Source organism: Melanotaenia boesemani, chromosome 11, assembly GCF_017639745.1.
Source record: "Melanotaenia boesemani isolate fMelBoe1 chromosome 11, fMelBoe1.pri, whole genome shotgun sequence".
NCBI classification, from domain to species: domain Eukaryota; kingdom Metazoa; phylum Chordata; class Actinopteri; order Atheriniformes; family Melanotaeniidae; genus Melanotaenia; species Melanotaenia boesemani.
The window spans coordinates 5,748,200-6,036,557 of NC_055692.1; the positions used below are offsets into that span (position 1 = coordinate 5,748,200).

At 38.8% G+C, this 288,358-nt stretch overlaps 1 protein-coding gene across 1 annotated transcript; it reads right to left on the minus strand.

The window, feature by feature from the left end:
• Window positions 1-27,269: 27,269 nt before the first annotated feature.
• On the minus strand, window positions 27,270-229,795 carry adamts3 (ADAM metallopeptidase with thrombospondin type 1 motif, 3). The gene is made up of 22 exons (XM_042000229.1): window positions 229,461-229,795; window positions 229,125-229,146; window positions 222,466-222,902; window positions 190,695-190,851; window positions 145,982-146,175; window positions 132,033-132,116; window positions 128,405-128,561; window positions 102,191-102,296; window positions 92,704-92,847; window positions 84,587-84,719; window positions 69,241-69,354; window positions 67,904-68,049; window positions 67,070-67,245; window positions 62,009-62,142; window positions 60,966-61,089; window positions 56,599-56,679; window positions 50,693-50,856; window positions 46,473-46,629; window positions 43,450-43,582; window positions 31,964-32,171; window positions 30,185-30,302; window positions 27,270-27,869 (listed from the first exon to the last, which is right to left on the minus strand). Exons 1-22 carry the CDS (start codon window positions 229,518-229,520, stop codon window positions 27,388-27,390), a joined length of 3,531 nt encoding a protein of 1,176 aa, XP_041856163.1. The 5' UTR covers window positions 229,521-229,795; the 3' UTR covers window positions 27,270-27,387.
• Between the last annotated feature and the right edge of the window lie 58,563 nt (window positions 229,796-288,358).

Here is a 288,358-nt window from a genome sequence, read left to right on the forward strand (position 1 = left end):
GCTACTGCAACTAATGTTTGAAAAGACATATATTTTGTAGCATTAATCAACGAAAACACATTCTATACCGACAATTCAGTAACAGTTGACCCTAAAGGGGGCACATAATCAACATAGGACATCTGGACCTTATGGACCTTTCTCTCAGTGTATGAGCTTTGATTTCAAGTCATTTATAGATTGTGGGCCATAACAGCTCTCCAGATTAATGATATCCTGATAAATTATAACAATGATGAACTTATTTTAGTTGCTTCATGAAAACAATTGATTAAATCATGATCAGTAACACTTTTATTAGATAAGACATTGATTGCGGTGATGCCAATGTCAGCTTCAATCTGAAAACCGAGTCAGTATGAATGGCTGTAAATCCACAGACTAGATGGCCCTTTATCATATAACCACTGACAGACTCAGGATTTAATATCTATCAACTGTGGACATCCTTGAGTGAACTGAAGGACTTCCCAACAACCTTCATCTACATTATTGTGGGAAGCAGCTTGAACAGAATAAAGAGGCAAAATCTTCCCAGATGACAGCCATTAAAAAAGGCCACAAATGCTGGAGAAGAAAAGTTGGTAAGCTGATAGTGGTAATAGCTAAAATTCCATCAGATGATCTTTAAATGGAACTTAGGGAAGATAAAAATCAATTTGATACCATCATAAAGTCGAAATACGAAATTTTTATGGACACACATAGCCATCAGGATAGTTTTTGTTTATGTAGAAACACTCACCAGTTAAAAAGCTAAATACTGGACTTTTTCTCTTTGAGCATTCAAAGTCCAAGGTTCAGGGAGTCTTTGTTATCCCTGTGTGGTAATTTGCTTTGCAGCAAGCAGTAAAACAAGCAGTCAGTGCACAATCACAAAGAAACATTAAATATCTGAAAGAACTGATAAACCGATAAAAACAGAAAATAGGGCTACTTGATCAGACTGATGGCAACAGGGACTAAAGAATACTTGTCTCTGTTATTCCTGCATTTTGGCAGGATGTACCCGCACCCTGACTGAAGCAGCAGGAACTCATGTTCCAAGGGGTTGCTCGGACCCATAAGGAATGGGCCTTGCTTATGAATCTGGTTAGATACAGGGCTGAGAGGTCATTTAGGTTAATCCATGTAATTCTCCTACACAGTCTTACAATCCCCTGATTTTATTTTTGAGGGAGGGGAGCCATGCCAACAAATAAAAGAAAAAGTTAAAAGGGATTCAATAAAACAAGAGTAAAACATTTGCATAAAAGTACTATCAAGATTAAAACTACAAAGTTTCCAGTAAGAATAATGTCCTGATGAGCCTTCTTGCACACAGCATCAACATAAAGATCAAAGGACAGCCTGTCGTCCAAGTGAGTGCCGAGGTATTTGTAGTTATCAACCTATCTGCTTGGTTCACAATGCTGACAGCAGAGATGTCTGGAGGATTCTTTCGAAAGTTAATGCGAATGTCTTTTGTTTCGTTTATGTTAATACTTAGAAAGGATGACCTTCACCAGTCAGTGAATTCCTTCACTACAGGTCAATGATCAGGGTCATCATTGCTCAGCAAGGAGTCATCTGCGAATTTAACAATGTCACGACCTACATGTTGGCTGTGGCGCTTATTCATATATAAAACATTTAATAAAGGTTAATGGAGGCAGCCCTGCAGTGATCCAGTGGAAGAGATGAGAGTGTCTGACAGAACACCATTAACTCTCACACATTGTGGCTGCTCTGGTAAAAAGTAAGAAAGCCATGCTACAACAACCATCGATGTTGTGGAAGTTCTTTAGTCTTTTTATTAAAAGCTGATGAAAATTCAATTAATGAAAGACAAGTGAAGGACCTTGCTATCTCAAGTTTGGTAAGTTTATTTGTAACACAATTCAAAAACAGGGTGATTCAAAGTGCTTTACAGAAATATTGAAACATCAGAAATTAAGAAGCAGAATTTAACACTAAAAACAAAAGAGAAAGGAAATGAAACATTGGATAAAACAGTTGTAAAATATTATCAAATTAAAAAATTCAAGCTTAAAATAAATAGTAAGAACTATTGAAATGCAGCAGAGAACAGGTGGGTCTTTAACCTGGATTTAAACATGGAGTGTTTCAGCTGATCTGAGGCTTTCTGGGAGTTTGTTCCAGACATGTGGAGCATAGAAGCTGAAAGCAGCTTCTCCATGTCTGGTTCTGACTCTGGGAACTAATAAGAAACTGGATCCAGATGACCTGAGGGTTCTAGTAGGTTCATACTGGGCCAAGAGGTCACTGATGTATTTTGGTCCTAAACAATTCAGAGCTTTATAGACCAGCAACAGAACTTTAAAGTTTATTCTCTGACGAATAGGCAGCCAGTGTAAAGACCTCAGAGCTGTATTGATGTGGTCCAATTTCTTGGTCTCAGTGAGGACTCGAGCAGCAGAGTTCTGAATCAGCTGCAGGTGTTTAATTGATTTTTTAGGTAGAACCTGTAAAACCACTGTTACAATAATTAAGCCGACTAAAGATGAAAGTATAGACTAGTTTTTCCAGGTCCTGCTGAGACATCAGATCTTTTACCCTTGATATATTATTAAGGTGATAGTAGGCTGATTTTGTGATTCCCTTAACATGTTTTTCAAAGTTGAGGTCTGAGTTCATCAATACACCAAGATTTCCGGCCTGGTTTGTGGTTTTTAGGTGTATAGATTGAAGCTCTGTGGTGACCTTTAATCGTTTCTCTTTGGCTCCAAAAACCATCACCTCAGTTTTGTTTTTGTTTAACTGAAGAAAGTTCAGACACATCCAGTCATTAATCTCCTCAATGCATTTACCAAGAGCCTGTACGGGGCCTCAGTCTCCTGGTGACATTGTAATATATATCTGCATGTCATCTGCATAGCTATGGTAACTAATTTTATTTTTCCTCATGACCTGTGCCAGTGGGACAGGTAAGGTAAAATTATATTCAACAGGGTTCGAACTGCATCCTCAACACCTCTGCCTGACAATGGGTCAAGATTATCCAGGAAACAGGTCAGAAGTGACTGCAATTTGTTCAAATGACTTCATAACCAGGGAAGGGCAACAGGTCTAAAATCTTTTCAAAATTTGAGAGATGCAGATTTAGGTACTGGGACAATGATGGAATCTTTCCAGAGTGAGTGAGTTAGAGGAATACTGAAAAAAATGCTTTCACTCTACTTAATAAATATTTTTATTACTTCTACCGCTGTCAAAACAAATATACTGTTAAAGAAAGGCTGAAAATAAAGCAAGACAGGGTTTCTTCCAAATAAATCCTGATTGTGCACTGTGGCACCAGATCTGAGGCTGAAACTGAGTTTTTTTTTTATAGAGGAAACTAAAAATCAATTTTGAACTAAATAAATAAACTAAAATAGGTTTGTAATAGGATTTTTCTGCAACACACATTTTCAGACCTCACATTTTCCCCACGACATCTTTTGAGACCCATTTACCTTCAGAAAATATTCATCAACTTTTCCATTCTCTGTTTTAAATGAATAATTAAACTTTATTGGGTCGTCTGTGGTCATACTGAGAACTTAGTGTGGTAGCTGCAGCAGACAGTATTCAAGGCACATTGATCAGATTTTCCCTCAAAGTCATTAACCGTGCCTAACTCAGGTTAAGTTTGGTCTAAATCCAGTTGGACTAGTAAGTACGGCCCAAATTTCAACATCTTTTTGAGCTATACAAAGCTATACTCACATAACGTCAACGATGTGAATGAAGGTTGAATGTAAGCCAAAAGAAAATTTTGGCCTATTTGTGGGCCACATCTGGTGGTGATGTGGCTGAATGTCGGCAGCCATGTTAAATAAAGCCTCAAAATTGTCAGTCAAAGCTAAATCTGGGGCAAAAAAAGCAGCAGATATGGGCCTAGCTGGCCTAACATGTTTTGCTATCTGGACCTCTTGATTACTCTTTTTAATTTTCCCTTTTTTGTGTCCTTATTTTTGATTAATTTGTTCAAATAAACATTTGGGATTATAATTAGTAAACCTTATAGAGATGTGGCATTGCAATATTTAGATAACTGTAGCCAGTGAATATGTCCAACAGCTCCTCAAAACAACATGCCCTTCCAGGCCAGCCCCTCACAAACCTGTCCCGATGTGGCCCACAACACGCTTACCATAACCCAAGTCTAGGCAGGCCAATGACATCTGGTCCACATGTCGACCAGATGACCAAGATCTTAATGGAGAGTCCATGTTAAATAAAGCCTCAAAACTCACATTACTCAGTGCTGCATACCAAAGCAAACTTTGTTTGGGAGTCCATGCTTTGACATGTCTAAGCAGTGCTTTGGGAGGATAAATGGGGACCTATGACTTAGTTAGCTCACTAAAATTAGTTTGTTTACTTTAAACTATGCTGCAGGAATGGTGAGTTAATGCAGAACAATTCTGCAAAACTTGGTTGAACATCGAGAGACAAAGAAAGAAAAGCAAAGAGAGGGTCAGTTACTATGATAAAAGATAAAATGTGTTTTTCAGGTTGTTACACAGAAGTTATTTTCCAAAGCACAAATAAAAATGGCCAAACAGTGTGAATAGAGGTGCTGCACAGTTGTTTTCTGTTCTTTGTGTCATGATGTAGCACAGTCCAGGAAATAAATAAATAAGTACTTTGTAACAGTTTGTGTGAGACTGTTAGAATGCAGAAATTCATGCTAAGCAGTAATTCTAAAGGGATTTGCAAGGGCACAAAACAAGCATGTCTATTCTTACAGCTTCTTGTTTACTCAGTTAATCGAACCTGATTTTTAATCACCTGCCATCTGTCACCACAACAAAAATCACTGGTCACACCACACTAAACACAGCCACCCTTGTCAAATCAAAAATGATATTTATTAATCACATCACTGATATCATTGTGCAGACTGAATAAGGAGAAAAGCAAAAGGATGTATTACGTGTACCATACTTTTCTTAACAAAGTAAGAAGGATCTTACACACCTGACTCTGTAAAAGTCCATTGATTACCCAATGATTTGAGTCAGGTGTGTTGCAGCAGGGAAAATTCTAAAACCAGGAATGAAGATCCCTGGTATAAGCAATCCAGACCTTGTTCTTTTCCTTATCCTGGTCTAAATCTAACCAAGTTGTCTGAACCTAACTAAGCAGCAAAAGAAAAAGGCAAGTCTAATAATAAAATAAAACCCTAACAATACAAAATCAAAGTCCAACATTTGACTTAAAGCCCAGTTTCTTTGGTAAAAGCCAGATGGTCGTCTTCTGACACCACCAACCTCTACACTTCCACACAAGAGTTTCTTATTAGGAGCATTAGGTGTCCAGGTCCTGTGATTCCAAAACAAGGCCAAATCCAACACTTCCACCTCCAAACTTGACAGCTGTTATGAGGTGTTTGCACTGATATGCTGTTATATTTTCTATATTTATAATGACCAAATATCTCCACTTTGGTCTGGTGTATCCAAATGACATCTAGTATCACATGTAATATCTCAACCATGTGGACACAAACAAATGTGTTGACATTCAAGGCAACCAAAAGTTCTCCTTTAACAATATTGTGGCCAATGGGTCTATAATGCCTATCTACCTACATAAAACTCCTCTTATTTTTTTTTTTTTTTTTTTCCTTTCTTGGCAAAAGATGAAATAATTTTTAACATATATGTGTGGAAAAACTTCCTGTGGCATTCAGTCCACTTTCTGTGTGGTGGAAAAGATACATTTTGAGCAAGTATCTATTATTTCTGTTCAATGTTTTGTCCCTTTAAGAAGCATTAATGAAAAAAAATATAAAAGCACGCACACACACACACACACACACACACACACACACACACACACACACACACACACACACACACACACACACACACACAGTGGCATCCACCTACCTGCAAATGTGATGTGCTCAAATCCTGGAATAAATCTGCCAATAAATTCCATGTGAATGCAAATTGCATTCTGGCTCCAGACGTGTTCTTACTAACACTCCAAGAAGACACCAACACACCTGAACCTTACATTATGGTCCTTCCTCCATTTCTTAGTTTAATTAGCTTTAGTGCAACTTGAGTTACCATATCTGCCTATTACACTTTGTGTTGTTCACTAACAACTTTCCAAAGCAGGATTTGACCAGTAATAGCTAGCTTTTGGCTAGCATCCACGTCATTTCCCACTAATTATTCTGGTTTACTAGTTAGTTGTACTGATGCAGATGGGTACCATACATTTGATTAGCTCACTATGATTTCTTACGAGGCATTATTATTCACAATGCTGCAGATGGAATGCTGAGAAAGCCAGAGCAACATTTCAAAAACATCTCCAAAGATGACGATTAAATCCCAGGATCTCGGTAGGAGGCTTCGGTGTACAGAAGCCTTTGAACTCTCCTGAAAAATAGGATGAGACAGAGCTGACATAAACATAGAAGGAAGAAATTGAGAATGATGCTCTTCCAGGGCTGGAATTATTTTTTCCCGCCTCAGATGTAACAGTGTGACAAAATCAGAGAAAGATGGACAATAACAAGGATGGGAGGTTGAGCAAAAATGTGATAATTTAGTGCCCACACAGAGCCACTTAGTAGTATACTATTAACTTTGAGATTGTTCAAAAGATGATTAAATAAAGCACTACTCTTTTTCCTTCAAATTAATTATATGTCAAATAAAGCTTTGTTACGAAGCACAGCTTAATCAACTGATAAACCACTGAATGACATTCATTGTGCTGCTTTCCTTGGGGTGCACACCCATCTGTCTCTGAGCCACTGCTTGGCTGATGACAGCTTATCCTTTCAGCTGACACACTAGGAACTGTGGTGCATTTGGCTACTATTTTAGACAGAGTTATGGAAGTGTGACAATAGCCAACCATGGAAAAAGCCCCAATCCTGCCCCAATGTAACACACTCCCCCTGACCTGGTGACGATAAGATGTTTGTGCCATGGTTTGCATTTATTTCTGCCTCTGTTGGCTTCTGCATGCTTACATGTTGGCTACATTCAGCTTTGGCAAGAAGACTGTGGAAATGATCCATGTGTTCATATTTATGATTACAGTGGAACGAAACTCAGTTTATGTGAGAATTCAGCAGTAAATTTAGCAAATGAGCAATTTTTTTTTCTAGAAGTAGATTTTTAATGGATTTAATTGATTTTTAATCAATTAGTACAATGCAATTATAGTCGGCTTTTCCTCTTCCTGCTTTAGTTGCTCTTTCAGTTTTTATAAACTCACGGGCAACTTTATCAGATTCACCTGTTCAGCTGCCTTTTAACACAAATATTTAACCAGTCAATCACATGATAGCAGCTCAATGCATTTAGTCATGGAAACATGGTCGGTGACTTGCTGAAGTTCAAACTGAGCATCAGAATGAGGAAAAAGGGGGATTTAAGAGACCTTGCATGGTTGTTGGTCTGAGTTTTTCAGAAACTAATGATCTACTGGGATTTTCACACACAACCATCTCTAGGGTTTAAAGAGAATGGTGTGAAGAAGGGAAAACATCCAGTAAGCAGCAGTTGTCTGGACCAAAATGTCTTGTGGATGTCAGAGGTCAGAGGAGAATTGGCAGACTGGTTTGGAGATGATAAAAAGGCAACAGGAAGTCAAATAAGCACTGGTTCCAACTGAATCCTCTTCTGTTTGCCTTGTTGACGCATGACTGCTCAGCTAAACATCCCGGCTGTGAGATTGTGAAGTTTGCAGGAAATCCAGCAGTGGTGTGCTGCATTAGGTGTAATGAGGTGGAGCTCCTGGAGGACTGGTGCAGAGAATGTCAAGAAAACTAAGGAGATGTTTGTGGACTTCAAGAGACACAAATCGAGCCCATGGCTTCCCTCTCACATCAGACGTGCAGTCATGAAAGTAGTCTCCAGCTTTAAGTACCTGGGCATCCACCTTGACACGAACCTCACACCGAGCACCAACATATCTCATTTGATAAAGAAAACCTACAAGTGCCTATATTACTGCGGGGGTCAAGAGCTATGTCTTGAGATTATTTTACAGATGTGGGGTGGAGAGTTTTATCTGCTTCGGCATCACTGTGTGGCATGAAGGCTGCACCCTGACCCTGCAAAGAGGATGAAACCTGCTCACGCAATTGTGGGGAGCAGCTTACCCACCACCACACACATCTACACCACCAGACGCAAAAGAAGAGCCTCTTGCAATACGAAAGACCCCGCAAACACTCTGTTCCTCTGCCCTCAGGCCGAGGAGCATCAGGAGAAGAACCACCAGACTGAGGAACAGAAGCTGTAAGACAGCTGAACTCTGGTGGGTCCCTGTAATTACCCACTACACAGATTCTTACAGTTACCCCACTGCCTCTGCTTCATATGTGCAATAAAAAATGTTCAATACACTTTATGTCTTTATAAAATTTTGTCTTTTATGATGTATTTATATTACTTTATTTACTCTCATTTTACATATTTTATCATTTTATTTATTCTGACATACTGTCTGCAGTACCTGTACAGAAGTTCGTACCACTGAATGTGAAAACATCTGTGGCATGACAAATAAAGTTCTTTAATCTTGAAGTGAAGATGAGGTGCATGTTTTGGACAGATTTAGTGGTTTAGAGGGACAATGTTGTTCAGGATTCTTACAGTTTTAGATCTGAGTGTCCAGTTTCCAGTAAAGCTAGAACATGCTGAAACTAGGGCTGGGCAGTTTGATCCAAATATTGATAGTATCCATAACAAAGCTAGTATCAATATTGTTCTATGTGTCTCTTTTTTATCTTTGTTATTTCATCATTTTGTAGGATTTTTAGGTTGTTATTTTATGTTTACAAACAAAAAAGCTTAAATTTAAATTTCTCAGTTCTGCCTTTCAGTTTATTAATAAAAATGTTTTGACAAAAAAACGTTCTACTGTGTTACATTATGATCATAATCATGATCAATAATTAAAAGCCAACTCATTACATGATTGTGAAATTTCAAGCAAAGAGTATCAGTATTGAAAATATTTGCCCTGGATTTTCTTGGTATTGGAGCAATACCAAAATTTGCGTGTGTATGTGGTCTACAAGGGAAAATAAATAACAGAATAATCAATAGAACAGATTTAAAACAATAAAAATTAGGCAAACTACCTTCTTACATGCATTTGCTTAACCAAAAATGCAGTATGGATCATGGATACACTATTATAAAGGGTGCATACAGGGTTGCACTCCGCTACCACTTCGGACATTTGGATCACATATCTTTGTTCCTGTACCCGATGCACAGACAAAGACTCAAACAATCAAATCCAGTCACCAAACAGGTTAAGCTCTGGACACCTGAGACTGAGGATACACTGCAGGACTGTTTTGCTACTACAGACTGGGAGGTGTTTAAAGCTGCAGCCACTATGAAGGACTCTTCTGTCAGAGTGCAGGACTATGCTGACTATATGACTGGGTTCATCAGCACTTGTATGGGTAACATTGTGCCTACCATACAAGTCAGGAAGTTCCCCAACCAGAAGCCCTGGATAAACAGTCAGGTAGATCATTTGCGGCGTACTCACTCTACTGCATTTTAATTGGGCGATGACACTGAGTACAAAGCTGCAAAGTACGGACTGAGGAAGGCCATCAGAGCAGCCAAGAGGGAGTACAGAGAGAAGCTGGACAGCTTCTACTCCACTGCTGAGCCCAGGCGCATGTGGCAGGGTCTGCAGCACATCACAGACTACAGGAGCAGCTCCAGTACCATCAGCGCCACAGAAAGCCTGCCTGATGACCTCAACACGTTTTACACCCGCTTTGAGACCTCCACCCCCCCACACAGAGAGGAGGCTCTCAACACCCCCCTCCCCCTTACCAGTCGTCTCATTAGTCTTGGTAAACAAAGCTCTGAGGAGGATCAACCCCCACAAAGCGGCAGGGCCAGACACCATCCCTGGAAGAGCCTCGGAGCATGTTCCGGCGAGCTGACTGACATTCTCACCTCCACTTTCAACCAGAGAACTGTTACATCTCACTTTAAGACCACTGCCATTGTTCATCTCCCCAAAAAGAGCCCCCCTAGCTATCTGAATGACTACAGGCCAGTAGCACTGACTCAAATCATTATGAAGTGCTTCGAAAGGGTGGTGCTGACCCACAGTCAGAGCTGCCTACCAGACACACTCAGGCTATGTCCACACAGCACTGAAGCTGGCTCAGGTGTGAAAACGATGTGAAAACGGTGGCAAAAGCTAAAGGACGGCTTCGACATCCACACGAAACCGCTGTAGTACATACTGCCGCTGTATGACATACTGCCGCTGTAGTACATACTGCCACTGTAGTACATACTACAAGGCTGTGGGGGGCACTGTGATGATTAACACACTAGAGCTGGAAGAGGACATAGTGCGTGCGCAGATAAAGACTCATGGGTCGAATCCCAAATGGAACACTTGAGCACTCCTGCACTCACGGGCGCGCTCCCGCGAGGGGCTCGAGGGTTCAGTGGTATTCCAATTGGAATTGTGTGAGTGATCAAGGGATGATGGCGGACATTTTTGAGCCCTTTCTGCCCCCTTTCCATAAGTCAGCATCGATGCCAACTTTCGCTAAGGAATTACCCATAAATCACTGCGATGTCACGTGAAACACGGAGTTTACCGAGAGAAGCCGACGTGTGAAACATGTTTTTCAGTATTGTGGCGCTGGGTCGTTATATTTTTCGCCGTTTAATTTCCCCACAGCGGCGTTTACAGGAGCTTCCTGACCTCAACATCCTAGCGGAATGGGGTGGACGACAGGTAATTACTGTCAGATTGTGTATTTCTTTTATCCTGTTTATGTGCTGCTGATTAACTCATTGGTCATAAAACCTTGAAATTTCAGAAATGTGACTTGAGGTGAATAAAGCTGCTACACAAAGATATTTATCAAGATCCAACATTTAAGATAATATTGCCCTCATGATTACCATGTGTGCTGTTCATGAAAGGTGCTTAAATAATGCTCAGGCCCATCTAAACAGTCATGTGCACAGACATTTAGGTGGAGGGAAGAGATGCAATGGTCATACACACAAATTTAATATAATTCAGAAGAACGTCATTTATCCTCAAAGACACAACAGAAAGGCGAACTAAGTTGTTCACAGGCACACACAAACAATATATATATATATATATATATATATATATATGTGTGTGTGTGTATATATATGTGTGTGTATATATATATATATATATATATATATGTGTGTGTAAATATTTATATATATACAACAACCAACCCCCTGGGGGAAGCTGCTCAAATGAGGAGAATCCTGGTGGCCTTTCTCAAGCCTCAAATTAGTCAGAGATGGTGGAGAGGGATGTCAGAGGAAGGCCAATGATCTTGGAGCACAGCTTCCCCACACCAGACAACCGGTTTCTGCCACCTATACACTGCAAATGTGTCCATCTCAACCTTTATCATTATTATGATGTTATGAGAATTATTCGGCACATTTACATTTTCAGGTTGAGTGTTTGTTAGAATTGGTACAATAAATATCCTGTAAAATCCTCCTTTGTCCATTGCAATTACTTTGTTGCTTTTTTGTTCCAGGTCATCCGCTACGCTCGGCTTAATGTCAGGGTGCCTGTCCTCCGGGTCTACATGGATCCGGAGCAGGACATGAGGCCAAGCTTCAGGCTGACCAGGCGGTCGTTTAATGCCCTGCTGGCCATCCTTAATCAGGAGAGGGACCATGGTTGGGGCCATAGGCTGGAGGTCCTCATTTTTATCTACTGGCTGGCCCATGGTACCTCTTATCGGGTGACAGCTGAGGCATTTGACATCCCAAAATCCACCATCCACAGGGTTGTTCACCGCATTGGAAGGGAGATCAGAAAGGCCAGATCCAAGGTCATTTTCTTTCCCAGCCATGACACCTTGGATGAGGTTGGCCGTGGGTTTGGTGTGCTGGCTCAGCATTGTGCTTTCAATAAAGCAGTGGGGGCCATAGATGGCTGCCACATCAGGATCAAACCACCCAAACACAATAAACCGGATTACTTTAATTACAAGCAGTTTTATTCCATTCAACTCCAAGCTGTCTGTGATTCAGCCGGACGATTTCTGGACATTTTTGTTGGCTACGGCGGCTCTGTGCACGACACCCGCATTCTCAGAAACAGCCCCATTTATGTTCAGGCCTTGTACCCCCCACCTGGTTATTTTCTTTTGGGAGACGGAGGTTACCCCTGCCTTGAGGGGCCCATTGCTATTATTACCCCCTACCGACACCCCTTGCATGGAAGGATGCAGGAGCGCTTCAACCAGGCGCACAGCCGGGCCCGCTCCATTATTGAGCGGGCCTTTGGCATGATGAAGGCACAGTGGCGGGCCACCCTCTTCAAGGCCCTGGAGGTGAGGCCCCGCTTCTGCTCTGAAGTTGCCCTGGCATGTGCAGTCCTGCACAATTTGTGTCTGGCCCAAGGTGATGTTGTCGAAGAGCCAGAGCAGCAGCCACATGGCCCTGACCTCCCACCCCCACCACCCCCTCCCGAAGACCTCCAGGGGAGCAGTGGGTCCCACATCAGGGATAGGATCTCCGCCTGTCTCTCAGCACCCTCACATCTTGAGGCACCATTACAGGACCATAATTATTCATCTTTATGATATTTTTTTGGGCCTGTTCATTTGCATCAATGCAATGGGTTAGGGTTAGGGTTATGGCAATGCATAAGTTGAAATTCAAAATGTTTTAATATCAGAGACCCAGGGGGTAGTGCTTAAACCTGCACTGTAATGACTGAATAAAAATAAAATAAAGTTAAAAAAAAAGTGTATAAAATAAAGACCTCAGAAAAAACAAATAGGCGGTCTATTTTTTGGCCGTCTGACTGTCGACAAGTTTCTCAAATACTCCCAAGAGCCGGTCCATTTGGGCCTGGTTTCTGGCCTCCCTGGCCTCCTCCCGGGCATCCATTTGGAGGTTCCTGGCCTCTCGTTTGGCAGCATCTTCTTTGAGGAACTCCAGGATGTCGCTGCTGCTGCTCTTCCTCCTCCTCTTCCTCCCTTTCCCTCCACCCTCTGGATTGTTGGAGAGTGGAGAGTGGGTAGAGGGTTCTGGTGGCTCTCCACTGGACCCCCAGGCAGTGCTGGTGGACGGCATTGCGCTGGTGGACGCGCCATTGTTGGGGTGTCTGGGACTCTCATCAGTATCCTCCTCAGCCTCTGTATCCACTGCAGTGGCTATGAGGCTGAGGGGCCTGATGGAGTCCCTCGCCCCCATGGCATCATGCATGGCCTCAAAAAAGGGCCATGTTGCAGCAGTGACCTGCCCACCCTCTGTGCCTGCACCAGTTCGTGGCAAGATGAGATCCTACAAGAAGAGCACATGACATCAGATTCACACATTCAATGTAGTGATACATAATTGCTGATATCTAATAAGACTGGAGAAAGCTCAGGAAGAGTCACCATTGGTGTCAATTGAACCCACAGAACAACATCCAACATGTCACCCAGCAACCCATGTGCATAAACATTAAACAGGTTAACCCTATATTTCTTCTTTAAGTTTTCCCATTTCTTTGCAGCCTGGCTGGGGGTCACAACCTTCTGCAGACCCATTTCTGCAATGATAACACTATACACATACGCACACAGACACAAATGCTGCTCATCAACACTGGTTTTCTTTTGTTTTCAGCCCATTTACTTTTATATGGATTACAAGAACTCAACACTTACTCAAATCCTTGTAAGGACGCGTTGCGGAAGCCCGTAAATAGCGCTTCATGTTTTATCCTGAGACAAATTAATTTTTTGGTTTGGTCTTCAGACCCTGTTGATGGAGATATTACGTTGATATTAGCCACATTCTTTCAGACATTCATGACAATAAATCATGGCTGCAGTGTTTTATACTTACAGACAAATAGTCGCTGCAGCAACTTCTCTTCTGTCATATTTTTTTTTTTTTTTTAAAGAATTGTAATCCTCTCGTTTTGGCGTCTCTCTCCTTGCAGTGCAGGTCTCAAAGTGCTGTCCCAATCCTATTTAAAGCATTTCGAGCCCTTGTGGCCTGTCACCCTCGACTCCTCACGCAGGTGATGTCATTTAGTCATCAGGGGCTCAGGGCGAGTGCTCAAGTTTTCGGTTTGGGATTGGGGGATTCTGTTTCGAAGAAGATGGCTGACGAGTCACGGCGAGGCAAGAGAGAAACCTTTGTTTGGACTGATGAAGAAGTGGAGCTTCTTCTTCGAGTTACTCTGGACTATAAAACCAAAAAAATTGAAGAAGGTGTGGACTGGAAATCTGTGCAAAGTAAATACGCAGATATTCTGCTAGACTTTAAGGCACAATATCCAGGACGGGCACCGATTACCCTCATGACATCAGCGCCATCACCTAAGCCCAGGTTACTGCCTAAATTAAAAACATTCACATGAAATACAAGCAGACAGTTGACACTGGACGTTGGAGTGGCCAGGGACGCGTGGTGCTGCTTTTTTTGAGCTGTGTGAGAAGGTTTGGGGTGGTCCTCCGGCTATCGACTCTACAGATGTGGAAGAGTTGAGTCTTGAGGAGTCGGGCAGTACATCACCTTCTGAACAGTTCAGCACAGAGTCGCCTCAGTCCGCTGAATCCACTGACTGTCTCCCACTCTCTGTAGTTAAACAGCGCCGGGATATGCTACAGGTATGTTCGCAATCATTTGAAACTTGTAAACTATTTAACAATTAGTAATAATTAATAATAGCAATTAAACATTATACTGCACCCTTTCTGTTTTTTGTATGTATTTTACTTTTTATAAGCCTAACAGGGACCTTCATGTAGTGATGATGATTTGCATTGTCTACAAACATTTTGCAACTTTCCGTTGGTCATATTTTTTCTAATGCAGTCACTTGACTCCTCTGCTGTATTCTAGACAGCTTGACGACCATAAAGCTGAGAAGTTGAAGAGGAAACTTCCAGGTGACCCACTAGCTCTGGGGGACCTGCAGGTGAAGAAGAGGATGTTGAGAGCTGATGGAGGAATCTTCAAGACGCTCAGCACAGACCATGGGTCAGATAAATGGCAACATGACCCAGATTAACGACAACCTTGCAAACATCAACACCAACATTCGAGAAGGATTTTTGTTGATGCGTCAGTTGCTTGTTCCACCTCAAGGTGTACAGTCTTTCAGTGGGAGTAGTGGATATGGACAACACTCTTCCACCTTCTTTTCATATGACCCCACAGCACGCTACACCAGCCCTTCATTTGCACACACCAGTACAACCCCACCACTCTGCAGAACATGCACAACACCCACCTGAAACACCAAAGCAACATTTTTCATACAAACACACACTCTTTTCAGAGGACTAAGTTCAGCTGTATATATAGTATTTTTATATTATTATTAGCAGTAGTATTATCATAACTATTATTATTGTTATTGCTCTTGCTATATACTATATATACAACATTATAACATATAAGATATATATCTATTACATATATATTATATATATTATAATATATATATATATATATATATATATATATATATATATATATATATATATACATATATAATGTTATTTTAAGTGTTATTATTAGCAGATACCGTTGCTGCTACCATTATATGCTGTTATTGCACTGTTACTGTTACTATTATTATGTTGTCATATAAGTGTATCTATTCTATTTTTATACTTCCAATATTTCATATTAGCCAGATGTTAAGCACCTTGTTTTATAATGAGGACTTTGAAAGATTTCTGCAATATTTTGTTTTATTTGCACAGTTGCACGTGACAAATGTCACATTGTAAATAAAGATTCTTGTTCACAACAAGTGCACATTATCTCCCAGGATAGGAAATATATATATATATATATATACTGTATATATATATATGTATATATATATAAGGGTTTAGGTACTATGTGAGCTCTCTCTTTCCCTCTGCCTCTTTACAATCAGTGATATAGTTATTAGACTGCATGGTAGGTTGTTTCTCCCTTTCACACTGCATTGTTCCAGAAACAGATTGTTCATCCACACCCTCTTTTGTAGCCTCACAGAAACTGTGTAGAACAAAGCGTGCATATATAACAGTGGGCTGATAATTCAGATTTATGTCCATAGGCCTTCTAAGGGCTGCAAATCTTGCCTTAAGATGACCAAAAGCGCACTCTATGACCATGCAAGCCCTGCATAAAGTCAGTCCGAAGTATTGCTCCTGAGGCGTGGAACCACCGTTAGCGTACTCCTTCATTAGGTAAGGCAGCAGTGGGTATGCAGTATCACCTAGCAGGAAAATCTGGATGGCTTCTTTGTCATCCACAATCTGGTTTTTCAGAGACGGTATTTTTCCAGTCTTCAAATAAGAGTTCACCTTCAAATTAGCAAAAACTTGAGCATCATGAGGACTACTGGGCCACTCTATGCAAACATTTAGAAATCTATATCTGTAATAGCGTCATTGCAGTCCGCTTCATAGTATTGTTTGAGAACCTCATGTTCGTGGATTGCTGTTCTATGTACAGGTGGAGATGTTCAATCAAGGCAACAATAGAGAGCTTGGAAATTCTAAAGTTTTCCCTCCATTTGTTGGTTACGACAACGCTGTTTACGAAATTATATATAGTGCCTGGCTTCAGACATAATTGGTTGTATTTTCATTTTGCTGCTACTTCAGATATAATGGTTTTTAATGTAAGATTTCAGTGTTGGCTATTCAAATGTGTAAGCCTCTGTAATGCAGCAGAAAGTAAGGAAAAAGTAAGTTAGGTAGGAAACATAAATCTGAGCTGAACACATGCCTTTCCAGCATTTCAGGACAAAAAGAAACCCCAGAAAAGTAAAATGATGAAGCTTAAGACAAGGCTTCAAAGTCTCCTAATATAAAGAGAAGGGTACTTCCATTTTCTTTAGTTCCTTCTCCAAACTTATTTTTTCCAAAGATTTATTTCCCTTTTTCTCACATTATAATTGGCATATTTCCCTTTGGGTAATCCTTCTTTTTTCAATGCATTTTGAAATGTTTTCTATTTGAAGTAATAAGACTCCTGAGAAACTGATCTAGTGTGTGTGTAGAACTGTGAGTAAGCGAAATATGCCTTTGTGAGTAAAAGACTGTAAGGGCGGTCCACCCCATAATAATAACAATAAAGACAATTACAGAAAAATAGTTAATTATGTTTTGCCTTTTTGTTGCACTGTACTAAATAGGACGCCAGTACAAATAAAAACAATAAACACTGTAGGGAAGGAAATGTAAAAAAGCAAACCCTACCACCTTTTTCATTAATTTCTTGATAAATTAGTTTTTTGATTGGGCCCACTCCTGAGTTTTTCAGTTTTCTTTATTTGACTTTCTTTGGGTTAAATTATTTGTTTTCTTTTTTTTTTTTTAATTCACCCACTTTTATACTCCTCTACTTTTATTATTATTCTTAAAAAGACACACACACACACACACACACACACACACACACACACACACACACACACACACACACACACACAAAAACACACACACACACACACAAAAATGCATGCACACACACACACACACACACACACACACACACACACACACACACACACACACACACACACACACACACTTATGCTGACACATCTGGATGAGCTGTGAGCAACAGATTCAAGAGAAAATAGAACATTTAATTTATGAATAACAACATTTTTGTTGTTTCCTCCAGTAATCTTACTTTGCAGTTAATAGACTGTCCAAGTTACTGACAACCACCAAAACAGCGTTGTAATGGGAGTGAGCGTGTTCCTCCTCCACACCGCTGTGCTGATTCTGTTGCTGGCTTGAATTCCAGCACTGCTGGCCTTCTTATTTCTTCTCACCTGTCAGAAAACTGATACCCGCTGACTTGTCAAACCATGGCTCTGTTGAGGAGTCCATAGGCTCACAGGAAGGCGTATAGGCCAAATTAATTGCTCCATGTCCAACCATCAATGCCTTAATTGGTAGACTTACTGTTTCCTGCTTAATGGACACTGGGTCTATAGTATCCACTATTACTGAAAGTTTCTTGCTGGAACCGTTTACACCTTGGGGTCATGATCGCCGTAACTTGTGTCACTGGCTACAGCTGCAAGCAGCTAATGGCCTAGCCATTTCATTTATTGACTGTTTAGAGCTTGACGTTTAACTGTATGGCAAAGTGATGTCTCGCTGTGGGATCCTTGTTGTTAAAGATCCCCATGGTGTGCTGTGCCTTTCGTCCCAGGAGTCCTGGAAATGAATGAGATTCACCGGTGCTACCAAGAAGTCTTCGGCACTTCTCTTTTTGACTCACCTTGTGTTACGCAGGCATCTGGCCCAGTTTTTGCAGCCTTGTAGAGGTGCTATCAGTCTGCCAGCCAGGTTTCAGGGGACCTCACGGATATGGTGAGGGTCCGGAGCAAGTGAGCCATGTGCATACCTGGTGGGGTAAGAAAGCTGGCTGCCAGTACCTTCCCCGAACAGCTCTATGGTTAAAGTGCACTGCTTGAGCCCCCAGAAGCTGGCTTACCAGCTGGGCTGTTAGCATCCCTGTGTCTTATGCAGGTTGTCCGGGGTCAGTGCCTTTTGTTGTGGTATTCATTTTTTTCTTTTTAACTTGTCTTGTTTGGCTCCACAGCAGGCAGAATGATGGTCTGGCTGCTGTGTTGTGCCAAACAAATTTGCTTAGCCAAGGGGAGCTTTATGGGTATAGGCTCCTCTTGATGATCTGATTTATTTATTTATTCATTCATTTATTTCATCTTATTTATTATGAATTATGGAATTTACATGCTGGATCTGACCAGAGTACACAGAAAAAAATGAGCATTTAGAAGAGAAGTAAAAAGGAAAGTAGAAAGCAGAAAGAGGAGACAAAGATATAGTAGATAGAAGGCAATGACCCTTCAATCCACACTAACACCAGACAACCAACTGCTTCACCTGTACAGAGGCACAACAGAGAACTTGTTACAGGAAAACAAACTGACAAACATCAGGAGCTCCTAAACAAATAACTAAGACAAAAAAGAAAAAAAAATTAGATATAATATTTAAAGGTAATATAAAATGCGGAAAACAGTGGGTCAGAATAAATGTGCTTCTAAAAAACAGAGTTTTTAGAGGCTATGTTGACAGGATAAGGTTTGCATTTATTACCAGCAGAGATAGCTTAGCTGGTATTGGATTCATTTTGTGAGCCTGTCTTTGGGGAAACTGTCACATTATGGTTTGAAGTGCTTTAAGTGCACATACTGTATGTCTGTGGACCAATTTTGTTGGCACAGTCAAACCTGTGCAATATGCAGTAATGAAACTTCACAAGTGTGATGATGGTGAGGTCACTGACACAAGCTGATGTAATCCTGTTGCAAGGTGTAAACTCACCCAGCATCACTTATCCAGAGTCAGGTGTTTAAACTCTGCACAGTTCAGCAGATATTTTCTCCTCAACTAGTAAACTGAAAATCTCTCAACAGAAGGTGAAAAACTCTATTTCTCAAAATATTCGGCAATTCATTGACTGTGGTGTCTAAAACAACAACAGAATAGGGAGTTGAAAGTGGTGAAATCAAAATTAGTAATCCAGTCTGTGCTTAAATCTTTTTATTAGGTCCACTTGTTCAAATTATTAACACAAATAACTAATTAACCAATCACATGGCAGCTAGTCAGTGCATCTAGCCATGTAGACATGGTGAAGACGACTTGCTGAAGTTCAAACTGAGCATCAGAATGAGAAAGAAAGGTGATTTAAGTGACTTTGAATGTGACATGGTTGTTGGTCTGAGTATTCATTGGGATTTTCACACACAACCATCTCCAGGACTACAGAGAATGGTCTGGAGGAGAGAAAATATCCGCTGAGCAGCAGTTGTCTGGACCTCAATGTCTTGTTGATGTCAGAGGTCAGAGGAGAATGGTCAGACTGGCTGGACATGATAGAAACGCAACAGGAAGTCCAATAAGCATTGGTTCCAACCAATGTCTGCAGGATAGCATTCTTGGGTTACACCATCTCTCATCAGTCCCCTACCTCTTCCTCTCCTCACGGGGCACAGGCCCTGGTGGGCAAAGATCAGCAGCCACCGACCCCACCAGGCACCAGCCATCCAGGACAGCCAGAGCGAAGAGCCCAGGGCCCCCAAGAACCCAGAGGCACACACCCTAGGAATCAGGTTACCATCATCCACCCTCCCATACTTCTACACCCTCTCCTCTCCTCCTTCACCCCAACCACCCCATCCCACCATGTCCTGTGGGAGACATCCCCAGTGGACCAGAGGATAGCAAGCCCCAAATTCAAACCTCCCAGTCTCACCCCTAAACACCCCAGCACGTCCCCCTACAATCCTCAGAATCCCACTTAGCCCCACAGGCATAAGACCGTGAGGATCATGTGTGCAGAGTTAATTACCATGTTAATTTCACCCAAGTCACCTAGTAGGCACAGTGTGGGGTTTGCAAACATATTACCTTTAAACCATGTTGACATGTCTTCACATACCTGAAGCCTGAACCTGGGGACAGGTGTGCAGGACCACATGTAATGGAAGTAGTTGCCAATCATGTAAGCAAATATTTGATTGGGTCAGACCCATCCTGAATATCCTTTGTCCTGTATAATGAGTTCTATGCAGAATTTTGAATTTTTCTATACATTTTTATGAATAGCTTTGGGGCATCAAGATTCAAGAATTCTGCTACTCTGATATGAAGCTGCAAGTTTAATTGGTTAACGGTATATTTTCTACACATAATTGATTTAAGCTAGTGGTACTGATTCCATATTGTGAACTGAGTATATCTAATGGGAAGAGGTTTGTGTGATGAGGTGAAAATCGCTGCCCTACTCCAGCCAAGTGTATATGTGCACACGGGGCTTGCAACGCAACAGAAGAAAATAGAAAAATGTTCAATTTTTGTTGCTGTTGCATGGACTGATCAATGAGCCGAGAGAAGGCTAGACAGTCTGCAAACACTTTCATCATGGAGGAACTGATCATTTTATACTGATCCGACTTTCCCATACTTTACGATACTTCACGCAAAGATTATAGAGATTTAAATAAAAAGGCAGCCGTGGTGAATTTGTCTGAACGTAAGCTCTGAATTTATTTGGATCAGCCTTAAGGTCCGACATCAAATGATGATATTCACCACACTGTTTCCTTGTTTGTAAAATAGAATGAACCCAGGGTTGTATTTCTTTTTACAGTAGAGTCAACAGCAACATTTTGATTTGAGCATGTGACTCTTCATCCTTCATGCCTTGTTTGTCACGGACTGCTTTGAAAATGTCAAAATTCCCTCCAATATCATAACCAATCAAATTTCTTGGAGACAAGCAATCTAAGAGTGTGATGCATGGTAGATATGGATGCATATGTACAAAATTCAAGTGAATCATTAGCATAATTGTCTAGACTGACCTATGATTGAAAATGTATTTTTTTATTATTATAAATATTTTAATAATGAATGTGAAAATTGTTATTTAAAAATGATATGAGATTTATTATTGTAAGAATATGGTTTTAATATTGCTGAGTATCTTTTTACATTATTTGTGCATGGCAATGAAATGTATGTAATGTATTGTATAATTATTTTGATCATGTCATTTTAAATGTGTAACTCTTTTTCGGGACCCCAGGAAGAATAGCTACAGCTTTGCTGTGCTAATGGGGATTCAAATAAATAAATAAACAATAAACAATGGCATAGCCGCCGTTGCTGCTGTTTGTTTTGTCCCGTGTGTTTGGTTTCACCAGGGTGGCGATGAGTTTCACCTGTCGCTGTCAGTTGACCCTGTGTGGCGAGCCCATAATACATCATCAGCATAAAGACTTATCTTATGTTCTATATTTTTTGGTATGGATTCCTTTCATTTCTTTGTTTGTCAGCTGTTAAGGGTTCGATAAAAATAGCAAAAAGTGAGGGTGAAAACGGGCAGACCTGCATGGTGCCTCTGCAAATAGAGGCTTGGAGGAGTTTGATCACTGATCTTCATACATGCATTTGGGTTGTTATCTAATATTTTTATAAACTGGTTGACTATTTTTAAAAATGTAGTTAAGAAAGTCTGAGAGCAAGAAATCCCATTTAGTTCATAATACATTTTATTGCTATGTGCTCCCCATTACAATAAACAGCATCAGTAGTGAACACTTCCATCTACAAAGTACAAAGAAAAGCAAATAGAGCAGAGAGTGACTGATGGTCATGACAATCAAATACTTCAAAGCACAGATAGCACAATGGTATCGATACAGTACAGAGAATCATATCCTATAATATGTGTCTGCGGCTCAGGGATTGTCAATGTAACATCTACAACTATACTATTTATAATTACAAGCTCTCTATAACAGTAGCAGCAATGTTTTATGGCAGCGAGTAAAGGAAGTTGGGAAAAAACTGGGGAGAAAAATATAAAACAGTAATACAAAACTGGCATCTACAAACACCATAAAAACAACTATTTTACTGGTAGCACACTATGTTTTATCGGTTAAAATAAAGCATTTGTCTAATCAATACATGCTGTGATGAACTGTCACAACTCTGTTAATTATGTCTACAAAACTGCTGTAAAAAGACAGCTTTCTGATAACAATGGAAAACATCTCAAAAATGAGCATGTATATTTACATCTAATTGTTTGCAAAAAACAATGTCTTGTCTATCGAGTTTCTTAGGAGTTTACAAAAATTGTGGATAAAGAACAAGGTCATTTCTTTTAATGGTTTATCTGCGGCTGACACTGCAGATAATGTAAAAAAAAGAAAGCAAAACCCTTTGACTTTCAATAAATATTTATGTACTCAATGCTATATACATTTTCTATACATTGGCACACAGGAATGAGTGTGAAATGTTGCATCTATGTATTTGCTGTTGCAGTCAGATGCATGGTGGTTGTAAAGAAATCCTTTTTTCCCCAAGAAAATAAATAGCTTTGTCACTCACAAACCTTTGTCCACCATAAAAAAAGTAGTTATGAAATCCTTTGGAGGAAAACAAGTTCCACTTACACTAAAACTAATGAAAGTCCAGCTTATTGTGCTGTTGGAGGTGTTTTTTCTTGGTGCAACAGAATGTACAACAAAAGTTTGCTCCGGCTGTCAACGAAAGAAACGAGCTTCAGGCGGACATTACAGGGAAAACATGACAGAATTCAAGATTATGGGTTATTTTAATTCTGTTGCATGCTTATTTCCATACTGGAGAAAAAAAAAAACTCAAATTAAAACATTAAAATGTTTTTCTGCTTCTTGTTATGCACATTTAAAAATTTAATTATTTTATATTAAAGCAGAACAGTTACATGTCAGTGTTTTGGAAAGAATCAAACAGGATAATTTCCTGATGAAAAGTTTTTCCTCATACTTGACCAGAAAATTACTTTTAAGAACCTGAACATGAACCAGACTTTTCAGTTTTAATGCAACTAGGTTTCTGAAGATTTGTACAAAGAAACATGTCTTGGATAACTCGTGCTCCCTCTCAACTAACACTGGATCTGGAGTCTATGTATCCGTTTTAAAAACAAAAGGGGCCACAAATGCACCACCTTTGAAAATGCAGGGTTTTAATAAATTATAACATAATTTTGTTTTGCATCATTATGAGAAAGAGGAAAATGCTTATAAACTTCCCAAAAAGAAAATATTTTATGCTGTATTTGATGATTGACACCAGACGTTTTTATAACCTTATGTTATTACTTAACATTAACATTATTAACATCCAGCTCTGGTAGAGCTAATTTTCCAGTGACTACAATGAATCTTATAAAAGGATTCTGGAAGTAAACCTGCCTCAGCCTTCTTTACCGCTTGTTTTGGGTATATAATGCCTCAAGTAACATCTTATCCCATTACTGTCTCAAGTGTAGCTATCATTTAGCTATTCTTATTACGTATTACTAACGCTTATCTCAACCAGTTATTAAAAAAATAAAATAAAATTCCTTTTAGTATTGTCCCAAATAAATACACAACTGCAAAGAAATATTTTTATTGCTTTTTTTTGGCTTTAAGGGTTCAGCAGTAGGCTAGCCTTTTGTGGAAATTAGTTTAGGTTTTCTTCTGGTTATTGACAAAAAAATTTCCCATTGCAGTTGCAAATAGAAATATACTTTTTGTAAAAATATATTAAATAGCTCTTTTGCATATTTAAAAAAAAAAATTATAGTAAAAAATGTGTTACTTATAGTGTCTTCCCTTATGAAGCATTATGCAATGTAATGATGTCAAAACAGATTCAGAGGACTTTATATAATGAAAATGGCTTTTCATAGTGTTAAATCCACTGAGAGCGTACAGCCTACTTCACAGCTTTGCACTGCTGTCAGCACAATGTTTTGAATGCCTTCAAAATGCTAACATTGTTAAAACCAGTAGAAAGTAGGGCCAAACAAGTAGCTTAAAATGAACGTGAATAATCCATCAGGCAGCTAGCTAAATGTTCTCACAAGTTGGTGAAGACTCAAGGTTAAAAAGAAAAATTTAATTTATTGCATGGATACCAGCTAATTCTGTAGGATTTTATCTAATGAATGAGTTACCACGCTTGCTAACAGCGTAGCCACCAGCACCATGTAAAGTAGATGAAATGTCAGCTGGTCTTAAATACTCTGCTCTCTAGTGGTCAAAATCACTTCATGCAGCTTGAGGTTTTGGTATGTCTATAGAAAAAAAAATCTAGATTAATTTCAAGATGATGTGGAGGTTTTTCAGGTCATACAATAAACAGGCTACACTTTAAATGGTCTGCAAACGCTCTTTAACTCTCATGTACTATAGTATGCAATGGAAACATTTTTTTTTTTCGTCACTTTCACCCTAAAAGGATGTAAAAAACTTTTTTTGACACTTTGTTAAACACAGTTTAGCGCTACACCTTTTTGTGGAATTCTACCTTGACATGCTAAACATAAATGCAATGGTTAGCCTTTAGGCTAGTCTCTATAACAGCTAGGCCAGGGGTCTGCAACCTTTACAATCCAAAGAGCCATTTTCCCCTCAGCTCAGCAAAATAAAACTCGTTTAGAGCCACAAATGTTACCAGACCTTTTGAAAAAGACAATTTATAATTTTTGAGAAACATCTACTAAAGGAAATTTGTTATTTTTGATGAACCACGTTGTTATTTCTATTTTTAGTTTTTAAAATAAAGAAAAACATGAAGCTTTGACAAAAAGAGGATAGACGGACTTTCTTCTATGGGAGATATCTCTAAAAAATTATGTCCCATAGTTTCCAACCTAAATAGATAAAAAATATTATGGGTACTTTTAGTGTCATTATGTTGTTGGAATTCAATACAATTCTATCTATGAAAAAAAAAAAAAAAAAAAAAACTGAATAATTGCTAAATACCAGCATTTGTTATTACATCTATATTTAAAAACAGCTAGTTCTTTAGCATTTTTAGCCATGTTTAGCATTTAAGCCACTGTGGAAGGTCCTGAGAGCCACTCGTGGCTCCGGAGCCGCAGGTTACAGACCCCTGAGCTAGGATGAAGCCCTGCCTATTGTACAGGCTCGCTTAATGATAGTTAGCCTTTAAACTAGCCTATAGAACAACTAGTTTAAATAGTAGCCTGTTGTAAGCTTGCTGAACATTTGTTAACCTTTAGGCGAGCCTGTCCAACGAGGTGAGCCTGCTTTTCAGGCTTGCTTAAAGGCTCACATTGCTCAGTGTGGAAGTGCAAAACATTTTTCACACTTTGGTTTTTGTACAGACGAAATAAAAGAAAAACAAACAAAAAACAAAACAAAACAAACAAAAACAAACAAAAAATGTGTTATTTATGATTTATTAAGATATTTTTTTTTCTTTTTAGAGCTGTTGGTCGGCAGATTTTATCAAGATTTAGCAAGTTGTGTATTTCACAAAATCTTTAAGTTTTCATTCAGTCTTGATTTTACCACTGGAAACCTAAACATTTAGATAAACATTTCTTGTAACTGCTTTAAAAAGATGCTTAGAAGTAACCTTGGTTCTTCAGAACAATGCTGATATTTTCATGTACACTATTTACAGGAAGCTTTATAAATAGCCTACCCATAGCCATAGAAACTGCAGAGAACCACCTACGAGCAAGTGGTGGATATAAAACAATCTATACAACTAGAACCATTTTTTAATGGTTCCCTATTATATATCTCTGATCACTTTCGCACTTAACGTGTGTTTGCTTTCGCCCAACCACATCGTTAGTATATAGACTGATGGATTCATTTAAGTCAAGCTTTCCATATAGGTTTTTCTAAAAAAAAAAAAAAAAAAAAGGCATTTTGTAACATTCAAGTAAAGGGTATTTTCAGCTGTATCACATTACCTGTTGCAACTAACACTTTCTTCTTTTAAATTTAGCTTTAAATTCTTAGTGAACTAAATCTCAGAGCTATGTTAAAGATAATTATGTAGAGACTTGACAATGAAGCCTTTTATTAATAGCCTCATTAAACAAAGAAAATAAAAAGTAAATAAACAGCAACAAAATGGGTAATGCCTCCAAATGTTAATTTTATATTGACAGAATTAGCAGATAAAATTGCATGTTATTATTTTCTTTCTTGCCATCTGTGTACTACCTGTCGGAGGATTTGCTGCAAAGCTTCACAGAAAACAGGCTTGATTCCTTGAATGGCAAGACAAAAAAAAGGACTAAATCAGAAAGGAATGTTGACACCTTCCTGCACCTGTTGGTTGCAATTGCCTATTTGACACCCCAGAAAGTGTCAATACCTTATTCCAAAGGTTAAGATTGCAGTTTGCATTAACCTTTTACTAAACATAAAGGTTGGACTCAGAGAAGCAAATAGAGGCATCTTTTGTGCTAAACTATGCTTTGACTTTGCCATTCTATCACTTCATTTCATTTTTCATTTGACACAGATGAAAATTCCCTTTGCATCATATGAGCCTTTACCTTAAAATAATCATAATTTGCCATTTTAACGTAGAAAGAGCTGTTCCAGCCCAAATAATCTAGGCCAGTGGTCACCAGCTCCGGTCCTCGAGATCTACCATCCTACTGGTTTTAGTGTTTCCCTGATACAACACACCTGATTTAAATGAAAAGGTTCTCCAACAAACTTACTGTCAACTTCTACACCAGATTTTAATGAGCCAGGGATTTGAGTCAGGTGCCTTGCAGTAGGGAAACAGTAAGATCTCGAGGACCTGAGCTGGGGACCACTGATCTAGGCGTTAACTGCGAGGCGTCAGTGTGATATTTAATGTCCATATCAGGGACAAAAGGGAAGGGAAAATCTTATAAACAAAGTGAGCCAGCACTTTTCTTCAATTCTCCTTTTTCTCTCTTGTGTTTTTGGTGTGAGAAGACTCAGGATGAAGCTGGATTATCTACTCTACTTGTGTCCAAAAGGGAAGAGGGTTCACTTTCATCTTTTGACTTCGGAATATGCTCTTGGACACTGACTCCCCTTCAAGTTGCCTGGCCTTTGACCCTCAGGATCTTCCTGAGGAGACAATGCCATAGCAAGGTGGTTTCTCTCAGTGAGATCCAAATGTCGAGGGACCCTTCTTGGTGCTGTAGGGGTCTTGGATGAGGTTTTCTTCAGTGGTGCAGGGGTAGTAATGTGTTTTGCAGCATTGCCTGATTTTGTAAATCCTTTTCCTGAGCCTTGTTTACCACCACGAGTACTGTTGGCTGCTACAGAGGCAGTTAATGTCTCCAGCAGCTGAGAGGCTGAACCAAAGCGGACATGCTCCTCTGTCTCAACAGCCTCAAAGAACAGAGATGAAGGTCCACTGCTCTTACTGCAGGAGTCACAGCACAGTTTCCTGTAGCCTGGGATAGAGCAGTATCTTGCCAAGACCTCCATTTGGCAGAAGATAGATTTGTCTCCATTACATGGTTCATCTGAAAGTCAAGGGGAACACAGTGTGAGTTTACGTGTATGGTTCCAGTTTTGTTAGTAATCCAAGAATAGACAAGAATCATGTAAGAAATCTTGTTTTTTCATTCTGAAATGGCAATTTGATATTTTATTTGTTTGGTATCAGTGGCACAAAAGTGGAGAAGCTCAGCTGTCTCAAAATTTTTCATAACATTACAAGCTGAGCCGAGGCAGATTTCATTAAGTCTGCACAATATGTGGAGAACAAACAACAAACATATGTGGGCAAACATAAAAGCACAATCTTCTAATTAGTTAGATTTTGTTGTCTCCTTGTTTTGTTTAATTTGCAATATGGAAAAAACATGATTAATAAACCATTTTCTTCCAACAAAAAATGACAGTCTGACAGAAATATGCATTTTATTATAATTGTAGAAAATGTGAGGATGAGAAAACAGACAGATGACACGTACGGGAGTCAGGTAACCCGAAGGAATGCAACATAGTCATGGTAGTTTCTCAGCTTTTCAATAACATACAGCCAAACCTGAACCTGCTCTGAAAGAGCTTCAGCCTTCTTTTCTTTGATCCTCACCTTGGTTTTCTTTTTTCTTTTTTTTTAAATCCTGCCTCTTATCTCCTCTATTTCTAATGCTGAAAATCTGCCACAGCATATCAGTGAGGAGGAAAGGCTTTGAAATGACCTCCTCTCAGTATGCTCAAGTAAAATGAGTAAATATCTTTTGCTGGAATGGATCACTTCAATCATTACTCAATGCCTACCCAAAGCGCCCAGATAATTGAAGAACTCTTGAGAATCCTCTTTGTAATATTCACTCGTATATTCTGAAGATACTGGAACTATAGTGTGTTTTTATATCCTGTCTCTCCTACTAGAGACAATCTGTTTAGCTTCTGGTCTACTTGACCTTATGTTTCATTGACAGAACCTGTGTTGACATTTTAAACTGGCCTAATTAACTGTGACAGTTAGCAGAATAACTTCTTCTAAAATTAATGCCACAACTGCGGAAGAATGCTGAAGGCTGTCAGAATAAAATTGTGTAGGTTGCATTAAAATGTTGTCATTAGTGTCAGTTGCAAGATAACTAGCGCTTGCAGGCATGAAGGCTAAACATGTAATTTGTTTCCTTTAGCTTGCAGCTTCAGAAGCATCATTATAAGGTAATGGGTTACAGCTTCATAGAAATAGCATTACTACATTTAAAGTATGATTTCTTTAAAATATGTTTAGAAATAAAACCTGTTAAATTATCATTAATAGAATAATTAATCAGTAGTAAATGTGACCATTCAGGTGTCTGATAGCACAATGCCAAGGAGGAAAGACACCAGGACATCAAGACAGTCCATCATTCAGCAATGAGCCAGATTTTTCACAGATTTTTCACACAGTCAAGACAGATGCTAATCTTCCAAAAGCTAAACCCCAAAAGCTACATCAAAGACTCTTCAGGCCTCGGTAAACATTTCTGAACAAAAATGAAGACGACTGTTGTACGAAAGTGCGGAGCTGCCACCCATGCAGGACGTTATAACATTTAATTTTGATAGTGTTATTGTAAGATGGATAAGATGGATATCTTGTTCTTAGTTTTAAATATGTGTTAAAAATGTTAAACAAGTAATTCAGTCATCAGTCATCGGGGAGGGGCTAAGAGCAGAGCCACTGCTTCTTCACATTGAGAGAAGCCAGATGAGGCGGCTCTGGCATCTGATTAGGATGCGTCTTGGTGGTATTACGGGACGTCCCACCAGAAGGAGACCAAGGACATGCTGCAGGGTCTATGTCTCTCCGTCAGCCTGGGAACGCCTCAGGATCCCCCTGGATGAGCTGGAAGTGGCTGAGGAGAAGGAAGTCTGGGCTTTTCCTGCTGCCCCTGTGCTCCATCCCCAGATAAGCAAAGGTGAATGGATGGATGGAAGAAGGGATGTACCGCAGGAAGAATAATGTTGCCAAAACAAAGACATACACCTGTCTGGAGATAATGGTGCCAAGTAAACATTATCATAGTGTCATCCAAGGTGTGACAGAAGAATCTCACCATGGCTGAGCATGAAGTACAACTTAATCAGGTTTTGTACATTAATACATTTTGACTGTTGCATGTTTTTGTATAAAACTTAACATCCAATTTTTATTTTTCCCCCGTGGGTGGCAGCTCTATGCTTCCATTTCCATTTATTTCTAAGGTTTTATTAAAATGTTAATTTGCATGCTAGATTCAAAATGAGCCGATTCTCTATCTGGGAAACAAATATTCTACCAGAGTGGCATTTATTTTCTTTTGGTTCTCATAGATAACATTCTCACCAGGGCAGGGTCCGAGTCTGCACGCTCTCCCCGTCTCAGGTTTTTCTCCGTTACACTGATCTCCAAGCCGGCATGTGACCAGTCGCCTTTCAATCCCCTCTCCACATGTCACAGAGCACTGTGGAAGAGTGCAAACAAAATGAGCGGAGGGAGGTCACACAGGCAGCTGGAAACATCTGGATAATTGGTTGGGATAACAAGCCAACTTCAAGTTCAATTTCCAGCTAGAGGCTAAATGCTCCAAAACCCAGTTTCTCCTTGACGCCCTTCTGAGACTGTATTTTTTATGTTTACATGCAGGAAAATCTGTAGGAAATGGGATCAATCAGTTACTGCCTAAACGTTTTGCCAGCTGGATAATTGGAAGCTTGCTTTGCTGTTAGATTCATTAGTAATGCTTTGATTTACTTTTTGCTGCAAGCTTATAGTGATCAAATGGATTTTCTAAACTTCATTAGGAAGAAGAAAGAAGGAGTAGATTTAATCATTTTTTTAACAGGCTTTTAAACAATTAAATACATTTTTTACACTCTTCTCTATGCCAGAAGATTTTTTTTCACAGGGAACCAAGATCACAAGTTAAGAAAAAGTAGCTTTTTTTCATGATAAAATGGAGAAATCAGCCTTTCATTTCCACAGATGTCAGCTTTTATATCCCTGTCATCTGTGTAACTGAACACTATGTTGAGGCATTAATGCAAAACCTTGTTTGCTGAAGAATTAGAAAAGATAATATAATAGTCAGCAAGCAGCTGATTTAATATACTCAGAAAACAATGATCATGACAATGAAACCTGTGTTAGCACCAGAAGTCATAAAAATACCTCATGATCTTAACAACAGCAGCATTAAAGAATCTTTTTGATAGCGGTTATTCTGGGCTTCAGTATCTGAATATGAGCTTTAATTAAATATATGATAATTACATAATTAATACTTTGATAAATCAATGGATGGATTCAACCATAGCAGCATTTTACTGTATCTACTGGATCTTTGTTTGTAATCTAATCAAAATTATGAACAAACATTAGATTAGATTAGATTAGATTAGATTAGATTAGATTAGATTAAATTAAATTAGATTAGATTAGATTAGTGATCCCTTGAAGAACTCACGAAGTAGCAAAACAATGTGTATGACTAATTTAACATTTAGAATACATGCTGAAAGCATCTTTAATTAATAATAAAAATGGAGCAAGAAGTAAATCCATAAAATTCACCTTGTCTAATTCTATGTGCTGAAACATACACACATATAGCGTAAAACAGGTTGTACATTTCAACTATGCCATCAAAAATCTGAATCCAACCTACAGTAATTGTCACTTCTTATTAGCCCTTTTCTGTTTCCCACTGCTCGACTGGATGTCTGCTTAATTGGATTTTTCTATTTTCTTTATGGTTTCATCTTGGAACTAAAACTGACATGTTTTCAGTTGAAAGGTGACAGTTCTCTAAATTAAATATTACACCTGCTTTATGTTTTATTTTCATATACAATCCTGTCAAGTTCACTAATCACTGTTGTATTATGCACTTTAAAGCTGCTGCTGCTGCAGCATAAATGAACAGGAATAGCTCAGCTGGAACCTAAAAAGCCCTCATTAGCAGATAGGAATCAACTTGCATTAAAATTTAAGTTACATATAGATGGCTGAGTGGTCAACATGGAGACCAAACAGTCAGAACCAAAGCTATAGAAATGTAATGGGCACCCCAAACTATAGCCCCTAAGAATAAGATTTTTTTTTAACCTAATCCATTTGGATTACCTCAGACCAGGCTCCGGTCCTCCACTGGGAAGGACATGGTGCTCTGTTACAGGGTCTCCGGCTCTCTGGCTTCTCGCCACTGCAGTATTTGCTGTGAATGGAGCGGTTGGTGCCGTCGTGGTGGAACTGCAAGCAGCGAACTGTCCGGATCTGAAAGCCCAGGCTGCCGCAGGTTTTGGTGCAATGCTCCCATTCCTCTGAGATCCATCTAGACAAATTCAATTAAATAGAATGGGGTGTGGGGTGTACACAAGATGTAGTTTACATTTTGGAAAAAAAAAGAAGTGCAAAATAAATAATAATAAAAACTTAAATGAACATGAACACCTGCAAATATCTGGCCAATATGGGACAGGGAAACAAAACCAGAACCTTACAACATTAGAGTTGGTAAAGTTTAGTTTTGAATTCATGCGTACTTGTCACAGTGTCATCCAAGGTGTTTAAAGTAGCACTATGCAACTTTCTGACCTTAAAAATATGCTTTTCTGACTTTTTTTGAGGGCACAGTGGGATTTATTATATATTCCTGGAAGCCGTTACCAAACAATGTCCCGAGGCTGAGAAACCACACTTTGCAACTTTATGTTCCAGCATGGAGCATCACGTTACATCTGAGCTTAGCTTTGAAGACTGCATCACATGCCAGCAACTGGATATCAACACACTAGCCGTTTTTAACGAAATTATTAGAGCAAGACAGGAAAGAAAGAGAGAAAGGGACAGAGAAAGAGGTAAGAAGAGTCAACATCGAATTGACTTTTACTGGCTAGAGATATCTCAGAGTACAAGTAGGATGCAAGATGGATGCTGAATTAGCCATCGTTAGGGAGGACCCCACTGAGAAAATCTCCCAAAGCTTAGTTCTGCATACTTATCACAGTGTCATCCAAGTTGTTAAATAACTGCTGAATCTCGTCCAAGCAAGTAGAACGCTATAAAGTCCCGTTGATGTATTTATTAAACCAAAATATTTAATGCATTCATGGGTTTCCTTAGATGGGCAATTATTCCTTTATAAATTGGTTTAAATAAACAGAGTTATTATCATTTTGCCAAATTTAGACAATACATTTGTTTCAATTGGATTATAAGTGGACAATAATTAATTTGGATTAATTTATAATATGTGTGTAAAGATGTCTTTATTTATTTAATTTTATTTAACCTTTATTTAACTAGGAGGTCGCATTGAGATTTTAAAATCTCTTTTTCAAGAGAGACCTGGCCAAGGTTGCAGCCAAATCACAGAGTAAATGCAGCATACATATTATAATAATTTACATTTTCATAATAAAACAACAAGTACATAGTCATAAAAACATCTCAAGAAAAACAAGCACATGTCTCCATCGCCACATTCTTTATGGAAGCTTTAAATTCATTTATGGACATAAGTGTTCTAGTTTAAGCTCTTTCTGTAGATTATTCCATCCCCACACTAAAAAGTAACCATTTTGAGAGCGTAACTGATAGGTATTAGAGCAAACAGAAAGGAGGTTCTCTGTACCTGCTTTATCAGGATTGCAAAATTTTAGAGCCCATCCGGTTTGTCAAACTGCAAGTGGTGGGGTAAACCCCTGGACAGGTAGCCAAACCGTCACAAGGCTAACACAGAGCAAAACTATCTACAGTCAATTTAGACCCACCAATTGACCTAAAATACATATTTTTGGGAAGAGGGAGGAAGTGTGAGTAAAACTATAGACACAGGGTGAACCTAGAAACCTCAAAAACAAAGACCCCAGATAAGATCCTAACAAGGGCCCTTTTAACTATGAGGCAACAGTGATAACCACCACACCAGCCTCTCTGGTGGATTGCTTGCCGTTTCATCTTATTTCCTAGTGTTAACAGCAGGGAGCTGGATGAGTAAAGTCTGGTGCAAATGTTGTGGACATTTGTGTCTCACATGCAGCCCCTTGAGTGGAAACAGTTTATGAGTCTGGCTGCTTCAGAGTCATGAAAAATAAGAGAGGTCATTATGTGTTTCATGACAGAGGATAACCAGGAGGTGGGCTTTCTCTTTGGTGGAAGAGGTAAACAAATCTAAACATATAAAATTGGTCGGAACTAGTGTCTGATTTTGAGGTCATAAGGTGTGCTTTTAAAATGTGTAGCATTGCATAAACTCATGAAATAGTGAAAGTGATTTGGGTCTACAACTGTCAATGTTAGCTACAGCAAAAAAGGAAATGGACTTCCTCTGAAATGTGGCTGAGTCTAGCGTGTGAGTAGTAAAACTATGCCTACAGGCTGTTTCTAAGTCTGCTGCTGCTCTCCTGACACACTCCTCCCACTGCACCACAAATCCAACATATTCTTTTGATCATGACAGTGCACAACAGTAAGTCATCTGCTCTGCTTACCCTAAGGCTGTTCAGATGTTTGCTCCCACTGCTGCCATCACCAGTTACTCATGCAACTCCACACCTGCATTTACTTCCTTTTAGTAGGGGATGTTAGATTACTCACTGATTATTTTCTTTAGAGATAAATGCTCCTCTAAGGGCCGTCTTTTAAATAAAATTAGTATCACAATTACTAGAAATGTGTATTACATTATTTCAACATTAATAAATGTATAAACTTTGGGCAAATTTGTGTTTATCACACAAATATCGAGCTATTTGAATGCATGTAAAATGAATTTACACATAGAGAAATAACTTGTTTCCACTCAACCTCTCATATGTGATGATTTTTATTTTCAAAATGCTTCTTATGCATGCAAATAGTTAATTAGCCTGATATACACATTTCAGATTACATGCAAGTGTTGAGTTTTGAGACTCCTTTTACACTGTTAAAACTACTCACAGTTCCACAATACATGCTGCATTTAAGTGCTGACAGATAGATGGGTCTTTTGGATTTTAAATTGGATTTAAGTGTTAGTTTTCAATCACAGATATTTCAAAGTAGGAAGGACAATTTCTATGGAGACAAAACAGTTTAGCAGTGCTTCATTACACCAAATCATTATCAAGAGGTGATTAACTATTATTAGACATCCTGCCAACTATTATTAGATAGCTTGGTAGCTAATAATAGTTACCTAACTAACTAGCTAGCTTACTATCTAACCAGCTGGGTAGGTAGGTAGATAAATAGATAGCTAGATATCTTTCAAAGGTTACGTTCCTACTGTAGTCTAAACTGGCACAAATTAGTTTTTTTTTTTTTTTTTTTTCCTCCCTATGCCACCCATAATCGATATTTTTTATGACAGTCTGAATAGGACAAACCTGATATTTCAAATCAGACTCCGGCTACTTTCATAAGTGCTCTGAAGCGACCTAAGACGGGACAGTAATGTTACATTTCATCCAACTATTGAGGAGGCAGGACACATAAAAACAAAGCATGCTGCAGGTGTCACATCTGTTTTTGACTCTTCACACTAGTCAGATGGGTGTTGCATTTAAAAGTGAATAATCATTAAAAAATAAATAAAATTCTCAGCTAAATAATCGGAATCAAACCGGAGGGTGAACTCAGCATGATATATTTTAGAAGAACTGTCTGGCTCTATCTAATTAACAGTTAACACATTCCCTTTAAACATTTGTAAATCATATAAAAATATGTGTAACCATTATGAGGCTAATTTCACTGAATCTTAGGAAAGCGAAGATGATTGAGGTAAATTAATGATGGAATTCACTTCTGTTTTGGCTAGAAGTAAAAAATTTACATAATTTAGTTTTTTAATTGGAGAATGCGTCACCAGCAACTTTGAAATCAATGAACACAAACAAGTGGCTTGAAGTAGGCAGCTGATCAAAGAATGAAATAATTCATTGAAAAAATATTACGCTACATGCAGGGAACAGCTTACAAGAGAGGTCTGTGCTTTCACAATTATGCAACTATGGATTAAAAACTGGTCTTTCTGCTGTGGCTTCATCTCATTATGAGTTTAAAACTAGCAGATAACAACAATATCAGTGTCTTAGTACAGAAGTCAAAAGGTTCAGCTAAAAAAATTTAAATAAAAAAAGGGACAGAAAAAACAAAGCAAAGGGTTCAGCAAGATCTTCTAAGAGACCTGCCACTTTCAGTTTGATTACACTTTACTTGCAGGTAAATGCAAAACTGAAATGCCAATATAAGCTCATTTCACATGAAAAACACACAGAGAGAGGCTAAATGAGGATTGCAGATGAGAAATTGGGATGAATAAATTCAAATTGACAGTTCGTCATAATTTAATGGTTTGTGTATAATTTTCTCCTCCAGAGAAGTCTTACTAGCCTAAGAACTTAAAACTTGATTGGGCATCTTTTCACATTTAATTTAGATAGGATCCTAGATCCCAGCCCTCAGATCTGAAAGGACTCTTGTTATGTTTCCTGAGACATGATGGTTTTAACCTTCAATCAAATTTCTTGAAAATTGAGGGATTGTGACCTTGATTTTTCTTTCATTTACACCAAGCCATTTAATAGTTGGAGTTCTTCTAAAACAGCTTAATAAAGCTGAAATAACAGTGACCAAAAGCTAAAAAGTCTACCTTTTGTCTTCAGAGCTGCTGCTTTCTACCTTTTTGAAAGGAAGCTGCCATACAAGTTCCAGACATAATAAATTAAACATTATGTAGATGATTACCACACAGCTATTAAAACAGATTTATCTATCAAATCAAATCAATCAATATTTATATAGCACTTTCACATACCAAGAGGTACCCAAAGTGCTGCACAGTAAAAACCTTTTAACCTATTTCCTACCAATTTGTATAAGTTTCCACTTAAGCAGCCAGCCAAAAGGAACCATGAGGCAGGATTTTAAGACAGTAATCAACACCTACATCAACACTTGGCTGGATTACTGTTTGGATGTTAGTGGGCACTCCATCACTTGTCTCCAGTTGGTTAAATAATGCTGTTGTGTACTTTTTGTGTACTTTCAAAAGCCATTATGAATGATGGAGCATGCCCAGAGTAATTATTATGGTATGGAAATTTCCCGTGTTATGTACCAACCAGGTAGCTTCCTTATCTACTAGGGATTCATGGGTTCTCCTGTCTTAACTGAGGGATGTTACTGTCTTCGTTTTCTGTGTTTTAGGGGGGCATTATTTTGCTTTTTATTGGGGAGTGTTGGCTGATATCTCACAACTCGAACTGTTGAAATTCTGCATCAACTTGTCTGTTACTCCTTCTATCTGATTCTGTGGCCATAATGAGGTCCACTACCGGACTGAATTTTCTCCAAACACAACATCCCAATGCACCTGAAGCCCAGCATCACCATCAGACTTCTGAGGTCAAGACTTGGCAGTCCTCCTTCATTTTAAGGATAAGGGGCATTCCTATGAGGATAGTAATGTACAAATTCCGGATTTGCAAAACGCATTAAGAGAGAAATGAAGGACACGGTCTAGATTTAACATCTCTAAACAAGGGTGGTAACCAGTGGCACTGCCAACCAGCCAGAGTGCATTTCTGAAATCCATTGCCATGCAGCTTTACCACCATTCGCACCTCATTTCATGTGTCAAAAACATCTGGAGTTGTCAGTCACCACATGTTCACCTGGAATGCCTCACCAGCTGGTCAAAACAAGGAAGATGTCTGGGAGCAAAGAAAACTCTTTGCTTAAAGTAGCACTTAGTAACTTTCTGACCTTAATTCTGCGGCTTCTGATTTGTTTTGATGGCAGGGGGATGTTTAGAATTCTGGAGCCTTTGTTGTCTGTTGGCTGAGAAACCACACATTTTCTTACAGAAAACTGTCACTTTACAGCTGAGTTTCGCTTTAAACACAGCATCATACGTTAGTAACTGGATATCAACACACTGGCCATATTGAATGCCCACCATGGCTGATTTAGCAGAGAAATGCAAGAGGACAATATTGGAGGACAAGAGGAAAAGAAAGAGAGAGAGAGGGACAGAGTGAAGAGAGCTCAGAGTACAGGTAGGACACACCATGGATGCTGAATTAGCCATTTTAAGGCGAACCTCACTGAGTGAAATTGCCAAAGTTCTGTAGTGATTTTTGAACATGAGGGTTAGTATGAAATGAGGGTCCAAGAATGTCAAACATAAACTTGATGAAGTTAAAGAAGATTTTCCCAGTGAGGTACCATTGCTTTGATGAATCAGCCACACGGCTCCTTTAAAGCGCCCAGCGAAAAACTTTCGTAAAGTGAAACTCAGCTATAATTTGACGAAGCGTCCTGGAAGCAAAAGCTGTAAAGTGCAGTATCTCAGCTTCAGAATGCTGCTGGGTAACAATAAATGTCCTCGAACCATCAAAACGAGTCGGATATGCATATTTTTAAGGTCAGAGAGTTACATAATACTACTTAAGTTTGTTCATTATGATTCATATTAATTTGTTTTTCACAGGACAAAAAAAGGGGTTATAACATATAAAAGGTCAAATCCACACCCCAAAGAGAAGTCAGTTTGACTTTCAGATTAAAATTTAGTGTCCTAAACAGAAGACAGGGAGATTTTCAATCAGATCTCAGCAGCTTTAGATCTCACACTTCACTCAGCTCTTTGGTTTAAAGCCGAACAGAGCAGCCGGTGGGTAAAAATTTGCTCCCTTTGTGAGGGACTCTTAGCGTTACGTTGCATCTTCTCAAAGTACTGAAGTCTGCTGATAACCTAAAGCATAAGGTAGCTCTTATGCAGCTTTGAGATGTGGACTGGTGATTTTCCTGGCAGTTTTTAAGGGCAGTTGCCTCATCCTGACCCCTCAGCCAACAAAGTAGTCTCTTAAAAATTTTTGCTCTCTCAGCTCAGAAGCAGTTACTGTTGTGTTTGTTTAATACAGGGAGGCATTTTTTCCACACATCAAAATTTGTCTTGTATTTTTTTTAAAACTAAAAATATGTGCTAAAACCTAAAGCAGAAAGCTATGATTAATCTTTTGTGACACGGCTCATTGCTCACCAAACATATCAAACAGTGAACAGATGCTATAGCTAAAAGTAAACCTGTCTATACAGCTGTTACTTGAGGCTACACGATAAAATCAATTCTAGCCTTGACTTTATTAATCAGAAGGTGTGAATTAAGTCACATTAAGGCTTTTTTTAAACATATGACTTCATTTCTCACTTGAGCCAATTTAACCTTTTCTGCACCTTAACTTTTCCTAATATTTGTAAATGATTGCCTAATTTGCTGACATATTTTGCATCAACACTAAAGTGACCTGTTTTTTTTAATCATGTTTGTGCACAATTCATTTAAAGATTAAATGACATCTGCACTTTTCATACCTGTTAAGAATGTGCATGATTAAATCTACGATTAGTATGGTAAGTACTGATAATAACCATTGATAATAAGCCACAGCATTAACAGGCAAATTTCAAATAGTCTTTTCTGAGGCCAAATGAATGCAAATAAATGCTTGTTCAGTCATTGGCTGAACTCGGCTTAGATGTTTGTGCTAATTAAGTCGCCCCACAATGAAATCCAGTCAAGTTAGATAATCACGGGACACCCAAAGCCCTCCATTAAAAGTGTTTTAATATATTTATATTCAGTTGCAGTTTCTATGCATAACCTGCTCAGAGAAACTTTTCAAGTTTCCTCCCTTTATGTCTAATGCCTCAGGCTCATGTTAAAGCACATTTAATCAGTTTTTCCTCTCAGTGGTATTTAAACAAATTTCTACTGTAGCAAAGATAAAAAAGACACTTCAGGAGTCTTCAGTTGAATTGACAGAAATTTTCCATTTTAATCTGCATTCATACTGATTACTATGACCTTAACAACTGAGCTCTAGCATGCTGCTTTGCTTTCAGCACCCTTGAGAGCTTAACTTCAGTCCACAAGTGCCTGTTCAAGTTCACTGGACAAGATTAGGAGACGCCAGAGTGTCACAGTGCAAATGTTTTCATTTTGAGTTAATTATGCTTGAACCTTCAGAACAGGAGTGTGTCAACTTACCGATCTGGTGAAGGATACTAGAACATTTCTGCAATGTTTAAAGGGCCCATGAGACTCAATTCTTCTCAAAGAGAAGAAGGTTTTAATCCAACACCAGACTTACAGACAGATAAAAACTTGTGCTTTTCATTTTCCTCAGAGGTCAAATATCAGTCCTAGTAATGGCATCCTGCCTGGGTTGACTGTCTTCCAGTTAAGCCTAAAAACCATTGGATTCAGGTTGGTACGACCAATTAATTACAAGACATTGTGCAGCTTTTTGTGTGAGTAAGTACAGTGGCATTAAGCTCAGTGATAGAGGTTGGAAAGTACCATGTCAAAAACTGAAAAAGTATTACACCTAACCAAACCAAAGTTGGAAGTCAGGAAGTCAATTTGAAATTAGGAAGTAATCCAGTTGATATTCCTCAATAGAAACTCAGACTTCCTTGTTCATATAGATTGCACCACACAAAAGCAACAGTGTTTGTGAAAGAAATGCATAGATTAATGAGAGACAGGAGCACTTTATAGAAGAATGGATAGCTCAGTTGGCAGGGCATCCGTCTCCCATGCAGGAGACCAGATTATGACTCCCACAGGGGACAAAATTATTAACACCTTCCAATTAGGTCCTTAGACAAGCCAGAAGCAATTCGCTTGATGTTAAATTCTCATAAGCAACCTGAATGAGTCAAAGACAATGAGCACTAAATTCCTCTGAACTCTAATTTGTTGTAACTTCCAAGAGCATCTAAAGAGAAAACCTAGCAATGAGCATCACCCCAGTAAAACACTCCTGCAGACGATGGCATCAATCCATTATTTATGTAACCAGAAAGGAGTCCAGGAGGCTGGATGCAAAAAGTTACAGAACAATCCTGAAAGAAAACCTTTTTGAGGATGCTTAGAGACATGGACAAACATGTCTGCAACATTCCTTTTACCAGATCTTGACTTGAATTTTTTTATTAATGTTATTTTAAAATACTGTTACCCGTTGTAGATCAATTGATGTGAAGCACTTTGGTCAACTTGGGTTGTTTTGAAATGTGCTATATAAATAAGCCTGACCTTAGGCTTCACTGTATTACCTTCTTTTTGTACATAATGCAGCTGCCACCTGACAGGAAAAAAATGGCTTGATCTTATTGTAGCTGAACTGGCCTCCTAAAGCTGCTTTGAAGTACATTTTTCACAATTGATTGAGGGTCTAAACGGCATAGCACAACTCTGCTTGTCTGAACTTTACAGCCTCTGCATCCTTGTGTCTGACCAAAATGACTTGTGTGGCTATCTCCATGCTAAAAGCTATCAGGCAAGCTGGCACTGGGGCTAGGGTCTAACTCTGCCTGAAATTAGTCCGTCCGTCCATCCATCCTCTATACCATTTATCAATTATTTATACTGCTTAGTCCAATTTAGGATCACAGGGGAGCTGGAGCCTATCCCAGCAATTAGCAGGTGAGAGAATAAGTCCTTCCTCTTTACAAAAAAGTCAGAAATATCTCCAGTTCTACTCATTCATATATTTTCCCACACAAAGTAAGACTGGTTACAGGATATATTTCTTCACATTTCTATGCCATAGCTTACTCTAAAGTCAACTGGCATCCTTGCTAGCCTCCCTGTTTAAATTAAACTGGATCATGTAGCTCTTATCATGTAGCTTAGTCAGTGCTAGGTAACTTAGATGTTGGGATACTATTTAAACATTCTTTATAGTTTACTTTCATCTCAAATATTGAAAACTTAACTTACTGAAAACAAAACATGACTTGGTTTCCCCACATTATCTGGTGCTAACATATAACTAGATAAGCACTGCTAGTAGCTTCATGCTAACATTGGGTTAGCCTTTCATAACATTACCAGATGAACTTGCACAGGGACGAAAACTCATCACCTGTGGTGTCCAACCAGATTTCAGAGGTGACCAGTGCCATCCTTATTACCCCTCTAGCTCCACCCTGGCCAACAACGCTGCATTCAAGTGCTTAGGGAAGAGAAACCAGGATATCTCAGCCTTTTATTTCTAAAAAAAAAGAAATCACTAAACAATCAAAAAACTCTGTTATTGTAGGGAACTGTGTAGATGAGATAAAAAAAAAAAAATATATATATATATATGTATGTATAAATAAATCAACTGATGCTATTTTCAGATGAGTGTAGAATTAAAAAAAAACTTTAAAAACTTGAGAGAGTTTGTCAACTTTCTTTGAAAACTCAGTTCTAAGCTTGCTTTGTTACAACAAATAAAAGGAGCTATGCACTTTAATATATAAGAGACTGTATCTGACTTTTCTAAAGCTAAAATGTTCTGCAGCAGCTTGACATGTATTTTATTAAACAGGGAAGATCTAATAAAATATGTAATTAATCTTCTCTTTGCAAATCTCTGAATCCAGAGTTGTAAGGCTTGACTTACACCAGGGACTAAGGAGCTGACAGATCACCCACTTGTGATTCAAAAACATAAAAGTTAAGAAAGGTTAAATTATTTACACATTTCCTCTTTCATGCAGAGAACACATGTCTGTCACGTTATTTTGTTTTCCCAGTGATGAAACCCTGTGACTTGGCTGAAAACTCCAACCAAACTGTGTAAAAATACAAACAAGAGAAAAAAAAATCTTTACTGTAACAAAGTCTTCGTTCAATAAAAATAAATTCCCCAAGCTGCTGGGAGATGTACATGAGCTGAAATGCATCAGTTTGTAAATGAGCTACTTTTTCTATGCGCCTGTTCAAACAGAACAAAAAATAATTAGAATCTGTAGCAGGTAATTTACTGGTATAAACCAGCATCTTACCACCACTGTGTGACCAGTGTGTAGCCAGAAATGAACAACAAACTGGGATTAACATAAAAGCATCTGTCACATAGAATTTTGATCTGCATTTCTGATCCAAAAACCTACACACATGACAAATCTAACATGGCAGTGTCTTTATAGTAGATAGTTAGTAAACCTTCAGGGCTCTGCACTCAAACATATTCATGCAAAATAGCAGAGCAAAAGTGAGTTATGATTCTCCTAAATTATCATTCTGCTTCAGCAGCTTGTCAGCCCACCCTCAGTGTAAACCAGTTGAACGAGCAGGTGAATGTTTCAGTGAATTATAATGAGAATGGAGCAATTCTTAGTGCAGCAGTTTCCATTTTCATTGTCATTACAGTGGGCAGGATTAACCACAACTGACAGTATCCTTTCGGTCTCTGTGATTTACTGGATCATATAAGCATATGCAGTTAAAGTGGATTTCTCCACTTTGCCCCACTCTCTTTGAGTGCCACTTATACTTATGAAACTTTAGAAAAAAAATAGTTTTATGTTCACAGCTGGAGAAAAAAGAGCCAAAAATACCAGAGCCATCTTGATAAAATGGAGCATATTTTCAAGTGTTAAATCCTCATTTTCATTCCTTTCTCACTCAAGACTGAAGAGATACTAAGCAGATCATTTAAATTCAGCTCATGCCAGAAACATTATTTAACATTTTTTGGATCTTAATCAACTGCAGTGAATTCCCAGTTTGGATTTAGTTCAACACTTTTAACGATAGTGGGAATTTCTGTACTCACTGAGGCTGTGTGCACTCTTGAAGATTGCACATTCTCCGGATGGGTTTTGGCTTCTTGCTGGCATCACAGTAGCCCCGATGTACCATTTTGGTGTCTCCTTTCTTTCGACAACCATATTTGGTGTACTGAAACCCTGAGAAACAAGAGAAGTGTTTTTCCTTTTCCAGACTGTTGCAATGCATGAAAAACAAGTATAGTTTTTCAACAGAAACAACCACAACAGTTTCTGCTTTGTGGGAAATGGGAGAACGTGGAATCTGACCAATCCACCAAACTCAATCCATCTTTTTGGGATGAAACAGTGGTTCCTCTGCTCAAAATCTCTTAAAATTTTGTAGTGGGACATTTGCTTTAGCTGGCCAGTGCTTGTTTTGTTTGTAACTTTTGGTTTATGAGTGCTGAATGACAAATGAGGAAACAAGCTGAATTCTTCCTAATTTGCAGCATTCACCTCATAAAACTGGCTGAATCAGTTTGTTGGAGAGGTTATTTGGCTTTTTCCAGCTTAAAAATTGTAAGAGACTCTGGTGGAAATATTGAGCTCCAGGAGTTAGACAGAAGCTGAAGATGGAAATACAAAACTCAGACATTTCTTTCTATCAGCCACATTTTTATCAGGATGTTACTGTACTGAGGGAAAAAGTCAGGTACAAAATATGAACTAGAATCCATAGAGGCCCTGCAACCCCCAAGAGGTCAAAGCAACTTTAAAAAACTGTGTCTATGCAGAAATAGAATATAATTTTAAAGGCCTTGCTATTATTTAGCCCAGTGGTTCCCAAACTGGGGGGCGGGCCCGGAGCCATGACAGGGGGGGGGGCACAGCAAGGCTAAATAAAACTTATAGTTTTACACTGCTAGCAAAACATGGACAAATTTGTGAAAGTAACAATGAGCAAACAATGATGAATCAAGAGCAGAGATTTCAACACTACTAAACACTACTTAAGAACTTGTCATCTTGAACACAAAGAAAAGACTGTTGATTACTTTAGGAATAAACTACTCACATATCATATACAGTATAGCTGATTTACTAAAGCAGCATCTGTCTTATTGAAAGCTCAACTCACCTGAAGTAGTTTGCAGTTTCCTGGTTTAAAAAACTCTCACACTACAGCACATGAGTTGATCATTGCTCCTACCACTGGCATGGCTTTCACTGTAGTTAATGAAGAAACAGCCAATAAACTAAATACTATTTCGTGGCACATTTTTAAGCTAAGAAGCTCTTTCACTGCCTGCTACAGTGACAGATGGCAGCTGTGATTTCTCCTGCAGACGTGGAAAGAGCTTTGTTTTTAGGCTACTGTATTCCTGATCTCCTATTGTGTGTTTCTGTGTCACTGACTCATTCCAACTTCTAGCTGAATGAACATCACAGCACCGCAGATGGAGGAAGAGCATAAACTGCAGTCAGAATTATAATCAGGTCCAGCCGAAGCTTTACTCACTGCATCAGGCAGAGCGCCTGTGATTACAACCAGCACATGGCAACGGTCGGCCTCATAACATGAGTAACAAGGACTAAATGATTCATACAGCAGTGTCGCATCTTCTATCCTCACTGCATCATTAGAGCAGTGTTTCCAGCACTGATGGCGTATCACAGTGCTGCTGGTCCAACATACGAATGCATGATATGAGGCAGAGATTGTTAAGCTAAGTCCAAGGTATAAAAACAAGTTTCATATAAGCTCTTGACACCAAACAGTGCTGGATGGGTAAAAAATTCTTTATTTCAAAAGTTATTTGGTTGTAAGAAATCAAACAATCTATGTGGCTATAATCTTAAATTATCAGTTGTCTTGTTTTAACCAAAACTGGTTGTATTGCATTACTACCACCACTCTTTACTCATTATGCTGTTCTAAAGGTCCAATTCTGAGAAGCCATTAGCTTGACTCAGCAAGAGCCGACTGCTTCTCACATATGCTGAACTAGACTGCTCAGGATGCTTCCACGATGCCAGGGGTGTCAAACTCTGGTCCTTGAGGGCCGCTATCCTGCAGGTTTCTGTAGTGTCCCTGCTCCGACACACCTGATTCCAATCAAATGGATCCAACAGCTTCTTGTGAACTTCACAATAGCTGCACTTGCAATTGCGCAAAACCTAAATATCGCAATAAAAAACTGGTAATAAAAACACCTACATTTTGAAAACTTCTCAAGTGTCGCTAAAATGTTTTTACGCTCTCATGAGGTGGTTTTTCAGACGTGTTGATATAAATGTTTATCGCAAAAGCGTGATGACAACACTTTTTGCATTTACACGTCACCGGACGTGACGTAAGGGGTCACGTGACCAGTTCATTTCTAGTAAAGCTGGCGTGGAATGTATGGACGGAGAAGGACACAGAAATCTTTTTACAAATAACAGCAAACAACAGTGAAATGCAAAGTTTTGCAAGGAATTAGAAATCTCCATCCTCCTCAAAGCAAAGTCTCAAGATTTTAAGAGAATTATGTCTTATGCACTAAACATCATTCAATGCAAACACCTGCAAATCATAACTGTACTTTGTCAAAGTTTCAGAAATATTGCTTTTATTTAGCTAAAAACTGTAATGGAAACACACCTAATTGCCCATTATTTAATCAGCTGTGTTGGAGCAGGGAAAAAACCAAAACTTACAGGATAGCTGACCAGTGTTTGAAACACATGTCGGGTAGAAGACTGAGGGTAGACCAGTAATGCCTGTACTATAGGGGTGGCCATAGACTCCCTGATGGTTGAGTTAGAAAGGAGAATATTGTCCAAGTTAAAGAAAATACTAGAGAACACCTCCACCTGCTCCATAATTTGCAGGTAAGTCACAGGAGCGCATGCAGGGGGAAGTTTATTCCACTGGGATGCACATCTGAATGCTGCAAAAGACTGAAATATGGGCGTCTCTCCTCAACATAACTGAGATTAAGTTATAGAGGTTTGTATTTGAAGTTTCTGTATTACAAGATATGCATAAAAATAAACAAAAATATTTCTATTAAGCCTTTTGATTTGATAGTAAGTAGTCATTTACCTGTAGAACAAGGCTTGGAACATGGGGACCAGCTCTTCAGAGCCCATTCATAGGTGTCCTCCTGGATAACATTGTTGTTGTTAACTGGCACTGAATCTTCATGGATGATGTACTTGTACATCAAAGTAGACCGAGTTTCATTGTCCTTGGGTACTATCTACAAAGCAAAGGGGAAAAAAGACGAAGCAAGCAGTAAATCATGACAAAGTCTTCCACACAAACATTCAGAAATGATCGGTGACAGAAAATTTCAAATAATTTCAAATAATGACGTCACCATAAATGACCTTTAAATAATACCCACAAGCTACAAGACATATTTTCCATATTTGCAGGCATGAGGACCATATTTTTTTTTTTTTTTTAATCATGTCTTTACACTTAAAAATGACAGAGGGTATTAGCTACTGGCTTTTTCACATGAGTGGGCATTAGAAGAAAAATGATGGAGCACAGCATGGTCTAGGAGTATTGATTTGTTGGTCTGTAAAATGAAATCTTAAGAGCAAGACTGGCTGTTAGTCAGCAGGGCTGTTCCTCTTCACACCTGTGACACAGCAGCCATATGTAGCAACAACGATGGAGACTGCAGCAGCTCTCCATCACATACATGACATTTTGAATCGTTGCTGTAACAGGAGAAATCTAAAATATTTAATGTTACCAATCAATTTAATTCAATGTATTCCATGAAAGATGCAGATTGTAAAAATAAAAACAAAAATATCACTGTTGTGTTGGATCAGTTTGAAGCCTCAAGTGTATAATTTTGCTCGTTGGTCTCATGAATTTAAAATTTGATCAGTTTTTTTAGAAAAGCCCCTTGTGGGACACATCTGCTTGATGATAGAATTTGTTTTTCTCTTCCACTTGACAGCAACTTGAATATGAATAATTACGTGAATGATTCCCCAAAGCAGCACAAAGGTGAGGCAAAATGTTTGCACCATTTAAAGTTCAGAAAAAGCCCCTCTTCCCTTCCCCTTCACTCATGAGACTGATCTCGATAAACGCCTGCTAGTCAGAAAAACTGGATTTGCTCTTCTCCTCCACGCACATGAAACCAATTGCCGTCCATATAATTATACCCCTGTCATGATAAGCAGACACCAGCTTGTATTAGAATGGCTATCTAGAAGAGGCTATCAATGTGACATGTGGAAAATTAGAGCAGGAATCTCTGTGGAAAAGACAATAATGGGAAATGAGAGGCATAAAAAAAACAAATTTGTGTGCTTGTTGACACGGTAATGAGCCCTCTTACCCAACAAATCCTTAAGGAAAAGGAAAACGCATCAAATAAATTAAAAGGGCAATTAAAAGAAGCAAGCTCAGTCATTTAATGGCCTCTTTTTGAAGGATAAATGTTTTAAACCTTCAGATAATCAGGTTAACACGGTCACTTGTCCTCCTGGCTGACCATGCATCATAAGGACCACGTGGGTTTTCCCTCCTATTTAAATCTGACTTTACTGTCTCATCTTGCTGCAGGCTATACTTGTATTAGTTTCTTCAACCTGTTTTGGACCTGAGGGAACTTCAGGTATGACGCCTGGCAGAGGGAGGGTAGAACTAATTGTGCAGAAAATGGTTCAATAGGCAATTTCAAACTCCTGTCTTCTGGGAAACAGGTCAATTTTTGCAGGGATGACTTTGTAAGTCTCACATATCCTCCAGGGTGTATGTATTTAGACAGCTATACAACTTTTGATCTTCAGACTCGGGGCTTCTGAAGACTCAGTCTGAGTTAAAATGATTGCTACTACATTAAAGTGTCAAGTCTCGGCCTAAAATGAACAGGTTTTCATGAATTTTGAACAAAAAAATGAAAGAAAATGAAATACATCGCAGCACTTTGAACACAGCTTTCAAACGGCAAGGGTTGAAAAAAAGATTCGACCATCATGGGACTGACTTTTTAAGTTTGCAACCCTAAGTTATTTCAAAGTTTCCCTAAAGTATTTACAGGCATGTTAGACACCTATCTTCCATCATGTCTTAGAGCTGATTTAAAGTTAGTGTTTTATTTTCAATTATTTGTGTCTCAAAAGGCAAAGTACAGGATCACCTTTAAGGAAATGGGTTATGAGGAAGCAGCACAACTAACAGCTAACATCAGAGGCTGATAGTTGGATTAAAATGCAGGATTTAATATTGCTGCTCGGCTTTTGGAAATGCTGTGCATCTCCACTGTGTGCAACACTGAGAGCAGCATTACAAATATTTAACTTAACTGAATGAGTCTTTGGCAAGTCTAGTGAAATCCTAAAATTAGGTTTTTAACAACATTTTATTAGCAGGATTTTTATGGCAATTTCAGCATTTGAAGGTGAGGAAAGTGAGAAAAATGAGTTTCTTTTTAAATCATTTTTATTAAGTCACATGACTAGAACCTCAAAGCCAGTCACACCAGTGTGGGATGACACAGATGCCCCTATTATTTTCTGCTGCAGCCTCCAACATGATAACAGTGCTCTATAATGTGCTGGCCCTTTATAATTTCTTGACCCTATCCCATTATGAAAAACACATTTTCCCAAAGATTACAAACACAACCTGTAACCTGTCATTAGATGGCGGTGGAATACGACTCTTTGTGTTTAACCCGCTTCTCTTCTTACAGATGTTTCAACTGCTGCTTCAATGTGACTGAGAAGTTTTGTTATGCAAGATAATTCATGGCATAATGTGGATGATGTTAGACACATTACGGCTAAATAAAAAAAGTCACCTTCTGGATTCATCTAAGTAAATTGGTAAGAGCTTCTTGGAAAATGACTGCTTAAGGGGGATTTTTTTAATCATTAATGCTGTTTTTGAACTTTCTAATTAACTTTTTATTGACACTGATTTGATTGTTGTTTGTTTATTGATTTTATTGCTTTTGTGTTTACTTTTATAGATAATTATCTATTTATTATCTGTTGTCTGTGTAGCAGATACCTCTGTCCAGGAGAAATTTCTCCCAAGGGAGAACAATGAAGGAACTTGGATGCGACACGAGTGATTATGTTTCAGCTGTTATTTAACCCTAAATGATGCTGTAAGAAGCTTCTAATTTCTTTAACAACCATGTAGGAAAACACACCCTGTGGTTGTGGATGTTTCTGTTTCAGAAGGGTCAAATTATTTGCATCAAGTAAACATCTAGGAAGTTGCTGTAAATACTAAAACTGTGTTAAGAACGGTCCAAGGCAGGATAGTGGGGAACCATTGTCTTCTAGCATAAAACGTGGTCAGAAAATATCTTGAATGATTATGATTGGTAATCCCTTAAATGCTTGGTGAAATCAAATCTTCTAAAAAAAGAAACACCAGTAGAACGCAGGGCTGTGTGTAATAGTGAAAATAAGAGCATTTCCACATGAACAATGTGAAGGGAACTCAAGGGATTGGGACTGAACAGCTGTGTAGCTTTAAGAAAACTAATAATTAGTGACGCTAACCGGTTAAAAAAGGCTTCAGAAGCATAATGATTGGACTCTGCAGCAATGGAAGGTCATGTGGTCTGAGGAGTCCAGATTTAGCCTGTTCCGGAGTGATGTTTAGAGGTGACTAAGGTTTTCTGGTCTCTGGTGACTAAATGTTGAGACCATATTAATGACAACGTAAAGCAGCAGCAGTGACATAAAGCTTGTGATCGTGAACAATGAAGATCACTTTTTATTACTTTCTATTTTTCGATATAACTCTCTTGCTTTGTTGCTCCAATAACATCAATGTCTGCTCATTAGATCATATGGGAGTTGGGAGGAAGGACTTAGCTGAGCTACGAGTATTTGGTCCAGTGTTTTTTTATTAATCTGTACCCAGCTGTGGCATCATACAGTCTATTTATATCAGAATTAGATTATGTGCAGGTTGAATGTGTCTGTTAAACATATTTTGGGGCTGTGCTCAGCATTGCAGCCTTCAGTAAAACCTGCTGTCCACAACTGAATGTTTCCACTGCTGATAGGAGCTGGAGTGGATGAATAACCACAAGAATAGTCTTTTGGAGCAGAGCAGCATGATTTAACTGCATCCCATTGAAGAAAAAAGCTGCATGTTGGCGTCAGCAGTGTCCACGTTTGGCTCATCATAGATTAAGTTGTGTATTAGAGCGGCTCAGTGGTAGAAACGGCTTGCCTGTCTCTTTAATGCAGTGCTGATTAGCATGAATGACACTTTTTTAAGATTCATTTAAAAATGAGCTGAACAGGGAAGAAAGAGTTTATTACCAGAACCACCACAGGGTCATGCAGAGGTCCGTCAGTCTGCAGCGTCTCCACGTCCCCCTCGATGATGTAGTGCCACTCCACACCCAGGTCAATAAAGCTCCTGGACTTGAGCTCATCTCCTTTCCCGTTGAGGATGTAGTGACCTGTTGCCTGGTTCTTTATTGCTGCAATCAGTCATTGTCATGAGCTGCAGACAACACTCCACGCAACGTTATCAATTACACGATTCTCAATTAATCAGTTTAATGAAATTAAATTTCTGCCCTTTAAATGATAATTTTGTAAAAATTTTTACGATGTATTTTAAGTGATTATTCTTAAACATCAGCATTTATCATTTAATGTACATCAATGACTGTCATAAGACAGTTTTCTTTTTTTTTTCCGTGGTGGGTCAACATTACAGTGTACACCAAATATTTACAGTGACTTTGACAGAAGTGCAGAACTAACAGCAGGACGTTGAGTAAAAGATGCATTTTACAACATAAGCAGGTGTGAAAAATCACCAATCCATCAGCACATCATTTTGCAGGTAATGATGGTGGCATGAAGATGGATGCGGTTCATGAAACTAAAGCAGCTCCATAATTCTGATGCTACAACAAATGTTCAAATGGTCTCGGGGGAACATGCTTCTTCAAAAGCCAGATACAGACCCTGCACAAAATGTTTGACAGCTGCTGTTATGGAGTATATATTGATTCTTCCAGAGCCACAGGGTTTCAAACAAAGCCGATCAGTTTCACACCGAGCAGCCTCGGAGCCAACACAGCTGGCCAGAGAAGCAAAGGAACATAGATTGATAGGTGGGTAAATATAAACTATCTCTTCTAATGAAGTCAAATCTATGAAAAGAGCTGGCTCTTACATCACTATGCTGAAGGAAGCAAATCACCACATTTCAGATGAGCACTATTCCATGACATCATGCATCTATTGGCTGCTTGCTTGCTTTATGAGGAGTTTTTCATGAGCTGAACAAAGCGCAGCTGAATGTGGAGATAAATTCAAATGGAGTGAAAGAAAAACAAACGTGGTGGTTGGACGGTGTAAATAACTCAGCTGGTTAGCGGCCGGTTTGCATGTTTCTTGCTGGAAAAAGTGAAGAAATTTGTTGTTCAGCATTTTCATGTAAAAAATAAAAAACATAAAAGAGTTAAATGCATTCAGTTTATAATCTGGATTATTTTCCCTGAAAAAAATCTGATTGGCTGGTAACTTTAATAATCTACCAGCAACGTTGGCTAGTGATGAAAAAGGTTCATTTACAGCCCTGCACACATAAAAATGATTAATCACAGATGATAAAAATCTAAACTTTAATAGATTTCTTTTTACCATACATCCTATTTTGATTTAAATTTAACTGAAAAAATGGTGATAAAAATAGTATTAGTCTGATATAAAGTTTTCTATTGATATAACTTTTCTGTAGTTACAGTAACTGTAGTGAAAAGCAGACACAAAAACAAGCCTGATGAGGCAGATCTTCCTATAGTTTTTCAGATCTTTGTTAAGAGCACATCAACACTATGATGCAAGACACTTAGCAAAAAATGAAGTGCAAGAGCCGTGAAATTAAACATGCCAGGTCTTGACTCCTAACAGTGCTTAATATTTTATTTTTAAGGTCAGTTCACTTCAGAGTCACATTTCTCTATATAGGCACGAGCAAGGGTTGACTTTTAACTTCGAGAGCAGGATTAAAGATCAAATAAAAAAGCAGCTATTTAAATTCTGAACTGGAGTGTATTTGATGGCCAAACATGCTCTGGATTTATTTAAAGGTATGACTTTATTCCATATGACAAAATTTGATATGGAAATTTGAACAAGACACAGCAGCTGACTTACTTTCCCTTTTATATACCTTTCTTTAAAAAAAAAAAAAAAGATAATCCTCTTGCGCTGTTGTTCCATCACTATCCAGTCTACTCCAGAATTACTGTTGTCTGTGATTGAGTCTATTTGACAGATTGGAGATTTAGCCAGAGAGCTTTTCCTGTCAGTCAAACCTTATTAAGAGACTCTTAAAGTCAGGAGGCAGCAAATTAGGGGGCAAAGATCAACTCAAAGCAGGACTTTCTTTGCACCTTCCAGCACAATCTACTCAGATAAAAGAGGCCTCAAGCCCGCTGATTTAAATCACATCTTTCTACAAACTGGCTAACATTTAAAAAAAAGGTCAATTATTAACTACAATTCCTTGTTGGTGTCAGATGGGCTGGTCTGAGTGTTTGAGAAACTGCTGATCTTCTGGGATTTTCACACACAACCATCTCTAGGGTTTCCAGAGAACGGTCTGAAAAAGAGAAATTATCCAGCGAGAAGCAGATGTCTGGACCAGAATGTCTGGTTGATGTCAGAGGTCAGAGGAGAATGGGCAGACTGGTTGGAGATGACCGAAAGACAACAGGAAATCCAGCACTGGTTCCATTCAAGGTCTGCAGAACAGCATCTCTGAACACACAACATGTGCAACCTTGAAGCAGATGGGCTACAGCAGCAGAAGACACACCGGGTGCCTCCTGTCAGCTAAGAACAGGAAACTGAGGCTACAATTCACACACTCACCAACACTGGACAATAGAAGATGGAGAAACGTTGCTGGTCTGATGAGTCTCCATTTCAGCTCCACATTCAGATGCTAGACTCAGAATCTGCTGGAAACATCATGAAAACATGGATCCATCCTGCCTTGGATCAACAGTTCAGGCTGCTGGTGGTGTAATGGTGCAGGGAATATTTTATTTTCACACCTTGGACTCTTTTGTAAAAACATGACATGGTTTAAACACCAAAGCCAACATAATGAGTTCACTGGACTCCAGTGGCCTCCACAGTCACCAGATCTCAATCCTATAGAGCAGCTTCTGGATGTGGTGGAACGGGAGATTCTCATCATGTATGTGCAGCAACTGTGTGATGCTGTCATGTCAATATGGAGCAAAATCTCTGAGGAATGTTTCCAAAATCTTGTTCGATCTATACCACCCAGAATTCTAGCAAATTCTTTTAAAATCTAGCAAAAGAATGAGATCCTTACACTTTTTTCTCATTTTGTTGCCTGTTAACGACCCTGAGTGTCCTGCTGAAGGAACAGTAACGAAACCGAGTCATTTTCTAGGTTGCATTCAAACTGCATAGTAACTGTTACTTTAAGAAGTGTAAAGTTTTTCCACTCATGATTCATACAAAGTTGTTTAGGAACCCTAGGTCTATTCAAAGTTTATGAGGAAATCAGATCTGATGTGCTCAATAGAGCCGATGAGGGAGCTCATGATGCTGAGTGGATTACAGAGAAAGGAGCCGCATATCTAAACACTTCTTCACTGTTGACGTAGGACTTTCTACGCCTTGCAGTTCAGGATAATGTCATTTTTTCAGTACTAGGTACTAGGGACGGGAATCAGAAATGATTCCACTGAGGAGCCGGTTCCCAGTTTTCTATAGCATCGTAATCAATACATGTATCTGTGCCAACAGGTGCTGGCCAGCTCACTGACTGCCAGTAAACCATGTCTGTCTGTCGCTGGAAGAGGTGATCCAGAGCACGGCTACATTTCCTTCAGAGACACGACAATGCCTCAGCTCTAGTGTCTGTGTTGAAAGGGCCAGTAATAGATCATAGGATCTATATTGTTGCTCGGAAGAATCCGCAGCCTAATCGCTACTCTGCTCCATCCTCCTTACATGAGGAGAATACTTGCTGGAAATCAGCCTGATGTGCAGCTGCAATATGTTTTTTTCTTTTAATTCAATACAGTCATCAAATGAATGGCGTAACTTCCTGCTTCCTCTGGATGCTGGAGAGTTCATCACTGAAGAACTCTGAGTTTTCCTCCTAATATAATACAATACATACAATATGTGCCATATAAATGAGTATAAGGTCGACTGCGAGGAAGATGAGTTGTTTTTTATTTAACTTAGCTGTTTTTATTCAGGTTTTTATGGTTGAATGTTAAATGTATGTTGCTGCATTGTACTTTGACTGTTGGGCACTTTTTAATTTTGTTGTATATCTCACATGTTACAATGACAATAAATATCTATTCTATTCTATTTTATTCTATTCACCTGGTTAATTAGTTTCCAGTTAAAGTAGCAGAATTTCATCAATAGACGTCACAACAGGGTTAATTATACTGCATTCCTGGTTGACCTACTGGTTTTACATTAGGTAATCCATTGTTTTTTTAACTCTTTTTTTAGAATATTTGTCAGACAGTTTTTTACAGTGTAAACTTGTGTTGTCTACTTGTTTCCTCATCAAAAATTGGGTCAGGGATTGATGAGGAAATCAATAAAAAACCAGATCAATAGGCAGAATTGATCATGGCATTGATGTCATTAACATCTCATTACTTCTCATACCTAACCAGTACTATAGTATTTCCCAGCTCTTACCAGCTCTTTTGATCATAACCAAAGCAGTCGACCAAATTAGCACCAAATTGCAAACTAACAGAGCAGCCGACAATTACGACACATGAACGTTTTCACCTGCTCAGTTTTTAATGCTTCAAATGCCTTTTTTTAACAGTTAGGATCCACAGCTAAATAAATAAGAATGGTTAAAGTCTAACATGAAGGCCTTTTTAAGGCCCCAACAAATACCAACATAAAATTTTAACAGCAAGACAAACTTTGCAGCACATGTAATAAATCTGTTCCTCACTCCAGTTCCTCCCACCACCTCAGACCTCTACACAGCACGATGCAGGGGGAGGGCCCTCCGCATCATGAAGGACTCCACCCATCCAGCACATGGACTTTTCCAACCCCTCCCCTCAGGCAGGCGGCTAAGATGCATAAGGAGCAAGACCACCAGGTTCAGGAACAGCTTCTTCCCTGAAGCTGTCAGACTGCTGAACTCTTGCCATGCCTTGTAGACTCCTCCCCACCCTTCCCCACCCTACTTCCCCACCTCTGAACACCAGCCCAAACCCTGCTGCCCTGCCCCCACCCCCCCCATCCCCACCCCAACTGAATCCACCCCCCCACTCCGACAAACAGACCTGCACTGCAAACACTTTACCTGTCCACATGTTTACATGTTTACCTGCTGTCCATACAAGTGCAATATCATTAATATTAATATTAGAAGTGTTATACTTTGGACTATCACTACCTCATGCACATACATACTTGCACATATTTATCTAGGCTGCACATGCAAACTGGGCTCTTTAGTGTTTACTGTTATTTTTATTTAAAATTTTGCTGTTTATATTCTATTGTATTTAGCTTATATTCTATTTATATTTAGCCTATATTTCTATTTTTTTTCATGTCTTATTTTATTTCACTTATTGCCCTCCTTCTTATAGCTCAAACCGGGACCTCAGCTCTAATTTCGTACCATAAACATGTAAATGTGAGCTGGTATGACAATAAAGTTCCTTGAATCCTTGAATCCTTGAATCAACGTGCCAGTGTCACACTAGCTTTTTTCTCTATTAAAGCCCCTACCAGGGTGCCTGTGCCTCAGTTCATCATCCTCTGCACTGGTTTGGATAACAAAATATAAACATGAAGATATTTCGCACTGAATTATTCTGTGTTTCTGTTGATCTGTATAAAGAAAAAACACAATTTTTTCAACTCGGCTGCATCTGAATTAACCTAAATATAGAAAAGTAACGAGAAATCTTTATATCTTTAGATGTAAGTGAACCTGGTAAAGTAAGAACCTGTCTTTAATATATGGCGAATTTTCTATATGAACACTATTTTTCTCAGCCTAGAAGTTACCAGAAATAAATTATGCAGAGTCTGTAATCTTTCATCTTAAAGAATATGTTCCCATTAGTCTTCCTGGGAAGCATGATGAGGACGGTGATGAGCTACTTTATGTCTTCCTCTGATGTCATGTATTCATGGAGGGAAGTCACACTTACCAAGAACTTGAGGTGAGGCCTCATGCTCCTGGATCATCATATGTCTAGCTCCAGGAGGAATGAGAAACATCTTAAGGTAACCTTTGAATTTGCAGCAGCAGCAGATGCAGCAGGGATAGGTTAGGAAAGATAAGACAGAAACAGGTACGTTAAGCACATACAGAAAAAATCTGTTTGCAGTGGTGGACATCACACGCGGAGCAGAAGTTTTCCTCACTTTGCTCAATAAAAAAAAGTTTGAAGGAGAAATATGAAAGGGTGATGTCGACTTTCCTTTCTTCTGTAGAAGCCTGCAGGGAAAAGGTTTAGCGAAACACAGCATAAAGCTCATTCATATCCTTCTGCGTGTCATCTGTGACACAAAGTTGACGCAGGATGTGAATGGAAACAGCCTCTGGCCATGTTTCAATAAGGCATGACTAACGGGTTAGGCCAGCAAAGCTGCCTTCTGCCAGCGATGCCCACCACTAACAAACCTACCATGACTCACCCAGCACATTTCTAGAATCCTCGCTTTCATTTAAAAACACATTTCGAGCTCCTTTGGGCAAAGAGAAGGCTCCACGGGTCTTCCCTTTAAAACAAAAATAAATCAGTCAGTATTTCAGGGTTATCTCTTCACACCGTTTCACAGTCTCTGCAACAGTATTACCTACAGTGGAGGCACATTTAATTAGTGAAGCAGGGACCAGAGGAATTCTCTCTGTGGATGAGGAGGCAAACTATTTCTCACCAGGAGTAGACTGCAGCGGGGTAATTGCTTGGGCTAAGATTTGTCTAGCAGACCTGACGCTCTGGAAGCAGCAGAGTGGTTGAGATGATTATGAATGCAACTAACATGCTGCTGCAGAGCTCCTGTGAAGTTACAACAGGTGGCAAAGTAGCTGGTGGTAATTTTAAGACTGGAATCCATTTTGAAAAATCTGTGACAATTTCAGAATCACAGCCACTCGGAAGAGATGATAATGTCATTAGAGGGCTTTTACAGGAAGAAAGATGCAATAATCATCCTGCAAATGTCCAACTACATCCATGATTGCTTCCACAGGTCTGCAGGGGGGTGTTTAATGAGACACCTGTCTGCACCTGCCGATTTGTCAAGGTGCTTATTTCTCAGACATGTTATTGGGGTGTAAATAAAAAAAACTGATCACGGTATTGTATCGATTCAGTGTTTGCTCAAATAACCAATTCTGCCCCAACGCTACTTTAATGATTGAAATGAGGATATATCCAGGGGTCTAGAAAATTTTTGATGGGTGGGCTAGGGCACAGACTGGGAAAAGGGTGGCTCATTTAACTAAGACCTTTGAAAAAAAAAAAGGGTTTTGAGGAAATAATTATCTAATATAAAAAGTTAAGCAAAGGGATTATATTTTATTCAGTGATTGTTTACTTGGTTCATCCTGCATCGTATTGCAGTTTCATCACAGTGCTTTAGGATTATTGGCTGTTTAATTGTACACAGTTTTCACATCTGGTGGTTTCATTATTTTGTACATCCTCTTCATAAAATGTAATTAGTTTGAACAGATAATTACTACTTTCCAGGTAGGTGGTTGGCAACATTATGCTTTATGAATGCTGCATTAAATATTGTATTGTTGATATTAAAACAACATATGTTACATTTACTTACACTGGGGGTAAGTAAATGGGTACACATGGGGGGATGGGAAGTCAGACTTTAGGTAAATTTTGATTGCTAGAACAAAGCAAAAGTCAACAACTTGACCCATATCTTCAATTGGTATTAATGCTATTGGATCATCAATCACTGAAACGATGCATCAGTTTGGATCAAGTTATTGTTACACCCCTAACATGTACATTAAATGGCCATTAAAATAAAAAAAAGAATAACAATAAAATAAAAGTCATAATGAACCCAGACACTTGATTAGTAACATGAAACAGAAGAAAAAACAGCAGCTGATAAGACGCATGTCTCCAGATCTACAGGCATCTATCTGGACTACAAGCTAGACAGGATGTTCTACAAAAGGATGGGAGTCAGTAACACTGGATACTTGCATATTGTGTTTTCCAGCAAGGGGGTGTCATTTTGGGCTCTCTTGCTTAACTGTTTTCCTGTTAAAAAGGTGAGTGGTTAAATGAGGGTGAGATGGGAGGAAACAGAAAGGGATGGACAGGCAACACAATGTGCAGCTCTGAACGGTTTCATGAAGCCGTCATGCTGATCATCTTCATTTCTCTCCGATGGTCTCTGCTGATTTAACGATAAAGTGTTCAGGACTGAAAAGGCTGCTGTCATAAACCGTCATGTGAATGCGTCATGAAACCGTCTCATCAATCATGCTCGCAGTTACTGTGACATGTCTTTTGTTAAAGAAATGAACAAACTCATTCAGCTTATCAGTTTAGCTGGCAAAACCTCAGTGCACCAGATTCGTACCCTTATTCAGTTTGTGTGGGCACGCCTGAGTATTTGTGCACTTTTACACAGTGAAGGTTAAGAAGACACATAAGCTTTAAGAAGGAGCTTGAATTAAAGTTTACACAAAAGCGTCAGCACCACTGATTTATTCCCACATTTGAATAAAAAAATTTAATTATTGTAAAGAGAAATTAATGAAAGAGTGGTTCAATTAATTTTACATTAATTGGAGCAACTCAGAAGGAGTCAGTTCAGGGTTTTAAAGGCTGTTAGATCCTCATCACCCTGCACCCTCCCTTCGCACTCATTTATTGGCTGTGAATATGAAGGAACAGCAACATAGAGACCTGCAGGAGATGGTGGACATTTTAGCACATTTTAGGAGGGTTGCTCCTGTGATTTTTAAGTATGAATCTTTAAAACGATTCACAGATTCACTGAAAACAGAAACCAACTCATGGAAAACTCCTCCTAGTTTTGAAATTAACATTGTGCTTTTCATTTAGCAGCTTCCTACAGAAGAAGAGAACAAACTGCAGCAGCTAGTCTGGCAGCTAGAGATGATCGATGCTCCTTCAAGATCTGACACATACACTCCTCGGCCACTTTATTAGGTCCACTTGTTCAATTGCCTTTTTAACACAAATATCTAAATCAGCTAATCACTTGGCAGCAACTCAGTGCATTTAGTCATGTAGAGATGGTCAAAACAACTTGCTGAGGTTCAAACCGAGCATCCGAATGAGGAAGAATGAGGATTGGAATGTGGTATGATTGTTGGTCTGAGTCTTTACTGGGATTTTCACACACAACCATCTCTAGGTTTTACAGAGAATGGTCTGAAGATAAGAAAATATCCAGTGAGCAGCAGTTGTCTGGACCAGCATGTCTGGTTGATGTCAGAGGTCAGAGGAGAATGGGCAGACTGGTTGAAGATGATAGAAAGACAACAGGAAGTCCAATGGTTCCAACCAGACAGATGGTCTAACATTTGACTCTAGAATACTTTTTAATACGAAGGAGTTCATGATGCATTCAGTGACTGCATGGTGTCTAGGTCCTGGGGAGTCTACAGTCTGACCTCAGGTTGAACTTGGGATGTTCCCTACTGTTAAGATAGGCAGCTGACTTGAATAATTTCCACCTGTGAATATTCACTCTGACTGTGGAATAATGAACTCCAAATAGCTTGGAAATGCTCCCAGATGAGAAGAAATAGTTGCTTTTCTAAGATCATTGCTATTGTCCTTCCTTCAGACAAAATTCCCCTGAATGCTGCAGATCAGCAAACGACCAAAGCATCACTTTCACAGAGGAGCAAATACTGATGATGTTCAAAAGTCTTTGATTAACTACACCTGGCTGTTAATTTCTTTTCTTGCACACTACTTCTGCTTCTTTTGACTGTAATCTATCATGTACTGTCAGAGGTTAGAGTCTCTCAATATTATGACATATTTGGAACTAGAGGACATAAAACATAAAACGCTCCTTTTCCACAACTGCAGATCAAATAAATTATTGTCCTCCTGTATAAACTCCCTTTTGTACCAATTTTATATTTATGTGCAGCTGCATATTTTCCAACAAAACGCATTTTGTTTGAGCAATTATGTTTGAGTGCTTTGGTCTATCAGGATTTATAAAATCTTTTGGGAGCTTTTTGTTTTTGGCTGAAAGCCACAGACAAGAAGACAAAATCAGAAAATAAGAGTGAGCGTTAACATAAATGTAAAAGCACTCAAACATGTTCCGGTAAAAAGAAATTCATTTCAGCTTTGACAAAGGCTTCTGCAGGGTTCATATGAATGTAAGTTCTTTCAGCTCTGAATTTATGCTTGCTTTGCTTCAGCCTTATTATCTTAAGATGGCCTGCTCATTGCTAGGACTGGCTCCTCCTGATACATGTATATAAATAAACATTCTTTTTGATTCGTTTTGAGGCGCTAAAGGCTCCATGTGTCCTTACCAGCTTTCTTTGGTGTACGGGTGAAGGTTCCTTTGACAGTGCGGCAGTGGGAGTTGTCTCCACCACAAACCCCGCATTTGTCCTCAACTTTATTCGAGCCGATTGCTCTGTCGCAACCAACTTTCTGCAGAGCAAGAAAAGAGAGACAAATGGGCTGCGACTTTTCCCGCACAGAGGGAGACAGTAACATTTACAATATGATTTGACATAGAATGGGTTTCTCAAATATTTCAGAGACACCTTGGTTAGCTGCTGGTGTATCAGTTATTTGGATGCAGGAAGTCGAAGGGACTCGTGACATTAACTGTTTCAGGCACTTTGAATCTCTTTTTCAGTCAAGAACATTATGTGAGAGCCAAGTAAGGTTATACAGATTTAAATATTCAGCATATTTGGATATTTCCACCACAGAAATTTGCTGTTAAATCCTTGCATTCGCAACACAAATTGGAGTGTGTAGAAGCTGTTGAGGCTGATGAGGACGCAGCTGCAACAGGATTGACACAAAGCTTCTGACCTGCTTGTTGTAATTTATCTGGGGCGAGCGGGTGGAAATCTCAAGATTAGAAAAGAAGCAAATTACTGGCACGCTGCAGGGCTCCAATCTACTTTTGTTTATTCCACCAAATCTGTAAGATTTTCAGGCCGAGGCTTTGAAGAATGACACGTTTACTGCAATAAAAAAGTGAAAATTGGAGCCCTGCAGGGCATGAGCCATTTGTTTTCTAACTTATTGCTTATTTCCTGCTTGACTCCCCCCCCGCCCAATCTTACCCTATGTTTCTTGATTTATTGTTTAACGTGTTTGCTGAGAAATGTCGGGGCAAACTGTTAATAATAAATCAAGAACTTATTAGGAAGGTTTCTTCTAAACTGAGCAAATGTCCAAGATTAAAATGCTGTAAAACTGGCTCGGTGTGAACTTTCCTGACATCCTGCTGCTTTGCTGAATGAATCAGTCGAAAGCTTTTAGAGTTCAGCCTCCTGCTGCGCATCATTACCTGCTGCAGCTTTGAACATGATGTGGTTTGACGTGTCCTTACCACGCATTCTCCACGCACGCAGATACTGTAGGCATCCCTGTACGAGCATCTCGTCCCATCATGCACCAGCTGCTTCATGTACGCCACATCTCCCGTCTCCTTTGACTGGCAATACAGGTGGCATCTCTTGTTGGCTACAAGAACAGATTACTGAATTATTAGAGAATAATGACAGTTTTAATGGAAACCTGGACAGCAGCTGGGTTTTGGATAAGGTTTGGACAACTCCTGACTCTGACCCTTGACAGAGGTGTTGATCATCAACATCAGCTGATGGCTTCCTGAAATATTTACCTGCATGACCCCTCCCATCTTTAAAACCACTCAAGTTCACTTTATTAGCTTCAACTTTTACACAGCTGCTCATCAGACATTACTTTACTAATTCCTAGATGAATCGGGCTGCTATCCTCTGGTTTTCACTGACAGTAACATGCAAATAACTGTTTACATTTCCATTTTCAACACAGTAAAACATCATGATTCAGCTACTTCTGTACTAATCTCACACATCTTAGGCTTCTTTTGAGACTCAGATGAAACATATAACTCTTGTAGTTATAAATAAATACTTCATTTATTTGGGATGTTTGGAGAGAAGGCAAATCAGCATGTGATCTGTTTTCATGTGTAAAAGACAGGATAAAGGTTTTGTACTTGCAAAACTGAGCTATGTGTTCAGACTTGCAGAACTGATCTGCACTTGTAGATTTTTATTTGTGTTCATGAGAGATACAAAACAGGATAAGACTTCATCTTAGCTCCATAAACATCTGAGTAAAACTGTACTAAATCTCTCTCCACAGTGTGAACTGCTGAAATTTGTGTCTTTAAAAGCAATTTGTAGCAGCATTTTGACAGAAATGTCATAAAAAGGTGAGTAAGCTGCTAATAACTAAGCATCCATCAGTAAGGGTTGCTGTGGTGATGATACAGCCCTCCTCTCTGGTTCAGAGTGATTATACCTGACTTTTTTTTCTCTTTTTCCCTGTCCACAGCGCGTCTCAAAATCCTTCTACAGGGTCAAACATCTGAACTTTCATTGTTGCAGTTTTACTACCATCAGCAGAGTCGGGCTTTAATAAATGCATCGTGTTTCATTTGTGATCTGTCTGTAAAAGATATGGAAATTAGAGTTCAGTTCATTGTAGGGTCTGTGGAGCAGATCAGTCCTAATTCTCTCCTTAAAAAATAGGATATTATGATGAGGAAGACAGATTTTTCTACAGTTTGGTGAAAATATTGATGCTGAATTTAAACTGTGGTGCCGTAATATGTTAAAAAGTAAAATTTCCCGAAGGTTTCCGCTTCTCACCTTGTTGTGGACTAGTCAAACTGTAGCCCCAAAATATTTAAGCTATTCACTTGCAAATTATACCATCTCTGGACACTTTACTATGTCCACCTGTGTAATTTGTTAACATTAATAGCTAACTGGCCAATCACGTGGCAGCAACTCAGTGAATTTAGGCATCAGAATGAGGAAGAAATGGGATTTAAGTGACTTTTAATGTGGCACGTTGTTGCTAAAGCAACAGGGTTTTCACGCATTTACAAAGAATGCTTTTAAGAAGAGAAAAGGTCCAGCACCTTGCTGATTTCAGAGGTAAGCAGAGCACCACTGGGTGCCACTCCTGTCAGAAAGCTGAGGATCCCCGCAGCTAAATGTGTGATCTCATCATTCTCACAAGTCAGCATCCAAGAGCTCCTCATAGTTCTCTATATGAAAAACAAAAAACTATGACATCTTTCCGTATCAGCGTGAAAACTCTGCTCCTTTACCTGCAGGCATGTTGGAACAGCTCTGCAGCTCATCATAATTTAGTGGTCAACATAAAACCATGACTATCAGCTTTTGAACAAAACTAGAATGGACATAAACTCTCACTGGCTAAATCATGAGGTGCTCATCTTGTCAGTTGGACTACAATTAACACAGACACACCAAAAAAATTGAAGATGGAAAAACGTTGCTAGTCTGAGGAGTCTTGACTTTATCAACAATTCAAGCTGCTGATGGTGTATGTGTGGGGGGTATTTTTTCACCACACCTTGGGCCCCTTAGTTCCAACTAAGCATTCAATTTCACTTTTCATTTTGTTAGGATTCCCATTGGTAGCTGAAAAAAGCTGCAGCTATTCTTCCGGAGGTCCATCATGTATAATAAACAATGGAACATTGTGCTAAGTTAAATATCTTTCAGCATGGTGGGACGATGTGCAGTGTGGTGCTGATTAGGCCTGTCACGATAACAAATTTAGCTGTACGATAAATTTTCTCAGAAATTATCGGGATAAACGATAATATTGCGCAAAGCGCTAATGTGTCATTTTGAGACCATTCTCAACTAATATAATGACATATGCCATAATAATGCAAGTACACATTTTCAAAGATCAATACGCCGGCCCAAAAGTAATGCGGCCCACTGGGAATCCTCCCAAACCTCTCGATTAGCCGGCATTGCTCTTAATGTGTATTTTGTCAAATACGCTAGTATATAGGCTGACTCTATTTGCGTAATGTGCCTGCGGATTACAAGGGTTATTACGGTAGACCAGGAAGTGGGGGCTTTGTACTGACGTCGTAAGCTAGAATGTGTGTGTTCTGCTTACATGTGGGGAGCAGCGAAATGATAAAAGAGGAGGTGCTTGCATCTATTATTTCTCCATTCGACTTATTTACATATTTCAGCATGAGAATCGGAGGTTTAGCACAAGAGCGTGAGAACCCACTTAAATACGCAAGTCTCACGGCCATTGCGTGTTGGCAGCCCTGCAAAACAAATGCGGCTTACCGGCTCGTGCTGCAACATGCTGCTGTCAAGTATGACACCAGAGAGATCACTCCGCAAGAAACCAGAGCGTTTAGTCGAAATACTCCATAGTGAAACCTATTGTCATACACAGTTTATGGTAAAGGGGGGACTAATAAAAATTATCGCGGCCGGCAAACTTATCGTGCTCTTATTTTCTTATCGTTCAATTAATTGACTTATTGCTTCTCGCGACAGGCCTAGTGCTGATTTTCTGTCCTTCACTGATGTAAGTGGAAGGACCTGTTGGCAAGATTTTTGGTTAACACTGGAGGACCAGATCAGGGAAATTTTTGCCACAGTCAACAGATTTTGTTTTGTTTTTATTTAATTTCTTTTAAATTTTCTTATTTTTATTGTTTCTATTGCATCTTGATGTAATGCTTTTAGTTTTTATGTAGAGCACTTTGAGTTGTTTTTTACATGATTGCACAAATAACACCACAGCCTACCTGAGTATTGTTGTCTTATTGTTCTTTAATTCCACTGACTATTCCTTACACACACACACACACACACACACACATATATATATATATACACAGTGGTCCCTCACTATGACGCGGTTCACCTTTCGCGGCCTCGCAGTTTCGCAGATTTTTTTTGTACAATTTTGCATGTTTTTTTTTTTCTTTCTTTTTTTTTACAGCGCTTTGTGTTCTGCATTCATTTTATAATACTGGACTTATTTTTCTACAAAGGTTTGAACTTTGAGGGTGTTTAAACAAGAGAGAAAAGTGTGAAAATGTTAATGCCTGTCAGAGAAAGGTGTATAAAGTGTGTAGTGAGAGGTTTTAGTCGTAAAAAATAAAGCTGACTACTTTGTGAATTTCGCCTATTGTGGGTTATTTTTAGAACGTAACTCCCACGATTAACGAGGGACCACTATATATATATATATATATATATATATATATATATATATATATATAATATATACTTTTTGTATTTTATTATAATTTATTCATTAAGGACCATGTAACATTTCAAACATAAATGTTTCCATTGTACCAGAGTTAGCCTCAGGCTAATGTACACATGCAGTCCCCTGGCATTAAAAAATACCATTAAAAATCACCCACACACACAAACACACATTTTGTCAGCACCATGAGAAAAGACAAAAAGTTCAAATTTAGAGTGAATCATGTCAGATTTATGTAATTTTGAAAAGAAAAAAAGAAGTTCTGCTGAGATTTGACTGTTTATGGAGCTGCAGCTCTTCATGTGTTAGTGAACTCCACTGCATGGCGGCTGTAAAAGAAAAGCAGATGGTCCAATCATCAAATGATTGTGGGATGAAGGAAAATTTGAATAATTATCTTTGTGCCAAATGTCTCACATTTAAAATAGCAGAACAGAGAAGTGTGTGAAGAAAATACAGGACCAAATGTATTCCAGTTCAGAAGTAAATTTTTAGATAAGCGCTGCTGAAAGAACCTGGTACAAGGATATTGATGAGTGCTCACATTTCTTTTACTGTTGCTTCCATTTCTTTAAGAAAAAATTAAATAACCTGAACTTGCTTTATTCATCCTACAGTAATGGAGTGTATTACTCACATAAAGCTGCAGCTTGACTGCACTTTCTATTAGTACATCATTTAAACCATTTCTGAAATTTAAAAAAAATTAACAAATCCCATTAACAAATTCCTGACAACACAATATAAATTTGCTTATTCATACATCTGTCAAAAACCACTTTTTTGTACCTTTTTGTCAAACTGCTGCAGACTTTTCCCCAGAACAATGAGCTCCCACTTCACTGTCTCATGTCTCTGCTGTCTCTCTGCAGATGTACCAACTTCTTTTCTACAAGTCTGAATTCAGAAATCCCACCAATTTAAGCACAATAAGTAGCTGAGAGCTGAACCAAACAAAGTCAGATAAAAGCAACATCTGATAAAGAACATACTATTAAAAAGAAGGCAGTTCCTTGCAACAGAACAGAAATGTCTCATATTTTCCCAAAGGTCAAATTCAGCAGTTGAATGGCTTTAAACTCTACAAAGCAGCACAGCAAAGGAGGAAAGAATAAGGCACAACATACAGAAGGACAGATTTGGAAAATGAAGAGTAATATGTTGCTTTTGGACAAAACATTGTAGTCAGCATGCTGATCTACAGGGAATATCCCTGTTTTGAATATGGAAAGTCATTTCTTAGTTCAGGCTGAGTCCACATCATCCGCTGAACTCAGAGGCTTTCATTGTCACCGCCTCACGTTGACATTTTAAAGCTTACCATCAGGATGCTCGTAGGGAAGCCAGTGGTGTTTGGCATTTTGGAATTCAAAGTGGGAGTTGCGGAGCTGGCACTGCTGAGCTCGGAAATCTTCGAAGTGCTTGGGGCAGTCGTCTGTGTTGCAGAGCTGATACTCATAGTTCACTCCCGGGCAGTCCTGGCCGCCGTTGGAAGGTCTGTGGGGAAGAGATGAATGAAGATCAGAGGAGCTGAACGGACAGCAAGCTTTTCTTTCAAACAATGGGAACAAATCATCCTCATAGTGATGCAGGCCCCTTTGGAGTCTGTGCTGCCATCAGAATTTACAACGCATGTCAACACAATATGATGGTTCATTTACTTCATGCTGTCTCTGCTGAATAAGTGAAGTTCTTTTGAAGAGAGACAGATTATTTACTTCACTTATACTGAGTTATATCCAGAGCTGAGACAAGCAGACTATGTTTTAGCTTTTTAATTTAGTGACACCTAGTGGTAAAGCTGAAGATGACAACCAAATATGTATCTACACTGTAAACCCGGATTTTGTTTGAATATAAACTTTGTCAGTGATTATCAATTATTCCATGTTTTGTATAATCAGTGTCTCATTAATAAGCCAAATAAGCTGTTTCAAATACTTTTCAATATTGTACAATGCAATCACGCTGATTAGCAAAGAAAATGGAATATGTTATGTTCCTATCTGAGGGGGTGGGGCTCTTTTTAAAAGCACAATTTATCTGGATCACAAAGGTTTATGGGAGATTCATATTCAGCAGGCTTTTTAGGGTTCAACTGCTGGTAATATCACCCATGACGTGTGCTCTTGGTACTGTTGCTTCAATTACTTACACAGGGTTGTTGCACTGCCGTGTTCGGAAGCGAACTCCAGTTCCACAAGAGCGTGAGCAGGAGCCATATTTGCTCCAGGAGCCCCAGGCACCATCTTGCTTGATCTGATTTGGGTTTTTCCACATGCAGTGACCTTTGTAGCACCACTAAGCAAGATAACAGGGTGGAAGGAGGAAGGAAAGGCAAGACAAACGTTAGCTAGCTCTTCCACAACACAGGAAAAACAAACAAACAAAAACTAATTTTATGTGTATATATATATATATATATATATATATATATATATATATATATATATATATAGATGCATATATGTATTGACAAAGCATTTATACTGAAGTGAAGATGTACTTCTGGTCTGAGGCTGGATTCGCATTATTAAATTAACTGAGGGGGCACCGACCCGAGTTTTTGATGGATTTCTTCCTGTTACACAATACAGCTGACCACTGAAAAGACCATTAGGAAATGGTTTTCTAAGCTTGCTGTGGAAGATCATAATTGGCCTGCACAGACCCCCTTGGAACACAAAGAGACACAACAAGCCAGCCCTTATCACTCCGGATCTGTGTTGAAGCTCACTTGTGTTCCTGTGACCAGATCCGAACAAATGCCTGCAGCCATAAAACACGTGGAAAGCATTTCCCAGAACAGCAGGAAGAGGCGGACTGGGAATGACTGGTGTAATAAAACAGGCATTAAAACAGACTCTGTATCTATTATTTCTATCATGTAGATATGTGTAATCTGTTGATTAAAGGCCCATTTATGCTCCCTTACGAACGTGAAGAGCGACTTCCATTTTGTACTTTGTCATACGTTGCTGTCCTCATACTTCCATGTGTCTTTTACGTTTCCATGATTGTTAAGTCAGTTCCTCCACTGGTGAACTCCAGAGTTCACTCCCGTGAGGCGATGTCAGTTTCAGACACCTTGTGGTAGCGGTAATGCATCACTATAAAGTTTTTTCCAACTGCATAACACAACTTAAACACTCACATATAGTCTTTCTTCAAAAGCTTGCACAAGTTCTACAGTTGTTGTGCTTGCCTTTATTCTTCTTCTGCTTTTTTGATCCCTTCCTGATCCTTCTCTGCTTCTCTGGTTTGTTTATTTCTTTCTCTGGTCGCATGTCAGCTATTCTGCTCAGCACTGTCTCCGCAATTTCTGGTGTTAATGCTCTGTCTTCTCTATCAAGCGAGAGGTAGCTAATCTCCCTGAAAATGGACCAAATTATGTCAGTAACTGACGCAGAAGACGGGCGAAACATCCGTTTTCTGCATCGAGCATGAATGGGCCTTAACCCTCAGCCCGACTCAGCAAGCATGCAAACTTACTTTCCCCGGAGCGCACTCTGTCCCGTCGAGGGGTGGGCCTTTCTTGGTTTTGCAGAAGTAAGGGTTGTCCGGGTGACTGCACCACAGCTGTTTACATGGGTCAAATGTACGGAACTGAAACAGAGGAAGAAAAAAGGTTAAATACTAAATTGAATACTAAAGGTTGAATACTAGGTGGCTGCTCACATTGTGCTGCTTTACTGATGAGTAGAAATGAACTGCCATACAGCATTATAGGAAACCTTGTGCAGGATTCTTTTTAATACATTTTAATGAACAACTGACCCTAGTGAATTGCCCAGGGCGTACCCTGCCTCTCATCTGATAGCAGTTGTGATAGGCTCCAGCCCCCATGTGACCCTGCACTGGAATAAGTGGGTATAGCATATGCATGGATGGATGGAAAAAGGATAAATGAATTTCAAAGAAAGATTGAGTTGACATTCAAATGATCTCTGCAAGAGGGTGCATATAAAATATACATTATTGCAGATAATGAATAAATGCAATTCAGGTAGAGTTCTGTTAAAAGTTATTATATTCCACAGTCATGCTTCTCTTTATCTAAAACTCAGCAGTCCATCCCCCTGCAGTATTGATACATTGGCTCCATTGTTAAAGGCCCCAAAGCTGGGTGGATCTAAGAGGTTTCCCATGGCAATGGCTTAATGCTAATCTTTTCTCCAGGTAAAGTTATCAAACACTTCTTTGAGGATTACAGCAGGTGATTGGGTTAATTAGAGAGAATTCAAAAGATGACTTTTCGGGTACCCCGATCATGCCTCTGGCAAGGAGCATTGTCAGAAAGCCTGAGAAGCATCTTTGGTTGGGTTTGAGACCTCAACAAACTGGCGAAACCCTGACACTGCCCTCCAGTCCATGAGGTTCTTTCTCATCTGCAGTTTGTTTATAATGCTGCGTGCAAAGAGATCTGATTACACTGACCTTAACCACTTACCCCTGTAATTTTCTTTTCTTCTTTTTAATCTGACCCACACACTGAAGCCAGTGCTTAAAATGTGTGCAAGGCGCTGATAATCTCGACTGCTGCGCTTATTTTCCACTCGATAATTACAGTCTTACTTAACTACTGCTCTTACAGGTGTGCAAACAATGTTTTTATATCCCCTTCAGCTACTGTTTAGCATTTTTTATTAAACTGTTTTATGGCTTTTCCCAACCAACTAGCCTACATTTAGTATGACTACCTTTATTCGTCAACACATCTTGAACCCTCTTATACAAACTTTCCTGTCATTTCTTTAAGTAGTCTTCAGGAATAGTTTTCCAGCCTTCTTGAAGGATTTTTCAAAGTTCTTTGAATATTGGCCGCCTTTTCTTTTGTTCTCTGTCAAGATTATGCCACACTGCTTCAGTAATGTTGAGTTCCAGGCTCTGAGGGAAGATTAATTTCTCCATCAGACCTGTTGCCACTGATTTTTAGTCCAGTTCTTGTGTCATTTGGCATACCTGCTTCTGGTATGTTGCATCTTCTAAAAGTTTACTGTGCTACCACTGCTACCACCTGTTTTCAACAACAACATCAGAGGTAGAGACTTGAACAAAAACCAAAAAACTGTCAAACCCCCCCCGAAAAAAACTTAAAAGACTTTCAGAAAACCTGGAGAACAAGACTACTTTCAAACGTGTGAGAGAAAGTCAGAGAAGTCAGAGTGTGAGAGAAAGTCTGGTTGCTTGGAAGCAAAAGATAAAGAAATGTGAGGTGACACAAGGCTTTTGGATTGTTCTGAGTTTATTCACCTTTTGGTCTCTACTAACGCCTGACAGAAGTCCCTACCTCGCTCTCTCTAAATGGCCTGCTGTGTTCATCATCCAGTCTAACTGTGTCACTCTGATCTTCACGGCCAGTCAAATACATTCTGGCTTTTAAAGCATTTGACATATCGAAAATGTCATCGTCAAAAATAATTGCTGCTGTGGAAGCAGCATCAAAATGTGTCAAAAATGTAAAGACAAATGTCACTGAACTTTGTTAGGAAGTTTGACTTTGGGTCATACATTAACAGCCACTTCTGAAAAGAAGAAAATTTATTTTTTCAGTCACCTGAACTCTAGTTGGTCCAAACAACCCAACTACAGAAGCTCTGTAGACTTTGTTATGTGATATGAGATATCTAATTATCTCCTGCAGCAAACATCGCCAGACCTACAAAGATGAAATGTCATTACATGGTCCTAAATACCTGCCACTAGAAAGCAACCAAAAACTTAAATAATGCATATAAAGGTGACACTGGAATAGTCATGATTATGTTTTTCCAAACAGTTTGGTCCAAACCTGAAGATATAAAAAATGATTGTGAATGATTGTGTTGAAAGGCACAAATATTGATCTGTGTTTAGTTTCTGTTTTTAGTGTCATAGAAGACTATTTTTGCCAAACAGCTCTTTACAGCTTACCTCTTCCCCTAAATATGAAAGCAAGAAAAAAAAATGCTGAAAAGTGCAGAATCTTTTACATTCAGCATGTAAAATTTCTGTAAGTAATCATAAGCAGATGAGGCATCAGGCATCAGTGCATGCTATGTCTACAGCATCTCTACTCTCACCTTCACTTGTCGTCTTAGAGCAGGATTGCATTGGCATTACCAAGACAAGTTGCTGGTTTGTTATGCTAGAGCAGTGTTTCTCAATCCTGGTTCTCAGGGACCCCGCTCTACACGTTTTAGTTGTTTTCACCCTTGATTCTGACTAACTGAACTACTTGACAAATGCTTTGCAAGTCTGCTAATAAGCCATTCACTTGAGTCAGGTGTGTTACAGTATGGAAACCTCTAAAGATGCAGGGCAGGGGTCCCTGAGGACCAGGATTGAGAAACACTGTACTAAAGTGCACAATGCACAATGGGTAACAGTGCGACATAGGTGTCACTCCGATAAAATGTAAGCAGTGACTGTTAGAGGCCCTCACATAATCTGAACGCCCTGAAGTACTGACAACTTTCACTATAAATCTCAGGGTTTTATAGGTATGTTTTCTGTGTGTATATGTGGATAAGGTTCAATCTAAGTTGGTTCTACGAGTGCAAACATGGATGGATATTTGCCTAGCTGGTCTCCTTGTTGATCCTATGATGGACTGTGACCTTTCCAGGGTGTAACCCTCCTCTCACATGACAGCAGCAGGAAAAGACTCTAGCAGTCCCAGTGACCCTGAATAGGATGAAGTTGGGGTGGCATTTTGCTCAAATGGTTGAGCAGTTGCTCCATGTATAGAGGCTACAGCTCCTTGGAGCAGCCAGCCCAGGTTTGAGTCCCAGCCTGGGACTCTTTGCTGCATGTTATTCCCTTTAATTTCGAACATGTGTAAATAACATAAAGGAGTAAACTGAATGAAACAAGACAATCAAAACATGAATAAATACATAACACAATGAAGATAATACAACAATCAATAATATATAAACCCAACAAGTCCGAAAAGAAGTAGGTTGAAGCATAAGCTTATTCATACTCAGTCTCCCGAAAAAAAAAAAACAAACAAAAAAAACAAACACATTATATATATATATATATATATAAATTGCCCCCTCGCCCTCCGTGGGCGAGGGTCCTCGACTAGAGGCCTGGGAGCTTGAGGGTTCTGCGCAGTATCTTTGCTGTTTCTAGGACTGCACTCTTCTGGACCAAGATGTCTGAGTTTTGTCCTGGGATCTGCTGTAGCCACTCTTCCAGTTTGGGGGTTACTGCCTCGAGTGCTCCGGTGAACACGGGCACCACTGTTGCCTTCACTTTCCAGGCCTTCTCAAGTTCTTCTTTCAGACGTCGCAATTCAACCACAACGGCTGTCCTCTGCTGTTTGTCCATCACCACAATGTCCAGCTGGTTTGCAATTACCATTTTGTCGGTCTGGATCTGGAAGTCCCACAGTATCTTAGCTCGGTTATTCTCTACCACCTTCTGAGGTGTTTCCCACCTTGACCTCGGGGCTTCCAGTCTGTACTCCACACAGATGTTCCTGTACACTATACCAGCCACTTGGTTATGACGCTCCTTGTAAGCTTTCCCTGCCAGCATCTTACACCCTGCAGTTATGTGCTGGATTGTCTCAAGGGCCTCTTTGCACAGTCTGCACCTGGGGCCTTGTCTTGTATGGTATAACTGGGCCTCTACTGCTCTGGTGCTCAAGGCCTGCTCCTGTGCAGCTATGATCAGTGCCTCTGTGCTGTCTTTCAGTCCAGCACTTTCTAGCCATTGGTAGGATTTCTCGATATCAGCCACTTCAGTTATCTGTCAGTGCTACATCCCATAGAGAGGCTTTTCCTCCCATGATGGTTCCTCCATCACCACATGATCTGTTTTCCGCTGCCTGAGACATTCACTGAGCACTTCGTCCGTTGAGGCAATCATATATATATATATATATATATATATATATATATATATATATATATATATATATATGACTTATTTACTGGAACCATGTGTTTGTGCCACCTTTTAAACTGGATCATGCTTGGACATGGCTTGAGCTCCACCCCCAACCTGTTCCACAACCTCACTCCACAAACGGAAACACAAAAACTTTTTAATTTTGTACGTGAGAAATGATGTTTTAAATTAAGTTCTCCCCTCACATTATAACCCCCATCTCTATTAAGAAACAATATTTGAATATTCCCAGGTAGTAGAATGTGCATAGCTTTGGACATGATCTGAGCTGTTTGAAAATTAACCATATCTGTAAATTTTAATATTTCTGATTTTGTAAACAGTGAATTTGTGTGATCTCTGTAACCAATATTATGGATTATTCTTCAGCGCTTTTCTGCAGTATGAATAGTGGTTGTGTTGTATAGTCATAAGTATTTCCCCAGACTTCTGCACAGTATTGTAACTAAGGTAAGATCAGGGAGCTATACAGAATGTGGAGTGATTTGTGGTCCAGACTGTGTTTTACTTTGTTTAGAATAGAGATAGTTTCTGTCAAGCTCCTGTTGAATAAAGCCCACTGGGGCCCAAAACCCCCTTTAAAAGAATAGGATGAAATTGTTACCAAAGATGGATGGACACTCCTTTTTGTTGCTTTTCTGTGGTAATCTTAAACATGCCATATTCAACACAGCTAAAGAATAAAGGGGTTTGTTATGTGGTATTCATTGCCATTGCGATAAAGTACATCTGTGCCTCTTATTTCTGAGCACATGATAGACAGAACAGCTTCTGAATCCTGCAGAGATTAATGAGACTGAAGATGTATGCTGCTGCCCCCTTCTCCAATTCTCGTCAATTGTTAAGGTGAGTGGTTCTTCCTTTGCAGAGGCACAAACAACAATTACCTGGAGAGATGACTTTTCTATTTTCCTTGATGCATAGAGCCCTTTTGTTAAACTTGTGAAAATGAATTCACTCAGCTCCCATACACAGCAGCCCCAATTACTTCATCTCCAGATCTGGCACTCTGGTTTTGCTTCATTTACTTGAGGTGTGTGTGTGTGTGTGTGTGTTGGGGGGGGGGGGGTTGGGGTCATTGTTTGAGACATGGTTGCCATGGTGCCAGTGATTGTTTACAGTGGCCTGGATATCTTATTGCCAACATCAAGTGATGTTTACTTTCATCATAAGCTCACCTCTTACATTGATGTTACGGCTTTTTGCTTTAATGTTTACTGTTGCTACACTTGAGGTCTTGAAATAAATAAAATAAAAGAGATCTTCACTAGCTTGTTGTCAAGTTCTGCACAAGTCTGTTAATGACACATGCATTTGAATCAGGTGTGTTACTGCAGGGAAAAATACAATACCTGCTGGACATCGACCCTCGAGGACCAGAGCTGATGGTCCCTGGTGTAATGAGTTCATTTCTCTGCCTGCTGACTGAGTGGTTTTTGCAAGTATATTCAGTGTCATCAGCATATAGTTGTATGCCCACTCCATGAAAATGTTGTGGAAGATCATTAATATAATGACTAAAAAGTAAAGGACCTAGCACAGATCAGTGAGACACACCCATTGTGATCTTCATGTAATGTAACACATTGCCGTCTATTTGACAACTATGATAAAAGTCATGTTAGTGTTTGTGCTGGAAAATTAAAATAAGAAAGTTTAGAGATAAGGACCTTATGATTCACATTGCCAAAGGCTTTACACAAGTCAAAGAAAACAGCGGCAACAACTCCTCCCTTGCCAAGCTGTGTTCGTACTCTTTCTGTGAAGTGCCATAATTCCTGAAGCCAAATTGCATGTGATTCAGACCAGAGTTACATTTAATCAGATGTGCTGTCAGCTGCTCTTTGAGTGATGGATTTGACTCTGCTGAAGCAATGGGATCTTAATATTGCATACTGAAAGGACAGGTGGCAGCTGATTATTTTTTGGGCCATGTCTATGATCTTCTGCCCACCCTTTCTGTCCTTCACTGTGGTGCCTGGGTACCACACCCCTAGAGAGCATGTTATGACACTCTTCACTGACTTCTTCACTAAGACCTTAACTCTCTTCTATCTCCACCACATACTCAGCCCCCCACTGTGCTGACTGCAGAAATGTTTGCTTCCTACTTCACTGAAAAAGTTGCTACCATCAGTAACCAATTCACTGAGCCTGACCAACTCAGCCTTACCAAACCAGCTACTGGTGCCTCACTTTGCTCTTTCCGCTCTCTAAATGAGGACAAAGTCTCTAAACTTCTAGTCAGCTCAAAACCCACAACCTGTTCTCTTGATCCTGTTCCCTCTGACATCCTGAAGAGCATTTTACCTACAGTCAAATCTGCAGTAACCCATATTATTAATTCCTCTCTTAAATCCACTGTCTTTCCCTCTGCCTTCAAGCAAGCTCGGGTTACCCCGCTGCTGAAGAAACCCACACTCAACCCAGCCCAGGTTGAAAACTACCGGCCGGTCTCACTGCTTCCATTCATGTCTAAATTGCTAGAGCGTGGCGTCTTCAGTCAGGTCTCACAGTTCCTCCAAGACAACAACCTGTTTGATCCTTATCAATCTGGCTATAGGCAGGGCCACTCTACTGAAACTGCTCTCCTGTCAGTTACTGATTCCCTACGCCTTGCCAGATCCACTGGTCAATCCTCAGTCCTTATACTGCTGGGCCTGTCTGCTGCCTTTGACATGATTAACCATCATATACTCCACACTCTTGGAGCTTGGCATCTCAGGATCTGTCCTCTCGTGGTTTACGTCCTACCTCACAGGGAGATCATTCAAAGTATCTTGGCAAGGGGGAATGTCCAGATCACATGGGCTGACAACAGGGGTGCCTCAGAGCTCGGTGCTTGGCCCTCTTCTCTTTTCACTATACACCTCCTCACTTGGTGCAGTCATTAGCTCTCATGGTTTCTCCTACCACTGCTATGCAGATGACACTCAGCTTTTCCTTTCTTGCCCACCTGATGACACAACCATCTCAATGCAAATATCAGCATGCCTTGCTGATATCTCTACATGGATGAAGGATCGCCACCTTCAGCTAAATCTGTCCAAGACTGAGCTTATTGTCTTTCCAGCCAATCCTTCCTTACCGCGACAGATAAGCGTGCAGCTTGACTCTATCACACTTGTGCCTACATCTTCTACCAGAAATCTTGGTATCATGGTAGACAACCAGCTGACCTTTAAGGACCATGTTGCCTCGGTTGTCCGGTCTTGCCGATTTGCTCTCTACAACATCAGGAGGATCAGACCCTACCTGACTGAACACACGGCATAGCTCCTGGTCCAGGCTTTGGTCATTTCACGCATTGACTACTGAAACTCCTTACTGGCTGGCCTGCCTGCATGCTCAATTAAACCTCTGCAGATGATCCAGACACAGCAGCACGTCTGGTCTTCAACCAGCCCAAAAGAGCTCATGTCACTCCGCTGCTAATCGCTCTTCACTGGCTTCCAGTTGCAGCACGCATCAAATTCAGAGCTCTGCTTCTGGCTTACAAAACAATAACCCAAACGGCTCCTGTCTACCTTCACTCCTTAATCCAGAGCTACACTCCCTCTCGACAGTTACACGCTGCCAGTGAAAGACGCCTAGTGCTCCCACCATAGCGTGGCGCAAAATCAGTAGTTAGATTCTTCTCCTCTGTTGTCCCCCTGGTGGTGGAAAGATCTATCAAACTCCGTCCGATCCGCAGAGTCCTTATCCACTTTTAAAAGCAAGCTAAAGACTCAGTTGTTTAAGGAGCATTTTCACACTTAGCTTAGCTCTCCTACTCACAGAATGAGTTAGAAAGATTTGTCCAGCTCTTTGGCTCAACCAAGTACTGAATAAGTTGTATGCACTTATGCCCAAGATGATATTGTGTGATGAAATCATGCACTCATGCCCAAGTTGATATCGCTTTATGAAATCATGATGTTTGCATTTAAACAAAATGACTTACAAAAACTACAAAAAAAAAAGAAAAAAAAAATTATATGCACTGCCTCTAGCACTACATGACAGCATCTGGGTCCAACTGGACTCAAAGCAGTCTGACTTTCAGTTAATTATGATGCCCCATCTTGTTTGAATTCATGCTTGTGTTGTTCTTACTCTCAAATGTAGGTCGCTTTGGATAAAAGCGTCTGCTAAATGACTGTAGAAGACCGTGATGTGTTTAGACCAGGAGAGGTCTGCAGAGATGTGTCCAGAAACCTGAAGGAAGAGATGGTTTTCATGGGTAATTTGTCAACAGAAAGAGGCGCATAGTCCTGTCTGTTCGCCCCAACCATGGTGGTGTCATCAGAAAATGTATGAATATGCATATGAATATGCAATTACTTGGATGGGATGAGCTGCAGTCATAGGTGTACAAGGCGTATAGTAGGGGGCTTAACACACAACCCAGGGGGGTACCAGTGCTGAGTGCAAGTGAGGAGAAGAGTTGAGGGCGAGGTCTGACTGACTGAGGGTGGTTGGTGAGGAAGTGTTTGATCCAGGTGCAGGACTTTTGTTTCCCCTGTTGCAACTTCTTAGATAAGTGTTGCTGCTATCAAATTGAACTTATATTTTCCATGAAATGGCCGTGGCAGTTTTGACATCTAATATGTTGTTTATGTTTGATTGGAAATAAACTGCAGAGTGTCGCATTTGATTTTTTTTTTTTTTTTTTTTTTTTTTTACATTTTTAACATCATCACAACTTTTTTGGAATCATGTTTGTAGAATATAAAGTTTTCTTTTTGATGCAAATTTAATTTTCTCCATTAAAACAATCAGTCACTTGCTTTTGAAAACATTTGGAATAATAATAATAAAAGCAAATTAGTCACACATCCAGAAAGAGGTAGAGGTAGGTCTGCAGGGACTGAACTGCACCTGTTTTATACAAGTTTACTGATTATTTATTTTTTATCAGTCACAAAGTAAATGAGATATCAGAGAATAAAACAATGGTACATCTTTTGCAAGTGTCGAATATTCAGACAAAATGATTATTCACAGTGTCATTCTACACTAGCTTGACATTTAGACATCAACTGGACTCTTTTTATGTCTAATTTTCTTTTTCTTCTCACTATTATCCCTCATCAGATACCTTTTAATGCCTGCATGGTTCTATTAAAGAGGATTTAGTATGGATGAGTGCGTTTGACTAAATAAACCTTGAAAAACATCTCTTCAGCACAGTGGTTTGGGAAAAAAGGGGGGCTGAGAACACAGCTGCATATGAAATGGTATATGATCTGCACTTAAGTACATAATGACTGTTACATTTAACAATTCTCTACAATACCCTGCATGATGTACATCTTTCACCCACTCATTCATATGAACACACAGTTTTGGAAGCAAATAATCCAAATATGGATTGCAAGAGGGTGAAAACTCTGGATGTGGAGATGCCAGCAATCAAATCTGCTGGCCACAAAGCTACAGTCACATTAGAAACTGGTAAAATAATTTCTGCACCAAATGTGAAGCTTTGGGCCAATGCTGATACTTTAAATAGCTGTTTAACTGCTTTTGAACACAAATATCTAATGAGCAATTACATAGCAGCAACTCAATGCATCTAGTCATGTAGACATAAAGACAGCTTACTGAAGTTCAAACTGAGGATAAGAATGTGGAAGAAAGAGGATTTAAGTGACTTTGAATGTGGCATGGTTGCAGGGTCGGTTTTTGCTTAAGGTTCACTAAAATAAATAGTTGAAAACAGTTGGCTACAGTTTTAAGCTATTTAGTGGACGTTTACGTTTTGCAATTATAACCAAATAACTTTTAACCTCTTTTGCAATTTCTGAATACAAATTTAATTGAACTGGTTACTTGTTTACAAGTGCATTTTTACTAATATTTTCACTCGGACACCACTAAATATTGTAATGAAAATTAGTACTTTGTGATATTTCTGATTTTGCTACTCCGATTATATTGAAAACCAACGGCCAATATGACACCGGTATTATGTACGCCAACTACACAATACAAATGAAAGGTTGTATTACATTTGCATTGCATTAAATGAACATAGACCAGTTATTATAAAAAATAAATGGCTCTGGTTAAAAACAAAGTATGCAGAAGACAACACAGAATGCCACTCCTGTCAACTAAGAACAGGAAACTGAGGCTACAATTCACACAGGATCACCAAAACTGAATAGAAGATGGAGAAACGTTGCTGGTCTGATGAGTCTCCATTTCAGCTCCATATTTAGATGGTAGGGTCAGAAATTGGTGTAATTGACATGAAAGCAGGATCCATCCTGCCATGCATCAGTGACTCAGGCTGCTATTGGTGGTGTAATGGTGCAGGGGATATTTTCTTGTCACACTGGTCCTGAGCATGGTTTAAATGCCACAGCACTTAAATGTCATCTCCATTTATTTGTAGAATATTTCATACTGTTCTAATATCTTTTTCCTTACAAATAATTATCTCCTAACCGAACTGTAGTGCACACACTCATGTTAAGCAGTTGCTGTTTAATGTATTATTCTCCTTATTTAGATTGCTGTCTTGTTTTGATTGGCCTTCCGTTGTATCCGACCCTTCACACCGATGATCATGCTTTCTGAGAGCTTTAATTCATTACTAGATGCTGACATTTTGACCCCCTACAGTCATAACAACAGGCAAATTTTGCAAATTTGCAATATATAACAGCTGGAATCTACTTGCTAATGCAAATGACATCAAGTCCCCAGGATAGATGGGCTTGATTTTTGTGTTTTGTTTTCTTTGCAATACCAGCTTTACCTTTATGCATTTGCAATGCAGAAAGTCAATCAGTTTTTTATACTAACACTGTTGTAGGAAGATAATTGCCTTCAGTGTATAGCATGCAGCTAATGAGCCAGCCTGTGGATTATTTGTCGACAGGCTGAGTTTTGAAGTGGAAAATCCATTCGGCTCATGTTGAATCCTGCCAATTGAATTGATTTTTAAAATGGCATAAACCCAGCTTGCTCATTATTAACTAGTTGTTTGAGAAATCATGTTGTACACAACATGATCTTGTGCGGTATATGTTTAGAATAAAAGCAGCAGGGGGGTTTGGAGACCTTAATGAGAGCTTTTAAATGGCCACAAACTGAATCCCTAATTACAGCTGAACATGCTTTGTTTAAACTTGACAATACTTTTTTTCTCTATAACATTTTTAACAACGTCAGTCATTTATATATAAAACAAACTACATGTTTAGCTTCTTATATCATCCTGAAAATGTTGTGGCATGGTTTCACTTCTTTCTGTCAGGTGGGAGCTTCACTCTGTATGAGGAGAAAAACTCTAGTTTTTGATTCTGAAGTATCTCTGACACCCGCAGCGGCAAAATTTGCTAAGCAGCTTAACCTAGCAATATTATTTTTTCTTCTCGCTCTTTCTCATTAGCGAGAAACTACTCAGCAAACTGCTCCATATTTCTGAGATGCCAAAAAGCCGCTGGTGGCAAGACACATCTGCCGCCGCTAATTAATAGTAATTCCATGTGAAACTTGAAGTGAGGCCAACCTGAAACTCGCCTGTTGCTGTGTTTGTAGTCTCAGCTTAATAATTAGTCTTCTCTATTCTCAGTATTTTGATGAGACAAAACAAACTGTGTCGGTTTAAATGGCTGGAGCTGATGTTTCAGTGTTAGATCTAATATCAAACTGGGGATGTTGGTTACCAGCGAACTGTAGTAAATGTGTTGGTTATCCAAATATAAAGCAGGAAGGAGGAAATATGAGATTATATGAGAGTCACTGAGACCACTTGACAAAGGAAAGTCCAATATACATTCTTTTAGTTACATCTAATTTCTGAGAGAAATATTTGGCTTGTAAACTGTCACATTCACCACACTGCTCACCAGCTAGATGCAAGCTGTGTCCATCTGCCAACCACTGCTGGAAGGACAGTGTTCAGTGGGTTCAATTTGTTCCAAAAAAGACACCTCCAGGCTGCTGACAGGAAAACCAAAAAGGGCTGCTTAGTGAGGAAGGGGGGCTTTGTAGGGAAAACAGATAAAAGAATCAGAAAACAAATAAGGACACATAAACAATAAGAACATATAGGAAGCCACCTCAGAAATTATACCCACCCCCCACAAAAAAAGTTCTTTTGTTTCCCCCAATATTTTTTGTTGAAGCCTAGCTAGCTGCTGGGTAAAGTGAAGGGAGCTAAGCCTGAAGCTAGCTGCTGGGTAAAGTGAAGGGAGCTAAGCCTGAAGCTAGCTGCTGGGTAAAGTGAAGAAAGCTAAACCTGAAGCTAGCTGCTGGGTAAAGTGAAGGGAGCTAAGCCTGAAGCTAGCTGCTGGGTAAAGTGAAGAAAGCTAAGCCTGAAGCTAGCTGCTGGGTAAAGTGAAGGGAGCTACACCTGAAGCTAGCTGCTGGGTAAAGTGAAGAAAGCTAAACCTGAAGCTAGATGCTGGGTACAGTGAAGAAAGCTAAACCTGAAGCTAGCTGCTGGGTAAAGTGAAGAAAGCTAGGCCAGCTAGCTGCAGTTTCACCCTGGAGTAATCGCCTCTCAACCGCCTCCCGAACTCAGCGTGAAAGTGGAAAGTCTAGCAGCTGTTTCTGTCTGAGTTTTCACCGATAGTGGATGCAACAGACCAGACCAGCACTGTTACTAAACCCTCAGAAATGTTGCTTCAGGAACAAAAACACCAGATGGAAAGATGAGGAAAATAACTGGTTTTGTTGATGCTAAACATTCCTGTAGGTGTGGTGTTTAGCTCACGTAGCATAGCAGGCGGGCCTTAAAGAAAGCCCCGTCTCCCTGACCCACTGTCTCATCTACCTGCTGAACAATAAAGGACAATAGAGCCCACAATGTTAAAAATATAACAATGTAAAAAAACCACTTGTTTATGGAACACACACAATATATAAATAACATCTCATACACGTTTTACAATTTCTATTTGGAGATAAAGTATTTTTTAATTTCATTATTGATGACATCATGATGATGTTACAACTAATCGACTAATCGTTTCTGAAAGGTCTGACTAGTCAACTTCAAAAATCACATAAAATGCCCATCCCTAATTCATATTGTTATAAGTGGAATCGGTTCCTAATATAGCAAAAAATGGAGACCAGGTTTTTTCAAACTGTTTTTTGTTCATGAAAGTTGAAGTTACTTTTTCTAAATTTGCATTAAGTTAAATCTTTGATTTTTTTTTTTTATATTTATCTGTCTTTCCAGTTGAATAAAATGTTTTTGGTTTTTTTGTTCTTCTTTTTCACAATGGTTAAAGATATTGAAATAAATTATTGCAGGCATCTGTTTTTCTCCTATTCAAGATCAAACAAGGAGTGAAAAGCAATATTCCTACTTTGTTTCAGTTCCTATGGTTTTGAATGACAGCTTAAATTTTTTGAGGCATAGATTTCAGCAAAAAAATATTCTTGATCAGTTAGGTTCAAACTTTCTTACACAGCAATTAACCACACAGCAATTGGAGGCAGCTGTAGCTCAGAAGAAAGCAGTTGTCTACCAATCATGAAGACGGTGGATCGATTAGACTTCCTCTGACTACATGCTGGCGTGTCCGTTAGACAAGACACTAAACCTCACATTGCCTCCCAATGTGTCGATTGGTATAAATATATGTGAAATGTTAAAAACACACAAACAATAGAAGTGCTGTATGAGTGTGTGTGAATGGGTGAATGTGCAATGTAGTGCAAAGGTGCTTTGAGCGGTCAAAATGACTAGAAGTTTTAGAAGTAAGTACCATTTACCACTCAGAAAGGATGGTAATTTCAATTAAAACCCTGGCTATCACGTAAAGGTCATCTATAAAAGAACCTGGTCATCTATTCCCCTAAGTTCTTTTCCATGTCCTTACAATCTGGATCCATCCAAAAAACCTCATCCCCCTTTAAAATTTGAGCTTTTCTGAGGTTAGCAAACCATAGATCAGTGGCGGGGAACCTTGTCCTCCATCCAGAAAGGTTTCCCTGTTTTAATACACCTGATTGAAATTAATGAATCAGTGTGCAGAATTTGCTAAGTTGCTGGACTCATTTGATTTGAACCAGGTGTGTTTGAGCAGGGAAATGTCTAAGACTTGCAGGATGGTGACCCTCAAGGAGCAGGGTTCCCCACCACTGCCATAGACAGATCTTTAACGTAGCACCTCATAACTTTATGACTTATAAATTCTGTTCCTGTGATTTGTTTTGATGGCACAGTGACATTCGTTATGTACATTCCTGAAGCTGTCGTTGCCCTGCAGCAACCCAAGGCTGAGAACCCAAACATAACTTATTTTTCCAGCCCAGCGCATCACTTTTCAGCAGCATTTCGTATTGCGACGCACTGCATCCCACACCAGCAAGTGGATATCAACACACTTGCTGTTCCGAACATGCACAATGGCTGATATAGTAAAGACATGCAAGAAAAAATCTGAAAACCACCACAGAAAAAAAAGACTTGAAGACGAAACAGGAGAACTTTGAACTACGCTATCTGTGTCCCCATCACCAGGTCAGAGCGCAGTAAAAAGCTCAGTTAGTTGTGGCCTGACGAAAAAAGAAAAAAAAAAAAAAAAAACAATAACTCAGTGACACTGAATCAATTTTAAAAATAAACATCTACTAAATCTGATGCAACAGAAATTAAACAAAAACACTGCATCCATCTTAGTCACAGAGATCAGAAAATAATGGCAAATGTTAATAACAACAGGTCTAGTGAGTTACCAGGACAGAATCCTCCAGGGCAAATAAGTGTAAAATTATTCATTAGTAAAGTTATTCATTAGTCAGGCTCTGCAGCCTGAACTCTTGTTCACGCTGCAAACACTCAAGATAAAAAAATCTAACAATTTTCATTTAAACAAGCAGGTATCTTTAACTATATTTCAACAACATGATTAAAAATAACAGAAATATTATTTGGTTACAATATTTAGTTTATTATATAAACATCAGCTGAGGTACTCACTGAGGTGCAGATCTTATAGCCGACTCCAAAGTCAAAGCGACACTGCTCATCCATGGAGTAGTTGATACCTGGAAGTTCAGGAAGCTGTGGCCAGTCGTGTTTGAAGGGGTCGTCCAGGAGACAGTCATATGTGCTGAGAAATTAATAAAACAAAACTCCTAAACATAACATAACATAACATAACATAACATAACATAACATAACATAACATAACATAACATAACATAACATAACATAACATAACTATTCCCACTCAATTAAAGTGTTATGTCTTGCAATGAAATCAGTTATAGTAGACCATGGCTACTCATTTTGGTCACATGAGGGCTGCAGTCCTGCATGTTTTCATGGTTTCCTTGCTCCAACACACCTGACTGAAATTAATGAGTCATTATGTGAATATCTGAGTCAGATGTGTTGCAAAAAAAGACTCCTTTGTGCCCGAGCCATCAAACTGTACAACTCTGCATTATGCAGGAGGGGGAGAAGGAGGGGGGAGAGGGAGGTGTGCAGTCCGCCTGATACAACACGTGCACAATAACCCATACAAACAGTTGCTATAACTTATACATGGAATAGTGAACTGGGAATCTGTTCCACCTCTACTGTGTGCAATGCTTGTTTATACTGTTTTATTAACTTATCTTATTGTTATTATTGTTATATTTATTGCATTCTATTTGCCTCTATTTTGCTTTGTACCTGTATATATTGTGTCTTGTGCTTGTCCTGCTTTACTGTTGGTGTTGTATTGCTACTGGTACCCAAATTTCCATGAGGGCTCTCTGAAGGGAATAATAAAGTATTTCTATTCTATTCTATTCTAAAATGTAGAAATATAATATCTTCTCACACTGGACAATGCTTCAACTCTGCATGACTTTTCAAATTAGAAGTTGATGAAGCTGATGTTCTGACTAGTTTTTTTAAGAGCAGGTGGACATTTCATTTTCAGACAGTAAGTAATATTCCCATAAAGAATCTTAAGCGAGGCGTCTGATGTGCACGTTGCATCCACAGGGCCTCTCTTTTCACCTGCACTTGCCATTTTCACAGAGCATTCCTGGTTAGTTATGCTTGGGTGTGCAGTGCATTGTGGGTAATGTAGTGTGAAGGTGTAGCGCCAAGCAAATTGGAAGTGACTGTTTGGGGACCTCACATAATCTGAACAGCTTCACGTTCAAGTTATTTGTTTGCTTCCGTTAAATGTTTCATTTAGTTCAACGTTAACAGAAAAATGAACATTTTCAATGAACATGTTCGTTTGAACTCGTTTGTGCACAACACTGGTAATTGCAGAGTAGCTGAGGTGAGGACAGATGTCCCAGCTGCTGTGAATCACAGCTTGGCTCTGTATTTTATGACGAGAGACACAGTTTAACCTGCACAGAGACGGAGGACTGATAGGAGCATCTGGTTCATGTAGAATCTCAAAGAATTCAACTGACCTGCTGCCTCTACAAACTTTCTCCTTCACCATCAGAATTCAAGATTTCCTATTAGATTATGGAATTATCACATCCCTCTCATAATGACAATATTGATTATTTGCGATGGGTTGGGTTGTATGCTCAAAAAAAAAAGAAGAAAAAAAAGAAAAAAAGGAAAACTGTGTACTGTTTGAGGATTGATTACACGTTGCTGCAGTCATTTCCTCTGATGCACCATCAATAGTTGGAGTCCATGCTTCACTCAACTTTTTCTCTGTAATTGATTTTTTTTCTACCACAGCAAAGAATGAAAAATTGATTCCTGCAAACAGAGCTCAGGCCATGAATGTAGCAGGGGTTCACACATTCTCACATTAGTTCGAACACTATTGTTCCGTTTGTATGCATGAGCCCAGCTCGCCCCAACGATTACAGTGTGAAGGCTAAACAGAGTACAGCAGGATGATGACAGAGCTTCCATGCTAATATTTAAATGTTTTTATTTAAACTTAAATTTTTTTTTTCTTTATTATATGTCCCATAAATAATTTACAGTATTTGTTCTTTTATTTTTAAAAGCAAAATTAGACATTTTGATGCGGAAACATCTTTCCAGGCCAGTTTCTTCCATATGTGGCCTTGAACATATGGACATATGTACAGAAACTCACACAAGGCAAGGCAAGGCAAGGCAGTTTATTTGTATAGCACATTTCATGTACAGGACAATTCAAAGTGCTTTACATAAAACAAAGACATTACAGATATTTAGAATAGTAAAAGGCATCAACACATAATCAACACATAATCACAATAAAATAATAAATTACATTAAAATGATTAAAAGCAAGATAAGTTAAAAAAAAAAAAAAAAGTTACCGTGCAGATTTCATGCATAGGCGCATGAGAAAAGAAAAGTTTTTAACCTGGATTTAAAAATGTCTACATTTGGGGAAAGTTTAATCTCCACTGGCAGTTTGTTCCATTTGTTTGCAGCATAACAGCTAAATGCTGCTTCTCCATGTTTAGTCTGGACTCTGGCCTGGACTAGTTGACCAGAGTCTTTGGATCTAAGAGCTCTGCTAGGTTTATATTCTCTGAACATATCACAGATGTATTCTGGGCCTAAACCATTCTGGGATTTGTAAATGATCAGAAGGGTTTTAAAATCTATTCTATGACTGACTGGAAGCCAGTGTAAAGATTTTAAAACTGGTGTGATGTGTTCAGATCTCTTAGTCCTGGTTAAAACTCTAGCAGCAGCGTTCTGGATGAGCTGCAGATGTTTAATGCTCTTTTTAGGAAGTCCTGTTAAAAGACCATTACAGTAATCCAGTCTACTGGAGATGAATGCATGGATGAGTTTCTCTTGGTCTTTCTGGGAGACTAAACTTTTAATTCTGTTGATGTTTCTGAGCTGGTAAAAAGCTGTCTTAGTGACAGCTTTGATATGGCTGCTGAAAGTCAGATCTGAGTCTATCAACACTCCCAGGTTACGAACTTGGTTGGTAATTTTAAGAGCCCGAGTCTCCAGGTGTTTGCCAATGCTGACCCTCTTCTCTTTGCTACCAAACAGAATAATCTCAGTTTTGTCTTCATTTAATTGTAGGAAATTCTCCCTCATCCAGGTGTTTATTTGCTCCAGACACTGACACAATAAGTCTATTGGACTGCAGTCATCTGGTGACAGAGACACATAAAGTTGTGTATCATCTGCATAACTTTGATAACTAATGCTATAGTTTTGTAATATTTTACCCAAAGGGAGCATATACAAGTTGAACAGAAGAGGTCCAAGGACTGACCCCTGGGGGACTCCACAAGTCATGGCCACTCGCTCGGATTCATAGCTGCCAATCGTAACAAAATAACTCCGGCCTTCTAAATAGGACCTGAACCAGTTAAGGACCGCTCCAGAAAGTCCAACCCAGTTTTCCAGCCTGTGCAACAGGATTCTGTGATCTACAGTATCAAACGCAGCACTGAGATCCAACAGAACCAGGACTGATACTTGACCAGAATCGGTATTCAACCTAATGTCATTTAACACTTTGACCAGAGCTGTTTCAGTGCTGTGATGAGGTCGGAAGCCGGACTGAAATTTATCAAGATTTCCACTTTCATTTAAAAAGTCATGAAGCTGGTGAAATACAACTTTTTCAATAATCTTGGAAATAAAAGAGAGGTTAGAGACAGGTCTATAGTTGTTCATTATAGAGGCGTCTAGAGTCCTTTTCTTTAGGAGTGGCTTAATAGCAGCTATCTTTAGTGACTTGGGAAAAATGCCTGATGCCAGTGAGCTGTTAACTATCAGTAGGAGATCACTTTCTACTGAGGTAAAAACTGCTTTTAAAAAGTCAGATGGTATCATGTCCAGAGTGCATGTTGTTGATTTCAAATGCCAAACTGTTTCTTGTAGGACTTTTAAATTCACCATTTTAAATTGTGACATGACATCAGAATTATTTCCCGGTTTTAGACACAGACTAATTTTCTTGTTTGACTGTGTGGAATTAATATTTTGTCTAATTGTTTTAATTTTTTGGCTAAAAAAGTTTGCAAATTGGTTGCATTTCTCAGTGGAAAGGAGCTCTGGGCTTATCTGTTTAGGAGGATTTGTGAGTTTTTCAATCATAGCAAACAGAGTGCGAGAATTGTTGACATTCCTGTTAATCATTTCAGATAAATGCAGCTCTCTGGCCTTGCACAACTCATTGTTATAATTACGCAGGCTTTGTTTGTACAGCTCATAGTAAATTTGAAGTTTATTTTTCCGCCATTTCCGCTCAGTTTTTCTGCATTCTCTTTTTAGGCTGGTAACCACAGTGGTGTTTCTCCATGGTGTTTTCTGTTTGCTCAAGTTGCTCTTGATTCTTATCGGTGCAACAGCATCCATTACATTCAAGATTTTCAGATTGAAATTATCCAGGAGTCTATCAACTGACTCTGCACTGGTTGTTGGTAACATAGCTATGGCCTCCACAAACTTAGCACTTGTTCTTTCATTAATGTACCTCTTTCTAACGGAGAAGCAGGTTGGTTGAACATTCTGAGTGATCAGTAAATCAAACAAAATACAAAAATGGTCAGACAAGGCCAAGTCAGTGACCGCAACAGAAGAAATATCAACACCCTTTGAAATAACCAGGTCCAGAATGTGACCTCGAATGTGGGTCGGTTGTTTTACATGTTGCCACAAACCAAACATGTCCAATATGGAACAAAATTCCTTGACATTACCATCCGTCATGTTATCTATGTGAATGTTAAAATCCCCAGTTAAGATGAAATGGTTAAAATCAGTAGAGATAACCGACAATAATTCAGAAAATTCATCAATAAAATTTACACAGTGTCCTGGACGTCTGTAGATGATTAGAAATAGGATTTTAGGAATGCCCCTTAAAATAAAACTAAGATATTCAAAAGAAGTAAAATCACCAAATGACATTTCTTTACACTGGAATGAATCTTTAAATAAGGCAGCTTCTCCTCCCCCTTTCCTCCCGTTTCGACATTTATTCATAAAACTAAAATGAGGGGGTGCTGTTTCATTAAGAACTGTAGCACTTGTGTCTTCTGTTAACCATGTTTCTGTCAGAAAAAGAAAATCTAAACTGTGAGAAATGATGAAGTCATTAACTAACAGTGACTTGTTGGACAGAGATCTAACATTTAGTACAGCTAGCTTTATGAAGTTTACACTGGTCTCTGTTGTATTCTGAGTTATACAAGGTACAGTTAACAGATTAGATCGATTCACCCCACAAGCTGACCGTGTTCGATTCCTTATTTTACTAACTAACACAGGAATCCTACTGGGTCCAGGCTTGATCTCAGAACAGCTGTCAGTAGTAGCAAAACTACAGCAAGGACCCTGAACGCATCATGGCATGTTATCTTTGTTGTGAATTCTGCTGCTCTGGGAACCTCCTCCCATGCCCTGCTTGGTCAGGACAGATGATCTAATAGGAGGATGAGGAGGGGGAGGGGGGGGAGCCCTGTATTTCTTGGTAGATGGTGGTCGCTGGGGTTCAGACCTGGATAGAGACATCCTTTTAAGACCTTGGGTGATGTGGAGAAGAGGGTCTGGTGAGGGGGGAGAACTGGCAGTTGATCGCTTCTCTGCTGTGTCCTTCGCTCTTATCTGTACACTCATGTTTGGGTTTGCCGTCCCAACAGCATGACGCAAGTGTGCACCAAATAATCTGCATCCAGTTAGATTTGGATGCACACCATCAGGTCTGAATCGCTCCTTACAGTTCCAAAAGATATTGAAGTTATCAATGAACTTTATCCCATGGGTGATACATGCGTTTGATAACCATGTGTTCAGGCCAAGAAGCCTACTGAAAAGTTCAATTCCTTTACCCGCTGTAGGAATGGGTCCTGAAATGTAAACATGGTGTGCTCCCAACTGACACAGTCTCTCCAACAGCAGAGAAAAGTCTTTTTTCAGGATCTCAGAGCCAATTTTCCTCCTCAGAATATCAAAAGACCCTGTGTGGACAATAATCTTCATACCATCTGGATGTGAAGACAGAATGGTCGGCAACATCTCTGTCAGTTCCCTGACTGATGTATCAAAAAGTGTTAAATTTTCCGTCTTTGCCATCCTGACATGCTGTGTTATAGAGTCCCCAATCAGAATTGTGTCTATTTGTTTTTGTGTGGAGGTGCCGATAGCTTCTCTAGTCCTCCTGTTTGTGGGATTTTGGCCTCTCCTCCTGGTCTGGTTAGCCCTGGGCTGAGTTTTAGGGCTATTTCTTGAATTTTGATAAATCCTTGCATTACATTCATCATCATTCATTTTAATATGACTCAACACATCATATTTATTATGCAGTGAGACTTCAGATGGTGGAGTGAGTGCTGGAGCTTTAAATTTCCTGCTGGATTTACCTCTGCGACGAACAACATCAGACCAGGTTCTGGCCGGGGTTGATGACTTTGGTCTGGCACCAACAGTGTTCCAGAAGGAGAGATCAGTCTGATGGTCCGGTTTGGGATTTTCCTCAGCTATTCCAATGTCATTTGAACACATCCAGGGAAGTGTATCAGCCAGGTCTGTAGCGGGAGGCTCCACATTCGACATGCCTTCGCGTATGAAGATGTGACTCAATCCATTTGACAACTCAGTAGCTTGTACAGAAGCTACTACAGAGTCAATAAATTCTTCATTCACACGAATGTCTTGCAGTGTTTCAATCCTCTTCTCCAGCTGTGTTATCCTCAAAGAAAGTTGCTCACACTCAGTGCAGCTCACTGATACTGCAGGGTTAGGAGACATCGTTCCACTAGTTCTCCGATGGAAATCAACTAAATTTATCAAAAAATATATTCGTTCCAGTGATTTATAAGTGACCAGGAGTCCTTGTTCCTAAATTTCTTGCCGGTAAAGATAAGAAAAAAGAAGAAAAAAAGAAGAAAAATGCAAGCAGAAAGGAGAGCAGAGCAGGAAGCGTCCGCACGGCAGCAAAGCAGGAAGCAATTCACAAGTGTGAAATAAAATAATAAATGGAACAAATATTAGCTGGATATCTTGAACTTACTGCTAAGTGGTTTACCAGTTGATACCAAAATCAGTTTTATTTAGGTTCCATTATAAATTTAGCTTATACTGCTAAATCTGATTTGCATAACCAAAAGGAAATTTAGAACGTGGTGCTGCAGAAAGCTGCATCATAACCAGACCCCCTGCACAATGTCAGAGTTACATCGACTTACATCTCATTTTCTATTGGACATGACGTAGAAGCTCTTATAATTTTGAGTAAAATCTTGTTTCTAAATCACTAAGTTAAGGGTGTTTGAAATGCAACACCTGAAAGATTTAGTACAACTGCTGACTCATTGGAAATGAGCCAAAGGCAGACTGTGGGAATATATTGAAGTAGTGATAGTTTTAAGCTTACAGTCTTACAAAGCTGGATAATTAGGAGCTACAGATTTTTTAGGAAAAAATATCAATAAATTAATTCTAAGGAAGCTTTATAGGTAAGCTACTCAAGATAAACCATTTCTAATAATATTAAAAACAAAATATTGACCGAAAGTCATGGAAGATTTCAGCTAGTTGAAAATTGAAATTTCCCTCCTCTGTGGTGTACTGCTGCCCTCAGGCAACAAATCAGATGTTTGGGTATGCAGTATTTACTTAAATTATTAATTAAAAAGAATAAAGATAAAGTAATGATATGAGATATGATTAAATTAGGTAAAATAGAGGGTTTGACCTTTGACCTCAGCGCCCTGGTTAACAATTCTAGCAACTAGTAATATTATAATTTATTTTCTTAATAAATTAAAATACCTTTGTTTAAAAAGTGAATTTGCATAAATATGTAAAGAAGTGCATTTGTGTTTAATTTCATTTGTTTGTTTATTGCTTCAGGGCTACATTATGCAGTTACTGCCCTGAGGACTGCTTTCCTGCTCCAACACACTTGATTCAGATGGCCGTCTTATTGTTCAGAGACTGAGGTATTTAATGCCCAACTCATCAACTGAATCAGGTGTGTTGGAGCATGGACTGAATCACAAGAAGAGGATCTTTTTTATGTTTTAAGATGACTGTTTAAAGGAATATAAATACACACTGCATTTTTGCATGCCCCATGATTACCCCACTAAAGACAGCTACCACAATGCCCTCTTAAGTACATTTAGGTACCAACAAGTCCTTACTGGATGTATCTTTTCAGCTCCTGTCCGCTGCACATGGACCAGTGGTAACGATGGAAGGCCGCCTGCACCAGAGGAGCCATCACGCTTCCCATGGCTGTTTCATCCCCGCAGCGGTTCCCCTGGCCATCGTGCTCCATGCCCAACCTGCTCCCACAGGAGAGAAAGGTATTTACACTGCTGCAGAATTACAAGACACGTTAAATATGCCACACTTCCTGAAATTTACAGCTAAAGCTGCGCGTAAATGCCACATTTGTTCACATTATTAGTGGTATTCCTGTGGCTGATGGCCTATTATTAGAAAGCAAAACAAAAAAACAAAACAACTGATAAATTGAAGCATTACTCTAATAATCTCCACTCATTGCATGTTTGATTTGTTCATTCTTTGTCCTTTACACTTTTATTGGCAATTTATTACAATGTCTGAGGCATCAAGTGCTTTTTGAGACACATCATTTTGGTCCAATTCCATTCAAAGCTGGCTTTATACAGCTGATTAAACAGCTTGAGACAGCCCACAGAGGACAGATGCAACATCTGGTAACAGTGGTGCTCCCATGACAATTTGGACTCAAACACATCAAAAACCAAAGAAATAATAATATTCTTTTGGAAATCCAAACAGAGAGAGCACTCTGGACCTCTGTGGAGAGAGGAGTGAGTGGAAAGGATGGACTGTTACAGATACCTGGGAGTCTACATCACAGCTAATCTCATCTGCTCAGCACACATCAGACATCAGGTGGGAAAAGCCCAACAGAGGCTGTACTTCCCAGGAAGTTCAAGCAGTTCCACCTTTCTCAAAATCTGCTGGTCAAGTTTTACCAGGTGGCTGTCGAGAGCCTCCTAGCGGCACAGAAGAGGACAGAGAAGCTATACGGCAGGCAATAAGAAAGGGAGAGGGGTGAAAGGTGCCACATCACCCCCTCTGTCTGAGATTTACGCTGGTGAACTTCACATTAAAGCCAATTATATCTCAAAGGACCCCACACACCCTGGACAGCTGTTCACTCATCTTCCTTCTGGAAGGGGATATAGGGCAAGGAGGGCACAAGTCGACAGACTGAGAAAAATATTTTTATTTTCATGCAGTTAAATGTGTGGGTCCTCCTCTATAATGCCTTACCTTACCTTGACACAACCATTTGCCTATTTTTAAATATATGCAGACATACATTTTTTATATATTTTTAAAGACCTTTGGGTTTAGTTTTGATGTAGTCTATCATATGTTGACAGACCTGTATGAGCATGTGTGACTGTGGGGAGATGTTGCTAAATGGTCTTCTGATTCTGATGGAGTGTTATCTCGCTTACACATATTTATCTGTTTAATGGTGAAAAAAAAGTTGACTTTCTTAGAAGATGCCTAGTCTGGTCTGACCTGGTCCTCCAGTCATTGCCCACAATTTCATCTACACTCACCGGCCACTTCTAAAGCTACGCCAGATCAACTGTTCATTTACACAAATAGCTAATCAGCCAATCAGATGGCAGCAATTCAACATATTCATTCATGTAGACATGGCTGAGAAGACTTGCTGAAGTTCAAACTAAGCATCTGAAAGAGGAAGAAAGATGATTTAAATAACTTTGATTGTGCTGAGACCTGCTGAGTTTGAAAATGAGTATGAAAATGTTCCTCTGTAGAGGAGTAGCAATTAAGATGTGATTAATTTTTTATGACTTTTTATGCAAAAACAATTACTTCAAGGGAGGCTGATTGTAAAGGTCATTTCTAAATCATGTTTGTCTCCTGATTAGACCAGTAACTTGCTAAAGCCTGATCATTAATTGATAAAAATGGACACAACAAAAGGTTAACTGTATGTTTAGGAAGCAGCCAGTTTTGAAATTAACACTGTGCCCTTAATTTAGCAGCTTCTTACTGGAGAAGAGAACAAACTGCAGCAGCAAGTCTGGCAGCTAAAGATGGCTGATGCTCACCTCAACATCTGACACATACACTCAAGGGCCACCTTTATTTAAGTGACATTGTGTGTGAAAATCCCAGTAAATATTCAGACCAACAACCATGCCACGTGTAACCACCTCTAGGGTTTCCAGAGATTGTTCTGAAGAAGAGAAAATATCCAGTGAGCAGCAGTTGTCTGGACCACAATGTCTTGTTGATGTCAGAGGAGAATGGTCAGACTGGTTGGAGATGATAAAAAGACAATAGGAAGTCAGATAACAACTGGTTCCATCCAAGTTATGCATTATAGCATAATCTCTGAACACACAACACATCCAACCTTGAAGCAGATGGGCTACAGCAGCAGAAGACCACACTAAGCTAAGAACAGGAAACTGAGGCTACAATTCACACAGACTCACAACACTGGACAATAGAAGATGGAGAAACATTGCTGGTCTGATGAGGCTCCATTTCAGCTCCACATTCAGATGCTAGGCTCAGAATCTGGTGGAAACATGAAAACATGGATCCATCCTGCCTTGGATCAAAGCTTTAGGCAGCTGATGGTGTAATGGTGGGGGGGGACATTTTCAATGGATCTACAAAATCATAAAACATTTAACAAGGTATCTGAAATGGAAAAATTCTGTATTTAATACGTGTACATCTGTTTAATAATCCTGACCACCTGAACGGACTCATCACATAAAACAAACTGAGTCAGATCTATCAAGTAAGAAACTAAAGATATAAAAAGCTATCCCCCTTTTAAATGTTTTATATTTAAATATAGAAAAAATATTCTCATGTCAATAAATTAGGGATTTCAGTTACTGTTATGAAAAAGATAAAAGTTGTTTTAACGATACTAACTTCATCCATCAGGCCAGATTGGACCCACTGGTGGGCCACTTTTGCCCCTCAAGACGTCATTTGACAGCCTTGCTTTAAACCATCAACACTGCTGCGACTCCAATGGAAACAATCACTGCATCTGTTAGAAATCTGTAACAAAAAACACTCCAATTTTTATGTTGTGGCATCAGTTTTACACCTTATATCTGCACTTTAAAATGTCTTTTCTCAACTTCCATCCTGCATTTTATCTACAATTGAAGGTTAAATTTAAAAGTTTTTTCTAACTTATTGCCTTATTTAACATCTTTGGTATCACAGTCCTCACACAGAAATCATTGATGATGCACAAGATTTATCCACTATGTACATTCATATAAGATAAATAAACAATAATATACAGACATGGTGGAGATAATCTCATTAAACATCATAAACCAGAATCTTCTGTTGTTGTTTGGTTTGCATCACGTTCAGTATAAAGGCTTTTAGCACAGCTAGTATGAAGCAAACAAAGTGGGCTAACAAAGCAGGGTTAATGTAAACTAACAGATTAGATATAAAAACATCCCCTAGGAAATGAGTGATTCCAAGACACCCTTTCCATCAGGTGGCATTTAAATTTAAATTTATAATGAACATAGTCAGAAATGTGTCTCCTGACCCAGAAGACGGATCATAGACTCTTTAGATTTGAACCTTAATTCAAATGTTTTCTAGTTGCAGTCATTTAGATTCATTCATTCTCTGTGCCGCTTATTCCATGACGGGTTGTGGGTGAGCTGGAGCCTATCCCAGCATTAACAGGTGAGAGGCAGGGTACACCCTGGACAGGTCACCGGTCCATCGCAGGGCCAACACATACGGGACAAACAACCATTCACACTCGCACTCACTCCTAGGGAGAATTTAGAGTAATCAATTAACCTAACATGCATGTCTTTGGACGGTGGGAGGAAGCCGGAGTACCCGGAGAGAACCCACGCCACTGCCCTCAAGATTCAAACCTCCCTCCAGCCGAGATTCGAACCAGCGACCTTCTTGCTGTGAGGCTGCGGTGCTAACCACCACACCACCGTGCAGCCATTATAGTGATTAAACTACTGGCTGAAAATTTTATGTTCAGAGAGATGTCCACAAAATGACCACAAAACAGCACTCAAAACTGGCTTCTAGAAAAAGTCTCGGCTGTTTTGAAGTCTTGTTTGTAAATCTGAAGTCTTAAACCAATATTATATTTCTGTTGAGGTGGCTAAATGTAATCAACTTGTTTTAGTAATTTAACATGTTTAGTTCATATTATTACATAATATGTAACACACTCCTGTGATCTGAATTAGAAAAAAAAATCAACCAAGGATGGCAAACGCCCGATTATCTTAAGTTTTATACGATTTTCTTATGAGACTATCCTGTGGTCTGAGGTGTGTTAAAAGTCAATTTGTCCCAATAATCGGCTCTGAAACGGGTCGTGGTCATCAATCTAAAGTATTAAACTTGTTCAGTATTTATGACCAAAAGTCTTCATGGATGTGAGTACAAGCCGACGACTCTGGCGTCGTGACTGTGGATTGTGACGTGGAACTGAGTGTAGCCAATCCAGAGAGCGAGCTGAGGGGAACAAGGAAAGGTATAAAGTCCGTGTTCACGCCGTCACCAGGCTTTTTTCTTTCAGTTCCAGGATTTTTTTGTTAACAGTATTAACATCATTCCCTCGTCTTGTATGTCCTCTTTATGCTGGATGTTGTGTTTTGCATTGGTTGCTGTGGTTCTTCTTCTTTGTTCTTGTTAGATCTCGTTTGATCGTGCGAGGCTTCTGGCTCGGAGGACTAGAATCTAGATCGGTTGCGGGACAGAACTGTTATGTGTATGTTGTTCTGTGCTGAGATTATCGGAGCTACCACGGTGAACCATCAAAACTACTAAGTGCCTGATTTTTTATCTTACGTGAGGTCTTGGACAGATATAAAAATCGCCTCAGACTTAGAAATTTCTTTTTATGTGTACCCAGCATAACTGATCTTCCTCCTCTAAGTGTTTTTTTCAGGGATTTCTTCAAAAACACAGACCAGAAATAAACCAATTTACTGCTAAATGGTGCCGAGACCACAGCAACCATCATATGTCATTAGTTCATTGTTGGAGGTTAAATCATTATTAAACCAAGACGGGTGTGTGACTGTTCCTGTTTTCCTTATGACACTGAGGACAAAAGACTGTGAGTCAGACAAGAAGCCATGATATCATGAAGCCAAAGTACGTAATTTGCCGCCTCTCAAAGAAAGGTTTGGTCAAAGTGCTTACATGTAATGTCTTCAAGAAGTGAAGTCTATTTAAAAAATATTCATTTCGACCCACATCTGTAATTTGATTTGTGATTCTCAAGACTCAGGTGTGATCCTCATTGACCACTGCTTATTCTAACAGGAGGAAAAGAAAATCTGAGACTGTAAGCTTCAGGTACACGCCGCTATCATCATCGTGGCCTGAATAGAGAGCAATCTAACAACCGAGATGATATAAGAGACTCCAAAATGGCAACAGAAAATGCCAACAAGTGTAGATGACATTTGCAGGTATCGTTGTACATCAGGGTACACAAATAATTTTAAAATTAAATCATGGCTAAAACGGTAAGGGTGTTCTCTAGTATGCTACATAAAGTTCACGGACATGTAAGAGAGACAGACTAAAGGATAAGGACACATCAAAGTCTGTGCAGAAATATCATTCTCACGCTGCCAGACAGCCTTTTCTTTCTGCAAACATCCCCTTCACATTGCCTATGAAGAATTGACCGAAGTTAATGCCTCTGATTTGTAGCACTTCACTTACTTGCTGCATGGACCTCATGCAGCCTTATCGTCTCGCTTGCTTAGCTGTACTCCAGCTAAGAAGCTCAGCAGCTGCCTCAGCATTTATAAGAAGCTTCCCCCCTCCATTTACAGGATTTAATCTCTACATTGAATTGGAATAATTATCAGAAAATCCCTCCCATAGGATCGCTCCTTAGTGGAAAGCTGAGTATGTGTACAGTCATCTACTGATCCCTGAAGAAGCCTTGCAGGGTTAGCTGCAGCAACCATGAAGCTGGAAGATTTGATGTTGCACTTGAGGACATTTTAGCAGGATGGAGTCTTGCTGTTTCAGCTGGTTGACTCGGAAACGGTTACTAAGAGATACGTTTTTTCTTTGCCCCACCTTCCTGCCTGCATCTGCTAGACTTCTCCTTCTTTACCAAGATCAAACACAAGCAAGAATACAAGACTCCAAGGCAGATTTCACCCTGCTGATGGTGCTAAGATCAGCTGATTCCAACATCTAAAACCCGTGTCTGTCTCATTTCCAAAGATATCGACCCACATGGGGAGCTGTATGATGCCGTTGATGTTGATCGTGTTGCCTCTTCCCAAATTATAATCCCTTAAATCCTGATATCCGCAGGCTCAACTGTATTCTCTGTCCAACTGGACTCGATATGTTCCAGGACCAGTTGATGTGGCCAGCTGGCAGCGAAAAAGAAAAATGTTCTGTTTGTTTTTCCAACTGGTTTACGTCTGTTCATTTTTCCAAACGAGGGTGTTTCAAAAGTTTTGTTTCAAAGAATGAAATCAGGACAAAAGGCTTTCGGACAGAGAGAGAAATATCTCAAAAAGCACAGCTTGAAAATAAGGTTTTCTGGAAAACTTCAGCCTACTAAAACCTTTTATTTCTTTTTTTGTATTACTTTAAAGAAGCTGGAAACATGAAAACTATTTTAAAGCTTAAACTTGCTACTATTTGGCCTGAATTACTAATGTTAACCTCATGTTTCTTAAACAGAATTTTTTGTTTTCCTTGTAAACATTGACGCTCGATCCGATTTGAAGAGAGAAAAACAGGAATTTGTGTTGAGTCTTAATGCATTAATGAAGTACTAGCTTCACCTCATGAAAGCCAAAAGCACCTTACAATTTGTAGCTAACAGTCGCACTTTTGGGTTGGGCAAATATTAAATATTTATGGTTTACAAATTAATAACAAGAGCTAAAAACTGACCCATATATTAAGATGTTTTTGATCTGCTTGTAATCGTGTTTTTGCAGTCATGTTTTTGGCCTCTGGGACAAATTAGCAGCAAGAAAGTTTATTTTTGCTACGGTTTGGTCTTTAAGTAGATTATGGGGGTTCTTGCACATCATTAGGTTTTTAATTTATTGTGAAATTTTCTGCTGAAAACAAGTTTCTTTCTTGTTGTTTTTAATGAAATGTTGTGAGAGCACTCATAAATTTTACCCTAACACACTAAATTGGACAGAGATTTAGGCCGGAAGCAGATTTGGAAAAACTGGGTAGTCATCAGCCAGTTTATTAGGTACTCCTTTTCAACTGCTTCAGCCAATCAAATCACAGAAACACAATAGATTTAGTCATGTATACAAGGATTCAGATCACTTGATGAAGTTCAAACTGAGCATCACAATGAGGAAGAAAAGAGATTTAAGTGACTTTGAACGTGGCATGGTTGTTGGTCTGAGTGTTTACTGGGATTTCCACACACAACCATCTGATTTCCAGAGAATGGTCTGAAGAAGAGAAAATATCCAGTGAGCAGCAGTTGTCTGGACCACAATGTCTTGTTGATGTCAGAGGTCAGAGGAGAACGGGCAGACTGGTTGGAGATGATAGAAAGACAACAGGAAGTCAAATTGGTTCCAACCAAGATCTGCAGAACAGCATCTCTGAACACACAACACATCCAGCCTTGAAGCAGATGAGCTACAGCAGCAGAAGACACACCGGGTGCCTCCTGTCAGCTAAGAACAGGAAACTGAGGCTACAATTCACACAGATTCACCAACACTGGACAATAGAAGATTGAGAAACGTTGCTGGTCTGATGAGTCTCCATTTCAGTTCCACATTCAGATGCTAGGCTCAGAATTTGGTGGAAACATCATGAAAACATGGATCCATCCTGCCTTGTATGAACACTTCAGGCTACTGGTGGGATAATGGTGTGGGGTATATTTTCTTGGCCCACTTTGGGCCCCTTAGTACCAACGTGGCCTGATTTAACCACCACAGCCTACCTGAGTATTGTTGCTGACCATGTCCATCCCTTTATGACCACAGTGGAGCATCTTCTGATGCTACTTCCAGCAGGATAATGCACCATGTCACAAAGCTCAGATCATCTCCAAATGCTTTCTAGAACATGACAATGATTCACTGGACTCCAACAGCCTCCACAGTCACCAGATCTCAGCTCCAAAAGCATTATGTTGGTTAAGTCTGATTTTAGTTTGGCTAAACATAATAATTTTTTACTTTTTCTCTCTCTCTCTTAAGTGTCATGTAATCTGTATGAAATTAAGTTGCACTCAGAAACTTTCAGAAATGTCAGAAAAAGGCACAAAATGAGCAGCTCTTGCCCTCTCACCAACAGGATTACATTTTACAGTCTTGTTGCTATGCAACCTGCCCAACAGAAACCTGCAGGTTTAACATACCAAACATATTATGTGTTACAGAGATGGTATTTTTTCTTCATGTGTTCAAATCAGTTGGAAATTAATGTGAATAGTCCACCAAAATGCAGACTGATTATTCACTTTTTCTTTTCAACCGCTCTTTCTCTCTGCAGAAAAACTTAATGTAATCAAATACTCTCCAGCCCCTTAAGATACATCTTGCTAGCACATTTTACCATTACACACTTAGGTACAGCTGCTGTTTATTTGGTCATTTTTGGGACTTTTTCAGAGAAGATGGATGACGTTCATAAAAAGAAATGAGTTTAAAGAGGTTGTCCCCAACCAATTTTCTAAATTATCTCCCTTATACAACAACCATAAAGCCGTGCACCCCTGGTCCTGCCCCTCATGCTGAAACAATGCTTGGTTTTATGTTTTCATTGGCTAGTTGCTTCCCACAAATGATGCATCCTGGCGGAGTCTTGTGCTGTGCTTTGATAAAAAACCAAAGCAAAGGTAACTATCAGCAAATCATTTGCACATTTCTCAGCCATGTGCAGGAAAATCAGGAATATATTCTATTATAGCTCCACTAGCTCACTGACCTCAATAAACCACAGTACATTGACGCTCAAGGTGTGACCTACTAGGTACTTTTATTTTTGACTAAGGATACAGGTTTTAAAATATTGTTGTATAGCAGATTTTGATGACCCCTATTTATTCATAATGGGACCTCTTTTCAAAAGGCTCCCGAAACGTTGGTTCCATGTGAACAAACATCCAAATGATACAGTAAAAATTTAAGTGGATACACCTCAACTAGTCTTATTGTGAAAACGGGCTTAATTTCAGCAATAATACAGGCTCTGTACAGTAAAAGCCTCCTGGACCCTTTGTTCGCTTTCAGGACCCTTTAGAGGATCTGGGGTCACAGGTTGGAAAACACTGGTTTAAAGCAAATAAAATTTACACATATGAACACAAGCTGGAAAAGAAAAAAGAAAAAGAAAGAATGAAATTCTACACGTGCTATAATGCTTGCTGTCATAGTGCCCGGGACTGATGTGTTAAAAGGTTGCTCATGTCATCCTAAATGTGGATCACGGGGACGAAAGCCTCCAGAGAGCTTTGACATTAAAAGAAAGGACAATCATTTCTCTAACAGCACAACACAATGTCACCCTGAGTACAGGATTCAGTGTATTTAGGAGCTTCAAGCACAAAGGAGGAAGGACATAACAAGAGGCACCTACACATGTCCGGTCTCGTGAGCCACAACAAAGGCAGAAGAAAAGCCGTCTTCGTGGTTTAGGGTGCAGCTACGGACTGGGTGGCACATTCCTGTGACAGGAGCATAACCTGAAGAAAAAGAGATGAAAATTATTAGAAGAGATTTAAAAATAACCTTTACAAATGTAGCCAAGTATTTTTGCATATAGATTACTCACAGAAAATTTGTTACAATATACTGAAAATGCACTCAGACTTCGACATTAATGTCAAGTAGTTTTAAGACCCTCATGTTGTCCTTTGGGGTAATTTTGACCTCAAATCTTCTGCCATCAAAATATTTTTCATTCATGAAGTGGTCTGAAAATAATGGGGCTGTTTCAATACTATATGTAACAAAGACTTAAATTGAAAATTTATGCACTAACAGTTAAAACAGGTGGGTTCATTTTTTACCTCAGAGGCAAAAGAGGTAAGGAAACTGGGAAGACATTACATGGGTTAGACTAACAATATGAAACCAAAACTACAGTGTTTGACTGTGAGCAAGAGCTCTAAGTTGCAATAAACAGAAAAAGTTCATCCTGGTTTTACACCAACTACAGACTTTTTTTTTTTTTTTAACAAAGACTGCAGAAATCACAGAAACAAAGAAATATTTCTCATGCAAGTTTTAAAAGAATAGGACAGCATTATGTTTTTGTGTGTTTGGATTCGCATTCTTTTAAATCAGCTCAAAGATTAGATTAGATTGCTTACATCGTGTTTATCCAACAGGACGTTCTCAGGTAAAATTAGGGATTTCTCCTCCTCTACAGCCCCAGTATGAATGGAGTTCCACTGGGATCAGTTTTAGGGCCAATTCTGTTTTCAACATATATTCTCCCCTTGGGTTTTATTTTCCGCAAGTACAACATCTCATTTCACTGTTACTCAGATTTACCTGCCTTTAAATCTTGACAAACCCACACTGCTCATATCACTCCAGGATTGCCTTAAGGAGAAAAAATGCTGGATGGCAAACAACTGTCTTCAGCTAAATGACAGTAAGTCAAGAGATCCTTGTCTTGAACATTTCTAATTCTTCACCAGACTTAAAAGGCCTCTTGGGGCTTCTGTCATTCACTCCTACAACCCATGCCAGGGATTCGTGAGCCATATTTGACTGTGAACTGAAACTTATAAAGCAGACTGATTCAGTGGTAAAAGACTGTTTTCCTACCAAATAAATACCCCAACGCTAAAATCGTTCCTTTCCACCAATGACCCGAGGACAGTTGCTGAAGCCCTTATCATTTTAAGGTCAGATTACTGTATTTGCCTGTATTTTGGTATAAGTTAGTCTCTTTCATCCCATCTGCAGCTGGTTCAGAACTCAGCTGCCAGATGTTTAACTTACACCAAAAAAAGACAAAGTGTCACCCCAAAATTATTTAGTATCTTTTTAGCTTTTTACATGGATTGATTACATTTCTTAACTCCTCTGTCCTAACTCTAACTTAGGGCCTCTCAGATGAGAAAAAGCTTTTTGCTTTCTCGCTGTTTAGTCAATAAATGAGATTCGGCTTTTGTAGTAACAGCTTTAATGCTTTGGAACAATGCTTCATTATTAATTAAGCAGACGGTTAACTGCTCAACTTGTATTAACAGTTTTAAATCACTGCAGAAGACATATTTGTTCTGCTTGGCTTTTAACTGTATATAGCCCCTTGGTATACTTTTAGTGTTCTTATTGTTTAATCCTTGTTTCCTTTAACTCATTTTAGTATTAGTATGACTTTAGTTTATGTGTGTGTGTTATAGTCAGCATTATGATCAACCCTGGTTGTTTTAAATATACTTTATAAATACATTTTATTTGATTATTTTCTTATGGTTATCTCCCAATTTTGTGACCTGAAACAAAAATACGTTTTTTCCTGTTTTTGACACATCTTTTCCAGATTTCCTGTGATGTTTAACCGTTTGGCATTCCAGTGGGTTTCAGGCAGAATACTGGGTGTTTCTGCACGATTGCAGGAATGTCAGGGGGTTGGGAACATTGAAGGACAAACTCTGACTGCAGCAGTTAGGTCTCTAAAAATGGCTAAATCATAAATGTCCAAAAATAAATAAAAAATCTTGGCAAATAATTCAGCTGAGCATTGTTCCAGTTACTCTGAATAACCAACAACTGGGACTGTTGTGTTTTGTAAATGATGTTGCCGTTGATTTTTTTCTGAAAGTAATTTTTCCACTTAGACCCAAAAAAAGAAATTTCCATCACTTCTCAAAGTTTGTGTCTCAGAGACAGATTTCTGAAACCAGGACAAGAAAAACTTCTTTAAAGTAGGGCAGATCTGAGAATCTGTGCATGTCCTGTGTGTGTTTACATGTGTCGCACGTGCATCATGTCTGTAAAGCTATATGGACTGATGAAGGAGCAGCAGGAGGTGGAGACACAGCGGGAGACTCAGTGCTGAGGGAAGTTGACAGCTGTGTCTATTGTCATCTTCAGATTTATTTTTTGTGAATATTATTACTTTTCTTCCAACTCCTGGATTTAATAGGATGTTGCATGAGGGCATGAGACCTCGGAGACCTCAGACATTATGAATGATATGAATAGCAGCACTGAAGAGCCTTGGATGTGCCATAAGATCTTAGATCTCAGGGGACCTCTGTAACATCAGTCTCTAACTATGGTGCAGACTGAAGCAGAGGCCTGATATCTCAGCAGCTTTCTTGCTACATGATGTCACCACATGGTGTGAGTCTCCGTAACTACACTTATAACACAATCGCTTGAGTCCATGAGGACAAATGACCCAAGTACTGCATGGCTGCCTTTAATAAACCAGGGATTAGAGATTGATATGAACGTTTTAATGTTAAATGAAGACTCCTAGTTTTGTGGCTAAACCACAGATAAGATCCTGTTCTTGCACAACAAAGAGAGCCAGCTGCAATCACATGGTGGTATTTTCAAAACCTGCACTAAATCGTATGCCTTATCTTAATCATTTAACCATAAGCTAATTCAAGCAATTGTTTATAGTCGACCAGATCACTGTTATTTATTTATTTCTTTGACCTTTAGAAAACAGACCCAAATTAACTTTTCTAGCCACAGAATTTCATTTATGGATAATAGCTCATTTTTTGTATGTTTTAATAAAAAACATCATGCAAGCATCATGTAATCCAACTGGCATTTAAAGGGTTAAAATCCTCATTATTATTATTAAATTATTTTTTCCCTTTATAGTCTGTTTTTATTTTGCATATAGATCTGTATGTTTTGTTTGTTTTTGTTGTTTTTGCCTGAATCTTTCTTGCCTGATTTTCCAGGTTTATGATAAATGAAAATATCTTTCCATCCATCCATGCGGATGGACAGAAAATAATCAGTGCCATCTTGTACAGGAGTTTTTGAAAGCAAACATTTTTTGTCTATAATGAATTACGAGAGTAGAGTTTTTTTTTAAATTAATGCTGAGAATTTATTCAAATCAATGTATCGGCTAATCTTTACAACCTTTTTTTTTCATAAAATTATTACTTTTTTCCTTGTAGTATTACAGCTTTATTCTTATAAAATTACGACTTTATTCTGGAAGCTTGTGAAAAATATTTCTCTTTATGCAGCCCTAATATTCTGTTGAAAATCTATTCAAGACAGATTTTTAAAAAAATTCAAGGCCACCCATAATTTGTTTCATGTCAAAAAAAACTAAACTGTCAAATGTCAAGTAATCAAGCCGACATTTAAAAGGTTAAAAGCCTTAAAATCTTGGAGTGTTTGGTTGTTTTGGCCGGGCCTGAAGTTGTTTCAGAGTTGTGCAGCTTTAGTGTTTTTTTTTTAATTATTTTTATTTTATTTTTTAATTGTAATTGACATTTTCTCTTCAATGATCAAAGAGGGTCTTAAATGTCTTTACCTGTTGGAAAAATTTCCATGCTGCATTTTTGCTCAGTTTTAGTAAAAATAAAAATAAAAAAGACACTATGTATTATGTTATATTGTTCATCTGAGGTGATCATTTTAAGACTAAATATGGATTTTTTTCCCCCCATGACTGTACCTGTTAAAAACATGAACTTTACCTAAAATTCAACATATGTGAGAGACTCGCATACTTATTACATTTTATGCAAGATGACACATCAAATTACTGAAACAGAAACAGAACAGAAAATTTGCAAAAGCAAAGCAAATTTCTCAAAAGTGCAGCTCTGTGGCATTTATCATGAGAAAACTTAACACAAACATTTGACCCTGTTTGTTGTGTTTTTCTGTTTAGTCAAGCCCCGCTCGAATTTATAGCTTGTTTGAATCTCTTCAGTTTACTCTTCCGATCAAAATGCCTAATTTAGATTAGAGAAATCTCAGAGCTCGTGAGCATTCAGATTAACTCCTCTAATCGCCCAGTTTTTCATTATCAACAAACAAAAGCTGCAGCAAACAGCAACATGGGATGACTTTTAGGCCTGCTGCTTATTTCTTTACTACTGTGGGATTCCTGATCCCCAGCAATAGTCCTATACATCTAAATGGCAACTGAAACACACCAAATAAAATCATCTCTTAGCCCAGCGGTCCCCAACCTTTCTTACCTCACGGACCGGTTAAATGTCAGACAATATTTTCAGGGACCGGCCTTTAAAGTGTGGCGGATAAATACAACAAAATATTATGATATGACCTGCATGAAAACTGTGGTATTTTCTAAATATAACAATAAACGCGAATCAAGACATGAGCAACGTCCTCTCTGCCCGCAACGCTCTCTGGTCGCTATGGTAACGTTTAAACGTCCCTTCAAAATAAGATACACCGCAAATACAAAGTGCATGACAAATCCGACTCACCACAGTGCTGAATCAGTGGGAGCCCTGAGCTTGTTTTTTACTCATTTTGCTAGCTCCTGGGTTTAATTTTAGCGGTAACATATCACGTGACCGAGAAGCGCCTTGGCCTGCGTCAAGAGTCACGTCGACGGATGTAATGGAGAATTGGACAATTTTTCAAAATAAAACATCTTTCAGATTCCGAAATAAATAAAACGGAAGTAATGTAAGCTATTTATTCTTTCTGTGCGGCCCGGTACCAAATGACCCATGGCCCGGGGGTTGGGGACCGCTGTCTTAGCCCACTTGAGGTTTTCACAGCAGACAGGAAGTTGTGCTAAAATACATAAGCACAGGAGGCACAAATGAATAGATGACTCAATAAATATAGCACCATAAAGACCATCCAAACAAAAAACAGAATTTAATTACCAACACACATAACAGGTGTGTGTCTGTGTGTGCGCGCGCACGTGTATGTGCGCTCTGCACCCTGCCCCTTCCTCTATGTGACAATTACCTGGTCAGAATCACCTGTGTGCCAGGACAAAAGGAGAATGATTGGCTTGTGGGGTTTTTTGTGTGGCAGACGACAAGCAGCAGCGACTGGACAGGTGGGGACGGGCAAGGGCGTAAAAGTAAAGCAGCACTGACGTGACAAGTCACGACCACAACAGAGCCGAAGCACGGCAGGGATCCGGCGGCGGTAACATGAGCATGTGTGACGACGGGGTGCAACCTTGAGATACTGAGCAGAGCAGCAGTGGTTGAGGAGGTCTCACCAGGAAGGATACGAGAGAGGATGCCTTGTCTGACACGTGGAGGGGTGACGTGTGCTTCATCTCTCCATGTACTCAAATAGCCTTTCTTTCACCCGTATGATCCAGTATATAGCTGAAACAACCATCTTCATCAGCTGCCCTGGTCAGACTTCGTTTGGTTTTTCTTTTTAGCCTTAATTTGTTTCTAGATTTTTGTTTATGTTGTTTGGATTCAAGCCGTGGCATCTGAAACCACTGGTCATCACTATCATGGCCTGGATGAAGACTGGTTGGTATGGGCACCATCTGCATCTACCTGGCCCAGAGTTTGGAAGGACTGCACCCCACCCACCAACCCTGAAGGCTCAAGCGACCCTTTTTTTTTTGTTTTTGCTTGGACTTTTATCCTGCCTTTGATAAACTGTACATATTTTGTACATACTTACCTGGCTTGTTGACTGATAGCTGCTCCTCAGTAGAGCTAAATGCCCACTACAAAAGGGGGCCTACCATAGCTCACCCCCGTTACTCACACATCAACAGTGGCCAAACCTTTTCTCAGCTGCATGTCATTCTCTCAAATTTTGGCTTTCAGGAAAAAAAAATATTGGCATTGAAACAAACACAACATAAAATATTTACACTTTTTCCTTCTGCTGTTTTTTTTTCTTTTTCTATTTACAGTTATTTATGCTAATATTTATCTACTATCCTCACGAAACAGACTCAGAAGGGTTTTTTTTTGCCACCACCGTGCATCAAAAACGTCAAGCAATAAAAGGACCATTATTTTTCTTCTTTTCAGACAGACATAACTCCCTGCTCACTTGTTGATATTTGGCTGCTCCTAATTGGACATTATCGACTATTTAAACTACACTGCTGTATATTGCCAAAAGTACTGGTTCACCTGCCTTGATTCTCAGAGTTCTAGAATGCGCCGCTAGGTGGCAGCAGCAATTGTAGTAGCTCTGTTTTTAACTTGTGATTTTTTGCAATATAGCCGTCTTTTTTAAGACATCAGCTGTCAATCTGTGTCTGTTCGGGTAGATTTTTCGCGCTGGTCAGAGGCTGTGCTATACGGGAGATTTTTCTGAATATTTTTTCTTTTTTGCAAGACTTGTTATTCTGAGTCTCCATGGCAACGAGACTTGTTTACCATCGGGATCAACTGATAAAACTCTCCAAACTCAAGATTATCAGTGAAACAACACTTCAAATCCCAACGGAGTTGAAAAGAAAGAGAAGAGGATGCAGGGCAGGAGCGAGGCAGAGAGAAAAACGGTGGCGATTCAAACCGTTTCTTCCAACGGTTGTTATGGGAAACGTGAGATCGCTAGTTAACAAAATTGATGAACTTCAGGTGCTAACCAGGTCTCTTAAAGAATACAGAGAGTGCAGTATTATGTGCTTCACTGAGACATGGCTGCATGAACACATCCCAGACTGTAATGCGTCTGTACACGGCTTCAGGACGGTCCGTGCAGACCGCAATAAACAACTCAGCGGGAAGCTGAAGGGAGGTGGAATTGCGGTGCTGGTAAACCAGCGCTGGTGTCATCCTGAACATGTCACTGTTAAAGAGAAGATCTGCAAAAGAGACATTGAACTGCTAGCTGTGAGTCTCCGCCCGTATTATTTACCCAGAGAGTTCACATGCGTTATTCTGGTAGCGGTATATATATTACCTGGTACTGCTCCAGACGCAGCCTGTGATGTCATTAACTCTGTAGTGGCCAGGCTTCAAACACAACATCCAAACGCATTTGTGGCGATCTCTGGAGATTTTAACAACATCTCCCTCTCTGCAACTCTACCAACTTTCCAACAGTTTGTCAGCTGCTCCACCAGAGAAAACAAAACGTTGGACTTATTTTATGCAAATATTAAAAATGCATACAGCTCCTTTGCCCTGCCACCTTTAGGAAGATCAGACCATAACCTAGTTCTTCTCTCCTCCTCCTACAAGCCCATCGTTCAGCAACAACCAGTCATTAGAAAGGCAATTAGAACCTGGTCTAATGAAGCTGAAGATGCTCTGAGAGGATGCTTCGAGGCTACAGACTGGAACGTCCTATGTGAACCTCATGGAGATGACATCAATGCCTTGACTGAGTGTGTGACAGATTATATTAACTTCTGTGTGGACAGCACCGTTCCAACAAGAACAGTGAGGTGCTTCCCCAATAACAAACCCTGGATCACCAGTGACCTGAAAAAGCTGCTGAACATCAAAAAGAAAGCTTTTAGGGATGGAGACAGGGAGTTATTGAAGTCCACACAAAAACAACTTAAAACACAAACGAAGAAGTGCAAGGAGGACTACAGGAAGAAGTTGGAAAGTAAGCTTCAGAAAAACAATGTGAGGGATGTGTGGTCAGGAATGAAGAAGATCACTGGCTTCGGGATAAAGGAGGATCAGACTGATGGAGGTCTGGACAGAGCGAATGAACTGAACATGTTCTTCAATAGGTTTAGCTCACCTCCTGCTTCAACCCCAACTAGCCACACACCCTCCATGAGCCCACAGCTTTCCTGTCACACCTCCACTCTGTCACCCTGCAGCTCAGTCAAGGACCTGGACACAACCTCATCTCCCTCCACATCAGGACTTCCTGAAACCTCCTCTGCCTCCACCTCCACTCTGTCTGTCTCCTGTAACCAAGTCATGCAACAACTGGTGAAACTGAACCAGAACAAGGCTGCAGGTCCAGATGGTGTCAGTCCCAGAGTTCTCAAGACCTGCTCAAAACAGCTATGTCCGATTCTCCAGCACCTGTTCAACACCAGCCTGAGCCAGAGAAGAATCCCGGTGCTGTGGAAAACATCCTGCCTTGTTCCAGTGCCTAAAAAACCACAACCAGCTGAACCAAAAGACTACAGACCAGTCGCCCTGACATCTCACGTCATGAAAGTCCTGGAGAGACTCTTACTGGCCCACCTCAGCAAGCAGGTGAACACCTTTCAGGACCCACTACAGTTTGCATACCGTAATGGGCTTGGGGTTGAAGATGCCATCATATACCTGCTTCAGAGAGCCCACTCTCATCTGGACCAGTCAGGCAGCACTTTGAGGGTCATGTTCTTTGATTTCTCAAGTGCTTTTAATACGATTCAGCCTGCTCAGCTGTGTGAGAAGCTGCAGAAATTCCAGGTGGATCCCTCCACAACCACCTGGATTTACGACTACCTCACAAACAGACCACAGTTTGTGAGACTGAAAGGTTGTGTGTCTGAAATGGTGGTCAGCTGCACTGGAACACCACAAGGGACTGTACTTTCACCATTTCTATTCACGCTGTACACCTCAGACTTCCAGTACAACTCTGAGTTCTGTCATCTGCAGAAATACTCTGATGACTCAGCAGTTGTTGGGTGTATCAGTGATGGACAAGAAGCAGAGTACAGAGAACTGGTCGGTCAGTTTGTGAAATGGTGCGGTGACAATCATCTCATCTTGAATACCAAGAAAACAAAGGAGATGATTGTTGACTTCAGGAGGAACAAGAACACACATAGAAGTGTTTCCATCATGGGAGAGGAGGTGGAGGTGGTGGAGGAATACAAGTACCTTGGAGTTCAGCTGGACAACAGACTTGAGTGGAAAAGCAACATTGAGTACATTTACAAGAAAGGTCAGAGCAGACTCTACTTCTTAAGGAAGCTGAGATCTTTTAACGTCTGCACCAAAATGTTGCAAATGTTCTACAGGTCTGTTGTTGAAAGTGCAATCAGCTTTGCAGCAATCTGCTGGGGCAGCGGCATCAGAACCAGAGACTTGAAAAGAATTAACAAACTGATCAAGAAAGCCGGTTCTGTGCTTGGAGTAACTCTGGAGCCGCTGGAGTTGATCATCAAAAAAAGAATTCTGTACAAGCTGACGAAGATAATGGAAGATCCTTCACACCCTCTACACAACGCCGTGACGAAACAACAGAGTGTGTTCAGTGGGAGGCTTGTTCAAGTCCGATGCAAGACAGAGAGATACAGAAGATCCTTCCTTCCAGCAGCTATCAGGCTGAAGAACAAAGCCCTTAATTAATTAATGTGATTGTTTTACTAAAAAATTACTACTACTACAATATTGAATTTCCCTTTGGGATTAATAAAGTATTTTTCATTTCATTCATTTCATTTCATTTCATTCATTTCTCAAATGAACTCAGATATCCCACTCTTAATAAAATGAGTTCATATGACATTGGTCCACCCTTTTCAGCTATAACAGCTGCAACTCTTCTGAGAAGGCTTTCCACCATTCCTCCAGAAGCGCATCTGTGAGGTCAGACACTGATGCTGGATGAGAAGGCCTGGCTCTCAGTGTCCGCTCTAATTCATCCCAACGGTGTTCTGTCGGGTTGAGGTCAGGACTCTGTGCAGGCCAATCAAGTCCACCACCAAACTAATCCATGTCTTTATGGACCTTACTTTTTGCACTGGTGACATAAATCAGCCTAGAGGAAACAGTGTAAATATGTATATAATTTCTGTTGTGTGTTTGTTTCACTGCCAATATTTTTTCACCTGAAAGCCGAGACTTGAGAGACAAGAAAATGATTGGTCACTGTTAATATGTGTATTTCTACAAAGTACTGTAAGTAATAAATTCACTTATGTTCTTGTTGTTGGCCTTACGGTGGTATATTATTAATGTATTAGTTTATTTGATATGGGTAGAGCATATTAATGTAAACATGTCAGATTACAGCTAACAAGCTAATTTACATCTGTAATCCCTGGACAGGTAAATCTATTGATTCATTCATTTTACATAATTTTAGCCCCATAATCTGACAACTGAGACTGTCCTGAAAAAAAAGTCTGTATGTAGACTGTGTTTTAAAGGGTTGAGCTTCTACATGCATTCCTACATTAAAAAAGAGAAAGAAAACAGGTTGACCAAAAGTGGCAGAAATGGCTTGGAGTTTTTATGGATCACTTTACTTATTACATCACTGATTGGATTGTCATAAGACCAAAGTAACATGCACAAGTTTGATCAAGAAGACTAATTTCTAAAAGGTCTTACCGCTTAAGTCTATGGGATTTAGTGGCATAAATTGGATATCACAACAAAATAAATTCCCCACACCTCCCTTAATCTTAGTTTGTTACTTATAAGCTAAAAATATGGTAGTTCTAAATTGTGTAATAAATATGCAATTATTCCCAGTTATTCTAACACATTTAAACAGTTTTCGTTCATCAAACATGATTCTGCATAAGATCTTATCTTTGATAAGAGTATTACATTGTGTTTCTGCCTATAAACGACGCTAAATAGCACTCTACATGCTGGATCTTTTTCCTGTTTTTCCCTCTCTATAAAAATTTTGCAAGATACATGAGTCAGGGGGAAGTGATGCCAGCTTTAAAGAGAAGAGTTGTCCCAACAAGCAGCAATAGATTTCTCTACCTAGAATTTTATAGCCCTCAAAGGCGCACGGGGTAAGAAATAAATGCCAACAGATTTTAAGTGTGCAGTTTTCTTAGTTTGCCATGTAATTAAGAAGTCAGTTAACCAGAAAAGGTTTGTCTGGAAGACTGAGGGAAATAAAGGCAAATTAAAACTTATTTTGAATAAAAAAATACCTTCAGGAGGATTTAACTGACACTGGAGTATTAGTATACTGCTCTCGTCTACAGCAACTACTGCACAAACAAACGTTTATCAAAGAATCAGAGGAAAATTCTCCTGCGTCTTTACTACAAAATTAATCCTCAACAGTTTGCAAATGAACATCTAAACAAACTTGATTAAATAAGTCTTGTGGAACGCTGACGCAATAAATGAAAAAAGAAGTGTATGTTTGGAGGGGATGAGGGGAAACACATGAGAGATCCTTCATGCTCTGGGCTTGTATGGGGAATTTAAGTTTATTGAAACATCTATAAATCCTGAAAGCAAACAAAAAACAGTCTATGTGTGAGATAAAAAAAAAATATTGTGGCTTATACAGCTAATTTCCAATCAGACCTGAAAACCAATTCAAGTCTTCAGTGATACACATGCTGTTCTTGTTTCCTCAGGTTTACATTTTACATGAGTGTTGATAATCCTAAATAAATATTTAAACCCCAAAAATTGGATGACAAGAAAACGACTTGAGCCAAATCATAACAGTGGAAACTATGGAGGGAAAAATGCCAAACAATCAGAAATATTTTACCCACATGAAACACCTTGTTTATAATATATTCACATCTGAAGGGTTTTGGAGCAGACAGCAGCTCCTCTAATAGGCCAGTTGCTCTGAATGATGAGATTTTTTAACAAATTGCTGTACATTTCGCTTTGATTTCACATAAATAATGCAAGAAGCTACAGTCCCAGTTCAAAAATTTAAACCATGTGTTATCTAATTAAGACACTTAATCTTGAAAAAAAAAAAAAAAACCTAAATGAAATACTCAATGTTGCATGTCTTAAAGGTGCATTTTGGGACATTTATTGGTGAGAAAAGTTGAGAAAAGTTGAGATAATAACACCCAGAGTGACAGATTCAGCTATGATAAGAAAGACATTGATTTTTTTTTGTTTTTAATACTGCTTGAGTCATAACAGTGCTCTCGTTGTTGGTGTAAGTCAAAAACAAATATTTCCTAATAAAATTGTCTCTGCAAGCAGAAGATTATCCACAAGATGAGTAAGGATGTCTCTCTCTAAATGCAAATGGCATGACTCTGAGTTCACTGAGAATTCAAGCTGACTCACTTGAGTCATTATTAAAATGGACAACATGAACATTTCTACAAACGTAGGACCCCAAAGGTGGGTAGTAATGCACAAGGTATATAAAGAGGTCACTTCAGATAAAAAAAAATCCCTTTTTCTGATTTCAGTGGGACACGTGAACGTGAAATTATTGCCAACCCCCAAACTTTAAAACAAAACACAAAATTTGCAGTTCATTTCATGCCCCAATGTTTTGAAAATGTTTCATTCAGTGATCCGTTCAGGTGTGCTGTGGGTTTCTACACAACATTTACAGATCAGAGTAGAAATATCCAGCCTCCACGCCTTTATCTCCACGCAACGTCAGTTCAAATCATATTGATAATCTGTTCTTCAGAAGTAGAACAAAAATCTAGTTTATTTATTTATTTATGTTTTTTTTATCTTGCCTCTAAAACCCTAACACACAAAAGAATGGAGCGATAGCTGAAGCCCAGGACTAAACTGCCTGGTTGTTTATAATTTTAGTCAATTCAACACTTGACTCATGATGAAACTGTGCCAAAGAGTCAGATCAGTACAACCAGAACTCCAGATGAAGGACATGTAATTGTTTAAGAGCAAAATTGCTTATCGAGAAATTTCCTAAAGTTTAATGTTTATGCTAGTGTAAGCTATCAGGCTAAAGATAAATTAGCCTGACTCTATAATACATATGATAGTCTTTTTCTTAACTAGTGATGGGCGGGTGGAGCCTCATGATGCTCTGAGACTTTCCTTCTAATTATGCCAAAACAAGATTCAAAGCTTCAAGGCTTCAGTCTGACTATAAACAGTGACATCTGGTGTCCAGCTGGAGTCATAGCAACTCCTCTGGAGCGCAACTGACCGTTTAGGTCCCAACTTTGCTCACATGTTGGTACAGGTTCATTCAGAAAACTTTTTTCTTTTTTAAAAAATGGACTTAAAATCTATTAAAATTATAAGTCCAGAGAGCCTTAAACAGCATTACTAACTTTTTTTATTTAGGTGGAAGCAGGAGTGGTCTCTGTTTTGAGGTCAGGACTCCAGAAAACTGTCTCCAGAGACAATCTGCTGTACTTACTAAAGATTCTGCATATCCACTTTTGAAGAATAAATCTTGCAAAATCAAACAAAAAAATAAAAAAATAACTGAATAAATGATCATGTCTGTATCTGATGGACAATACAACATCAAACACCCTATCATCCACAGTCCCAGTTCTTCCGTCTTCAGGTATAAGTAAACCACATTGGGATGTTTGTTTTTGTCATTTGAATTTCAAAAGTACAAAGGAACAACAAAATGCTTTCATATAGCAAAACAGGTACTACAAACACAATATGTATGTTAGACAGTTACTGTAAGGCCTTTGGCAGCATTTTCAGTGTCTAAATTTCTTTTACTTCTCTGTGTTTTGGTGGGTATGGGACGGTGGGTGGGGACATGGGTCTGCACCAAATGCTGATTGATTTAAAACTCAACCTTTTTACTTTTGAGACAACACTTCTACTATCTGATGGCTTCTTTGTAGCATTGTTCATGTGACAGATTGAAGAATGTCACCACAAACTACGTCTCCGACACTGTGTTAGCTATGCTCCAAAAGGCCTGGGCACCAAAAACCACGTCTCCATATTGCATTTTTGCTTTTATTACCTTGTAATACAACAAAACTCTACTAGGGGCAAACAAGCTAAATCATACGATAAAAATTATTAAAAAAAATAGGAGGATGGACCGGAGGTTAATTTTTCAGCTGCAGAGAAGTCTGCAGGACGGTGTGGAAACATCTCGTAAGATGTCAAAAGGAAAGTTCTAAAGGAAGTTTATTTTTTTAGTTTAAATCCTTTTGGACATCTTACGAGATGTTTCCACACCGTCCTGCAGACTTCTCTGTTTCACTTTCTATTTAACGCAAAATTCCTGGAAGCATTTCACCAGTTCAATGAATGTAATTCCTTGATTATATGACAGTGTTAATCCAAAGGTCTTTAGAGAAAGCCCTGTAATTTGTATGCAAAACTCCACTGTTCATGTGATTAAATTGTTCAAATCAGCTAATGTGCACATTGATAATTAAACACTGAGCTATTTCTTTTCATTTTGTCAATTTAGTTCAAGGAGTTTATGCAAATTTATCAACGGGAGGGCAAAAAATATTCTTTAGCATTACTTTGTCTGGTATTATTTCCAGACATGGAAACTAGGGTTTTCCCTTATTATTCTAATCAATAAGCTTAGATGTTTTAATAAATATACCCTCATTAGACAAAATGGGCTCACTTACATTTGTTTTTAGAGCAATTCTCAGTTGTGCGCTTAATGTTTTGAGGGTGTCATTTGTTTTCCGACAAGCTTACCTAATCAGACTAAATTTATAACATTAAGATTTTTCCAATGAAAAGGGAATGACTGATTCTCTGACTTTTTACATCTGTGGAGTTTCTAATAAATTGACAATGATAATATGATTTCTTTTCCTGCACGGTGGCGTGGTGGTTAGCACCGCTTGTTCGATCCTTGGCTGGGGGGATGTTCGAACAGTGGCCTTTCTGTGTGGAGTTTGGATGTTTTCCGCTTGTCTGCATGGGTTCTCTCCAGGCACTCCGGCTTGACCCCACTGTCCAGAGTCATGCGTGCTAGCTTAATTGGTCACGTTAAATTCTTTCTATGAGTGAGTGTGAGTTTGTCTCTCTGTGTTGCCCTGCAATGGACTGGCGACCTGTCCAGGGCATACCCTGCATCTCACCAGTGAACTGCTGGAATAGACTTCCCCGCAATCCTTACTTAGATGAAGTGGCACAGAAAATGATTGAATTAATTTATTTATTTATTGCCATATAATATTTTATTATATCCTCTTGAACTGTGACTTAATGTAAAGCTTTTAATCAAACAGTTGGGCCTGGTGTAAGGTTAGCATATGCAATCAAATATGCTGTTGCAGCTCATATCTATGGCTCTGATTCAGTCATAACTGCTTCAAAAAATTCTGTTTCTTTCTTAATAAGTCACCATCCACTCAAGTAATTTCCTCCCCTGGCTATTTTTGCACTTTAATTAAGGTTGTAATTGCCATGACCGCTTTTGCTTCAGCTAAAATACTTGTTTTTACCAGCCAGGGGAGTGGTAAGTTCAGTACAACTTTTGGCTTCTCAAACCAACAAATGTGCACAAACCCATGAGGCCTGGTTGAGCTCTGGGATCACAAAGACTCTGGACAAGCCGGAACGGGATCAACCTTTATCTCCAAGCAGAGTCAGACATAAACCAAAGCTGTAGGCAAACGAGGCCTGAAAAGTCAAAGAAGCTGTGATGCGTGATGGCAGATTGCATGTCTTTCAGAGATGCAGCTGAATTTCTCCTTGTGGCATTTACATTTCTTCATCTCGGTCCATGACAGTTTAATCAGAAACAGATGTTCTTAGTGCTGAGTTTCATGTCATGGATATTTTCCAAGCATCTTCCATCACCGGCTGTCTGCAGAGATATGGCTGACATCCCATGTGAAAGGCCTAAGTCTGGCCACTTACACTACATTCATAAGTATTCTAAGCATAGAAACTAATTTCCCAGCATCTTTAAAATCTTGTCTCCACTTGACAGAATGACCTCCCTCATTTTTAAATAGATTTTAAAGTCTATTGCAATCATGGGCAGCTTGTTCTTTCTAGCAGATGAAGCAGTGATGAAAGACAGAATTAGATTGGAGCTGCCTTTGTCAAGTTAATTCTTCCTGCATACCAGTCAGATAAACAAAGAATAAGTTGTAACAGTAGCCAGCAGTGAAATGATCTGAAACATGCCATTTCTTCTGCTTCACACATGATTTAATTCAATTTCATTCACCATATTTTGTGATTAATGAACTTGACATTTTAATGCACAGCCTCCCATTAAGGTTTAATACATCTACACTGTGTTACCATGGCTGCAAGGAAGAAAGAAAGGAAGGAAACAATCAGGAAGGATGGAGCAGTCCAAAGAAATGTTGGAAACATGATTAAGAAAGCGAGAGTAGTTGATGTTCGGGTCAGTGGCCAGCTCTAAATTTATATATGAGCATAAAATGCCACTGACCAGAACATCAGCTGTTTTCACCTTCAAAGCGTTCATAATCTGGGTCCCAACATCTCTTCGGACTTCTCCATCCTGATCCTCTTCTTCCTTTCTGGAGCTCTCTTCCACTACCCATCCATAATGCTTTTTGGACTTTTAAATCCTCTCCTATGCCTATATAGACCGGCCCATGCCATGCAACTTCACTTTCTCCTTCATATGCTGGTTTTTGCACATTCTACATTACTTTTGTAATTTCCTGCTTTAATTGCAAGGTGTTGAGTGTGGTACGCGGTGCCCACTATTATAATATATTCATATTCTGTGCAAGATTTAATCTTTACCACTCTGCAAATTCCACAGTCTCCATACACTTTGCAAGTCAAATCATTTTTCTATCAGTTTTCTTAATTCCTAATATAGATATCAGATGAGGGGAAAATAGTAGATTTGTGGGAGCTGTGTCAATTCATTGGAGTGCCAGCTTTTATCTCTTCCTGCACTTTATCATTGGCTGTAATCAGATACTGTCATATTTCTTTTCCTTAAATTCAACAGAAATTGGCTTTAAATTACTTTTTAATAACTATATTTTTTAGATGTATGGCTCCATACACCTCAAGATTATTTGCCTGTTCAATTTTCTGCTTCTATATATGTTGAAACTGTGGCGTGGACACTTCCCAGAATGTGTCACATCAGCTCTGCCTCTTTCACTGAATTTAAATTCAAAGTTCAAGTAAAAGAAAAAAACTTAGCCTTAATGTTCCAACACCTTGTTGAATATATGGCACAGAGAATTGCAGCAGTTCTGAAGCCAAACCCAGTTCTGACAAGATGCTCCCAATAAAGTGGCTGGTGAGTGTAAACATTTTAAATCCAATGAAGCCCCCTTTAAAATTTAAAATCTTTTAAAAGCTAATGTGTAATGGTTGATAATGGTTAATGGGCCTAACCAGATCGGTGGAGTTGACCCATAATAATGGACTTCGTTTGCTTTGTGAAACCAGCAAGATGGTTCAAAAGAGAGAGTGAAGATAGGTCTGAACTTTACTTACTCTTGTAATGTACACTACCAGCACCTTTTAAATCTAATGGGGAAATGTGTCCAAATTATTGACTGGCAGTGTATGTAAACAATTTTCTAGTTCTATCAACACATTTTGGTTTATAGCCTTGACCAGGATCATCATGAAACAAAGGAACAGTTAAAACTTCACCACAAACTATAATCTTAATCAAGAGCTTGTTTGTTCAAGTAGTTTGATGGTTTTTAATTAAATAAACATGCCACCTATTGATGGCACAGCCAGCCTTTCCTTTCCACCTTTCCCATCAACCTCTTATTGTCCGCTCACTCCCAGTGGGCTGATATCTGATAACTTATGTTGTTTATTTCAGCCTGTACGAATGATTCCATTACAAAACATGTCACACAGAGAACAGCGTGTCGCAGAGAAGCTTAATGACGTCTGGCTTCCAGTAGGGCTCTAAACTTGTCAAAATCTAACAATGACTCAAGGGAAGGCTACAGAGAGGTGATTGAAGGATATTTACTCCACCGACAGCATTTTAGTAAATCTGTCTTTGACTAGTAGAGTCTACAGGAGGCCATGAAAGCAATCATGTCCTAATGTCATTGAAGGCATCAAAGCAAGCTGAAGCTGTCGGGTTTAGGAATATTTGATTGATTTTCAATCAGAAGACAGAAGCTTCTGGTTTATTCTCCCAATATTTTAGATTATAGCTGGAAGCTGATGAGAGCTGATTGAAAAATGATTAAAAATCCAAATACATTTAATCTGCAAAACTAATGTTTTTAAGATCTCATGTACTTTCTGCCACTTGAGACGGGGAAAAAAAAACTGGAAGGGAGCTTGAAATTTGCATAGAAAGAAAAGTCAGAGGGCACTTATGATGCACAATGGCCGAGTCAACATCTCTGATGCACAGTGCATCTCTCAGATTAGGTTTTTAGCAATCAGAATAAATGCAATTTAAAACTTGTAGTTGGAGGGATTTTGTGCAGATTCATAAAAAAAGAAAGAATAAATGATAAAAATAAAACACTGATTCTGAACCAAAGAATAGAGGCTGCAGTTCAAAGAAAAAAACACATTATGAAACTAACAGTCATGAGATGAAAGGACCATAATGCCGTGAAGTAATCCAACATGTGACTCAGTATGAGCTCAATATTCAACCCATTCATTCTGCCTCTTTCTTTTTAAATTGCTTTCCCACATTTGGCTCCATTTCATGGTTTTTAGCACACAGTAACTGCAATGCTGAGCATCTAAATAAGAAATCAGAACAAGCTAAATAACCAACACTGTGCCGATGTTTTAAAATGATCTGGTCATTTTGGATTCAAACATAGCTGAAAGGTGTGGATGTTAGCATAAAAGGAAAACTCAGCGAGGCTGCAGGCAGGAGGCGGTTGGTTAAATTGCTTCGGTCTAGAAGGTAAAATGTTTTGATAGAGGCTTGAATTAAGTTCAGTCAGTGCATCCTCAGGGAGCAGAGAGCACAATACACGGTTCTCCTGCCATCTATAAAGAGCAGAAGTCACCATATGATTGTGCAGCAGCCACTCACGCTTCAGTTCTCCTGTGCTCAGTGTAACATAGATGCACCACTTCCCGCATATCAAGATACAAACAGACCCAGACTTTTTTCTGTCAGTGGTAGAGAAAGGGCCTGCTGGGCTCGCCTTTTTATTTATTTATTTTTTTCACTAACACATGATGTGATGGCAAAGTGAAGATGAAAGAGGAGGATGAAAGTTTTTGTCAGCAAGGGAAGCATAGTGCTATGATTTTTATTTGCAGTATGCATGCAGGATCTATTTGCCATGCAAGTTTAAAAAGTCAGCGGAGCAATTCTGAGTGGTTTGAGTCGCAGCATGGGAGCAACTTCAACACCATCTCTCTAATATACTACTGGGCAGAGAAAGGATGTTCGCTTTTGATCATTATCTGTATCGGGTTTGGCCAGATCGTCATGTTCAGAGTTCAGCGTGGGGGTCATCATGTAAAAACTGCAGTCTGCTTAGAAGATGTCAGCATGACCAAATCAAAGCAGGAAAATCTGCTTCTCCATTTGATTTGCTTCACATTTATTTGTGTGAAGTAAATATTTAACCTCTTAAGGTTTTGTTAATCTGGACTTTATTTAAAAAATTATCTGGTGCTAATCTCAAAATGAAGTAAAGATAACATCAAATAAGAAACACTGCATGCATACTGGTCCATACTGGACACATCAACCCTATAAACTCTTTCCCATAAACTGAGCCAAACTGCTGAATTAATGAAAACTCACAGAAACTATGTAGACCTCTTAACTTTTTCCTATTAGAATTATGAGGTTAACTACCAACTAGGAGTTGCTCATCAAATATACCAGATTGGCAGCAAATGTGAGCATTTCTATAAAACCAGAAATTTAGTCAGTTTGCTGGTCTGCAGCTTTCAGTGTGTTAAAGAAAAAACATCAGGAATGTTCCTGGAGAAGCAGTTGTTGCTGGTTATAAGGCCATTTTACAAACTAGCTGGAGTTCATGATTCTACAGTGAGAAAGATTATTCATAGTAGAAAATATTCTATTCATAGTAGAAAACATTAAAGACCCAACCCTCCATCCTCCCAGTCCCAGCAAGTTCAGCACAAACCCAAGAGCCACATCTCAGACTCTCCAGGCCTCAGTCAGCATGTTGAAAGTTAAAGTTCATGACAGAACAATTAGAGAAAAGTCTGAACAAAGTAGCTTCTTTGGAAAGTTAGCAGGAGAAAGCCTGTTCTGTAAGAAAAAGAACATGGAAGGACAGCTTAAGTTGGAAAAGCTGCATCGAGACTTCTGGAAAAATGTCCACAGCAGATGTTTGGTCATAATGCAGCTCAGTGTGTTTGGAGAAAACCAAATAGACTATCAGCACAAACACCTCGTACTGATGATCTGTTCATTTTATAGTTTGTTAATCTGCTTTTCTTACTTTGTTTGTCTGTAGTAACACACAAATTTACCTGTTATGGGATTAATAAAGTTTTATCTTATCTTATCTTGTCTGCCATAAGATCCTGGCACCTTGTAGTCACGAGTAAACCGTGGACTCCTCAGAACCAGTCACATATGAGACCGTTTGACAGCTGAAGCTTGGCTGAAACTGGGTCATACAACAGAAGAATGAGCCAAAGCACAGCAGCAAACCTGCAACAGAAAGACTGATTCTCTCCTTTTGTCAACTAAATGTAAACCTTTTTTTTTTTATGTTTACATAGAAAAATGAGATTGAACATGTTTCCATTATCTGGTTTGGAGCAATTATAAAGAGTGTGTATTGTCATCCGAAGACGGTGGTATAGGCAATTTATATGTGACTATAACAAACACAGAAATGGCCACTTTCCAGACACTACATTTTTCAGGATGAAGACAAATAGAAGTAGTTGGAGCCCTGGCTGGGTCCTCTGCTGCATTCTGGGGTGATTCTCTGTTTATTTTCTTAAAAATGCTGTAATTTTTTTTTTTATATATATATAACAGGAGTAGCAGCTGGTTGTCTGGTTTTTCTGTTTGGTTTTGATTCATTATGCGGGATATTGCTGTTTCTATCTGTCACTTTTTACTTAATCTTCTCTCTTTCTTTCTCTCTTCTCCTCACCCTCCCCCTGTACTCGTTTGCCCCACCAGGCCCTTCATTAACATCAGAACAATACTCGAGTGCTAACGGAGCCCTTTGTCCACAAGGAAGCTTTTATGTCCCTTTATAGCAGCAGCCAGGCCATCATTCTGCTCGCTAAGATGTTGGACATGGCGCGTTAGAATAAAAGAAAGATCAAAGTGATATCAGAGCAAAGATGGTCTCTGATTGAAAACAATGTACCAATTCAATCTGTCTCTAATTCTGATGAACAGTTAATCATGATCTTAATAGTCAAACAATGGGCATTGCAATAAACAAACAAATAAATCAAAAGAAGTGAAATTATATCATTTGTTCTGTCTGGTTTATGAGGAGAAACAATAGAAAAAAAGAGCCAATGTTCCCCACAAGCTTGCCACAAAGCTCCACCTTGATTCCCCCTCCAGAACAAATCCAGCACCAAGCGCCCAGCGGCAGAATCAGCGCCTCTGCATCGGATCAGGCTGGTTTGTCTCCTTGGCACAGTGCTTGCATCCGGCTCTCATTCCCATGACAACCACATGTCTGAAAGTATGAACGTTTCAGATAGAGCTCTGTCACACTGAATTTGTTGATGCCATCTCATTTCATGCCAGGATAAGCGAGAGGAACATAAAGTGTTGCACAATGTTCTTTTTGTCACATTAAAACACATCCAAGTGTATATTTGCATTCTGACCTGACGGGTTCTTCATTTGTTAGATAAAGTTTTAATAAGCTTTTCAACTCAGTGATCTGAAGAACAAACTACATTTTTTTTTGTCTGCAACATCCATGTAAATTACAGGTGACAGACTTCACATCAGTAACTGTGCATTGTTTTAGAGATGCACAGGCTGGATTTTTCTTCCTATTTCTAACATAAAAAATTCAGTTAAATGGAAATTTTTCTGTGAGTGGAACCAGCTTTTATTGTGTATGTTCTGAGTGTTGACAGCCAAGGAGTTTAAGCAATATTTATTTATTATTTGACTGAAAGAATAATAAAAAAAACATTCAGTGGATTCATTTAACTTGACTTTGGTGTTTATCTGCTTTGTGGTGCTGAGTCTCTTTGTGTTTCATTGTCATCTTTCTAGAAAATTCAGATTATGTTGTTTTGAACCAAGAGCCCCACAAACCTGAGCAAAGAGACAGATTTTATAGTGATGTTTACTGGCAGGCACTTTATAGAAGCAAAATAATTTTCCAAACGATGTCTGCCAAACTGTCTTCTGGGAACAAAGTCAATAAATAAGAAGAAAACTCACAGCATCTGTGATGACTGCAAATGATTTTGCAGGTGCATGTAAAAATACACCAATATAATTGGACCTTTAATGCCAACTTTGGACAGTTACTTCTAGGAGCATTTTTTCTGTTTGACAGTAGCCCTGAAAGAAAATGAGAAACTAAATTTCTAGCCAGCCGTTACAAGTTGAATATTCTCCTCTCTTCCTGATGTGGATGCAGATGTAGAACGGAAAAGTTCAGCCAGGAAAAAAAAGTATTGGCAACTGAAATTATTTCTGTGGACTTGACAATAATAATAACTACTTAAATTTACAGTACGGTCAAGGAGAAGCCATGCAACAATATTTAATTGATAAATTCATCCGTCTACCTGGGAAATTGGACTTAAATGTACCTACTTGTCAGAGATATCTACTAAAAATTTTCATGGTGGTGAGTAAGAAGGCCATGGAAAAGGCGTTTGGTTTAGACCTCCTACTGTCAACAGCATGCTGTCTGTTGTGTTGGTTATCTGTGCTGCTGGGATCTATTGTACCATCCTTATGTACTATTTGGTTTGGAAGTTTGAAGCAGCAGTGCTTCTTTCTATATGTATATGAAACAAATTGTCAGCTAATGCTGGTCATGCCAGTGTAACTATCCTCCACTGGTTCATAAAAAAGGTCAAAAAGAAGCAGAAGGCCTCTAAAATATATCAGCCGAGCCATTTTAATGTCTCTCAGTGCTTTTCTTACAGACTCATTTCAGGCAATTTTACACAATATGTTGTTGACATTTCCTCACTGACTGTGACTTATTGATTTTTTTCTTCCAAGTCTGGACAAATAAATGAGCGAACATGTTTTTCTTTCTTTTTTTTTAATTATATATTTTTATATATTATAAAAAATTTTTTTAAAAAAAAGAATGTTTTTCAACAGATAAAGAAAAATGCACTGCCCCCAGCGACCCCCAGCTTCCCTGTCACACCTTTGTCTCATCCTGCATCTCTTAACACTGAAGTGTCATTCACACTGGAATTCACACCTTTCCATGTCCGCCCACTGCCTCGTGATTGCTCAGGATGATGTGAAGTCTAGATTCAATGCAATCCATTGGTTTTCTTAGCTAGACTATTATTTATTGTGAAACTGGCTTGTGCAAACTGGCCTACTAGAAAACCAGGGGTTTTAGTTCGCTTGCAGTGTCAATGCAAACGGACCATCCAGTGACCAAAGTAAGGAGGTGGAGGATGCATCACAGAGCAAAAAGCTGTATATCTTCTGCTGCTCATACTGGACAGATTCTTTTGAAAACTGCAGTAAATTTGAACATCAAAGAAACCCCAAGACTGCATTAATATATTGTTGCTCCAACGTTTACTTGCAGGGAGCAAGGCGCTTTTGGTCCTGACCAATCGATGAGCTGGATTTTCTTCTTGGTCAGTGGTCACTTTGCAGAATAATGCCCCCATCAAGCAGTTGCTGTAATTGCAGGATGACGTCCAGGGTTTTGGTGTGCTTTAGTAAACAGCAAAACAACAACAACGGCATGTGTGAAATTTTTCAGATTTCCCCACCCAGTTGAACCAATTCCTCCAGACTATCCTGCTGTGCTTAGAGCTCCTCTGCCTCCCCCTTCATCCAGTCTGTCTCATGTAGTCAGGTCAAGAAGCAGCTGGAAATACTGAAACAAAGGAAGACGCAGAGCCACTGCAGGGGCGGCAAGGTTTGAATGAATGAATGAAAACATGACTGCTTGGACACTGTTAGCATAGTGGACAGCTTTTCGATGGGGCTCCCATGTAAACCCAAAGGAGAAGATGAAGCTTTACCAAATATGCTTCTAAACCAAGTTCCTTTCAAGCCAAAAAGTAGAAAATATGACAAAAAATATATGCTGGCAAATGCTCAACTTGCCTCATATAAAGTTGCCTACCAGGTTACGCAATGTAAAAACCACAGACTATTATGGAGGAATTAATACTTTCCTGTGTGGACATGGTTTCAACTATGATTGAGACAGAGCAGTCGGCAACTACTGTACAAGCTATTCCTCCTTCCAATTACACCATTTATGACACATCAAAGGACATAGAGGAGCAGCTTAATGATAAGGTGCATGACAGCCGCTTTTTCTGCAGATGGATGAAGCCACTGACAGTGACAAAGACTGTGTGCTGATAACTTATGTCAGATTCATTGATGGAGATGAGATGAGGGAGGAATTGCTTTTTAGCAAACAAGTTCTTGGCAGAGCCACTGCAGAAAAACTGTTTAAAATCATTCACTATTTGAAAGAGGCCAATCTAAAATGGGAGGACTGTTCAGGGATCTGCACAGACGGGGTACAGGCTATGGTTGGAAAAAGAGGAGGGCTGCAAGCGCGTCTCCCCAGTGTGCAGTGGATGCACTGCATGATACCCCGCAAAGCACTAAAACAGCTGAGTTGGGAGCTGAATGACCTACGTGATCCACTACATCAAAACACAACCTGTCAACGCCTGGATTCTTTGGCACTGCGAGGAAATGGGCTTCATGTTCTGTTTCACGAGGTCTGATGGTAAATGCACCTTGTACTTATATAGCACTTTTCTAGTCATCTTAACCGCTCAAAGCGCTTTACACTGCATCTTACATTCACCCATTCACACACACACTCATACATAAATACTCATATAAGACTGCTCTTCCTCCTGAGCTCCAGCCGCTCATGTGGGAAGGTGCTGTCCAGGGTTTTTAAAGATGAGATGATCTTGCCCACACATTTTTACTATAACAGGTTCCTCATGAAACCTCAGTGACATGTGTCTGAAACTCAGTGAACTGAATTTGCAGATGCTGGGCACAAACACACACCTCCAACATGTGGCAGACTAAGTCACATCACCTATCAGAAAACTTGAGATGTGGCAGCAACAAACCTAAAGTTATTCATTGAAGACAACAAGCTGCAGAACACAGTGATCTCATGCATGATAACACACATCTTTGCCCTTCAGAAACATTTCCAGAGTTATTTCCCAGTGCAAGAATATGACTGGATCCGTGACCCCTTCAGCACAACTTCAGTACATCCGAGGAGGAAAAGTTCATGGATGTCACCTCTAATTCAACTATGAGGCTGCAGTTTAATTCAAAGTCACTGGTTGAATTTTGGATTGGAGAAGAGAAAGATTACCCACTGCTAGGCAATCTTGCATCCTGTTATGTCTGCAGCCACCTTTTGGTGTAGTAGTATCAGAGGTAGTGACTCACTGTGAAACTTAACACACTGATAAAGAAGTCTGGATCTGTGCTATTCTGGTGCCTCCATGAAAGAATGGTGCAATAGCTGCTCAATATGAGAAAGAAACACAGCAATTACATAATACAGAAGACAAATACAAAGAGTGTTCAGTCAGAGGTCTCTTCAGCTCCATTGCAACAAAGATCAGTGCAGGAGGTTTTTCCTGCCTATATCTACAACTCTATATAAAGGCTTTTAATCTAATGGCAAACTATTGATTTTTACATCAAAGTAATTTCCTGTTCTTAGATAAATCAGCTGGCAGAATTTCTGAACAGAAACAACAAGAGTTCATCAAAGATGAATATCATGAACACCTCTGCAAGAATTTGTCTAAATCTGAGGCATTGAAGTTTAACATAACAAAGAAATTCTAAACATTGTGCTTGTACTTAATGGTGCCAATACCAAGACTTTTAATTAATCAGTTAATCAATGAGATCGTTAAATCATTAGTTAATCTCAAACAATACTTTCTTAGAAGCAGCTTGTTAAATATGCAGCATGAAATTTGCATAATCTTACTCTTGAAAATCAAGTCTAAGGCTCACGAATATCTGTCAAAAATGAGTCCATAATCATCTTGGATTTGGGTGGCTATATTTAGACCAGCGTCACAGGGCAGCTCACAATGCTGCAGGCAAACACACACTCTGCACACTTTTATTTGACTCGTTCTATGCATGTGCTCTGAGGCCTTACCCTGCATGCCTGTTGGGCCAAATCCTTGGCGAGTGAGGAAAATTGCGTGGTCGTGGTGTTCAGCATGATCAGGGTCGCCTTTCTGCTGCACAAAAGCCCAGCGGCACACATTCTCCAGGCTCCGTGAAGGATTTCCTCTTTCAATAAGGCTGATTGACTGGCAGACAAGAGACAGAAAACATGTTACCACTGAACATTGCTTTCTGGAAGTAGCCCTAAAAAGCAGATTGCTAATCTTTAGAGTGAACAGCATCTTCTGTGGACCCAGAGTGGAGTTTCTGAGCTGATAATACAAAGATAAACTCATTTTCCCTTGTAGAATTTGAAAAGAAAGATACTTGGTGAAAAACCATCAAAATGCAAATTTATTTAGGTGACACAGCGATCTCAGCACCTACATTCCTTATTTGGTTGAAACAAAAATGACTTCATTGGTTTCAAAACTTACAAAAAACACATCTGGCTGACAGGTGAGAACTGATCATCATTCAAATTGCAAAGTTACATTAACTATTGGGGTGTAAGGGTACATGTATCCGTAGGGCTGGGTGATATGGCCTATAACTCATATCCTAATATCTTTTTTGCCTTATCCTGATACACGATATATATCTTGATATTTTGAAATCTCCTCTAAAACACAGTATAAATGATGAATTCAACATTGTATGAATAAAAGGACAACAGTAGGATTTAAGTAAACTCTACTAAATTTAACTTTATTGTGATTTTTTTAATTTCAAACTTTTTATTCTGAACCGGAGACCTGCTCTCATGGACTTAATAAAACACAATGTTTTGCATTAGGGGGGGACCCCAATACCCTAACATCAACCCCAGCCACCCCTACAAGATAATGGTTACTTTACTTTTTAATTACTCAATTACTATCTTGTATATTTTTTCATTCAATTATTTTATATTCAGATATTATCTTATTATCTTATTGTCTCTACATGCACACACGGGTGAGCTGCATTCCCATCAGCAGACAGAGAGCGTGTGTTTTAAATGTCAAAACAAAAAACAACTTTAAAAAACATTTATTTTTTATTTTTTAATAAAAACTTTAAATGTGTTTGTTCACACTATTCATTAATAGACATTACTATCTGATGGAGCCAGGGCGGTATCATCCAGCAGCAGGTTTGCACGTTTCATTGTCAGCATGGTCATGAAATCATCTGCTCTGAACGCAGCTGGGAGCTGCTGCTGCTACGTGAGGACCAAGCCTCTTCGGAGTGTTTTTGGACATGGGAGGGATCTGCGCTGCACCCCATTAGCTGCGTTTAACTTAACAGTATTTCGCATAATAAAAACGATATTTCTAAAGTTTTGACAAAATTGCGATTTGCAGGCGTTTCCACTGAATGCATTAAACTAGAATGCACATTAGCCGCTGTTCCTGTAAAATCCCGTCCCACGGGACTCCCCTTTGAGGAGGAAGGAGATTTCTAATTCTTTGTAAAACTCTTGCATTTTGCTGTTGTTTGCAATCAAGGATGGCAGTTATATTTTTTCTTTAACTGTTTGTAAAAAGATCTCCGTCTCCTCCTGCATCTACTCATACTACTACCCATATTTTTATTTATTTATTTTTTTGATTTATTAACCTTATAAAAGTTGATGTCCCTCAGGGGGACATTGAGAATAGACGGTCAAACTGTGGCAAAGTGTGCCAAAATGCCATTTTGGAGACCTCGTCTGAATTAAAACCTCTCTAAGTTTGTTCTGCTACACCTTATCAGTGCAGAAACAGTGTTCACATATTGCACTACGAGCTGATAGAGGTTTAGAGTTCTAAATAGTCATATTTATCCTGACCTTGTTTTTATTTAGCCTGAAACATGTTTTGTTTGTACTATGTGCCTTTCCATTTATTCCTGCCAGTGACATACTAATATATTGCCAGTATATACTAATATTTACACATCTTGCGTGTTCCCTTTACTACGATTCCAGCAGTATTCAAATAGACCTTGTGATTGCAAAGATATCTTCTTTTCATTATGGATATTCAGTTTTTGAGCAGAGGACTAAAATAAATCGTCACAAGGCTCAAAGGGTCAAATGCAATCTTTATTTTTCATTTCCATATATACTATAAATCTGCTGATGTCCATCATAAGGAAATGCATGTCTTTTGGGACTGACATGCTGACGCTAGCTGTTGTTTTCTGGTAGAATAGGTGCACTGAATTACCATGACAAAATGAGAATACTACAAGGAGAGAAGCATGTTGGTCTGAGACAAATTAATCTTAATGTGCACACTGTGTAAGTAATAAGGCCTCCTGTAATATAACACCAATGTTGGCTCAGAACGAAAGTTTTTTTACTTAAAATTGTTTTCAAAATGTGCTGGAGGCCAAGAGCAACCACGTCTGAAAGATTATCATAATCTTGAGAAAATCTCTTTATCTTGAGTTAACTTTGAGATGATGGAATAATTTCTGTAAAATATTGTTTTGTTTTGAACTATAACAAAACTAAAAACTGTCTCTTTTTCAGAGGCCAGAGAAGTGATGCCAGGAAGGAAACAGAATACAATATGCATGCTTTAACTTAGTGTAACCAACTGCAATCATTACTAATGAAAGGAGGTGCTAACCGCTCAATTTTTAGCTAAACTTGATCATCTTCTGACCTCAAGAAAACAAAGCGTGAAACCTTGTTATAACCAGGTAAAGTAGGTGGTTATTTTGAGAGAACAAAAAGAACTTTATGATTTCAAGATAATGTCATCAAAAACCTTTAATTGTACTCTTCTCCATAGAGTAGAATACAATATAGAAAACAGTAAAATGTGCCAAGTAGCATAAGGCTGCAATTCAAAAGAAATTAAAGTACAGTTAAACTTTCTTGTTGCTCTCAGTTCAGATCCATGGACAGCAGACTGTGAACTGATTCATTAAAGTCTAACATGTTTCAAGAATGAGGAAATAATTTTGGGTGTATGTAACAGCCAGATTTTCTTAGTGCCCTTCAATTTCTGCTCAAAGTTTCATTACAGAAAATGATAGCATGTGAATTTCAACCTGCCAGAGTCTGCACCGTCTGTCTCACCATTTGGACAAATAGCTGGTCATTTAGAAATGATGCATTCCTCTGCACCCAGGGACAACACAGATAAACCGGTGTGGTACATTGATTTAACGCAAGACAAGGGAAGGGCTCTTCCTCACATCTGTCGAGTCTGATGACTTTGGTGATGTATTCCTTTGGCGTTACAAATAATTTAACAGAAATAGGAAGATTTTGTCTTTTCACCTCATATACACTCTCCTCCTGCCGTGTATCCTTCTGTTTTCTTTATGCTATTTTTGGTTAGCAGCTAATGGAGAAAAGCAGTAAATTGTCCACTACAACCATCATTTATTCACATACTTTTCAAAAAATGTTTTGCTTTTGGCAGAGAAATGCTAAGATATTCAAGATAAGCCGAAAATAAGACCAATGTCCATTGTTTGCATTTCCTGTTGAAAGAGAGCAACAGCCATCACTACTTATCCTTAATTTTCAGGGAAACGAGAACCTTCTCTGCCTTTATTCCGCTTAGAAGAGTTTTGTGATTTTTTTAAGGGAGAGAAAAAGGAGAGCAACAACCAGAAATGGACAGTGAACTCACCTTGGCATACCCCAGCATGATCATCCTCACCAAGACCACGTTGATGTGCACTCCCAGCGATTCGTCATGGTAAATCTCATTCACCTGAAAGCGGAGAATAGATGTTACTTTTTGCAGATAACACTTGACCTTCCATCCTGCTACAGCTGAACTTCTGCCTCCACTTAACAGTAGAAGGGAGAACCAACCAGAGGATTACTCACAACTAAATAACTGTAATCACAGAACTGTGTAAGTACAGTCCTGCTGCACTCAGAGACGTAAATACAGCAGGGTGTGTTCTCTGAGGAAGAAGGCTGTATGAGTAGAGAAAGAGATCAGCAGCTAAATGTTTGTGTCTATAGTCTTTATACTTGGAAACAGTACTCTAATAGAGTTGTGAACAAAAATGACTTTCATTTTAAATTATTTTAAACATAATTCCAGTCATCCTTTCATTTAGGAACTATTAATAATTTTCATTTGGGAGCATCAGTGCATCTTCGGAACTTGTCTGATATCATGGATACTATATTCGGTCCCAGTGCCTCGTCTGCGTTAGGATTTTACCTCGGCCAAAGCAAAGGTCATGTATTCGATGGCGTCTGTCTGTCTGTCTGTTAGCAACATAACTCAAAAAGTTATGGATGGATTTCAATAAAATTTCCAGGAAATCTCAGAAAAGGAATAAGAGACAAGTGCTTAGGTTCTGGTGGTGATCCAGGAATTCTTTAAAGGATTCTTTACTATAGGGAGATAATTTTGCCATTAGAGCTTTTTACTGAAAAATAACACCCACAACCATTAGCAAAAAAAAAAAAAAAAAAAAAGAAAAGAAGACAATGGCTTGGCAGAAGTCTGCACTCTGAGTGCTTCTATTATTATTATAAATTTTTTTTTTTTCTGTTTTTGTGCATCAAAAAAAGCCTGATGGACCATTAGGCACAAATATGTTTGTATATGTCCCGATCTGATAGAACTAGGATGCAGATATAGATACATCATCTATTTTTTTTCTTTTTCACTCCAGAGAAACCAGCAGGAGTTGGTGTTGGCTGCTTTTTCTGAAGGTTCAGCCTGTATCCTGCAGGCTTGAAAGTACAGAACAGGATGAGTCAGTGAAGTGCTCCTCAAGCAAATTTGAATTAAGGTGCAAAATAATGTTTTTCTCACGCACACATGCTCAAGCATTCTAATTTTGGTAGTCAACAATATTTTAGAGTACAGACGTGTTATCTTTATTTATTCTGTCCTCCTGAATCTGCACAGTGTGTGGCATTGTATTAAATACACTGGTTAACATTTTACATATGCAAGCTAAGATGCGAAGTCTTATCTTAAAACTTTATACATTTAAAAATTAGATTAATTATAAACTGCCTCTCCAAAAAACAAACAAACAAGAAGAAAAAACCAAACAAAAAAAGCACCCTAATATTGTCACTGGACCTCCTTTAGCTTTGATTACAGCAGCATTCGCTGTGGTATCATTTTAATAAGCTTTTGTAATGTTTATTTATTTCAATCAAGATTTGCATCCATTATTATTTGACATCTTATAATGATGGGAGAGTCAGACCATTGTGCAAAGCCTTCTCCATCACATCCCGAAGATTCTCAGTGGGAAGATTCTCAGTCAGATCATGGACTGCACCCACAGGCTTGTACATTAGGCACTAAGCTTGATGGCTGCATCACTTCATCTGCCTCCCTTCTAACCCTGATGCTCCCATCACTCTGGAACAGGGTAAACCTGGTCTCATAAGACCACATGACTTTCTTCCTATGCTCCAGAGTCCAGTCTTTATGCTCCACATCAAAGTGAAGCATTTCCCCCCCTTTTATTCTCACTGTGGTTTTCTTAAGGCTAAAAAACTGTAGTCCCATTTCCTTGAGTTTCCTTCACACTGTGCACGTGGTATGATCTTATTCTCACTAGTAAACATAGCTGTGAATTCTGCTATGGATTTTTAAGATTTAATTTAACCAATTATTTAAGTGATCGCCAATCACCATCATTCAAGATTTTTTTCCAGCCACATTCCGTCCTGGAAGATGATGGTTTCTCACTATCCTTCCAGCTTTTAATAATGGGCCAGACAGTTCTTTACCCAGTTTTAGTAGTTCCTACAGTCTCAGATTTTTTCTCTGCTTGTTACCAATGAGCTGACCCTTCTTAAACAGACTGACATATTTTCCACAACTACAGGACGTGTCTTTCCACACGGTGGTTCCACATGGTTGGGGTTAAATAACTTGTTGCTACTGAAAAATAATCACCCTGCAGTAATTATCTTATTGGAGGCTCGTACCTTTTTGCTTAGTTAAACCGAGGTGATTGGGCAGTCTATTATCCTTCCATCAACCAGTTTGTTCTTTACAGGGTCTCAGAGGGTTAGAGAAGGAGCCTTTTACATCTCAGATGCCATAAGGTGAGATGTAGGATTCACCCATCAGCAGTCTACCACAGAGCAGCCAATTTACAATCCCCAATTAACCAACCACGCAATCATTTATTTAATGCAGGAAATCAGAGCTCACTGTGAGTCTTATCCACCACCATGCATATATTATGGTATGAGATTAGCAGTTTTCTCATGTGACTGTGTGGGTTTTATCTGGATCCTCTGGTTAAAAGTTTGGTTTTTTGGTAATTTTAAGTTGCTGCAGGTATGAGTGAGAAGTTTATACTAGTGTTTCCAAATCAGCAAATTTAACTATAATAACCATCTTTTTTTTCTTCTTCTTCTTCTTGTGTGCAAATACAATTTTAATTTAGTTTTGACATGAAAACTTAACTACCACTATTTTGAAATGTAGAAAAAGAAAATGACATGCATGACACACGGTTATGTAATAAAGAATGTTAATACATAACCATAGGTTGTGTTTTGACATCCGTTTGCGTAGATCAGTGTTTCTCAGTCCTGGCCCTCTGGGACCACTGCCCTGCATGTTTTAGAGGTGTCCATCTTTAACACACCTGACTCAAATGAATGGCTCATTAGCAGGCTTGCAAAGAACTTGACAAGCATTTCAATTAATCTGAATCAGGTGTGCTGGAGCTGGAAAGAACTAAAACATGCAGGGCAGTGGTCCCTGGGGACCAGGACTGAGAAACACTGGCGTAGATAATGAATCATGATTAATGCCAATGTGTGAGTAAGATTATTCCCTGAATGCAAACTAATCTAATAATCTGCATCCCATACCGGCTTTAAAGAAATTCTCTGTCTGTATTACACCCGAAAACATGGAAACATGGACATCACACAGTTTATTGACAACTGACCTTAAAAAGTCTCAGAGGAAGTTGTTTAGCTGCTCATCACACACATCACCATGTCAATAAGTGACTGCCTTTATTGAGCACCGATTGAATGAGTGAACACTGATTTCTGGTCGTGTTATTGATAGACCTAATTAGTAACCATAAATTTTATGGTAGGCCAGATTTTCTTTAGGCCAGTGATTTCTCTCAACTTTCCCACCTGATTGCACAACATCTCAATGTTCTCCACACAAGGAAGGCAAGACAGTAAAAACAACTATTCCAACAGTGTGTAATCACACGATTAGATGTCTAAAGCGACCGAGGTGAGCTTGGTAGTCCAAATGTGACCGGGCTCCACAGATGGAGGGGCTTTGAGCAGAAGACGAAATAAAGCTGGTCACTGCTGGCAGAGCAGCTGTGCTCGGCGGATAGCTTCTCCTTCGGGGAGAACTGGCGTTGCACCACATCGTATCAGACACGGCGATCTGTTTCCTCGGAAACTGCACGTCGGTCCTGATGCTCCAGTTTCTGAACACATCCTCCATACATTTACAGTAGGACTCAGTCCTTCTTGCCTTATAATGAACATCTTCCCTCTCACATTTCATTTATCATCTCAGATTTATTAGATGAGAACAGCAACCACACATGCCTGAAGGGAGGAAGGCATCTTTCTGCTTCCTCATCATCTAAAAACTGGAGTTTCATGGGGAGAATCTAATAATCAGTCGTGTATTAGGACATCCATTAAGGTGTGAGCATAATTTATAACAATCTGATGTGATGTGTGTTTTTCAGGCTTGTAACTTGTTTTAGACACACAAACAAGTAAAGTTTCATAAAATCATCTCTGAAGATAAAAGAATTTAATCCCTAAAAAGTGTTTTTGGTGGACAAATTTTAAGTTTTCCAAGTGTTTTTGTAAAACAAGTCTCGAGGTCTTTAGGGATTACCTGACTTTCATTGACAATGTCACAGAACGGCTCACGAGACTACGATCAAGTACATGTTCCTGAAGCTCCTTGTAGAGGAAACAGAAGCCAGACCCCCTCTCTCAGTAAAAAGAGACGACTATAAACACATGTTTTTGAGGTCATTTTATGCCTCGGGAGGATTATTTTATATTTTCCACCTTTGTGAATAATTTTTTGTTGCAATTCTGAGTCTCTGTGGAACAACTTTATTTACATTTGATGTCATTCAGCTCCAAAAAAAGTGACTTTCAAAACAACAAATATAAAGTTTCTTCACAGAGAACCCTGCAGACACCTCGAGCCTAAAACTATCAGTAAAAATTTTAACATGCCATTCGTAAGAACAGGAGAGCTCTTTGGAGAAGAACAAATTATTTAAAAAACACAAAGCAATAAAAGTTATGAAAACAAAAACTTAAAATATAAACCAAACACAGCAGTAACTACAACAAACTAACGGCTGTTTGGTTGGAGGATTTTTTTCAGCTTGTTGCTCAAACGATAAATTGGAAGGAGAATTTTGTGCTTTCAGAGAATGGAAGTTAGAAAATGGATTATATTTATTCTCCGTGTAAAGAAAACCTGATCACATATTTCTGTGTAAAATTGCTTTTCTTTAGCTCCTGACCTTAATCTTATCCAGTAATATCTGAGGTAATTTTGAATCTCCAGTAGCTCGTGTTGGACACGTTGCTGTGTCAACCTGACCGTGCCCCTTAAGAAATGGTTAAAACTAGAAGAACTTGTCAGGCTTGAACAGTCTTGACCTCATCCCAGCCCAACAAGCTGGACTGCTGACTGTCAGCAACACTGATGTTGGATCTCACTAATCCTCTGGTGTCTGAATGGGAACAAATCCCTGCAAACGGGCTCCAAAAATCTGCTGGAAAGTCTAAAATGAGATAACTGGGGGCTGTTATTGTGGCAGAATACTGACCATGGTTTTGTGAAATTATTATAAAAAAGCCCATATGGGCATCCAGATGTCTAAACTGTTTGCAAGCACTGACAGACTTTTGGACATGCACGTATGCACCAGGACATATTACGTAGGTCACCACCAACACGGTGCTTTGTTCACATGCTGTGATAAGTGGTGTTTATCAGGCCAGTGTGCAGCTGTAAGCTATTTTTCTACATCTAATTACATTAAATAATACACCAGCCCTATAATAAATCCCACCCATGAGGGTTAAAGTGACACAGACAAGAATCTGATTAAACTGTAAAGTGAAGAAAATTTTATTTGTGAGTCAAGTTGCTGCACTGGATTCTCAACCACCGCATTCAGTGGAGTGTATTGTAGCCCATTGTAAAAAAGGTACCAAAAAAGTAATGCCATAGATAACAAAAAAGTTCCAAATAAAGAAAGAAAGCCCTAAAAATCTCCCCCTGTGGTTCACACATCATCCAGGGATAGGAATATAAATTGTTGTATTTTTTCTATTTAGCCAATCTTTAACCAGGAGAGTCCCACCTCTGTTTCAAAGTGTTGTTTTTTTAAATGATTAAGAGAAACAAGGTCTTGAAATTGTAAAATATAATGTAGAATATTCCAGTCTGAAGAAGCACAGTACTGAAACACTGCAGGAACACGGGGGACAAACAAGGTGCAGAAATCCTGAGAGCGTGAAGCATGAGAACCATCAGTCTTTTGCTGGAGATGCACATACAGATAAGCAGGAAGCAGAACGAGAATGTCTTTGTAAATTGATCTGTATCAGTGTGTATGCCTGCGGGTTACCAGATCAGTTCACAGTGGTGAGTCTGTGATTCACAGCTAGTTATAAAACGAAGGCAGGCATGCTAAACTAAATCAGAACCTGGGCAGGGGCATGCATGTATAATAGATTTCCTTTATCCAAAAGTAGGAAGAAAAGTAGCAGCAACTACTGCACATTTTACTTCCAAAGTGAGAAGATGATCATCTGTTTATATACGTTCATCCCTGTATGTATGTTTTCTTATTATTCTTGTTTATTTCTATCTGTTTAAGCTTCTTCTTTTTCTCTTCCATTTCTTTTAGTCTTTCTGGTTTATTTTAATTCTCCTTTACATAAAGCACTTTGAGTTGTCTTGTACATGAAATGTACAAACAAATAAACCTGCCTTGCTCTCTGAAGCTGAACAACACTGGAATCTCTTGGAAGGTTTTGTTTGTTTTGTGTTGCCTTTTTTTTTTTTTTTAACCAGCACAGCTCAGAGGGAAGCTGGAAGCTGGAAGAAGCTCATCTGACTGGATGGACCACTGAATGCTATCCCAGGTCCTTCATGTCAACCTCTGTCAGCCTCAAATAGCAGCGTTGCATGAAAGCTTTGCATGCACTCTACACACTCTGTCCTGTGTCTTATGAAGATGGCACGATGTGCATTTTTAGATGGAACTTTTACAATCACTGTAAATACTTATTCGCTTAGAAATCGTGTGTGTTAGGGGTGTAAATCACAAGTCTGATCACAAAATTATACAGGCTCAATGGATTTCACTTTAATGTCTGCAGATATCACTAATTTTTCCACAAGACCATTTTGATGCAATTCGAAAAAAATTTGTCCCTCAAGAGGAACTCGTATGTTCGTACTATACTTGAGAAAAATTGATGCTGCTGTAATATGAACTTCCAAACTCTGGGATAAATGTAGTTTTCTCTCATCTTAAATCTGTCTTCATGAAGCTTAATTTGTTTCAAATGTTCCAAACAGAGCTGAAGCTCAGTGCGCAGGTAAGTTTCAATGCAAATATTGCTGCAGTACCTAATAGACACCAATAGAGGGCGATAAAACTCAAGCATCACTTAGATTTTAAAGAGAACTTTCACTTGGAGGACCATGATGGTGATGACAAAAGGAAAGTCCTGCCATCATCCTCTGTTGGTGTCTTGAGCAGACGAATGAGTTTAAAATAATTTTTCACATTATTAAATGTGTAAAAAATGCAGTTAATAATCTTAAAAGATAAAACTGAAGGTGATGTTGGTCGGAGGCGTCAGTGTTGAGGTGATGAGTGAGTTCTTTTATCATGACATGTGAGCCAAATGGAAAGCCAGAATCAATCCTCAGCAGTGTGAGAGGAAAAGCTGATTGCATAAGACATTTCTGTGTGTTTTTTTTTATTTTATTTTATGTGCACAAAGACTGAAGCTGATTCATGTTCACCAATTTTTGTTAGAGACTGCTGGAGAAAAGAAAATCCTGAAGTGAAGATGATGCAAGACCTTCAAGTCACAAATCTCCTTCATTCTGAGATCCAGCCAGATAAAAATGCAAAAAAGACAGAAATAAATAAATAAAAACTTCTTAAATATATTTGTAAGCCATTTTTTTGGGCTGTTTGTAAATGGAACTGAATAAATCCGGCATTTGACCAACCAGAAGAGTGGAGCTGTATGTGCAGGCCAGCTATGCAAGAGAGGGATGCAGATGGATAAACAATTGAGGATAAAATGAGAATACCCAATGGACACTAGCATTGATTTTATATCAGACAAACTGTCCTCAAAATAAACAACACTGACTTGCCAAAAGTCTGCACTCGCTAATGGAGCTTCATTAACGACGGCCAATACAACATTTGATTCACAGCTCATTTGCTGAAGCAGACTGGAAGCCAAACGTTGGAAATTAAGCTGTTGTTGCTTAAAGTTGTGGCCTCCATGTCAGCGCCGAAGACAAACAGACGCAAACACATGCAAACATACAAGCTCATTAACTGCGCCAACGCTTACAATCCTCAGGAGGTCGATGCGTGTGAAGAAGAAGCGGCTTTTTCCTGATTAACAGCACGGATCAAAGAGAACAACAAGGTAGAAAGTGTAAGGGAGTAGATGACGAAATAAAAAGGTGATGAGGGCAAAAAGATGACAATGAGCGGAAGAAGTGGAAAAGGAAGAGATGAAGGGAGGATAAGCTGAGATGAATGGGCTCGAGAAGATGGATAGAAGAAAATGAGAGGAGATGAAAAAGCCCAAAAAGTAGGAGGCAAGAAACGAGTGGGAGGAGATGAAAAAAAAAAAGATGAAAGAAAGACAATGGATTGAAAAAAGTAAATGCATAGGGAAAGAAACAGAGAGAACAAAGGGGAGATAAAAGGGAAGGAGAGAGGAAGTAGAGACTGAGAAGGGAGGCGAGAAGAGCTCTTAGCATAGAAGTGCTATAAATATACACAAATTTACAAGTAGAAAAGACAGGAGGGAAAATAGGCTGGAAGACAAGGTAGAAGGATGCAAAAAGGATGTATGGATGTTGTGAGAGAAGAAGGGATGGAGCCAGTTAGAGCTAGAGCTGCACATAGGTCTGGATATGGCAGGCTGAAACAAGGTGTTGCTGCCAATCACAAATAATCAGTGTTCAGAGGCCAGAGGGCGGCTGCCTGCTGCCCAAGCCAGCAGGGACCCCTGCTGGAACAGCTCATCTAGAACTGAATTATAATTCACTTCCATCCTGCACAGGAGCTCCAGATCCTCTGAAAACACAACCTGCTGGTCGTTTGATGTTTTTTTAGTCTGTTGCTAAATGTTTTTTCTAATTCTTGTTTCTGACAACATGCCATCACATTGTATGTTCATGGTCACCTTCAACCCACCCTCATGCGCTCAGGGAGGCTTCGATCCCCTCCTGATCTCATGACTTGTTGCCGAGGAAAGGCGCAGCAACGCCTCTTTGATCCCATCGGATTGGAGGAAACTGTGGTGCACGTTTCTCCAAACACTTAAGAGGTTTTCCTGTGGCTTTTCATCTTTGACAAGGTAATGAGCAAAAACTGCCTCCTGAGACAGATGATGGTCTGAATGGATCACCAAAAAATGCCCATGAAATGCATCTTGATGAAATAAACCCGCTGAGGTGCAATTATTCAGCCAAAACAAATGTTCAAAGAACGGCTGAATTATCCTCACCAGGAAGATGATGGCATGCCCCTCTGTGTTTGAAGGTCTGTAATAATGTCACAAGGCTGCTGCGTGCAGACTCAATTATTTCAGGTTCAGTCAATAAAACTAAGCCACAGAGAAAAGGACTCCCAGGGAATAGTGGAGTTTGGCATTTATAACAGCATATTACTGGCTATGCATGGTTTAATGGTTTCATTTTTTAAAACTATTTATAGATTTATATGTTTGTATCTTATCATGAAGGCTTCATTCTTACATATTAGCATTAGCGTTTCAGACTGTACATGGTTGTACGCTCACAATTCTCCTTCGCCCCGATGTGCAGACAGGTGTGCACGCTCACGCAGGTGAGTGACAGAGAGTATGTGTCTGAAAATATGTGGCATAAATATCAGGTAATAACCAGACTTCACAAGATTACCCTCCACCCCACCAACAAAACTGAGGTACCAACGCTTCCAGCTACAGTCTCACCAACGTCTCTGCTCCATCGCATCTAAACAGCCGACAGATGTAAACCGCAGCTGGATCTCATCCACACCTTTTCCAAGGCCCAGCTCAACTTCTAATTGGTTAGTGATGATTGGCAGATGAACTAAACATGACAACATTAGTGCACACATCAAGTTGTTAAATTGCCTTTCCTTTGTTTTTTTGCATGCTGGAGATCAGGCACGGTGCCAGAAGCCATGCATGGACCCCTTACTCTAGCCTGTGGTAAAAATGTCATCAGCGAGATTCTGGCCGAGTCCTGTCCTTCGATGAAGCCAAAGTTAAATTAACAACATACAGCATTTTATTTTTAATGGGGACAAATCATCTGCCCTGTGGTGTTTCTCAGATGTGTTTTATTAATTAAATGTTGCAGGAAAAATCAAGGTTACAGACATTAAGTGCTCCACTATTGTAGCTCCACCTGCTCACTGACCTCACTGAACCCCAGTGCATAGACAAAAATTCATTTGATGCATAAGTTTTAGCCTTAAAAGTGGCTTTATTATCTAATTTATTTTTTTTTTGTACAGCAGATTTTCAGCAAGGACTGGACCAGCTGCTCCAGCAGACTCAATCACCTCAAGCAATGTTGACAATATTGAGCAGACAGTGCTGAAGGTGTGCAGGTTTGGCATTTCCTTTTGTCATGACACATAAAAAGTAATAAAATGTTAATAGTTTTGTTTATTTAAAGTTTGTTTTAATAATCATAAAAGGTTTTGTGGCTCTAAATTATGTTAATTTGGCGTGGAAGGTGAATAAAATGGCCGAACGTTGCAGACCCCTGCCATATACAAAGAGTAAAGAGGAAAAAAAGACAAAAAGGAAAGTACTTCATCCGTAATCAAGCCTGGAAGGCTAGACAGCTTGTGCTTCAGGGGTAGCTGCCTATGCAAGGAAGCCTAGTTTTCTCTCTCTCAGGCGACATTTTCCAGCTCATCCGGGGGAATCCTGAGGCGTTCCAGGCCAGTTTAGACATGTAATTCCTCCAGCATGTCTTGGGTCTTCCCCAGGGTCCCGTCACAAAGGAACATGGCCAGAACCCAGGCCCCAGGAACCCAGAAATTCAATTTCCAAAGTATTAAAGAAATGTAACTTTGCCTAAAATATTAAAGAAATGAGTCACATTTAATTTCACACCTATTTAGGAAATTGGGTCATCTCTTCCTGACAACTCAGTCTCCGAGTTTTGTCCTCATCTTGGATTAAGAGGAGAAATCCTGAGGAGGACTTGTGCTTCTTTTTCTGCATTGTGTTATTGAAGCTTGTGGAACCGATGACGTAAAGGCTGTAGTTGTAATTTACACAGCATCCATCTTACAATAGCAAGATTATTAGAGTGGTAACGGTCAGAGGTCAGATTCTAGGTCAGGGCCCCCTTTACCACAGTAAACCTCGGCTGTCTAAGTGTAAGTGAATGCAGCATATAATGTACTCAGAGAACAAACATCCCTCCTTCATAACCTCAGCATGTTTGCACAGGTTGCTTGTTGCCAGGTTGCAAGTGATCATGCATGTCAGGGTCGCCATGCCAACACATCTTCCCAGGAATTTTATCTCTGCCATTTCTACCTTCATGTTCTTGTTCATAATACAGCATTCATCCAGTACTGTCTTGCTAATGATATTTTTCTGTCAATACTGTCAATGCATTTAATCAACAGAGCGTAAAAGTCATGACACCAGCAGAAATAAGGACTTTGCCAAGTTATTGGCCAAGAATGTTGAAAAGAGACTAATAAAAATTCTGATGTGGTTCTTCTTGTTATTACTGGTGTGTCTATTACAGCTGCAAAATCCAGCTGCTTGTGTGCTCACAAAAACCAGGAATGAATTTCATATTTACACCAGTTTTACAATCTCTGCATTGGCTTCCTGTGTGTTTAATGATTGATTTAAAGTTCTTTATTTAGTTTTTAAAATTTGTAATGGTTTTAATGGGAATGAAAACAACAAAATCCTTGTTATTTTTTTTAAGGATGGAAGGAAAAAAAGCGCCACAATGAAAAATATAAATACAGATTTCACTAATTAATGAGCTTTGTAGTTAATTTATTCAAATTGGAAAAATACACATTAAATAAATACTTTTTTTTTTTTTTTTTTTTAAGGGAAAAGTAGAATTTACAAGAAAAAATTGTTTATATTTGCCTTGAGTCAAATAATCATCTGGTTAAAAATAAAATGTTAACTGAATGAGAAAGAAATTTCAGTAAAGGTAGGAAACATTTAAAATTTTTCAAAGTACCTCAAGAACAGGCAGCATGATTCTGGTGGTGAATATAAGGTGAGAATTTTAGTTGTTCAGTATCAATCCCAAAAAATAAAAAATAAAGGAAAAGCTCAGCATTAGTGACATCCTGTCCAAAGCAGAAGCTCCAGCATGACAGCTGGAGGGGGAAAGGAACTGGTAGTCTCACAAGAAGTTCAAAACATTCAAGAAATACTTAGAGAGGTGACACTGACATGTGTCCTGTCTGATGGTGCAGCTGACAGTGATGCTGCACAAAGAGTGCCAGTCTCTGACAGACCAGGAGTCACTGCAGGTATATCAGGGCATGAGGCCAGTTAGAAATATACACACATCAGATGCACATTTGGTTGGTCAGAGATCTGCTTACTGACAATTAAAATGATCTCATAGGAGCATTCAATTCTGTAACTTTTTCATTTTCAAGGTTTTATTGTATTATTTGGCCCAGTGACAAAATAATCCAATATTTACAATTTCTTTAAAACATAATTCTATAAAACTGAAAAAAAAAAAAATAATAAAACATATATTTCCATTACCCCTAGAATTGTGCAAAACGTAACTATCGAAATTAAAAACCGTTTTTTTGTGTTTGTGCTTCAAAGTGATGGAGAGAAAAAAAAAAACGAATTTCTGCTGAGTTTGAAGCAGACTAAGCATCTGTTTAATTCACTCATTCAAGCTTAGTTAATATTTATTTTAAAAAGTTTTATTTGAATCGCACTTGCAAAAGTTTAAGTGCAGGAGAAAAATATTATTTAACAATCCTCTGAAAAAATATACTGCATAAAAAAAGCTGAACTAACAAACACTGCAGAGAGAAATGAGAGCAGTAAATGATTCAGGGTCAAGATCTGTCTTTTTTTCTTTTTTTTTAAAGGTGAAATAATTAAAACCTCTGATATCAATCGGGATGTTGAATGTAAAAATTTCTACGATACATTGTGATGCGGATATAGACGATTTGGTATTGATGCAGCAACCAAACATGAATGATTATAAGTAATGTGATGTATAGTAATGATGCTTCTTGATTTTTCGGTAGTGGAACAATAAAGTTCTCAAATTGAAAATAACGTCATTGTTTACATGTTCATGATGTTTGTCATATTCAGGACATTCATGTTGATTTCTGAAATAATTACATGTAAAAAGAGAGTTCATAATTATGCAACACATATTGTGGTACTTGTGGAATTAAATCTAATTGTTAAACCAACTGAAGAAAAAAGTGTTGCACCACCCAGATGCGACATATCTGCAGCTGGATGTTGTATTTTTATCTAGTGAAGCTCTTTGGCTAACCTCAGCTGGTTCGGACTTTACGCTAACATACATTCCCAGCATCATTGTGGCACGCTCCCTTGATCTGATTTTAAATCGTTAAAGAGAATGAAACGTGTTTTGGTCTGGAGAAAAGACACATCCAGCACGGATGATGCAGTGTTGCCAACTTAGCGACTTTGTCGCTATATTTAGAGATGTTTTAGACCACTCTAGCGACTTTTCTTTTCAAAAAAGCTACTAGCAACTAATCAGGGGACTTTGTCGGGTATTACTGGAGACTTTTGGAGACCGACGTGAAAGAACGTTGTTTATTATTCTCAATAGGTGTGATTCCATCACCCCTGGAATTGCACAAAACCTAAATATCACAATAAAAAATGGTAACGGAAACACCTACATTTCGAAAAACCTCTCAAATATCGCTAAAAAGTTTTTATGCTCTCATGAGGTGGTTTTTCAGATGTGTCGATATAAAAGTATTTACAAAAGCGTAATGGAAACACTTTCTTTCCTATTTACACCTCCCTGTACTGGAATAAATAAAAAATCTGTGGTGAGTGTTTACACTGAAACAAACTTTTATTAGCATGAGCCTTGAACTTGTGGCTTGTTATGAGGCTTCAAGTGCTTGGAATCAAAGCTGGTTTTTAGAATCATTTGATTTGGTATGAAGGCTAACATACAGAGTCAAAAATCATCTGTGTTGTGTCGCCTAAAGAACAAAGCATATACACAACTCTGACTGAACAGTGTGTTAACACGCAGATGAGCAAGGAAAACAAACTGAAGAGACTTACGATGTTCATCAGAGTGAGGAGGTAATTCTGGACATGCTCTTTGCCGTGGAATCGAACCACTGAATCATCAACTCCCAGTAAGATTTCAATATTGTAGTCATCCTCTCCAGCGTCTCGGCGTCTGCGGCGCCGGATGGTCTCATTGACCTGCCGGGTTACTGAATCCAGGGTTCCAGGAACATCAAGCTCTGGTTCTACAGAGAACAGAACAGGAAAGACATAGGCTTTAACTGTAGAAGGAAAAGCTCGTTAAAGCTGAAACTCAACTTACAGAAATGCCTTTGATTTTTCTTTTAACATATCACATGACAAATGGTATTAAATGGTTTTAAATTACCAGTCAATGCTATGTTTTGTCCTCTATCGTTTCTGAAGAGCTAAGGTCCTTAAAGAAGCTTCAACCATGATAGCACAGGCTCATGAGCACAGTCACATGGCAGCAACTCGATACGTCTAGTATGGATGAGGACTTGCTAAAGTTCAAACTGAGCGTTAGAATGAGGAAGCAAGAGGTTTACGTGACTTTGAACATGGGTGTTGATGCCAGAAGGTGTTTTACAAGCTACTGATCTACTGGGATTTTCACACAAGACCATCTCTAGGGTTTACAGAGAAAAGAGAAAATATTAACCAGTGAGGAGCAGTTTTCTGGACCAAAACACCTTGTTGATTTTAGAAGTGAATGGGCAGACTGGTTGGAGGTGATAGAAAGGCAACAGGAAGTCAAATAACTACTGGTACAACCAAAGTACGCAGAATAGCATCTCTGAACAAACATGTCCAACTTTGAAGCAGATGGGCTGCTCCTGTCAGCCATGAACAGATCCATTTCATACAGGATCACTAGAACAGGACAACAGAAGATGGAAAAACATTGCCTGGTCTGATGAGTCTCCATTTCAGCTCCACATTCAGATGCTAGGCTCAGAACTTGGTGGAAACATCATAGAAACATGGATTCATCCTGCCTTGGATCAACAGTTCAGGCTGCTGCTGACCATGTCCATCCCTTTATGACCACAGTGTAACATCTTCTGAAAATTAACCATGTCTGTTATGGCCCCTGGTCAGTATGTGTGCTTAATTAAAGTTTTTTGTGGTCACAAACAGGAGATTCACCGTCTGCTGTCCCCCACAATTAAACCATGCTGCAGGCTTTCATTCAGGCCAGCTGAAATTAGACACTGAGGACTTTGGGCTAGACCAGGGGTGTCTAACTAATTCAGGGGCCACATACATTGCAATTTGATTTAGAGTCGGCCAGACAAGGAAGAAAAACCCAGCATTTTTCCTTTTGTTTTAGTGCAAAGAAATATATTATCAAGATATTACCAATATTTTTAACCTAGTCCTGTCCAGCATCATAGCAAACAGGATGGTGGCTGCTGTGTTGTTCCACAGAAATTTACTTTGCCAAGAAAAGCTTTACAGAAATAACACCCCTCTGTATATTTATTATTCTTTATTTTCAAATTTGTTAATTGCTGAATTGACATATTAATGCTGGACCTGAGAAGACGGGTGGGGGCAAAAGAAAGGAGAGAAACAAAAGAGAAAAATAGAGTGAAGAAAATAAAAAACAAGGCTACACGTTTGAATTTGGTTTTCTCTCTGTGTGTTACCCCAGATCTTAATAGTCCCGCCCCCTTTTCCCTAGCTGGATCATCCTAATTAGGCCTTAACTTACAGATGCTGTCGAGGAAACACTGAACAGATTTCAGCTCATGATGCCCCGAAAGCCAAAGTTAAGGCTCAAAATCTTTGAGTGTGGATGGAGAAAAAGGTGCATGACAATATTAAAGCAGCTCCAACATTGCAGGTCAAACCAGAACTTGCCTCTACACAACAAAGGTTGATGTGATTCACTGCCAGTAGCAGACAAAACTGTTTATAGTTACATTATAAAGCATTTTTACAGCTCACAGATTATCCTCTGTGCTTATATAAAAGGAAAATCTGACTTCAAAGCAAATTTCTGTCTTCACTTCAGATGAAAATGAAGTGAATTATCTGACTTGACAGAATTCGGTCCCCTCTGCAACCCCCCCTGCAACTCAATCAGACCAAGAAATTGATAGTACTTCCTTTCTGATGGAATTTAACTTCCCCGTAATGCTGCTTAACTGTACACTGTGACAGCGCGGCGTAAGGTCATCTCTTTGAAATCTCTAAGGCAGCACGACAGATATGAAATCCTTTATCTGGTCTCCTCTGCAGCCCTGACAAGAGAAACGACTCGCACTCTGAGATGCCCACCCACTCAACACTGAAGATTGCTCTTTCCATTATAATAACCAAAGTTAAAACTTTCCTTTGGGCATCAGCTGGTCAGCCTGGCAGAGAGTGGCAGGTTGAAATCTTGGCAGCAGTTTGAGTGAATCATCAGTGTTTTCCTGAGCTCCACAGTTTTGCTTTAGTAGAGCTCCTGGTTCACAGTAAGGCTGTTATTATGCCTGCATATTGTTATGTTTGGTTGCAACCACAGGGGAGAATTATACTTTAGTTAGTTTAGTGCAATCTGAAAATGACATGAGACCAGGAGAGGGTGCTCCTTCTGTACGCTCGCCATGATTTCAGGCTCCAGCAGACATATACTACTTATTATGGTCCTATCATACAGAGGACAACTGAAAGAGAATAAATGGAAAAATGCTTTGTTTTACACACTTCATTATGCAGATTAGACTTATTATTATTATTATTATTATTATTATTTTTATTATCTTCACCAAGGTGCAGGTTATATTTTCAGCGTCTGTCTGTTTGTTTCTTATCAACATTCTTGCAGCCCTGGTTTGGGAGTTCTTACAACTTGTTCTAGACCAGGGATCCTCAGTCCTGGTCCTCGAGGGTCATCTTCCCGTAGGTTTTAGAAGCTTCCCTGCTGCAACACACCTGACTCAAATTAATGGGTAATTAGCAGACTTGTGCAGAGCTTGACATCAAGCTGGATTAGCAGTGTTGCAGCAGGGAAACTTCTGAAACCTGCAACACCAGCCCTCGAGGTCCAGGACTAAAGACCCATGATCTACCACATCAGATGAGCAGAACTGTTTTCATGTCTGGCTTCCAAGAACAGTTTGGTCATTGGTTGAAGATTTAAAGTGGGTGCGATTAATGCGGAAAAGCGTGAGGTGGAAAGGTGTCATTTCTGCTTTCCCCTGGTGCGACTCAAGTTGAATGGATAGTTTTAAGGAACAGCTGGTTGAGGTAATGAGGAAGTACGAAAATCTAAGCAACACATAGCAAAAATAGACACGGGCTGTGTCCGAATGTCCACCCTATTCCCTAACCCCTCGTTCCCTACATAGGGCTGCACTATATAGAACACTACATGGTGCACTCATTTTTTTGGCGATTCGGACAAGAAGCTCCTTATTTTTTCCTCGCCACAAACCACGTGACTACCAGCCGTCACCATGGCAACCGCAATGCGCGTCAAGATGCCATTCCAAATCCAATCCAAAGTTGTGTGTAAATATTTTTATTTTTATTCCTTATGTTTTATTTTATTCTTTGTTGCATATCTATTCAATAAAAATGATTTTTCAACTCCTTGCATCGTGTTGAGCTTCTGCCCGCAATGCATTGTGGTCTATAGTGACCCGTCTAGTGACCATTGATGCTCACTACTTTTCAAGATGCATTGTGGGTAATTTTTAGTGCCCTACCTTTTTCTCTCTGGACATTCAGATACCTTTACAAAATGGTGTGACCCCTATATAGGGCACTGTGTAGGAAGTAGGGTGCACATTCGAACACAGCCATGGACTCCCCCCTGATAAGTTTCTCGTTAAGTAAAAATAACCGGGTCAAGTGTACAAATCACATAAAGGCATGTACCCCCCTTCCTCTAATCACTATATATATATATATATATATATATATATATATATGTGTGTGTGTGTGTGTGTGTGTGTGTCAGCATCCCTGATCTAGAACAAGCTGTAAAAACTCCTAAATCAAGTGGTGGCACCAGCATAGTGCCGGTTCCCAGGCTTAATTTTGAACATTGAAAAAAAGTTAGGTCCACTGGGCACCAAAAAAAATAGTCGTTCAAGAAGCTGGATAGAAGGTGGATGTGGGGTCAGATGACCATCTTTCCAGCTGGTGGACAATCACCGCGGCTGACACCACAGAAGAAGACAATCAAATACTGCTTCTCCTACCTTGTCTTCCTCAGATGAAGACAATTGGATGACTGTTGAAAATAATGCTCACATCAGCTGATTTAGATTAAACACTAGAATCACTGGTGGCCTGATAGCCATTTTCAGTTTTGGTAGGAGATTTATATAAGCTTATGTTGACATCCTATCATCTCGTGAAATTAAAGTCCTCTGAATATATTATTTATTTCAGGAAACCATAGGTCATAATGGAGCCTGATAGCCTTAAACTGTCAGGACAAAATTTTACAAACTGTTAATGTTTTGTTTCTATATTTTAAAATTGACTCACTTTGGTTCTCATTAAACTGGTGTGAACGTGGGCTGGTTCACCAGAAAGCAAAGAAAAGACTCGAGAATGGAGCCAGTGCCAGGACCAGAACCGTGTCTCTGACAGCACCTTGTGAGCCCCTGAGAAAGACTCTCAATCTCCATCTTTTCTCCAACTTGGATGGGTCAAATGCAGAAAAATAATTTCCCAGTTGGGATTATTAAAGTATAAATTAAAAAACAAATAATGCAGCCACAAAACTACAATAAAAATTTGCTTTTTGGGCCTTCAAAGATTCAAACATCTTGGTAGTTATCAACTGATTGAAATAACTGAATTCACATCTCTCTTGTAAAGCATCCAGAACATATTTAGTGAGAAAAACCAAACAATGATTCCAGTCAGAGCCTCCTCTGTATGAATGTACCTAAAGAGAACTAAAGCTTCTTGCCAACAGCTCCTCAGCGCTCTATGAATTTCCACTGAATAAACATGAGATTAAAGCAAAAAATGCAGTTTCAGATTTCATCCACATTGAGTGAAGATGGCTATGGTAAAAACTTGGAAATCTTAAGCCATAAATAAAAGCACAGGCCATTTTTCATTTTTGCTGGGATGCTTTGGGCCGCAGACAGGGCCAGTGATTGAGTGGAGAGGGAGCTAAAATAAATAGGAAGAAATGGCTGCCACCTCAGCTGTGGCCCGGCTCCTACAGAGTTGGGATTGTGGAGTACATTCCTCCTCTTCACCGCTCCCGTCATGACACAGGCATTCTTGTGCCGTGGGCCAGCTTAACCCCCCCCCCCCCCCCCCCCCCCCCCCCCCCCCCCTCACACACACACACACACACACTGTACACCTCCCTCTCCTGAGTAAATAGGTTTTCTGAGGTCCCTACTTCAAACGCACAGGACTTCCCCTCAGCAGCGCTCCTTAAGACTACTAGTGTGCTTCAGTCAGCGGCTAGCCCGCCACTGCTTCGCCTCACCCCACCCCGAAATCCAGTCCCATGGGAGCCCAAGCCATACAGGAACAGCAGCCCAGGAGACGGGGCCCCCGGTCAGTGCCTGCCCACACGTTGCACTGCACGGCAAGGTGGCAACGAGGCCAGCCAGAGCCGCCGCAGGCTAAATATGGCACAGAGGTAGGCAACAGGCAACTCGCCTTCCACCCCAGAGTGGAAATCTACTGTCTGCTCTGACAGCATTAATACACACTCATAATGCACATGATCCACAAACCGTATTAGTCAGAGGGACACTGCTGTAATGCAATAATGACAAATTATGTAGACAGATGTGTACATGGTTATGGAAATGTAGGGCAGCCTTTCATGTGACGATGCAGGTTTATACATTTATAATCATAAATGTGATCTCGTCTGACAGGAAACGCATGCAGTGTCCTCATTAAAGTATCAAAGGCATTTCAGCAACAATATGCAGCATCTTGCTTTAAAGACAAGGGCTGTGATTCCTTTTATTTATTTCTAGTGGGGCTGCAGTGTTGGCCTACATAACTGCATTATATGTTTAAAATCATGCAGAAACACACATCAAAAGTAAGGACAGGAATTTGCATAAAATCTACTCTGAGGTGAAAGTAATTTGACTCATGTGGCAAAACTAGTAAGGGGTAAAACAAAGTGGGTCAAAAAGATCAAGGGAGCCACAAAACCTGAAATGGAAGTTTAATGTTAAACTGTTTTTTTTTTTTTTTTTTCTTTTTCTTCTTCGTGGGACTTTATGTTAAACGAGCACTTCGGATCAAGTTTAAGCCTGAAAAGCAAACGCTCTTCTTACACGGGAGAGTTCAAAGACGGGGAATAAATGTTCGTCAACAAAGAGACAGCTAAGTCACAACAGTCAGGGCAGAAGTCAGCCCAAAGTGAAGTCAGAGTCCTGAGTCAGAGCCATTAAATCACATCACTGTCGTGTTTGTAATTTTTTTAAATCCATCAATGGTGTCAATGCTGCATTATTAGCAGATGTTAAAACACCACACTGACAACTCTGAGAACAGAACACAGAGGAGCTGCCAGTGTGATCAAACAGACTGTCAAAAAGACAGATTTATTTGTGACAGAGGCTTAAAGTATCGCCCGACTGCTCGAGTTCAACTGCAGCATTCTCTAAGGAGCTCAGTCAAGAGGATGGATTATGTTTGTACATCCACTCACTGGTCCCTTTATAGTTACACTAGTTTTCTTTACACAAATAGCTAATCAATCAGTCACATGGCAGCAACTCATTACCATTTAGTCATGTAGACATGGTCAAGATGACTTGCTGAAGTTCAAACATCAGAATGAGGAAGAAAGACTTAAATGACTTTGAACATCTCATTTCAGCTGTAACATTTAGATGGTACGGTTCAGGCTGCTGGTGGTGTAATGACGCATGAGATATTTTCCTGGCATGGTACCAACATGGTCTGGTTTAACCACCACAGCCTACCTGAGTATTGCTGCTGACCATGTCCATCCCTTTATGACCACAATGTAGCATCTTCTGATGCTACTTGCACCATGTCACAAAGCTCAGATCATCTCCAGCTGCTTTCTAGAACATGACAATGAGTTCACTGGACTCCAACGGCCTCCACAGTCACCAGATCTCAGTCCAGTAGAGCAGCTTTGGGATTTGGTGGAGATTCTCATCATGGATGTGAGTGATGCTATCACGTCAATATGGAGCAAAACCTCTGAGAAATGTTTTTAACACCTTGTTGAATATATCCCACCAAGAATTAAGGTAGTTCTGAAGGTGACAGCGGGTCCAACCTGGAACTAGTAAGGTGTACCTAATAAAGTGGCTGTTGAGTATATCTACAGGCTATTTTTGTGTCTTAACCTTTGTTCATAAAGCAGATTGTCAATGTTATCACCTACTTTCACACCAATATACCATGTGGAAAAATGTCTTGTGACAGATTCTTAGAGGAGGCAGATAATTGCCATCAATATAATTAGGATCTAATATCAGTTATAATTTAAATGGGATCAGTCCTAACCTTTATAAGCACCTGCAGGTCCTCCAGTGAACAACACACACAGCAACTTGTGGACACTACTAGGGTTTTTGTTTCCAAGCTAAACAAATCTGAAGTGATCCTTGGAGAAGTTACTAAGAGGAAATCAGAATTAGACTCATGTCCATTGACTGCTTTCAAGCTAATAAACTACAGCAGATGGAGTCACCAGAGGGTGGTAGGAGAGGCTGCATTAGTGCTGGGTGACATTGCAAACGTATCATCACATTGTTATTTTCTGTACTGATAGATCTCGATCAGGATGTAATATTTGTTAACGTTGTAAATTGCAGAGGTATACTAGTAATGACCCTAAAGGGATGTTGTGTCTGAAGCTATGAAGCACGAAACTGCAGTTGTAACCTCTACTTCATTTTGAATCCTCAGTTTCCTTCGCCAGTCCACTCGCAGACCATTGTATTTTTTGCTTTTTGTTTCCCCCCTTTGGGTTTTCTTGGTGGTTAGCAATCAGCTTAAAGGGGGAAAACCATCAACTGGTAGACTGGAGTGTGCGGAGGGATACACAGATGCATCCACTTAAATCTCTTATGTTTAATCTGATTCTGAGATCATTTCACCACCAATGATCAAAACCAACTTTATTTTTTCTTAATTTTTACACTTTAATTTCACCTTTTCGTCTTGATATCTTCAAAAAGCCAATGAAGAACACCAATGAAAACAGGGCTACTGGGCTTCACTCAGTATCCTGTGGTGTTTGGCGCTGACATGTTGGCTGCTAATCCATCCTGTGTGGGAAAATCTGCAGATTGGGGTTGCTCTAACTGGAATCTGGGGAGTTTGTGGGCAGGGTGGCTCTTCACCTTCTTCAGTAAGCTATTTTAAAGCATTTTTTGTGTTGTTGAGGGGAACACTGTCCTGCTGGGGTAGCTTACCACTATCAGGGATTGTTGTTGCCATGGAAACGGTGTTTGCTAAGTTGGCAATATTAGTTAGGGAAGTCAAAGCGCTGCAACATCCACATGAATTCTTGCATCCTGATGTTTCCCATTTAAACACTGCATTACAATTAAATGAAGAATGTTATTCACATAACCTAGAAAACATGCTGAAAATTCACCATGTGTGTTAAAATATCATTTGGTGCAGTAGAAAGGCTTGAGGCCACTCAAACAATGCACACTGAGTCTGTTACCAAATTACAAATAGCACATTACTGATATGAATAATAACATCAAAAGCACAACAGTTAAATTCAGCAACCAAGGATGAAGACCCTCGGTCATGGATTCACTGAGTCTCATGCAAAGTATGGCAGCTGTTCATCCAACGTGGTTCCTATCAGATGAAAAAATGTCAGTTCTTTGACCACATGAAACATTTTTCACAGAAAACATGTCTGATGCGTGTCCTCGCCAAACAAAAAACAATGCATGACAAAAGTCATTAATGCTAAACATAATTCATGGTGGAAATCAAATTTTCCATGTGAAATGAAAAATGTTTGTTGTTCTGTTGTTGTACATCGTCTTTCTATTTGGTTCTGGATATGAGTTTGATTGAAGAAAGACCCATGGTCTTCTTTGGCTTTTTCATTGTACTGTGAGCACTGTCATTTCTGTACCACTGTACAGTTTGTTTTGTCATGTAAGGGATTTTTTTTAACTTAGGGCACATAAAACCTGGAATAATTACACTGGATTTTATGATCTGGGCAATATTGCTTTAGCCTTTTTCTTCTCCCTTCCTCAGTAGCGTTGAAAATGAGCAGTGACAGCAGCAACAACAGCATGCTGATTACTAGCAGTGCAACACAAATGGTGGAAAGATGCTGACCCAAGCATTTCACATGATGGAGACAGCATGCAGGTCTGTGGTTCGGAGCTGAATTGTGATGGAGGTTTTTAAAAAGTGCATGCGTGTTTATGTGCATTCTTAAAGGCCCACCTGTAGCTTCTGAATCACTATTAACTACCTCGAAGGGAATTTTAGGGGAAGAAATTGAAGACAACACTCCTGCTCCCACTGGGTTTTATATTAAAGCAATAGTAATGATTTCTCTCTCTTAGTTTCTTTTCTAAAGAATTCCATTGCAAGATTAAAAATGACTGCGTATGATTAAAAATATACTCATTGGAAGTGTTTTTTTCTTCATATTAGCAGTAAGCTAATGCTGCACCTTGACAGCACTCACTGTAAGCGAATTGGAATCAAACAATTATTTTATTTAAGTTTCAAGGATATATATACCCATTATATAAAGTCATCTTTAAAAATAACTCAAACATACAGAGCATCTAAATGTAATTCATTATCACTGTAAGAGCAGCTAACAGTGTTATATGAGCCACCTGCAAAGTATCCCACATGTTAGCAAACACCAGCGCTGTTCTCAACCTTTTTAGTTTTGCTTTCTTATCAGTCCACCCTCCTTTTTTTCTTTATCCTGTTGCCTGTAAACTTAACTTAATCTCAGCAAAAACATGAGGGAACAAAGAGATGAGCATACATTTTTTTTTCTAGCTAGCGATGAATCACAGCTTAGAGAAATGCCAGTGGTGCTTGTATTCAGGAAGATTTGGTAAGTGTAAAGATGGTTTTTCAACCATTTTGACTTTTCTACCCAACCTACCCTTTAACCTATAAAATAGAGACTGAACAGCCAACATCAACTAAGAGGTCTACCACACACATGAACATTACAAGGGACAAATGTTTAAAGCAGAGTGAGAATTTAAAGATAAGGCTCACGAAGACCAGGGATTCTAAAAGACAAAAGATACTCCACTCTACCAGCCAACTGATCCCACCTCACCGAAAGCCACTTTATTCACTCTCTCCTCCTGCCTGGAGGAGATAAAGGCATGAATGACAGAAAATTTTCTACCACTTAACAGCACAAAAACAGAGGCCCTCCACACCAGGTCCAATCCAGCTATTTCATTACCCAGCCTCTGCATCCCTCTCTCTATCTCTGTGACCCCAACCTTTCATTTGACCACCACATTCAATTTCTCTGTAAAAGTCTTTTTTTTTTATTTCAAAGAAATTTCTAAACTCTGTCGTTTCCTTTCCCTCAGTGATGCTGAAAAGCTGGTCCATGACTTTCTCTCCTCCAGCCTGGATTACTGTAATGCCCTCCTTGTTGGGATCCTGGGCAGGAGCCTGCAGAAGCTTCAGCACATCCAGAACTGAGCCCCCATTTTGCAGTCTCTGCATAGGCTCCCTGTCCAGCAGAGGATAGAGTATCAGATCTGCCTGCTGACCTTCTAGTGTCTGCATGGCCACGCCCCTGGTTACCTGACAGAGCTACTGACTCCACACACTATCATTCACCGCCTCCGGTCCACTGACTCAAACCGCCTTTACCCACCCAGGACCAGACTCAGCACAATGGAAAAACAGGTCCTTTCAGGCTGCTGCTCCATGGCTGGGGAATGCCCTGCCTGAACACCTGAGGGTGCCATAGACAGTGGAGCCATTTAAAAAACACCTGAAAACTTTTATTTAGAAAGGCTTTTATATTATCCAGTGTATTTATTACCCTATGAAATTCTTTGTTTTTATGAGTTTCTTGATTTTAACTCGTAGCACTTTTAGATTTTATCTAAAATGTAAAGTGCATTATAAATAAAAATTATAATTATTATTATTATTATCATTATTATTATTAATAAATAAGCTACATCTCTTTTCTTTTGCCTGTTCAACCAAACAACAAATTACATCTTGTTCTTTTCAGGGTAAAGTAAATGTGACACAACCAGGACACATCAGATAAATACTGGGCATTACTATCAGATGGTGTCATCTTATTTGCCAATAGGCTGATTGCTGTCAACAAGCTGCATACCAACATATCTAAGTATCCCTGTTTCAGGGGAGACCAGAATTAGACTTATATTTCTATAACAGAATCAAACTGCATAAAGAATAATTAGATATGCTATCATATGAGTACAAATATAATACAGTGACATTAATATATGATTATTTCTGATATAAACTCCTCCAACAGGTAATAAGATTTAAATGAAAAAGTCCACATCTGTTTTAAAGCCTTCATTATGAGCTTATGTGTTATCATGCTGTAACAAAGGCTTTAAAATCACGTGACTTTGGCAGCAAAATATTGCATTTCATTAGCATATTGCTCATTAAAAATAACCAATAAATGTTATTTTATCTAAATCATAATAATTCCATATATTTAGTAGGCAGTACATCGCATAAACTGTGATGTCAAAGCAAAATTCAATGCAAAATGTCTCTGTAAGGACATTTTTGCTGAGGTAATGGCAATTTAAAAAAAAAAAAAAAAAAAACATTGTGCTGGGCTTTTGCCCTTTAAAGGTCAGCAAAGTTACACATCCCAAACCTCACATCAAAGGAAGAAACTCTCCGTTTCTGAACCACCTGAAACCTTTTGGTAGTCTAGGCTCTTCCAGTACGTGTCTGCAACACCATGAATTATCAGCATAATGTCAGCCCGACGGCTTCTTTGGCTCAACTCAAGCACAGAATGAGCGGCTGTCTTTAGGTGCAAGTTCAAGCAATTAACATAATGTGCCTGTCTTTATATGATGCTGTAGTACCTCTTTTCATCCTTTTTTTTTTTTAAACTAACTTGGCATTTAGTGTTTCTCACATTAGCCTGAAGATCTGATGTGAAAAGGGCAATGATAATGATGAATGGGATTTTAAAGAGTGTCAGGCCAACAGGATGTGCTCTTCAAGGCAATTATAAAGACAGTAAACACATGATCAATACATTTTACTTAGTATGACTATAAATTAACTATTTAACTAATAGTAATAACTCTCTCTGATGGTCTAAGTATAATCTGAGTACTTATATACTGTATATTTTGTAAAACCCAAACAATACTTGGCGATAAATGTGATGATATTGGAAAGCTGTTGAGTCTGATCATAGTTGGAATTAGGGGGGAGCTCAGAGGCGTTCGGCTTCCCTGAAACACAGATAAGCTCCTCTGAACTTTCACCTGAGACAGTAAGGGAAAGCTTTAAAAAATAATCCACTTTCAGATTATATTTTATTTTCCATAGAGTACCTGTTGTGTCCTAAATGAAGACTTAGTAGTTATCCTGTTTTTTGACGGTGCTGCCGAGCACTGGTATACTGTATGTACATGTGCATGTAGCTTGGGAAGCTGTGGTGCACTTCCAAAAATAAGGCTCTCCCAAAAGCCCCAATGTAATTTGAACCCTGAGTGTGATTAAAATCTCATTAAGATAATGACAGCTTTGATTTGTAAATAAACAAGGAGAGCTTGTCCAGTCTCTTCAGTTGACTATCTTACCCTAGTTAAACTTTCTTGTTAAAGTCCAGATAAACATCCAGAAGCTGTGCTGCAACACATGTAAACAAATCACCTCAACACACATTCTTACCGCTTGTTTTTGGTCTTCTTTTTGCAAATGCCAAGTTTTTGATAATCAGTAGTTGAGTATGGAAATGTTCCAATCTTTCATACTTAAATACATTTAGTTAACATTCTAAGGACATTAAGGACAAGAAACTTATTCTAAAAGCCGATTTACAAGAAACACTGGTGCTTAACAGACTCGACCTAAAAAAATAAATAAATAAATAAAAACATGTTTAAAATTTTCAAGAATTAGAAATAGCTAAAGAGGTGCTTAGTGCTATTAGTGTTAAACTACTTAAACAATGCAGTTTTACAGCAGAATACCTAAACTGGTCCACAGATAAACCTACAAAATGTAAAAATGGCAGCGCTATCATTCTGAAGTTCTCCACCACAGTGGTTGTCAAACTTTCTGAGCCACAACCCCCAAGATAACATGTATTGGTGTTTACGACTGTCCCATATCCTGCAACAACTGAGGGGTTAATTGCGTTATATACTGTATCAAATGCATGTACTAATTGCATGAATATTAATTTAATCCACAGCCCAATGTTTTCTTTTAAAAGTCAAACTTTAACTGCAGGTATGCTATAAAAGATAAAGTAACATGATTAGTTGCAACGCAATGCTTTTGAGCATCATGCATTTGTTTTTAGCAACCCGTCCATTTTATGTGTTACAGTTTATCGACCACCAAAGCCTCCATCCTGTTTTATTCAAGAATTCTCTGACTTTTTAACATCTATACACTCAAGTCATGACAAAATTTTAATAACTGGTGATTTTAATCTACATATTTTTAACAGCTCTGATCCTTATGGAAGAGAGTTCTTAAACCTTTTAGACAGCATGGATTTCAAACAACTTGTCACACAGCCGACTCATAACAGGGGACGCACCCTGGACTTGGTCATTACGTATGGCCTGTCCACGGGCGTGTCCTCTGTTGTTGACCTGGCTGTGTCTGACCACTACTGTGTGTTTTTTAACATCACCAGTTTTAGGCAGCGGGAGGCCCCAGTGAGAACTGTGAGGAAGCGATATATTACTTCTGAAGTGGCTGCAAATTTTATTAACATTTTACATCATACCTCTGCTCAGTTTTTACCTGCATCCTGTGATCTTATTGTTGATCATTTTAACTGCAAACTTAAATCCGCTATTGATGCTGCTGCTCCACTAAAAACAAAATCTATTAAAGATAAAACCAAATCACCATGGATAAATGAGAGCATCAAAGAAATAAAAAGGAAATGCAGGAGAGCAGAACGAAAATGGAGAAAAACTAAATTAAACATCCATTTTGAGATTTTTCATGAACAACAGTACATCTATAATAATGCAGTAAAACAAGCAAGAACCCTCCATTTTTCAGACCTTATTGCACAAAATAAAAATAACCCCAGATTCCTTTTTAGAACAATAGATAATTTAATAAACACAGATTTTAATAAGTCCTCCATGCCAGCATCAGAGGCTGCATGTGAGGGCTTTTCAGACCACTTCAGAGGTAAAATCAGTGCTATCAGATTGAATCTTTTATCTCAACAACATGTTGATTTTAACATATCTGAAGCATTTTTACCAGAGGAAACACTGGAGAGTTTTGTCCTGGTTGATGCAAAGATGCTTGGTCGGGTTTTCTCCCAGCTAAAGCCAACTACCTGCCTTTTAGACCCAATTCCCACATCTCTTTTAAAAAGGTTTTATGGTTTCTTTGAGTCTGAGCTTTTAAACATAGTAAATTACTCTCTTCAGACGGGTGTCTTCCCATCTGCCTATTAAACAGCGGTGGTCAGGCCCCTTCTGAAGAAGAGTAATTTAGACCCTAACATTCTTGATAACTACAGACCTGTATCCAACTTACCGTTTTTAAGTAAAATGATTGAAAAAGTTGTTTTTAGCCAATTAAATGAGTTTTTAATTGAACAAAGTATTTCAGAAAGATATCAATCTGGTTTTAGGATGAACCACAGTACTGAGACGGCCCTCTTAAAGATTGTTAATGACCTTAGGTGTAACTTAGATGCACAGAAACTTTCTGTTCTGGTGCTGCTGGATCTTAGTGCCGCCTTCGACACAGTGGATCACCAGATTTTAATACACAGACTCAGAAGTATGGTGGGCCTCTCAGGCACTGTTCTTAAATGGTTTTACTCCTATCTCACGGATCGTAAATTTTTCGTAAGTATGGATACATGCTCCTCAAGAATCCATGAAATGCAGTGTGGGGTTCCCCAAGGATCAATTTTAGGCCCAATACTTTTTAACCTGTACATGTTGCCACTTGGGGACGTGATCAGGAGACATGGCGTTGCTTTTCACAGCTATGCTGATGATACGCAGCTTTATATCGCTGTGTCTCCTGATGACCTAGAACCAGTTAACACCCTTTTAAACTGCATTTTAGATATAAAGTCATGGATGGCAGAGAACTTCTTACAGCTCAACCAGGACAAGACTGAGGTTTTAATTATCGGTCCTGAAGACAAGAGAGGGAGCATCTCATGCAAACTACAAGACTTTAAACTTTCTCAGTGTGTGAGAAATCTGGGTGTCCTTTTCGACTCTGAGCTGAACTTTATTCCACACATTAGAAATGTCACAAAGACAGGCTTTTATCATCTTAAAAAGAGTCCGCCCGTTTCTCTCTCTTGCCAGCACGGAGGTGCTGATGCATGCTTTTATTTTTAGTAAATTAGATTACTGTAATGCCCTGCTCTCTGGTCTTCCCAAAAAGAGTACTTCTAGCTTACAGTTACTCCAGAACTCAGCGGCACGAGTTCTGACGAGGACCAGGGGGCGGGAACACATTACACCAGTTTTAAAATCGCTGCATTGGCTCCCCGTGCGTTTCAGGATTGATTTTAAGGTTCTCTTACTTGTTTATAAATGTCTTAATGGTCTTGGGCCTTCTTATTTATCTGACCTGCTTTTAGACTACAAACCCTCGCGGACCCTGAGGTCCTCTGGTACCGGCCTTTTGGTCGTTCCTAAGGCGAGGACCAAAACACATGGGGAGGCCACGTTCCAATATTGTGGCCCTCGCCTGTGGAACGGCCTGCCGGGGGGCCTCGGGTCTGCAGAGACTGTAGATGCTTTTAAAAAGAGGCTCAAGACACATCTTTTTAGCTTAGCTTTTAATTGAACTTCTTAATCATTTAGTTATTTGACTAACAATATTATTAGTTTATTTATTCAGTTATTTTAATTAATCTATTTATCTATTTTGTCTATTTTTATCACTCATTTGTATCTTGGTCTTAAATTGACTTTTTAATATATATTAATTTTCTTTTATTGTTCTTATTACGTTGATTTATTAAGCTATTTTAAGTATCTTATACTGTGTTTTATTTTCAGCTTTTATCTTTTTTATCTTTTATCCTCTAGCTCCGGTGTTCCCTCATGGGGATCCTCCACATCGTGGGCTGTCTCTCCGGCCTGCAGGGTTGTCGCTGCGGGGGTCGACCTGGACGGGATGGCTGACGGGCCCTGCATTGCAGTCGTGTGGCTGTGGTGGGGGCCCTCGCCTGACCCGATCTTGGCGGCTCCTGTGGCGATGGCCTCTGTGGTTGCTGATGGGGCGCTCATGGTGTGGATGGGTCCCCAAGGTATTGCTTCCTCACAGTGGTGTCAAGCCAATCGTCTTTTATCTTGTCTTTTAGATCTCTCTCTCAAACTTTGTTCTTAAACCGTTTCAGTTAAAGAGACAGGAACTAGAAAGAATAGTTTTAATTCTATGAAAAGAAGAGTGGCATCATCTGTTTGTGCTGTGTGTTGCGCGCTTGGGTGTGTGTGTGTGTGTGTGTGTGTGAATGTGTGTGATTTCAAATGTAAAGTAGATAGCATCTGCATTATTCTACTCTTAGATTTTTAATAAATGTTTTTACACTGTAAAGCACTTTGTATTGCATGACAATGTATGAAAAGGGCTATACAAATAAAGTTTGAATTGAATTGAATTGAACGCTACGACAATTGTTTATTGTTTATTTAACCAAACAAAAGTCTGTTTTCAAAGTAAAATCCCTGCAAATATTTTACATGTTGTATTTTCTTTACAGTACTTGTTATTATTAATAATAACAAATAACAATTAAAGCCGCAAGCGGCATCCATCTGGCAAAAAATGGGAAAAAAGTGGCCGTAAACGCCAAGATGGCGGGTGCCCCGTTGCCATGGCAACAGATGTTTGATTGACTTTTTTGCTCAACTCGGGGTGTTACACATGTGTGCCGAGTTTCGTCTTCCTACGTTGAAGTAGACATTCACGACCCCATTCATTTGGGGGTAATTTTTTTTCTAGGTGGTGCTGTTGAGCCACTTTTGTATTGAAGTTCATGCAGACCTTAGAATATCAAATTTTTCGCCGGGCTTGATGCGTGTGCCAACTTTCATAACTTTTCATGGGTGTTTAGGGGGTCATATTTGGGCTCAAAGTTCTTAGAAGGAGGAGGAGGAGACTAAACATTTGAACAACAATAGGGTCCTTCCATACTTCGTATGGCTCGGACCCTAATAATAAGAATAACTGTCAGAAAATGTAGATATAAAAAAGTCAGTTTTAAGGCTCTTTAAAACAGAAACAATTTAAACGTCGTAGCAAAAAAAACTTCATGCTTTCCGTAGTGATTTAGTTGTTTGAGCAAAGTTCATCCAGAATAGTTTTCAACGAGAGCATGCTTATATCCACATTTGGAAAGGGGCGGGGCTACAGGTAGTAACGCATCTCAAGAAACACTGCTTGACACAAAACTGCTTTCGTCTTATCTACTTGCATCCCTCACTGGGAAGCCAAAGTGCTCCCAAACAGCAGATTTTAATGACAGAAGAAGGTCTTCAAGCTCATGTTTCTCCTTAAAACTGTCATAGTCATAACGCCCACTAGCCAGAAGCTTTGCAAGGCAGTTACTCTTTCATGTGGGAACTCGGTACCAAATGTTCTGTACAGAAAAATCAGAATATTAAAACATGAACCGTTACACTCCTACTCCTTACCCTAGTGTCAAAGACATGCAGAGGAAGCAGAGGAAGGCTACCCTCTCCTCCACTGGTGTGAACCCCAATGTACAGACCCCAAGCTGGGGGGCAATAAGTTTGCCCTCACCCCCTCAGCATCTCTGAGTAACTCTGCAGAAAAAGAGAGGAAAGTCTGGGTATCTGCTTAAGTTTCTAGCCTGCAACCCGCCCTCAGATAAGCAGCATAAGATGGATGGATGGATGGATGGAAAACTACCGCACTACTCATATGATAGGAAACATTTTCATTTCACAATTTCTCCTGGACACTGGACTGAGTCATTTAAACATTTACTTGATAATTCTAGTTGGACAGTGCTGGAGCTTGGTCCACATTGCCAGCAGTGAGTTGGATTCATCTCCAGTGGGGGTTGGACTCATCCAAAGCTGCTCTCAGTCACAGATTCTGTTGATAACTTTTATAGACAGGAGCGGTGATTTTGAGGGGCTCTGTTTTGGTGGCCTCAGCATTGGGTCTCTGCTTTTTGCTGATGTGGTTCTGTTGGCTTCATTGAGCCATGATTTTTCATTCTCACTAGAACCATTTTCAGTCATATGTGAAGCGACCGGGTTGAGAATCAGCACCTCCAAATCCATGACCATGGTCCTGAGCCAGAAGATGGTTAAATGTCCTCTCAGGTTCAGGAATAAGATCCTGGTCCTTCGGGAGGAATTCAAAGGTCTTGTTTAGTGAGGGAAGAATGGAGTGGGAACTTGATGTGCCTACCTGTGTAGCATCGTCAGTGATGGAGTCTCTTTTTCCTCCAAAGGCTGGGCAAGCTTTTCCTTAGAGATAGGGTGAGAAGCTCAGTCACCTGGAAGGGGATTGACATGCAACCACTGCCCTTTCACATCAATAGGAGCCAGATGAGGTGGTTCGTGCATCTGGCTGCCTCCTGAATGCCTCCCTGGGGATGTTTTCTAGGAACATCCTACCAGGAGAAGGCCCCTGGGAAGACCCAAGACACTCTAGAGTCTCTCAGCCTGCTGGGAACACCTCAGGGTTCTCCCAGGAGAGCTTGAAAAAGCGGCAGGGGAGGGGAAGTCTGGGTCTCTGCTTAGGCAACTGCCCCCGAAACCGGACCCCAGATGAGCAGCAGAGAATCGATGGACAGATGGACAGACGGATGGATGGATGAATTCCAGTTTATTACAACAGGGTCTAATTCACATATTTTTATTCAGGGTGTGTTTTTCACATTTGTAAGATATCCTGTAAAATTAAGATCCATGCCACCATACATGAGCTCCAAGTTGCAATTAATCTGACACACTTTCCAAACATCATTCAGACACACTGAAAAGAAAAAGGGGGGGGGGGGGGGGGGGGGGGGGGGGCTGCACAGCTCTATCACGAGCTTTGACAGGAAAAAAAGCTTCTTTAAAGATGACTTACAGATTACTCATCTTCCATTCTGTGTATGAACGCTGGCTTTTCTTCAACCTGCACTTAAATACTTGGGACTAACTTGAAACTTGAAAGCATCTCATCAACAACAGGCTTTAAAAACAGGTTTTCAGGTGGGAAATTGTAGTGTAGAATATCTGTTCTGATAAATAAATCATATTTATTTAAAACTTGAATTGCCCAGAGTGAGTATCTGATTGCGTACGTAGTATTATGGTTCAACAAACTAGGAAAAAAAAAACAAAAAAAAAAAAAAACATGTTAAATATGAGCTTTAGGGGTACTTTCTCTAATTTGGACAGAGCTTGGTTGCAACACTAACCCCATCATGGCCCAACCTCAAACAAATGTAAATAAATAAATCTTCAAATCTCGTTTTTCTCCAGAAACCACATAAACTGGACTATCACACAGTTTACTCTCATAAGGTAAATAATGCCTCTGTTGCCAGCCTGCTTATCTGCTGTTGTACTGTTGAGCAACAGACGTGTGGAGCATGTTTGTATGTGACTTAAGAGAAGGACAGAGAGTGAGGCTCGGAGGACAACGACAACCCTTGTTGGTGTCGGTCAGTTACAACATACTGCAAAACTTAGGCTTCATTCATGGCAGGGTGCGAACTGCCTTTTTGGAAGAAATGCTCACTGTATTTCCTTTCAGGGAGTTCAATATATTTTAGTGACCTGCATCCGGGATTTTTTTTCCTCTCTTTCTCTCAAAGAACAAACAACCCAAAGTCAATGCTGAAAGGTCAAGTGACAAACTGTTTCCACTCTTTCCCTCCCAAAACAACTGATAAAGGGGAGAAATGTATTTATACAGAGAAAAGTGAACTACTGCAAGATTAGGTTGGAGGGAGGTGTATGTTTGTGAATGAAGTCTACTTTCAACCACACATAGGATGTTTTCTGTTTTCTGGCCGTGTCTTAATTGGTAGGCAATTACAAACCCTACACAGATTTCAGGATCTCTCAAAATAGCAACTTTAAAGCGTTGCTTTAATCCCTGCTAAGATTATGCCTATAATATTCTTTATTTGGAATCTATTCAAGCATTTTTACAGTTTATGATGTGAAAATGGAATAAAGTGGCTGTCAACATCAAAACTTAGATACCAGCTAATTATGTAAAACTCAAAATCCCAAGAATGACTCATCAATAATGGCATAGTTATAAATAACATGCAGAAACACTGCGTGATATTGGCTGGGCTGATTAGTAATCCACTCTACACCTTCTCTTCTCTTCTGTCACTCTATCAACCACGAACTCACTCAGCAGGACGCATGTTCTTATGTGCCATGGCTCTCAATAATCTGCTTTACTGAGATATGAAGTAACCTTCATCTGTCGCACACTCTGTACCCATACTATAATTTATCCTGCAGTAGACGTGGCCAGAAATTTTAATTACAATCTGGTCCAATAACTTAGCAACAGCTAAATAATCAGTTTGGGACTGCACATTTCTCAGCCAAGCCTCTTTTTTTCTAACAGCATCTGTAAAATTCTCTGAATAACATACTGCAAACGCCCAACTTTATATTACATTGTAATAATATGGCATATTTTATTAAATCAAACAAGAAAAGTCACCTTCACGATCAAAGCGACAAGAAGCAACATGCAGTCACAAAGGAGAAAAAGGAGAATGGAGACACACTGCTGTCTGTAGTAATCCTGTAATATTCCCTTAATGCTTTTATGATAATTGTATGGAGTTTGTGTTGCTGAAAATACCCCCAAGCAAAGCTCTAGAAGAAAAAATTATTAGGAATTTACATTGAATTGGATGTCTGGAAGTTAATCTGCAGTGTCTGCAGCACACTTTGGATCATGTGATTTCAATTGTACTGAGAGAAACATGAGAAAAGTTGGCTTGAATGAGCTTAGTCTGCTTTACTTCTTACTTTAATGCACAGTTATGAAAGGTGACAGGCCTGGATAAGGCAGAATTGAGAAATCAGAAAGGACAAGGAATAGATGTCAGATTGTGTTTGGGATGTGGGTTGATTCATGGGGGATGAATCTTCACAAAAACTTGAAGGTGCAGTGTGTAACAAATTCCATTGTCAATAATGGAAAAACTTTTATTTGTCATTAAAAACTGTGTTTCTTTTGACATCTAATAATTTTACTATAATAACCGTTTTCAGTCTCTTAAAATGAGCCATTTATATCGACTTACTGTGGGTCCACATTTGTGCCACCATTTTTACTACGGTGTCTCTGAATGGACAAACAAAAAAAGTGAGAACCCTCTGAGTTTAAAACTGTAGCACCAGCTTTATTTGACAGGGGCTAGAGGACCACATGGGATAAATTATCCCTTAAAACTCTCATAAAGAAAGACACTTCAAATGAAAAAAAAACTTCTAAAGTAGTAACCTGCAGTCACAGGATCTACTCGCAGATGAAAACATGTTTATAGCTGGAAGAATTTAGGCCACAGAGGGCCACCATTCATTTACAATGATGCTTTGCATTTTATTCCTTTCTATACCAATCTTTACCACTAGATGTCACTAAATTTTACACACTGTAACTTCAAAAACAATGGCGTTTATTATCAACTTTTCATAGCAAAAAAATATTCATTCTACAAAATAAAATAAATTAGCATGTGCACATGCCAGTTGTATGCACTAGTACTGAGCCATATATCAGTTCATACTGACCTCTTTTGGTTTTTAAAAAGCCTAAACACCATTTGGAGCTTTCCATTGCAGGAAACTATTAAAAGAGAGTAGGCGTAGTATTTAAATGTATTAGCTGCTTTTATCCAAAGCAATGGAAGATTGGTCATTTGGGTGTAAGTTTCTTGCCCAGAGACACTTAAACAAGGTGAAATGGGGAAAATGGTGATCGTAATCTGATTGTAAGAACACCCAGATCTCTGAGGTGCCTTTATAGACAGAAGATCAAGTTTCTGTAAAAGCGAGAGGAGCATCTGTTGTCGCTTTTTGCAAATTTCCTGAAAAAACAAAAGCAGAGGTGCAGAGTCCAACAGATGAAAGTGCTGCATTTACTGGCACCATGAGAATATGGCTAACATGTTGATCAGAACGGGTGATAACAGGCTGCTCGTAGGTGGGGTAACCTGAGAGTCCATATCTACGAGGAGAATCTGCTTTGACAACATTTATAAAATTATATGACAGCCTGCATTAAATCAAGTTTTATGGATGAATGTTTTTGTTTTTCCCTAGAATATTTGCACTGATAAACATAACTTAACTTCCGAACCCACCTAAGATCAAGATCAGATAAGATCATGATCAGTAATCTAAAACTGTTAGCTCCACTAACCTTTTACTTCATGCTATCATTTCAACAATCTGGTTTATCACAAACTGACTAAACCAGCTGGTAATGTGGGAGGTAAAAGCAGAACAGAAAAATAAATCAGGGCACCTAAAATCATTCACTTTTCACCAACAACTTGAGAACATCTCCCACCTCAAACACCACTTAAAATAAAAACGGTGCTTAGTCACAGCATGAGCGCTGGAGCCATTCCTCTGATGCACATGCTGTAATTTCCAGACGACAGGCTGTTACAGGAGCACCCAGAATATGTCACAATGCAAGGCTTTTTTTTTCTCCTGACGCAGTCAAAACCAGTGTTGCAACACTCCAAAATTTGCATTTCACTAACAACTTAACTCCACCCCACTTTTTTTTTTTTTTGTTTCTTTGTGGGATAAAAATATCCCTCTAAAGGCCACACTTGATGTAATATCACAACAACAAGCTAGAAAAATTTGAAATATTTGCCAGCAGACAGATTAGATGGAAAGAGGAGATCCTTCCAGCTGCCATGTGACTTTTGGAAAGCAACTGGATGGTCCGCAGCCAGTCAGAGGGGGAATCGAGTGAGTGTTTCTTGATTCAGAATATTGCGCAATGCTCCCAAGGTCTTTTCCATCCTCCTTCCAGACTCTTGGCTTCCACTGGAGTCACTAATTATCACCAGCTTTAAAATGGAAAGAACTCATCAGACATATGCAGAGTTTATACTTGTGAAGACATGAGGCAATGTGGAAAATATCTCCCCGATCATCATGCAAACAGGCAAGGTTAGAAATATCAGGTAGGTCAATATCATTGAAGATGGGTCAGAGCGAGGGCGTATCTCTTTTTGGATTCAGTGTATGTTATAAGTCTGAAGGATTTGAGATTTTAAAAGCTTCTGGGTTGGGTTGTTTTTCCCCTTTGGTATCTCATACACAGACACACACAAATGCCCCGGTGGGGGAGGGGATGCTGAGTGTTTTCACTCACCTCTGACATTGCCAAAATTACTTCTGCTTACAACATATTAAGTATGAACCATCCCCACTAACAGCCCTCCAAACACCTGATAACCTTTAATGTTTTCAAATTACTCAAGTTAAATTGCTTTCCCTATCAATATACACACCTCTCCCATCTACTTACATACACACTTCACGTCTCAGTAATAGAAATCAGATGGCAGTGCACTCTTCCGTGGAGTCCTGATCAAGTTCAATTGTATTAGAAGCAGGGTGGAAACTCAGAATGAGGATCATGTATGTCTGTTTAGGCAGGTGGCTGTGCACAGAATTTCAACATGACAGTGTGGATTACTAGAAGCTATTAGCTCCAGTAGACCATGTCGTTATCATATCACCTCAGAATATAAACAGTCCATCCATTCAAGCTCAGTAAAGTTGGTCCAAACACATGTTTTGCTCTTGCAGCATTCATGGGTTTGTGTGCAAAGTGCACTAACCTGTTAAGCCTGGTACACACATAACGACTTTTGGGCTGTCCCGATTTTGCCTCTTCCCACACTTGGACGGCAAACGCCCGATCATCGTGTCCTTTCCCTGTCCAGTTATCATTTGGTCTGTGGTGTGTTAGGCCTGGTACACACATAACGATTTTTTTAATCTTATGAGATTTTTCATCTGGTCGAGACCTCACACGTGAAGATAAAAAATCGGTTTTGATCGTATTGTGTGTGGTGCGCTCCGAAAATGTAATCACAGAACAACACGAACATAACGATGCTTTCCTGCAACTCATCTACAATCTAGTCCTCCGAGCCGGACAAACGTCGAAATGTAGAAGAAGAACCATATAAACAACCAGCAAAAGACGAAGAAGAAGAAACATCGTAACAACACAACACACAGCATGGAAGAAGATTTATAGGACGAGGGAACGATGGTGGTCTTGGGACTATTGTTAACAGAAAAAGCCAGAACTGAAAAAATAACGGACAGGAGACGGCATGAACTCAGACTTTTTTTACTTCCTTGTTCCCCAGCCAGCTCGCTCTCTGATTGGCTACATTCAGTACTACATCACCATCTACGCAGTCAGAAAGCATGGGTCATCGGCGTTCCTCAGAAATCAGCACTGAAATACAGAACATGTTTATTATTCCCAATTGTCGGCTACAACTCATTTCGGAGAGGATTATCGGGAGAAATTGGCTCGTAACACACCACAGACCAAATGATGATTGGACAGGAAAATCTCACGATGATTGGGCGTTTGTGGTCCGAGGTCGGGAAGAGGCAAGAGCGGGACAAAAACAGCCCAAAAATCATTATGTGAGTACCAGGCCTTACGAGCCGATTTGTTCATGTCATTTCTAGAGAAATGACTCATGGTCAGATGCAGAAGAACAGAGTTATGATCAACCCATGACCACTAGGATCTGATGCAGCTCCATGTTTTGCTCTCGTTTAGTGGAAACAGATGTCCTGCATTAACCAATAGATGAGCAAATTTCCGTCTTTGTTGTCATGAGAATTCCGAGAAGTCACATGAGGGGAAAAAGAAAGGTTAAGATGCATCAATAATCTTTTTATAATCGCATTGCAGCCATCTGAATCCTAATCGAACTGCAATGTGCCTGAAGATTCTCACCGCTACTACTGAGTAGCCGACACATCCATCGCTGTCTGGCTAATACGCCTACCAGGAAAGGGTAATAATGGTTGCAGAAATGCAGCATAGATCAGGGTTTACCAAACCAAACCGTCCTGTGCCAAGTCAGACCGGTTGGTGGAAACGGGGCTATACAATTTCAGATATGTTGGCCCTTCAGTCAACCTGTATACCTTCTTGTCTTAAGGTCTAAAACCTCAGATACTATTCATTTCATAATAACATCCAGCAAATGAAAATCTCTCTCTGGCACCAGCTTTAAGCAGACAGAGAAGATTTTCTCAGAAAATAAAGCCCAGCCTCTTGTCTGCCTCCCTTGGAAACAAATGGTCAGACAGCGTCTTTTACAGATTTTGCCTGTTTGATGGCGTCCTCAGGAGGCTTTCCTGGAGCCCTCTCTCATGGAAGTCAAAGGAGTCCCAATGTTGAACAGAAGAAATTACTTCATTGATGCTTTTAGGGCAGAATACAGCATCTACATTCAAAGCGGAGGAACGGACATAAAGCCAGACAGGCACATCTCAGAAACCTTTTCATCTAGACTTGGTGTGCTGGGCACAGGCTGCTGCACTGCTTACATTCAATGTAGAGCTTCAGTCATTCAATTTCCCTCTATGCAGACTAACCATGGCTCAAAAGAACGGCTACAACATAAGAAGAAATGACCCAACCCATTCTGAAAACAGCTTTCCTGCTGCAACAGGGCAATGAAAGGCTCCCTGCACACATTTCCTCACATGCCTCGAGACTTCGCCAGGATGGCTGAGAGAAATGGGAAGTATGTTTAATCAGCAGTAAACAGCACTGAGACATGCCTCCGCCTCGGCCACACTAGTGAGTCGTCTGCTGAAATATCAATTAGTGTAACAATTACAGCAGTGAGTGGCTTGGCGAGGGGAAAAGGTTTAACTCCAACCTGTCGTTTATGCTGATTATTGTGTATTTTGTTGTTTTGTTTTTTGTTGTCCTTCTCGATCTCAGCTAGATCACATCATTAGACAAATCAAAGACAGATTAAAACTGACTATATACCCTTTGTTTTTCTATTATACAATGTTTTTCATTCCTACCAGCTCATCCAAAGCCTCCAGATCTGCAGTCAGCCACCCCCCTTCACTCTATTTAACACATTTGACAGACAATTATAAAGTCACCATTTGTCTTTGCCATAAGGCTCGCTCTTCTCTTATGTCAGCATCTCCTAGAGGCTGCAATATTTCCTTCAGCTCCAAGAGATTGTGAAAGTGATAGATGCGACTTGGTACATGAGGACTTTCAATAGTCTCTGTATTTTCACTAAGATCTGAAAATAAAACAAAACCTAATATCCGAGTGTAGCGGAGGGTGAATCTTTCACCCGGGCGTCAGGCCAGATAACAGGAGATCAGATCTCAGGGGCACACTAAGGAGTCCATTTGTTCACACTGTAATTTTCATTTCCCTGGATTCACACACACCCACACACAGGCATATGGGGGGGGGGGGTATTGTAAAATCGTGAAATATACATTTATTTAACACAGTATCAGAGATGTCTGACTATTCTCATGTGTAAAACCTGATTTGATGCTCCAAGTAGCATTAAATTCCTATGTATTATTAAAGTGGAGATAAAAATAGATAAAACATTATAATGTATAAAATATATAAAACCCTTACATACAATATAATCAAACCATTAAAAAAAAGGAAAATTAAATTAATTTAAATGAACATAAATAGATGTTTATATGACTCATTGTTTAATGTAATCATAATGGTTGTTTTTTTTTTTTTTTTCCTTCTTAGGGGATGAATAATTACCAAAACAAAACACAACAAATTTTATTAAAAATATGGAAAATAAGGAAAAAATATTAATCCCTCATGGGAAATTCTAATACTGCAGTTTTTTGTCCATTTTGTTGAATAAAAATCTAGAATTACTAGTCAATAATGATTAAAGTTTTTATTCAGGAGGGTAATGGCTGCTGGCAGTCATTTTCCATGTTACAGAAAGCCTGAAGGAGCCTCTGACTGAACACGCTGTTGTTTTCTCGCCGTGTCGTGTAGGTGCAGAGAATTGTTCATAAGCTTGTGCAGCACCAGCTCTGGGAGCCTTAGTGGTGTCCCCAGCACAGAGCCAGCTTTCTGAATCAGTTTGTAAGTCACAAGGTTCTGGTGCTGCTACCCCACCAGATGGTTGCCATAGTAGGCTGCACCTCCCACAACAGATGACTAAGCCATATTGTTTCTCTCCCATCACTGCAGCTGCTGTTTCATTCGACCTTCAATCTGCTGCTCCGTTCTTCCCCCTAATCATGAACAAAACTCCCAAGATACTTAAACTCCTACACTTAAACCAGTGATTCACTCCCAACCCAGAGCGAGCAATCCATGGTTTCAGATTTGAGGTTTCTAATTCTCAACATGGCGGCTTTATATTCAACCTCCTCCACATTTTCCCACAGCAGGCGCCTCCCCCACATGGTGAATCTGTGTTTATTTGTCCAACTGTCCAAATTCAGTTACACTGGCTTGTATTGTAGTGTAATAATCCCTTATAGTGTCTTTAAAGTTGTGACATGTTATAACCCAGTGCAGTGGTCCTCAAACTGGGGGGTGGGCATCCCTGGGGGGGCCCAGCGACATGACAGGGGGATGAATGGGATTGGGAAAATGTACCAAACTAGTGTTTTGACAACGTGGGCTCTTGGAAATGTTCTAGTCCACACTCCAGACCACTTGGTGTCAGTAATGCACCAATTTGTTTTGCCAACTGCCAACAAATATTAAGAAGAAGAAGAAGAAGAAGAAGAAGAAGAAGAAGAAGAAGAAGAAGAAGAAGAAGAAGAAGAAGAAGAAGAAGAAGAAGAAGAAGAAGAAGAAGAAGAAGAAAGATCAGGGTTTACTGAATGCATTTAACAATTACGTTGTTATAGTTATAAGTTATATAGTTATAGTAAGTTATATATATATATATATATATATATATATATATATATATATATATATATATATATGTGTGTGTATATAAATAAACGGCGGGATGGGGGTCTAGCAAATGTTTATTACTCCAAAGGGGGGTGCGATGGAAAATGTCTGAGAACCACTGGCCTACTAGCCTAGTGGTATAAAATTTTATTAATTGAACTGATGAAGGAGGGCAGATATCTTGCTGATTCTTACTTTTACCTTATAAAACTTTTACTTTTACCTTTTAAAACTTAAAGGGTATGGTTTTTATAAAAATTACTGGCATTTAAATGGTAAATGGTCAGTATTTATATAGCACTTTTACTATAACTGGAATGATACCCAAAGTGCCTTACTAATACATCACATTCACCCATCTACACACATTCACACACTGGTGGCGGAAGCTGCCATAAAAGGTGCTCATCCACGACCCATCAGGAGCAATTTGGGGTTTGGTGTTTTGCTCAGGGACACCTCGACATGAGCTTGACAGGCGGAGGATCGAACCGGCAACCCTCAGACTACAAGACAACCACTCTACCCATGTCGCCCTTCTGAAAAATATGGGTATGGAAATTACTTTAAAAGCCAAGTGCAGTTGTGAATGGACGGTGGCCATCAGTTGCCAAAATTCTTCCAGACAAACATGTTTTTATCTGAGTGGATCCAGTGGCCTCAGGTGTAGCGACAACTGCACTCCAGGTAGCTACGTCGCCCTTGTTTATGTGTGTACCATCTACGTCTTTGTACCTTTTAAGTTGTTACTTATTCCAAAAGGTGCTCTAGCACCTATAAAACAAAATCAGTAGTAGTGCAGTTTTATAGCTCACTTCACCCAAAGAGCTGTTTGTCCATTCAGAGACACCATAGTAAAAATGATGGCACAAATACAACAGCTGTCATGTACGTAGACCCACAACATGTATAAGTAATTATAAAACATAAGTTATTTTTGTAAAGTGGTTAAACAATAATAGAAACACAGTTATTATTGACTTATTAAAATTTTCTGTCACTGACCTTTGAATTTGTTACACACTGCACTTTTAATGTGCCATAACTTTTATTATGTGAACACCAACGTATGCTGAGTGAATCTCGACTTTGTAGCAGTGGCTGGTTCCCACTTCACAGCAAGTGATTCTCAGCAGGAGAAGCATCCTCACAGCTGGCAATACTCCAGAGGAGGCAGAGCGCACCAGAGGCAGGACCTGACGCATCAATTACACGGCTGATTTCACACTGTTTTCTTCACAGCAAGATAGAATGACGGATGAGGCCCCTCTATTTCAGTTGTGATGACTTTTTATGCTGATATCAAATGCAAGAAAAATGTTGACTCATATGACACGCACACCAATCAGTGCTCTGGAGTATTTTCTGCTCTATACATGCTCAGTCTGACCAGCTAAAAGAAGGTCAATATCTACATGTGACCCTTAAGTCAGAAGTTTAATAACTATTAACCCCAACCAGTTGCAAGTGAAGTGGAGAAATAAAAGGATTGAGGAAAAACATTGTGTGGGTTGAGTCTTGAACTGTGAAAGGCAAACATACATCATCTCATTACAAGATGTCAAATCTAAATGAAATACCGGATGCAGTGAGCTGCAGCGAGACGAGTGTGATATGTAGCAAACGGTATAAGGAAAACATGGTAATCTGTGTTTCTACATTAAACTAGTCTTACCTCTTAGAAAATCTGTGTAATTAATACTAATTTAAAGGATGTCATACAAAAAAGAAGAAAGAAAAAAATACACCAAATACCTATAAACACATACAATATTTTTTGAGCAAAACACACACAACCAGGGACATATTTAAAATCGCTTGAGCAGCTCAGAAAATACATGTGAGGAGTGTTTCCTCTCCAAGTACTCCAAGAAAGCTGCTCTCCACTCACAAGGAGAACAGAGATGACATGAGAGAAAATGGCCTATGAGACATATAGATTACTTATCTAACACACGTTCACACATGTTCAGTGTGGCTTACCCCCAGGTTTACTGGGGATAAATATTTTTAAAAACACCTTTAACATAACAGAAGATCAGCATCCCTACTGTTCCAGTGTTTGTCAATACACTCATTGGTCATCTTTTAAGTCCACTTGTTCAACTGTGTGGTAACGCAAATATCTAATCAGCCAATCACATTGCAGCAACTCAATGCATTTAGTCATGTAGACATTGTGAAGAAGACTTGCTGAAGTTCAAAATGAGCATCAGAATGACGAAAAAAGAGGATTTAAGTGACTGAACGTGGCTTGATTGTTGGTCTGAGTGTTTACTGGGATTTTCACACAACTAGGGTTTACAGAGAATGGTCTGAAGAAGAGAAAACATCCAGTGAACAGCAGTTTTGTGGACCAGTATGTCTTGTTGATGTCAGAGGTCAGAGGAGAATGGGCAGACTGGTTGGAGATGATAGAAAGACAACAGGAAGTCAGATAACCACTGGTTCCAACCAAGGTCTGCAGAACAGCATCTCTGAACACACAACACGTCCAACCTTGAAGCAGATGGGCTACAGCAGCAGAAGACCACACCAGGTGCCTCCTGCCAGCTAAAAACAGGAAACTGAGGCTACAATTCACACACACTCACCAACACTGGACAACAGAAGATGGAGAAACGTCGCTGGTCTGATGAGTCTCCATTTCAGCTCCACATTCAGATGCTAGGCTCAGAATTGGGTAGAAACATCATGAAAACATGGATCCATCCTGGATCAACACTCAGGCTGCTGATGGTGTAATGGTGTGGGGATATTTTCTTGTCCCACTTTGGGTCCCTTAGCACCAACGTGGCCTGGTTTAACCTCCACAGCCTGCCTGTGTTGTTACTGATCATGTCCATCCCTTTATGACCACAGTGTAGCATCTTCTGATGCTACTTCCAGCAGGATAATGCACCATGTCACAACGCTCAGATCATCTCCACCTGCTTTCTAGAACATGACAATGAGTTCACTGGACTCCAACGGCCTCCACAGTCACCAGATCTTAATCAAATCGAGCAGTACATCTCAAACTGTGGATCCCAAGATAATTACATGGGGTCACCAGAGTATTGTAAAAAATATAGTCTACAATAATCAAATAAATCAGGACTTTTGTTAGGGCTGTCAGAAGTAACGTGTTAATGCAAAGAGATTAATCTGTGAAATTAGCAAGTTAATTTTTCAACAGATGAATCCATAATAAACAAAGTTATTACTCTTTCCATATTAAAAATCCAAATTTAGCCTTATCTGGGTGAGAGAAGCTGATTTAGGGCATTTACATGCTTGGATACAGCAGGAACCAAATTCACCAAAGGGGGGGAAAAAAACACTTATCCTCTTCATTTACAAAATTTCTGAATGCTTTTAAGCCATTACATTTAGAACTTTTATCACTGGGTATTACTGGTGCTTCGAATTTGAATTTGACCCCATCTCATCAAGAGAATGTATTTTATCTTGGAGGTTAAGCTCAAAAAGTTGGAGACATTACAGGAAAAGAAAATTGTTTCCTAATCCAACCTGGTATGAGGAGGTGGACCTAATAAAGTGGCTGGTGAGTGTAGTTGGATTTTGCAGGTATCTGTGCAACAAGGAGCTACAAAAAGCCTCCTTGTACCTCTACATTAAACCAATTTCTCTTTTATTTCTGTGCACAACACCTGATTGGCATCAGCTTGCCTTGCGCTAAGCTTTAAAGAGGATATTTAAACTCTCAGCATTCCAAACACATAATTTTCTAGTCATTCTGGTGAAGATTTCCAGGCAAACATTCACACAAGTATGTCACATACAATTGAAGGAGTCAAAGGCAAACCTTCTTTACCTAAAGCGGCTGTGTTGACACTGTATACACCAAACACGTGGAAGCAGGTATGTGGCTGCACTGCAAGGCAACTGACTCCTTCAGTGCTGCTTGAAGGGGCCTCATTACCATCAGTGCTCCGGTGCCTCCATTCCAATCATCTCTGAATAAACTACAGATTGGAGTGTAACTCCAACAGACTGTGAACATCTGATAAGCATGAATTTCTGGGGAAAAAAGAGTGGGAAAAACAGATCCACCCCTTCCTCTTTAATCTGGTGCCTTTGTCAGTTTCAGAGCCTCCATGTGGGTCTCAGTCCTTTTTGTAATTCTAAGAAATTAATAATTATTGGTAAAAACATTTAATGTGCTTTTTCTCTCCATGTCTAAATGTCTACTTCAAGCCTCAGCGTGGTAGTTTTCTGCCACAAACCGAGTGTTCCTGAAATGTTCTTATCCTGCAAACCTGCTGTTCATTTCCCTACATCAGGTGGACTAAAAACCTTTTAGCTTACATTACTTGTGAAGGATTTAAAAACCCTGGTCCCCATTGAGCACTTGTTAAAGAAAATTACAATAACGTTAAAAAAAGGCCAACATTGTGATCATAAAACGTTCCTCTGAGACACAAATCTGTTCCATGAATCAAACTGTTGATCCAGCGGAGCTCTGTAAAGAAACAGCGTTCTGGATGATTATTATCACCTTTCCGTGTGAAATCCTCTGGCTTCATTTCTTTGGTGTCTCATATCACAGAGATTTGTTTGATGGGAAAACATAAAATGCTTGTGGCTGTTTTGTTTGCAGGAGTGGCTGCAGAATCCCATTTCTACAAGCCGCATAGCCAGAACTGCAAAATTAAGGAAAGATGTTGAGAATTATTTATTCAGATTCTTGTTCCATAAACACCAGCATGATCTTTTCCTCCAGGCGAGCCGCTTACAGGCAGCATTCCCATAGCTGAGGTGACTTTCTTATCAATACCTGAGCAGAGTGGTTTTGACTGCTGAGAACAGAGTATGGTGAAAGTAAGTGGACACCAGTGGCGTTGCCAGCAGATTTTCTCGGGGCCACAGATGTTTTGAGTCTAGGCCCGGGTAGCCATGACAATTGTAACCTGTACTCTAAATTCACTGTTAAACTTAACTGACACAATGGACAGATCTACCGAGGTGGCACAGGGTGTAGCCTAAATCAAAGCCTTGCCACCCCTGCTGCCTCCCCAGCTGGCAGCATCAAATTCAACAAATAATTATGGAAAGTCTGACATTGATGAGCGGCAATTTCTGATGTACTACAGTGAATGCAGCACAAGGTAACGCGACAGTGGCCTGAATTACCTTCATTTTGAAACTGAGGAGGGAAGCGAGGAGGGAGCTGCAAGGACAAAAGGCAGCAGCACAGAAGGAAAGAGGTAACACTAAATAACTACATCATAATAAAAGATGAAATAATAACAGCAGCTTAGTTCTAATGGCTATGATGGAGAATTTGAGTCGACAAAAAAGAAGTTTTTTTTTTCACTTCCTGTACATGTAGCCTAATCTTACAGTAGGTCTGAAGTTAGGTTTGTCTAAGGTAGAAAAGCTAAGAACATTAGCTGGTGTTCTGAACAATGAAAACCAATGTTTAGGACCTTGTTGGTTTAAATAGAAAAAATATTGATCCTACTGTAAAACCTGGATGGACCGATGCTGTGTTTCTTTGAATGTATTTTCCATTTTTGTCATTTTACTAAACAGAAAAAAGTGGTGTTTGCATGTTTTTATTGTAATAAATAGAAGTTGTTATGACTATGTGTATTCTGGGCCCACTATGTTAACAAAGTAGATTAAATTGGAAAAATGATCAGATGATGATGAGGATTTGCTCAAACAGTCATACCAAACACATCAAAGAAACCACCGCAAGTCTCAGGACTTTGTTGATGGTTTTCCTTGAGTTGAAAGTCAAAGTTTAAATGTCAATTCTGGTGATAAACTTCTTTTACATTGATAGCCGCCACAACTCTACAACAAATAATACCCTTGTCTTAAACGATTAGATAATTATTACTGGTCATGCTGCAGAGCAGTTCTCAGACGTTTCCAGTATTTTACCTTTATTTTACCTTTATGAAATAATTTCAATGACAAAAATTATTTTCCCTAACGTGATGTGAGAAAAAATAAAATATTCATATGCGGTTTATTTACTTCTTTTATGTTGATTTTATTCCTAATTATTTCACAACTCGATGTTCTTATTCTCTGATATTTTATTTATCTCCAGAACCTCCTGCAGTCCTCCATAGTACTCTCATTAAAGAAGCACTGCTGCAGACAGCCAGGAAGGTTGAATGATTCATTGTTGTTGAACACGGTGAAAGTTTTTGCTCATTTTCTTTAATGTTAAACCTTTTATTGTCTTTTTGGTAGTTTTCTAGTAGAAGGAGAAATATTGAGCAAGTGCAGAGGGAAGGGAAAGAGGAAGGAGCAGGTGAAGAAAGATGAACTGAACTCTATAGTTTTGAAACAGTCTGCCAGAGAACCTCACGGTTGCAGAGACCATTGATGTTTTTAAAAAGGGGCTTAAGATCTACCTTTTTAGCTTGGTTTTTAACTAAATTTCATTTGATCTTAATTTATTTTACATCATTTTATTTCACATTAATTTATTATCATTTTACTCAACTGTTTTGCTTCTTATTTATTAATTAATTTATTCATTTATTTCTTAGTTGTTCTTACTATTTCTTAAGGTAATTTAATTTTCATTTTAACTCCAGTGTTTTGGTCACGGCGATCCTCCGAGCCAGGGTTTTACCTGCTCGGTCTGGGGGTTGTTGCCGCGGTGATCGCCCCTGGCTGGTTGGCTGGGGCCCTGCACTGCAGCCTTATGGCTGTGGTGTGGGCCCCGGTCTGCCCTGATTAGTGTTGCTTTGAGTGTGTGTGTGTGTGTGTGACCGTGTGAAAGATCATGAGTGTTTTTCATTTTTAGGTAATTCAGTTTTGATGTGTAAAGGCTTGTTTTATTTTTAACATGCATGAATTGAATTGTGCTTAAATTTCTTTATCATGTAAAGCACTTTGTATTGCCATTGGCATGAAAAGGGCTTTATAAATAAAGTTTGATTTGATATAAAGTTTTTTTTTTTTTTTTTTTTTTCACTTGAAATGTAACGTTTCAAAACACAAAACATTAGATATTTGATCCAACATTAGGTATAATCATCATGTATTAGATGGAACATCCCACTGTTTTAACATGCATGCATGTGGACATTAAATCATAATTTAGATACTCTAAGGTCTACTATCATGACACATTTTTTTATATTATAAAAAATACTTTGCTTATCTTTGAATTTACATCCGGTCTGGGCTCAGAAATGCCCCTGGTGGACACCATTTTCTTTCAACTTAGAGGAAACATTTTGAAATGGTCCCTTCTGTGTTTGATCATAACGGCTTTAAACAAGTTAACTTAACAGCTTGCAAATTATGAAGATTAATTCCAAAGCAAAGGGGTAATATCATATTCACATATCAAGCCTCTTCTTGTAGCTTTTTATCCATACCTTCACCATCTGTGTGGAGAACAGCTGTGAGGGCAAGTCTTTCCTGGGTATCACTCTAAGGCTTCTTCTTTCAGACCGACTTCAAAGTGTGAAAACATCTATTGATCGTGTTGAAATGATGGACTTGGTTTGTTGAAGTTGAAGGGGTGCCAATGGGGGGTTGTCCAGCTCAGCTTTGGAAAGCATTGTGTCAGTAAAATTCAAACTCAGACACCTCTGTTGTAAATTTTTACTGTTTGTTCTACTGTTCAATGTCAGAGAAAAAAGATCAAATAAACTTCAAGCTGAATTCTTTCAATAGTTAAGTTTCAAATGCAAATTTTTAATTTGAAGAAGAGGTAAAAGGAGATGGCAAAAGTTTCCATTAAAGCTCCAAAATATTCATCTGCTGAAGGTGGTTTTCATGTTTTAAAAGGTTTTAATACCAGTGTCAAAGCTGAAAAAGATTCAAATGAAGAGACTCAGCAGCTGTCCTCAGTGTGAGTCATGAAACAATAAACTTAAACATCTGATCAGCATTTTCCAAGATATAACCCCCAATATAACCGAATCCCCAATCACCCAGAGTCTAGTGGACAAAGATGTAAATGTACTTGATTTATTCAGCACTTTACAACAACTATTTGGTGAACCAAATTGCTTTACAAAAGATTAAATCAACAATTTAAAAACACACCAGAAAACAAGTACATACTGGAAGTAAAAGTAAGATGAATAATAAAAGCACAAAAAATAGAAGGATAAAAGAAAAAAAAAGTGTCACCACAATGTTCGATGTTAAAAGCCATCCTAAATAAATGAGTTTTAGGTTTAGGTTTAAAAATCTTAAAAAGATGTAAATATATGGCCTAAAATTCAGGAAGATACGCACATTTAATCAAAAAATTTATTTAATAATAAATTAAATCAGTTATTAATATATTAAAATTCGAAATAGATACATTGAATAAATAAATAAATTTTGTATTAACTACTTAAATAATATTGTAATATTAGAAATTAATATTGGCTGTTTTTACTTGTGTTGCCATTTTGACCAGGGCACAACTGTAAAAAAGGTTTTTACCTCATTTGAGTTGAATCCCTGGTAAAATATAGGTTAGATTTGATTAAATAAAATATATATATATATATATATATATATATATATATATATATATATATATATATATATATATATATATATATAATAAACCAAATATATAATTAATTATGTTATATTAAACAATTTCATAAATAATTTATTAAATATATTTATAACACACCGTCACATCAGAACCATGAAATAATTCATTTAATGCAGAAAAAGAATTTATTTATTCATTCATCATTTATGTTTATTTACAATTTGAAAAAAAAACAAACAATTTGAATTAAATAATTCATTTAATTAATTCTGTTTAATTCAATACTGTAGTTTTGTTTTTTTATGTTGCCACTTTTCTCCTTCCATATTTAATAAAATGATCTTTATAAGCTAAACTTATGCTTCATTTCATAACCACATAGACAAGTTAAGACATCTGCAATACATACTGTATCTGAGATGCTCTGCAGTTAAACCCAAAGCCCGTGTTAGGGTGAGGTTTTATTATGCTGAAGTAAACAATGGTGACTGAAAACAAATGTAACTTCTAACTTTGGGTTTTTCCTCAAACTATAGAAACACAGGCAATGAAATGTGTGCACATAAACAATGTGTTAAATTATGTACACGACCTTGACAGAGTCAGTGAATAAATTCAATCAAAGTGAACGGCTCTACAACAGAAACACAACCTTGAGCTTTAAATATTTGAACAAATTTCATGCTAATGCCTTCGTGCTTTTTGCATCAGGGTGTTTTACTTTGCAAAGGCTTGGTAATTTAAACAAAAGCAAAAAAAGAAGCCAAACGCTGCTGAGGTGGAGTTGCAGCAGCTTTGTTTTCACACACCCTGGCTTGCTTACGGTCAGACTCTCACACCTCACAACAGGAAATAAGAGGTGCTGAAACAAAACACAGCACCTTGGCTGCACACAGAGCTGAGTTTAGAAGGGCTGGAATGAACAGAAACTTCTCTACACTTTACTCACTTGCTCCAACTTTCATTGCCTGGCAGAAGACTTGAACTGCTTGTGTGAACTATTTAATTTCAATGTCTGACATTAAATAAAAAACATTTAAGGCTGCATAACAAAGTGTGCACACGACTGCTTCGTTTGTCATTCGATCAATACTGGAAGTGTACATGCAATGCTTCTGTGGGTGCCACGTGAACCCACAGGGAGAACCCTGGACTAAGAGGGATCACACATACAACACTGCGGAAACAATTCAGAAAAGTGCTTTTCAAAACTCACATGAAAGTTACTGAATTCACCATCATGAATCATTTTATTCCTGCTGAGCAACTCCTCGGATGTATTGTTAGCCTTGCACACTGACATTGCATCAGCAGTTAAGGAAAGAAAAAAAAAAGAAAGAAAGGAATTAGCCATCTTCTGCCATCACCCCCAGCTGGGCTGGAAAATCAATCTGACAATCTTTCAGTCGCAGGGCATGACATAGAGAAGACTGGGTAAAAGTAAGAAATCCAATCAACACCAAATATCCCATGAGGGAAGCGTGGAGAAGCACCAAACAGCTGTGCTAGCTCTGCCACACGGTGTTAATAGTCACCTACAACACCAACCAGACACCTCCTTAACCCTTCACTGCCTGGCTGTTATGTTTGGCTTAATGTGTTAAGTGGATAAATGGAAGATGATGTGAAGTTCTAGAAAAGTTAAAGAAAGCTGTTCTTAATATTTCCCATGATGGAAAGGTCAACTGACGATTCTTTAAGCAGAATTTTTCTTACAAAAGAAGGTCATTGATTGGGAAAGTTTGCTTGTTCTTCGAATGTTATGAAAGTTGTAGAACTTCTTTTATAACAGTGAACTCCATTTTTTATCTGACCTTTCTCACGTTTTACATCCTTCGCACAAACAACATCATTCTACACTGAGTTTGTAAAAGTCTGGAATTTCTTTTTAAAAAAATCCCAAATGCTTCATTTTGTCCAATGAAAAGTTTTCTAGAATTTCAAATTTCAGCAGTTGAAGCAGAATAGTGGGCGGTGCCTAATCAGGCCTCTGCAACCGACCAATCACAGCAGAGCTGGCTTTTCAGAGAGGGGGATGGAGGTAGCCTCCCTAACTTTGGTTTTTACAGGAAAGGTTTAAAAATGCAGGAACAAAAAACACATTTCATGGGGCCTTTAAAGTTAGAAACACAGCTATGACCTTGGCGAAGGAATGCAGCTTCTGCTCCTGTTTGTGATGAGATGCTGGTCCAAATTCATGTTAAATACTGGAGCCGGTATCTGAGAAATTAACACAACAGTTGTGTCACTGATAGGGTTCTTAGGCAGAAAAGGTAGGAATAATTTTCTAACTGTAATTATATTAAATATAATTGTTCCTCTACATAAAAACAGAGAATTTGTCTTGTTAAATAATCCTATATGTTGGTTATTGAGATTAAGGCACCAATTATGAACTGTTCTCAGACAGTGACAGGGGTCAATCTAAAGCAAGCAAGTAATGTTTTAAAATGCCCAAAAAAATATACCGATTAATAAATAAATTAAAGAAACATGAGATGCAAAATTTTTCCAAAACGGACCTGGAATCTGAAAGGATGCTGCCCCCTTCAGGAGTCATGCACTGCTCAATTTTTAATCAAAGAAAATGATTTTTTAAGCAAATCAGCTAAAATTGTACTTCAAGAGCACTCCATTCTTGTCAACCTAGTCTTCTGTCTCTGGCAACACATAAAAGAAGTGAGAAGATTAATAATAACTTTTAAATAACCTTTTCTTGTTGTTGTACTTTTAGCTATAAAGCAAGCACCACACAGTCTGGACAAAAGATACCTTAAAAAATATTACAATTACAAAATACATCTAACTTCATTATAAACTAGGGATGGCTTTGATTTACATATACTTTGAATAATAATTTAATTATAAGGCATAATTGTGCATCTATGGTGTGGATATGACTACCTTGTTTTGAACAGCAGCTGGTAGTAATGTCTTACTATCACCACAAGGTGGCATCAATTTACCGAACTGTTTGCCAACTGCAGGGAAGCAACGGATGCCTCACTTTTCCTAGGCTCTGGTATATAGTGTGTGATGCTGTGAGATTCACTGCTAAGGGAGTGTAAATATAAAGAAACAAAAACTTCTTTTCAAATGTTTTTTTTTTTTATTTATCTAGGATTTTAAAAAAACTCATGCATATTTCCACTGCACTACCAAGGAAACAAAAGCTCTCCCCACCCCCAAGCATTCCCTAAAAACAAACAGAAAGGAAATAGAACACCTAGTCGAACGGTTTTCAGATTCTCCTGAACTCTTCAGGTGGGACTGTGTGCTGAAGCGCAAAATCCTTTTTGTCCAGGCCTGTTTCATGAGTTTATTTTTTTAAATAATTCTGTTGAAGCATGGTTGAAAAGCAATGTCTGACTTTCATTTTTTAAATTTCATAGAATTTTTATTTATTATTACTTTTGTCAGATTCAAGTTATTTCTGTGACCATTGTGAGTTTTTCTTTCTTTAAAGGTCTCATATTATGCTAAATTCACTTTTTAATGGTTTTGGAACAGTCATACTGGTCCCCCCGCATGTGTAGGAGACCCGTAAGTGTGAAACTCTTTCAGGCGCTCTCTCTCCCCCCTGCTCCACCTCTAGGGAAGTAAGCGCTGAAATGAGCTTGTTTGAAAGCGTGTACGTTATGACGTCATAAGGGACAATAACCACTCCCCACAGAGCGATGGACCCGTCTACCGGCTCTCAAAGCCCGCCCTCTAAAAATCACCTAGCGCCCAGTGTTTTTCCCTCTTCGGCAACCCTCGTTAGCGGACATGGCTAAGCGACAGAAGCACTGTTCTGTTTGTGGCTGCATAAATGAACACGAAAACGTTTTTTTACTTCCATCCACTGAACCCACGAGGACTGAGTGGATTAATTTTAGTATAGTATGTGTTTGTGACAGTAAAAAGCTGCCGTTAGCTACATTGTACCAAATATGAAAAAAACTTGACAACATATTTAGAGACAATATTTACAACTAACCATGCAGAAACTCCCTGCTGCAGCCGCAGAGTTTGACCCTCCTCAGATATCTCTCCTTCTGGGTCCGACTCTGGCTCAAACTGGTAAGGGAGAACGACAGCGTCTCTACCAGTTGCCATAACGCTGCTGTTCACGAGAGCGGCATGAACGGGCATCATCCATGAACATAGTTACAAAAGAGGGGGAAAAAATTCAAGACAGGGCCTAATGGAATGGCTGAAATTTTACTGGCTGGACGAGTAAAAGTCACACTAACCTTTCACTAACGTCCTGTTAGTCTTCTTGCTCGAAATTCTTCAGGAATGGGTTCCGGTGTTCCGGCGTTTGTTTATCCTTCACTACGCTGTAATCAGCGTCTAGTAACCGCTAAGGCCTAACCTGTCAATCACCTCATGACGGGCGATGCGATGGGCGGAGCCAACAGCTGAGCTGCTCCGCCAGGGTTCCGCCCACCATAAACGGCACATTTCTGAAGCTGCTAAAAAGAGGGAGGTGAAGAGAAGCCGCTGCACTCAAACTGAGGGTCGATTTGTCCATACCATGGCGGAAATATTTCATTTAGATATTAATGAATGGTCTCAGATTGGGAATAAAGTGTATAATATGGGACCTTTAACTGAAGGATACCAACAATTTTGTCTGTAGATCTGGAACTAAGCCTGGTCTGGAAAAGGCTAGCTCCACAGAATAAATCTCCATGGTAGCTTATGTCACAACACATCCAGCTTTCCGCAATGCTGCTTTTGTGTAACAAGCCTGCGTACGTTGAACAAGAATAACCACGATACCCCGGCTTAATCCTTTATCTTGGTTTTGCAGGCCCCTGGTCAGGACTCTGGATGCTGAGTTCTGCAGGAACTGTAAAGGAACTATAGTTTTCGTTGGGAAACCAGGAAGGAGAGCATTACAATAATCAATACGGGAAAAAATAAAAGCACAAGTCTGCGTCTCTGCACTGGCTTCTTCTGCAATACAAAAACAAACCTCCCAACGGTTCGTTAACTCCTTGTAATGGTCAGGATTTAAGATTTCAGCTGTTCACCCTTAATACATGCATCAGTAAGATTCAGCAGTGCCACTGACTTAACATTTGTCATGAGCATGGCTTTGAAAATGCTAAATACCACAGTCTATGAAATATTTATATATTCCTGGTTATATCTTCCTGTTTTAAATAAATCAAAGCAAATAAACTGAATAAAATGTGAAAAAGGATGACTGTTACATGAAATAATTAAAAATTAATTAACTAAGTTAGTAAATCATTTCATTATAAACTAACTTTATCATTCATTTTCACAGCCGGATTAAATAAAACTTCAATTTGACATCATTAATAGCCCTGAGAAAACATTAATCAGCCCACCTTTGGGTGTGGACAACCTACAGAAATGACTTGAGGTTGTATCCAGTGGCTTATTTATTAAACGTCTTTTTCTTTTCTGTTGCCTTGAAGCATCAGCAATCCTACCAATCCAACTCTACCAATCTATAATAAAACATTATCCTCACTGTTTTAACTAAAGGCCATGACTGAAACTACTCCAAAAATCTCTCTGAGTCATCTCAAAGCTTCCAGATGGCAAAATATTCATACTTTATTATTTACATACATGTTAAGGAGGGAAATGGAAACTAATGGAATGCAATGGCATTAAGTCTGAGAAAATGACTTCCCTAAAAGCCTAAACAGCACTGCTGAAGAAATGTAAAAGGAAATGTGACACTTAATGAGTCCTTCAGAAGCTCAGTTCAGACATAAACAAGCGTCTCACTGCTGTGTATCTATCGAGACAGCATACATATTTATGATCATTATGCATAACAAAAAAAAAACCAAAAAAACAAACCAGTATTTCAGCTCTATGTGTGGCATAAACAAACCCAGAGGGAGATGGAAAAATGAGAGGGTGGTTAGAATTTGCTAATCCGCTGGTGGACAATGCTTTTGTGGGGTGGTGGCGTGCACGAGACTCTCTTTAAATTTGACAAATTGCTTTGATGACTTGAGTTGATTCACTGTGTGACTTCGTGGCTAAAGGAGAAAACCATCAAACTACAATGACTCCAAAGTCAAAGTCAAAGATTATTTTTAAGAGACACTATAGACTCATTTCCACCAACAGGTCCAGGTCAGGCTAGGATGTTTTTTGTGTGTGTGTGCGTGTGTGTTTTCACAGGAAAAAACTGTGAAGGGTACCAAAATATACAATCTGACCCGTCTTACGTATTTGGGACCCTTCCACTGGGTTCCCAGTACTACCAATCTGACCCAAAAGGGTGGATTTTGACACACTCCAATTGTATCATGTGAGTTTTGCGTGTGTTACTATCCAGCAGGTACGCCACCGACCAGGTAAGGGTGCAGTTTGTTGCAGACATGCAGCAGAGATCAAGGTTCACCAAACCAAACCAGACCAAGCCGGACCAAGCCGGACTCCTCGGAAGAAACAGACCAGATCTCTTCCACTGGATCAATTGATCAGATTTGAATTTTAGCTGAGTAAAGTATTGAAATATTCTTTTTAAACACGAGGTGATTCATGGGATCCATCACCTCTCCTGGCTACAGTTCAATGGAAGCTACTAATCACTTTTTCCATCAGCAACAACAATGCCATGTTTTTAGTGTAAATAAAACTTAGGCTGTCTACAGAAAGCAGTGGACACCAGTAGCGGTTAAATCTGCAGCAGCAGGAGGAGTAAAGGCAGGAATATAACGATAAAGAAGGATTAAATTACTGATCTTAATTATTAGGATTATTAGGATGATCTTTAAAAGGCTACAAACTACAAGTTTGCTGTAAAATTTGTACAGTCTGAAGAGGAAGTATTTACATTCATCGTATAAGTCTCTGAGGAGTGAATATCTGCGGTATATAAACATGTTTTACCAATTTCATACATGAATCAACTGTTGCTTCAATCACTTGACTTAAAACCTAAGTGGAGTAGAAGGAGAAAGGATAATAACTATTCTTTCTGTTATTATAAACCTGGACATCAGCGACTGGACGAACAGAGTCAAGTAAAGCATCATGTCCAATGTTCTGGGTTTCTGTGCTGCTGCTGTCACAAATGCTTTTTTTCTCAGGGTGGGCCAATTCACTATTAACTGATTCATCGCGATGTGACACATGCCGATTCAATTACAATTCGTAAATGTTGAAATTCGATTATTTTTCATAATAAAGGAATCAGTTGCAAAGTGTGGCAGGAACATACAGTATAAGTCACGCATGCCGCAAACAGCAGCAAACAGTAAAGAACTGAGATGCCGAGAAGCCGGCAGCCAGCCGTTCAGCCGCTGTTACTGAGCAGAGATTTACAGTTGCAAACATTTTGGTTTTTATGGACAAGACTTACTCTATATGTAAGTTGTTTAAAGCCAAAATACAATAGTAATACCACAAACATGCCACAGCAGCTCATGCATTTCCAGCCCAGGTTACAGAAGGAGAAGAATCTGTTGTTGTTCCAAACTATTGCTAACACATTTTTCCCTGAAGATTCCATGAAGATATATTAACATAATAAAATATGTTGGATATGTTTTGGATTTATTTATGGTTTCAAATAAATAAAAGGGAGTGGAGATAAGTTTGTTTACTTGCATTATTTGGATAAATGGAAAAATTGACGCATTGAAAATCCTGATAACCTTTTACTAATAAAATCAAGCCCTGAATCATTATCAGATTGGATCGTGAGGTACCTGAGATGGCATACCCCTAGTTTCCCCCCCTAAAATCTGACTTGTAGAGAGTCTTTCTTTGTGTTTTTGGTTTAAAAAGGTATAAGTTTGTCATTATCTAGTTATTGGTGTCTGATGTAAAACTGGAAGCTTTTGGGCTGGAAATAAAACTTGTGAACTACAGTATTTTTGCTCCTGTTGCTCCAAGGCAGTTTCAGGCCCAGGATATTCTCTAATGTTGGGTTTAGACAATATATGAAGCAGCTAATCATATCCTGAGTTTTATTCCTTACTGATGATCTAAACCAGACTTTTTGTTTTGAGATACATCAGACCCACTTTAAATCAATCTGAGCTGATCTCTGCCCCCATGAACGAGAAACCTTGTGGTTGTGCATCCTACCTTGCAGCTGGTAGTCCAAGGAGATGTCAGAGGGGGCCTGGAGCAGAGCTGACCTTCGGTAAACTACGTGGACCCTGCCCTGGTCCTCCAAGTCCTGAGCACCTTTCTCCAGCGGCTCGATGAAGTATTCATCTGAGTCGGTACGGATCATCCCAGCCTGCAACACAACACCAGGTCAGCGGCTGGGCAGAACCAGAGCACGCATGCACCGAGCAAACCTGCCTCAGTTAGAAGAGGAAAGACTACAATCCTGAAAACATGATCGTCAATTATCCTGACAGCATTAAAGGCCTAAAACAGCCTGAAGACCTTTTCATGCACAACCATAATCACCCATCCGTGTCTATTTAAAAGCATAATTATGATGATTTCATCAAATCAAGATAATTACAGGATTAAGCTGTAATAGCATTTCCAAAAAGTCTTTCTTTTTATCTGAGCATGAGCTCAGAAAATGTAAATGCCTCATTGTTCTCTGACACCTCTGGCAAAACTGGTTTAAATTAAAGACATCCTATGTGTACACAGACAGAATACACCAGAATGTCCTAATAATGAATAAAACTATACAAAAGCAGATGTACTGACGTCATTTTCAGTCATTTATTCAGAGAAAATGGTGTGTTTGAGTGTTTCTTATAAATGTATAACGGTCCTGTCTGTGTAGCACCGTTACATGTAATGATTGTTTTTCTGCAACTTTCCGTCTATTTATTATTATCACACAGTTACCCGACAACCACCGGCGGTGATCAGAAAGCTTGACATCATTAGTTACACACTGGCACAAAATTGCTTCGTGATGGCTACCTGCAGCCCCCAGATTTCTTGTAATAAGAAGCTTGTCATGCCTTTCGTTATTTTGCTGAAATAAAAAGCCACAATTTTCAGTGCAATAATATCCAACCAGGGTTATGACTCATTCAGCCCAAATCATGTACAAGAGCAGGTGTCACACGGCTAAAGAATGAACCAAAAGACATATGGTCAAAACAAAAAATCCTCCACAACTATGTTTCTGTAAACACTGCACATAAAATAAAACAAAATCTCACACACTTTATCAAAATCATACTTACTAACCTATCTTATTCTATTTAGAAAATATAGACAATTTGATGCCACACAGAAATGAATAGAAATTCAGAGTAAAGCTACAAAGAAGCCAAGGAATATATTTAAACACTGTTCTGGAAGATTTTACAGCAAACTGATAAATTGGTGACTGGTAAGGGTGTCTGGATTGGGTATAAAAGGAGACTCAAGCTAAGCTTTAGTCCTTCCAAGCATGGATAGATTGTGGCTCATTACTTTGTGCAAAATCATGGTCAGAGAATCATCAATATGTTTAAAAAAATAAATAATAATTTTCTCAGTGCAAATCTCAGAAAAAAGAAAAAAAAAAACATTTAAAAAAGGGTTCAGGGAGCCAAAGATGAAAGCCCCTGCTGGATGGTCATGATCTTCAAGCCCATAGGTAGACAAACATATGGCCTCAGAACTTTTTTCACACAATAGAGTCCACTGCTGCATCCAGAAACGTAGCCTGAAACTGTATTAATGGACACGTCTTCAGTGTTCAGACCAGTCCACATTTTAGCTGCTTTTCTTGATAAAAACTGATGTCTGGTTCTACAAGCCAAACATGAATCCAGGGTGTTATCAGCGAAAGATGGAAAAACCAACACCCGTGATGGGGGTGCTTTAGTGGAATAGAATGGATGACTTGTACATGCTGCCATGAAGGGGGAATCCTTAATGGAAACAAAGTGGATATTTCAGTAGAACGAGATCAGACCCTTTTTATAACCAAAAGAGAGTGTGTTTGACTGGCCTGTTTGCAAACCACATACTGTATGTCTCATTAATAGCAATATCATCATCAAAAGGAGAACCAGGCAACAAACACCAAATGTTAAGTAGAGTAAATCCTGTGTTTAACAAGAATGGCAAAAATTATTTGTAGAAGTTCTAAAGAGATTAATAAGTGTAATAAGTGAGCTGTGTCGCTGCATTAAAATCTACATTTGCTCATATTTTTCTGAAAATCTCTGGCAGATTTTGCTTTGGTATGGTTTTTATTTCAAACAAGTTTAATATGATATTAATGAACCTGGAAACTGACAGATTAATTTAATTCATTTGGTCAGAGATAATGAAAAAACAGCTGCTGCTTTGCTTCAATGCCCAGAGGTAAAGAAGAATTATTAAATATTACAGAACAAAAATTTCATTTTAACACTCAGACAGGTTGCTCATCCAAGTTATCTTAAAAGAGAAAAAGTCAAGCAAACTTCATTTTTAAGCACATTTAAAACGTACATTGACCAAAGTGATGTACAAAAAAAGATAAATACAAATAAAATCGTGACGAAGCAGCAACATAACAGATATAAAAGAAATAAAAGACAATAAACATACAAGCATTAAACAAATATTTAGCAAAAAATGCCAAAACTCAGTTTGGTTTAAAAGCTAGAGAGTAAAAATGAGTTTTTAAGTGAGATTTAAAAATGTCCACAGTAGGTGAAGTCAGTACGGATGGGGAAGCTGCTCCACAGCTTGAAGGCAACAACAGGAAAAACTCGGTCCACTCTTAGTTTCAGACTGGACCTCGGGACAGCGAGGAGAAAGTGGTGAGCAGAGCTCAGTGATCTAGAAGGAGCTTGTGGAGTTAAAAGATTGTAGCAAAAAGAGGAGCCCAGCACGTTAAAAGACTTACAAACTATAAAATCTTAAAATCAACTATAAAACAAACAGGGAGCCAGTGCAAAGAAGCCAACACAGGTGTGACGTGGTCTATCTTTCGAGTGTCAGTTAGCATTCGGGCAGCATTTTGGACCAGCTGCAGACTTTGCAGAAGAGACTGACTCACACCTGAACAGTGGTTGTTGCTTTAGTCCAGTCTTGAAGAAAATAAAGCGTAAATGACTTTCTCAAAATCAGAGAAAGAAAGAAGGAATTAACTTGACTTTTGCAAGAATACTGAGCTGATAAAAGCTAGCTCGGACCATGGCAGTTACATGCTTATTTAAAAGAAATAAACAAAAATGACTCCCAGGTTTTTGGAAGTTTTGTTTATTGGTGCAATGGACCACCATCAAATTTCTGGTCAATGGCAGCATGGCAGTCTGGATGCCCAAAACATCACAACTTTGGCTTTAGGACTTGATACGAGATGTCATAGTTCTTAAAAACAGAACCTAAAGGAAGCATGTAAATTGAAAAACGGATTGGACCTAGAAAGAATCCCTGGGGAACGCCAAAGGAGAGGGATCTGAAGAGGAAAAAAGCACCAACGTTAACAGAGAAACTTGTTAGTGAGGTAAGACTTGAACCATTCAAGTACAGTTTCCTTACGTCCAATAGTTTGTTCAAGCCATGATAATAAAATGCTGTGATCGACTGTATCAAAAGCAGCAAAAAGATGTAAAATAGGTTTAAAACCAGACTGGCAAACATCATTAAGACTGGGATCATCTAAAAATGTCGGAAGCTGGATAAAAATAACTTTTCCAGCAGCTTGGAAAGAAAAGGCATTTTGGTGATCGGTCTGAAGTTTGACCAAAGCAAAAGCAAAGAAACCAAACTGTGCACCTGTACGTGGGTGGAGGGGCCTCTCAGTATCCCCAGAGGAATCTGCTCCAGCTCAGGGTCGGACAGTCCGGCTTCACTGCCGCACCTTGCAGCTCTAACCTTCCTCTGGCCTCTTCATTGACACTTTGTTGGACTACACATATGGGGCTTTGGAAGCAACACTCACTCTGAACTCACTTCCAACTCCCTCAGTCCCAAATCAACCAACACTCCTCCTTCTTTAGCCTCCCATTTACAAGAACTACTGGCTGGGCTTCAATTTCAGTCCTCAGTTAAGTTTGCATCTAACTTTGATGCTTTTTGGCTGAGTCTCTCCCTGACATTAATAAATAAATGAACTAAATATCTGAATGCCAAAAAAAAAAAAAAACTCAAAAGTTTAGCATCCATGACCCCTGAGGCAAAATGGGGACAATATGACTTAAAAAGGAATAAACAGTTTAGTGTGATGTTTTGACATAATATGATTGAAACGCTGAAGGAACAGGTTCCTTCTGACAACACAACATAGTGTAACTTGCCAAAATCTTCTAACCACATGTGAACATTTGATCTGGTTTCTGTTATTGGTTGGTGTCCAGCAACTTTTCTCCACATGGGCAGCACTTGTGGCTAAAATTATTTCATAATGTGCTTTGTTTACCTATGATTGGTCACACTAATGATAATGGAGTCTATAATCATTCAACATTTCTTTATACGTTACTTTCAAGCAGCCAAATTTTATTGTAATCTTCAGTAAGTGTTCTCGAGCAATAGTTTCCCAGGTTTTCTGTAGGTTTTTTCAACGTTTTTTTTTTTTTTAACACTGGTTGCTTTTTCACTTATTGTCAATCTAGTCCTTGTTTGGGTCAAAATAATTCCTGCAACAGGATGACTTTGGGTTTGATTTTTAACTTTGTTTAAGATGCGCCTCTATATTATAATCATACAAAATTTAATACTTTACAATCAATGTTAATGAAACATCAATAAAACCATGAACTGCACTAAAGATGAAAGATGTCTGCACACTGCAATGCACCACCACCAACGGCCACTAGGAACAAACGTTCAGCCTCTCCCATGAAATATAATAATTGGTCAAGACTTGTTATAGCTTTATGAGCTAAATTCCTCATTCTGGTTACCTGTAGAAATTATTTCATCATTACATAAAAATTAAACCTCTAAGCCCCACCCACTTGTCCATATTTGGTCACTTCCAAAAGTCTAAAGGCTCATTTTTGCTTTCAAAATGTTTAAAAGTTTCAAATGTTGTCAAACATCACTGCTCACATACTCCCATGTGTCCTTTAAGTTGGTATGGTTGGTAGGGAATACATCCACTCGAGAGAGATAAGTTCACTTCTGAGTCCTGGCATCAGTTTTAGACAGTAGGAAACATGGTGTCATTGGACAAGGTACAGCATAAATGAGCTTATAAGATGGTGATATTCCTGTAGTAATTATTGCTTGATGCCTTCCGTTGCTCCTCTGGGATTCAATACATGAATTAATCTTTATTTATAAAGCACTTTTTCATACATAGAAATTTCAACACAAAGTATTTTTTACATTCAACACAAAATAAACAACATAAAAAGTTTAAATTAAAGATGTTATGCCAAAAAAATAAATAAAACTAATAAAAAAAAAGTTTACCACGCAAATGCTAGCATTTTGGGGTTTTAATTTTCATTTTAAAGGCCTGTTTAAAAAAAAAGAAAAAAAAAAGAAAAAAAAAAGGCAGTGCCAAGGTATGTTGTAGTTTAAAACTCTTGACTTCAGCATTTTGGCCTTCAACCATCTTCATCTTATGAAAAAGTTTTTACATAAGCAGTGAATCTGACTGAGAAGCTCTGCAGTCTCATTATGTAGCAGCTTGCAAATCACAATGTAATCGTGTCCTGCTTTTTCATGTATTCCCCTCCAAACAGGACATTAATAAAAGTGGACATAATGCTCTATTTAAATAAAGGATACAAAATTGTCCATTAAAATGGACAAGCTGAACTTGCAAGCACAGGAGTGGCCCCTTGATGGAGTTAAAGAAAGGAGGTTTTAAACCACATCACACAAAATCCTGAATGTGTGCAAACTCAAATCTGTTCACATGCAAATGAATCATAGATGTGAATACAAAGCAACAAAGGACGAGTAGTCTCACATCTTGTTGAGGAAAACATCATTTCTTTCAGAGTTCTCAAAGTATTAAATAAAAAATAAAAAAAATACACCCAAGTACAACTGGTTCATTTGCATTTAAAAAATGCCATACATGTGCCACAAACACCTTAGTCAGGTGCACAACCAAGAATAATGTCCAAATACAAAGATAAAACTTCATGTTAATCTCTACAAATTGACTTTTTTGTTGCTGTTGCAGCCCTGAAATCCAATTTAATTAAATTTGCAGGTAGCTTTTCCAACACAGCTTTTTGTTTACGCTTATCTTAAACCTGCAGACACTGCTTGCAGAGATTGGAAATGTTCGGTAACTCAGGACACATCATCAGGCTGCAGTGCTGTTTGACTCACAGTGAAGCAATTACATGCAGTGCATTCAAGGACGAGGTCAGCAAATTATCCCATGTGAATCACTCAGGAATTACACCCTTAACCACTCAGTCAACCAGCTACTTCTTTAATTTACTCCGTCCTCATTTAACACCTTGATTGACTCATCAGCCAAGGCCTAAATTAATTTATATTAGAGCGAAAGCTGACACTAACTAAGCTGGGGAGCATGCTTTGACTCAAAGTGTAATGAGTTCATCGTAAGGCTCGCTTCTTCAATGATGGTTTGCAAGAGTTCGGAAAGAAGGAAAAGTCTCAGAAGTTAAAGGCCTCAGATGCCACTGAAAACCTTCCTTTAAGTTCCTTAGAGCAGTGAGGTCTTTAGAGAGTCCCTGATAGGTCCTGTTTCAATTTAGGACCAGCCGAGCAAAAGCATCCCTCCTTTTCAAATAAAATGAGAGGTTAAATGTCCATTCTCAATCCGCTGGTAGTGAAGCTGTGCAGATAAAATAATCATATCACTGGAGAAAAGTTGTGACTCTGTCTGGTTGTTACACTTCATCTGCTGAAAATTTCACCATTTAATCGGCAAATATCAATGTCACACAACAGTGTTCATAATGAGACATAATGACATTTTAATATTGATCAAATTCAGTTAACAAGATTAATGCTGAGGCTGAAAACGGGAACACTGCAACAATAAGCCGGATCAATGTCATCAATACATGTGGCTTCTGTAGATTTAAAACGCTTTCATCTGAGACTTCCAACAACAGATGAACCCGAAGTACAGAAAGTAGAGCAGCTCATTAAATTTCAATCCATGTAAACATACAAAAACACCACCCTGTGATATCAATAACTAACAGAAGCAGGGTTGATATGTCTTACAGCTAAAATCCTCCCATCTCTTAAAAGCAGGCGCTGAGCGCTCTCCAATTTAAATAAATTGATTCATAAGCAATTAAAGCTGTCCAAAAATTAATTTAGCATCTTTTCTTTTTTAAGTGGGGGTACTGCTTATTCTCTGTGGTCTCTGCGATTTAGAGTTGCTGAGGAGGTAACAACTGAGAAATTAACTCCAGCGTAGTGTAAATTCTTATCTTTCTTCAAGCTTGGATGAGCTTAAAGGATGCATTCAGAAACTGAGAATTAGAATAACAGCATGCTCAGTGCGGTTTTACAAATGCTGGGATGAATGCATGAAAAACCTTCTCATGAATGGAATTACTATCTCCTCCCGTTCTCCTTCAAAAGCACCTTGAAAATTCTAACATGAGTAAATGATTCCAGCCTGGCTGTTCCTTTCATGACATTCAGCTTTTCATTAGCAGAAAAAAATGTAGAGGAAAGAGAGAGAAACTCCACCTTAAGCATTTTGGGATGAGGGGACACAAAGTATTAGTAGATCGCTGTTAGCAATAGCACGTTAACCTTAGATATTTAGACAAAGTCCAAGTTGGAAGAAAGACAGTGCTAACAAAGACTGAACAGAGATCAGAAGTTTGCAGTTTCACGCTCTTTATCTGTGAGGATCCTGTTTATCCAAGCACTTTAGATCCATGACATCATTAGCATAATTACTGAAAATCAGCAATAAACTGTTAAAACACACTAATCTAAGCTACTGCTTTCTGATGCTAGAGCCTTTCTAGGTACAATTAAATAAAAATTATCAAACTCCAACAACTGCTTTGGTCACAAATTCTTAAATTATTAGACTTATGAGATATTAAAACTGCTTTTATCCTCTGGCACTTGAGCTCCAGATCAAGTAAATCAGCCTGATCAAAACTAAAAGACTGCTGGCGCTGACCATGTATTATTCCAGTGTAGCACAGGGCTCAAAGGTAAATTTACAGAAATAAAATTTTGTATTTCAGTTCTAAGCTAAAACAAACTGAATATCTTTATATTATGTGTCAAAATTTGTTTTTAAAGATGAAACAAAAATACAGTGAAAGGAGGCATTTCTGTACTTAATTATTTTAGTTTCTATTAAAGGCTGAATAATTAGGATTTTTCCCTTAAAAATAATTTAAAATGTTCTCATTTGCAGCGAGGGATAAAAGGAAGGTTCCCTATAAACAATCTGTCTCCCACATCAACAATGTCTGTAGAGTTTTTTTCCTTCAAAATAAGAGTTCCGTGCTGAAATAACTTGGGTGCACTGTGTTGCTCTTTCCAACTTCCTGGTTCCTTAACCAATCATATGCGACTCCCCACGGTTGCCTAACAACAACAAGGCAGCGTGTGGTATTTTATGTTGGCAAAAGAGCAGCAGCGTGCAGGTATGGAAGCTAGTAAAAGAAACGGAGCAGAAATAGTTTCAGAAAAACCTAAAAAGCCTCGGCATCCTGCTCAAAAAGCAAACAACCAAAAACGGAATAAAACGAGGATTAATATTGGAGAATCTTTTGAAAGGTGGAGAAGTCTGAGCTGGCAAAGTTTCTCCTCGACAGGTAAGCACCGGAATTTTGCTTAAATGGACCGAAAACTTTATCTTGATTTACAAAGATTTTAATCTAATTTATTTCTCGGTACTCATTAAATTAATTTGTGTGACTGTATGGAGATATTAGTGGAGTAAATTGGTGGCCTATTAGTTTACAACAAATGTAATGATGTTTGGGCCAAGTGAATACTGTGTTTGTCCTTATAAACTAATAAAATTACTATCAAATTAATTTATTAAGTGAGACTAAGGGAAAACTGCTGCTACGTGGCTTTTGTTGATTAATGTAGCTTTTGTTTACACTCTATGCTAAAGAAAATTAGTGCATGAAATTAGTGCTAGCAGTTCTGATTTGAAACACTAGGTGTCAATGCTACTTATTTTGCCTTTAATACCTCATATTCACAGAAAATCACATTTAAAGAAAATGGCGCGTTGCTCGGCGGCTGCTGCCTCAGTCTGCCTGATCCTGTTTGGACGGGTTTGTACTGGAAAAAAATTCATTGCACCTGTAGCATTGACAGTAAATTTTCATTCATTCATTTTTGAACATCTTTAAGGGTAAGCTCTCTGGCTTATTTGGGTTCAGTACTTGTTTTGTTTAGCTTTTTAAAATCAAGTTCACTGCACATGATTGGACTGATTATGAATCATGTGTTGTCTGACCTCTGAAGCTTGTAATGAACGGTAGATAAAGCCAAAACAAAGAGCATGAAGATAACCAATCACAAAACAGTTTCATGATAGCTGGCTGCTGAAAACAAGTATTTTATGCTCTATTACTTCATGGATAGAAATGCAGAGGTTAGCACTGATGTGGAAAAAAAAAAGCCAGAAACAACAACAACAGCAATTAGCAACCTATTTTTATAAAGTTTAGTTTTAAAGTTCTTTTTCTGGCCTCTCATATGCATATTAATACATATTAAAACTCTGGAGATATAAAAAAAAAGAATAAAAGAGCTTGGAAAAAAATTAATTAATATTAATAAGGGCACACTTTGTTTAAGGAGGCAAGAACCAGAGGAACCCACAGATTTAAGCTTTTAGTGTTAACTGTGGATGATAAGACGAAATGTCCCAGTCCAGTAATGCATTCCTTTTGCAGCAAAAATGGCGACAATATTTAAAACTTGAGGCTTAAAAACAGCAGTCTACAAACCAATGTGTATGGAGACAAAATAGTCTCATAATTGTTACAAATGTAAACAATAACTAGTAACAGCCACTCGAAGGCATGAGAATATTTTTACACATGAAAACATAACATGGTTTAAAAATGAATATTAATACACTTTGTAACACTTTATAAGACAATTTTCTCCCCATTAATGGGTGGAAATGGCCCACAATATAAACTAAGCACAAAAAGTTAGGAAATGTATGTTTGCTAACTGTTTCTTTGTTGTAACAATGCTTCTTGGTAATAAAAATAATACTGTTGGAAATCCTGTTTATAAGGAAAATGTGTTTGTGAGGATGAGCAGCAGAGTTGAGTATGTTGGTTGCAGCCATGAAAATCTGGACAAGTGTTCGCTGCCAGATACGGATGGTGAAACCGAAGCCTCGTGAAACACTGATTCACTTCAACGTGACTGCCGTGAGATCAATGCACTCCAATGAAACATTGGTGCATTTCAAAACAGCTCTGCTGACTATGTGTGATGCATTTGAGGGATGCATTTTTGACTCTAAATAAAGAATACGTTTCAAACCCTGTGTTATTGTCAGTGTCACATTCATACTACGATGGGTCTATCAGGGTATGAATGTGAGTGGTAGTAGAAAGCACTCAGTATATAATGACAGAAGTGCTGTATGAGTATGTGTGTGCGCATGAATGTGACATAGTGTTAAAGTGCTTTGAGTGGTCGACATGACTAGAAAAGGGCTATACAAGTACAGTCCATTTAATATTTAAATCGCTGTTGAACTGTCAAATTCTGTTTTTTTTTAAAAGGAAAAGTGGAAGAAAAAATGACTGGAATAGTGATTGTGTTGCTGTTTTTATAAAGTTGTATTAAAATATGTGGCCAAGACACGGACATTTTCAACTTGTCTTCTTGTGTGTAGAAAGAGTAGCGGGTGTTGGATCAGTTCAAGACTGAGGATACTTTAGTCCTGATGATTTGGTCAGGAGTTTATGCTGAATTATACGAATAATTCGAATTCAATTTAATACCAAGACACCTCTCCATGGTACATCACTGATGAGATATGTGGCCACTGCTGCTCCAACTGGTTCACACTGCTTCAGTCGGCACTGCAGCATGAAAAATGTGGAATTCCACCTGGTGATGACCTCCTGAATTTATTCATGGGGTGGCTTCTCACTCTCTACACTCATCAAAAGGATTATTTATTCCTGTCTAATTATATGTAGCCTCTATGTTTTTGTTTGTGTGTAAGTGCGTGTGTGTGTGTGTGTGTATGTGAATATATAAATGTATGTAAATTAAATGTAATCTCATCTAAGATCATTCTAATGTGATGTTTTCATTTAATCTGTTTTCTAAATGAAAGGGTGAAGGGTTAATCAATGGAAAATCTCTCAAAAACCTACGATTTAAAATGTGATTAAAAACCATTAAAACATTAACAGATTGACGAGCTCAGCTTTCGAAATTCAGCTTGACGCGCACAGATGGCACAAGACCACACAAGATAAAAACGCTGGTCTAAAACCTGCAGGATCAGAACTAAACATCCCTGAATTAAGATGATAAAGTCATAGGTAGAAATTTCGAGTTAAAATCAAATGAAATGCATCTAATAGTAAAACATGAGGAATTCTTTGGCAGAAAAAAAATCTCATCACATCTTTGGCTGGAAATCATATCTCTTGGAAGACGATCACGAAAACATAATAAAAACGGCTCTATCAAGTATTCATTGTTTTCCACTATGAACTGAGACAATGACAGGTGTATGACAGAGCTCAGCCAGTCGGTGCCTAAACACAATCCTCAAAAATAGGGATCAAGAGTCCTGTGTTCCATCAGTTTAATATCCCCAACATCAGCCCCGGCCAAGCAGACAGCACTCGTCTGCCAAAAAAAACATATGGGATTCAGCTGAAGGGCTCCAGTTTTTCAAAAACAGCCTCTCTCAGTCTAAACTTCTTAAGGAGGTTGGTATGAACGTGCTTTCACGTGTTAAAAAAAAGTAACGTTGAGGTACTGCAACATTGAAAAAAGGTCTGGATTCAGGCAGAACACTGCCACCTTTCACCCTTGGTGTTGTTCAAAGGTGTGTTTGCTTTTAAAAATGTGAGCAAACCTTCGTCATCATTACCTGCCATTTTCATGCAGAGCCTTTAAAGGAACTTTACGGGGAGAAAAAATACACAAGTTCATTTCTCATGGTGTGCAGCGGGCTGATGCGGAAAAAAAAAAACTGTTACAAGTGAAAATAAATTTGTATAACAGCCAGTCTTCATACCTGTACTTTGTGCTTGATTGTGTGTTATCTGTCGTCATTATTACCTTAAAGGAACTTTTTTAAGTTCTGTCTTTTTGCTCTGCCAAACAGAGCAAACATTTACAGGCGGCTCTGAGACGGCAGAAGGAATCCACACTTGTCTTAAAATAAAACCTGAAGCTGGTGAATGGATCTCAATGTCTTTCTGAAACGACAACAGAAAATGTGGGCTTCTCATAAGTTTATATAGGTCATGATTAAAAATGTATAAACACATAAATATTAATAAAAACGCACCCTGGCAGTACACCCTAACCTAAAGCCTCAAATGCAAAAAGGGAATAAGCGTGCAAGAAATAGTTTGGTTTTTTGCACACATCTTGGTGTGCCTCCCCTCAAGTACCTCAAACCATATACCCAAACATCTCTGGGGTCAGGGCTCTGCAACAAGCCTTGGCTAAGTCAACAAGGAACATTAAGAACTATTAGTGAATAAAACTCTTGTGCCCAACTACAGTTCACTGCAAAGAGGTACTGGCTCACTTTCTTTTTCTAATCAAAAAGGATATTTTCTTTGCTTTTTTTCGCCCTTCGTGGCAGCTCCAGATATGTCAGGAGCTGTGCATGTCAAGAATGCTCTCTTATGTCTCTGAGGCCAGAACACACGTAGCTCTTAGCTAAACATTAGCATATCTTATTTGCTCATTTTGTCACTCTTCATGAATCTCGGCATTGTGAACGTTTCTTCTGAGGCAAGTCCGGCCTGAGGAGACCGAGAGGGAGGCGATAAGGAAGGAGCGTTTCAGTCTGAACGGGCTCCAAAAGGCAGGTATTTTAGCTCTTCAAGGACAACGACTGATGCTTTACTCATTAGGCGGGCAGTGTTTACACTCGCAGGTCTCACACACACCACAGACACAGCAGTGCCTTTCCCTTTTGGCAGACAAGAGCCGATTATGCAACATGACACACATTAGCAGGTGGCCAAGTTTAACAGAGAAGCTGACGAGGTAAAGGTTAATATAAACAGTCAGACATCAAGTCGGTGCTGTTCTCAGGTCAGCTCTCCTTCTGTCTGTCTGTCCGTCTGTATCCGTCACTGGATCAGTCAGCCCGCCTGCCAAGGTCTGTTGATGAAAAAATAAAATCTCCTTCATGCAACACACGGTAGGAGAGGAGGTTTTTGTTCCAGCTGTCCTGCAGCAAGGAAATGAATGGCTCGGCCTAAGGCGGCATTTCATGGCTGCTTTAAGGCATTTCCAGGCAGATTACAGTTTGTTTGTCATGCTGGAGTAAAAGCCAGTACTTGAAGGGGGAGATGCTGTTGCTAAAAGTAAGACAGATCTCCTGTTAAGTGATGACAGGACTACAAAAACCTGCATGCTATTGTGAGGTACATAGATATATGCAACCAGATTAAATTCTGTTTGAAACCCCATTTTGTTTTGCTTTACCAAGGCATTAACTGTAAGAATTATTAAAGATTTTCCCTCTTGATGCAGGTAAGGATTGTGGGTTGATTGCATGCCCCTATATACTGAGACCTATGTGACTACAAGGTTTTTCATTAACTCCTGCACAGCTTGCATCTAAGGAGGTCACAATTATAGATTTTCTTGGTACAATTATTGTCAGAGAAATCATCACAATATCATGGATATTATGTTCGAATTAATATTACACAATAAAAATGTAAAATGTCACAAACACTCTTTATAGGTCTAAATTTCACTGATTTCTATGTTTTGATGCCAACAGAACAAAGTATAGCAACAAAGCAAAGTAACCAAAAAGGCCAGTAGTAGTATATATTTTGGTCCTTTTGTCACTTTTTTGGTACGTTTTAAGTGGACTCTAAGTACCAAGCGGGAGTACTTCCCCTCGCTGTGGGATTCATGTGTGGGCTTGTGAAACCCACAGCAGTCTTCCCCACGAATATTGTCCGAACAGGTTTTTTCAGGGAGGATTAGCACTGGGAGCACAAGCAGTTGGATCCAAGGAAGCGTGGAAGACACGATGCCATACAGCAGAGGCTGAAGCGGCAAGGCTACCGTTGGATGCTGCTTCCCACTGTCATGTTGTCAGTGTTGTCAAATATCCACTCACTCTGAAGCAAAATGGACGAACTTCAGGCTGTCAAGTGTCTTGCGGAGTATAAAAGAGCTTGTCTTCTTGCGCTGACAAAAACATGGTCAAAGGATCATGACATGAAGTCTGACTTGGAGATTAATGGCTTTGGAGAGCCCAACCACTCCAAAGTGAAAGGCAATTCACTTAGTGAAGGATTATGTCTTTATGTGAATAAAAAGTATTAAAATCATTATCAGGGAGACCTTGTCGACAATGAACTACTCTGTGTGTCTTTACATCGGTTCTTTCTGCTGAGGGAATTCCCCTAGCTTTATATTACACTTGTTTGCATGCATCCCAAGGCTAGCGTAGAGCTAGCTGCTCAGGCTATGGTGAGGATCGTGCAGCAGCTTCAGGGCATCGCTCTGGAATCTGTTATGGACGACCACTGCAGACCCAGGAGGTCCCTCTGTCACTTTAACCAATATGTGACATGTTCAACTCTGCGTACAAGCTGCTTGGATCTGTGTTATTGAACTGTGAAAGATGCTTACTAATCCCTGATCAGGGCTCCACTTGGCTCGTCAGACCATAATGCTTTTTGTTTTTAGTTCCGTTCTATAAATCTGTCCTGAGGACATGCAAGCCGGGGCGACGTTTAGTTCCGGTTTGGTCAGAGGATTACGTCCATTGCCCGTTTTAGCTGTACTCACAGATATGTTTAAAGATGCAAGCACTGACCTGGATGAATCCCTTCTATTTGATCAGCTTCCTAATTTAAAAAGGGAGGCATTTTTCTGAGTGGAACTGATGTGTGAAGTTTTCACTACTTAAAAGTATATTCTATTTGTTTGCCATTGTAATATAAAAGAAAACTAATTTAATAAAGTCACTAGGAGGAAAGCGGCTTAAGGAAAACACAGGAATTAATTCTGTGCTTCACACACAATTTTTAAAACACTACAAACTATTATAAGAAACATATTACAAACACGCCTCCAGAAAAATAAATATTTAAAATAAATAAAAGTAGAAAATGTTTCCATAACAGAACACATCAACAAGTTCTTCTGCCTAAGCAGCAAGCAGCAAGCAAAACTCTGACCTCACAGTGTGGGAAGTTAGGAAGATTTTCTTATTGGAAGATCTTTTTTGAGACAACGGTCACCATTACTCTAATGCAGGCCACAAGTACTCTTCATCCACTTGAGGTGTTTTTACATAAACATGATGGCACCACTTCTGACACTTGAAACAATAGACACAGTTGGTTGTTCGGTGTTGGGTTGGATTGAAAGGTCATTGCTTCTATCTACTGTACCTTTGTCTCCTCTTCCCTTTTTCCACTTTCCCATAAAGCTCCCCTTGGCAAATATAAATGTGTTCGGCACAACACAGCAGCCAGACCATCATTCTGCTGCTACCGTGCTGGACAGGACAAGTAAAAAAAAAAAAAAAATCACTTGTATTATTTTATTAATAAAAATCTATATAATATTATTTATTTTATTCATATGTATTTCTTTAAAAAGTGAAACGTGATATTGTTACATTAAATCAAACCAAGCTGTGGTATTTGAAAAAGTCTTATTGAAAATACAAAGATGCAGAGGATCTGCCTGAGCTATGTGTAAAATAAATAAAGTAGAAAATAGGGTGTTTGTGGCGTTCATAACTTGTATTATTTTAATATAATCACTGAGTTTTACAATTGCGATGTCTTGGTCACCAAACATTTGACTGTCAGTGATATTTAACACACACACACACACACGCATGCACGAAATCATCACACCCACCCAACAGCCTGCAAAAATGGCTACGTGGATCAACATAAACAGGCTTGCAGCGGGTGTTGTTTCTGAGTTATTAACGTTTAAAGTTAAAGTGCACATCGACATGCTGGATGGATAGATCTAGAATTAGATGCCATTTCTTCTACGGACTGTGACCATTGCACAGTGACAACTGAAAGCCACGGTCATCTTTTTTCTTTAACCCAAAAAACCCAACAAGGATGTCTTAACCTGTTTTTTTGGAGGGAAAACTCTTCCGCTGTCATAGTGTCCCACTCAGGCAGCCTCTTCTGCAGCCCTCTCTGAACCAAAACAAAACACACGTAAGTGGTGGAACGTTGTTTTTGTTCCAGTTGCGCTGATCTGCTGATTCATACATTTTTTTTATATAAAATGATTATTTTGAAGGATATTTATGATTAACTGATCACTTGAACAAACACAGATCAATTGTCTTGCTTAAGGGCACCTCAGCAATGAGCGGGGCAGGAAAAAAAATATATGTCATCCATTTTCACTTCACGTGGGTCTGCAAGCTAGTTGCTCTTTTTGAAAGAAGAAAAGCAGGAGCTTTACAGATGTGCATATAAGCTAATAAAATTCAGGAATTTAGAAGGTGCTCATTCAAAGAGGTTTGTGGCCAATAACAAACATACGGGCTAAAATAAAATAGTGTTAAGAGAAAAACTAATACATAAAAATACAATCTCTCATTCTGACCTCTGATTCTTACTGACAAATTCAGGTTTTTTTCATCAGTTTTTACACTTTCCATGAACATTTAACATCCCCGATTGAATCCAGTAAATCACAGACTCAAGTCTTTACTCATTTACTGTTTGATCTGCATCTCTCTACCTAATTAAGACTTTTTTACCCACTATCTATCAGGATTAATAAAAGTAAAAAGATCATTATTATGTCAAGTTAATGCAAAGATGCACTTCTGTATGTGATTGTGTACTTTTTTTGGAAAGTTGTGTGGATTAAATGTGTCAAATTTGTTAAATACCAGCATTTAGTAAAACTCATAATATAACAAAACTGGAGAATTGAAAGGAGACAGCACGACAGATGCAGTTCAAGAAAATCTTCCATTAGTACATGAGTTGAGTTAGTGTTGCAAGGTCACCATTTTATAATAAAGACTTACAGTCCAGGGTTCCAACACATTTTAGCTCAAAACTGGAGCAAATGCAAGAACAACCCAGTCCAGGTACAGTGCAAATGACAGCATACGTTAAGTCTATAAACACAGCCTCAAGCTCTGATCCAGAAACTGAACCAGGTGACATTTTTATGTCAGAGAATCCATAGTCATTCCGAATGAAGTTAATTTTCAGTCCAAACTGGGCAAAACCGACTCACCTTGCAGCACAGCCAAAAGTGCTAACATTTAGCCTAAACTGAGCTACAAAATATAGACTCCAATCTGGAGCACATTTCATGAGGATCAGATTTCACAGAACCTTTAGCATAGATAAAAACATTAGTATTAAAGTATTACATAACTGGAGTAAAGGTCCAGGCAAATAGTCCTTTTTGCTTTGGGAGTTTCCTAACTGGGTGGAATGAAGTGTCAGAAGTATCTGGGTAGCAGCAATGATTAGAGCTGGTTGAATTCTCTGAACAAAGCCTCTACACTTCCTTTATTTTTTTGTGCCGGCAACACTAAATCATCCTTCATAAAGACGATTATTCCAACAAACATATTTTTGTGAACAGTGACAACATATTTAACTTTCTAAGCTTTTTGTTTAATTTTCTGAATTACAAACGTAGATAATGAATATTTCAGTTTTCATCTTATTATGCAGAACTGATGAAGAACTATGAAGAACTGTGACATTTATCAAGGAATTATAATGAGCTGTCTGTGGAGTTATAAATTCACTACTACAGACCCACATAAAAGCCTAGTGTCAGTGCGATCCTACGGTCAATGAACTGCAGCTGTTTCTTCCTAAGTCCTTGAGAATTTCTTTGACTGTTTTACCTTAATCACGTCATGTTTTCCAATTAGGTCATTAAAAAGAGTTTCAGAAGAGAAGACTAACTGATCAGACTCTAGCAGCTGCAGTGTCTTTTCATCTTCTCTGAGTCAAGGATGGTTTAGAGTAAACAGGGTGTATTTATGGCCTTTCTTGATGAACAATTGTTCATCCTGTCACAAAAAAAGAATCCCCTTTTCAACCAGCAGATGGTTTCTCATGTTAAACCACAGATAATAAAGCAGATAACCACAAAGCAGACAGCAGATGTATTCTCAGGCACATGTTTTCTGTACTGTGTACAGGCATAATCATATTTAAAGTTATAATTATTTATTTATTTTCTTCTTTTTTTTTCTTACTGTCTTGAATTTTCTTAATTTTCCACTGTGTCTTGCTGCTGTTATACTGTGAATTACCCTGCTGTGGAACTAATACAGAATCTGATTTCTTACTGATTTAATCTGGCACCACAGCTACATTTTTATAGATTACTAGTACAAATTATTGTTGGCTTCAAATTCAAGTCCTCTCTCTGGTGTTCTTGCCACTTTTGTTTACTTTACATTTAAAAAGTTCTTCCTGTTAACTAGCATTTTTATTGCCTTAGCATGCTAACAGTAGTTTATAAGCTACTAAATACAGGTATAGCTATAAAAAATATACCAACATAGTAGTTGTCAGGCTATTTCACTCAAAGTAACAGAAGACTATAATCGACTGAAAATAATAAATGTGTGTGCACAACAGTTTATGGTACTACATATGATAAGCTAAAGAGCTAGCATGAGTACACAGAAGACTTCATACATAAAAATCTCAAAGATAAACAATTACTGAGAAAAGTTTTAGTCATTTCTTGTCTGCTAGAGTTTCATTTCAACATGACTGAGTCAGGGCTGGTGTCAGATGGGTCACATAGGAGGACTTACTAAGTAAGTCTGACTTATCCAAAACAATTAAAGAAACTAAAGTGCTAGTCGCAAAAGATCTTGTTGATGCCTCTGATGTCTGTGTCTTCTGTCTGAAAAGGAAATTAATGTTTAATTATTCCCGTTTATGTCACTTATAACACCGTAGGGGAGCAACCTATCTCAAACCAGTTTAAGGAGACAATTGTTTATTTGCTCAGATCCTTATAACTGGACAAAACACAGAGCTAGAGATTACATTCTGAATTCTTGAATCCAAAAATACATCAGATATGAGAAGCTTCCTGTCTTTGCCTTTCAGGGTAAAGTCTATTATAAAATATCTGCAATATATGAATCAATAGGCTGACAAGAGAACACTGTGAGCACCAGTGTGTATGAACCTAGTAGTCACATGGAAGGAGGATGGGAATGATGTGGTATACGCCCACTTCTGACTTCTTGAGGTCAGTAGCATTCCTTTCTTGTTTACTCTGATCCTTCTTCTAAAAGGGGTGTGTGCTGTACTTTTCATGTGAAAAAAATTAAAAATGTCCTACTTTTCACTGCTTCCTACGGCTCAACTGTACTTGTAAAACGAGAGCCCCTATATGAAAACCTTTGCACTAACCAGGTGTGTTTCTTGGACCAAACACTGTCATTACACCCCATAAACAGACCCAAACACACTCATGGAGCCCATATATCTAAAAGCAGAGAAAAACCTGAGCAGACAACACCATGTTCTAAAGATTTCAGACTCCCTTCTGCCTCCATGTCTGCTTTTCATCTTTCCATGAATAAGACACATAATAGTGCCGGATTAAGAAGTTTTGAAGTTTTATCTGTCTAAGCAGTCTTTAGATAAAAAAAGGACCAGACTTTAAACATAACATATAAAAGCGGTCTTGAATCACACAGAGCTGCTAGGCAGGTCTTCCACTTTGTGCATGAGCCAATATTCATATTTTCCAAGTAAAAGAATTTAAAAGTAACCTGAAAGGAGACCAGGAGGAGGAATGTGGATTCACGATGGTGATCAATATTTTATCAAGGCTGCCAGAACATGATCCCAGCTTTTAAAAATAACATTTATCTATTACCAGCAGTAGTCTTTGTGGAGATAACTCTTTGTAGAAATAATGTGTAATATTGGAAAATGTCCTCAGACATAACAAATGTTGCCATTTTATGGCTCAAGCAGATACAACCAAGATCTTAACTGAAACAATGACGTTATGAAGATACCTTTGTGATCTGGGTTGTTGATAATTCTCAAGGTAGGTGTCAGATAAATCAGATTTATGAAGTCTTACTGTGAGTTATCTTTATTTACACAGCTGGCCTTGTGTTCTAGTTAAGTATCAGCACTCCGAGTCATTCTCTGTGGTAATAGGCAGCTAAAAACCAACCACCACACTGCCTGCTTCATGCCAAACAGCAAAACACAGTTTGAGACACAAGGAGACCCAAGTGGAGAATCCAAAGCTTAAACAAAAAGATATTTTATTCATAATCATAATATCAAAAGTCCTAAGTTCACCACAAACATGATTCCAAATTAATAATTTTGCTCCCCTGATGTTGGTGTGGAAATCCTTGTATTCAGATTTTAGACACTAGCTGTAAAAACAGAATGGCATGCAACAACGCTGAACAACCCTTTATATTTAGCTTTCAAGCAGACTTCATCAGCTTTCAAATAGGTCTTCTGAAGGGCTTCCAAAGTTTTTATTTGGACTTTTGCTGCCTTGCTAATCCATCCGACATAGAACCTGAGAAGCGCATTTAAACCTTCAGCAGATCCATCTTTTCCACTGAAGCCTCGTCACCATGGAAGGGTGGCTGTCAAGAAGCAATTCTTAAGGAAGGGAAAGGCTGAGTTATTCCAAATGACACAAGAACTGGACTGAAAGTCAGAGGAAACAGGTCTGATAGAGAGACCAGAGTCCAGAACTCAACATTACTGAAGCAGTGTGGGATCATCTGGACAGAGAACAGAACAAAAGGAAGCCAACATCCAAAGAAGAGCTTTGGAAAGTCCTTCAAGAAGCCTGGAGAACCATTTTTGAAGACTACTTAAATACATGACAAGAGGAAGATTTAGGATGGGTTAAAAATTAAGATGTTCATTTCAAACGTTGACCTTCAAACTCAGTTTTTTTTTTCTTATCAGTCAAGACAAACAGGCCTTTTGGATTCCAGTTGTAAACTCTGATTTTTAAGCCACTTCTCAGAAAGTCAGATTTGAAATATTCTGGCAAGGAGTTGGGAAATTATCTAACTTTTGCAGACAAAAAATGAATAAATAAATAATATACTGTGGCTCATTGGAGTGACGATGAGAACTGAGGAGGGTAGTGAATTGAGCCTCAAATCATTTGCTGCTGTGACCCTGACAGATTCACTTTTGCTACAGCAGAGAGGAAACAGAACTCAGTACTGATACCTTTAATCTTGTGCTAAAGAACATCTATTCCCTTTTTCACCAACATGCAAGCAACGTGAAGGCCATCTCCCACACAGGCCAAGTGGAGATCACCCACGCTTAATACCCACACTGCTGCTGCTGCTTCTGTTGCAGAGGAAGTATCTGCCTCATAAGCATTTAGCTGCCAGGCCGCCTGCCTGCTGCAGTAAAGACTTCCAGACAGCAGCCTGGCTATAATTAAGAGTCAGTAAAACACACACCTAGGTATGGGCTAGGGCTACCACTTGAGATCAAAGACCACTGGCCGTCAACGACAAGCTTTTTCATCAGAAACAACTGGTTTGGTGAGTGTTTGATCTTGAGTTCTGCTGTCCTTTACATTCAGGCTGCAAACAAATATGGAGCCATGCTGGCATTAAGAGTGCTGAGAATATAATTCATATCACCAAATATTCATAGCATAGACCAAATTAGTTCCCATAAAAGTTATTAAATATTGTTTTAGAAGATGGCAAATTATTCTGAGTTTCAAACTTTTCTCGCAGTTGTTACTATGTTGAAAGAAAAAAGATAAAAGGCAGCAAATGGCACCTTGTTGTGATGACATTTAAGCAAAAGACTCGAGAAATAAATTGATAAAAAGTCAAACCAAAGACACCTTCAAGTGCCAACATTAATTCCAATCCCTCATTCCACTTCAAGCAGAGATAAAGGAGCGGTTCTACTTCAAAGCATCAATAGCAAGTTCCAGCCAAGTTTCAATCTCCCTGCTTCATCTTATATTTATTTTATTAGATCATTCAAAAACCGTGGGGACAGAGGCATGTTTACCACTGTGTTGCATCACCTCTTCTGTTACAACTGTTTTTGAGAAGTGAGGTGGAAAAATATTCAGCTTTTTTAAGTGCAGCTCAGTCATCAGTTTAGGACTCCTTTCTCATGTTATCTTAACACATCAGGCAGTCATCTTCAGTGGGTGGCAGGTTTGGACTGCATTAAGGTCAGTTTATTCTTCTTTTATGATAGTCATGCCATTGTAAAATGTGCAGATTGTAGTTTTGGAATTATTTGGAGGATATAAGCAAAGCTTTCCCTAAAACAAAGGGGGTATAGCTGTGCTAGATATTTCTGATACACTAATATTTCCCAAAACAATATGCAAATATAAAATAAATAGCCTAAACTCCTATTGACAAGATCCAAATTTGGATTCACTGAAAAATCTTTATATTTATCTTTATATGATGATTTGTTAGCAAAACTAGAGCTTTCATTCTATCTTAATAAACCTGGAGGATCCTCCTAAAACCACAATCCTGAAATCAGCCACAACCAGGCTAAATTTGACTTAATCTGCACATGAAAAAGTGTTTATTGGCAGAATCTGATATTTCTTTTTAAAGTCTTTATTGCCAATGACATTCCGGTACCATTGTTAGGTTTGAGAAATAATTAAGTCTGAGATGCTTCAAGATGTGGAAGACAAAAGGAAAATCTGCTGTGACATCTGCATTCATACTATGATTTCCATTTCCTGTTGGTTCTTTTACAATGCTGGGAAATAGTACAAAAGTGCTGGAAGTACATTCATGACAGATCGTTACAAATACTTTGCTTTTGAAGTGAGGGGGAAAAAAGGCCTGTATAGGTTAAAAAAATAAAAGAAAAACGTTGCTTTAAAGATGCATCTACAGTCTGTTTAAAATCACATCACGTCCCTCTGACCATTAAGGAATCTTAGTACTTAGAGATCCCCCCCATCATCGTGCATCCTTACTGACAATGGTTTTTCAGCAGTGAAAACATGCAGCGATTTCCAGAACACAACTGGGTCTGTTTTTAATGGAGCACTGCCTGAGGGCCTGAAAAATCACAACCATCCATCGCTTGTTTTCAGCCTTTTCCCTCAGCGCAGAGATTCATCTGGATGTTATAGTCTTTTAATAAAGAATAGCCCAGATGATCCCCAGATTATCTGTAATTTTAAACTAAGAATTAATCGTTTTAAATTGCTTAACTCTTTGTCCACACACTCTTCCATAGAGAGGTGAATTCCTCCCCATCTGTACATCTGGAAAACTCTCGGGGGCCTTTTTATTACCCAGTCACGTCACTGACCTGCTGAAAATTGACCTAATTACAACCTAATGCTCAACTTACATAACTTTTCAGTCTTTTGCTGGTGCTCAGACTTGTTTAAAATATACAGCAGGCATCAAATTTAAGATGACTGCAAATTCTTTAAAAACCTCAAAATTAAATATTTTAGCATCTGCTATTTGATGCTATTTGATGTTGCAACCAAACATTTTTAACAAGGCCAAAACAAACAGTATGCTGGTTTATATAATAGGACATTTGGGGGTTTATGACTGGAGTCTGATACTTAAAATCATCTAAATGTCCAGTGATATTCATGAGATACATCACACAGCAGCAGAAGACTTGGAGAGACTGAATATTGTAGTGATAAACTGCTTTCTCAAGAACTAATCAGCAGGAAGCGGTCAAGTCCTGCAGTGCACAGGCCAACGTAAAAGGTCACACTGACATTATCGTTTTTATTATTATTTTTAGAGAATACATATTCACGATTTCACACAGATTAGTTGTTTGTACTTGAAAGAAGAAATCTGTTATTTTGAGTTATTTATTACTCAAATCCCAATCGCCACATGGTTAAGGCTAAGTTAAGACCCATTATGACCACATGTTTAATCATTACTGGATGCAACCCTAAAATGTCTGAATACAGGATGAATACAGGAAGACGGTGGAGATTTCTGTTATTACATATCCATGAACCATGCAGATGTATAACAGGTAATAAAGTATATTTTACTAGTCCTGTTATGGTTCTTGAACTCCAGACAGATTATTGGCTACAAGAAGAATGTTAAACCTAAAGTTAAAATTTCAGAGAGGCTTTTTTTTTTTACCTGGTTAGGTAAACGTTGGCATTAACATAGGAAATTAAAAAGAGGCTCATCACGGGGAAAAGATCTTTTTTTCTATTTGCATGAGGAAAAGGAAAGCCGGCACTAAAGAAAGATCTGAACCACTTTCAGACTGCGCACTGCTAACACGAGGTTCAGGGTTTTTTCAAAGAGAGAAAACTTCTGCTGATGTAAAGCCCTGGTCCCCAGGATGCCTGAGTTGGGCATCAGGGGTGGGTGTTGGTCAGTGCTGATTGGACATCCGGGTAAGCCTGGTCCTCCTGGGCATGAGAGGGGGGCCTCTGCCTTGGGCCCTGCACTCTGTCTGCCTCTGGGGTCAGCAGTGGTCGTCCCTGGCCTGGGGGGGGGCTGTGCTCCGTGGCCACAGGGCGTGCTAGGTGGGGCATTCCTCTGCCAGCAGATGCGTGGTCATCCTGGTGGTGGGCTGGCTAGGATACATGCTTTTGGGGGCTCAGCTGGTCTCCTGGGCCCCGGGGCCCCCTGGACTCTGATCTTTGTGGTGGCCCGGTTGAATTTGCACTATCACTGATCTCTATTCATTCCTTTTATTTACTAACCTGCATGCTGAGACAGTCACTGTCGTGTTGTCGGTTTATTCACCAACAACTACAGTTATGTCCTTGTTTTTCTTTGTGTTGCTGTTGTGATTTTTTTTCTATAAGTTGTCTGTCATTTTACAGGTGCTTCTGATGATTGTCAGTTTTTGTTTTCTTTAAGATGTAGCCGCTGTTTTTTTGTCCCTTACAGGTGTAGCAGCTGGTTGTCTGTTTTTTTCTGCTAAAATAGAACAACTGATGTTGTCATCTTATATCTGGTGTGTCCTTGTTTTTTCTTTTTTGTTGTTGTTTTTTTGTGTCTTGTCTTCACTCTCTTTTTCTCATTAATTTACATTCTGTTGTTGTTTGCTTTGTAGTCCAAGCATCAGGTGATGGAATAAGGCAAGATGCAAGTCTATCAGGGATAAGACTAACAACAGTTAGGCCAGCTGACAAATTGAAAACCATCTGAAAACAGACCAGAGACACATCTTCCAGAAAGAAAGTTCATAATTTTCTCTGCCGATGGAAATAGGCTACATTGGATGACATCTCATATGAGGGTTTTTGACAGCCTCTCAGCTCTTCAAATACACACATAGATAAATAAATCTTATCCTGACAAAATCATCTTTTTAAGAATCTTCCAAGCATAAAGACGACGTTTCCTTTATTTCTTACAGCTATGCCTGCTTCATGAAGCAAAAACTCATTATATTACCGACCTTGACCAGACTAAATCACAAACATGGAAGATTTCAAGTAAGAATTTCAGAAATGAAATGAATGTGTTGGATTAATGTTCAGAATTGCTTTCAGTGTGAGCTTTATTGGCTGAGGTCCCTGAACACAGCAATGAGCTGAAGAACTGAATATCTCAGCAGCTGCCCTGAAGCTACACACTACATGAGTCAGAACTCTGATTCTATTTTGCACCCAGGTCATCATTTGAAATACAGATTTATGTGTTTCACAGCAGGCCTGTGGGCCAGATGCCAGCAGGTTAACGTCATCAAACCTTGAAAATGCTTCCAATATATTAGTAAAATAACTTGATCGCATTAGGGTGCTGCATTTCATCCTGTGCCAAAACTTTGATGTCTTCCACCTCCCTGAAAAAAAGAAAATGTGATGTGAACAGTGGCACTCAACTTATATAAAACCACAACCTGCTTCTGTAATTCTTTGTAAGTGCCGAAGATCCTTTTTTAATTACCATTAAATTGTAATGAAGATGAACAACGACTGGAGGCTTTATCAGGTCCACCTTGCCAGTACTGGGTTGGAACCGTTTTTCTCCTTCAGAGTTGCCTTAAATTCTTGGTGTCACAGATTCAAGGCGTTTCTCTGACATTTTGCTCCATATTGACATGACAGCATCACACAGTTGCTGCATCCATGATGAGAATCTCCCGTTCCACCACATCCCAAAGCTGCTCTACTGGACTGAGATCTGGTGGCTGTGGAGGTCGTTGGAGTCCAGTGAACTCATCGTCATGTTCTAGAAAGCAGGTGGAGATGATCTGAGCTTTGTGACATGGTGCATTATCCTGCTGGAAGTAGCATCAGAAGATGCCCCATGTGGTCATAAAGGGATGGACATGGTCAGCAACAATACTCAGATAGACTATGGTGGTTAAACCAGGCCATGTTGGTACTAAGGAGCCTAAAGTGGGCCAAGAAAATATACTTGACACTACCAGAAGCCTGACTGTATGTGCATCATCATTTTTTAATCAATAAGAAAAAAAAAAAAAAACAGACTTGACCAAGAAATGGTGGCAATTCATCTCATCCAGAAGATCTCGTATTTGACCCTTTTCTATCATTCAACTCTGGGAAACTCTCGGACTATTGGCTGTAAAACATGAGCAAAACCATAAAGAAGTTTTTAAAAGACAAAAGAAAACCTTCTGGCATAAAAAAACAGCAGAAAGAACTCAACAAACCTCAACTCTCACTGAATGCAGCAACACATGGAGATACATGACAGAAGAGCTGCATGCAGCACAGAGTCGTTTTAAGTCGTCATTGTAAGCTAATCTGTCACCACATCTTAGAGGAAGAAGACAGTTAAACCATATAAATATTTAGTTTCACTTAATCAGCTGATAAACTTCTCTAATCATGAAGAAACTACTACTAAAACTCTAATATTCCAAAGAATATTAGATTATTGCCACCACCTGATCCTGAATTCATTTTGTTTGAGGCTAAAAGTTTGTGATCCAATTTTTAGATTTAATTAATTGTAGTAACAGGAAAACTCTCTATTAACCATCTCAAATGATCTCTTAACCCAACCAAAAGAATGTTGCACTGATCTATTCAGTGTTTATTTATAACCGTTTGACTTTATCCTTCTACAAAACATAAACCATCTTATAACCACTGCTGTGAAAACTATATTACTGTACTGTAGAACTGTGTATCATAAGGGTGTAAAGATGTTTAAAATAATTTTAAAGAGTCAGCATCAGTACTGAGGGATGGACAGCACCATCTTATCACAGACTTTCTTGTGTTTCTTTGCAGGTATCTTGTCATGAATGTGGAGGACGTTCCACTCAAAGGTTGTTGCAGCTTTTTAAAATTCAAGTCTTTCTCACGGCGCAGTCTGAAAATATGAAGGAATAGTCTGAACATTTTAATTCTCAAAGCAGAAACAGATGGCAGAATCAGAGAGAATCGTTTAGAACTAATTGATAGGATTATCCAAACAATCAACACCCAGAAACTGAAGAGATCTAAGAGATCTAAGAGATCACATAACCTCATTGTGTCAAAGCTGTCTGATGTCTGCAGACCAGCATCACCATCCAGCCCTTCCACACGTACATCTGCATGTCAGAATCTCTGTATTTGTGCTAATTGTTACAAGTTGTAATGTACAGAAAAATAAAGTGAAGCCTCACAGGAAACCTTCTAGCCACCCTCTGAGACTCAGTCCACAGTGACACACACACACACACACAGACAAATAAGAAACTGCAGACTTCAGCTTAATGACCTCAGTTAAGGTCCCCGAGGCTCTCTCATTCATCATCATCAGTAGATCCATGCCTCTCGTTTCTAAGTAATCCTGGGGGGGACAGCTCTTACAAGTTCTTCACTAACTTCTCTTATAATATGAAGCAATAACAGCTGCACCTGATAACATAGCCAAGCTCCAGAAAACGTGGACGTCTGCACAGCGTCATTATCCCCTTCAGTTTATCAGCTCATCTGCATTTATACAGCGGCTTTCAACAATGTGAAGCGCAAAGACAAAATACATGAGCATAAAAAGTTACAAAACATATGTAAAAGCTTGATTAACTAAAAATGTTTTTAGCTTGGTCATAAAAGCAGAAAGTGAGTTGAATGCCGATCCTAAACTAGAAGCTGGTTCCACAGGAGAGGAACCTTAAAACTGAAGGATCGACTTCTCATTTTGGTCTTAGAATTCTGGGAATGACAAGCAAGCCAGTGCTTCAAGAGCAAAGAGTAATGATAAATTAATATGGAACAATAATATTTTTAGGGTAGTACAAAACTGGGCTATTTAGGGCTTTGAATGCAACAAGAAGAATTTTAAATCTATTCTAAATTTGTCACGTGTAACGGGCAGAGGTGAGGACCCAAATGCAGGCAGTCAGGCAGGAGGCAGAATTGGTGCAGGTTTATTTCCCGAACGCAAGACAAGGAACCACACACGACAGGGATAACTCCAGTGAACAAAAACCACACATGACCCAATAAGGATCTGACAATGAATGACTGAAAACCAGGAGTACTTATACACAGAGGGAGTAACAAGACACAGGTGAAGTGGATGACTAATCAGGCCAGGTGATCTAATGAGGCAGAACAGAAATCACAGGAACACAAGAGGGAAAACCAAACATGACAAAACTGAAACCTAAAGCATGAACTATAAACCAAGAACAAGACCAAACTAAACATGACAAAAACCAAAATCCAAAACCATGATCAAAACACCCACCAAAAACCCAGAAACCGTGACAAAATTGGATAGACAACCAATGAAGAAATGCTAAGGCAGGGGAAATTAGTCATAGCTTTTCCTGGCAGTGCCGGTCAGCACTGTTCCTGTAGATCTGAGGCAATTGTAAAACTTTTTAAAAAGAGTTGTTTGAAGCGATAGTGTCACTACAGTCCTCAAAGCCTAGAAGCGATAAGGGTGTGAACCAGTTTTTCAACATCGCTTTGGGAGCAGACACTTCAGATTTTGTCAATATTCCACAAAATAAAAAAAGATTGATTTAGTAACCTATTTATCTATAAATCAAAAGACAAATCACTATAAAAATAAAATAAAATAAATTAAAAAAAAATCGATCCCAAGATTTCTCACAATAGAACCAGAAGACAAGGTAATCCCATCCAGGGTAAGTGGAAGCGAAGACAGTGAATCTCTGAGTTTTCCTGCTCCAGAACAAATTCCCTCAGTTTGTCTAAATCAAAAGTAAAATAAGTAAATATCATTTGGGCCTTGATGTCTGAGACAAGCTTGTAACTTGAATAGCTGACTGGTTTCTGAAGCTTTTTATTAATAAATAGAACAGGTTGTCATCAGCATAGCAGTGGAAATATAGGTCACACGACCAAAGAAGCATAACGAGGGAGAACAAAACTGCTTGTTTTCATGTAACATCACATCTGCCTTTTTAATTCTGTCTAACATGAGGTGGTGGCCAATGTACCTCGACAGAAAGTGGGTAGAAAATGTGTTTTGTTTATTTTTGGGGTTTTTTTTTTTTTTTTTGTAGGTTTTTTTTTTTGTTTTTGGCTGTTACAATAACTCAAAATCATGAAACTCATTGAGGTAACCTCTGGGTTTCTTATGAAGTCATAAGCAAGGCAGAGCGAGCCAAGGAATTTACACAAAGATGTTGACAGTGGCTTACGAAACTTTCACTAGAATTAAGAGGAGCAAAGTTAAAACATACTAGAGTTTGTGGTGATCACTTCTTTGTAAATCACTACTTCAGCTGGTTAGGGTCCATCTTTGTTAGCTTCGGCTGTTTTGTTGGTTACTTACAGCTAATGAGGTGAAAAAAGCTGTAGCTGCTTTCTCGTTTTACTTGCCAACATTGTGGTTGCTAAGCAACAAGCCAACAACAACACATGAGTTGAGCTCATTTTAGATTGCACTAATGGTTATGGCTCATTCACCAAGATGTCCTGGCAATTTTTATATATACACTGGGCACCTGCCAAGAACCTAAGCCATGATAGAGTGAAACAGCCAGTCATGGTTTGATTTTAAGCCAAACACATGTAGCAGCGACACTAAAAGTGGGTTTCTCTTCAACTCAAAGCTTAAATCTTAGCTGAATAACACACAAGGATCTATGCTGTGACATGCGATCTCACATCTAAACTTTGAAAATACTTGGACAATGTCTCCCATCTTCCTTGCACATGAACAATTTTAGTTTGTTTGTTCACTGCTTTTGTTAACCAGGCTGCAAATGTGACGTGACTAAACACAAGCGAGTGTCCCTAGTCCAGAACCAGAACCCTTTGAAACACCATTACAAACTCTGGGAGGTGCAGAGAACACATTATGAGCGAATATAAAACTATTCAAATTAATCACATATGTAAAATTTAAAACTAGAACAATACTCTTGATCCCGATGCAAAGTTTAAGTCTTTGTAGTAAAATGCAGTAATAAGACCTAATAAAAACAACATGGACCACTGTCAGAAGCAACAAGGAGCCAGTTTGTAACGTTATTTAGTATTTTTCAGGGTTATAGTTTAGTTCATACAATCTGTTGGCTTGTTTGTTGGCAATATTTATCTCAAATATTATCTAAAAAACGCTTAATAATGAATTGGATTTCATTTGGACCCATTTAAACTGTAGTTGAACTTGTGATGGGTTTAATTTCTCTGTAAAGTGCCTTGACATGACTTTTGTTGTGAACTAGCCCCGTATCAATAAATTAAACTGAATAAGTCATTAAGCTGCATTTCACAATGAGGTGAATAATGTATTCTCAAACAACTATTCTGCTAATGTCACAACGCCACTATTTTACTTTTTTTAACCAGCATTTCATCTTTTTATTGATTCACAATGATACATAATTCCACGGCGAGAGAGACTGAAGCAGTCATGTGTATATGCTGCTAACAGCTTTAGCTCAGGAGGAAGAGGAAGTCGTCTTCCAACCGGAAGGTTGGTGGATCAATTCCGGGCTTTCCCTGACTACTACATGGGCAAGACACTTAACCCCATGTTGCCTCCCTTTGTTCCTATCGGGGCATGAGTGTGAGTGTGTGAATGGGTGAATGTGACATGTAGTGTAAAGCACTTTGAGTGGTCAACCTGACAGGAAAAGTGCTATATGAGTACAGTCCATTTACTAATTGATGTTCTGAAGCCTCCATTTTTGAGGAAATATAAATCATGGCAACGCAATAGGGATTCAGGCGTAGCACACCTTTTCCCCTTATAAATAAACTAAACATAGGCAAAATCTATCTGCATCACAGCCTGTTAGCAGCATATACACATGGCTGCCTTCCTGGGGAATTGTATATAATTGTGTAACAACAAAAATATGAAATAACACAAACCATGTCCTTTAATTTCTCTATCTGCCAGTGAATAGTTACAATGCATCCTTTGTGCTGCTTTTCAAACTCTGCAGTATTTCAGCTTTGACTGGAGGAATTTGGTTAACTGATTCTTGCCGTAAATGCAAAGATGCTTCAATGGTTGACTCCAAGAGATCTTGGCCCAGATCATTCCCCAATTATCGTTGGAGTGTTTTATGAGGGGTGACAGGGAGGATAGGACCGCAGGCTATTGTCAGGCACAAAAGAAAGTCATGTTTTATGCTGGGAAGAGGTTTGGAGGAAAATCTGTGTTTGTGGGTGCAATAGAAGACCACTCACCCGTGACACCTAAGGAGCATCTCCAAGAACAATGTGCTATCAAAATGCCGAGTGCTGACGTAAAGAAAGGCTCAACAGACATCTAAAATCCCTTAGAGTCAGTTGATAAGGTCATGGCACTTCTGTAATAAAAAGAATAAGCTTTCAGGGGGTGGGGAAGTAAGTGGTTTTATGGGTGAGGAAGACTTACCAGTCCATCACAGTTGTTAATGGCAACCGAGGCCCCAGGCACATCTGTGATGTCACCAATAAACGTGCAGTCTGTCTTTAGCAGCTCACGCCGAAGTATCCTCTCTGTCCCGTTGGTGGGCTGCGTCTGGTTGGCACCCTCGCTTGAATAACTAGCGGTGCTGTCGCTGATGTTTCCGAATCCCTGCACCTCACCGTGCCACTCCACCATCGCACCTCGCGCCACCAGCCTGTTGTTGGGGCGCAGACGGAGGTGGAACTCCTTCCCGAAGGCAGTGATGTTAAAAAACAGTTTCTGCTCAGACTCTGAGGAGAAAACCTCCCTCTTGACGCGCTGCTTGTGGGTGGCCGAGAGCAGGTGCGACAAGTAATGTCCGTGGGAGTCGGTGCTGAAAGGTGTGACCAGACCATATTCCTTCAGCCTGTTCCTCAGCTGGTCTGGAAAACACAAGGGAACAGTGATGGTTTTTACTTAAAGGAAGCAAGAACAGTGCAATAATGGATTAGCATTTCAACAAAGGTTTTGCTATGGATACGTTTATATTTCATTCAATGACAGCATCAAATGTGATTCACACAGCATGTTCGAGTAAATTTGGAGAAGATAACAAGAGTATGCAGTATTTAATTTCAATAAAGGAACAAAATCCTGCCCCACCCAGTCATTACAAAACTACCAAACTGTGCTGTAGGAAAATGCAAATATAAAACAGACTCAACAGCAGTGACACCTAATTAGACGCAAGGACTGATCATCAGTACTTTAATACGCTCCATTCAAGCTTTCCCATACACCTGGTATAAAGCACTACTTAATGATGAAACAGTTAGGCCAGAGTTAGCTGCCATTTTGCTGGTGTTGACTTAATTCAACCACTAATTAGCCAATAATTATGTTTCAGTTAAAGCACTGAGTGTAGATAGAGTGAGTCCGTATACACCCTCCATCACAATTATGCAGATTTTGAATCTCATTAAAGCTGATTGCAATTAATCACTGTTGTGTTTTCAGATTTGACTGCACAAATACACAGGAGGGCTTTTCCAATTACAGTACAGGGTTACATGTTGGCTGCATTGTTGCACTGTTCCTGCCTGCAACATGTAATCTAACACCAGCACAAAAGTCTGAACATGCTATTCCACATAGCTTGGTCAGTCATCAGTATACTGTCATCATGGCATTTTATTAACCCTCAGGTTTTTGTTCGCTGGCTGATTTGTGGTCTTATGAAGTGTATAAGGAAATCTGTGGGCATTCAAAGGAAAGTTCCATCCAGGCTGGATTTGCTTTTTCAACTGACTGCAATGGCAACTACTAAAGATTTCTGGTTGGAAAAAATGTCACGTGAATATTGAAACCTTGTAATTTATCTTGTAGACTTTGACTAGAAGACATTCAAACAGGTGTCAATGGTAAAACACAAATTATACGTCTGAGGAAATGGCATGCCTCACAAATCGCAGTGTGCTCACTCGGGACATATTATGTAAAAGAAAAACATCCATTTCACCCACTTCTCAAGAAAACTTGCAGGTATCGGGCAGCACACAGATGATGATGGTACTGATTAAAAATTAAATGTTAAACCATGAAATATGGAAGCAGCTTCATCAGGATGACTGACAGCTTACTTCACATAAAGAAGCAGTCGTGATTCACCAACCACAGCAAACTGCAGGCCGTTACATCATGTCAACCTCACGCTGTCACATCAATGACAGAGTTAGCCTCTTGATATTTCTACCTGAAAAGCTTCTGCAACATGACTAGAACTGATGTAATTCTCTACAGCATAACACTCGTTTCCACACAGATTTGCTACTAGCAACACGGCTGGTGTAAAAAAAAACTTTGCAGCACTGTGAGTGTGCAGGTGAAGCCAAGAATTAATGGAGTTTACTTGTGTGTATTTGAAGCTTCTATTACTTAATCCTCAGGAGGCCCAGGTCTAATCCCAAAAACCATTTTTCCTACTGACAGGAAGAAAAAAGGAGTGATTTTCTGAACACTGCACTAGTATTTCATAGCAGCTGCATTTTAAATTGGGCACCTCTGAACTTAAATGTTTTTTTTGTTTGTTTTTTTTTCCCCAAAAGAACAATTTAATATCCCAAAATAAGCGGCCATTTTTGGCATGCCCATTAAAAGCATGCAAATTTAACATGTTTACCCATCCAGCCCTTAATGAGCCAGACAATATCTCCAGTTTTTTTAATTTTGATCATTTTATGGGAGATAAAAGATTAGACAATACTGTTTGTAAATATAGAGTTCTCCTTGACTAAAACACATCTTTGCTGTTCCACATCTCCCCGAGTCGCTAGCCACCCCTTCTCCATCGCTTCCCCACCGCTCACTCCTGCAGCAGCAACATGGAGATGGATACAGACGGGAGGCAAGCTGGCTCGGTTATTTGGAGATGGTTCAGATTTGAAGTTGTAGATGAGCAGCAGGGTAATGGTTATGTGTAAAGTCGGTCCTCGATGTTTCCCAGCTCTAACACACCTGACTCAAGTTAAATGGATCCAACAGCTTCTGTGTACTTCTGCACAATGACCCATTAATTTGAGAAACATTGAAAACCTGCAGGATTGTGGGCTCAGGGACGGGAAATGGAGACCCCGCATGTAGAGAACATTCAAAACAGGTTCCAACTAAATGTTCAAGCATGACTGATCTGTTCCACCACCTACAGCAGCGCCAACATGTTCAACATGAAGAGTTAAGCTGTGGACTGAACCTGCTCCCACCTCCCACCACAAAACAAGTCACGCACTAAACTTTAATTACACATGCTGCCAAAACAGAGTAAGAAATGATGCATTATTACTATTAAAGCAAGAGTCTGTCATGTCACTGAGGACATTATCCTCATCTCAACTGTAGAACAGGACAGTGACGTACTAGTGATGGAAAGTCTGGCTCTTTTTAAAGATTTGGTTCCCTTATAGGCGTCGACTTCTATAACTCTTAATTCAGAGTCACTCAAAGCTTCTTTTTTAACCTAATTATTAATTATGAATGGTTTGTATGTTGGTAAGCAAAATTGTATTTTGTTTGGATTCTTTGTTGAGAAAATACAGCAACTGTTTAATAATATAATAAAACCTTCAGTGTGTCTCCTACATTGGCTCAGCTGTGGTGGGTCGCCACACCTTCAAAATGCTCAGAATTAAATCGTTTCACATGCACATCAAAATTTCTTAATGGAACCTGCACTGCTGCTTCACAAACACAGCAGCGGTAGGCGACTCTGCTGTCAGACATCTGCTCTGCATGTGAACACAGCATGCAGAGTGCAGCAGGGAGAGAGGCGGAGCCTAGTTGAACTTCATTAGTTATGCCCACAGGCGAGGTAAACTGTGAGAGCATCCAACAAGCTTAATACGTGTGGAGTTTGGAGAAAGGAAAGGTAGCTGCTGATAAGTTGTTTTATTTTACAAGTTAAATAGTCATTCCATTAAAGATACTGATGAACAGCAAACACAATGCTATGCAACGTTAAGTAATTGGTCATAACTTTACTTTAGGCTAATGACATTAGTTAGCTTAAACAACACAGGGTATTTGTGGCCCAAGAGAATCACAGCTGGGCACCTCTGATCTACCGAGTCTTAATAACTTTGCAGATAAATCAGCAGATGTTTAAAGAAATATTATAAATCGACAAAAACCAAAAATATTACAGGATATGATTTGTGATCCTTATTGTCTAGTTCTAAGGCCTTACAAGTCCCACTTTTCTACATTGGAATCAGCAGATGGCCTTTTTATGTGGCCAGTTTTCAGGTTTGTAACCGAACCTCGGGTTTAACTCGGGTTTCTGAGGCACATGGCCATCCATGATAACTAACGCTGCACACTCAAAGACACTGTACTGGGGGTTATGTTTGAGATGCTTCATAAGAGCACTTCCTACTGATTAAACAGCTTTATCAGAAATTAAGAATGAATCCTAAAAGATCCAGTGAACCTTACTGTAGTCTTGAGATTTCTCTTCTGTGAAGAGTGACCTCCTTTTCTCATACAGTGACTGACCGAAGCACTGAAGCCTTGGACTTGCATATGAGATTATTCATCTAAGCCTGCGTACAGCTTTAAATTATGACTTTATGCTCCTTTTTTATTCACTTCCATGAATTGCAGCTTAAACATACATGATACACCATAAGAGTACATTACAGAGCAGCTCTGAGTGAGAGCGGCTCAGTCGCAGACGACAAAAACTGTGAGAAACTGCCTGTTCAGCTATGAATGTACGGTTTTACTACAACTTTAGCAATAAACACCACACAACGCTTCTCATTAGAGCAGATTCCCATGTCTGCTTCACCACTGCTGTGCAGAGACGGGAGTTCACCATGAAGCTAGCTGCAGCTTCAGCCCAGGAGGAATCCCCTCGCCTCCGCCTCCACCCTCGGTTTGGAGGTTAACAGCTGTTTCTGATGGAGTTCTTACCGATAGCAGAAGCAGCACACCAGAGCAGCACCGTTAAAGTTGTTAAAGTTGAACGCAACGTTTAGTCCACCTGATAGCAGCTGCTCCGTAAACGCAGCCAGCCCAGGTTTTATCCCGATATCTCCCTCACTAAATTTCTCATCTACCTGCTGTACAAAGACACCGAATGTTAAAAACAAAACAAAGCAAAAAAAAAAAAAAAAAAAAAAGAAAAAGCTTGTGTATGGAGCACACACACATATTTAAAAAAAAACTTTTCTGTAAACTCTTTAATTCAAGTCTGCTTTGACTAATTTTATTATTTTTTACCTGGTGCTGCCTTCAGGATAAATTGGAAAAACGCAACAAGCCATTTGATTGACTTTCCAGCTAACTTAAACTCAAACTGTCTCTTGTCATGTCCATTTTTCAAAGTTTGGTCCCATGATGCTCCTGTCCTCAGACAATCACTTCAGCTTCGTCATATCACTCACCAGACCAAAAGGTTGCATAAATACATTTTGCAGAGCTGGTGCACAGAAAGAATAGAAAAGAAGTGTTATCCCTCACTTCATCCAAGACTTCATCTTCAGTGAAATCTTTGTAAATAACACGTGGCATATTAACTGCCTTCCTACGCCAAAACTGACAAGCTGGGGCTCAAAAATGAAGTTGGTTATAAAAAAGAAAAAGAGAAATTCAAGAAGCATTTTTCAGTCATGTTGCATAACTAATCCATCCATCATGAAAACACTACAGCCATCACCTTATACACAGGCAGGTCGAAGCAGCGCTTCATTTTTTAAACTTGTTAAACTGAACCAAGAGAAACTTTTGTTTTAACAGCCACCTGACAAATAGTACAAGCAATGTTTGTTCAGAGCAAAAAACGTGGAAAAAAAAGAAGAGAAACACTTTTAGCTGCACTTTCAGCAGAATGGTTCAAGTTCAAGTATTATCTGAGTGCCAGACCATCCAGAAAAGCGAAGGTAATCATAGCTGTGACAAATGCTCCCCATATGCAGGTGAGGAAGCAATCAGCACTTTAACTCAAAGCTTGCTGGTTTTTTTCTGTCCCTGATGGACCAAGCTGCCAACATTGACCTCATTTCACAGACCCACACCTACCCAGCCTCATCACAAAACCTGATAGGCACATCAGTTCAATGGTCCATCAAAGTTTTCTTTTATTTATTTATCTTCTCCTAAATAAAAAACATTTTTAAATCCAGAAAACATTACTTTTAGTGAAAATGGGAAGATAGTAGCCCAGTTAATTTGGGAATGAGAAAGTAATTACTGTAGACGTTTAAAAAAAGTAAATCTGAGCAGTTTTACAGATGTTTTATTAGTTACACAGGTAAACATCTCAGGAAGCCATCAGCTGATTGTGATAATCAACACCTTCATCAATGGTCAGATTCAGGAGAATCCAGGGATTGACCTTTTTAACACCATGAGGATCCAAAAAAAGAAATGAAGCCCAAGTATCTGATAGGAAGAGTGAATACTTCACTATGAAACCATCTTCATGGACTATACCAGGACCTGGCAGAGTCATTAGCAGAGGTCTTTCTAAAGGGGAATAAAACTTTTGAGTTCCATAAATCAAAGTAAAATAAATAAATAAGAATAATCTGCTTATGTAGGTATGTCTAACTTGGGGAGTCCGCTGTCTTTAGCTAAGGTGAAAAGTTAAGAGGAAACCACATCAGATGGGTGAAGTAGCTGCTTTACAAGGCTGATAATAGCCACATTGAGCCAACAGTGGCAGACTACTTACAGCCAGCCAAAAGCACTAAAACCACAGCCAACTGTGGTCTCGCTTCAGGGCCCTGGAGGTGTTCAGAAGATAACTGCCAAAATAAAGGGATCCTACGTGGACACTGCTGCAGCTCACTTGTTTCTTAACCTCAGAATGGAGAACAGATGTGCAGGATTTAGAGGTGGAATTCTCTTTCCTGTATAACAAAGCCCTTCAAGCAGTTGTAACATAAGTGTGTGCGCCTGTGTGTGAGTGTGTGTGTGCTGGAGGACTCTGTGTGAGGGTGGTAGGGGAGGGGAGTATATTACAGAACTCCTCACATACAAACTCCCCTCCCACTTTGATCTTAGTGCACTAAGTTGTCCCCATGAATTTCGTGAGCGGCAACGCTCCAGCCTTCAAGCAACTTATAAGTAATAATTAACCAGATGAACACAAATTAAGCAGGACTTACCCTCTCTGTCTACTTCATCAGCCTGCAAGAGAGAAAAGGAGAGGGGAAAGCTTGTTAAATGCGGTCAGGACAAGAGGAAATAATGATCTGAAAGTCTGAGATGTTCAGCTGAAGCAACTCCACCGCCCTGCAAACACTTTACTGAAGTTGTAAAACTTCCAGCGAGCAAAAAAGATGAGTAAATGTTTTTATGTTTCAGGCTGTATGTACCAGCCTTAAACGTACGCAGCGTCAACACGCGTGTTTACTGAAACGATTTGAAGAGAGCCGCAACTTTTCCGCTTTAACAGTTGCTCTCAGTTAATATTAACGCAAAAAATCCATATACACACTTACCTTGTCAGCTGAAGTCAATGCAAATCCTACAAGTAGTAAAGCTAGTGATAGGACAGCCATCACGAGTCTTAAGATGATAAAGAACTTTATCCCAACGTGAAAATGAAATAAAACTAACAAAAAAAAAAAGTCTACGCAAGCGTAACTCGGCTCATTCAAAACTTCAACTGAATGTTGTAGTCTGGTTTTTAAGTTTTAAAAAATAATATAAAGAAGGCGTAAAGTTGGTTCAGGTTTAATTAGAAGTGAGTGAGGCGGGAGGCGGCACGTTGCCAGTCAGGGTTTCTCTGTTGACTTGAGTTTCCAGAAAGTTTGGGAAGTTTTAGAAGGACACCCCTCCGCCGCTGGCCGGACAGAGCTGCAATGTGAAGCTCTCGCAGACCTGGCACTTGGCTCCTCAGGCTAATAAAAGGCAAGACCAGCCCTGCGTGACGTCACTCTGCCCTCTCCTCGAGCCCTAACACATGGAGGGACAGAGGAGGAGGAAGAGGAGGAGGAAGATGAGTATACCCAAACAAAGGACGACCTCATCACCGGACAGAGTAGCAGGATCGACAACTGATGATTAGTTAAATAATAAATCATGACGTGGTGACGATTACTGCTGACGTCACCCAGTCCACAAATTGCGCACGTGTTGAATTGGGAGTTTTGTTTGTTTGTGTATTGAGCTTGGTGGAAAGGCGCTTGAATGAGGGAACAATTTTATCGGTTATCAGTCTTCTTTTCCAGTCTAGACTAATGGTGGTAAAACAAGAAAGCTGCTGGAGGTCCAACACTTTTAAACTTACGATGAAATAAAATTATATCAGAAATACAGAAAAAGAAAAAGAGACAAGGACAGTCCAGGTATGGGATCTGAATGACTTCTGTCCAGGGTCAGTATAAGGGCTGAATCTAAACTGCAACTCATGTCAGAAGGCTGGCAGGAAGGTGTAGCTGCTTGGGCTGATGGTGCTCCGTGAGGTGGGGAGGTTTGGTGTGTCCTGCTGCACCCACACATTTTCTTCTTCTGATTTTCTTCATTATTATTCTGTTGTTTTCTTATTTTTAAACCCATAAACTTTGAGATAGCTTTACGTTTTGATAAATGCCTTTAGTCCATTACACTTGTAGTCTGATTTTTATTAACTTTTTTTTGTTTGTCTTATTATAGCTTATTTATTTATTTATTTACTTCCTTATTTAATTTTCTAATACCCTGTAAAATGTATTATTTATCCTTTGAAAAAAGAAGAGAAAGACATTTCGTTGCATTTTTCCATTAAATCGTTTTTCATTGGGACAATAAAAAAAGAAATATCCATGTTTTGTAACAATGACTGAGCAGTTACTATGGTAACTACAGCGAACAGGTCAAAACCTGAAACAGAAATGGGATTACAAACATTTACTGTTGTCATCACACACACAAACAGATGTATCAGGTAGGTTCATTTCCATTTATTTTAAATAAAAATAATTTATATAGTCAGTAAATATTCTCTATCAAACAGTTGCACAGGCAGTTAAAGGGTTAACAGCTAAACATGTTTACCTGCTTCCACCGTTTCTTCACATTATTTAGAATTTTTTTTTTAATTTTTTATCTTCCCTGTTGCTGCTTTGACCACAACCAGATTTAGTTGTATTTTCTGCTTTTTGTGGTGGTGGCGATATGATGTTTTTATTTCACATTATAGCACAATTATTATTATTTTCACAACTATTTTCATTTTTATTGTCACTATCACTAATAATAATGAATATTATTCCAATGGTTGTGATTATTACACAAAAGTAAATGTTTATCTTCTGCTGTGCACCAATAAAACCTTTAATTACCTCAGTAAAATACAACAAAAGACAAGCCTTCCTTCTTTACTTACACTCCTCTCCTTTTTAGTACCTATTTTTCTCTCCTGTGTGTTTCATTGTTAATATTTTAAAATATTACAATATTTTTCCTCTATTACAAACTTTGACTTTATTTAGGATTTTTTTTTCCAAATGATTGTAACTTTGAGCCATCACACGGAAAGACACCTTTTTTTTATCCCGGATCCATATCCATATCTGGAAATGTATCTCGATTAGTTGAAGAAGAAAAACAATCTGCATATAAGAGATTTTTTTTAAATTCTCCATCATGTATCCCTAATATCTCTTAATTTATTTCCTTTTTCATCTACTTTAAAGGTGCAGCAGGTAACAAATCAAAGTTAAAATCTAATTAAATTAATTCAGATCTGTGCTTTCACTGGTATTTAATCACTTTACTAAAATAACTATTATGTTTGATTCTCTTATAATAAACCATTTATATCTGTTGACATTGGGTCCACATACAGGCCGCTGCCATATTTGTGCCCCCATTTTTACTACGGCATCTCTGAATGGACAAACAACTCTGTGTTTGAAGTGAGAAATCTTTGAGTTTTGTTAAGGCACCGTTTGCATAAGTAATGCCTTAAAAGGCGCATGGAAGAAGACAGTACACATGTACATAATGTTCAAGTAGTGCAGCTACACCTGAGGCCTAACAGCCCTCTCACAGATGAAAACATGTTTGTGTATGGAAGAATTTTGGCCACAGACGGCCACCATCCATCCACAACTTTCCCTTCTATGCTCATCTTAACCAATATATGTCAATTATATATTACACACTGTACCTTAGGATCAGTTACTTATTTTACTAAACTAACACAAATGTAGTTTATGTTTTTTTTCCTATTGTTTGTCCCATGAATGAGAAATTGTCAAATATGAATTGAAATCCTGTTACTAAATTTAAATTTACATGCACCATTTTTTTGTTAGAGAAAATGTCTAAAATCCACACCAACCTGTAAAATTCTGTTCTACAGGTCTTCAATCTGACATCAGCTGAAATCCTTATGTAAAAAATAACAAGAAACAAACAGAAACAAGCTGATTTTCATGAGCCTCAAAGCGAGTTCAGAAAAATCTCCAAAAGGGTAGTTCCCTTTTCTTTTTCAGTGTTTGGTAAACCAATCATGGACTCAGAAAACGCAGTCTCAGCAGTATTTAGTGAAACATCTGGGTCCAGAGATACGTTTTAATCCTTCTGGGCAGTTGTGATCAAACCAACCAAAATTTCCTGAACTCTCTCAGCTGGAGACACAAGGATCAATGACACAAACCAGCTAATCAGGACCTCCACAAACTTTATATGTACAGAGCAGGAAAATTAAACATAATGTCCAACATAAATTTTTTTCCTGCAGGGCTGTGATCTTTTCCTCTGGCTTCCTCGTTGTGTTTCCTGCATCCTGCTTGTAAATTCAACATTTTTCTGAATCAAAGTTTGACATCATGTCAACATGCTCCTTCCGTGTGATTAACAGCAGCAGAAATATCTGATGAAACTTACTGGAGTGAAAAATAATTCAACTCACAGGTGGAAAACCAGTGATTTATCATCGTATTTATCATATACCACAAGTTTTTCTTGTAAAAAAGCAACACTTACACAGGCCCATATATTACCACATCTGTCATTCATGTCATTCTGGCCCCTGGATGTGATCATTAGCTGGATCTGTAATCCACAACAAGCTGCTCATCTTGTCTGGAAGTTAATCATCATTAATTCATATTCACAACAGAAGAACAGGAGAAATTACGATAAATTTACATTTCTGTTGTCATATCAGAGTGAATTTATTCTCAGGAGCGAGCAGGAACAGGGAAGATGAGGTAATAAAACAAACAACACACATCAAATACATGTTCCTGATTTCCTGCTTCTCTTCTCCTTTTTCATTTCTTTATGAAATCCAACAACTTTTGACAAATTGTTGCCTTTTTTAAAACATGTTTACTAAGAAATGATTGCATTAGTTCTTTATTCTCTGTAAGATTCATTTATTGTGTCATGGGTGGCTGGAAGTGTTATTTAAATAAACAGACAAATTATTTAAACTCAATAAAAAGAAGTGATCTTTTATGTCGGCAGCTCATTTTGTTAAGCAGAGGTGAAACACTGACCGCACCGCTGGGCATCCGGCTCGGACAGCATACCAGGACAGGCTGAGTCTAATGCCAACCCTTCCTCATCTGGACGCATGGTGGGACAGGAGGACAAGGTTCAGAGCAGCTCCAACAGCTAAAGATGAGAGGAAAGGTTCAGAATAAGAAGAAACATTTGAAAGAGATTTCACTCTTTATTTGGTGGAAGTTTGGTGGAGGTTTCAGTTGTCATGCTGCTGACAGCTGTACGTTTTTTTTTAAAGTCCAACAAGTGAACATTTTCCTTGAAGCGTCTGATCTGGGAGAGAAGCGAAGCTCCCGTGTCAGTTTGAGTGAAAAGCTGCAGAGGATGAGTGCTGGGCTGGGAAGTGCTTAAAACTGTAGTCAGACTCCGTACTGACTGCACATCATCTTTCCCCATCTGAAGATCCGGTCTATCAGGACTTTAGATTTACAAAAGGAAATTTGTTGTGTTTGATTATAAGAAATGTTTCCACTGACTGTATTTAATTAATTTCAGTTCAATTCTGCCTTCTCAAGGCCCGTTCACAGACAAGTCCAATTGAAATTAATTAGTTCAAGTTCATTCATAATCAAATTAAAGCAAATCCACATTATCCACATTAGTCCAGTTTATAATAACTGTGCACATATAAATTCATTTATAAAAAATAACTACCTAGCAAAGCTAAGGAACATATTGGATCAAATTTTCTCTTCTGAGCATGCACAGGGCGACAGTGGAGAGGAAAAACTAATTTTTACCGGAATAAAAACCTCCAGCAGAACCAGAACCAGGAGGGCTTGTTCTTCAGTCAGCTGGGAGGAAGTGGTTTATATTTGCTTTGTTCTGACAAGCAAAAAGTCTTCATCTGATTTAATATAGTTCTGATAAGAAAGCAGAATATTTTTAATTTAACCCTTTAATGCTGTAGGTATCATGTGATATGGACAGTTTCTGAGACCTTTTACATAATTTTATGGTAAAGTTTGCTCAAATCCCCGTTATACACAACCTAATACTTGTTTTCTGCCCTCTGGTGGATACCTTTTGCTCTACAAAACGTTTGGCCACATCCCACGATAATAAACAGTAAATTTAAAACAGAATATTTTGTGTTAATTATTTAAAATTTTTTGGTAAAGGACTAAATAAAAATTTTCATGTTAAACAAAACTGAATTTTCTCCCGATATTTTCTTGGACCAGGCTTTAAAGGGTTAAATGTCTGAGCTCAGGAAGAAACTCAGATTCTGATTTGCTTTTTGTGATCATATGAATGGAAGTGATTGTGTTAAATCAGGATGTGCTATCATCTCATATCAAACGCTGTGACTGAATCAAACTGAATCATAATCAAGTTGTGGCAGAATTTGTAAAAACAGCAAACACTGAGGCTTTATCCAGTGAGTCTTTATACTATTGTATTGTGACCAAACATGTGATTTACACCCGTACTTTTAGTAGATCACCAAGTTTCAGAACATGCAGCAGCGTTAAGATGAAGAGTTTTAACTGTGACAGTGAGTAAATGTGTCAGTGGAACATCTAACTTTTACTGAATCTGCTAAAAAAACCTGTGAAACCTACTTGAAATCTGTTTTTAGGTTAGAAATGCCACATTAATGTTAAAATGGCTGTTTGACACGAAGCCGGAGTTAAAGGAGCAATAAGATGTGAAGAACTAGAGACGTAATTTCATCTGGAGTATAGCATGACATCACACATCGTCTCTCGTGTTCATCTCCAGCCCCGTGTCAACCAGCCGGTCCGGCCATGCGTTCATGTACGTTCACGTGAGCCCCCGGTCCTCCCTCCCTATAAAAGGCTTCAGCCAGCGAAAAATGGCAGCGCATATTTTCAAAGCAAAATGGCAGAGAGCTGAATGAAACATTGACCAGAAGATGACCAGGACCCAACATTACCTCGAACAAAACAACGGTCGTTGGCAAAGAAGTTGTTGGATAGAGAAAGGGACATAAGCCGGATTAACACTGGCCTTGTATTTTTAAAGAGGAAGGTATTCTCCTGGACAGTAACAACATAAGTGTCATAAATTACTTCTACATGTTTTACAAAACTAAGCGTGCTTTGTAGTGACACAATTTCACTTACTGCCCCTTTAAGGAGCCAGTAGTTCTTCAGATCCTAAAAAACACTAGATTTACAGCTCACAAGTAAAACTTTCTTTTCTGCTGTCCTGGAACAAAATGTTAGGATGTCCCCAAAGGGGAAAAAAAATCATTAGACTTTTCTCCTTTTTGTTTGTTTTAAAATTTAGGATGTTTTGGTCTCTAAGTCAACTTCATGCATAGCTAAACATTTCCGATCTGAAGTCAAATGTTTGCAGGATCTTTGGAACTTAATCTCAAAATGTTTGTTTCTTTTTCTTTCTCCCAGAGCTGGTTGGCAGTTTGTCGTGTCCTCTAAAGAAACCTCTTTATGGTTTCCAACCAAGGACAGATTCAGTTGTGATTTACTAAGTCTTTTACAACAGATGGGGTTTTGTTATGACTGTTTTCAGTGGGCACAACACAAAAGGAAGTCCACATACCGCTGCACGCAAACCAACCCGGCTGACTTTGGATCATTTTTCTGTCCAGTCAGAAGAGAGTCAGACTTCTGGGATGTGGTGGAATGCCTGGATTTTATTTGTACATGCTTTTCTTTCAGTGTAAAATTTGAACTCTCATATTTGTGGATGATGTGATGTAACATCCTAACTGACTGTTTTCAGATGTACGTCTGAACCCATAACTGCCGTCATGTATCGCCACCTGGAGATTCATAAATTACAGCCATACACTTCTGGGTTTCAGTCGGATTTCCTGATAGTGAAGTCAAGTCATTTGCAAATTTACATTTAGAATTGCTGTTTTTTATCTGTGGAACTGCATGCAGAAACAGTGTTTCACAGACAGATGCAGATCTTCCTCCTTAAAACCCCTGATTCATGCACCTATGACCTTGAAATGAAAAAGCCTTTCTGCTAATGCATTTTAATCATTAAATTTGACATTTCAAATTGAATTTTGGTACCTATTTGCTGGGGCATGTTCGGAAAAATAAAATCTTAAATGTCCTTTTCTTTATCATTTTAATTAAGTTACCAAATGAGCAGTCTTGGAGAAGAAAATGAAAATGCAGTTTGTATTATTTGTTATTCATTTTATTTATGAGTCAAAAAAATGCTGCTTTATTCTGAAAATGAAAAAGCATTTCTGTTAATCCATTTTAAATTGAAATAAGGTACAGAATCGCTTCCATAATGTTCAAGTGTTGCTTTGAAAATTTTACCTGCAAGGAAATGAGAGACTAAATTTATGTCATAGCTGCTACTTAGATACTTTTGGTTCATGAATCTTAACAAAGACTAATCCTGTTAGATTACCTGCATTATTATGAATTTAATTTAGACTTAAATTCAAGTGTTTTCAAGAATTCGCTTGTCTTCTAAGATGTAGAGAAATGTACTCTATCGCCCTCTGTGGTCATAGATTCTGATGGGTCACAGATTTTGGTGCAACACCAGCATGAAGCGTGCACAGCAGGGCTACTCAATTCGGTCCTACAATGGCCGCAATCCAGCAGGTTTTCCATGTATCCCTGCACAAACACACCTGAGTCAAATTAGGTGGCTCTAACAGCCAATCAGGTTCTACACAATGACTCATTAATTTGACTCAGGTGTGTTGGTGCAGGGATACACGGAAAACCTGCTGGATTGCGGCCCTCGTAGGACCGAATTGAGTAGTCCTGGTGTACAGCGTGTGTGCTGAATGTGAGGAGTTTGTCACTGCATGTGTGTGTTCCTTATTGATTTGAATAATTGAATAACCCTTTCATAACTATATGTAACACATTTTAGTTATGAATCCAACTTTCACATAAATATTTCAGATTAAAAAAAAATACTTAAGCAATCAGTTATTTTTAGCATATTGCTCAATGACCCCCTCTGGCAGTTGTAGGTTGTACCGGAAAGTTGGCAGTTCTAGTGTTAAAAAAATCCTGGATCCAGGCCATGAGCCAGTGTAAGTACCAGATGTGCTCGGGTGGGGCCCGGCACCTGAAATGACGTCACACTAGGGAAATGCCAGTAGAGAAACCATTGTGCTTTCATAAGAATCAGACCTTCTCAGAGTCTCATTGTGTCTCATTTAACAGAATAAGATCTGCTTGAGGGTCTATATTTATCTATAGATATTGAACACATATTCGCAGTATAAGCTTCTTTTCCCCACATGAGTTAATGAATCTGAGTAAATAGATAATTTTATTTATTTATGGTGTACATTCTGTCATTATTTATTGGATCAAATATCAGTTCAAATATTTATATCTAAGACTACATCTTCCTGTTGAAACACGTTAATCAAAAGGCAGTGGCATTCCACCCTTTACATCAAACCTTACACATTAAACACAACTTTAAAGCCCACAATATATAATTAAAGAATCTCATTACAAGTTCACTATATCAGCTATGGGTGTAAATTTTTCTTTTCCTTTTAAAATGTTGAAAACATTAACAAATTAATTAATCGCTGATAAAAAAAACAAAACAAACAAAAAAGTACACATCTTTTTCTCAGTTCAAGTTTGATTTACACCAAAACACACAAAGGCTGGAGCAATAGCAATGGTATGAATGTCGAAGCACGGAAGATAGAAGCGTCTTCCTCTCACCGGACGGGGTCGGGCATTTCCTCAATACACCGCAAACTTGTGCTTGACACACCACCAAGCGGAGCTTGCCCAGGTAGACGTAATACATCTGCTCATCTAACGCAGGAGGAAAAACAACATTCATTTAGAGTGTTTGTATAATAACTGGTTACGTTGTAAATAAATGAAGCTCCAGAAACACAACGGCATTCATATGTTGAATAGGAGTCGCTAACATTAGCTTCAGCTTACTTACTTTTAATAGTGTAATTTTTTTCATGCCTTCCGAATGGTGGCCTTTCAGGTAAAGGTCAGGCCGTGGTAAGTCCCTTTCGATAGGTAATGATTCTTTGTAAAAGTCGTCCATGTTTCCGACAAAGAAGAACTACAATCCAGCAAAAACTACTTCCATAATTTACCCACAATCTTCTACAAAATCATGTCAACGTTCAGCCAATCATATAGTGTGACGTCGTCGGCAGGCAGAGAGCCCCAAGCAGATCTGACTACCCAAGCAGTAGTCTTGGCCAATCAATGAGCTGGGTTTTCATCTTTGGCTTCCTTTTTTTCTTGTTGTAACTGCATGGCATTGTCCCGAAAGCCCAGTGTGAAAGCAAACAAACCAAAGAAGGTGCAGAATTTCTTTTTCTAAAATTTTTTTTAACCTGTGCTGTCCAGCCTCATAGCAAGCAGAATGATAGTCTGGTTGCTGTACTGTGTCGAACAAATTTGCTTTGCCAAGGGGAGGCTTATGGGTATAAGGCTCCTCTTGATAGTCATTCACTTATTTATTTATTTACTTTGAATCATGGAATCTATGTAATCTTGCTGGACATGACCGGAGGGGACAGAACAAAGAAGGAAGACAGCAAAAAGAAGCAAAAGGGAAGGAAGAAGAAAGAGGAGACAAAAACACCACGGACTAAAGGCAACGACCCTTCAATCTACACTATCACCAGACAACAAACTGTTACACTTGTACATAAATACACCAGAAAGTTTCCTAAGGGTTTTACAGAAAAACAGAGCTGCTAGTGATTGAGAGTTATTAAATAATAACCAAATCACAAAGACATGTCACAGATGTATCACAACACCAACCAGATACAAACTCACAGAAAAAAAAAGAAAAATTATCTCTTAGAGTATAAACCCACTGAACAACTCAGTGATTGTGTCAGCATGCAGAGGACGAGGAATAAGGAGTGATCAGTGATGAGGAGTCGTGAGCGAGATCATGCAAATGCGACCACGCCTTTATGGATGCTAGAGACAGACCAGGGCAGCCCAGAGACCCGGGTCCTCATCAGCAGCGTCGGAACATGAAGGTGCAGAAGTTCTTCAGAATTCTCCCACAATCCCCGGAACTAGCCTGGTGTGAATATGCCCTTACACAATTGTGGCACAATACTCAAACCAGTGATTTCTTACTTAAAGGTCATTAATTAATATCACTGACATCTCTTTTGGGACATGACCTGAAGGAGAATTACAATTTGTGACACGTCACAAGCATCAACATGTCATAAACAGTGTAAGAGAAGCTGTATCACAACAGCGAACTTAGGAAGGAAAATCAAGCTTTTGGACCGTTTTCAGTCTTAGTTGTGAACTGTAAAATGTGTATAAGTGTTTTGTTTATGTGTATAAATCTTTCGTATGATAGAGGCCAAAATCACACAGTGCTTAGAGGTTTTAAGCCACAGATAATGTGGCCTGAGATTAGACTCAAAACTTGCAAAACCAGACTTTGCTCCTTTGGCCTGGTATTCCCAAAAGCCCTTAGATTTCCATTAATGGCCACATTTTACCATATTTTATCAAATGTCTGAACACAAACAGCTATTTTTGTTTGTATGCAGCCCCAGGTTAAAATCTTTACTGTAAGCAAACCAAAACAAGGAAATACAACAAATTTGTTTCCATGTCTGCAGTTTTCCCCCTTACGGTTTGTGAAGAATTAACAGTCAGATAGATGGAGCCCTGAGACTCTGGCCGCATCACACATGGAAGACACATGATCATATATCACTGCTTTTATTGGGCACAACGAAAGGGCTGTTAGAGGTCTGTGTGAAGACATTCTGTTCATTTTCCTTTCTTGCTTGCTCTATTTTCCCCATTTTTTTTCCTCTTGGCCATTCACTCCTCGTCTTTACCCTCATGACACGGAGCTGCCTTCTCATTCTGCTGCAGGCCAGATAAGAAAGTACAAAAATAACAGGGTTGTTGTTTGCTTGTGTGTGTGTGTTTGTGTGTGTGATTAAGTCTGCTTTATGGGCTCTGAGGACCCACCTCATCTGGACAGTAGGCGAGCTGCCTGCAGATAAGGAAACTTGATTAACTGGCACATCTGCTCACCTCATGGCCTTACCACTGTGGAAGGCAAAAAGACACATGTAGAGAAAGGTGAGAAAAACTAGGTGACTAGATTGGACAGAGGCAAGATCAAGAAGGAAGGTCTAGACTAACATGAGAGAGATGGAGGAGGGAAAATGAGGGCAGCTGGGAGATGAGCAAGAGTTTTCTGTTTTTCTTGAAGGAGCCAAGGTTTCCCTGGTTTGTTGGTTAATCAACATCCTGTTCATCCTTGACCCGCTGCAGAGACACAACCCCTCTAACTTCCTTCATCTGGCCTCAAAGGCCAACATCTGGTCCTCCTCGCAGCCACAGATCTCGACAAATAAGTTGCTGTAACAGCTGGCAGTGAACCACAAGGCAAATTAAATGCAGGCCTGTGAGGCAAAATTGGATTTTGATGCTGATAGTGTGTTAAAATATTCTACTCTAGAGGTTACTGGGAAAGATTTTATTGTTCCATTTTCTGTAAAGTTTTTGGGAAGGATAATGCTCAGGAAAACAGATGTTTTCAGCTATAGAGGTGAGGTAACAACATCCGGTTCACTTACCTTTAATCATTAAGACAAAGCCTTTGAGTCTCTCTGTGTGGGACAAGTATAATTGTGTCATCACATTTTTATGGGCGTAAAAGAAGCAACAGGGTCTCTGCATTTCCTGTTTATAAAGCTGTTCTTTATTTCTTTATTTTGACCCACACTAGCATTAAATGATCTATATCCCAAAGGCAACAAGTCAAAAATGAGAACAAGATAAAATCTGGTGATGCTCAGTTGGGATTCAGCCTGTTTGCTGTTAAATTCCCATCTCAGAATCTGGATTTGATTTACCTTTATTTCCCACACTGTTAAAAAGTGGTTCCTTTGGTGTACTTAATTTGCAATTTTTCCTAATAATTTCTTGAGTTGCTTGAATAATTTAGAATATTGCCAATATGGCATCCTAACAGCAAAATAAGCCCTAATCATGATATTACCACCACCATATGGTGGTGGCTTCACATATGGGATGAGGTTTTAAAGCTGGAATGCAATGTTTTCCTTTGTCCTAATTAAGGATTGGCATTTGAGGCTAAAATACCTTTTAAAATTGCTGGAAATGATTCTGCTTGACACATGCTGCTAATGGTGGTGGAAAGCACATTTACAAGGTTTTCATCAATATGCCGCTCTGTCATGAATTTATTCTGCAGAACAGCTCTGTGTTCTGTTATGACTTGTTGGTTAAGACTCCACTGTAAATTGTTGTTATCTATTATGCATCTGTGGTGAGAGACATCTGTTCAGCACTCACTAAGTGCTCACCTCTAGTATCATCATATATTTTCTTCAGTCTTGTGCTAAAGGTTTTTCTTGAATCAGTTTTAAACTTTGGCTCAAAAAGATTCCATTAACCTTTGAAAACCTTAACCTTCAACAAAGCTGATGGATACATGTCTTTAGCTATTATCTTTCAGACAAGATCCACTATTTACTCTTCAGATCTAACATCAAACTTACTCAATTTGATGACAAAGTTAGCCTTTGACTGGTGATTTGTGAATAAAGGGTCTGCTTCTAAGGATTTTACTGCTCAAATGTCTGCACATAGCCATGGTAGACTTATGTTATGCTAGCTTTACTTGACACAGGTTGTACCTCATTTTATGAAGGCAGTCCACACATATATTTTTCCTGGTTGCTGTCTTTGGTTCAGGATGTTTCTTATTATTTGTACTCCATTAGGCAAGGTAGGTTTCTTTTTATAGCACGTTTCATGCAAAAGACAATAGGCATTGAGGCACTGGCATTTAGGGCCCGTCCCCACAATGCCGAATTGCAGTAAAACCTCAAAAGTATTTTAGCAATCCACCCTTTTATCCCCACAAAACCAGCGATTAGCCTCCATGAAACATCAACAGCATTTCTGAAACCAGGTACCAAGGTGGATAAGTCTGAGACCTCTACTGTCTGTGGTATTGTGCGGACAGCAAAACTGCACCACTAGAGGAAATGACGTCAGTGTTATGAACGCGGCAAACACAACAACAGTAATGGAGTCCATGGCCAACTGTGTTGTGGTGCTGCTCCAGACAGTCCTGGCTTGTGTACAGCTGTAGCACCAAAATGTACTGCTGTTACAACAGAGTGTTGCGCTACTGTACCATCAACAGCGGGAGCAAACAGTCATATCTGCACATGCGCGACGTCTTGTTCTAGCTCTGGAGTCTTACTCTTTAATCAATATTATTGCACCCCCCACAGCCTTGTAGAATGTACTACAGCGGTTTCGTGAGGATGTTGAAGCTGTTCTTCACTTTGAATTGTCTTGTACATGAAATGTGCTAAACAAATACATTTGCTTTGCCTCTCTCCTTGTTTTCACCACCGTTTTCACACCTGAACTAGCTTCGGTGCCGTGTGGACATAGTCTTAAGGTTCTCATTTTGGTTTTCAGGTGTTTATCTCTTAAACTTCTTAAATCAATGACCAGACAGTGTGTGGGCATCTTAATGTTTGAAGAATATTTTATTGTAGCCAGTGCCTGTCTCAAGTTTAAGCAGCTAGAAAATTAATGTGATTTTTCCCCACATGAGGACAGAATCATCAGCATGTCCAACTTCAGACAAATGGATAACTAAATTACAAGTTGTATGTGTGCTTTAAAACTACTGCTACCTTTAGACAAAGCTGACCCCCACTTGCATGATAAAGGGGGCATTTTAGAGAAGACATCTGGATTGTTTTCTTTTCTCTCTTTCAAGCTTTGTCCTGGGACACAAAAACATCCTGACACAATGACTTGTGACGTCTAACAGCAAAGTTATGCTGGAGTCACAATGTGCATCTAGGTGGTGAGCTGTGCAGATGCCCCCATGGGGTCAGTGCTGCTTTTTGTCCCCCAGCGTTACCACAGCAGAGGGAAGGTAGGCTAATAAAATTCTCTGGAGATATTCCAGCGAAGTGAGGGTTAACCATGATAGTCATATTCTAAATGCATGTCTCATCACGCCTCCTTGGACACTTTTCTTTCTGTTGGTCTTCAGTAAAAAATGAGTGTTACTGAAAAGAAACAAGACAAAGACAGTTAAACTGGAGAAAGATATGTGGTTTAAAATGTGCATATAAATAACAAGGAGGTGATTAGAGACCAAATGCATGACTGAATGGGCCCTTGCATTCAGGAAAGCAATATTTATGATGACATGAAGACATTGGCACCATTTTTAAAATGAAAATCCCTTTTCCTTTAACAAAGAGCCTAAAACCTGCTAATGCAAGCTTATAGGATAAGATCATGATAAACCATCTGGAGTTCTCATATATTTTCTTTACAGTATAATTTAATTTAATTTTACTTCCGTCAGGTTGAAGCAAAGAAAGACCAGACGTAATTTCATTCTTCCATGTCTAAGAATCTGTTTTTTATTCATTTTCTAATGCTGATTACAGCGAGCAGCTGTGATATCTTCTTTAAGACGGCTGCATTCCAGTTTTACCTGCTCAATAAAAACTGCAATATGTTGATTTGAATGTGTAAATTACTGTTAGTTTTACACATTTTGGCCTTCTGGAGCAGATCTTTTATATATTTAAAATAATAAACAAAAACAACTGTGAGGCATCCTTTTCTGGTATAATGAACCACTTTGTTTATAATAATGATAATAATAATGTCATAATTAAACATTTTTTATCATTACTATTATTATTATTTATTATTTTTACTTTTAGATGTTGTTACTTTTTGTTAAATGCATTTTGTTTTGTTTTACTTTTAGTCTGCTTTTACTTCAGTTTTGCTTATAGATATCATTTCAGTTTCACTCATTTATTTTTATCCTTAATTTGTTTATCATCCTTTTTTATTACATTAGAAACAAGTCACAGCTTTAGTTTCAATCAACTTATCTCAGTAATGTAATAGGTCATGTTTACAGGTTTTTCCCCCTAAAAAATTTAAATAAAAACAATTTAAAAAGATGTACATACTGTATGTATACATGTATACATGTACAGTATCTCACAGAAGTGAGTACACTATTCACATTTTGCTAATATTTCATTATATCTTTTCATGGGACACTATGACTACTTTGACATACAGAATATTAAAGTTTAGTTTTTTATAGTTTGGTGTCCTGTATATCAAAGTTTCATTTCTAGTGTTGTCCCATGAAAAGATATAATGAAATATTTGCAAAAGTGCAAGGGGTGTACGCACTTCTGTGAGATACTGTATATACACATATACATAAATACACACATAAACATATACATACCAATGAAAATACCCTGACATAAAAATAGTGGGGTGGGGGGCAATTCAGCATTACTAATTAAACTGCTGTGATAAATGTGAAGCTTCTCATTGTAATTTTCCCCATAACTTTTATTGCTTTTTATCAGCTTTGTGGTTGATAATATGGGGGAAATTTTGTGATATTCAAGTTTTAGAAAAATGAATTCTATAAAAAACTTGGACAAGCACAGATGTAACTGATACAGATTGTGGTAAGAGTCACCTTCCACCAGTCCTCATCCAGAGATGAGAGATCCAGCTCGCCTTCCCAAGATGATTTAACTTCTACTACTCTTCTGCAATCAGAGGAGTTTATATACCTTTGAAATAAATCTTTTTTTTTTCAAGTCAGAGCTTAGTAATTCCTCCCACAACACAAGGAAACAACAATTTAAGATGATGCCTTATCTGAAGATAATGAAAAAGGTGAGAGGGGGGTGAAGAAAACTTAGAGGATATATTAAAAAGGCTATAAAACACACCTTCCATGTGGAAATCTCTAAAAGATCTTAAACATTTATCATGCCAAACCAAAAAGGAGGAGTGCAACGATGAGGAAGGAAATAAATGGTTATTTAACAGAGGTGCTGGAACAGTTGTTAAAGTAAGCTTAAAATGCTTCCTAAACTGCAGCCAAATTTTTAGTGTGTAGAGCTATTTCATTATTTATAAAGCCAGAGGGGTTGTTTGAAATAGAAGAATAAATCAAATCCAGCAAAGAAGAAGTAACAATACATGACTGTGCTTCTAATTTACACCATGACAGATCAGGTGAATTAAACCCAGAAGCAATATAATGAATATTAGCTGTCCAAAAATATACCTGAAAATTTGGGAGACGTTGGTAAACTTCGATTAAATTTACAATGCTAATATCAGCAGTGGTATCCTTGTGGTTACAGAGCTTGGGCTTGGGTCTGGAGAACCTGGTTTCAAATCCCCAGGCTGGCAACTAAGGTAAAACCACTGTGGGCCTCTTAACCCCCAGCTGCTCCCCCGGGCGCTGGAATCTGGCCTGGCAGCCCACAGCTCCTAGCAACTAGGATGGGTTAAATACAGAGAAAGAATTTCCCAGATGGGATTAATAAAAGTAGAACAAACTAAAAAAAACAAACTATTGCACAGGTTTACATATCCATGGGGTCTTTCCAAACCACAGGAAGGTAGACACACTCTGATCAACAGTTTTAAAAAGCCTTTTGGAAGAAATAGCGGAAGACATTGGAATAGGAAAATGAATTTCACCCTTTCTCACAAATTTAGTTAGTGAGAAAGGGTGATTTTCCCACCTTTTAAGGCCCGGCTTCATTTACAACCGAAATAACTCAGCTGAAAAGGGAGATCTGATTGTTGTAATAACAAAACTTTGGGGTTAACTGGGAAGCATTTATTTTTAAAGAAATTGACCTTATAACCTGAAAAATAAGTATGTCTTTGCAAAATTTAGAGAATTACTGGAATTCTCTGAACTACTGATTCGTGTGGGTCAGATACATACAGAAGTAAATCATCGGCATAGAGAGATTTTCATTACTTAGCAGCCTTGCACCTTTTAATTACATAATAGAGATGAGTCTAATGCACAGACTCACACCTCAAATTTGAAAATATCCACATCCAAATCCAAGGACATCTTTAGAAATCCCAACAGTCTCTTTTAGGGGCAACAAATCCATGAATAAAATTTTTAATTAGATGTTTGTTGAGAATGTTTTGCTGGCTTTAGTTGTGTAAAGTTTGGGTGGTCTTCTTCAAGGAATGGTTCTTTGTGATGCTTTACCGGGTCTATGCTTCGGTTTTCTGAAGCTGATTTTTGTTCACAGGTCTTTATCTGGGCATAACTCTGGAACTGCTGGAGCTGATTGTCTAGAGAAGAATGCCGCACAAGCTGCTGGAAATAATGGACAATTCTTCACGTCCCCTACACAACACAGTGAGGAAAACATAAAAATTGTGTTCAGAGACAGACTTCTTTAAGTCGAATGCAAAAGAGAAAGGGGCAGAAGATAATTCCTGCTAGCAGTCATAACCCTCCGAAACAATGCTTCATCTTTAAGCCAATTATTATTTTTATTAAAAAAAACTATTAGAACGTTGCAAATTAAAACATTTTTCATTTTCTTTAATTTATTTCTTCAGTTTGATCTACAGCAAGTCAAATGAAACTCAGACCTCAAATCAAATGAATTGCTCAGCCATAGATTAATATAAGCCTTAGTTTTTCAATAACTCCTGAGTCGCTTTGGCAGGATATATTGGGTCACTGCCCATCTCCGAAGACCTGTCCAATCAACTTTGCTGCATCAGGCTGAATCTGAGCAGAGAGTGTGTCTTCATACAGAATTCATGCAGCTGCTTCTGTTGCATTTCCAATAAACACAGTGAGTCATTGAAATTGGAAGCCATCCGCTGCCATCCGTTGCCTTCACTGCCTCTATTTGATGGATGTTTCATATTTTCTGTCATGAATCATTTTAAGCCTTCTCCATTCTTTTATTTATCTTCCTGAAATTCTGGTACAGGTTGGTTGTACTTTCATCTGTTCGTAGAAGGCGCAGAACCCCTCTAAACATGTTTTCAAGTAAGTCTGATCTGGTTCTTTCCTTTTAGAGGTTTAAGGGTGGTTTCCACCATTCTGATTAAGCCCCTGTTCTCTGTTGGATGTAGAAAAAGATATGTTTTCTTTCTGCAGAATGCTCCTCACTTGGTTGGATGCCATAAAGGCGTTGTTCATTACAATGGAAATTATTCTGAGGTCATTCATTAGTTTTGTTTTCTTCATGCTGCTGAACACCAGTGCAATCTTTTTCTATGAATCATGTAAACTGTTGATGTAACTTTCTTTTTAATTCTTTTTATTCTTTTTTAAACAACACTGTTCTTAGATTTATGGGACTGTCACTAGATGTACTTGGGTTCTGTTTCTACTGGATTTAAAGTGCTCTGCTTTCAGGTGCATCTTGGAATAAAATCCATAACATTTTCCTCCCATAGTAGCAGACTCCAAATGCAAAATGCCTTGCACAAAAAATCTAAATCATCAGTATATATATATATATATATAAGAATATGGCCAATGAGGTCAGTGAAGATAGTGAAAACTGTGGGTGCATGTTAGTTTAAATTTATGGGATAACTTTTTAAAGGATGCAGGTGTGGTGTTGACATGCAAAACTGTGATGATTTTCCGTGATTTTCCCATGCAGCGTTATGTTCCCATGCCAGGGATGAAAAGCCATGTCCATTCTAGCTTATTTGACAATATGACTTGACAGGATTGCTAACAGAGAAGGGCTTTGCAAATGAAATGCAAAGTAGAGAGAGATCTGATTCTGCAGCAGCAGTAACATCATAATACCAAGAAAGATTGGCCATGGCCATTCCTCTCTTCATCCATCTCTCTGATCGCTTCTTTGTCAACATTCAGAAAGGACGGCTGACGGTGCCTCAAGACACACAGTTGATGCTGCCTAAACTCAAAGTTTCATCATGTCTGTCACTTGTCAAGATCACAAGTGAGAATTTCTCCTCCTTTTAATGAATTCACATCTGAGTTTCATATGGAAATTTAGTCTGGTTTGAATGTGTGTTTGTTCCACTGATGCTGATCCTTTTCAGTACCTTTTACATAACCATTTCAGTTAAAAGCAAAAACATACTATAGCAAATTCCCACTGATAAAAATCTTGTTAAAAGCCTAAGTAAACCAATAAAGTAAGCCTGTCATGACATGTCAGCATTATTCGTATATTAGTTACACCCAATAAACATCATTTGATGCAGCTGGGCCAATGGATGACTGCAGTCCTACATTCAAACTACGTTTTGAGACAGTTTAAAGCAGGCATTTGTCCATTAGTTCAAAACACCTAAATCAGAAGTTATCAGGTTTAACCCTCCATTCTCCTTCCTATGTTCATGAAGAACCATCTTGTAAAACCAAAGATTTGTGCTAAAGAGGAAGAAAAGAGTATACATGCTGGAGTAGCTAAAACCACGGATAGATGGATGGACGTAAGTGAGATATAAACGAGGCATGACGTATTATTCCACATCGAGAACTGAAATAAACGTAAATATATGGTTTGTTGTGAACAGTGTTACGCTCATTTGGCTTTTAAAAGGAATTAAGGATGTTGCAAGTGTAGTCAATAAAAGCAATTTGGATGAAGGGATGAGATGATGGTGTGGTTTACAAATGAAGTGAAAGCACTTTCTGCAGCAGGTCTTCATCTTTATCATCATCTATCAAGTTTTAGTAATGAATGGAAAAATAACATTGTGAGTGCAATTAGATTTTTTTCCCCTGAGATTTACTCTCCAAGATCCATCTATCCATCCATTCGGTATATACTAGTACTACTAGTACTAGTACTATACTAGTAGCTACTAGGCAAGAGGCAGGGTACACCCTGGACAGGTCTCCAGTCCCTCTCCAAGATTAGGTAAGGAATTTAATAATCTAGCAGCAGTAGATCTGCTGTTCATCCACCTGACAGAAGCAAATTAAAGTGTTTCAAGTACATAATAAAAATAGGTTCTGGTCCTTAGGTGAAGTCTGAACTTGCAGCTTGGATTCCGCCCCCCAAAACATTTACTGGGACAAGACAGTCTGGGGCTTTTACTCCCTCTGTTGCCTCAACAACCATAAAATGCACAAGGTGATTGGGTGACTGGAAAGGATGGATGGATGGATGGATGGATGGATGGATGGATGGATGGATGGATGGATGGATGGCATAACCATGAATATTTCAACCAGGGGATGAGGCAATGCTCAGTCTTTGTTCATATTTGTCTTCTTTAAAAAGGAGTAAATAAATAAATTAAGAATATTGCTTTTTGTGTAATCTGGCAAAGTTTCAAAAAGTTTCCATATTCTAGTAGAAAAAAAACTGGAAACTTGTGACTGATCAGTAGCAACTCTGGCTGAAGTTTCCTTCAGGATGTGGTTGGAATCAGCTGAATAACATCTAAGAGGCAGAGTTAGTTCACAGGCATTATTCTGCTGTTTTTTCCCCATTTAATAGAGTAATGAATAGACCTCTGAGCACATGGGAATGTGACCACTGGTGTCTTACATTCTTTGATTCCTACCATCCCTCTGTCGTTTCTAGGGAAACCCAGCCTGCAGAGCCTCTGAATTTCAATGATCCTCATCAACAGAGCAGTCGATCCAACCCTGGAAGCAGCAGTGGACCCCACAAAAGAAGAAGATCTCCATATGTTCTCTTTACTCACAATAAAGTAACCATGGTTTTTTTCAAGTTATCACACCTATGCAACAATATCTAATGATTTTTGATTTGTGAATCCATATGAAGAGTTTACACAACACTTGTTAAAAGGTTGTGACTGATGACAGATGAATGTATTGGGAATGCATGATACTGGACTTGTGGCTGATATCTGATATGCCAATATGCCGATATTTAACGTGATGACTGATGTTATACTTAAATCTGGGCCCATTTGGGTGGTTAATGGCTGATTATGAGTCATTTAACTACTTCTATCTTGAGACATTCCTCAGCTGCATCCAACTCCCTGAAACAGCTCACAACCACATAATATGGTGGGGAAGTTTCGGCTGGTAGTTAAACAGAACATGTTATATTAATCTTTTTGGTGCTTGATAATCTCTCAGCCCCAAACATTTTGAAGACAATACACAGAAGTTTGTAATTATCTACAGTCATTCAGCTTGAAACTTTATATACACTCTCAGGCCACTTTATTAGTAATGCCTACTCAGTTGCTTGTTAACACAAATAACTATCAGTCAGTCACAAGATTTTCACACACAACCATCTCTAGGGTTTACAGAGAATGGTCTGAAAAAGAAGAAATATCCAGTTTGTCAGGACCAAAATGTCTTGTCTGATGTCAGAGGTCAGAATGGGCAGACTGGTTGGAGATAACAGAAAGATTTCTGCAGAACAGCATCTCTGAACACACAACACATCCAACATTGAAGCAGATCGGCTACAGCAACAGAAGACCACACCGGGTGCCTCCTGCCAGAATAGAACAGGAAACTGAGGCTACAATTCACACAGACTCACAAACACTGGATTATAGAAAATGGAGAAACGCTGGTCTGATGAGTTTCCATTTTAGCTACAACATTTGGTTGGTAGACTCTTCAGGCATCTTTTAAACTTTAAAATCTGCAGCAACTGTGTGATGCTATCATGTCAATAGGGAGCAAAATCTCTGAGGAAACCTTGTTAAATCTATGACAGCAAGATTTAAGGCACTTCTGGAGGCAAAAAAGGTCCAACCCAGAAGCAAGATGGACCTGATAAAGTGGTTGGTGAATGTGTATTTTAATGGGGAGCAATTGGAAAAAATAACAAACTTGGCAACTTTGCTGATTAGACTGATGCACAATTTTTGCCAAGTAATGACATAAACAAAAGAAGAGGGATAGGATAGAACACCCCCGGGTATATATGGAGGTGGATGAGCATAGAAAAGATGTGAAACGAGAAAGAGGTGGGATGCAAAAGTCCATCTGGAGGGAGAATGACAGAACAGAACCATCACTGCCATCATGGTTTTTTTCTTTTGAGTTATCTACTCCACCAGGGAATATAAATGACCTCCCCACCTAGCAGGACAGATTATGAAGATTTCTGATTGTTAGATGTTGTTGGAGATATACTTTTAGGCAAGAATAACAATTTCCAAACAATCTTTTAATGCTTAAACCTAATCAGGTGTTGAAACCCAACAACACTAGATGAAAAGAACTAGATGTGATGATATATGACAGCTAAAGTAAAACAAGTACAGAACTGACCCTCCTAAAGAATAATTGTGCATGTAAAGCTACAACCACACCCTCTAGTCTCCAAAAATGTGGGCTTTTTCATGTACTCATACTAGTTAACAGTCCTCCCAGTTTTATGAAATGACCTTACACTTTTTATGTTTTAAAGGAATAAAATCATCTCACAGAGCGATCCAACAACTGATGTATTTTGATGCTTTGCTTATCTTTCTGAACTCTGTGGCTTAAAACCTGTCAAGCCAAAACGTAATGCAGTTTGTAGCTTGCAATATCAGACTAAATTATTTTCTGCATTGTAATCAGAACAAAGCAGAATATAATTCAATTTGTATGTGTACAAATTTAATTTAAACAAGCAAGTAAACAAGAGTTATATATGAGGGGAGGTGGCTCACCATCTGTGCTACATTTTGTTTTTGCAGTCCCCAGCTGACATGAAGCTTAAAATGATGCAGACGTGAGGATTTACTGCAGATTTATGGAAATCACCAGTACTTCACGAGGCTTCTGGCTCATTCTGCTCATTTTAAAGTGAATTTCTTCAACTGACTGCACATAATAATTAGATTAAGTCTTGTTATGAACTTTTTATGAATGGGAAATGTGTATTTTTACAGCTGTTTTGACGAGATTTATTCTGACAGAGAAATTTGACATTTCAGGCATGTTTAGGTCTCACTAATGTCCACTGAAGTTAATTTGCATAAACATCATCCTCACCGTGCATATACTTTTCTAAAACAGCCTTTTAATAGATGTTCACTGCAGTGATACCATGCATGAAACTGTTAAAGTCCTTCTCCTTACTTTCAAAGCTCTTAAGAACCAGATGTCATCATGTTTTAAAAACCCTATGCACCCATATTTTCCAAATAGCACTCTTCACACTTAAAATGCTGGCTTGTCCAGATGGGACACAGAGCCTTCAGCTATGAGGTCCCTCTCGTGAAACCTGCTCCTACTTCGGGTACGGCAGGCAGACGTTTTATCTGAATATATTTAACATTATGGTGTTTTAGATACCTAACATAATGAGACTGGACTGACAAAATACATCAAAATGTAATTATTAAAAAGATGTAAAAAGAAATTATCTGATTCATGCATCTAACTGACCTGATCTTTCTGACTTAGCTCAGCATATTCAGATCATCCAATCAGTCTGTGATTTTATGATCATGAAATGATGATCTCTTCTCTCTTTCTTTCCTTAAGAAATCATTTATTATTCATTTAAGGATAATTGCAATTAGCAAATAACTGACAGACGGCATATTCTCATGACCTGTTAAACCTGTTGACTATTTCTTGCTCTGAATTGTCATTTATTTGTCATTTCTTATTTATATCTTTATGTCTGAATTTATGTGACTATTTTGTATATTGATTTTTTTCTCGTTAGTGTCAATTTGGTTTGAATCATTTTGATATTATTAAAACCTTTATTTAACCAGGAAGAACCTCATTGCGATTAAAATCTCAAGAGCGTCCTGGCCAAGATGGCAGTAGGACAGCTAGAAATTATACAGACACACAGCAAACCACATTCAAATTGGCTTTAACCAAACAGGTTTTAAAACAAGGTAAAAGCAAATTAAGAAACAAATAAATAACCATTTAAAATCACTTAATCAAGCAGAACATCTACAAACAAATGAAGCTGCCTCAGAAGCATCCAACATTTTCTTTAAAAAACCTCAAATGAGACTAGGTCATGAAGTTTCAAGTCTTTCTGCAGTACGTTCCAGCCAGTGGGAGCAGCATACAAAAAAAGCCCTTTTTCCCATCTCAGTTTGCACACTGGGACTAAAAATAATAACTCCTGTGTAAATATATAATTATATACAAATGAAGTTGAAGTTACAGCAGAGCTATATAATGTATAACTGTCTGTCATACATGGAAATAATTCAGTGAATAGTACAGATTCTATGCTTACTTTTGGCTTTTGAAAGAGGAAAATAATATAATATTAGCAGCTGACCAATTGATCTAATTAAGCAGGTGAGTACTGACATATTAAGTTGCTGCATATGATCAATAACAAAAAGGATAATACTTTTACTGAGTGCTGTGCTGTTATTGTAGATCAATACAAGCAACAATGTTGTCAGAATGATAAGTTTTCATGGTGTGATTTCAAGTAAAAAATAATTACATACGTCTGTGTTCTGTTGTATGTCCTGTCACTGGTATTTCTTTTCTCTTTTTTAAACTTTTCTTTGGTAAAATAAATCCTAGAGCCACTTGGTTACAGGCTGAAAATTGAATACCTGAACAGGGGAAAACAAAGCAAGAACAAAAACCAATTTGCGTTTAAAGTATTTACATGAGCTGCATGTTCCTCACAAATCATTACTGTATCACACTGGTGTCCGAGACACCAAGTCCTTTGGCTGAGGAATGAATATATTTAAAATTTTGTTTTTTTTTAAGATACCTAGCATAATGTGAATGGACTGACAAACTTAATAAACAGTTTCTTCACCATCAGTCCTTAAAATGCATTTCTTTGTGCATTCACAGTCCTCTTCACAAATATTGTTTTCAGATCATTTCTCCAAATGTTGGACTTTTTAATGCTCTGCAGGATATACAAGCAGCCTCAGGCTTCTGCCATGTGTTTTTTCATACTGTCACTAATGAGGAGGACTAACACAGGTGGTTAAAATTAAACTAAATCATTGTAGGACAAGGCCAACAGAAACATATGTCTTTGTAAATTTGAGTGTTTTGGTTTATTCATAAATCATACTGTGCTTAACAGCTTCCAAGAATCTGTTGAAAAACACACAATTAATAATGGAAAATCCAACTTGGAGGTTCTGGTTATGACAAGGCCGGGTTTAGATAAGGTCAAGACCTTTGAGTCTCTAGAGCTGAGGCAAGGGGGTTGAAGGGTTTGTGGGGTAGGGATCTGTTGGTTATGCCCAAGGTCTCGAGTTGTCACCAGACAATTGGCCGGATTACAAGTTGGACAGATGGCAAGTTCTGCAGCCTGTTGGACAACAGAAGTGTTGCATCAAAGTTTTGAAAAATCACTCCTGTGCAGCAACTGCGAGAGCCCAAACCTCAGAGCTCATAGTTTAGCTTTCCATGTTCTTCCTTTAGGACCCTCTCCCAGATTCACTAAAGACAGGAGAAACAGGAAAGCAAAAGTCATAGCGTAATGTTCGAAATTTATGGTCTTTGAAAGGGATGGCTAATTGTGACAGAAGCATAACAGGGAGAGAAGATGAAAAACAATCCAATGGTAATCTGCCATAAGAAGGGTTCCTTAACAAAAGCTTCACACAGCAAACATTCTTACTCTGTGACTCTTGACATATATCAACATACTGCTTCTCATATTTCCTACAGATGTACATCCTGAGGTTTTAGCATTTTACTGCCACTTGGGGGCAGTATCAGTAACCTGTGGGACAATCTACGCCGTGGGCTGCTCTTGATGGTCTCAGTGTGGCTGTTGGAGCTTTATCATTGCTCTGTCAAGAAAAACACAAAATATAAAGCTGAGTGGTGTTTTGTCAGAATGGTTGAGCAGTCCAAGGTGTAGGTTGTGTCGCAGTCTGTTTTGGAGGTGTAGGGGGTATAGTAGAAACATGCCCTTATTGTGACTCGTGTCAAAACTTGTTAAGTTTTAAGGATACTTGATTATGATGCACACAGTCAAATTTCTTCCTGTGATACTGATGGGCAAAAACAGCAGGACTGTCGGACGTCCACCAGTTAAAGATGCATAGCAACATTTTTAACCAGCTAGAGACAGGAAAGGGAATACTGAGTCCAAAAGGCAGAGCTTTACAGTAATCCAACTGAGACGTAACAAAAGTATGGATTATGGCCTATTTTCATCATTTATGCTTTCACGTACGCCTCCATGTAAACGTAGCCGATAACTGCCAGTAACTAGAGTTAATGCATTTATTGAATAAGTTGGTCAGTGAAGTTTTTACTGAAATACAGTAAACATGGTGGGTGCCAGTGCATGCACTGACTATTTCCCAGTGATGACACATGGTTACTTCCTATTCGAGCAGCTGTCTCTTGACCCATGTGCACAGATGGGCAATAGTGCATGTCTTGGTGTGATGGCCAAAAGTATGCACCGGTGCCAGAGCATTGCCTTTCAGTTTGAGTGGCCGGTTGCATGACAGACTTGCTGGTGTTTCTTCATGGGAATGTGTCAAAGCGTATTCCCTATTTGAGTGCTTTCACACCAAGAGTCAAATGCTTGGTGTGTGTGTGTGCGTGCGGCTGTGTGAAATATTTTGGTGAGTGTTTCTATTATTATGTATTTCCACTTTGTTTTGTTTTTAATATGCATAAATGTTTTTAATCATGTAAAGCACTTTGTGTTGCCTGTGGCATAAAAGGTGCTTTATAAATAAAGCTTGATTTGATTTGATTTGAAGTTATGAATGCATAAATTAAAAAGAGGGTGCTTTGTCTCAAAGTGCTTTCTCAAAAAGATAGGTTCAACCATTGTCAAAAGCTTATTGCAGGACTTCCCTGCAATACCAGTTTCATGGTTTAAAATCACTTTTTATCTTAAAACCCAAATTTGTTACTATAGGTTTTGCATGCAGTGCCAAGAGGCAAATATGCAGACAGGGGGACCTCACAAGAGCTTCTGTGTCTAAATACCATAATTTTTGTCTTTAGCTTAGGGCCATATAAGCTTCAATGTCATCAAGACAACTGAGAAAGTCCTCTTTTGCTTTAACGATACATAAATCCAACTGTCATCAGCATAACAGTGGAAGATACTATGCTTTCTAAAAATGGAACCCAAAGGAAATAAGTAATGTAGGGAAAAAACAGCAGGGGCCCTAAAATTGAACCCTGTAGGATCCCACATAACATGGGAGTGAAACCAGTAAAGTCAATACAAGTAGTTCTAGCTGCCATATAGAAACCAAAACCATTCCAGAGTGGTACCACAAATGCCCACTATATACTATAAATTAAAATATTGCGATCCACTGTATCAAAGGCAGCAGTTAGGTCGAGAATCATAACTTGCATAATCAAATGCAAGGAGGATATCACAGGGTCTAAAAAATGCTAGTCTTGTGCCGTGGAGGGTTTTAAACCCAGACTACATCCAGGATTTTGTTCTCATCCAGAACATTAACAATTTTCTCCTAAATGTTTGAAATAAAAGGCAGCTTTGAGATATGAGTATAAATGAGCCTACACAGATTTATTGTAACCAGGTCTCTTAATAAAGGTTTAAAATTTTGTAAGCCACACTGGAAGAGAGGCTGATGTTAATAATAGCCAGAACCAATTGCCTCATGCTGGGAAAAACCTCTTGAAAATTTTGAGGAAGGAAATTTTGACAAGGGAAAGTGGAAGGTTTAAAATGGCTGACCCCTTCTAATAGTGAGTCACAAGTTCAAACTGACCTTACATAGTGGAAATTTATAGGCTCTGAGACAAAAACTGGCCTGCAGGATGAATGTGGTGAATGTAAAAATGACAGAAGAATTAGAATTATACGAAATACTGTATTTTTAAAGTTCCAGATACCTGTAATTACATGTTCTGTGTGATTTGTAAGCTATGCACGAAGAAATTTAAAGTTGTTCAAAATAAGTTTTTTTAAAAGGATAGTTCATTAAATGTAAATATCTGTTACATGTTATATGTTATATGTACTGGTTCTTTGCACTACAACAAAGGGAAAACATTGGATTTATAATTATGCTTTTTTTGTGATCTGGCCAACTTAAGATCATACTGTGTGTGACCTCTAATCTAAAATGAGTTTCACACCCCTGCTGTAAGCAGAAAATGGGGCATGTAGCAGCTTAAATGTAGGATTTTGTCAGGAGCTGCAAATAACCAGAACAGAGATTTAAAATAAGTGTGAAAATTGCACCTGAATATTAAATTATAAACTTACACAATAAACCAGCTCAAATTTGATGTTAGAACATGTGGCATTATGATAATTGTTATTACAAAGTTTTTGAGTTTGTTGTGTAGTTCTTAATCCTTCTTGTGACAAAAAATGAACAAAAATTTTTTTAGAATAGCAAATAAACTAAAATAAACCCTTGACTGTCACCAGGTTCTTTTTTATCGCCAGCTACTGGCGGAAAAAAACTAAGAAATTATTTATTGCATCAATTAACCCATTTAAGATGTCGTCCAGTTCCATTAGCGTGTGAACTCCTGTCAGATGAAATTTCCTCACTATTTATGATTGCTCCATGCATGCCTCAGACAAAACTCCAGCTGTCAATCAACGGTCTTTTATTTCCTTTGCTGTGTCCAACATGATCCTGGAACAATGATGAATAATGACACTGGAACTGTGCACTCTCACACCCTGTTATCCTCTGCTTTCATTAGACTGACTTTAACAGGCGAAGGCTTCTGGAAACAGCCATAAATTGTTGCCAAATTGTAAAAGGAGCAAATTAGAGATAACCCCCGTGGAGTTAGAACTAGGTTGCGCTGTGCTGTGATTGTTTTACACATCACCTTGTAAACAAAAGATGAAAAAGACTACCACCCAAGCATTAGTCAGCTTCATGAGCTGCTGTGCTCTGCATTTTCTTTCCTACTACATGCTGACGAGTAGATAAACTAAGATTGTGATGTGTTAAAAAGTCTTTGTGTTGACAAGATTGTAAGAATATTTTGTATTTTCTGTTTGTTACCATCCAAATGTTATACAAAAAAGTACTAATCAAGATATGTTTTCCATTTTTGCCCAGCTTCCTTGTTGCTTGAGTAAATGTATTGTTTGATGTCATTCTTAAACTATCAGAATTGATTTTGGCCCTCACAATTCAAAGAAAAAGCCCTGTGAAAAGTTTTCTAAGTAAACAGGGTAAGGCTTGAGTTTGCATTGCATTTGATCAGACAGTCACTTTGTACACATTCAGTCAACATGATAAAAAATATTGTAACTCTTTGCACTGACTTGCATATATATGTATTGATTGGGTGATACTTAAATTACTTACTTTTTACTTCATTTATCCCAGAGAGAAATCAGAATGTTGCAGCAGCAATTTTTCTAAAGAAATAATAATTAATGTACACTTAAGTTTTTGGTTTGGAGGATGAATGATTTCCTACAACTTCCTGTCTTGCAGTGAACTTAAAGAAGCTTGGTTTTATTCACTATACTGTGCAGAGCAGTGTTTCTCAATCCAGGTCAGACATGTCAGACATCAGGGGCCTCATTTATCAAGCTGGCATAGGGACAAAAACGGCTGTATGCTCATGATAGTAAACTTTTGGAATTTATAAAAACTAAACTTGGCGGGAGAATGTTCCTACCTCAATGGCAACTCTGACCCTCGCATGTGCACAAACTCTGGAAAAACAGGAAACTGCAACATCAACCATTCATCCATCCATTTTCTGCAGCTTATCTGGAGTCGGGTCGCGGGGGCAGCTGCCTAACCAGGGAAACCCAGACTTCCCTCTCCCCGGCCACATTCACCAGCTCATCCGGAGGGATCCCGAGGGGTTCCCAGGCCAGCCGAGAGATGTAGTCCCCGCCTCTGGCAGCCGCCCAACTCACACTGCACCCGACCCCTATGGCCCCTCCTGCAGGTGATAAGCCCACGGGAGGAGAGGCCCATGTCACCCTTTCGGGCTGAGCCTGACTGGGCCCCATGGGCAAAGGCCTGGCCACCAGGCGCTCGCCTCCGTGCACCACCTCCAGGCCTGGCTCCAGAGGGGGGCCCCGGTGACCCACGTCGGGGCAAGGGAAACCTTGGTCCTTGCTTTCTCATCATCATATGGGTGATTTGAGCCGCACTTCGTCTGGTCCCTCCCCTAGACACCTGTTTGCCATGGGTGACCCTACCAGGGGCATGAGCCCCCGACAACATAGTCGCTATGATCGTCAGGACGCACAAACTCCTCCACCACAATAAGGTGGCGGCTCAGGCAGCCAACATCAATGGTACAAAATAAAATCAATGAAATTATGTGAAATATGAGACTTTTGTGCAAAATATTACATTTCACACCACATATTATATATTAAAGCTATGTGCAAAAATTTAATAAAGAGGCGCATTTGATATTAATACTCCTAAGAGTGCATGCTCATTAAAAACAAACAAACAAACAAAAAAAAAAACAACAAAAAAAACAGGATTTGCAAGAAAAGGGGAGATATGTTAATAAGAACCTCAACCACTAAAATTTGTTCTGACATTGTGAAACAAAACTTACATGTTAAAATACATTCATCTAAATAAGGTAGACAGTCTGCTGCCAACATGTACCAATCAATAAAAGAAAATACGAGAAGTAAGTTTTGGTCCTTTATTCTGAGATCCAGCAGAGCAGCACACAGACTGGAGGCTGGAGCGTCTAGAAGTGATGCAACACTTATGAAACACTCAAGAGGTGGATTTCCTTTTATTTATTTATTCTTACACAATGCAACTCCTTGGCTACCTCGTTAATATCGCTGTGTCCCTCTGCACCTGCAGGACTTCCTCTGAGGACATGGCTGCTGTGGTGCTGCGTGGAGTCTCTGGCCTCACCTTCTCCAACCACAGCTGCAGCACTGCCCACCCAGCTGAAACACCCAGTAACTACAAAGAAATATTATTTAACATTAAATAAACTGACACCAATTTTAGATGTATCTGAACTTAAATTAAAACAAAAGACTACATCACCGGCATCATTACTGTAATTTAGCAGACGCTTTTCTCCAAAGCGACCTACTATGGGCTGTGGCGTTAAAAGTTTTGCCTAAAGCCCCAAGTGGAAGGTGTTAATGAACCCTAAGGGATTCAAACTTTAGTCTCCTGCATCGGAGACAGATGCGCCGCCAACTGAGATATCCAGCCGTGCCATCCAATGCCTTTGGCATGTCTGTAGTCTGCTTAGCTATACACAGTTTTATAAATGAGGCCTCAGGTCTTAGACATGTTCCTACTCCTGCAAACCTGATCCAGGTTAATGTACTTCCTCATCAAGTTCTTTGCAAGCCTGTCAATAAGACATTTATTTAATTCAGGTGTGTTAAAGAAGAGTTACCTCTAAAACATGCATCCTAACACATGGTTTGGATGGTGATCTTATGGATCTTGCAAGAGTCCTTTATACTAACTCATAAACATGCAAAATCTAAAAAACAACTAAGAAAAACAACAACAAACAAATCAGCTTGCAAAACAGTAGTGTGAAAAAACTTTTTTTTTTTTTTTACAGGGTAAACTGTTGATGTGTAAAAAAGATCTATCAGGTTATATACTGGGTGATAGACCAAGAAATATGTTTTGGTTTAACATCTATTCTGTGGAGAAAGAAACAAACAACAATAGCAACCATCAATGACATGAAAATCTAAGCATCATGACCCCATGAAGATGAGTTTCTCGGTTCGTTTCATTGCTTTGTGTTTGCATCCTCATATAAAGCTTCTCCCTTGTGTGACCTTGGTCATCGTTATTTTAACCAGTACACTTCCCACACATTTAACCTTTGAAAATCAGCAACCTCAGCCAGGCCTACCCATATCCAACCCCAAATGGCGTAACAGCAGGGAACATTTTTACATATAACCACGAGGGAGGTGTATCTAGACCAGTGTTAGTGCATACATTAATAATGTTCAAGACACAAGGACACTGTTCATTCTTTACCTTAGAAACAGAATGAATGCAAAACAAGATTTATTCCCAAAAAATGCTAAAATGAGTAAAGGCCACAATATTAATGCAGAAAAATTACACATGACAGAACCAATAAGCAAGGCAGTGGAGCAGCGTTAGGAAAAGGGCAGGACAAAATGCCAGCAGTTTGTATTTTATATTAATCTTTTGTTTTCTTTCTATTGAGTGTCAGTGAAGTTTAAGTGTTAATAATCATTTTCATTTCCATTAACTATATAATGCAAATAGTAACTTTAATCTTAATATGTCGATGGCAAGAAGTTTCTCATTATTCATCTGCTGCTGTCTGAAAAGTCCTACAAAAGTCTACAATCTGAGCCCAGGGTTATTTGTCTCCAGAAAAGGATTTACAGAAAAGTACGTGTCAGGCACTTTGTTTATTTGTTGAATACATAAATAACCTTCTGATCCTGAAACATTGACCTGTCATTTCTCAACTCAAATCCAGTTGGTTTTGGTTGTGATATGACCTTTCCTGCAGCGCCACCATCAGGTCAAACTTAATGTTTTCAGCATGGCTGACTACATATCTGGTGGGGCCTGGAACCATTTTGATAATTTTAGAAGCACTAACTACCCTGCTGTAGAAGCAGGTAAAGGGACCAAATCTTTCCATTTTTGGAATTGGTCCTGTCTGCTGTTGGTTGAGTGACAACAGGAGGGTCAACTCAAAATCAGGGTCCTCCTCAACACAAATCTCTGTCTCACATTCTCCTCTATGTCAGTTTCCCTGTCAAAGAGCCGTTCCACAACATCATTCACGTAAACCTTTTCCCAGAGGACATTTTCAAGAGAGAGAGAGTTCAGACTGCAGTATACATAGAGCACAATGAGGAATGATGTGGATAGAGGGCTGCCATGCAAATTTTTATGTTTGCCCCTCCACTGTTTTGCATGAACTACCAATGTCTTCGTGGGAATACCCCACCCTCCATAAAATCTAAAAAATGTAATTTCTACTTCAGCAGGTGGGAGAAGTAGGCAGTGATGTGCGATACCACTCATTTTCTTTCCAATCTGATACCAAGTAAAATACAAGCCAGTATCGTGATATCGATTTGATACCGATACTTTGTACAGAACCTTAATGTGTTTGGAAAATCGCTTTCAAAGCAGCTACGCTTTGTATAAAAATGTAGTTACATTTTTATAGAATACTTTGTGACTCAAACTGAAATTACCAGAAAACACATAAATACGACAATAATTTCATAATGTTTTTCACCACCTACATATTAAAGTATTAGTCTAAACAAATGAGAGGGATTGGCGTTATTGTTTTTCTATCCTATTAATGTTTTTCATCTGTATTTTTAATTTTAAAAACCCTACAATGACTGTTTTACTGAATATTTAATGGAACCCAGTCTCTGCAGCAATTGATGTGAGCTGATCTCAGGGACACATCACTCCAAACTGAACTCATGCAGATATTTATTGCTTTTGAACATGTTTGAACATGTTTGAACATCAACACAAACCTAAACCTAGCAGACAGATGAACTTTCCTAAAGTTTCGCATCAGTGGCCCACAGCTCCACATTTTCTCCCTCCGAATAGTGGTTAGTACCTTTCTGCAAGGACTCCAAGTGACCTGTTTTACCCTTACAGCATCTGTCCCGCTAATTTTCTCCTCTTTCTGATCAGAAATTAATTATATACTGTGATTCTCAGATGTTTAAGTTTGGCGGTGTTGCTACAACACCTCTATGTCTTCCCATACACATCATACAACGCTGGGCCAATTCACTTATGACTTTGGCAGGTGGAAGAAAAAGTAGTTCCTGCCAACTGGGTATAATTTAGAGAAGATCCTCATATCATAGTTACTTTCCACTGTATTCCAGTTCAGGATAGACTGCATTTTTACACCAAATCAGTAAAATAATTGATATTCTAACATAAAATAGATTCTAGAACATAAAAACCTGGTATTGTAGTATCAAAATTTTGGTATCGATCCACACACACTAGTATTAGGTCACACATACACACACAGACATCTCCATGGTGTGTGACAGTTCTCATGATAATATCGTTCCCCTTCTCCCATAAACTCAAAAGTATCAACTCTGCACCCACAGATGTGGGGATGTTCGGCCACACATGGGTCAAGTCTCACACTGCTAAAACAGCAAAACACCAAAGTGTGCAATATGTGTTTAGCACATTGAAAAAATATCATCTTAATCAACTGTGCCCATCAAATTAGGAAAATTATGAAATATAAAGCAAAATAACCAAAAAACAAAAGTCAAGTGTTATTTTTTGAATGATGAACTTTGAATGGGGTCAAATTGACCCCAAGGAGAATAGGGGGGAGATTAGTGTTGCTTTTTTTTTATTTTATTTTATTTTTTTAGGCTGCTCAATTAGATGTCACACTGACATTTTCATCTGGCTTCAGAATAATGGAAAGCACTTTAGCTCTGATATAAACGTATATCCATATGCTTCTATACAAGGTTAGTTTCACAAACCTTTTTTTGTTTCAAAGCCTTGCTCTGAATCATATAAAGGATTTAATGATTCCTTGTGTGTCTGGCTCTGCCTCACACCAGTCGAGCGGCTCTGCTGGATACTTTTAGTTCTCAGCAGGTTAGCAAAGCACTGCACTTCCAAGTTATTAAAATCAAACAAGCAACATGCTCAGTGTTGTTTAAATAGCACTTAACAAAAGTGTTGATGAATATATTTAATACTTTGCATCAATTTATCTTCCCACTCTCAGTTTTTATACAGTTATTGGTATTTGTTTGCATTTGTCAAGTCTGCTGTTTTTACTTATATTCTACTATAAAGATAATTATGTACTCTAATTGGCCATAGGAAGATTGTATTTTTTTTAACTGGTGGGATACCTTACTCAGTGCAAAAGCAGCTCATTAAAGAGTGAGAAAATATTCAGTTTGTCATCATAAAACAATAAAACACTAATATAGAAATATGATTTAGGTGCATGCTTGCATGCCATTTGTTGGGTTAATGATTCACAGGCTTTGCTTTAAGCAGTGAATAACTTTTGAACTGCTCGGGTGTGTAAGCATTCACTGTGCCAGACCTAGGGGTAATCTGGACTGGCTGCAAGTGGCACACAGGCTAGGGCAGGGGTGCCCAAAGTCAGTCCTCGAAGGTCGCTGTCCTGCAGATTTTCCAATGTTTCCTGCTTCAACACACCTGACTCAAATTAAATAGATCCAACAGCCTATTAAGTTTTGTACAATGACTAATCAATTTGAGTCGGGTGGTTTTGGAGCAGGGACATATCAAAAACCTGCAGGATTGTGGCCCTTGAGGGCCGGAGCTGGGCACCCCTGGGCTAGGGAGCACTGTGAGGCCGGTACACTGAACAAAAAGTGGACAACAGAGGGGAAACTGTTTGTAGCTATTTGGTATAGATCCAATACCAAGTAACAAATAAAGGGCCAGTATCCCCAGTACTATTACAAATATCTTAAGGGCTGTCCAAATGTGTCGTTTGGAAGATATAATTAATTAATTAAACTAAATAATAAATAAACACACAAAGCTGACAAATTAATAATAATAATAATAATAATAACTGTTATATCCCCTTCCACTTGTTAATTCACACAATCTTTAAGGTGGTCACAAACAGTTCTGATAACTCTGGCTCCCTTCTGTCCTGTTTTTGGACCATATAGGAATCATAGGTGGTCGATTAGGGCGTCATCTACTGCTTTTATACACGCACACACACACACACAAATATATATAAATTTCTAGACCATTTTGTGCTGGAACAGTTGGGCCTCAGCATTAGAAAGGTTAAAAATTCTTTCCCTAGACAAGGTGATTAGTTCACCATGAAGATTTTAAGGAATTTACTAAGGATTTATTGACTTTGTTGTGTGACAGTATCATTATAATCCAGTAAAATATCATTGTGTGTTACTTTAAATAATTAGTAGTTCATATGATAAAATTGAATAGTGAAAGCATTTAGAGATATTATGTTTAATATATTAAATGCACTTTTAAAGTAGCTCGGTCAGTTCACTGCTAAAACCTGATGAAGGGCCTTATACTGACTCCTCAGTGTTGCTGCTGGAATTTCAAGTAAAAAACCATATTTAGTTCTGTTACTTATTTTGTTTTGGGGGCACCACAGTTGAGGTTCCACTACAGCTCCACATCTCCACATGACCTTCGATCAGCACTGCTTGTGATGATAGGAGGATAAGTTAAGCTAAAAAAAAAAACAACAAAAAAAAAAAAAGAAAAAAACAAAAAACAAAACTGTGGTTCACATGTCCACACTTTATTACATCATAAATTTTTACAGTATGGAATCACCTATAACAGTAAGTTATTGCATGCATGTGTTATTCCTTTTCCTTCCAGACAGTGGTTTTCCTAAATTCTAGCACAGAAAGACTTCTGCTAGTTCTTAACACAATTAACCAGATATGTGAAGAAAACAAAATTATTCCAAGAGAACAACACAAGTTATTTCTGTTCCCTCAAGAAACAAACATCGATAAATCATAACAAGATTATCCAGTCGTTATCTTGAGATAAAGCGTCATTTTTCAAGCATGGCTGCTCTCAGCTTCCATAAATTTACAGTATCTGAAAGTGAAGTCCTTAAGAAATGGGGAGTTAACATCCAGTTCCTAAAGGCAACTTAGAAATTACAAGAAAGCTTCTGTAGAGGTCAGACTGTTAGAGAATAAAGCGGCCGCTAAATATTGACTTGAAAGCATATTGGAGCTGTACAAACTGCTTTAGTCATACATAGTGTATTTTATTTACATTTGCACATTGCAAGAAATGGCTGCAATTATTTTCTGCTTTACTGGTAACATATTAAGAGTGAGTCAAGGCTTGGCTCTACAGGTAGCCACAGGTAACGGTTCTTCCAGTAAAAAGAAAGAAAACTACTAATTAAATTAAAATCTTAGGCAAAAAATAGTAAAACAGCAGCAGCTGCATTTGCAGACACTGTTAAAGAAGATTAATAATAATTTAAGGCAAGGCAAGGCAGTTTATTTGTATAGCACATTTCATGTACAGGACAATTCAAAGTGCTTTACATAAAACAAAGATATCACAGATATATTTTACAGATATTAAATGCTTCTTAAGTTGCTGATATTTTAAACAGATATTAATGGGTTGATTAATGATACTCATGCATATGATTTTATAGACCCAGTAAAGATCTAATGAGTTCCCCTTGGGGGTCTTTTGTATGATATTTTCAGTCTCCTGGAGTAAATATTGTGTTACTTGTGACTTATGGGGTTATTTCAACAGTTCTTTATGGAAAACTAAGAGAAAATGAGAGGAAAGAGAAATAAGAAGAGCCAATCTGCTAAACGTCAACAGTAGATCAACTTATAGCTGCATCCTAAATGCACCTCCACCGAAATATTCTCACTGGTTACTTTCACAACTCAACTAACAATAAACATCTCATATGAAAGAGAAGTGATATACACTGCTCCCAATTTCCTATTATTATTAACACCACATATACATACAGGCTGGATGTGTGGTTTTCACATCCTTTTGCATATTGAATAAGTTTGAATTACTGACAACACCTTTTCCTGTGAACTGTGCATGTTTTCTCACTCCAATTATTCAGGTTTAATGAGTTATTTGTGTGCATGAAAATGCACTGACATGGGAGACCACACGGCTGTCAACACCTCCAGTAAATAGAAAATATAGAAAAATATCTAAAGGAAAGAAGGTCACATGTTGCAGCACAGTGAGGAAAAAGTGTAAATCTCTCCTTAGTGTTCACCACAAAAATCCTACAAATGAGCAATGGAAGACATCAGTCTATTAAATCTCATTAAACCCATTTACTGCTGTTTACGAGCTTGAAGTAACTGGATTATTTGGGAATTACTGAGAGATAATCAGAAGTTTGGCAAAAACTATTAATTCTCTTCTGATTTTACTGAGGAAAAATGACAGAAACCAAAGGCCACTGAATTCAAACCAAGACAGAAGGACTGAGGCATGAACTCCAATCCCATAACATAAAAATCAATAAGCTTGATGTAGGTTTGCTGTGAGAGTATGTACTGGACATCACAGAGGGAGCAGAGATGACAGCCAAAAGGGGGATCAGACAGGCTTCTGTGAGGACCTATAAATAGCTCTGAATAAAGAGGAGAGATATGCAGATGAAGCCTAAAGAGTCCTGGCCTGGTCACCAGAATGAGAATGTCTGATGTTCAAAGATCTAAAGCCTAAATGATCCCTGATAACTCTCAGGTCTGCGAGTGGACAGAAGTAAATTACATGATGTGTTCACTTGTAATTGGACATCTGAGGTTTAACCAGGCAAAGGTAGCCTGTGAACCCCCCCGATCAATGCTTTGGCCCTGCCCCTTGCTCTGCCATAACACTGTGAGAAAGGCTTCTCTTCACTCGCTGTCATAAAACAGATACAACAGAAGGCTGCAGACTGAACATCTATTGATCAGGTATCAGTACCGTTTGTTATCAATGATCCTGATGAGAAGGATGCTCCTACTTCTGTGAACACACTTTCTCCACTTACTAACTAGCAGGTCAACTTTAAATAGATTTTATATAACCACATGTTTTACAAATGAATTAGTTTGTATAATAATGTTCCCTCTTGTTATAGCCTACTGCTTATTTGAGAGAACAGAGACATATCCATCAGGGGTCATGTGATATTTGTTACTGTGCCGTAACAAAAAAAAGTGCTGCAATCAGCTATAATAGAAATCTTTGAGTTGTGAGACAACGATGTAGAATGACAGCTGTCACCACTCGACAAAACACAATATATTCATTTCATCCACTTAACCACAGCAGAAAAGGAATTTACATGACAACTATTCCTCAGATTAGACGCTTAGTTTTTGTAACGAGTGTTTCTTAATGTCGTTTTGTAAGAGTCATTTTTCTTTCTACAACCTTACCCTGAAAAGTAAAAAGAATAGTGCAGTAAAGATCAAATCACTCAAGTAAATGTGACGAAATACATGTAACTCATTACGACCCACCTCTAGTAGCCTGGTGTTATTGACCCTGGGGGTGAGCATGCTTTGTTGTCTCTGATGGGCTGGTGAAATGTTCTGGGGTGGTTGTTGCCTCATGGCAGATGGAAGAGACTCCAGCTCTAACTCAACCATAAATTGGATGAAGAAAATACAGAATATGTATGACTGCATTAGAAAACCTCTGATGGCCCTGTTGCGGGTTGTCTTAATTTGACTGGTTAAAAGCTTCAGTGTATTTCAGAGAAGGCTGACAGGACACTCTGCAGCATCACAAATCATTCACTTTGTTTATGCTCTTTTATTTCTCTTGTGTCATGTCTGATACAGAGCTGAGCTTATTGAAATTCATGTGAATAATTCCACACGAATGCAGCTCAGTGGAACGTGAAACTCATAACTGTAAATAATGATGTATTTTTGTAACTGAATGCATTTGTGAATTAACAGAATCGTCAGTCGACCCACTGATGTTGCCTTTGTTACGCAGCTGAGAGCAGGCTGTGTGATAACCTTTAGGCCAAACATTGGTTTGCATACAGAGCAGGTTACTGAGATCCAATCACAGATTGTCATTCGGGATGCATGCAGGGACAGACTGTAACACAAAGAGTAAACACACATTCTCAGAGCTGCTCATTTATCATTGGATTACCAAGGACCTGTGATAATACCAAATATGATCAAGGCCCAAAGCCTTTAGCAGAGGATCCTGACACAAAGGCTGTAATGAGTTGGATTTGCATATGAGCCGACACACAATCTGATCAGTTCCGAGTGAACATGAAAACAGTGTTTACCTAATATTTGCTCTGAGAAACAAATTCAATTTGCCACTAAACCCAGAACAACTCTGAGTCATGACATCTTCAAAAGATCTCTGTTGACTCTGGATCCGTGGGGTGTTATTAAAGATCAACAACAGGTCAAGTACAGGAAACTGATGGACAACTTCGTGGAGCCGTTCTGCTGAAATCCTCTCCTAAAAGTCACCAAGTCCAAGGAGATAGACAGTTCTCCAGCCATGCACATGGACTGGACTGATGGACTACAATTGATGCAGAGTACAAGAAGGAGATGAGCAGACTCTATTTTCATATTTTTTGTTTTCATTCATTCTAGTAAGTAAAAGTAAGCAAGTAAAACTTTATTTATAGAGCACCTCTCAAGATATAAAATCACAAAGTGTTTTACAAGAGCCAAAAACAAAAAATGAATAAACAGCAGATTTAAAAAGATGTGTTTTTAACTGACTCTCTCTCTCTCCTGGACCCTGGGGCCTGGGTTTGGGCAGGCCTACCTGGTTGATCCTGCCAGTAGCATATGCTTGTCTCGAAGATTAAGCCATGGAAGTCTCAGTACACATGGCCGGTACAGTGAAACTGCGAATGGCTCATTAAATCAGTTATGGTTGTCCAAAGGAAGAGCGGAAGAAAATTCCAGAGTCTGGGGTCCACAGAATAGAAAGCGCTGTCTCCTTTAGTTTCCAGCTTTGTATGGGGCACCATCAGCAGGGAGAAATGGCTTCAGAAGCCCTCTGATATAGGCTGGTGCCTGTCTGTGAAGAGGTCTCCGGGTCAGTAAAAGAAACCAGTGCAGTTGCATCAACTGATGTCACATTTTGTAAGAAGCCTGGCAGCAGCATTTTTAAAAACTTGCAACCTTCCTAAAGAGGACAGGTTAATCTAATTGTAAAAGCATGAATAATTATTTCCAGTTCAGGAGGTGACACAATGGAGCTTAGCTTGGCAATATTTCTCAGATGTGCATCCAAAGTAAAACCACAGTCAAAGGTTATGCCAAGGTTCCTAATGAAGCCAAACAACCTGGAGGTCCAAGTGTCTCCTTTATACCAGACGTGCATTTTTTGTGGTACAAAGATAGTTATTTTAGTTTTGTCTTGATTTAATTGAAGAAAATGGTCTGCCAGCCAGTGTTTAACAGAGTCTAGGCCCTTTAGCAAACTGTGGAGACATTTAATTTAGGTGGAACAAGGTGTACAACTCAGACCAACCCAGCACCTCAGCCTATCGAGCAGAATGTGATGGTCAACTGCATCGAAGGCTCAGGTAAAGTCCAACATAAGCAAAGAACAATTAAAAATATTACATAATATGTATTACTCTTGTTTTTAGAACTGTTGGTTTTCTGAGCTGCTGTGTGATGCTGTGGAAGAAAACAATTTCAAACATGGGATCAATAAAGCATTCATCCATCCATCCGTCTATAATGCTTATAGAATGACAAATAGAACAACAAGGATGGAAAAAATGACTAATTTAAATTACTGGTAGGTGATGGTTCTTATCTCGCTCATCTAGGATAAAAGTCTGTAAATTTCTGCAGTTTTTATTGATGTGAACTGACCGTACTTCTTATAATGATCAGGGTTTGCATCATAAACAAGAGAACTGTATTTGTGGAAATTAGTATAGGGATTAAAAAACAAATCCAGTTTGAGCCAACGGTCCACACACACTATCTGTGTGACTGAAAAGCTGCCTTCTGCCTTCACCTCTTGTATACACTCTGAACAGCATCACTTCAGTTGCATCTGTCTGTTTCTATGTCAGCAATTTTTACAAATGCTTGTGTTAATGTGTGCATAGGCTAAATATCGTTTTTGGTTTGGACCTGGTATAAGATGGTCAAGATTCTACAAAACAAGCGAAAAAGCCATTTCCTTTATCTTTTTATAATAAACAGGAGCTGTGAATCAGAAGCTAACTTCAATGCCTCCACAGGGTGGGGAGAGAAGCTCAGTCATCCAGAGGAGGAGCAGCAGCTCGATGGTTAAAAAGTTTGCTGATTCTCATTTAATATGCAAAAGTGATGAGTCAGTTCACTCCTTTGATAAATTCATGTGTATTCTTGACTTTTCTCATTTACAATATGCCTTTATCTCTAACCACTTTCAAGCTACAGCATATTGAGTACTTCATATCAACTTAATCTTATCAATTTAACATTTTACTGGCTAAAGGTTTTAATCTTATGTTTATTATAAATTATACAAAATAATTACATTACAATGACTCACAACTACTTTTATATAACAGTTTTAATAGAATCTGTACAGTGTAGGTGTAGCATGTCTGAGGCTTCAGCCACTCACACTGCAGCCGTTCAGTTTACCTGCTCACGTGATACGTTACGATAATGAACCTCAGCCTTTTTATTTGAGCAGTCATGGAAAAATAAACCAGTAAAATAAATTAAAAAAAAAACAACTTCACCATTTTTGCATTACTCTCCCTCACAAGCACCAGGGAAAAAAAAAGAAAAGAAAGAAAATCAAATCTTTGGTAAAACGTTGGTATTTTTAAATCCTTGTTTTTGACAACATCTGTGCCTGACAGTAAAATTAAGATTAAGAAAAGATTACAGCTCCAGGTAGGTAAGAAAAAGCTGGAAAATAAGGTGCTGTCACCCAGAGATACACAGGCTGGTACAGCGATTTGCTGCATCACATCGTTTCCTCGGGTTGCTCGTAGTCCAGAGAAGCTGACATCTAATACTTTTCCCTCTACGATGTTTCAGCCAAATAACTGTGTTCACGAATATGCATATTATTGTAATCTGCCTGCTTTCATTTGCAGATAACATGCCTTCCTATTACTACCTCTGATTAGTAAATAATGAGACTTATTAAACCTTTGTTTGATTTTTCTAGTTGGCTACAGTTGCTGTGGCGATGTCATTATGCAGATTATTCCATCACGACAAAACAATTCACTATAATGATGCAGTGAGTGTAAAACTCAGAATGACTTTCAAATTTAAATAGAAATCTAAATGTGGATCTAAATTAAATTTTAACCAGTTACTCAGTCAACCGGCCAGCAGCTCTGACTTCTCACACACCTTTATTTCTGCAAAGAAAGTAAGAAAAAAAAAAAAAAAAGTAGAAGCAGCTGCTTCTTGCACTTGATTAAACAAACGAACATCATGAATATGTTTAAATCGTATCCTTGTTTCCAGTGTATGCAGCACATTCATTCATTCATTTTCTGTACCGCTTTGTCCATTACGGGTCGCGGGGAAGCTGGAGCCTATCCCAGCATTTAACAGGTGAGAGACAGGTATACCCTGGACGGGTCACCAGTCCATCGCAGGGCCAACACAGAACCATTCACACTCACACTCACTCCGAGGGAGAATTTCAAATGTCCAATTAACCTAACATGCATGTCTTTGGACAGTGGGAGGAAGCAGGAGAACCTGAAGAGAACCCACGCATACACGGGAAGAACATGCAAACTCCACACAGAAAGGCCACCACCCCCCAGGTTTGAACTTCCCCCCCAGCCGAGGCTCGAACCAGTGACCATGCAGCCGTATGCAGTGCAGTGTGTACGAAATAAATATTTAAATGTTTCAACTTGCTCATTTTTATTTTTTATTTTATTTGACAGGGACAGAGCATGTTAAAAAAAAAAAAGAACACTTCTAAATATGCCAAAGAGCTCATTTCTATCCGTGTCCCTGGCCAGATGTCACAAAGTTTGAAAACTGAAGGATTATTTTAAGGCCTGTTAAAAAGGCAAATTAAAATGATCCTAAACAAAAATCATAATTCATTAGGAATGTTGAAAATTGATATTAAAATTATCATTAAAAGTATTATAATCAGCATTTTAATCAATCACAATGTATGTACAGTAGTTTGAAAACATGACAACCTGAAAGCCGTGATGAGGAATGTCAGAGGAATGTCTAATTATTCCTGATTAATAAGTTTAACAAGACCAGTTTGTATTTTGAGGACTTGTTCACTTTCCTTTTGTTTTTATTGAAGTTAATTGTTTCTATTTTAAAATAATCGGTCATGCAAAAAAGAAAAAGTAAAGAAATTAAGTAATTAACTTAATTTTTGTACTGATACTATGTTAAATATGACAAAAACTATTAAAAAAAAACACATATTAAATATGGAATGAATATTTGATTTACACTCTTTACCTAATAACGTAGCTGATGAGTCTCTTTACAAGCATTAAGAGATTTATTGTGCACCAACGAGGGCCCAGCAAAGAGAAAACCGCCTAGAAAGCCAAGCTTTGGATCTTTTTTAATCCACAGATGTCACAGTTGGACATTGAACAGATAAGCAGAAGATTAGATGTCTTGGAGGAGAACACTGATCTGCCAGTGGAGCATTTCACAACCAGCCAACTAAGACCAAGATGCATCTCATCACTTAAAACAGGATTCTTAAACTTTCTGAGGCTGGGAGCCCTTCACAAGGATGGACCTGACCTACTAGTTGATAGGACCTGTTACATTTTAAACTTTGTAACTTAATGTAACTTCACCACAACTTTAAATGAACATATACAAATAGCTTTTGAGTCCTTTTAAATAGGGTTATTTTTATTTAAGTCAAAATTTGACCTCACTGCATTTCTCATGTAATAGATATTAAAGTGTCTTTCAGCCCAAATTGAAAATTTTCATTTCAAAGCTGAGGTGAGGGAGATCTCTGGTTTTAGAATCACCTTTAACTCCTTTGTTGTGGACACAATAAGAAAGAGGGTTCTTTTAATCCATCATCATAACAACTAAAGTTCTCAGAGAAAGTTTCATAATAAAAAACAAGCAGAAGTTTCTATGAACAACATCGTCCAATTTTAGGCTCCAAGCCCCAAAATAACCTGATGGGCAACTCATCAACAAGACCTGTAAGACTAAATTAAAGGAAAATAAATGAGTGAAAAGTAACTAAAGTTGAACATTTAGATTAAAGGAAGCAGTTTGAGCAACAGCAGGAGTCGTTAACTGTAATTCCCGCATGGACAGGGGGCAGCCAGCGAAGCCACAATGGACAATAAAGGACTTCAAAACACCACAAAGCCAGTTGAGCCCTCAGAGGAGAGTAACGATGGAGAAGCTATTTGATAAGGTTTAGACAGGTAAATATTAAAAACAGGAAATAGTCACCAAGTGTTAACTGCACAAGATGCTCTGGCTGTGACCCACAGTCGGATCTAAATATAACAGTTTAAATCGCTACTTTCAGTCTTGACTTTGAAAATATTGTATACGTCTACAATGAAAATACATTTGTCCTTGAGAGCTGAATAAATCATGTGTGGAGATTAATGAAGCATGTGCCCTTGAAGGAAAAGGGATTATAAAACCCACTTTATTATTTGCATTTCTGGAGCCTTCAGGGATGCGATTTCCTGTTTTACTGTTCATATCTAAGGAAAGAAAATCTAATTTTATTGTAAGTATTATCTCTATAACAGGTCCAAAGACCTGTTTGATGTGGGAAAATGAAAATGAAGTTTGAGTTGCTGTCAAGGGGATTATTCTGTTCATTTCTCCGATAACATTTTAACTCTAAGGTATTTGATAAAGTCATATTTGCTGAGGGTACAAAGAATAATATCTGCTCTTACATTAACATTTATGATGCTGGAGGATTCATTTCGCCCCCACTTTAATTTTGAATCTCTCTTTGGAAACAACTCATTTCACAGGGAGCACAGAAAAAAAAAACAGGTTCAAGAACATTTGCTGCCTGTGCATTCCTTAGATACATTACTCTACATCTACTTTATTAGTTTAATTTAAAAGATTCATCAGTTGAAGGTCAATCAAATCTTCCTGGTGCCAACATACGAGATGGACACACAATGCAACATCTTAGTTTATGCCATTTGCATCAATGAACACATACTTCAGGTACAGCATTGTAAAAAGAAAGTCACCATAAATTAAATTTGATTTTTATTCCAGGCAGCCAGATTTACTTGAGATCTTTTAAGTGCTCTTGACTTTGAAAATATTGTATATTTTGCATGATGTGCAGCATGTCCTTAATAAATAGAACACTGGACCAGTGTTAAACAAAGTTTCAAGTTTAGGTTCATGTTTATCTATAAAGCACATTTACTGCAACTCCAGTTGCCCAAAGTACTGAATAATAAAACAACTACAGCATAAAACACTACACAGTAAAACAATAAACAATAAAAATCAGTAAAAAAAACAAATGACATGGAATAAAAAACTGCAATAAAAAAGTAAAAACAAGCAAATGTCGAGCTCAACTATGTTCGAAAGCCAGTGCAAAGAAGTGGGTCTTGAGCAAGGACTTGAAACCAGAATTCAGAAAGTTTAACAAAGAAATTATCTGAGAAATTATTTCTAGCTGGTTTTTCCCAAGAGTGTTTTAAACTGACATGAGGCACCAGAAGACAAAGCTTTTGGTTTTCATAAATCTGAGAATTGAGTGACATATGAGAGAAGTTGATGTTTTTGCTTTTATCCAGCATATCCCATCTTAGCTGTCAGCCTCAATATGAGCCTTCTTCCGAAAATGCAACTATTTTCCCTTTGAAAAAGCCTAATTATGAGCTGCATGTTGAGCCTTTTTGGAGTTTGAACTTATAGTCTATTTGTTAAAATAAACCTACTCTGGGTTGTGATTTTTTTTCCTTCTTGTAAAGCAGCATTTTGATCTGAGAACATCCTCTTTTATAGTCCTCACATGACATTCATGAAGCTCCTCTGTCTACAGACTTCAGAGGATAGCTGAATGCAGATGGACAGTTTGCCTTCACATCTGGTAAATGTTTGGTCAGCAAGGTATATGTATGCAGGCAGCAAAAAATGGACCTCTGTCTCCCTTTTCAAAAGCACTCATCTTCCATCTTTTTGTGAGTCTCATTATGGATGCTGGTTATCATCTAAACAAGGAGAAAAGAAATCATGGTGAAATATAAAAAAAACATGAAAGCCTAAGAAAGTGAATACATGCCTCATCAAAATCAGACATCACTGTCTGCAAACAGTTTCTATTTTATCTCCCGAAACGATGGATTCGGTCTTCAGCAGAAAATTGCCACTTATCTCATATGTGACTGGAATCTAAACTTGGAAAACGCCTGTGCTTCTGCCTGGGGAGTTGCCCCTGATGACAGACACACTAAATTGGCTGACAATCACCTGGCTGCCCAAAAAAATAATTGCCCCAGTTTTTGTCATGTCATTTGCGCAGTACAATAATTACGGGAACAGTAGAGGCAGCATTTTTCTGCTGCAGCAAGTCAAATGCTTCTTGCAGATGATTTACATGGTCTGTGAAATGTACACTTTGACTGACTGGTTTCTGAGAAAACTGCATGACTGAGATGATGCACGGCGCAGACCTTTCATGGAGTAAATTACTTGGTCAGTTTTCAACTTATTATTGAAAGTAGAAGCCTGTCAAACTACAAAGAAGTGCTTGTACTCACTTTATACAACGCATTGTTGTATAAAGTAAGTACAAACTGTTACTTATATAAATTAATGGATCAGATAAGTCAATTCATCCATTCATCTATCTTGTACCGCTTGTACAAGACCAAGTCACAGGGGCAGAAGCTTAAACAAGCCCAGACTTTCCTCGCCCTGCCCATTTCCTTTTCTCCCAGCTTGTGGGATCCCAAAATGTTGCCAGGCCAGCTGAGTGACGTAATGCCTCCACTGTGTTCTGGGCCTATCTGGGGCCTTCTCCTGGTGGGACATGCCCTGAAAACCCTAACCAGTGAGGGGTTCAGAGGGCATCCTAACCTAAATGTCCGAGCCACCTCATCTTGTTCCCCTCAGTGTGGAGGAGCAGGAACTCTACTCTGAGCCCCTCTCCAATGACCAAACTCACCCTATCTCCAAGGGAGAGCCCAGACACCCTGAAGAGGAAGTTCAGTCTGGCTGCTTGTATCTGCAATCTTTTTCTTTCAGTCACAACCCACAGCTCGTGACCATGGGTGAGGGTAAGAATGTAGAATGACCAGTAAATCTAGAGCTTCGCCTTTTCACTAAGCTTCTTTTTCACCATGACAGACTGATGCAAACTGCAAACTGCTCCAGTGAGAGTTGAAGGTCATGGCACACTGATGCAAACAGAAGCGTATCATCTGCAAAAAGCAGATCAAATAACTTTGTAGCATAAGAGATGTTGCTCAAACCTATCTCTACAGGTTGTCTTTTTTTCCCCAGCCTGTAGCTTTGGTTCAGTCTCAGTCCCATTAATTTTAACTATATTCAGCTTTTTTTTTTTTTTTTTTTAGCAAAAATCTGATTATGATGTATCTGCCACCAATAAGCGCAGACAAAACAGCTATAGTCCTAAACAGGAAAAGATAGTGCAATCTTCAGCATGTAAGAATCAAATTTTCAGAGATTTGCAATTTACTTCAGCTTTCAGAAGAAAATTTTTTTTGCTTCATATCTATTCATCATATTTTAAATATCTCACATGAATAAATATTTGCACATCCCTGTTTTAAATCATAATCAATCCCCAATAGATTTCTAACAATTGAATGCAAAAATATGTAAAATAAATACAATACAAAACAAAACATTCAAGTTATCTAACATACAGCAATCTCAAGAGGATTTGAGTACTTTTTTTTTTCTGAAAAGAAGGAAGAAGTTTGTCAAGTCCAAACTTTTTATACTATCATTTGAAAGTAACTGCTGCACTTTACAAGAAGGGCCAGAGATTCTCTAGTTTTTGAGACGGCTAAGGTCGTTTAACATCTCCCAAACACTGCTTAGGATGTTTTATGAGTCTGTTGTGACCAGTGCTATCCTCTATACTGTTGCATGTTGGAGTAGCAGACTGAGGGTTGCAGACAACAACAAACTGATCTGCAAAGCCAGTAATGTTGTGGGGATGGAGCTGGACTCTCTGACAGTGGTGTCGGAGAGGAGAATGTTGTCCATAATAAAGTCAATACTGAACAATACCTCCCGTCTGCTTCACAACCTGCTGATCAGTCACAGGAGTACGTTCAGTAAGAGACTGATGCCACCTAAATGCTCCACTGAACGACACAAGAAATCATTCTTACCTGTGGCCATCAGACTGTACAACTCCTCCATATAGCCACAACATCCACTGTTATACATTTACACCTTGCACTACTTTTACATTTTACCTTTATCATATTGATAGTACTGTACATATTACTCACTGGCAGGATTTATCCTGTATCTGTTTATATAGATATTGTAACAAATTTGTCATTTTTCTTTTTGTAACTACTATCTTTATCTTATCCTTTTTTTATTTGGTATGGAGTGACTGTGTGCACAAAATTTCCTCCGGGATTAACAAAGTATTCTGATTCTGATCAAACAGAAAAACGGAAACATGCAATTTATACAGTTCATTCAATCACTCGTCAAAAGTAAACTGTTCAAGTTTTAATCAAATCTTCATCAAATTGTCAGGGATGGACCTCACAGAGACAGAATGGTTAACAGAACTTTATTTAGACCAGAAACATAAAAGAACCGTCTCAGGCAGTGTGAGGGCTGACTGGACATCCTTATACCAGGAGCTGGAGAGGTAGAGAAGACAGGTCCATGTTGGTGTGAATAACAATAAGGTCAGACAGGGTATGAAAGTGATGCTGGGGTATATATTGTCGGGTGAGTGAATGGGAATCTGGTGGCAGGTTAAGAGTCCGGAGAGTGACTGGCTGGAACAGGTGTGGCTGGTTAGGAGAGTGATTGCTGGGGAGTTTGGCTGGGCAGAGTGACACAGGGAATGGAGTAGTTTGAACTTTTTAGTCAAATACTAAAGATAACCTAGAAAAACAGGTAATGGGAGAACACTTCTTATTAGGCGGCACTTCCATCCCATCATGCATCATAGCATAAGTTTACATTCTCTGTAAACGGATTTCTTCATTTTAATTTGCACGCAAGTTTTCAAACGCTACCAGCTTCAGCTGAAATGCATTCAAATGCATTAACTGCCCATCCTTTTCAACATTTACTGCACTCAGGCTTTTTAAGGGAGTATCTACTGTGTCCTGTACCATAGTATTTCCTCAGTAAGCTTTAATAAAGGCAACTGTACTTCTTTTTCTAAGTTCATGAAGATATTTCACCACTCAGGTGAAAGGCTTATTACTTATTAAGAAGCCTTTAAAGATGTTAATTGTCTTCAAAAATCAAGAAAAAAAGGTCTAGTCATTTTTATTCAAGCTCTCAGGACTATAATGACCTGTATGACTGAGAACTCCCACCTACACATATCTCCTACTCTGAACCTTCCCAAATCTGACTCAACCTACCAGGGAGCCTGGTTTCTATGTTTCTGAGGGATTTAATTTACACTTTCTCCCACTCAATTTTCTGCATCTCCCCTTGACACTGAGCTCCTGAAATTACTTAAAGAATCCATTAGCATGATTGGAACACGTTTCCTTGCTATTATGTCCCTGAATTATTTAAATGGCCTTATGTCAGACAGTCAACGTCTTCCACAACAACCATGGCTAGCTTAGCAATAAACTGCACACCTCTCTCTAATGTACCATTTACATCTGTACAAAAACTGTTCCTGTAGACCAGGAGCCATTTCTACCACCTGTCCCACCAAATAAACAAGGTTTATAGCCATAAGACCTATTTGATGGCTGTGTGGCTGTTCAATGTTTAATTTTGTATGGTATATGCATTAAATTTTTTTAAAAATGTTTTTTGCGTGTTTTCTTTTTTTGTTGTTGTTGTTTCTTGCACTTCATTTTGATGTTGAATTTTAATTTATTTGGTTTAAATAAAAAAAAAGAATGTCACTTTCACATGTATTCTGTTATGCCTCGCAATAAATATAAGCAACCTGAAATTAAAATGAGCTTAATTCATGTTGTTGGCTTCTTGCTGATGAGTGAAACTATAAAACAACTATGACTTCAATTCTCTTATAATATTTAATTCAACCACTATAGAAGGTTACAAGAGAAGGACGCTAACTAACTAAAATAAAGTGATAAATGCAAACTCTGGCATGCTTTGACTCATGTCAGAGTTTTGATCCAAAGAAAAAAGTTCATGAGCCACTTTTCTTGAAATTGTTGTAAAGTCCTTCTTGATTTCATGGAATTCAACAACCCATTGTCCAAAGTCTACAATGGGTTCAGTTAACCACCACTTCATGACTAATGAGGCAGATGTTATGTCATGTAAATACAGGGAATTATGTTTTTTAAACTAACATCATGACAAGCTACGTTTATCAGAGGTATGATGTAAAATGCGTGTTATCTTTCCAGCTGTAACCTTTGCATCTTTATTTGAGCCCAGGGTGATGGACCCAAATAAAGAGAAATACTTCATTTAACCTCATTTATGTTAATACTCCTCTTGTCTTCTTGACTTCAAGCTAGGACAGCATTCTGATTTTGGTACATGCACATTCAGCAAGTACAAAGTAATAATGTGCAATCTAAGTTTTTAACCAAGATTTCAGGGCCATGGGTTCACATACTGGATGGCATGCTGCAGCTAGAAGGACAAGAGACAAGAGGAAGGCAGTTTGCAGAGTGAATAGTAATCTTATTACCATGCTTTGTAATGAGCAGGGCCTTCTATCATGCTCTTTACCCTGCAGCTGACACATTTAACAGCTGAGTGTCTAGCTAATAAGACAGCTCAATAATTCCTCATACAGCTCTCATATCATCCAATTTCACACGATGCGGCCAATTTTGGATAAAAGATTTAATTTCAGATCCTCCTCCTCCTCAACTTGCCTTTAAATCGCTAATCAATAATCCTACTTTCGAGTTCATTTATGCCTTATCTGTGCAGGCTCAGGTTTTTCTAAAGATGCCTGCTAGATGTGCCCTTTTTAAAACTGAGCACGAGGGCAATTTACTTTATTTGGGTCTGAAGCTGTTTGTCAGGTCAAAGACTTTTGTGGGGTTCTTAATGTTTTTGTGGGTTATTTAGTGGATTTAACTTTTTGATTCATGCCACAACTGTTTTTATTATACTCTAATCTACATTTTTAAAAAGCCATCCTTTAAAAATATTTACATTTGGCCACACATTTCTAGAAGAGATTGTGTCTCCATGTGCAAGTACAACTACTAATGTTATGCAAGTCTATTAACCTGATGTTAGCATGAAGCTATGCAACGGTGCTAGGCTACTTCTCTGGTGGCACTAGATTAGTTTTAAGATAATGTGGGGGAACCGTTTTTGTGTCATGTTCAGTTTTCAGTGAGTATAATTCTCAACTCACTTAATCAGTATCCACATTTAAACTAAAATTAACTTTAAAGATGTTTTAAGAGTACTTCAGTATCCAGGTTATTTAGAGCCGACTAACCTAGCGCTACATGATCCATTTTAATTTGAACAAGAAAATAAGCTATGGCATAAAAATGATGACAAAAAGCCTGTAAACTGTCTTATTTTTTTATAGGAAGATATAAGAATAAAAAGAAAGTGAAATAATTCTAACTTTTTGTAAAGAGAAAGGACACAGATCAGGCCGAGACAGAGCCAAGCCTCTGCAGCCAAAACCGTGTGGCTCCATCTTTGACATTAAAGAAAGACTAAAAGCTGCAGATTGCAGCAGGCAGACAGACTTCCTGTTGTTTACCTGTCCAGATCATTTATCACTCATGGATCACATGGATATATATATATATATATATGTGTGTGTGTGTGTGTGTGTGTGTGTGTGTGTGTGTGTGTGTTCCATTTTCATTTTTGTTCCTGCATAATCATGAACACAGTTTAAGACGTAAAACGAAAATTACCATAGACTTGATTTCAAGTATTTAGTTGGCTGTGTTCTTGTGTTGGGTTCAGGAAATATTCCTTGATTAAAGATTTTTTAAAAAGTGATCTCAATGATTTGCTTTGTGTTAGAAAACAACAAGTTTGGGCTAAAACATATTCCTCGTACAGTTTGACTGTCAAGTTCACAGATCATAGTTTCATTCAACATATGCAGTTGCGTTACATGACCACTAGAGGTCCCATATTCTTCTAACGTAAGGTTGCACCTATCTGCATAAAAATAAATAAATCAATGACCACGTTTTGGAGAGGAAGACAGAAGTCAAGTATCTGCGTATTTATTAAACTGACTGATGCATTATGAGACTTTTTCTTTGCAAACTTTCAACATGACTCCAACATCTTTAAGTGCAATGATAAATCAGTTCTTATATGAAAAAAAAGTTCTTATATGTAAAAATCCAATCTGAAATCAAATGTAATCACACTGTGAGATTCTAAATAATCTGTTGACACAACAAGCAGGTCTGCTGACACCTGCAATGTTTCTACATTACTTTGTTGTCCATCTGAGGTTGTATTTGCTAATCTGATCATTTTTCATATCGTGATACATAAAACCTTAGAACTGAAAGAGGGTGCACTTTCTTTTCTCACATGACTGTACATTTGATCAAAGCCTGGATGGTGCAGCTGCAGCGATGATGTTGTCAGAAGGTTGAACCGCTGAGACAACATGCTGTGATTGTCGCATTTTTCAATCCAGCCACCTGCTTCTAATCCTGCTTCTCTTTCAGACAGTAAATTCCTCAGAGTCATTTGACTCTTCAGAGTCAAATGATGGACCGAAGAGATGAAATGAACGGTGTCCACATGCCTTTTTCTGCTCCCCATCATTTGTGAACCATCTCTCTTTGAACTCACTGATCCCTTTAAAAGGTGTAATCTGAGTGATCAAACAGTCATTCATTTGATTTTCCTGTGGACACAATTACATAACAATGGTGTCCCAGACCTGTTCATTAAAACCCAGCAACATTCAAAAACTGTTAAAATGGAGGGAAGCTGCTTTAAGAAAATCACCTTGTCATGACAAAAATCTCAGATCCAGAAGCCTGCATGCAACTTTTCTGTAACCTAAGATCAAAAGGTCACTGGAAACATCTTTCAAGGTCGACATGGCTGCTGTTAAACATGTTTCCAGCTGCTTAGATTCCTACTTTCTAAGACATATTTTATACTTTGTGACATTGATAAGTCTGCAGCCCATAAGAGACGTCAGTGATATTTAAGAGAACCAACAGAGTTCAGAAAAAAGAAAAGAAGAAGAAAAACCCCTGGGTGTTTTCTTTTAAGCTGAAAAGCCCTTGTTCGATATAATCTGGTAAACACTGTGGTGCTTAAAGAGAGGGAATATTGGACTACACACAGTCCCACAGTGGCTTAAAAGATGATGTTATCATTGCAACTACTGCTGTAACACCACCATGATTACAGGCATCACTTGTAGCAAAACATCGGTAAAACTCAGCGTTTAGAACATGATGCTTATTCTTTGCTTGGATAATAAAAATTATGTGAATTTAAACTGTGCCTGAAGGCCGATTGGAGGATTTCAGGCATTACAATACACTGTTGAAACTACATGCTGTATGCAGAGAAATGATGAAATGAGCTGCATGCTGAAACATCCACACAATGCTTAAATTCACTGAGGAAAAAGAAAGTCAATCTGGGACAAAACCTGCTAAAAGCAAGGACTGAAAAGTTCACACCAAATTCAATCACAAAACTGAATGCAGAGCAGGTTTTTGTTTTCCCACCAGTTAAATTCAGCATTCAGCTTCTCGTCTTTTCAGTCAAACTCTTGTACTTTATAAAAACGTACGTTGTCTTTATTGCCTGTTCAGTTAGTTTTTTGTAGTCAAAGACAATTTCCCCAAGTCCTCCAAATTAGATGACAGAATGCATGATGTAAAAACTGCTATAAATCATAGCATAAATAAAAAACTTTTTGTTTCATTTACACCAAAATGCTTAAATGTGGTTGTTTTGGTGCAGCCGTGAAGCTGGACCCCATCCATCCAGTGATTTGCTCTTCCAAGAAGTATTGTAGGCGCACTTGAATTGTGGTGTAAACTTTTAAAAAATGACAGTTAAAGAAAAACTATAATGGTATTTATTACAACCAAAAATGATGGAATCAGCAGAGGATGTTCATTCAATTGTTTCATTTAGCAGAAAAAAGCAGATCACGGGTCCACATACCACAAAACCAAAGTCATTCTGGCTTTAAGAAACTCTGAAAGAAATAGTAAAACATTCCCACCGTGTTTTACCATTTCATCATTTGGGTATCTTAGTGGTGAAGGTAACTAAAACATTTAGTATCTGCAGGGTACATTTGTAATGCGGCAGCTAAGCAGTTTGTTTTGGCTAAAATGAACTCTGCTCTGTTTGGTCTCAAAAGGTTCATTTAAGCTGACCTGAGGACCGCGAGTCAGGGTATCTGACCCTGATCATCTCAAAGCACAGTGCTGCTCATTATCTGCAATTTTTACTTTTAATCATTCATGTTTGGCTGTGTTAACTCCCAACAGATACCTGGTGTGTGAGAGACCAAAAAATTTCTGCTTTAATCAAACTTTTGGTGACAGCAGCAGAGACAGCTGCTGCAGTTATTAAGTGACTCAGTTCCCTGCTGACCACTGGCACAGAGATTGACGAGGGGAATATATTTTCATGTTTAAAAATGACCATTAAAATGGACTTTTTAAAAAACTTCTCCATTGCCTTTTTTTATATGAAAGGAAGCTGTGATGTAGAAAAGCTTCACACAGTGTCATGTATGAACCTTCAGGAGGTGCCTAAGGGAGCAAAAACTGTCAAATCCTTCCCATCAACAAGATGAGGTGACTCAACTGCACGCGGGAGACGACTAAACAGCCTAATTATGTCTGAATGGTGTGACATTTGACCAGGGGAAAGAAGCGATGTAATGAATCTACAGCAGGGGAAATCAGTGTGTCTTCCTGAGGTTTTAATATGTGAAAATTAAATTGGTATTTACCCAGAATACTGCTTGTCTTTCGTCAGCTTTCTTTTCATAGAGGTCCATCTGACTTGAGTGTCTAACCACATCTACAAAGTGGTTTTGAATTCCAACCTAATCTCAGAAATAATCTAAACTTCTTTAACAGTGGACATAACACGGTCATGCCAGGTCACCACTGAAAGAGAGTTTTAATCTCAGTGAGGTTTAATCTGGTTAAATAAAAGGAGAAATTAAATTGTGATGGTCACAGCCTTAAGCTAATTTTTATGTGACACAACATTAAATATATGTACACACACAAACAAACACATATTACATATACTGCCAAGAAAAGTCCACGTGGATTTAACTAAGCAAATAGGTAAGAGCCTACCATTGGATAATTACTGCACGAGTTAATATCTTTCAGCTAGAACAAGTTATTTAACCCCAACTGATGAAACGAGTAGCTTCTCAGTTCTTAAACAACCATGTGGAAAGACACATCTCGTGGTCATGGAAAAGATGTTTTTCTGTTTACTAAACTGGATTAAGAACTGACCAACACATTAAAAACTGGAAGGATAGTGGGGAACCATAGTCTTCCAGGAAGAAATGTGGTCAGAAAAGCATCTCGAATGATGGTGACCAATGATCATTTAAAAGTTTGGTGAAATTAAATTGGAGAAAAACAACAGTAGAACACAGGGCAATGTTTAATAATGAAAGTAAGGACATTTCCACATGAACAATGTTAATGAAATTTACTAAAACTAAAGGAATTGGGCCTGAACAACTGTGTAGCCATAAGAAAACCACTAATCAGTGAGGCTAATGAAAAAGGCTTAAATTTGCTAGGAGGCAAAACGATTGGACTCTGGAGCAATAGAAGAAGATATATGGTCTGATGAGACCAGGTTTACCTTGTTCCAGAGTGATGTGAGCATCAGGATAAGAAGGGAGGCAGATGAAGTGTCTATTATATATATATATATATATATATATATATATATACACACACACACACACATACACACATATACACACACACATATATATATATACATATACATGTATATATATATAAATTCAATAACTGTAGTGACAAAGTTGCTACCAGATGCTTTGTCTTTTATTAAAAGCATTAAATGCATCTTGGTGATGAGAAATAAAGTAAAAACTGTTGTTTACTTTAAAAATATTTAAAGAGGGGCAGAGGACAGGTATGCAGGGCAGGTGGGCATTTCTAACACCTCCAGGATGAGGAGGATGTAAGATATGTTCCTGATATAAAAAAATGTAGATCATCCATGTTGTATAAGGACCAGTCATGTTAGTTGGACAAACAGTTGGGGGTTTTAGAGATGAAGCTAATGCAGTGTTAATATCAAATATATTCAACCCTAATGACTTTTTAAACATGCGATCAAGAACAAAATTTCCATTTCTGACCTGCATTAGTTTTCATAAGTAACGAAACTGATTTACATTTTTGGGTGTCCTTGTGCATGAAAATAAATCTGATGAAAGCTAATCTCTATGTGAAAATAACTGAATCCCACAGAAAAGAAAAGCCTGAAATGACATGATGCATTACTGTTCTTTCATCAGCTGAATCCTCCTCTGATAGCCCTGTTTACACTGACTGGAATTTATTTGCTGCCAACTGAGAAAAGAGACAGTTTTACACAACACAAATGTAAAAATCTGGAGCTAAAGAACCTGCGTGAATCATGTAAAACTTAACAGAGTCAGAAATTATCAGTTAAGTTGTAAACTTAACTGATAATTAAGATAATCTAGTTAAACAGAAAGATTTTCATATTAACCTTTGAACATCATTGCCCAAATAAAATGTCAGGCTCTTTTCCTTTAAATTCCACAGTATTTCCCTTCAGGTAAGTGGTTTAACCTTAAATGCAGCTTGAGGGTATTTTTGACCAGCAGTGTGTCAGTTTTAGCAAAGTTCTCATTTGCATCCAATCCAATCATTAAAGGCCTGTACGATCGAAGCTGTGTTAGTTCATTCTATTTTAGTATGATTGCAAATCTCACCATCCTCCTGCACACTAAATTAGGTACATATCTAGCTAACTAAAGTCCTAACAAGTCTACACTCCACAGGAACTTTATTAGCAGGTTAGCAGCACAAGTGGTACCATTGGGCTTGTTACCCTTTTCCTTAAGAACTGCCTTAATTTGATTAATTGATGATTGTTTGTTTGTTAGGTGCACATCCATGATGAGAATCACACATCCCAAAGAAACGAGTTAGTGATTTGTAACGGTTTGTGGACCCAAATGCAGGCTGAGGAGGCAGGAAGCAAAAAGGTGCAACGATCAAGGGTTTAATGAAAACAACTTGTAAACTAGGCCGGAATACAGAAACAGGGACAGCACAGGGGAAATGGACGATCTGGCAGAGTAAATTAAGTTTTGAGTGATATTCTATTTCTTTTTTTTTTATTTTTATTTTTTTTTATTTCACCTAGAGTTTCCAGAGTGGCTTGACAAGAGGAATACAATACACATATGTACATACATACACTGCCTGGCCAAAAAACAAAAAACAAAAAAAAAAAAACACCTGGATTTAACTAAGCAAATAGGTACAAGCCTATTATTGGTTAACTGAAACCAAGGGGTATGTATATGCTGAGGACAACTAACGAGGAGCAGGTGATGTAAATTAAACCAGGTGTGCAAATGAACAAGAAGTAAAACAGAATGTAATATGCAAGGGGGATGAACTACAAAATAAAACAGGAAACCAGACAGGACAGACAATGAAAAATAGACAAATAAAGACCATGACAAAGAACATTTAATTTATTAAAGCTTTAACATCAAGTTATTGTGTCAGTAAAAACATTCGGGAGAAAGAGGAAATAAAGGTCAATTTCTTCTCTTTCCTGAATGTAACAAAAGAGACATTCAGAGGCTCGCGTCTGACCACAATGACTTCCAAGGCTGTTACCATTAATTTATGGCAATTAAGAGGATCAGTCAAGGTTAAATGGATTTCCGAAAGATTGAGAAATATTTGTGAAAGACTCCTGGTATGATTACTTGAGACAATTTCGAACCCCCTCTGAATGCAAAACATCTCCTGGAGGTGACAAACTCAAGAGATGTAGTGCACAGATCCATTTTACAGCTAAACTATCACAAATATAACCATTTGCCCTAGATCAGTGGTTCCCAAACTTGTTTTGAGGGGCCTCGTTTTCATCAACAACAATAATGTGAAGGCCCCTTGATCCCACCACAACATGCATTTACAAAGAAATGTACGAAGAAATGTGTCACGAAATAGTCTTTAGTATGGCTGCTACTCTGTTTCACTATAGTTTAAACCATGTCAGAGGCAGAAGAAATCAGTTCCTCTGCTGTAGTATTGAGGGTTTTAAACCAGGAAACTCAGCAAACTACTTCAGGTGCACTGAGCTTTCAGTGAGACAGAAGCTGCTTTATTAAAGCAACTCTGCTATAAAAAAAAATGACAGTTGATAGTTGTGTGTTCAGGGTGAGAAGTCCCCAAGTGGTGTTGTAACTTGTTT

Excerpts from the sequence above, each read along its gene's own strand:
- adamts3 (XM_042000229.1), bottom strand. The coding sequence starts at position 229,520 with ATGGCTGTCCTATCACTAGCTTTACTACTTGTAGGATTTGCATTGACT. Across the intron at positions 190,852-222,465 it reads TTAACAACTGTGATGGACTG|GCTGGGATGATCCGTACCGA; the intron begins GTAAGTCTTCCT and ends GTTGTGTTGCAG. Across the intron at positions 132,117-145,981 it reads TCCTCACTCTGATGAACATC|GTGAATGAGATTTACCATGA; the intron begins GTAAGTCTCTTC and ends CTCCGCTTTCAG.